Here is a 288,358-nt window from a genome sequence, read left to right as displayed (position 1 = left end):
TATCCATAATGCAGTTAATAGATTTTTCCAGTTCTTCAAGTTTTTCTATGTCGCTGCATGGCTGTCTATAGAAGGTACCTATGTATAGGGGTTGTCGTCCCTGGGTATTGATCTTACACCATGCTGTTTCGCAATCACTTCCAGTCAATATTTCTGTTGTGATGTAGTTGTTATCAACAGCTATAAATACTCCTCCTTCTCCTAGTTTTCTGTCTTTTCTGTATGGATTCTGGAATTGTTCTGGAAATACTTCGCTACTGGCTATAGTGTTGTCCAGGTGATATTCTGTCCCAAGTATGATGTCTGGTTTGTGTGTTTCAATCAAGTTTTGATTTGCACATAATGTAATAGGCATTTGCACATAACTTACATGGTGTTTGCACATAATGTAAGCGGTATTTGCACATAACGTAATAGGTGTTTGCACATAAGGTAAACGATGTTTGCACATAAGGTAAACGATGTTTGCACATAAGGTAAACGATGTTTGCACATAAGGTAAACGATGTTTGCACGTATTAGTTGTTTGCACATAATGTAAAAGGCATTTGCACATGACGTAATGAATGCTCACAGAGAGTATCAACTGTTCGGCAAAACGCATAGGAATTATACCATGATGTATTGTGTTTTTCACCGGAGATACAAATGTATAAACACAACATAACGCTAAAAGACTATAATATTATGAGATTTACATAGAACAAAAGTGTATCAAAACAAAAGCTTTAGAACATTTGACATAACAATAACACTTGAGACAGGATGCAATTATTAACTGACTTACGTAAAAGAAGAATAGACACAGCATAGATAAAATATGAGAGAATGTATAGGTGGTTGATCATAAAGTTTCGAAGTATTCACAGAATATATAGTAGTTACAGCATAATGTAATGCATATTTTGCACAACCAAGTTTAATAATGACATATCATACAATTCAATGACAAAACAAATTACTAATTTTACATAACAAAGAGATGCCGTGTCAGGAAATAAAGGCATCTGCACATAACATAAAGAAGAAATGGCAGGACGTAAACGCAAATCGACATAACACATTAAATATCTACACTATAAGACAATTCCGGCGTTCCATAGTTATGACATCTTCGGTTTCTTGTACCAGAATATTGTTTTTTTAAAAGTGTTTCTCAAAAACATTTCTCATACATCTTGCATCACACAAATATTCATACAGGTAAGTTATATAATGTTTTACAGTGTATTTAAATAGTCTAATAAGATCAACATTACTGTTTAAATTTTTAAGTATATTCCTTCTTCTGAAGATACAATATCTTGCTACAGATAACATGAAATTGACAAAACATACATTTACGCCTTTGATAGATCCAAATAAACCAAACAAAAATACCTATTCATACACTAAATTATCAATTTTATCAGAATCAACATTATCAAATAAAACTGACAACTTTTGTTGCATAAACAGATGAAATTCTACTAATAGAAATAAATGAGTTATATTTTCTACTTCCTTTTCACATACATCACATACATTGTAATTGTTAAGTTTCATAGTCATAAGTTTAGAATTTGTGAAAATACAATAATGTGCTATTTTGAAATTTAGATCCATTAATATAGGTTGCACTTTGTAAATACAGCTGTTTCTCAAAACACGCCTCTTTTGGGGAGTAATTGAATATTCATAGAAAATAAATTTTGTTTACATACTGGTTCCCAGTTATGCTCTCTGTGTTCCATATCGCAGAGACAGAACTTGGGAATGTTACCAGTAAATAAACACGTGCATATTGTTTACATTGAAATCTGTGGTAACCTTTCATTCGAGGTAGGGGTAGTTAAGAAAATTAGTGTAAGTTTAAACTCTAAGAAGTTCAAAGCATATAAACGTTGAAAATATGCCGCACAGCCCTATATTTTGACCTTTGAAAAAAATTGTGGTGCATATGAACTTTCAATTCTAGGATAAGATTTTTTTCAAAACTTCATAGTAAAAGTGGTACAGTTTTAGCCGTAAAAGGAGTTCCTATGGGAAATTGCATTGTCAATATTTACAGAAATGCAACCTATATAGGGTGAAAAAGGGGAACATTCAGAATTTAACCAAATTTGCTTAATTTCACAGATTTTAAAGAAATTAACTCAAATAAAAAGTTTTATAAATATTTAATGAAGATTGATAGAATCCTGGGCCTTAAATATGATTACTCAGCATAAATTAACAGTTTACAGTATGCATAGTTTACTTAAAAGTCCTGGATACAAAATTAAATCATAATATTTGCATATTTGTAAGTTAAATTGTTAAGAAGTGCCTATATTTACTCTTCGCAGTCATTGAAACTCATAGATCCTTCCGGAATATTATTTATTGGGTATTCGAGTCCTTTCGATAACCCAAAAGTAAGCCGCAACACCTAAATCTGCTTTTTTGTCACCACGGCATAATAAATACAAGCTAGAAAAACAAAAATATCTCAAGAAAACTTACAATAGTGTGTTCTATCCTGAATATGTACTAAATATTCAAAATTGCTAGAAACAGCAGAATGATTTAGGAAATTTGAGGCCCCAGGGGCAAAAAACATAGAAAATTGCCTACCCCCTGGGTCATAAAACAAATAATTTAACTTGTAAATGCTATGATTTTATGATTTTAAAGTTCTTGATATAGAAAACAATAACTATGCTTAGAAGTTATGCAAAAATCAGATGTTAGCAGTCATCTCTACAACATTTTAAGTGAATTTATATCTCAGACTGGTATCTGCATACATACAACTATTGCAAATATGGCTTTGTTTGAACACTTCTAGTATATATAGTAGCTAAATTGTGTCATATATATGGTTACAGATGATACTGTTGTGACAAGAATTCTAAATTGACCATTTGAGGCAGAAAATGTGTTCTTTAATTGACAAATAGGCATACAGTAAGATGTGGACTGGAGATAGAGGCTGGATTGGATACTTTATATAATCTTGAATGTTGTAATGCTTGACTGCTAAACATTACATTTATGATATTCTGATATGCTTTCAATATGTTATCAAAACAGTTTTTAACAGGTTCTAGGCATTTTTTATCAGAAAATATGCAAATAGGGTAAGCTAGCAATAATTAAAGTCTTGTTTTCAAATTCTTTAAAAAATTGAAACAGGGGAGGGGGTATAAAATGTATAGTAAAGAAAAAATTAGAGCATACACAGTGATTTCTTTAAGACTTTAATTCTGATAAATGAGTATTGATGTGAGAAAAACTGATTTTAGAGAGATTTCTATTTGAATAAATGTCTGTATAGGTTGCACTTTGTAAATACAGCTGTTTCTCAAAACACGCCTCTTTTGGGGAGTAATTGAATATTCATAGAAAATAAATTTTGTTTACATACTGGTTCCCAGTTATGCTCTCTGTGTTCCATATCGCAGAGACAGAACTTGGGAATGTTACCAGTAAATAAACACGTGCATATTGTTTACATTGAAATCTGTGGTAACCTTTCATTCGAGGTAGGGGTAGTTAAGAAAATTAGTGTAAGTTTAAACTCTGAGAAGTTCAAGGCATATAAACGTTGAAAATATGCCGCACAGCCCTATATTTTGACCTTTGAAAAAAATTGTGGTGCATATGAACTTTCAATTCTAGGATAAGATTTTTTTTCAAAACTTCATAGTAAAAGTGGTACAGTTTAGCCGTAAAAGGAGTTCCTATGGGAAATTGCATTGTCAATATTTACAGAAATTCAACCTATAGATGGTTTCCAATAGAAATTAACGTTTTTCCATAGATCATTCTCTTCAATCTCAAAAACTTCCGTCCACTTTTTATAGCAAATAGGATGTTGACATAGTTTACTAGTAAGTAATAAGTACAATTTTTTTGTCGAACACATAGAAAACTCTGACAATTTATCTTTGAAAATGACATTAATATTTATAGAGCGAGAAACATTTCTCCTATGAATATTTTTATGAATAATTTCTGTCCATTCTTTAGGCAATACAACTTTTAAAGTATTATATCGTTTTACAATACAGTTAATATCACAATGATTAGTTACTTTTTGTATCATCTCAACTATAGCCATTTCTGGTTAAAAAAAACACCTCTATAACTTCATAACATATATATTTTACTTGAACAATTCCAGCATTTATAAAATCATACCATATCACAGTTTTTCCATCGAACAACACATTTGGATTACAAAATAAGGGTTGATCGTATACATTTTCAGTGCTAAGATCAAATTCAATATCATCTCTTAAGAGATCAAAACCTTTAAACATTTCTTTGTAAACATTAGGAATACACTTCAAGTTTTCAGGTAAAGACATGAATAATATTTCTTCTGATAAGTTCATATTTAAAATTTTTGAAATAAAATATTTAAATGTAGACTTGATAATTCTTGTCTAAAAACCTGGCTAAAATTTTTAATGTAAATGCATACATCTTTGATTCAATATCAGGTAACTGTAAACCTCCATTACACTTTTGATCAATGATGGTGTTATATTTTACTAAGTGTGCACCATTATTCCACACAAAACTAACACATGCAGTTTTAATATCTCGTAAAACTTGATCTGGCATCGATGTTACAAACAAAGAATACCATAATCTTGACATAGATAATAAGGAAATAACATTCACTCTACCCTGTATTGTCAATTGCCTCTGCATCTTCATATTCAATAAGGACTTAATTTTACTAACTTTGCCACTCCAATTTAAATGATCACAAACAGTTTTGTCTTTGCCAACATACACTCCTAACAATAAAATATAGTTTTCGCAAACTTGCAAATTATATTTGTTTTTTTCATCATCAGCTATTCTACCTTTGCCAATTGGCAATATCTCTGATTTTTGTCTATTTATTTTGGCGCCTGAACTGGCTTCATACATTTCAAAAAATTTCATCAATAGAACTTTTGTCAGATACAGTTAAAGTAGTGTCATCTGCGTGCTGAAAAATAAGAGCTTCATCAGTGGTATTTGGAATTTTAATACCAGATATATTCACATTTTTCCTAATATTACATTGTAAAGTTTCAGCTGCTAAAACATAGAGAAGGGCACTTATTGGACACCCTTGTCTTATCCCATTATCAACACAAAAATAGGGTGTCAAAAATCCATTGCATTTTACACAGCTATTAATTCTTGTATAGAAAATCTCTATCCACTTGATAAATACATCACCAAACCCAAATTTCTTTAAGGTTTTAAAAATAAACTCATGACTTTCTCTGTCAAAAGCTTTCTCTTGGTCAATTTTAACAATATCAAGTTCATCATTTTCAACTAAAGTAATTATATCTCTTACATTAGCAATATTATTACTAATATCTCTACAAATAATACAGCAAGTTTGGTTTTCTGATATAATAGTTGGTAATACCTTTTTAAATCTATTTGCCATTATGCTGGCCAATATAATTTTTCAAAATTCTTCTATCACCTTTTTTCTTATAAATTAAGCTTAAAACTCCTGCGCTCATAGACCTTGACAAACTATTTTCATCATAACATGACATAATATATTTCATAAACAATCATACAATTTACAGTAAAACTCTGTTGTAAGCCCATCTGTACCAGGACTTTTGTTTTTTGACATAGCCATCAAAGCTTCAGTAATTTCATCATATAATATTTCTGCATCACACATGTCTTTATCATTTTGATTTATTTTTACATCAATGGAACAAATGAATTCTTCCATTTTCACATTATCTACTTCAACACAAGAATATAAATTTTTATAAAAAGAATATTCAATATCTAGTATACCATCAGTATCACTAATGACATCACCTTTGTCATTTATAAGCTCTTTTACAGCATTATTTTCTTGATTGTATTTTTCTAAATTTAAAAATAATTTAGTATTCTTATCACTTTCAGAAGCCCATATTGCTTTGGATCGTAGAACTGCTCCTTTGCATTTTTCTAACTCATAATTATTTAACTCAAGCTTTAAGTTTTCTAATTTCGTTACATCTATAACAATACCGTCTGCTTGCATGGCACATAATCTTTGGATTTTATTTTGCAAGTTAAAAAAATCTTTCTTTTTTTCTTTTGCTAAATTAACTGAAAAAACTTGTGAGAACTTTTTGATTCTAAACTTAAGATTATCCCACCATACAAGAGGTTCAACAGTATACAATGAACTTTGAACAGCTTCATTAATTATATTCCTTACTTTTTGAACATATTCATCATTATGTAATAAGGTGTTATTTAAAACCCATAGTCCAGGTCCTTTTTCAACAGTACAAAAATTGAAATTCATTATAACATAAGTATGGTCACTAAAACTAGTTTCTTTATAAGACACATTTTGTACACTATAGATGACAACATTCGACTAATAAGAAAATAGTCAATACGACTTTGTTGTAACATACCATTTGTAATTCTTTTCCAAGAAAATATCTTTTTATTTTCATTTCTACTTCTCCATACATCATATACATTACATGTATGAATTATTTCAAATAACTCTGTATAAGCTTCATCACAATTATGTTTTGATAAACCACCTCTATCTAAACTACTTAAAGTGATAGTAAAATTACCTCCAACAATGAGGTTTCTAAACTTGATATATATTCTCTAACAAACATAAAAAATTCTTTTCTTTCTGAATAATTATTTGGAGCATATAAAGAAACTAAATTATACACTTTTCCTAGATAATCATATGTAACATGTATAAAACGACCATTGTCATCTTTAAAAACTAACATAGAACTTTCTTTATAGTTATTACTTATCATAATAGCTACACCTTGTCGACAATTTTTACCATTACTTTCATATATTACACCTTCATACATATGTCTTATTCCATTGACATAGTCATCATCCCAAAATGTTTCCTGTAACAGGGAAAAGCTAATATGCCTATCGTATAATACAGATACATAATTCTGAAAATTATTTACATTTTTCAGACCATTACAATTATGAGTACATATTAATACCATTTCTAAAAGTAAGATCAGTAATATAAATTTAAACATTGCCATTATTTTAATTATCTGAGGCCTTCTTACCAGCACCATGTTTCCCATCTAATTTTGACTTTACCCTTTCTTCCTTCTTGCTTTTTTCCGAACTCTACGTAATTGTTTGGTTGTTAATGCCTTTGTGGTTTTTTTAAACTACCTCTACCTCATTATTCTTAACAAAACCTCCTCCGTCCGAGCTTTCATCTTTATCACAGACAGAGTAGTCTACATTCTCTATCCCTGTTGTGACCTCATCACAACCCGAGGCATAATCGCCACAAGTGTCGGTAATTTAATGGGATCAATAAAATATATAAGTTTGTCACAGAAGGAAACCAAAGAAGGTAACCAAAGATTTTGCGACGATGCAAATATTAAACTTTACAATATAAATAAATATCTTTAACCAATTGATTCAAATAGCAAACGCTATGCAATTAACAAATATATACTTATTAAAAGCTTCATGTAAATTATTTAACAATGAAATACATTAAATATGAAATTTTGAGTTTTACCAAGGGAGCTAATAATTAATTAATAACACTGTCTGCCACACAGCATTTCGGGGACTCTCCATCTGGTATATTTCGTCCCTCTTTTATAGCTGACTATGCGGGGGCTTTTCTAATTATTGGGGGCATTATGATGACCTATAGTTATTAATTTCTGTGTCATTTAGTCTCTTGGCAATCATAATACCTATTCTTTTATATATATAGCGATGTCGAAATTACGACATAGCAATGTCGTTATAACGACATGTTATGTCGAAATAACGACATAGCGATGTCGTAAAAACGACATGTTATGTCGAAATTACGACATGCTATGTCGTAATTACGACATAAAATATTTTTTTTGAATGGCCCTTATCGGCTTCCGTACAAATCCGACAAGCTTTCATTTAAACCATTACAACTGAAATTTCCATTAGAAATAAAAAAAAAATAGCATGGGTGTACTGAAAGTTCGACATTTTTTTTAATGACCCATATAAGGCTAACCTGGCATTATAAATACATTCTAGCTTTGTATCCCGATCACCTTGCTTGGCAGTGGTATTTTTAGGACCAACGAGTAAAGCTGGTGGTTTTGCAAAAACTCCTTCGTCTGTGTCTAAAACATAATTAAATATCAGGATTCTAACTAAGCTTTATGCCAGCACAATTATCATTTAAGTCTTTGGTTTAAACTGTTTGAGGGGTATTCAACAATTAGATTTCTAATTTCAATTATCGTGCAATAATGTATTGATTTTAATCTCTGCTCATATAATCCTAATGCATGAAGAAACTGATTATTATTCGAACTCACAACCTCAGTGTTGACAGGCTAGTGATACAGTAGTTGGACTACTGAGACCACTATCACGGCCGACACTCGGCTAACCGAGAGATTGGTCGGTTAATCTATATTGAGTATGCGGCTATATCGGCGGTTGGTCTGTTAGTCGAGTTGGCTAAAGTCTGTTAATTAGGTGTTATCGAGAAAATCATTGAAAGTTCAGCATGTTTCATTGTATAACTTTTTAAATATATTGTTATCATAAAAATTATTCATGTCTAACAAAACAATTCAATGTACTGAATGCAGTGGTGTAATTATTATTTTTCTAGCTTCAATATACGATCTATAAAATGAAAAGGCGTCAATAAATTTATACACATTTTACACACACATAAAGTACACAAACTGACACGTTGGCATGCAATAATTTGAACATCGAAAAAAGACACTGGCATTATGTTTGTTAACCATATTGATATCATTGTGTGAAAAATCTACTCGAAAATCTGTATTTTCGTAACATAAATCAATCTTTATTTAAAACCTGGTCTGTTAATGGGTCGGATGTATAAAACCCGGTCTGTTAATTGGTCTGTTAAGAGTAATGAATGGCAATAAAGGATAAATTGCTATATTGGGTGTGGTCGAATCAAATGGGTAGGCTCAAGACGAGCGGCTAAAATATACGGAAACAACACATGGGCAATGAAACATAAAATATACGGAAACAACACATGAACAATGAACAATTTTGACAATGGAAAATGAAAATTGATAAAAATGGTTTCAAAAAGTGTAATATTGTAGTAATATTAATTTCATCGAATAATTTTTATGATAACAATATATTTAAAAAGTTATACAATGAAACATGCTGAACTTTCAAATATTACAAATGTTAATTCTTTCAAATACAAAATAACAGATCATTTATTGAAATCAACCTAGCTGTATCAATAATATTAAAAACTGATCATGTCATCATGTTTATTTTTTTTTCATCACATTTTATCAAGTTGTATTAAACATTATTATCATACTTGACTTTTTATACTAATGTATGCAATGTATATGTTTGCATTTTGTTTGATTTCTCGTGATGAGGGCCTCAGGAAAGATTAGTTATAAAGCTAACTGTGTAACCCTCTTAAAATAAAGTATTGTTGTTGTTGTTGTTGTTGTTCATCCAAGAATGGTCGCATATATCATGTGGATTCTGTTTAATTGTCATGAATGCCACCAATTTCTCATCTACATTGGTAACCAGTATATAAATCAGAGATAAACGTTGTAATGTAACTAAACATCAGTGAGTAAAATATATTGGGATGCTAAAATATAAAGAATAAAGAAAGAATAATGAGTAAGATAAATAAAATTGAAAGAAAAGTGACATAACAATTTAAATAGCACAGAAATAAACAACACCCCGATCCGGGCCCTCGTGGTATACACGAGAATCTGGATGGAGACGCAGAATATAGAAACGTCGCACGATACTGGTGTCACTTAACGTTTCACACTTGAAGACGCTAGCCAATATTAAAACGTTATAGAATGCAACTTTTTAGATAGCTTCCTAAAATAAGTTCTAATGGATTTTATGAGCGAAATACCTTAAGAACAGTTACTGTTAGATTAGATTCATTTGCTTTCTTTCTTAGATGATAGATACTACCGATGTTAGCTTTTATTAACACATTATAAACACAAATGTAAGTTGGTTTAATATACACTTTAATTACAAAAGCAATCGATTTCTTTTTAATACAAGCATTAGCCTTTCAAAAAGGACTAGTCGACTCTTAGCTGATGAAAATGGAAAGTGCTCTCGCTTTGTAGATTATTATATTTACTAGAATAGCCACGTGCATCGATCAACAACTTTTACCACACACGTGAGGTCACACGTTTATCGTTAAACGTTGTTGTTTACGAAACTCCAGAAGATTCGACTATTTATAGATAAAAGTTACCTGTGTACCAATATCATGAATATGCATGATTAATAACCAGGCAAAATCTAATTGCTAAAATAGAGAGGACAAATCCGATACTCTACGGGATTGAGGGACATTTACTAGGTTTGGATTGTCCTAAACAATCAATAAACTTTGATTATTTACGTCTCGTAATATCTTCTAATCAGGTAGCAAGAGAAATTCACGCACTGACTGTCCATCGTTCAGTTCTTAATATCGACTCCTAGGAGCCGATAACAATACACACTGCAAATGCACTTATTTATACACCTCAGAATGTCGATGCGAATGGACTACAGTATGTTTAGCATAGCAGTGTCATTGAGTTCTGCATAAATATATACAAGGGAATCAGCGGGAACAATAGCTGTTTTCTTTCCTATTAATTTGTATTGTAGCGGATCGGCCTGTCTATCAAAACAATATGGTCCAGATAACACTTCAGTTCCGCGAGGAAATCTTGCCCCTCCCATGAATCGGTACAGAGCTTGTACATAAAACATTTAAAGTTTTCTTAACAAGAAACAACAAAAAATAGCCGTATTCTGAATCGTCTGTGAAAACCGCAATAGTGACAATTAGACATAACGTTCTACATTACAACGTCAAAATCGTATGTGGGGACAATGTATCGAACATTATAGTTTTATCCGATATTTCGTATTTTTGATTAAATTTATGAGTATTTACTATCAAAATAGAGATAATGTTTTGTACTTTTATCCTTCATATCTATTTTTTGTGTAGCGGAAAGCACTGTATTAAAAAGTTATCATGAAACAAACATAATACGTAACCCTACGACAATTTGGTATGAAGGGGACAAAATGTCGGACATTGCTATTCAACTCAAATAAACAGAATTTGTTTTTAAAATCCTTGATTATTGCACGAGGCGTAAGCGTGAGCTCTGTACAAAATACTAGTAAAAGAATTATTTGCTTACGAGAAGGTGATTGCTCTGTAATTCTCTTGTTTTGGGACAATTTAGAAAAATGACGGCAATTTTTCGTGCATGGGACACATAATTTGTATCATCTTGATCCCTTTTTCTCGAAATTCTGTCTATTCAAAGAAAAATCCGACATTACATCATCGACCAATTATGACGTGCTTGTTCTAGACAGACTTTTATATCGTTTCGTGGAATTTCTTATATGCATTTTACGATATTCAGAATTCACAGAAACGTAAAGTGTAACGCGGGACAAGGAAAAAATATGCAAAAATAAAAAAGGTTTTATTGGTTCTTATAATATGCCAAAAATCTGTATATTAAATAGAGTTTAACATTAAATTGTGCGTTTTACTCTTAACAGACGTATAATCAACCCGATTAACAGACTAATCGCCCATATAGCCACATACTCAATATAGATTAACCGACCAATCTCTCGGTTAGCCGAGTGTCGGCCGTGTATGCCTAGAAACCCCTACTACAATACATATCGTACAGATATTAATGTTGGCATAAGAACATGTTCTATCACTTACCTCCAACTCTGAGGGCAAAGTCCTTTGTTCTTCTACTGACTCCATTGATACCATTAAGAGCTTCTGCTTTATATATCCTCCCATTATCAGAATGAATACTTGTGCTCAATAAAACTAGACTGTTTTTAAGTGTAATTTGGTGCCTCTTTGCTTCTGGTGCCATTTCTACACCACTAGCATACCATGATACAGCAGGGTCTGGTACAGAGTTTATATTAGGTAAGGGGATCACAACACCGTCCCCTGACAACACATTTACTGTCTGATTTGAATGATATTCAAAATTATCAATATCTGAAATGAAAAACAATGTGTACACCTGTGTTTTAATGTTGTTGTTTTTTTAATTTAAGCCTTTAAAAGATTTTTATCACATTTGAAAACTATGGAAATTATTCACTGCCCTCTTTAATACTCTTTTCTTGTTTGAGCAACTTTTATTAAGGAGGGGAAGGGTGTGTTGTTAAAACTTGTTATTAGATATTTTTCACACCTATTAGCCATAGGTAACTTGTAAAGTTCATGTAATTTAGTAACCTGTAGAAATCATACATTTTCATGCAAATTCGTATTGATTTAAACATGTTGGAATGATTTAAATATCTATATTTCTATAACTCTATACATACTTAACATAACCAAGATCATATGAACTAAGGACTAAAGTAAATCAGCAGTTATCAAGGTTGACAAAATAGCGGTCAATATCGGTGGTAGATACGGGGAAATACTGGCAAATATTGGAAACACCTGGTCAATTGAAATTTTGAGTGGACATTACTTTAACAAACACTTTCTACCTGGTCTATTATTGTAGGTATGAAGTAATGAAAGTGTTAAAGACATTTTAAATGTTCTTATTTTCAATTTTATAGTTAATTCTTAATAAACAGTGATCTACAAACTTTTTTATAGAACAAAAGATAAAAACTGTTTCGTCCCTTCCAAGGGAACTCATCAGGCGTCTTTTGACTGACTATAGGATTGCAAATATTTCATATTGCACTTCCTTTGTTGTTTTCTTCAAATAAAGTAAAGACGTTCTAAATCAGGTCTTTATGTTTCAGTTTGGTGCTTGTAAGGTCAGGGTTGTTAATTATACTATGTATATTGATTAAGCGAAGCAAAATTTATACCAGATTATTACTATACTATATATAAAAATATTAATTTTCGCGAACCATTTAGGTCACGGAAATTCCAAAATATGGCATCAGTAAGGAGAGTTGTACAAACAATGTAAATACACAGAACCCCATCCAAACTTGCTTTAACTAATAGTATTCATCTTTTTCTATTTTATATGTACTAACAACATTCCATTTTTCTATAATTTCGATTAAAAAATTCCAAAATCTGAGTTAAAACAGGTCGAATGCCCCAAATAAACGTTGTCTGATTGGTTGAAGTACTGTGGCGTCGATGATAAGCATAGAAAGCCTCGATGTAAAGCACAAGCCTCGATGTAAAGCACACGCTTCACAGGAATAAGGAGAGTTTTACAAATAATGTGAATACACAGATCCTCCATCCTATTTATATTTTGCTGAAAATGTTGCAGTGTTCATCATTTCTGTTTTGATTCTGCTAACAACATTCCATTTGTTCTATAATTCCGATTTAAAGATGTGGAAACCCGTAATAAAAATAGATGGCCTCAATGATTTAAAAGCAACAGCGCAAAAAAATTCCGTTAATATAAACATGTTGAACTTCGACCCTGAGTTAATAAACCGATTCACAATAAAGATCTCCTTGCGCTCAGATGTAATTCTTAGTGAAGTATACGGGTAAATTCGTTTACAGAAATTTATACACACTTTTATCATTAATATATTACCAGGCATTTGCATATTTACGTTTTTTTATGTTCAACTTTAGTCAAATTCAATTCTATACATTTTTTTTTACGTCAAGCAATAGGAGTAAGAATATTATTTCGCGCCAATTTAACCAGCCATCACCACCATCATCAAAATTATTTACCGTTATCTTTGTGAAATTTCAGTTATATAGTTTATTAATTAGAGAAATTTTGGTAAGTATTACTTATTAATGTTAAGGTTCTACTGATGTGCTTCTCTAGACCTTTTTGACGGTCAGTTTTATCCTATTTATCTCAATATTATCCCCGATGACAGAAATGTCAACCCGACCTATTCGTGTCAAAAGTGAAAATCGATCTATTTGATGAACTAATTTCTTCATAAACTGTGCATGCATTATTTCTGTATTATTTGATAACCAATCAAATTCACGTTGCATGTTTGCATGATATTGGGTTATGTATTAGTGGATTGTAAGGGCGATGCAACATGTGAGGTCTGCGCGATCACGTGACATTATTATTTGTAAACAAACATGCTCCCCGTGTAACACGTGTCTGAATTATCCTTTCAAAGTGTTATGAATCTTTCAATCACTATTTTATGATGTATTTTTCTGTTTTTAGTTTTGCATATCAGTAGTCAAAGTGAATTAGACATAGTTCTGAGTATTTTTTTTAAAAATTAGTGGGTAAGTCTACATAACTTCATAAGTCATTAAATAAGATGACTCAACTTTCCCTCTTACATGTATTCTCCCTCTATTTTTGAAACCTGCATACCAAATGAAAGGGCATTTGCTCCCCTTGAACAATATTTGGCCCCTTCCCTGTCATTTCCCTTTAAATTAGTTCGAGATTACTCTGACGTCCAACGGCTGTTTTGCCAGACGAGCTGGGGCCGTGGGACATCAGAGCTCGTCCCATATCAAAAAGTGGATATTTGCCAACCCAAAATAGATTCGCTGCTTCATCGCTTCTGATGCCGACTGACGGCCATGGAATTATATAAATCGGGCACCAATCTGTTCATTTTTCATTTATCTCTTCATTTATGTAAGTTTCACCTACCTGCCAACCTTTATTTTTCCATATTTTAACAGTTTTCACAGTGACCCATCGATCTCGGCATTTTGACTTTCACTTTCAAATGGACGTCAAGTTACGAGAGAGTTCGTGGTCTCGAGACTCAAAATATGCAAATATTTATATTTTTTCACCTCCTTTATAGGAGATCGAGGTTTAACATTTAGTAGCCGACCACGATTTTTCACCTCCTTTACAGGAGATAGGTATGAAGCATTTAGTTCCGACCACGTTACAATCGGAAGCTCTCGGACATTTAGATAACTTGCATCGTAAATGAACGAGGTGTTACATTATGGTCATTTGCATAAATCTACACTGTTTTCTAGTGGTCACGTGATTATCTTTGAAAATGAAAGGCAAAATGACGAAATCGAGCAGGTAGGTGAAACTTACATAAATGAAGAGATAAATGAAAAATGAACAGATTGGTGCCCGATTTATATAACTCCATGGCCGTCAGTCGGCATCAGAAGCGGCGAAGCAGCGCATCTATTTTGGGTGGGCAAATATCCACTTTTTGATACGGGACGAGCTCTGACGTCCCACGGCCCCAGCTTGTCTGGCAAAACAGCTGTTGGACGTCAGAGTAATCTCGGACTACTTTTAAATTTGCTCAAAAGTCATAGTCCATTTACAGTAACGGCTGATTTGTGATTTTACCATCTTAACTGCAATTTTCATATTGAACACATTTGACCATTCAGTATGAGTTCAGTGGCGGATCCAGGGGGGGGGGGGGGGGTTCCGGGGGTGAGCACCCCCCCTTTATTTTTGCCGATCAATGCATTTGTATCGGGACATATGTTTTGCACCCCCCCCCCTTTGCCCTGGGTGCCCTGGGTTAGCACCCCCCCTTTCGAAAATTCCTGCATCCGCCCCTGGAGTTCCAATGTATTTTTGTCTTATATGAAGAAGGTTTTAGGTCATGTTTTCCTAAACACCTTATTGCTATTTGTCTGTCTGGATTGTTAAAACCACAAAATCAAATATCGATGAATATGCAAGTTTTCAACAATCCAGGAGAATTGACATCCACGAAAAATATAGGAATCCACAGTAAGATTTTGATAAATTTTGGAAATGACATTAGGAAGTTATAAAACTTTATTCTTTGAATATGTTTCAAGCATATTACATGCATGCTCAGCACCGCTTTTTATCAGGAATTTTATAAGTTATGTTTTAAAATTCGGGTTTTTTCCATTATAAAAATAGGTGGATTTTCAAGTTAATGAGAAAAATTGCTTTGTTCACTAATTCAGCAATGCTTTAACTGGTGTGAATGTGAGCTCCCTTTGGCTATTATTAGAATCTAGATTTACATCATTCATTTTCAATGTAAGAGTTCTCCTTTCATTCAAAAGGTAAATTTCCATGTTTGCTGGTCACTTGACTAGAAACTGCATCCAGTGATATTGTTTGTCTCAATTTACGCCTGAATTTCAGATTTTTCCGAATTACCAATCACTAAAATAAATGTCATTTAGTATACGTATTAAATACATGAAGCATTGTATGTAACTACCATATTCATGTTTTTATTTGACATTATGAAAGTACTATTGAGATCCAGGATTCTGACTTGAATAAACAGTGTTTGTAACACACATGGTTTTATCCGTTTCTTTCTCTTCCCTTAAAAGTATCTTTCAGTTTGAAAATACCTGACAATCATACTGAGTTCACACCTAATTTGAATTAGTTTAATTCACATTTGAAACGGTTTACATTAACAAACACATAGTTCAAATGCGAATCGAATGCAAGTGAATTGTTTGTCTATCTATGGTCAACATGTTGGGGTATGACTATACCACTTTTACCAATTTTAAGAAACATTGTTGAATTTTATTTATGGAAGCTTATTTTTCATTTATATAAATTTAAGATTAATATTTCTGAGGTTATGGATTGTCTCTACTTATTAAAGGGGAGGATTCCAAGTTATGTAATATATTTAATTAAATTGTATTCAGGCGCATAGCTCCCTATATGCCAACACGCAACTGCGTGCATATCAATTCAACATGCAAAAAAAATGTCAAAATAAAAATTTATAGCATTCGGCATGCAAAAAAAAATGTCAAAATAAAAATTTATAGCATTCGGTATGCAAAAAAAAAAAATGTCAAAATAAAAATTTAAAGGAAACACAAATATGTTGTTTATAATAAAAAAATCATTTGAAAATTGTTTGTTTTTCGAATGTCATAAATACAGTTGTGAAAATGAATAATCAGTCCCTTGCTTTAATGAAAATGAAAAATCTTGCTTCACTAGTGCAGAAAATGAATAATTTGTCCTCTTAGATTACAAAAATAAATAACCGATCAAAAACAAATGCTCCTGCCCCCTCCCCCAGAATATCAAATGGTCGACCCCTAAGTCTATTATATAGGATTTTTTTCTGCGACAAGTGCCTCAAACCATGTATTAAGATTTTTGGATAAAGGACCACAATAGGTAAAAGTCCAATTTAATATTAAATGTTTTAAGTTCTTATAGACTACATTCATTCTGTGTCAGAAACCTATTCTGTTTTGACTATTTGATCACAATCCAAATTCAGAGCTGTATCAGGCTTTAATGTTGTGTCCATACTTGCCCCAACTGTTCAGGGTTCGGCCTCTGCTGTAGTATCAAGCTTAGCTGCGCCCTGTGGAGCATCTGGTTTATTTGAAGGGTAGATGTTCCCGACCTGTTTATTAGTGGAATTGTGAATCAGGCCATTTCTCTTCTCAATTGTATTAATGTATACTTTTCATGTTGGGACAGTTTCCCTCATTTTTGAAGGCTGTATGGTTGCCTATAATTGCTTTGTCATTTGAACATTTGTGGGTAGTTGTCTTATTGGCAATCTTATTACATATTTTAATTTTTATACGTATCCATCCTTCAGAAAAGTTGTTCCAAATGTAATGAATCCCCTCCAGGCTTGCCTTTATCTTCATTGGAACAATTTTTGGGATACGATTGCTTTCAAGCAATCTGTAGACTTATACTGGTGGCTCAGAGCATTGCCCTCACGTCAATCGTTTTATTCTAAACATTAAGGAACATCTCAGATTCTTATGATTGTCTTGCTTTAAAAGGTCATAAAAAACAAACAAAGGGATTGAACTTTAACAACTTTCCTATAATGTTCTTTTCATAATCTTCATGTTTGATAATTCCCTTGACTTATATGCGTGTTTTTAACAACACGGAAAATCAGAATTACGCAGTATTTATATTTAGTGTTTTTCTAAATTTAGAAACACGTTAGAGGGAATTCCCAGTTTGATAAAATGCGAGAGTTCTCTGAATTCCGATAAATCTATTTCTGTCATATAAGAACTGAAGTGGAGTTTTTATACGACCGCAAAATTTGAAAAAATTTTCATCGTATATTGCTATCACGTTGGCGTCGGCGTCGTCGTCCGAATACTTTTAGTTTTCGCACTCTAACTTTAGTAAAAGTGAATGGAAATCTATGAAATTTTAACACAAGGTTTATGACCACAAAAGGAAGGTTGGTATTGATTTTGGGAGTTTTGGTCCCAACATTTTAGGAATTAGGGGCCAAAAAGGGCCCAAATAAGCATTTTCTTGGTTTTCGCACTATAACTTTAGTTTAAGTGAATAGAAATCTATGAAAATTTGACACAAGGTTTATGACCACAAAAGAACGGTTGGGATTGATTTTGGGAGTTTTGGTTTCAACAGTTTAGGAATTAGGGGCCAAAAAAGGGCCCAAATAAGCATTATTCTTGGTTTTCGCACAATAACTTTAGTTTAAGTAAATAGAAATCTTTGAAATTTAAACACAAGGTTTATGACCATAAAAGGAAGGTTGGTATTGATTTTGGGAGTTTTGGTCCCAACAGAATAAGGGGCCCAAAGGGTCCAAAATTAAACTATGTTTGATTTCATCAAAATTGAATAATTGGGGTTCTTTGATATGCCGAATCTAACTGTCATGACTGTGTATGTAGATTCTTAACTTTTGGTCCCGTTTTCAAATTGGTCTACATTAAGGTCCAAAGGGTCCAAAATTAAACTTAGTTTGATTTTGACAAAAAATGAATCAGTTAGGTTCTTTGATATGCTGAATCTAAAAATGTACTTAGATTCTTGATTATTGGCCCAGTTTTCAAGTTGGTCCAAATCGGGGTCCAAAATTAAACTTTGTTTTATTTCATCAAAAATTGAATAAATGGGGTTCTTTGATATACCAAATCTAACTTTGTATGTAGATTCTTCATTTTTGGTCCTGTTTTCAAATTGGTCTACACTAAAGTCCAAAGGGTCCAAAATTAAACGTAGTCTGATTTTAACAAAAATTGAAATCTTGGGGTTCTTTGATATGCTGAATCCAAAAATGTACTTAAATTTTTTATTATGGGCCCAGTTTTCAAGTTGGTCCAAATCAGGATCTAAAATTATTATATTAAGTATTGTGCAATAGCAAGTCTTTTCAATTGCACAGTATTGCGCAATGGCAAGAAATATCTAATTGCACAATATTGTGAAATAGCAAATTTTTTTTTAATTAGAGTTATCTTTCTTTGTCCAGAATAGTAAGCAAGAAATATCTAATTGCAAAATATTGTGCAATAGCAAGATTTTTTTTTTAATTGGAGTTATCTTTCTTTGTCCAGAATCAACTTAAATCTTTGTTATATACAATATACAATGTATATTCACTTTTTACTACCAACTGATAAATTAAAATAATCTTTACCATTCAGTGATAACAAGCAGTTTTTTTACATTTTAATATTTTATGATGTATTTAAAAGAGTAGTTATTGTTGCAAACTCCATTAGAAATTTGAATTGATATCAGTTTTGGAAAAAGGGAAACGGGGATGTGAAAAAAGGGGGGGGGGTTTAAATTTTTCTCATTTCAGATTTCATAAATAAAAAGAAAATTTCTTCAAACATTTTTTTGAGAGGATTAATATTCAACAGCATAGTGAATTGCTCAAAGGCAAAAAAAAAAACTTTTAAGTTCATTAGACCACATTCATTCTGTGTCAGAAACCTATGCTGTGTCAACTATTTAATTTTAGATTTAAAAAGTTTGAAGAAGAAATCTTTAATTGATTTGTAAAATCTTGACATTTGTTTTGTGTAAAAAAAAACCATGTAATGTCAAAAATTTGATCACAATCCAAATTCAGAGCTGTATCACGCTTGAATGTTTTGTCCATACTTGCCCCAACTGTTCAGGGTTCGACCTCTGCGGTCGTATAAAGCTGCGCCCTGCGGAGCACCTGGTTCTTATTACCTTTATGAAACTGATATTTGAGATTGTACTTCCATAAAGAAATAGAGAACTATCTAGATCGTTTAATAAACATTTAATATACGTTCTTGCTCCAGGTTTTTTTTGGAAATTATGCGCTTGCGTATAGTTTTCTCGACTTCGAGGGGTTTTCGATTGAATGGTTGCTCTGGATTCCCCACTCAATTAATTAATTTTAAACTCATGGGATCTTTTCTATGTATGTCTGCTATTGAAGGTCATTATTGTTGCATAATTTTAAATCATACTAGAACACACCCGTGATATCGCGGGTCCGTGACTGAATTAAAGTATATAACTATGCGCAAGCCTTATCTTAGTATTAGTACTGTCATCTGATAAAGTCATGCCGATTATAAGATACACAATTTTTCTGCTTTCAAATCTTTGTTTGAACCCGTCGAACTGGAACTTATCAATTATTGGTAATATTAAATATTTGGAAAACAAAAGGTCCTGGAATGGAGTATTTTTTAATCAACAGCATTGTCCTATATTAATTATAAATTAAGTTGAATTCTTTGATTCGCTGTTTTACGTCATGCCCGCTAACAAATTGAAACTTATTTTTAGTCCAGATTTTTAGTATTCGTATTGTTATCTTAGAAAGTCTTACGGATTAAAATACTACAATAGGTAACAATTTGACAATTTAGTAGTGTCAACCCTGTGATTATGACCCGTTTATATAGCATATTAATCCTGAATACACCGTTTGGTGGTGCGCCTGTCAGATGCGGAACGTACAGATAAGGTAATAGGTAACAGGTGATTATACTATTGGTATCGATATCGGACTCGACCCGGAACTTCCTAATTATTGGCGATATTAATTACGTGGAAAACAAAAGGGCCTGGAGTGGTGTAATTTTTAATCTACACCTTTGTACTATATTAGTTGTATATAAAGTTGAATTCTTTGATTCATCGTTTTTACGTGATGACGGCTGACAAATTGGACCTCGTAATTTTAGTATTATAGATGCATCATTTAAATTTAAATAAATATAGTCCACATCGTAAAACACCCCTTCAGGCGAAATGGAGTCTTCCATATTATTGTTTCGAGTTGTCTCCCTTCTGGAAGTAACTTCCGTGAATTCTGAATTAAAACAATACGTCGAGTATTAGCTCGTTCTGTCAATAAAGTGTATTATATTAAAAATGATCGAAATTTAAACCGATAAATGTGTACGGAAAGGAGTCATGATCACTGACCGAAAGGAAATTAAATATTTAAAGAGTTAGGAATGGGGTTCCTCCTAGAATTAACGTAGGAAAATAGGTGATAAGATACGAAGTGAAATACCTTCTCTCACTCTGAGTCTCAGTGACTGCTGTGGAAAGTAAACTTGGAATTGATAGTACAAAAATAAAACACAATAGGCCTAATTGCATTGTTCATACACTTTTATCCGGGATTGGCTATTTTGTAACTATTTTACATGTGCAGTTGAATTAGTTTTGAAAATAATATTATCCAGCTACATGTATACATGTACATGTGTCAACGAAACAACGGCAATCGTATCCCTCACAGCAATCTGCTCTTTGATTTTTTTGGGGGGAGGGTTCCAAACCTGTTGTTTATAAGTTGCAAATCAGGCCATTACATTAATTGTTGCTTACTTAACATGTCTAGACTATTTTTCTCTCACTTATTAAGGCTGTATGGTTGCCTATAATTACTTTGTTATTTTAACCTCTGGAAAGCTGTCTCATTGGAAATTATACCACATATATACAGATTTTTATATGGATTGTAGACCTGAAAAAGATTTTCAAAGTTGAATATGCTGCAAACTTCAAACAACCTACTACTTATTTACCATGCATGTCTATCATGAAACTTTTGATCAGAACTATATATAAGTGATTTCACCATTTCTTCATATGTGTACCACTATCAATCAACAGAACAAATGCAAATTATTTTTTTAATATTTGCATATGGTTTCCTTTAATTTCTCACATCTATTTTATTTGAATTTAGGGAAATAAGTATTATGTATATAAACAAATCTCATGTCGATATATAACATGTACAACAACCAAACATCAACCCACACCAAACTGGCTGTAGTTGAAAAACATCAAAAGGGAAAATACAGTGAAATTTGGAGAATTTATATTATCACATATACATGCATTTGAAATATATTTAAAATATTTTTTTCAAATTTTTTAGTTTTAGGTTCCACCTAGCTACCATATTAGAAAACTGGGATTTAAACGCTAGTCTATTAGAGGGATATTTCCAGTGGCGAATCCAGAAATTTTCATAAGTGCGGGCCCACTGACTGCCTAAGAGAGGGCCCACTCTGATCATGCTCCAGTGGTCCTCTAAATAATCAACCATATTTTTCCAGACAAGGGGGGGAGGGGGGGGGGCCTCTTAATTCGCCTTTGATTTCATTGGTTGTAATTTTTATTTTATCATGAATTAGATTTGAACAGGACTTGGGGAATGAAGGTAAAGACCGAATGTCAGTTTTAGTCTTATATATGTACTTTAATTTTAGTCTTACATGTATTTATGTGTACATATATCACTGATTCAGTGGCGATGGTGAATAGCTATATATAGACACTGACAAGTCTTGGATAACATTTTATAGTTTTGAATGTTTCTTCATCAGTTGACTAAAATTAGGTGAAGGTATGTTTTTATTTCCAACAGAGGGGCACTCATGCTCAACCTATATCAGTTTGTGCATGAAGCGATTGATAGTTGCCAGACACTGAATGATTATACCACAAATTTGTGAAAGTTTTAACCTATGCATATATACTTTAAATACGATAAAAAAAAATCATGTCTTTTTCAGGACTAATGATCCAACCATGTAGAATGGCATGTTATTGAGATATGATTCTGGTTGATGGATGTTCATGAAGGACCTGTAGTACAAAGTATATCACTGGATTGAGCTCTCTGTCTAAGTGTATTATTAAAGTGCTTTGCTTTGAGCTCGGTTCATTGTTATGCAATTCATTCTTTGTGAAATAAAGATTTTACAGACAACTCTCATGTACAAGGATGTCTCCAAGTATTATCATTTCTATGTACAATGTAAGTAACAGGGTACTTTCTAGCTCATCAGGCCCAAGCATCATGTTAGGCATTGTCATTACTAAAAACCAATAAATTTTTTCTAATCTGAGGATCAATTCAACATTTTAAAGTGTTTTACTAATGATACTGACAAGCCACCACAAAGATATACTGAGTGCCAATGAAAACGCAACACTTTTGTTTTTCATAAAAGTCTGATAGTTTTATTTATTTTATATTACAACTTTGTAAAGTTGGTTGAAAATGACTTTAAAGACAATTGTCAACAACTTTACGGTTGGGTGATTTTTGGAACAAATGCGAAGTAAGGGTTATTTTGAACGGACATAAACCGAGTTCACCGCTTTTCAATATACGCACCATTTTCACGATTTTGTCATTTAAAGCTTGGCTAATGTCATGAATTTTCCCACCCTTATTGTAAGGAAACTGCAATAAACATCTGAGTAAATGCCAGGACTTTCTGACAACCAGCGACATGCAGTTTCCGGCATGATCCAATGAAGCCTTTCACAGCATACAATTTCGAGAAGACTGTAGCCTCTACAATAACCCAAATCATCCACAAATTCAACAAAAATGGATCAGTTAATGATAAGCCACATCCCGGGGTTCAAAAAGCAAGAAACGCTCAGCAAAACCAATACATTTGGTCTTTAACATATCCGATATCGACTCTGATGGATGTCCAAAGGTCACGAGAGTTCAATGGTGGTCACGGTAGATCCTCTGGAGCAATTTCAGTAAAGCACCATTTGCGCAGAAATTCAACAGTTAAAGAGCACCACAGCCGACATCTTAACGGCCATCTGGCGTAAACATCGAATTCTGTAGACCAAAAATCATTCATTATGTACCAAAAATCATCAGTGGTGGTTACATAGACGTTTGGCCTCCGCCTTGGCCAAAAGTCATGCGTTTCGCCAGATTTAGGTCCGATAGAGCAAATTTTGCATCAGATTTGACATGGTTTAGACGATGAAAACCACCACCAATATCAAAAAGTCAGCTTGATAGATATAGGAAGATGTGGTGTGAGTGCCAATGAGACAACTCTCCATACAAATAACAATTTAAAAAGTAAACCATTATAGGTTAAAGTACGGCCTTCAACACAGAGCCTTGGCTCACACCGAACAACAAGCTATAAAGGGCCCCAAAATTACTAGTGTAAAACCATTCAAACTTGAAAACCAACGGTCTAATCTATATAAACAAAACGAGAAACAAGAAACACGTATATATTACATAAGCAAACGACAACTACTGTACATCAGATTCCTGACTTAGGACAGGTGCAAACATTTGCAGCGTGATTAAACGTTTTGAGTTTGCTTTGCGGGACAAGTGGAATAACATTCCTCGAGATCACATTAAACGTCCGGGATGATCAATTCCACGGCGCTGTCGAGATTGCGCTGCACAACAGGGTTGTAACATTTTTTGTTAGGACTGATTTGATGATTTGACATTGAATGTTTCGTTTATCTATTGCGACCGAAAGATGACAATGAAACATTTTTGTTTGATATCGATCTATTGTTAGAATTGTTAATTTTCAAGAACAATTCATTTTGAAAGATCATGATTTCTAATATAAATTCTATTTTTGAAAAACCAAGTGTTGCGTTTTCATTGGCACTCAGTATATATAAATAGAACCATACAAATAGTTAACAAATACATATAAAAAAAGATGTGATATGATTGCCAATGAGACAATTCTCCACAACAGACCAAAATGACTAGAAATTAACAATTACAAGTCGCCACACAACCTTCAACAATGAGCAAAGCTAATGCAGCATAGTCGGCTATAAAAGGTCTCAAAATGACGATGTGAAACAATTCAAAGGAGAAAAATAACAGGCTTATTTATGTACAAAAAATAAAGAAAAAACGAATATGTTACGCATAAACAAACGACAACCACTGAGTTACAGGCTCCTTATATCGTTCTCAGATATCATCTCCCAATTTAAAAAAATCACGAAAAATTGAACCTATTATGTGTTGCTCTCCTAGCTATAAAATGTATCCAAAATCAAAGATGTGGAACATATTCTATCATAATCATTTGGTAACTAATGCAATTAGTGTCCCTTCCATGCCTGTCTTGAACATAAAAACTAAACTAAATATAAAATAAACAGTACTCCTAATGCTCCGGTTGGTTGTCATCGTGCAACACAGTTAATAACACATATAGGAAAATCATAGAACTACATTTATCATAAAACACTGTCAAACATTCAAACATACTATCCACACTCATCTGTGTCCACACTTGTATATAAAAAAAAAAAATTTTGGTTTGAACCATAAACAGAGGCCATAAGAATAAAGGTCCTTCATACCTTCCATTTCCTGCATGAAGATGATTTTGGCTCACAGTTGAAAAGAGAGGAAATACTTTTTGGTTTAAGGGAGTCTTCAAATATCAATTTTATTACTTTCAAGTTGTATCATCATTTATTAGGGGCTGTTGTTTTAAATCAAATAAAATTTTACATTACCTGTAGTTTTATTTACCTATAGAATTAAAACTATGCATAGTATGTATAAATGTCAAAAATTGATAAAAAGTTTAAATACATATCTTACTTTTTATCAAGTTTTTACTTCAATAAATAGTAAAAACCACCATGATATTTTCAATCGACCAGTATTTGCCAGTATTGTCAACTTTTGGAGTATTGTCCATGGCGGTAAATACCGGTGGTTACCGGTGAATACCACCGGTATATAGCAAGTGCGTTTTTTAATGCCTTACCTTGGCACAAGTAATGTTAGAGGTAAATAAATCAAACATTATGATACATACATGGTACACCCAATATCTTTCATTTTCTTTTCAACTGATGCTAAAAGAATTGAAATTTAAATAATTTCCAATATCTACCATCATGACCAGGGTTTGACTAGAATCAATACATTTAAGTTACGACAACCCAGGTTGATATACTACGGAAGCCGATAAGGGCCATTCAAAAAAAAAATTATGTCGTAATTACGACATAGCATGTCGTAATTTCGACATAACATGTCGTTATAACGACATCGCTATGTCGTAATTTCGACATAATATGTCGTTATAATGACATCGCTATGTCGTAATTTCGCATAACATGTCGTTAAAACGACATCGCTATGTCGTAATTTTGACATAATATGTCGTTATAACGACATCGCTTTGTCGTAATTTCGACATAACTTGTCGTAATAACGACATAGCTATGTCGTAATAACGACATCACTATATATATTAAAGAATATGTATTATGATTGCCAAGACACTAAATGACACAGAAATAAACAACTATAGGTCATACCATAATGCCCCCAATAACTAGAAAAGCCCCCGCATAATCAGCTATAAAAGAGGGACGAAAGATACCAGAGGGAGAGCCCCCGAAATGCTGTGTGGCAGACAGTGTTATTAATTAATTATTAGCTCCCTTGGTAAAACTCCAAATTTCATATTTAATGATTTCATTGTTAAATAATTTACATGAAGCTGAATAAGTATATATCTGTTAATTGCATAGCTTTTGCTATTTGAATTCATTGATTAAAGATATTTATTTATATTGTAAAGTTTAATATTTGTATCGTCGCAAAATCTTTGGTCACCTTCTTTGGTTACCTTCTGTGAGAAACTTATATATTTTATAGATCCTGATTGATAGTAATAAGAAACTGACTGGGGGCTAAGCCGACTGACCTAAAATCCTATCAAGGCAAGCAAAGCTTAACACCTTTCTTTAAAGAAGCGCACAACTCCGTGGTTTGTGGTAATGAGGGTGAATGGACGTATCGATTGCTACATGTATTTACTGTCAAACACGACGTTACACATAAAAAGCGGCGTCGAAGAGGGTGTTTGATTAATTTTTGCAAGTTTTATTCGTTTTTTTATATGTTGGTTGATTTATTTATTATATTACAAAATTTTTAAAATTTCTGATTCTGGTACTGTTCGTTTTGTGATGTCATTTTATCATAAATTACCTCAAGTTGTGGAAATCTATTTAATAATGTTTACCCTTTAAGTTATTTCAACTAAAAATGCATTACTGTCGCAAGTAATGTGGGAAAGAAAGATGGGACAGAAGTAGATATAGGCAGATGTGGTACAGTTTTCCGTAAAAAAGATAATTTTTTTTAGATGTACGAAACTTTTATCATATGATGTTTAACTTTCAAGGTACATATCATCTGTCATTGTAAAATTTCTAAATCTTAACTCAACCCCAATACAAATATATCTGACACTCTGCAAGTAAATCGAACATTTTTACCCTTGGTTAAATTTGAATAGAATTGTATTTTCCCTGGTACATAAGTTGTCGAAATACACCCCTTCAATTACTTGAACCTTGGCTTGAGAATTATTTCCGCAAGTCATCTATAGTGTTTAATTTCTGATATACATTTTAAAATATGTTAATCTACTCCTGGATCGTCCGCGAAAACGGCTTAAATAATCCCGGGTTTTTAAAATTCGATGAAACGGTTTTCGTCGCTGTTTGGGATTTGTCTTTCAATTACTAGTACCTCCATTTCATGCACAAGTTTATATTGACGAAAAGTTCCGGCTTCGCTAGTACAGGAATTAATTTCATCACGACAGTTATAACATGAATAGCAGAACAAATCGCGAAGTAAAACACTCCGTGAACTGGTATAAGTCTTATAATATTGGTGATTGCACCTTACTGAAATGACGACTTTAAATGATCTATGGAGTACTTCCACAATATAAATTTCAAGTCGAATTTTACATTTAGAGGATTGTCTTGGTGTCTAAAATTTGTCTTTGCAAAAGTTGGACGAAGTTCATATGTTTTTCCCCATTTCCCCATTCTTTTAAATAAATCGTTAAAAGCTATAAACGATTAATAAAAATTGCAAAATTTAACCTTTGTCGAACCTATGTCCCCGGGTGGAGTCTATAGCAACATGCGCTATTCTTTTTTTTTTCGGCAACAATCATCAACCTGTTTTTCCAAATTTCACAACACGATTTGTTTTAATTATCATGAACATTTAATTGAAACTTTAGCACATGTAACGACGGAAATTAGCGTCTTTCGAACTTTCGACGTTTGGACAAATTGGCTACTGTTTTGTAATGTGTGGAAGCATTTTATTCCTTTAAGACCCAAACATGTAGTTAATACGAAAAGAATCTTGTCATTTTTTACTCTTCGTGTATCTAACTTTTGTTTTGATTAATTATAAAAAAATTACGCGTTAACTGCTTTGAAAAATGAAATATCAACTTGGACAAAATGGCTACCGTTTGAAAAACGACTGTGTAGAGAAGATTTTATTGAATCAGCAATATTTGAACTCACGAACAATGAGGCAAATATTTGTACTTTTGTTAGATATTATTATTGTCCTACTATTTTTATTCATTTTCTGCTACTTACAAAATTCACTTTCAGTCGTTGAGATAACGAAAAACGTCGTTGGACATTTTTCTTATTCCCGCTTAATATAAAGCCACGGAGTCAAATAAAATTTGGCAAAAATAACGCCTTTAACGCCACAAAGAACCGACACCTGTTGTTGTTCCTGCCAAGTATCAAGAAGATCAGAGAATAAGAAATAGGATCACTATACATAAGATTTAAAACAGTTTTTCATAAATGTAACGTTGGACATCCGTTTTTTTTTTACTAGATATTACTTAGTATATGATCAAGAGCTGTAAAAACATAATTTGAAACATATATTGAATTTGCTTTAATATTGGTTCGTGTTTTTTACATTTGTATTTTGTTTTGCGGATGAAATTTTGAAAATTCTGTTTTAAATCCTAGAGGTTGTAGAAACATCGTGTCCAACGTTTGTAAGTAGAAAGAGAGCAATCAATATTTCAATTCACCCTTATTAGTACTGCAACCAGAGTTCGATTTTTTAAACTTTAATGGTCCGGAAGAACACACACCTAAATTATATATCGATGGAAAGAGGGAAACGTGTACAATAAGAAAAGTTGGGTCGTAAAAATCCAGAGTGGTCACAATTTTTTGAAATTGAGGTCAAAGGTCAGACCTAAAAATATCAATATTTCAACCACAAGAACAAAAAGGAGAAATATTCTGATATTTTTCAATAGAATGCTACAAAAACGATTCAATCATAAGCATATGCTATAAACGATGTTAAAACGACAAATTTGACTACTTATATGAAGAGCTGCCATTACAAAATGGCGTTGATTTGCAACCTTCTGATTTTTTTCCATTTAAGACATAGCAAAAGAAGAAGTGGCCTTGACCTTTTCACATCCATAAACTTTCATATTGTGTATAGTATTTCACTATAGTATATTACAGAATTATTTTCTAAAGTATAAAACACCAGTTTATCAAATTATTTCAATATTTTTTCTATCTTTGAAAAAAACAAAATTCAAGCGCTGAAACAGTGTTTTTAATTTTGCATCTTAAAGGTTGTGTATTTTGTGAAAATTAGTATCTAGTTATAGATAAATACAAATTGTGTATTTGCAAAGTCTGGACAGAGCAGTTATTACACAAAATATACTATAGTCACCCGAGGCGAATGCGAGGTTTAAAAAAAAATTGAGTGTAAAACAAAGTCAGTTTGGTGCATGAACATTTTTTTAGTGGGATAATCCTGGTAAAAAAGTTCACTCATTAATTTTTTAAGGGAAGGATGAAAAATTATACAATGCAATGCCAATTTTCTAATGTTGTAATTCAAAATTAGTCATGATCCTTATATAAATTTTAAAAAGCGACACACAATAGCTCAAGTATTTATAAAATAGGGACATGAATCAATCTCTTAGTCATCATATGCGAATTCAGTACGCGTATTAGCATTACAAGACACTTCCCTTTTTTTTTTTTATAAGAACAAGTTTAGCGCAGGACAGAGTTTGTTCAAAGCAAACACAGTTTTTTAATACAAATGCTATCTGAACGTAAATACCGTCATGATTTGGTCAAACTTTTCAGATATAGTCTTACCTTTGCATAGGAAACACATAAGAAATGTGAGAACAAAGTTTCAATCAATGTTCGTGACCCATATCCCCATATGCATATGCATGATGTATCTGCACTGCCAATCCCAAATGTAATGGGGCGTATGTTGCTACAGAAACGATTGATTTTGTAATAGCCATACATTTACGAATTTTTGTTATCTTTAGGGACAATATACGGTTCAGAAGCGCCTTTGTGTTATTTTTCATCGATTAACTATCAAATGAACTTTTGAGCCTAGGCTCCGTGTTGAAGACCGGACCGTGACCTATAATGGTTTACTTTTATAAATTGTGACATGGATGGAGTGTTGTATCATTGGCACTCATACCATATCTTTCTATATCTATTAACAAGCTATGCGGGCATCATTTCCATAGAAATACCAAAACGAGGACATAACTCATAAGAGCACTGGTGGCAGGATGAAGTAATTGTTCTTCTTTTAATGTATCCTTGATATTTTCAGACACACCTTGGTGTAATTCTGAAAATCTTAATATAGTCTTCAATTTTCCTGCAGCAGATATGGCATCCCCTAAATTGAGTTCAGAGCTAAACTCTATAATTCATATCCCTTGGCCCCACTGTGTCTGAATTGTAAGGTGTCACAATATCTAGTTAGTTCTGGAGTTTGGCAGTTTGGTAAGCATCAGAGACAATTTTGGGTAAAATTAATGGGTATATATAGAGGATGTGCTACATGAGAAAGGCTTTTTCTTATGGAAGAACAAATTACATCACTAACAATCGTTATTAATGAAGTTAGAATTCTAATTTTTCAGTGACTGTTTTACTTAATTGCACAGGTGTTGACTTCAATAAGTACTTGATTATGCATTGATAAATGATTACTCACATTAATAGGCACAACTTAAAAGACTGTCAACACGTTTAGAGGACTCAGTTTTGCGTAGTTTTCTGTTTTTTTAAAGGTTTTTCTTTTACACAAAAACCCTGTTTTCATATCCAAAGTACAAGGAAGAAACTGAGTGCGAGATAGTATAAAAGTGTCAGGTTGTGATGATGCATGTCTATCAGTTTGATCACATATATAGATTTCTGTTGTTTCTAATTTAAAGTTCCCCAAGGGTGACTGGGGAAACGAAATATGCCGGTCACTTGGTCTTCCCCCGACCGGCAGTAAAACGAAGTTGGGCGTCCGTTTGGTTGTGCGGGATGTATCAAGTTCGCAGTCACGTCCGGTCAGAATGGGGACGTTAGATCCGATGCCTCGTGTAAAGGGAGTGTCACGTTCTTTGCATGTTAAACACCTTTGCATCAACTCTTTGAGGGGTCCGAAGGTGGCATGTTGCAATGGAAAATTTCTGTCCCAATCCAATATCCAATCATTTTCCAGTGGCAGTCTAAATTTTCCCGATCATCATCCCGAATGGCCTCTATTATGACAAAACCTACCTATTGTTTTATTGTTAGCTTGTTCTCGTCCTGAACATGCATGACATATTTGCCACTGGACTTTAAGCAACCAACAATCAATCAATCAATCTAATTTAAAGACGCACCAATTTTGCCTTCTGGTGCAAGTCTCATAACATCACTGATGATTCGCCCAAGGAAAGCAGAATATCAAGAGAAGTTGGTTTTAGCATCACCTTGTCACACACCAAATCTCTGCGAAACTTCAATAGTGCTTTTTCCCCGACCACTTGCATGCATATTAATTGCTCTGAGGTTAAACATTGACATACAATGTATTTTCACACAATGTCAACTATAGTCATTATCCGGAAAAACCTCTTATCCGAAGGATTTGGTTAACTTTTATATAAAGTCAAAATTTTATTCACAAAAATATAACTTATTTACAGAAAATACACGAAACAACTACTATATATATTCAAATCACTCAAAAATAAATTAACTTCTCCTACAAAATCTACATAATCACATCGAAACTATCAAATTGATTGTGAATGAAAAAATAAATGTTGGAGCTGATTGACGGATAGGAAATTTCCGTAATTAAAAAAGGTACAAATGATGTTTTTATTTTTGAGTTTTTGACAAAATTGTTTGGAATTTGCCCAACAAAATTTGCATGCAGTATCGCAATAATATGTTTTGTCCTCTCAAATGTCAAATACTGTTTTTGAATCATATGTTTTCTCGTTTTCAAAGAAAAACGCGTTAAATTTCTATCTAAAAAACAGCCAACTTTAAGTTTAAAAGTTTTACTTGGAGATAGCATTATATTTATGTCTTCATCATTCCGATGATCCTTGATGATATGTGCATAGAAAATATTTACGAAAATAGCGGGAAATTTAACCAAAAAATATATATTTTTGGATTTTAAGGTAACTACCCAAAACAGTAAATTGAGGGGTATCCCCATTAAAGGGATAAAATACAAAAATGTGACCATAGAAACTTTTTACGACCCGACGGAAATTAAAATATAGATATTATTCTATCATTTAAAACAATTTGCAGCCGTGTGTTATTCCGGACCATTAAACTCGTTAACTAAGCGTCTTTTTCGATGTCAGTTGCAGTACTAGTACTGCAACCAGAGTTCGATTTTTTAAACTTTAATGGTCCGGAAGAACACACACCTAAATTATATATCGATGGAAAGAGGGAAACGTGTACAATAAGAAAAGTTGGGTCGTAAAAATCCAGAGTGGTCACAATTTTTTGAAATTGAGGTCAAAGGTCAGACCTAAAAATATCAATATTTCAACCACAAGAACAAAAAGGAGAAATATTCTGATATTTTTCAATAGAATGCTACAAAAACGATTCAATCATAAGCATATGCTATAAACGATGTTAAAACGACAAATTTGACTACTTATATGAAGAGCTGCCATTACAAAATGGCGTTGATTTGCAACCTTCTGATTTTTTTCCATTTAAGACATAGCAAAAGAAGAAGTGGCCTTGACCTTTTCACATCCATAAACTTTCATATTGTGTATAGTATTTCACTATAGTATATTACAGAATTATTTTCTAAAGTATAAAACACCAGTTTATCAAATTATTTCAATATTTTTTCTATCTTTGAAAAAAACAAAATTCAAGCGCTGAAACAGTGTTTTTAATTTTGCATCTTAAAGGTTGTGTATTTTGTGAAAATTAGTATCTAGTTATAGATAAATACAAATTGTGTATTTGCAAAGTCTGGACAGAGCAGTTATTACACAAAATATACTATAGTCACCCGAGGCGAATGCGAGGTTTAAAAAAAAATTGAGTGTAAAACAAAGTCAGTTTGGTGCATGAACATTTTTTTAGTGGGATAATCCTGGTAAAAAAGTTCACTCATTAATTTTTTAAGGGAAGGATGAAAAATTATACAATGCAATGCCAATTTTCTAATGTTGTAATTCAAAATTAGTCATGATCCTTATATAAATTTTAAAAAGCGACACACAATAGCTCAAGTATTTATAAAATAGGGACATGAATCAATCTCTTAGTCATCATATGCGAATTCAGTACGCGTATTAGCATTACAAGACACTTCCCTTTTTTTTTTTTATAAGAACAAGTTTAGCGCAGGACAGAGTTTGTTCAAAGCAAACACAGTTTTTTAATACAAATGCTATCTGAACGTAAATACCGTCATGATTTGGTCAAACTTTTCAGATATAGTCTTACCTTTGCATAGGAAACACATAAGAAATGTGAGAACAAAGTTTCAATCAATGTTCGTGACCCATATCCCCATATGCATATGCATGATGTATCTGCACTGCCAATCCCAAATGTAATGGGGCGTATGTTGCTACAGAAACGATTGATTTTGTAATAGCCATACATTTACGAATTTTTGTTATCTTTAGGGACAATATACGGTTCAGAAGCGCCTTTGTGTTATTTTTCATCGATTAACTATCAAATGAACTTTTGAGCCTAGGCTCCGTGTTGAAGACCGGACCGTGACCTATAATGGTTTACTTTTATAAATTGTGACATGGATGGAGTGTTGTATCATTGGCACTCATACCATATCTTTCTATATCTATTAACAAGCTATGCGGGCATCATTTCCATAGAAATACCAAAACGAGGACATAACTCATAAGAGCACTGGTGGCAGGATGAAGTAATTGTTCTTCTTTTAATGTATCCTTGATATTTTCAGACACACCTTGGTGTAATTCTGAAAATCTTAATATAGTCTTCAATTTTCCTGCAGCAGATATGGCATCCCCTAAATTGAGTTCAGAGCTAAACTCTATAATTCATATCCCTTGGCCCCACTGTGTCTGAATTGTAAGGTGTCACAATATCTAGTTAGTTCTGGAGTTTGGCAGTTTGGTAAGCATCAGAGACAATTTTGGGTAAAATTAATGGGTATATATAGAGGATGTGCTACATGAGAAAGGCTTTTTCTTATGGAAGAACAAATTACATCACTAACAATCGTTATTAATGAAGTTAGAATTCTAATTTTTCAGTGACTGTTTTACTTAATTGCACAGGTGTTGACTTCAATAAGTACTTGATTATGCATTGATAAATGATTACTCACATTAATAGGCACAACTTAAAAGACTGTCAACACGTTTAGAGGACTCAGTTTTGCGTAGTTTTCTGTTTTTTTAAAGGTTTTTCTTTTACACAAAAACCCTGTTTTCATATCCAAAGTACAAGGAAGAAACTGAGTGCGAGATAGTATAAAAGTGTCAGGTTGTGATGATGCATGTCTATCAGTTTGATCACATATATAGATTTCTGTTGTTTCTAATTTAAAGTTCCCCAAGGGTGACTGGGGAAACGAAATATGCCGGTCACTTGGTCTTCCCCCGACCGGCAGTAAAACGAAGTTGGGCGTCCGTTTGGTTGTGCGGGATGTATCAAGTTCGCAGTCACGTCCGGTCAGAATGGGGACGTTAGATCCGATGCCTCGTGTAAAGGGAGTGTCACGTTCTTTGCATGTTAAACACCTTTGCATCAACTCTTTGAGGGGTCCGAAGGTGGCATGTTGCAATGGAAAATTTCTGTCCCAATCCAATATCCAATCATTTTCCAGTGGCAGTCTAAATTTTCCCGATCATCATCCCGAATGGCCTCTATTATGACAAAACCTACCTATTGTTTTATTGTTAGCTTGTTCTCGTCCTGAACATGCATGACATATTTGCCACTGGACTTTAAGCAACCAACAATCAATCAATCAATCTAATTTAAAGACGCACCAATTTTGCCTTCTGGTGCAAGTCTCATAACATCACTGATGATTCGCCCAAGGAAAGCAGAATATCAAGAGAAGTTGGTTTTAGCATCACCTTGTCACACACCAAATCTCTGCGAAACTTCAATAGTGCTTTTTCCCCGACCACTTGCATGCATATTAATTGCTCTGAGGTTAAACATTGACATACAATGTATTTTCACACAATGTCAACTATAGTCATTATCCGGAAAAACCTCTTATCCGAAGGATTTGGTTAACTTTTATATAAAGTCAAAATTTTATTCACAAAAATATAACTTATTTACAGAAAATACACGAAACAACTACTATATATATTCAAATCACTCAAAAATAAATTAACTTCTCCTACAAAATCTACATAATCACATCGAAACTATCAAATTGATTGTGAATGAAAAAATAAATGTTGGAGCTGATTGACGGATAGGAAATTTCCGTAATTAAAAAAGGTACAAATGATGTTTTTATTTTTGAGTTTTTGACAAAATTGTTTGGAATTTGCCCAACAAAATTTGCATGCAGTATCGCAATAATATGTTTTGTCCTCTCAAATGTCAAATACTGTTTTTGAATCATATGTTTTCTCGTTTTCAAAGAAAAACGCGTTAAATTTCTATCTAAAAAACAGCCAACTTTAAGTTTAAAAGTTTTACTTGGAGATAGCATTATATTTATGTCTTCATCATTCCGATGATCCTTGATGATATGTGCATAGAAAATATTTACGAAAATAGCGGGAAATTTAACCAAAAAATATATATTTTTGGATTTTAAGGTAACTACCCAAAACAGTAAATTGAGGGGTATCCCCATTAAAGGGATAAAATACAAAAATGTGACCATAGAAACTTTTTACGACCCGACGGAAATTAAAATATAGATATTATTCTATCATTTAAAACAATTTGCAGCCGTGTGTTATTCCGGACCATTAAACTCGTTAACTAAGCGTCTTTTTCGATGTCAGTTGCAGTACTATATTACACGAAGGCATGTAGTTGGTGCTGGTTTATAAGTAGGATGTATGTTAGTTCTGATATAATTCCACACATATTAGTTGAAACAAGTAGAAAATTTATACTAACTCTGCATCCCTTTCTCGGTCGGTATCTCCTTAAATAGGATCTATAAATTGTATAAGTTTCTCACAGAAGGTAACCAAAGAAGGTGACCAAAGCTTTTGCAACAATACAAATATTAAACTTTACAATATGAATAAATATCTTTAACAATGAATTCAAATAGCAAAAGCTATGTAATTAACAAATATATACTTATTTTAAGCATCATATAAATTAATCAACAATGAAATACTTTAAATATGAAATTTGGAGTTTTACCAAGGGAGCTAATAATTAATTAATGTTAACACTGTCTGCCACACAGTATTTCGGGGCCTCTCCCTCTGGTATCTTTCGTCCCTCTTTTATAGCTGACTATGCGGGGGCTTTTCTAATTATTGGGGGCATTATGCTAACATATGGTTGTTAATTTCTGTCATTTAGTCTCTTGGCAATGATAAGGGAGCTACCATTTGATTTTTATGGGGGGGGCTAGGATGAAATATTTTGTCCTGCATTTTTTTTTAGTTGTAATCTCTGTCCGGCCTTTTTATTTTCCACTCTATTCGGTCCTGCCTTTTTTTTTATTAGTTTATCCTGACTTTTTTTACCTAAATTGTCATCCTGCCTTTTTTTTTTGCAAAGTGTCTCATCCTGCCTTTTTTTTTTTTTGCAAAGTGTCTCATCCTGTCTTTTTTTTTACTCAAAACTTCTGTCCTGCCTATTTTTTTCAAATTTCATCCTAGCCCCCCCCCCCCCCCCCCCCCCCCCCCCCCCATAAAAATCAAATGGTAGCTCCCTAATACTATTACATATTCTTTAATATATATAGTGATGTCGTTATTACGACATACGACATAGTGATGTCGTTATTACGACATGTTATGTCGAAATTACGGCCCTTATCGGCTTCCGTAATATACATTCCATTCGATTTCTTGATAGTAATACTTACAAGCAATGACTATTTTTGATCCTTTACTTCGTATAGCGCCTAAATAGTTTTTTGCAACACATCTATAAATTCCAGCATCAGTTCTATTAACAGCCATCATTCTATATGAATAGTCAAATGCATTGTACTCTGTAATATATGTTCCGTCCTTGTGCCATCTGTATTGTGCCATAGGTGAACTACTGGCTCGACATAATATTATTTTTAATGAGAGTTCAGGTATTGGATTCACTGTATTCGGCTCTGTGGAAAACTCTCGTGGGGGATAATCTGTAAAATAGGACATTGTCTATGACTGTAACAATATACGAATATAGGTTGATATGAGTGTTGCAAGTACATGTACAATGTATATCTTTAATCCTTATTTTAAATACAATCATGACGGAATTGTGTCTTTAATAAATATTTCACTTAAAAATCCTTTATGGTAATAAAAAGAATTCAAATGACTTACATATTATGACAAACATGAATTCACACAGAATATAAGAACAGTTGTACAGCTTTTGTAGTCCTTTTGTTGAATTTTCGTCTGCCGATGTCTTTTAATTAAGCATATTTTGTGTTAAAGTAGAGTAATTGTCCAAATACTGGAATAGAATATAATACAATTCAATAGACTAGACTAGAATAGAAGAGAAGAGAAGAGAAGAGAAGACAAGACAAGAGAAAAGATAAGTAAATAGAATAAAATAGAATAGAATAGAATGGAATAGAATAAAATAGAATAAAATAGAATAGAATAGAATACATCTTATTTTAAGTCGGGTTACATGAAATATTACAAACATAAGCTTTTTGCCGACATTAATAAGAATAACAACACATACAATATTTAGACATATAAAACAAATACAACATACACATTAGACATACAAAGTAAGATAGCTATATTACATACGCAAAAATGTGCAAAATAAAAGCAAGCACAAACAAGAAAAGCACTAAATAAAGGCAGCAGTAGTATTCCGCTGTTCGAAATGCATAAATCGATTGAGAAATATACAAATCCGGGTTACAAACTTAAACAGAGGGAATAACATCAAATATATATAAGCGGAAAACTACCGTAACGACACAACAAAAAACACAACATTTAAATGTAACACACACAGAAACAAACTATAATAAAACAATGGCAATTTTCCTGACTTGGTACAGAACATTTTGATAAAAAAAAATGGTGGGTTGAACAGGGTTTTAAACTAGATTATAACACTTGCAAAGCAGACGAAATAAAAAAAAGACTAGATTGGATAAAAGTGATGAGTCAGGTCAGGTAAGCAAAGGTATAATAAGTGTCATATCGCGTAAATCTTCTCACTCACTAATGTTTTTTTTTTATTATTGTGTGAAATATTTGATCTTATTCAACTTGTAATACACCCCTCACAAAAATGTAACAAATTCAGTTTTGATTTGTTAAAAATATGGAGGTAACTGTGACATATATTATACGTGTCGGTTAGTCTATTCAAAGGTATATACTATGAAAGTTTGAGCGAGGGGCCGAGTATGTACCTTTTCATAGAATATCCAATTTAGCACATATTTACAATTCGAGTAATCCTGTAATTAGTCTATTATTGATATTATTGATATTTTGTTTGCTGACTACCTGTATCACAGGTGTTTGTAAAACTGAGCTCATTAAAGTAGTTTTGTAAATCTACTAGTATCACATTGTAAAATATGTGATATCAAAAGACCCTCGACTCCAGAAGGAAGAGATGCTAGCTGCTAGTGTAAGTAAGTTTATTGATATTAATCAGTGTTTTACTATAAATGCACTTTTTTCAGGGTAAGATGACAAAATAAATTGAACAAATTCAGGCAATGATTAAATTGCAGTGAAATCTTTACATTCTTTAAAACATTAAACAGTAAAACTAAAGTATAATAAATTTGCAACATATAGATAGTAATCAGTGGTGGATCCAAAAAGGGGGGTCCGGTGTTGGAAAAGAGGGACGAAAGATACCAGAGGGACAGTCAAACTCATAAATCGAAAATAAACTGACAACGCCATGGCCAGGTTTTGAACCCCCACTCTTTATCCTTGGTTCGATCTCCTTTGAAAAAAGCTAGATCCGACCCTGGTATGTACTCGTGTCCAAAGATTTCCTAGCGGATAGTTATTTAAAAGCAACTATCAATTGATCCAAAGTAATAGTGTTAATGCTTTTTTTTTAAATTATTTCATGGTAGAAACTGAAAGATTTATCAAAAGATGTATACATATGTGTCGCACTCATCAGACATTATCACCGATTTTCAATTCACATTGTCCTGAACATGCATGAAATATTTGCCACTGGAAATTAAGCAACCAATGAATGCATGACGAAACTCGCAATTATCAAACACATTTTTTAGATCCAAAGATTTTAATAGCAGGATATTTAAAAATCAAATGTGAAAATTAATTAAAAACTATTTAATTTAATTATTAAGTGTTGTTAATTTACCTATTTTAATGTGAAGCAAGATAACAAGTTCGGTGACCCAATTTTTTCTTTAAATTTCTTATCTGAAAGCATGTTATAATTGTAATAAATTTCCTGTTGACGCAACTTTAAATTTTTCGAAAATCTTTGGATTTTCTTATCCCCGGAATAGACTACCTTAGCCGTATTTGGCACAACTTTTTGAATTTTTAATCCTCAATTCTCTTCAACTATGTACTTGTTTTGCTTTATAACTTTTTTTTTATCTGAGCGTCACTGATGAGTTTTGTGTAGATGAAACGCGCATCTGGCATATTAAATAATAATCCTGGTACCTTTGATAGCTATTATATGACCTATCTTCTTAAAGTTCAAAGGTGCTCTTTCTTTCTATCGCACAAAATTGGAATTTCCATGCATAATCTATACAAAATCTTACAATTATGCACAACCTTTAGCGCGAAAAAAGTCCGGTGACCCATAATTTTCCGATAATATTTTGAAAAAAACAAGATAAAAACTTCATTTTGACAAATTATGAATAAATAAATTTTATAGATTTTGATTAAGAGGTACAAACCACCTTAAGGGGTAATGGACCGACCATATGTCGAAAACGGTCGAACCTACACAAAAAAAAATACAACAGCAAGCACGTCGCGATCGAGTTTTTAACCCTTAAATCCCATAATTAAAGGTATATTATATATATCCTAAGAAATCTTATAAAATGAGGAACAAAAGCTATATAGTGAATATAGTGCACATATCCGGTTTAAGGGGTAATGGAGCGCCCAAATATCCAAAACGGTCGATTCTAATGCATGTAACAAATACTGTAACAAGCACGTTACTGTCGTTTCAAATAACAGAAAATTTGATTACACTCGTTTGATGAATAATTTGTTGACCTACAAATGACTCATCAGTGACACTCGAATAAAAAAAATATATAAAAGGCCAAATAGAGTACGATCTTGAAGAGCATTGCAGACCAAAAAATCCTAAAAGTTTGGCAAAATACAAAAGCTTCAGTGATTGTAAATAAATTCATCATGGTTACCGGGATTGAAATGTTGTATGTGAGCCAGACGCGCGTTTCGTCTACAAAAGACTCACCGGTATCTGTGACCGGTCCCGTCTGGACACGTGTAGTTTCCCCTTAACACATGTGCCATGTCAAATATACATTCGATACACTTCGGCAAGTGCATACGGTAAAGTTTCGAACCAGACCTAGCTTATTTTCAAAGTGTTGACCGATGATATTCGCCCCTTAAATATTAACTGGGATCCGGGCCTATTTGGACAATATTTGATTCAAAGTTGCCACTCAACGTATTTTTCATGTCGACTACGCATTTGGTACTCCCCGTCAAGTTACCAACAATAAGTTCTTTACCAGTTCCGCGCCTTTCAAAGATGTTGACCGAGGCTATTCCCCATTTAAAATCAATTAAAATATTATGTGATCCGGGCCCGTATTGACATTCAGGGGTCCAACTTTGATCCTTAACTCATATGAACTACACATTCTGAACTCCTCTGCAAGTTCCGATCCACAACCTAGCTAAAGGTGTTGAACAAGGCTATTCGCCGTAGAACATAAGAAGCTAGATATAAATGATAACATACCTTGACAAGTCACACGAAATAACGAAAACTCCAATACGTTTACTGTTAAGATCGTTAGAATTATTAATTGCATTTTTTTACTTTGGTTTTTATTTCAACAGCCAGAGAGACGTCACCACGTTGAGTATCATTTAGTATTTAATGATAAACGGAAACGGAAATTTGTCTATGATGTCGAGTTTTTTTCCAGAATATTGCATTTCGTAAAAGGAAATATTTCGGTTTTAATATTTTAATGTTTTTAAATTAGGTAAAAATATTCTATATTTCAAGTAGAAATAATTGTAACATCACTTTTCAAACAATATAACTGCTGATCCCCAAATAAAATATTTGTGTCTAGGAATGCAATATAAAATGGATACCTTTCGGTCAAAAGAACATTTTAAATCGTAAGTAGCAAGCCAAGGTTTTTGTATAGTTTTCATGTTCATCATTTTTTTTACTATATATCAAATTTTGCTGACTTTTTTGGGCCTATAATTTATACTTCTGAAAACATTCAGACTTTTTAGAAAAAAATCAATCGACCTTCGAGTATAACACGATATAAAAGGTGACAAACAAAAAAGATGAAAGTTAACAGGAAAATAATAAAAGCAATAATAAAAACTATTGCCATTGCAAACAATAGTAGTTATCACCCTCCTTCAATTTCCACTAGAAAAGCCTTTAGAAAATTTTAAACAAAAAATGCACATACATGTACATGTCAGGCTATATTTGTTTTAGAGCATATGGAGCATATTGAAAAAATAATCATGTTTGGTTTTTGCATGGCATTTTAAATTCTAAATAAAAGTCTCTTATACACCTACTAGTTACTTTAATGTTATAAGTTTAATTAAGTTTTTACCATTTGGAAATTGCTAACAATTTGCTGTTTCCATGTAAACGGGGGCCTTTTTTTTTTAAATTCCAAATAGAACGTCTCAATTATTCTTGCTAGTTTACATTTATTTTGAATTACTTTGAGTGTGGACCATTTTAAAATTTTAAATATTTTTGCTGTTTCCATGGTTACAGAGACCATATCCAAAATTTTGATAACAGATGCCACATTGATTTACTACTATATGATTATCAGCACACCCAGCAGAAAGAATGGTTAAAGGTAAATGAAGGTCCTCAACGGTACCAGCTAGAAGAACCATATCATCTGCGTATAACAGAATTCAGATTGTTTCTCCATCTATATTGATACCAATATCAAGTGTTTTGACTAAGTTAACGCAATAGTTACTATAGAAATTGAACATTAAGGGAGAAAATAATCATCATTGCTTTAAACCAGAATTTATTGAAAATATGTCTGTTGAAAATCAATTTACACGCATATAGTTTCGTACATCAATGTATAAAGATCGAAGAGCGTTTAAATGGTCCAATTTATACCAAGATAGTTTAATTTAGTGAATAAGAGTTGCCTGTTTAAAGAGTCATAATCCATCTTAAATTCAGTAAAATCAGCGTACGTAGACATTCGTTTTAATTTTCATCACTCGATGATTGAAGTCATTGTTATAATATTATCAATCGTGCTTCAGTTCTTACGAAAACCGTTCTGTTCATAATTTAAAAATGCATGTTCTTTTTCCTAAAATTGTAATCGGTTATTTAGAATATAAGACCTTAGAATATAGCAGTAAATGTTATATGTAACTGGCACCAAGGCTATACCATGGTAATTCGTTCGATTGCGGCTGTCAGCAGTAGAGGAATTTGGAGATCGCATAAGTCGAACAAGGTCCTGTAGGCTAATGTGTTCATCTAAATATGACCCATCTTTGTCGTTTATTTCGTTCTGTGTTTCACGAATACTATTATTACCCGTCGGGTTCAATAATGTCTGAAAGCTGTTTTGCCACACTTGAAGTATATCCGTCATATTATTACTTAATGTACTATATATCCTGTCTGACCACTTCCATCGGAATGTGTTTACATCTTACTTGACCAACACCAATTTTGTAAATTTCTATATAAATGCTTACATTTTTGCACTTATTTATCAAAACAAAGGCGTATTTTTTCCCCGATGTCAAGATGATTTTAACATTTGTTTGGCACAACATAAATTGTTCAACTAATCAGTCATTGTTTCGGACCACCAATGTTTTTGATCGCCTTTCTTTGATAGAAACCTCCGAATTGGCGCATTTTTTCTTTCACCTTTTACTTATCCAATATTTCAGACTTAATTACAAAAATCAACGAAAACACCGTAACAATTGTTAAAATCAGTTTGAGGTACATTAAACTACTGTCTGTTCCTACTGTTACTATTAGTGTTCTCTTCCTAGTCAATACGGTTGAAATTGTTTCGTTTCACTCTACATTCCAGCAGCACATGCATACAGTGTATATATCTCCCAATTGATACGATATTCCCGTGCTTGCATTTCCTATCATGATTTTCTTAATAAAGGGTTTTGCTCACAAGGAAGCTATTTAATCAAGAGTTCCAAATGGTGAAGTTAAAATCATCTCTTCGTAAATTTTACAGACACCATCACCAGTTGGTTGACCATTATGGAATAACCATTTCACAAATGATATCGGATATGTTCCTTAGGTCGTAACTACAATCCCCTTCCCTTTCATGAATGTGACCTACCGAATTAGACTATTTACCGGTTTTGTTATCTCATAATCAACACGACGGACGCCACATGTGGAGCAGGATCTGCTTACCCTTCCGTAGTCCCTGAGATCACCCCTAGTTTTTAGTGGGGTTCGTGTTGTTTATTCTTTAGTTTTCTATGTTGTGTCATGTTTACTATTGTTTGTCTGTTTGTCCTTTGTCCCTCTGGTATCTTTCGTCCCTCTTTTCTTGTCAATATATCTCATTCCAATAGCCTGTATTTCATAAGGCTTGATTTTAAGTTATAATAGATCATAGCATTCAATTCTCCAATGTTATCCTGAAACATATGATTTAGTATATTTTATATCGAATTTTAAATAACGATGTTCACTAATATCAATACTTACTACTGTATTAACTATATTAACATTTATGTCCCAAAATAGTAAAGAATGATCCAGTTTAACGGTTATTGAATCAATTTGTGAAAAAAGGTCTTTTCTCTATTAATTCGGTGACGGTTCAAAACAATTTTTTTTTTTTTTTTTTATTGATTCATATGGCACTAGACAAAAATCCATCACCGATGAACCATGATTCGATACAAAGTATAGTTATTCTTTTTCGAATTTTGCCCATTTAAGGTTCAGCAGTTTGCATTGATAGAGAAATCACTCAAATTTTCACCATATACATAAGTGTCGAAATCAAGAACTTTCCGTTCAGGAAGTATATATCGATACTGGGAATAAAAGCTTCTATTTCAGAACATCTACTATTAAAATCACATCATATATATAAAAAAAAGAGTCTTTGTCGTATATGCAAATCTGGCTATTCAGCATATCATAAAACTCATTTGCATCGCATTCTTGCGCTGAATTAGTTAGTGGTAGATAACAAACACATGATTTAAGCACATCAGCTTTTTCAAATTTATCTTGTAGTCTCATCCTCATATGATTTATCGCATATAACAATATAAAAATCTTCCATTATTTCAATTTCCACAAGGAATCCGATTCCACCATAGCCTGTTTTAGCTCAAACGTGAAGTCGCTTTCTGTTTTTTACCAAACCTTTATATCCTGATACCGATAAAAAAAAAAAATTACTCCAGCAGTATGAGTCTCAGATACCTCTAATACATCTATGTGTTTAAGGTCCAAGCAAGAAAAGCATAAATAAAAAATTGTCAGAGTCACTATCTGTGTTCCAGCCTTTCACACTCTAGAACTCTGATTTCCACTAATATTGTTTTGTACGCCTGCGACTTTCGAGATACATATCTCGTCTTGTTTCCATACTGCTTCTTTGTTGGAGATCACTAGGTACTCAAACTGTTGTCTGTTTCTACTGTTACCATAAGTGTACTCTTCCTAGTCAATACGGCTGAAATTGGTTCGTTTACCCTATTGTCAATGTACCTCATTTCACTAGTCTGTCGTTCATAAGACTTCACTTAAATCCTAAAACCTCGTATTTCTAGTTTATCTTGATCAATCGTGCGGACTTAGTTCCGCAAATAAGAATTCATTAAGTTTTGTGCTTTATGAATGTCGAAGTCAGTAAATACATTTTTTTTTTTTTGGTTTCTAGAGTCCTTTAACCTCCTTTTATCATCTATAACTTTCCTTCTGTTTTCAGGGTCTGCTGTCATTGTTAATCTTTGTTCTGGCACCCGATTCAACACTAATCATTTTTAAGTTCAGACCTTCTTTCAATAGCCTATCCACTTTATTGAGCAGGTTTTCATTCTTACTTTCCGGAAGATTTCTAATGATAACATTATTTTGATGATCCTCCCTCGACATAAACCTTGGCGTTTGTCCCGCTGTTTCTGCGTAAGTCTTCTTGAAGTCGGACAATTCCTTATTTACAATTGTACACCCTGTTTTAAGTCTTTTCTGCATTTTGCAGTATCAGTTTCCATTTTCTTTTCCATCTTATTCATGTTCATTTGCATGTTGCCTCTTTTTTTGCGCATTGCTGTCTCAATCTTTATGTCTATGATCTTTTCAATCTTTTGTGTGATATAATTTCTTATCCATCTATTCTAATTGAAAACTGATTGTAAAACAGGTTCGCTGATTCTTTTAAACTAGACATGAAAACCTTCAGGTCATTTATGCCAATGGTATCGTTTGAGCTTTTGTTCACCCCAATACATTGTATTTCACTAGATACAGCACTCATTTTGTTATAAAAAAAGGTTCAATGTTCAGATTGACGGTGTTGTGCTGAAAGATTACATAGAAAATAAAATACCGCGAAGAAAATTGTTGGAGTGAAAAACTAATGCCATCAATGCTACATATGATGAAAACACCCAGGAAACACTGTTTCGATTCTTTTGCACTTCCCTTTCAAATGAACGAAATTACAAACATGCATTGTACTCTTTAATATAATACATTAGCAGTTAGTGTGTATTTTAGTCAAGACAACATCTAATAAATTAGCAATCTCTTTGGTTGAAAGCTCTTCATCTTTTATATAAGCGTTGGATTTTTAAGTATATTGGACTCGAGCACTACTGGATATTAAAATTTCGAAATGTCTGGTGCAGAAAAAAATTATACCGTGTGTGTTATAACTAATTAACCATCTATTTAATGACTGCAGACGGTCACATAGCACGATATCAACACAACCATCAATATGAATAGTAAGCGATCACATAAAATTTGATTTTTTTTTTGTTTAATTTGAGTTTTTCTAAAAAAAAAATTGGTAGGTTAATCGTCGTTTTTATCTGTTTAAGAATGATTGTTATTGGATCGAACCAGTCAACTGAATTGTTCATCTTTGTTTGTTTTTGACCTTACCATCCATTTCCTTTTAATGCCTGAACATGACTTACGCATGCGTAATCAATTTTTAGCTTAGGGATTTTGAAGGTCATATGAATACAAATTCAATGATGTCGAATTAATTAATTGCAATTGATCAATTAAACAACGATCGTGTCTCATAGCTTATTTTGACAAAATTGAACTAAACTGGGTACTAAAAGAACATATTATTTACGTTTTTCAATACATTAAAGAATTATACCTAGGTATAAAACGACAAAGACATCAGTTAAATAATTTCTATGTTTTGTTTTTAAAATATTAGATTTAAACGAAATGTGCTAAAAAAAAAAAAAGGACATATTTGCTTTTTTGATTCGAGCGTCAATGATGTGTCTTTGAATGTTGTACGCTTATTTTTGTCATTTTTACCTACTGTGTCTATATGTTTGGTTCACACATCGTTGGCAATATAATGGAATTTGCGACTGTCATACAAGTGAGCTAGCTATAAAACCAGGTTAAATCCGGGCGATATCTTTTTGCGCCAAAAAGTAACTCATTTGCGCCACAACTTAATTGCGCCAATACTTCTTTTGCGCCACATAATTTTCAAAACTATAGGTATCATTTGCGCCAATAAAATAATCATCTAATTGCGCCAATTTTATTTATTTTTATTTATATATAACAACTAAATGATTGACTTCCATCCTCCTATTTTTGGGCTTGGGTCCGGCAGTGTACCGACTGGCGGAGTTAAAGTCATTTTAATAACGAAATGTATGCTGAATTAAAACGTTCACCCGTATATATATACAGTTAAAACCATATAAAATGTCTCTGTTCATCATTGAATTAAAGGCTGGTTTTTGTAGTTGAGAAAAGACACATATTCCTTTCTGCTTACTTCTCTACTCATTAGTTCTTTACAAATGCCTGACGGAATTTGTGTTCTTCAACAATGATGACCGGTTTTCCTCTATCAGACTCTAGTTTTTGAATGGTATATCAGACATCTTGACTCGTGAAAAAATATTCTTTTACTAAACAATTTATTTTTTGGTGAGTTTTCTTAAATTTGATAAGTGTTCAGTGGAAAGATTAATTATAATACATGTATGATATTGGTAAAACATGTACATGTATGATATAGGTAAAAAATATTTACAGGTAAATCTGGCGCAATTTCATTTCATTTATTGGCGCAATTAATACCATCAAAATAAAAGACAGTGGCGCAATTAATACCTTTTCAAAACTGCAATTGGCGCAAATTGATTCTGCCCTTAAATCCTCTGTTTTCTACATAAGAAAATGCCTGTACCAAGTCAGGAATATGACAGTTGTTATCCATTCGTTTCAATGTGTTTGAGCTTTTGATTTTGTCATTTGATTATGAACTTTCCTTTTTGGATTTTCCTCGGAGTTCAGTATTTGTTGTGATTTTACCTTTTTTTTGTATACGAAAAGCCTGTCTCTCGTATATTAGAAAGAGCCTGGTATCTTAAATGAGTTTATTTTATTATCTTTTGTAGCATTTGGAAACATCCACTGGTTATCCACATATGGCTTTGTCATAACACGTTTGATCTGAAAAGAAAAAAAATGTAAAATTACGAGTGAAAAGGGTTGCAATAAATATGCACTACGTAAAAAAAAGCATCAATATCAGAATTAACGATAAAATGAATTGTTCAACAATTTACTATTTGCACGATTTTACATGTGTACATTAAATGCCATAAATAGTAGCGTTTATGCTTGAGTACTCCACTCACGTTAGAGAAACGGATTACTTAATGATAAAACTTACATGATATAAACTGCTTCGTGTTGAAGGCCGTACCTTGACCTATAATGGTTTACTTTTATCAATTGTTACTTGGATTGAGAGTTCTCTCATTGACACTCATACCACATCATCCTATATCTATTAACCAAAGATTTTGTCATGGTAAGGTCACAAGCTTGATGTATCAGTTGTCAGTATTCACAATTGAATTAAAGATGCAAAAAAGTAGCAACAAATATTTTAACATTTTATTGTAGTCTCACATTCTGTCGTCCTTTCCTCGTTAACGTATTCATCAATAGTAGGCGCTCTAAACACGCTAATGCTTAACAATAGAGAGCTTTGAGGTCAGCATCACATAACTAAAACGGAATATAGCATTTCATCAGTTTATTATTGTTTTTAAATATAAAAGAAATCAATTTACTTACGTTTCAATTGACACTGCCATCCATTGAAAAGGGAAAATAGATGACCATTTGATTTTTCAACAAAAATATCATGTCGCAATACATATCAATTCAATTGTTTGAAGCTGCAACTGACTTTACGATGTACTTCCAAAGTGTTTGCCTATATTTTATATACAAAGACTATTCTAAATCTTGTTTAATGTATGTCAAGGAACTACACATTCATTTACATTGAAAATGTACAAACATGTTCTTTCTGTGTAACGTAGGATTTTGCTATTAAATAAAGGCAACAGTAGTATACCGCTGTTCAAAACTCATAAATCCATGGACAAAAAACAAAATCGGGGTAACAAACCAAAACCGAGCGAAACGCATTAAATATAAGAGGAGAACAACGACACAACATCGAAACGCAACACACACAGAAACAGACCAATCATCAGACAAAACACCACGAGAATAACAAATGTAACATGAAAACCAAATACATGAATTTGGGATAGACAAGTACCGTGCCACGTCTTATCTCAATATCTCAAAAATAAGAGAAAACACAAACGACTCAACGTTAAAATGCAACACAAAGAGAAACGAACAATATATAACAATGACCATCTTCCTGACTTGGTACAGGACACTTTTAAAGGGGAATAAAAGTGGTGGGTTGAACCTGGTTTTAAGGCATGCCAAACCTCGCACTTTAATGGCAAAGTTAAATATAACATTGAAATGACAACATAATATTACAGGACTACAATACAAATAAATAGGAGAACATATTAGACACAGAAAAACATGATTAATAGATAACAAAAAGCATCAGGTTTAAAATTCAATACGCCAAAAACGCGCCTTGTCCACACAAGACTCACCAGTGACGCCCAGATATAAAAGATCGAAAGTGAAAAAAGTACAAAGTTGTACAGCACTGAAGATCAAAAGTTGAAAAGGTTTCGCAAAATACGGCATTGTTTTTATGCCCGGGATAAGAACATTCTTATTATATAGAACAATTCATGCTATTGCAAACAGTAAATTTTATCAAATGAATATGAAAGAGATATACACAAAGAAACTAAAGTATTAACTAATTACAGAAAACTAAACCTGAATACATAACGCCTATATATAAAAAATCGAACGTGAAAAAGGTACAAAGTTGTACAGCACTGAAGATTAAAAGTTGAAAAGGTTTTGACAAATACGGCATTGTTTTTATGCACGGGATAAGAACATCCTTATTATATAGAATACTTAATGCTATTGCAAACAGTAAATGTTAACAAATGAATATGAAAGAGATATACATAATGAAACTGAAATATTAACTAATTACAGAAAACTAAACCCAAGTTTATCACAAAATAGACACACATCCGAATCAGTCCAAGCGTCAACGTAATTAAAAAAATTGTGACGTCACATACGATGGCGAAAAGGCAGAAACGTTATGCCACATTTGAATTTATGAAATTTAGAAACAGCATGACGTCACATATGAAAAACTATCATTCAAAAATGAGATAGAATTAGGATTGATTTAGAACTAAATACTGATAATTCATTTAAACAAAATGCATATTGCAATACTTATTAATAGCAATTAACTGTAATATATATATGTCCAGTTTGTTATGAATCCAACTTCAAACGTAAATAATCGTACAAAATTTAATATAATTAATAAAGAGGAGGTGGTTAATTTTTCTATACGTCATACCTAAATATATAATAAGAAGACGTCAACACATTTGACAAAATCTGATGAGAATTACAAATATAACATTAAACATGTAAACTAAATACATGAATTTGGGATAAACAAGTACAGAAACACGTCTTATAGTAATGCGAATTCACATTCAGCAAAACGGTCACAATCGGGAATAAGTCACGTTTGGTAATTAAAAGATTAGACGACATAATGACAAACCACAATCTACCATGTGGTAAAAATGTCCTTAGCTAGTTTGGTTAAAGAGACATTATATGGATCAACCAATTCGTGATGGTGTCCATAAAATTTACGGAGTGTCAATTTTAATCTGTCCTCCTCATAACTTTGTTGGAGCAGTTTCTGCGTAAGGAGCACACTCCTGTATATGAAGTCCGTATAGTGTGAACAAGCACGTGAATAACGTATCAATTGTGATATGTAAACACCATACGAAGGGGCAGAGGGTATGTTACTGCTGAGAAATGGGAAATTGATAATTGGGAAGTTGAAATCGTCCCGTTTATCATAGATTTTTGTGTGAAGTCGTCCATCTACGTCAATATTGAGGAAAAGATCAAGGTATGAAGCAGTCCTTCTAGTATCAGTAGTATCCTTAATTTCAAGTTCACTGGGATATATGAGATGTAAGTATTGGCTGAAGTATGGGTTGTTCAACGATAAAACATCATCAATATATCGAAAAGTAAAATTAAAGAATTTCGCAAGGTGCTTTTTCTTTTTGTCTTTTAGAAGGTTCTGAATAAATTCTGCTTCATACGAATACAAAAACAAATCAGCCAGCAGGGGTGCACAATTAGTACCCATTGGAATACCGACTGTCTGTTGAAATATAAATCCTCCAAACTCAACAAATATATTGTCGATCAAAAAGTCCAGCATTTTAATAATATCATCTTCAGTATATTTTCTGGAAGATTCAGTGTGATTCTTCACAAAATATGAAGTATTGTATCCCAAAACAAGAAATTTGTATCTACGATTCCCATTTTTATAGAAAAAGCTCTGTTTTATGAGTTGGTGAAGTCGATCTTTCAACTGAGCATGGGGAATAGTAGTATATAGCGTAGAAAAATCAAAAGTTTTTATGTTGCTGCAAAATTGCAAAGATTGTGATCGAAGGTTAAGCAGTAGATCTTTCGAATTTTTGAGAATCCACATCTGGTTAACACCACTGGTAGAATATATCTCCTCACAATATTTTTGAAGCCCATCTTTAACTGTAGAAAGAATAGTAGTCAATACTTTAGAAAGATGTTTAGTCGAACATTTTGAAGACCCAGCTATGTATCGTTCTTTATATGGAGTTTTGTGTAATTTAGGTATCCAGTATAATGAGGGCAAGTTTTCTTCGTTTTCTTTGATGTTGATACCAAAAGAAAGAAGGACAGATTTATGATTTTGTAAAATTTCATCCTTGGTAAATGATGTTAAAGAATATGTAGGATTACCAGTAGTTTGATCAATTCCAAGCTCTGTAGTGAGACATTGCAAATAATGTTTTTTACATATGAAGACAATATTATTGGAGGCTTTATCTGCCGGAACAACGACATATTTGTCATGCAAAGAGGATAAAGCATCCACAACCTCCGGATTCTTGAAAGGGTTAGAAACTCTTGTACTCATATTACATCTTAGTTTTTGTATGCGCCTCTGAATGCATGATCGAATAGCTTTGATCCATTCAGACAAAGTGTCCAGTTCGGGTTCGTCTGGTTCGCGCTTTATCCATTTTCTTGCATAGTCCTCAACTGCATCCATCAGTAACTTGAAATTCTTTTTCCAGTTGATGGGCTGGGGGATTCTATACTTTGGTCCCTTGGCTAGCAACTCTCTTAGTTGTTTATTGGTAACAATACCAAGGTCACCAGTAATAATATGACCAGCTGGACTATAATTGTATTGAGAAGATGCACATGAGCAATCCGGAGGCTTGGATTTTGTATCTTTGAGGTTAAAATCCTCTAAAACTCTCTTGTGGTTGAAAATCTTTGATGCAATAGACTTAGTGTAAATATAAGAAATAACAGGTGTAGCTTTATTTTTGAAGTAATCAGGTATAGTTTTTTGTACAGATTTTTGATGAAAAATATTGCCAATATTTACAGCATCTAAACCTTTATTGGCGAATTCTACCTTAAAAAAGTAACGCTTTTCCTCACTAATATTAATAAATTCATCATAGATACAAGGACTAAATTTTGTATGTACGCCAGACGCGCGTTTCGTCTACAAAAGACTCATCAGTGACGCTCGAATCCAAAAAATTAAAATGGCCAAATAAACAGTTATTGTGACTCGTTGAATTTTTCATGTTCCGGTCCAGTATATTTTTACTGCAAGAGTCATATTATAATTTACTACATCCATACAACTATGGGCTTTCAGAAGTCGGTAATGCTTTTCAATCAGTCATAGATAAAACTTTCTTGAATTTTACAGAAATAATCAATTCATTCTCTGCATATATAAAATGCGCACTTATTTGTATACACATATAATAAGAAGTGAGTGGAGGAGTAAGATAACGGGGTGAGTTTCTCCTCTTGTGCAAGCATCATCTCGTCGAAAAGTAAGTGTCATCCAAGTTAAAACGATTAAACCCGCTGCGTTTTATGTCCGAAGTGAGGAGTCTTTTATTCAGTTGTGGTCTTGTGTGGGTGTGTGGTTCATTTGTGTCTCGTTTCTCATATGTTTTTTAAATAGATAATAGACCGTTGGTTTTCATGTTTAAATTGATTTTTATTGTAATTGCGTGTCAGGTATTGCAAGCATAAATGTGGAGAAAACCCTGTCAACTTAAAAGTAAAGCGATTCGGTCAGTTTTTATCTTTGTTTGTTTATTATAGTATATCTAAATGTTTACACTTTTTATTTATAGTAACATGATTTAGTGATATGTATATATATGAAACCTGCATTGCAGATCTTTTGAATACATGCATTTACACATAAAAGTCCTTGCAAACTTACAGATTTCTGTCTACATCGAAGTTGAAAATATACTTGGTTTCGATAGAAAAATTCTTTCAGTTGGCACACCTGTAATATACAATTAAATTATTTTGTTACAAAACATGACTTTCACTTATAGACAATTATAAATGTTTGGGGTTCTGACCATATGCTTCCCATGTGTGCAAACGCCATTCTTAAATATTTCCCATAAATACAGCCGAGCTATTGGTAAGCTTCAGAACTGAAGCCATTAAACAAAGTGCAGAAAAAAACAACAGAAAAAGATGACATAATCATGAATTATACGACATATTTTGTTAATGCAATAAGACCGAATTTTAATTAACAATAAAACGATCTTTTGCACTTGAATTGTTCCGAACTTGATTTACATATACAACGAAAAAACATCAGATCAACTGTCAAATAAACAGTCAACATGTTTAACCCCGCCACATTATTTATGTATGTGCCTGTCCCAAGTCAGGAGCCTGTAATTCAGTGGTTGTCGTTTGTTTATGTGTTACATATTTGTTTTTCGTTCATTTTTTTTTACATAAATGCCGTTAGTTTTCTCGTTTGAATTGTTTTACATTGTCTTATCGGGGCCTTTTATAGCTGACTATGCGGTATGGGCTTTGCTCATTGTTGAAGGCCGTACGGTGACCTATAGTTGTTAATGTCTGTGTCATTTTGGTCTTTTGTGGATAGTTGTCTCATTGGCAATCATACCACATCTTCTTTTTTAAATAGTCACAAGAAATTAAAAGTAACTGTCCTTCTCAATGTCAGTTACAGTATCTTATACCCTTTATCTAAACTCAAACTTTGGAGTTCTCTTGCGTTTTTAGTCATTTCATTTAAAAACTTAATGATGAAAGTGTTTAAATTTCTTGATACGTACTGAGAAGGCACATGATGATGTATAATAAATCCAGAAACAATGATGATTCTTTAAAAATGTTGGTTAAAATTATTAATCTCGGTTGAACACGATCTTTGTAAGAACTGATACAAGTTAAATTAAAATATAATTATATTAAGTCATTACACAATTGATATTGATTGTCCGTATTCAATCTTCATTTTTTTTTTATTAAAGTAAAACATAAGTTTACTGATGTTCAATATGCGAATCGAATATTATTTTTAATTACAATTAATGAAAAAAAGTAGTGCGGTTTTTATTTTCATCTAAACTGATGTTTTTACATTTACCTCATCAGTTCGACATGCTGCAAAAGTCTGGCAAAGTGTAGGATATTCAACTCTGTCACACTGTCCACACTCATTATGAACACTTGGTACACTGGGATCTGTTTGATAGATCATGATTTATATTGAAATAAGATCAAATAACACCCTAAGGGTACTGTTGTGTGTCAACTTTAGTTCGAGATTACTCTGACGTCCAACGGCTGTTTTGCCAGACAAGCTGGGGCCGTTGGACGTCAGAGCTCGTCCCATATCAAAAAGTGGATATTTGTCCGTCCAAAATAGATGCGCTGCTTCGTCGCTTCTAGTGCCGACTGACGGCAATGGAATTACATAAATCGGCTCAAGGAGTATCGGTTTGACTTCACTTGGAGCAGTGGTCTTTATATACAAACGTTCACCTTATCTGTCCCAGTCAATAGGAGAACTTAGGTCGTCAATCAATGGCTGTGACTACACTGTTATGAATATGATTTTATTTGTCAGAGGTAGGTTTATTTGCAATTATATTTTCATCATAACCATGATCAAAGAAACGATTCTTAGTCAAGTGAAGGGGAAAAATTACAAAGTCGTATTTTGAAAATGATCATGTCCCATTTCAGAAAGGTCACGTACTCTTTTGTAATATATATATAATTTGAAGTGAATTTGTAAAATCAGGAATTATGTAGAATCACTAAATCATTAGTAATTATATATAATCCCTGAAAATGACCAGTGATTTTACATAATCACTGAACATTTTAATGATTATTCTACAAATTCCCTGATATGATATCAGGGATTATCAATAATTTAAGGATCCTTTGTTTGTTAAAAATAATAATAATATAGACAAATTAAGATTTTTCTTGCCAGATGAAACACTCTTGCTTTTAAACACAGAGAATGATGTTACAGATATAAACACAGGGTTTCGAGATAAAGTTAAAGACTTCAAAATTAATAATATCGACATTCCCTTTAGAACAAAAACTTTACTTTGCGTCAAATGGATATTCATGACACGGGTTATGTTCTTGTCATATATGTTATGATGGTATGATACTAAACCCCTAACGGGAAGGATTGTACCTGATGTTCATATGATGAAATCATAATCTTTCAGTCAGTTTAATTGAAGTCTGGAGCTGGCATGTCAGTTAACTGCTAGTAGTCTGTTATTATTTATGTATTATTGTCATTTTGTTTATTTTCTTTGGTTACATCTTCTGACATCAGACTCGGACTTCTCTTGAACTGAATTTTAATGTGCGTATTGTTATGCGTTTACTTTTCTACATTGGCTAGAGGTATAGGGGGAGGGTTGAGATCTCACAAACATGTTTAACCCCGCCGCATTTTTGCGCCTGTCCCAAGTCAGGAGCCTCTGGCCTTTGTTAGTCTTGTATTATTTTAATTTTAGTTTCTTGTGTACAATTTAGATATTAGTATGGTGTTCATTATCACTGAACTAGTATATATATTAGTTTAGGGGCCAGCTCAAGGACGCCTCCGGGTGCGGGAATTTCTCGCTACATTGAAGACCTGTTGGTGACCTTCTGCTGTTGTTTTTTTTCTATGGTCGGGTTGTTGTCTCTTTGACACATTCCCCATTTCCATTCTCAATTTTATTCATGTTCATGTTCTATTTGTAAATCCACAAGGCATGTTATTTGTGGTACATGTATACAAATAGTGAAGAAGACTATGCAACATCTGTTTTGTGGGTTGTTTTTTTTTTTCTTGTTTGTTTTTGTTCAAATAAACAAGAAATTCATACTGAGAGAATATACGCATATTTAGACATGTATCTGTAGAAAAACAAACAGAACTAATGATTGACAAATAGAACAAAACTAGCATTTGGTGTAAAAGAAGGACGAAAGATACCAAAGGGACAGTCAAACTCATAAATCGAAAATAAACTGACAACGCCATGGCTAAAAATTAAAAAAGACAAACAGACAAACAATAGTACACATGAAACAACATAAAAACTAAAGAATAATCAACACGAACCCCACCAAAAACTAGGGGTGATCTCAGGTGCTCCGGAAGGGTAAGCAGATCCTGCTCCACATGTGGCACCCGTCGTGTTGGTTATGTGATAACAAATCCGATAAATAGTCTAATTCGGTAGATCACATTCATGAAACACCTGAAGGTATCCCCCAAAATAATGTGTAATATTCTCAAAGCAATTCCACAGGGTAAAAAAGGATAGGGAAACCCAAAAACCATAATGGCAATTGTTCACAAAAAGTCAGAAAAAGAATATTGCCTGGCCACAAAACATGGTATTTTGCTCGAACCAGTTCGAGGTTGCTAATTCCCTTATTTTGGGGCATACCTTCAGGCGTTTTTTTTTTTACTAAACACTTAATTTTATTTCTCTTAGGCGTGTCGTAAAATCTGATTCGTTATGTGAAGGAAAATGTTTTTTTTTTAATGTGGATATTGTGATAAAACCAGCATATCATTAGGTCTTTCCACTTTTCTGTGGAAAGCCTATTGTATTTGTTCTGATTATTTTTTTTTTTAGGTCTTTCCACTTTTCTGTGGAAAGCCTATTGTATTTGTTCTGATTATTTTTTTTTTTCTTCCGCCTAATTTTGTTCTTGCGATAAACATTTGTTTCGCAATATGTCGCTTAGATATTTGGTATATGATATCGAACAGTTTATGCGCTTTTGAAATTTACCCTGCGTAAACGAATACTTTTCTTTGTAGGAGTTATCTCCCCAAACACTGTTTTCCTTGTTAGCGCAACTCCTTCGCAACCGTAAAATATTATGACAAATTTATTTTACAAAATTACTCGTTATATCCTTCGCATGATTTGTCCTATTTTGACCGAAGCGATATGAACGCTCCATATGAGAGTTATTTCCCCTTATGCATTTGTTATAAGTGATATGCATTTCTATCTTGTAAACCATAAGTGCTAGAGACCTAGGATCTTTTGATTTGAGGTCCTTGGTCCAAAAAAATGAAAATTAGGTCAAGGTCAAAGGTCAAGGTCATATTTGAGATTTTCATATGTCTTTGATTTCCCTATAATTCCTAAATGGTTATAGATACAGAAAATTTAAGCAGTGAAAAATGTTAAGGACTTCAAGGGGCAACTTTGTTACATTATGACTATATTGGTTTTACCATTGTGTAAGGGACATAATCCCCATTGATGGTTTATATAAAGCCATTATTAGACAAAACTCTTAAACAAAATGACCTTGACCCATAGGGTCTTCTGCAATGACATTGTGAAGAAATGACCTTGACAAAGGTCACAAGGTCAAAGGTCAAGGTCATGTACATATGTGATTTGGGGCACTACTTGAAGAGTTTTATGTGTGTTTGCCTGCCAACCAACCAACCAACCAACCAATCAATCAATCAATCAATCATGATCATGATCAATCAACCAATAATTATCATGATCAATCAATCAATCACGTTTCCGTCTCGTGTGTTTATCATAGGGTTCAAGATCTTCTTTGTTTCTTTTTCGCTGTTTCAACTGACCCTATCCAACGTGTTTGACCAAACAACCAACCAACTAATCAATCAATCAATCAATCAATCAATCAATCATGATCATGATCAATCAATCAATCAATCAATCAATCAATCATGTATCTGTCTCATGTGTTTATTATACGGTCCAAGATCTTCTTTGTTTCTTTTTCGCTGTTTCAACTGACCCTATCCAACGTGTTTAACCAACCAACCAACCAACTAATCAATCAATCAATCAATCAATCAATCAATCAATCAATCAATCAATCAATCAATCAATCATGATCATGATCAATCAATCATGTATCCGTCTCATATGTGTTTAATATACGGTCCAAGATCTTCTTTGTTTCCTTTTCGCTGTTTCAATTGACCCTATCCAACGTGTTTAATCAACCAACCAACCAACCAACTAATCAATCAATCAATCAATCAATCAATCAATCAATCAAGTAATCAATCAATCATGATCATGATCAATCAATCATGTTTCATGAAAAATTGAAATTTAATATTGTTCTTGCGTCACTTCTGAAAAAAAATCAACATGTACTCTGAAACTACAAGTACAATCGACCTCAAAATTTGCAGTCAGCAGGGCATACATGTACTTAAAGTTTATAAAAAAACTTGGTGCAGATATCTCTCAAAGCTTTTCCTAGAGAAAAGAAATGGCAATGCCGTAAAAATCGCTTGCAAGGTCCGTAAATCTCAGTAAAAACCTACAATAAAATGTCCGCTCCGAGATTGAAATACTAATCTGTGTTACAAACAGGTGCTGAAAAATGTACAATATCAGAAAATAATCAATAAATGTGTTTTAAAGTTACACCGGATCAATTAAATCCAAAACATGCACTGCCCGTGAACTGTGATCCAAATGTCAATTTCCTACAATGACAAAAGAAATTACATTGTGTTTATTCCGTCTCTATACATGTTGTCTGTTCAAAGTCCCCACCTAAAAAGAAATAAAAAGACTAACTTTTCGTTATTATAAACCCGTGTCAAGTACCTAAAATAAAAGAAAAACTTTCCAAACTAAACATGAAACTTCTCCGGTAACAATAATATAGACCCCATACAGAAACAAACAAACAAACAAACAAACAAACCCCCCCCAAATTCAATTAATTTTAAAGGGGGAAAGACCGCCTACAATTGCTTTTTTAAAGCAATTGATTTATATTTTTGATATATTGTTGTAAAACATTTTACAAGTTATGTTTATAATGATGTTTTAATATAATTTTATAGAATACATTATTTGACTTTTATTCATTTTCATTATAAATAAAACTATTTCTTCATTTCAGTTATTATGTATAATCCCTGACGATTTTTCTAGTGATTATACATAATCCCTGAAAATTTCAGCGATTATATATAATCCCTAAACTAGCCAGTGATTCTACACAATCCCTGAAAGTTTCAGGAATTCTACAGAATCACTGATTATACAAATTCACTGTAACATATAATATATAAATAAACTCATCATAGATACCAGAACTAAATTTAGTATACGCCAGACGCGCGTTTCGTCTACAAAAGACTCATCAGTGACGCTCGAATCCAAAAAAGTTAAAAAGGCCAAATAAAGTACGAAGTTAAAGAGCATTGAGGACCAAAATTCCTAAAAGTTTTGCCAAATACAGCTAAGGTAATCTATGCCTGGGGTAGAAAAGCCTTAGTATTTCAAAAAATTCAAAAATTTGTATGTAAACGAGTCTAAATTGAAAACTACGTTCCAACCTATGATTGCGTTGGATAATAACCGCAATTTTTATACGTGTGCATGTAAAACAAATTTCGTTGTAGAAGGGTCTAAAAACAGCACAAACAACATTTTCCAAAAGACCAAAAAAGTGAAAAAGTATATTTAAACAAAACGCATTTGACTAACAGGTCGAACAACTGATGTTCTTTAACCCTGCTGACTGCCATTGGCGATTGCCAAATAAAATTGATCACAAGATGTAACAAAATGGATCTTAATTATATATATATATTTATTCATATTTAATAGGTGGACAGAATCAAAATGCACTATAGATTACTAGAGCACATCAACTTCATTTAACCATTCGCCCTATATCTCGTCTTTAGACGTTTTTACAACAGTAATTCCTATATTACCAATATGGATCCCCATACTAATTAAGATCTGTTCCAGCTGAACGACTTGTTGGTAAGAGAAGAATCACGAGTCGGGGTAGGGTTACTTATCTTTCTACAGACTTGTATTGTAAAGAAAAACTCAATGTGTCGGTCTTGTACTTAGCAAAGTGGATTAACATTTTAACCTAAAATGCATGTTATATTTGCCACTGGACTTAAGCAACAAAATAGATCTATCTATTATGATTCACATAAAAAGGATCAATCGAGTTTGTTATTTGTCGATATGTGACTCAAACTAAATGAGATGCATTAAAGTTTGTACAAATTGTAACAGTTGCATTTTACTCGCACAGGCATATGTTTTTCTTCTCATTCATTTGAAAATGTGTTTTCTTCTGCACTGTTCTAGATCCCGACCATACAAATGATTAGAAACAACTTAGTTTGAATAAGACTAACAGTCGCAGATCTTGAATTATTAACAAAACATGTTTTCATAAAAGTGCTGTCATCTGTAAAATATGGCAAAGTGCCAAATTTACCAACAACTTTCTTAATTTGAGGTACCATAATCTGTCACAGTGCGGAGACTGAACATCCAATCGATGTGTAAGACAATGATGGACTTAATAAGCAACAGAGGCTAAGCAGTATGATTAAAACTAATTCAAAGAATAAACAGATACATCAATTAGACAATATTTTTTTAACAAAATTTAGTCGATGAATGGTTTAGTGTCCGATACCCAAATATAGGTCATGACTTTGAAACCACTGCATTCTGTAGTTTCAAATTCATTTTGTTTGTTTTCACTAAACCCGCGTTTATGTAGACACGTTTCTAGTAATCTGCAAGTAAAACGAAATGGAATGTTGATCTATGATACTATAAAGATATAGCCTTGAGAGATATGTAAGACTAGATAATGAAACGACAGGACCACTTTAAATAAATTTTCAAATTTTAAAGTGAAATAAAACAGACTATTATTGTTTCGAATTCTATTCAATTATTCCAGCTAATTATGTTCAAATTTAAACATATTAAAGTGAAGAGAATAAAGATCTGAGACTCCTTTTAATGTTGCATTAGTTAATGCTTATTGTTTATACTGTTCCTTTGTTTGTTAATTTTTAACCCCACTTTCGGTACTCTTGAGTATGGGCAATTTATATTAGAGTTAAACTGTAGTTCTTTGAGAGTACAATCTATAGAAATACTTGCAATCATTGTAAATTCAGATCGAATACACCTCTCTCCGGGGGTTTGAACCCGCTTTTTGTCTTGCGCGATCAATGCATTTATGGTTGGAACACAACCCCCCCCCCCTTTATCCTGGGTTGGGAACCCGCCCCCTTTTTTAAAAGGCTGGATCCGCCCCTGCCTCGCCACGAGTTGAGAATGAATTCACAAGCTAGATGTAAACAGAATATTTAATAGCTATAACTAAACTACCTAGACTTCATCTAATGCGGTCTACTTTTTAAATCATAATATATTAAAATATGAAAAAGTAAATCATCTCACTTTGGTTACACAAGTATGCATTACATGGTGGTACATTTTGGTTAGGTCTTGGAGAATCACAACATTGCGCACAGGTTACCAGTGAATCTCTTTTTCTGCCTCCAGCTGCGATTATATGGCATATCTACAAAAGTCAAACATAGAGGATAAGTGTACGCAGAGGCGGATTTAAGCGGGGGGCGGGGGGGGGGGAATTGGTTGCTTATATAGGGAATCACTGACGCGTGACTGGAGCGGGTCCCTCATAGATCCGCCAGTGGTACGTGCTTTTCTAATGTTTCCTAATAAACTATAAAAAATGGAGAACTCATTAGTATCATTTTAAAATCACTTCAATGTCTAGCTTAAAGGAGGACGAAATAATAGTTATCAGTTACAAAATGTTTAAATCTAAAAAATGAACATTTATGAGTTGAAATTTTACGATACAGCAATTTGCATTTTAAGGCAAGTATTTCAAAAAATTTGATTTATAAATGTCAACAAACCTCTTTGTTTAATTTACCTGTTTAGATCTACAACCAGCTGTAAAGACGGCTGTTAAATCTTCTTTCACGTGTCTATCAAGGAAGCACATCTGGTATAAAACAAGAACATATTACCAAACTCATCAGTACTATATCTACTAGTGTTTTCTGCTTTAATGTTACATGCCATTTATTATAAAAATTTCAATATAGAATAATTAACGAGTAAATAGTAAAAAATAGCGTAACCTATTAATAAAATTGAGAATAGAAATGGGGAATATGTCAAAGACGATAACCCGACCAAAGAGCAAACAATAGCCCAAAGGGCACAAATAAGTATTCAACACAGCGAAAAAATCCCGCAACAGGAGGCTGGCTTTAGCTGAGCCCTTTTAAACAAAAATGTGTACTAGTTCAGCAAAAATATATATAGTTCCGAATATTCAAAAGTCAGAATTATTTATCTTGTGATATGTTTTCATGTAAATTGTAAGTGTAAGATGACAGATAAATAGTCGTGTCGATTTTATAAAAAGTGGACCCAAACAGACTGCATCTCACACTTAGAAATCTGCCATTTTGATATTTAGTCTTTCCTCTTATGCAATCAGTTATGTTTGCTTACTGGTATTTGTAGATCTTATTTTGTTGCGTTTTCTAGCAGATCTTGTACAGATGATCGTTTTTACCTTCTAAAGTTAATTAAAACGTTTGTTTCTGTCAGTCAAAGTTTTCTATAAAAAGTAATATCATTTAATGGGAATACACCTGATAATTTTTAATTATTAATTCTATGCTCCAACATTTTATAGTTTTTGACAAAAAATCCAAACAAAACGGAGAATAACTCTTGGTTAACTGTCAATATCGGTATAATGACTTACTTATGTTATTTGTACATTAAACTATGCAATTGCTGAACACTTATGCTTTTAACAATAGTTTTTGCAATGATAAAACTAAAACATGAGTAAAACTAGTCTTTCATGGGCAATAACTCCTGTAAGGGTTCAATTGACGGTTCGTTTATGTTGACTTATTCGTAGATATTTTAACGTTGAACATTTTTACTCTCAAAAGATTCTCTCTATAAAATCAAAAAAACTGTAAAAATCGTCATGTAAATATTATAACTCCTACATGTATAAGGGGTCGTTTCACGATTTCTACAAAGTTGACATACTGTACCTGTAGATCTTATTGTTATAGTTATTGTAACTGTTAAAAATTCTGACTGTCTATTATTTTGTTCATGAGAATTAACCTTGTCAAAATTCCTCATACTGCTTCCGTTTTTGAAAAATGAGCCAAAAAGTTTGAAAAAAATAATAATTAAATCACAATTCAAAGAGGCAAATTCGTTTTAGAATTCCTTTTACTCTTCGTTGCATTGAAGATGTAATTTCGTTTTATTGATGTTGTTAAAATTGTATATTTTCAAATAGAGTTTCCCCATTTTTTATAATGTAGCAAAGAAAAGCTATAGATACAACCAAATCTGACTCCTCCGAATTAACCAATGAGCAATTAAAGACAAACAACAATGAACATATACTAGTATATAGAATTGGTACGGGTATATAATGTGATTGTAAAGAGTTATAGTATTAAAAATTATTCATTTCTAAGTGATTATTTGTTTTAATAATACATACCTCTGAAGAGTCATCACATACTGCTGTGGAGCCTAAACAGTTTGTTATGTTTACCTCATTCTTACAAAACAAACAAGAAAGACCTATAAAATTTAGACAAATACGTCGTAGTACAATAAGCATTAATCCGGTATCTATGTACAGTATACGTATGTCTTTTTGAGTAAACTTATATTTGAATCATTAAGAAGGCTCCAAAACATATCTTAAGATAGGACTTTCCATTCCATCCCGTGTTTGTTTCACTTATTAAATCAAAATGGTTAGTCGTTGAAAAATATTGGAATTTGTATATTGCACTACATGTACCATTTACACTGAACTAGTGCACATTTTAAGTAGGGGCCAGCTGGGGCACTGCTTCCGGTATAGGATTTTCTCGCTACCTTGCAGACCCATTGGTGGCCTTCGCCTGTGATCAGGTTGTTGTCTCTTTGACATATCCCCCTTTTCATTCTATATTTTACAGACTCTTAATATTATTCTTTTGAACAACTTCAAATATATATATGTTAAAAGCATTTTCTAAATTTAGGCATTTTGTAAAAGGACTGAATTTTCAAGCAATTTAGAAAATGCATAATCTTGACAGGCATTATGTAAAATGACTGAAATTTTGAGAAAAAAATCCACAAATTGCCTGTTGAGTTTCAGGCAATTTGTAGGAGGATATCATTGAGATACATATGACAAAAGTGGAAAAAAACACAATATCTTGCAAAGAAAATAACTATTGGTTTGTTTGAATTAATTTATTCTCCAAAAATCAGATGAGAAGGTTTTTATGTCTTTTTAGTGAAACTACGTTATGAACATACTCAATCTGTATTTCAGATACCAATAGTGAATTTCGATTATTTTGTCAAAATGGAAGAAGGATAAATTGTTCCGGCTGTCAATAGAACAAAATTTACAATCGAATTTAAAAAAAAAAATAGATTTAAAACAATCAAGTGTAACATGAAGTAGAGAAAAGTTTTTTTTTTTTTTTTTTGCTATCAGTTTCAAATATTTCATGCATTTGTAAGACCAGAACACTTTGGTTATACTTTATATGGGTTTTTTCTACCGTGGTTTGAACTGGATAAAGGAGATTTAGACTGCAGCTTCCAATTGAAATAAAGGTGTTTTGGATGTCGTAACTGCTATAAAGGGCAATGTCTCCTTATGGGGTTAATTGACAGTTTTGGTAATGTTGACTTAAGACTCTTACTTTGCTGAACATTATTGCTGATTACAGTTTATCACTCTATAATAATACACAAGATAATAACCGGAAACTGCAAACTTTCCTTAAAATTACCAATTAAGGTAGCACAATACAAAGATTTTTCATCCCCAATCAGACATCTTTAAACTGATGTAGCTCCTCTCATCTTTCTTTAAATTTTATAAATGAGGTACCAAAAGAAAGAAGAAGGATTAATCTTTCAAATTGTGATAATTTCATTATGTCATAATTATTACATAATTAATTGTTATGTAATTAGTTGCCATATTGTGATGTCCATACTTGAATGAATTTAGCTTCTTTGTTATTCATAGCATCCCAAAATATTTTATAGATTCTTGCACAACACAGTTTGACCTCCAAAACTGTGTCTCATATTTTTCCTATTGTATTTCATTCTCTCATAAATCTTAAATGAAGTTTGCAACATCAATTCATAAGAGACCACTAAATTTAATTGGGTATAAAATTTGTTCTATTGATGTTTTTGGAAATCTGAGACACAGTTTTGGAGGTCAAGCTGTGTTGTACAAGAATCTATAAAATATTTTGGGATGCTATAAAGAACAAAGATGCTAAATTCATTCAAGTATGGACATCACAATGTAGCAACTAATTACATAATAGTTAATTATGTAATAATTATGTCATAATGAAATTATCACAATATGAAAGATTAATCTTTCTTCTTTCTTTTGGTACCTCATTTATAAAATTTAAAGAAGGATGAAATGAATTACATCAGTTTAAAGTTGTCTGATTGGGAGTGAAAAAATCTTTGTATTGTGCTACCTTAAGTGGAAGCAACCAACAACGGGTTTTCCGATCATCTGCAAATGTCTGCAAATGTCAGGGCTGATAGATCTTAACCTTATGAATTTAATAACCCCATGTCAGATTTGCTCTAAATGCACTAGATTTAGAGATTTATTAAGCCAAAATCTGTATTTTACCCCTATATACCATCTATAGCCACAAAAAAGAAGATATGCATGTGTGACGTGTGTGTTCTGTCATCCAAACATTTTGAGAAATTAAAAAAAAAATGTTGAGTTCTGAGCTTGTGTGAATTGGAATAATTCAGTTAAATATATTCTTGATAATTTAAGCTGTTCTTTTTCAATTCAGACAGTAATTATCATAAATAAAACTGCTCTGTTGTTCAACGCGTTCAATTTTTTTTCTTGGCACATTTCATTCTATAAATTATATTTCAGGCATTTTGTAAAATGCCTAGAAAATTTTGTCATTATGCATAATGACTCAATCTTGCAGTCATTTTAGAAAATGCTTAACGTTTTCAGGCATTTTACAAAAAAAAAAAAAAAATGCTTGTAACATATATAGATATAGACAATATACTTAGAATGAGATAAGTGTGGTTCTTCTTATTCATTCTAGGATAATATTAAAAATTACTAATATCTAGCAACTGTGTAGTTTTTAGCTCTGAAATTCTTTAAGCCTTTATAATTGATAGTTTGGTCTTTTGTTTTTAAATATGCAAATTCCGCGGAAATTTAATTGGCACTTAGTATCTGTGATTTAGTGGTTTTGAAGATCGAAAGATTTTTTTTGTACATACATGTACACATTACGTGAAATAAATACGACAAAAATCGGCTATATCCTTTAGTAATCCGTTACATTAGATGGATAGTTAATTAAACCGTGGTTAAGTATTAGTAGTGTGAACATGCACGAGCATGGTGTTTCAACAGAACATGTTCTATCAGCACACGATCGGAATAGAGAGTATGTTACTGCTTAGAAATGAAAAGTTCACAATTAAAAAGTTGAAATCATCACATTATATATGAAAACTTACCAAATGTAGTATCAAAAAGGACCACGAACATCCATACACCTATCAGAATATAAATATATAAATTGACTTTTTACATATGAAACAAGTAAGACATAAGAAAGTATTGATATAGGTATGTGTATTATGAATCAGTTTGCTTTTATAAAAGGTCTTTACTATAGTAAATAAATACATTTGTAGTAGCTCACAAAATAACAAACATAATTTGTTTATAGTTAATTTTTTGTTAGGTTGCCGTCTCTTTAAATTTTACTCTGCAACTCTTTTTCTTAAACATATTTGTAAGCAATGAACTTTTACCGTTCTTTGTTTTCTAACAATTTTAAAAGTAGCCAAATTTCAACATAACCCATAAATTTATATGAACTTCAACATATTTACACAAGTATATTTTTCATAATTGTTTTAAAGGCACATATTGTGTAACCACTTCAGGAGGGATGGTCTTGCAGTAGATGTAAATGCTTTTGTGTGTATAGGGGTGAAATAGTTGAACATATACAGGTCTTGTCTGTAACGTACAATTATGGTTTATAATTTCAAATTGGCAGAGGCGGATTTAGGGGGCCAGGGGGCCGCCCCCCTTTTTTTCAGAAAAAAATTTGTTTGGTTATATAGGAAATCACTGAAGCGTGACGGAATCGGGCCTCCCCCTTAGGCAGTCAGTGGGCCCCCTCTTATGAAAATTTCTAGATCCGACACTGATTGGTGTGTAATATGGAGTGTATTATTTTAAAGCAAATATATAATCGTGAAGTCTAACATTCACTTTGTTGTTGTTAGTTTTGCATTAGTTACTTTTTGTCTACGACACATTTATCCTATTATTGTTTACTACAGAATTATTTATGGACATCTGATTCTAAATAAAATATTCGAACAATAAATTATTTTATGGCATTAAAATCGTGTTTTACATGTTACGTACAGTCTACCTTCGTGAACATTCAGTAATTTCTGATTTATGTCTTCATAATCTCATATGCTGTTTCGTACTAGGTTCAACATTAACCATTTTCATAAATTTTAATGTGTCTGTGTATTATCTTTTATATTTTCTGAATTAAGTCTAAGACATTATTGCTTTGTATTTACTTTCAAATAATTTTCCTCTTTTTTAGGGTGTTTTTGATACTTTATTTTGGTATGAGAATGTTTTGTCTGATTTTGTGTAGTTCATTTATCTGTGTCTTTCTTTATATTTGTTTTTTGTTTGTTCTTACGCTTTGTATTTTTATTTTATAACATGACTTACATAATAAAAACATCTTAAACTTCCTTCTTCTAGTAGTCAACTGCAAATATGAAGACATTATCAAGATGCTATTGTATGTGGAACATATATCCGTGGTAACACATTTACATTTCGTTACGTTCAAACAACTCCTGGTTTGTAGTTTGAACATATTTTATTGTTCAAAATGACAAAAAGATCAGACACTCCTGGTTGCATCCGTGAAACCTTTGAAAGGATGTTGTCACTTATACCACATCTTAGAACCCTTGTTGAATAGCAAAATTTGGAAGAAGCAACATCTATGGATTGAGTAACACTATATTCAGGTGATATTATACGCGATATAAGATATGTAGATTGATATGATTTTTCTTTGGTGTTGTTCGTTTGAATGAAAATGAACAGGTTATAAAATGTTTCACCTTCAAGTTATTTGCACTTTTTAAATGATAACTACCGTCAGTACATTTTTGTTGCATTTCCCCAAAAAAGGCGTTTGACACTTGATCTTTATTGACTACCTGACACTTGATCTCTATTGACTACCAGATTCTGTCAATTTTATGACAAATAGTGTTCAATGGCTATGTTTGTCAAATATAAATGTACTCAAATTAACAACTTTCCAAATTACTTACTAGATTTTTAACCAGCAATGAAAAGAATCTGTATTTATTGTTTCCCGTTTATTTACATGGATGTCTAGTTATTTGTTCGAAGAACTGAGGTCTACTGATGTCAGTAGTTGATGTTGACTGTTTTCCCCATTAACTAAACAATTGTGTATCATTTGTGCTCTTATTATACTTCTTTGATGTCCCTTGCAGTGTTTTCATAGATCGGTTATATAGTGTACTGTGCAGTGTTACAGCCGATTTCATTTAGTGTGTATGCAAAGGAAATATATTTGGTTAGCTTTCCTGCTAGCTGAACCGTGAAGTCTTTATTAGGTTAGGTAAACTCACCTCCTTTAAAACTTGACTAGTTCGACAGATAACCAATATATCTGTTTGTTGGACTAGGCTACTACGAAAGAAGGATAGTATACCTTACCTAATAATGATTTAACGGTTCAGCTAACAAGCACGCTAACAAAAGATGTAACCTTTGCCTAAACACTAAATGCAATCGGCTGTAATATTAACTTTATGTTCCTGTTGTCCGTTTTAAGTATTATTCGAAAAAAATTTCCATGATTTAGAATAAAATAGAAAACATGATATTAATGTAAAGTTCACTTAAGAACAGTTGACTTTATCATGTATTACAAAATCTTACCTTTGCTTTAGAGTTCTAAAACTAATCCGAACGGATCTTATCTCTATTATAACTGTACATTAAATTTATCTTTAAAATTAAATACATGAAGAGAAGTTTCTGAATATACACATGACTCCATGAACTGATAGCAAAGATATTGTTGTAGTAAAATCTACATCGATGACATATAATGCCGTTCGAAAGACTACAATATAAAGCAACGATATAGAAATGAGGAGATTTCGTTTGATTGCCAATGATACAAATATCCATCAGATAGAAAATGAAGTAGAAGTAAGCAGTTTAAGGTTACCATATGGCCTTCGAGTTTACAAGTCACAATATTGTACCAGAAAAAGGTATCTAGCATGAAGAATTTGAAAGAACGCGAACTGGTCATCATAGTAAATCTTGTTTTATATGGTTTAAAAATTTGATAAGTCATATGTTGACCTGGATTAAGTTTAGAGATTCGAATTTTAGGACCTGCAAACCTATCTTTTGAATACCGCGGCTTGATGGTTATCCGTCACCGATGGTATCATCAGATCAGTAGTCAGTACTTCGGCATAACTTAAACATTTTTAATAAATTATTCTTAAATGAAGAAATTAAGAAATTATTGAGAGAATCTTATGTATCTATTTCTGTTTGCAAAGTTGAATTGAGCTGCTCAGGAAGAAAGAAAAAAGTTAGCATTATCCTTTAATTCTGCTATATAGCTGATATTCTCTCACCAAATAAAGTTTGGTGACTATATTGAACACATATAACCAATCGTAATTGAAATAAACTATATCTCATATACAGTTTAGGGTGCACCATATGTTGACAGGTTCATCTAGCTATCAAACCAGGTTTCATCAACCATTGTCTGCATAAGGAAATGACTGTTCCAAGTAAGGAATTGTATTACAATTGCTCTCCATTGTGTTAGAGGTTTTGATTTTGCCTTTTAATAAGGGACTCTCCGTTTTGATTGTTTCTTGGCGTTGGGTGTTTTATTTATTTTACTTATTATACCAGACTTACATCTCGGAATTGACAATGAGTTTCAGTTGAAAACAAAACTCTGCTACAAAAGAGAAAATTTCAGCTCCTTGATTATGAACTTTCCGTGTCTATAAAGCATCATTCCAGCAGCGTTTGAATACAGAGTATATACCGGTATATCAAAGTCCATACGTTATTCCCTTTCATGATTTGTTCGATAGAGGGTTGCTGCTCACAAGAACACCATTATACCAAGATTCAAAGTTTTGAAGTTGAATAATCTCTTTCCTTATCATTTCTCGAGTTCGCACTAATATGTCCCAATTGTCGTAACCATAATCCCGTCCTATTTTCTCTAGTATATATCTTCAATCTCACAAAGCTAATGCATTACGTTGGTACAGAGATAATAAATACAACAATAAATATTTACAATATGCACAAAACAATCGAGAGAGTTACATTAGCTACAAGCCAGGAGAACTTATAAAAAAATATCTTTTTCAGAAGTGATTTTCATGTACTTGACATAAGTTCAGATTGATTGTTGATTGATTGTTGGTATTTTAACGCCACTTTTAAGCGCCATTTTTGGGCTATTTCATGGCGACTAGTTGGATAAAGCCGGAGCACCCGGAAAAAACCTCAGTTTTGACTGGCTAGCAAGTACAGTAGTAGAACTACTTACATTGTAGACCGCTTGGCTACCGAGGCATCGACATATAATTTGGCTTGCTATATTAGACTTGTCATCAGTTTTTTTTACTTTTGAGTGGCACACAACACGTGCCACTCGTGGAACATGATCTGCTTATACCGTTTCGATGATTAACGAATCTTTATAAAATTGTCTGTTTATGGTGCGGCTGTACACCTATTTTTGACATTTATACCTTTTATGTTTGTCTGCTTTGTTCACACATTGTTGTTAACATAATGGAATTTCATGTGACTGTCATACATATGAGAGGTTTAGCCAGCTTTAACACCAGGTTATATCCACCATTTCTACATCAGAAAATGCTTGTACCAAGTCAGAAATATGACAGTTGTGAGCCATTCGTTTAATATGTTTGCGATTTCGATTTTGTCATTAAATGGAAATTTTGGTTTTTAATTTTCTCGGAGCTAGGTATTGTTGTTATTTTACTTTTTATAGGAGTAGATTTTTATTTAGATATTTTAAGGTGAGGTGTCAATTCTCTCGATTTTAGTTTATTCAAAGTAAGTCTATTGTTCAGTATAGTAGTAGCTTGCATGACATTGCATGTGTTTTGGTAACAAAATATATCTCACGTAGTTTTGTGCAAAATCAATCACCCAAATTATTCAAATATAACCATTAATGCTGATACCTTTGATAGATACAAGTATCTTGTCTTAGGGAGGGATAAATCCTATTTTGTAAAGGACCACTCTGATTCGAACAAAAAAATCTCTGAAACTGATATTATCAAGATGCTTGATTTCTTGATTGACAATATATTTGTTACGTTCGGAGGACGTGTTTTTCAACAGACTGTCGGCATTCCAATGGGAACAAACTGTGCCCCTCTACTTGCCGACTTGTTTCTTTATTATTATGAGGCTGACTTCATGCAGGAACTTCTTAGGAAGAAAGATAAGAAGTTAGCAATATCCTTTAACTATACTTTCCGCTATATAGATGATGTTCTTTCACTAAATAATTCTAAATTTGGTGACTATGTGGAACGCATCTATCCCATCGAGCTAGAGATAAAGGATACTACAGATACAGTTAAGTCGGCCTCATATCTTGACTTACATCTAGAAGTTGATGATGAGGGTCGGTTGAAAACAAAACTTTACGACAAAAGAGATGATTTCAGCTTTCCAATTGTGAGCTTTCCATTTCTAAGTAGCAATATCCCAGCAGCACCTGCATACGGGGTATATATCTCCCAATTGATACGATATTCCCGTGCTTGTATTTTCTATCATGATTTTCTTGATAGAGGGTTGCTGCTCACGAGGAAGCTATTAAACCAAGAGTTCCAAATGGTGAAGTTGAAATCATCTCTTCGTAAATTTTACGGATGCCATCGCGAGTTGGTTGACCGTTATGGAATAACCGTTTCACAAATGATATCGGATATGTTCCTTACGTCGTAACTACAATCCCCTTTCCTTTCATGAATGTGACCTACCGAATTAGACTATTTACCGGATTTGTTATCACATAAACAACACGACGGGTGCCACATGTGGAGCAGGATCTGCCTACCCTTCCGGAGCACCTGAGATCACCCCTAGTTTTTTGGTGGGGTTCGTGTTGTTTGTTCTTTAGTTTTCTGTGTTGTGTCATGTGTGCTGTTGTTTGTTTGTCTTTTTCATTTTTGGTCATGGCGTTGTCAGTTTGTTTTAGATTTATGAGTTTGACTGTCACTTTGGTATCTCTCGTCCCTCTGTGATAACTATTTACACCACTTGGTCGAGGCCACTGTTGGTGGACGTTTCGTCCCCGAGGGTATCACCAGCCCAGTAGTCAGCACTTCGGTGTTGACATGAATATCAATTATATGGTCATTTTTATAAATTTTCTGTTTACAAAAACTTTGAATTTTTCGAAAAACTAAGGATTTTCTTACCCCAAGAGTAGATTACCTTGGTGTATTTGGAATAACTTTTTGGAATTTTGGGTTCTCAATGCTCTTCAACTTTGTATTTGTTTGGCTTTTTAACTGTTTTGATCTGACTGTCACTGATGAGTGTTATGTAGACGAAACGTGCGTCTGGCGTATTAAATTATAATCCTGGTACCTTTGATAACTATTAATTTTTTTATTACAATTTACACCAATTTACTTTGTTTCTAGTTATAACAGTTTTTATAGCTTACAAACTATCTTTAAAGTAAAATCTTTTGCGGACAAACACCGCACAACAACTTCTATTATAGTTCAAGTTGATTGATATGAGTAGAAAGTTGACCAGGTTGGGAAGGGTCTTCGGTATTCACAAATTCAGCACTTTCGTACAATCGACCGACAAACGAAATGTCATAGACGTTATAGTTATTACTTTGCAGTTCAAATGATTTCTTCTTATACTGACCCTTTTAATCTGTTAAACGTGAAGAAAATAAGAAAAGAAATTAGCAAATCAAAATCGCTAAAATTTTATAATTACAAATTGTCCAATAGGAAAGGTAAACCATATCAAAACAACACTAGATGCACATTTCGACAAGCTATGTCTTTTCAGGAAAATTATTATTCTGCAATTCATGAAGCTTCTACAACGCTCTTGTTATTCAAATTTTCAAAATGACAAAAAAAATGAAGATTTGAAATAGTCAGACCTTTTTCACAACTTTATCTGGACGAAACGGTAGCCCTCTTAATCGAAGAAACTTTCTCCTATTTCACTATGTTTAAATATTCGAAACATTACGGGTTTCAATCGCATAGCACAGAACAACCCTCATGTTCCAGTGGAAGTCCGAATTGCATGCACCCTTCATCTCGGGCGTTGTCTATTACCCGACCTACCTATTGTATATATTTTTAATTTGTTATCGTCCTGAGAATGCATATAAAATATAAAATATACTACTGAACACTAAGCAACAAAGAATCAATCATCGTATTTGATTTCGACTACAAATTGTATTTATTCGAGCGCCACCAATAATTCTTATGAAGACAGAACACGCGTTTGGCTAATCTATTTTTTTTAAAGAATGGTATGGTTTGTAAAATATTAGTTTAATTATTATAATCATTTCAAAGCAACGGCTAAAATATCGAAAAATACATTATAAATGCAACATTTATATCGGAAAAATTTGCACAGAGATTATTAAACTGTGTGATGAGCTTATAGGAGTAATTATTTGACACAAATGGAATGAATATGTATGTGATATTAAAGTGTTAATGATACCAGTTAATAAGGTAAATATGTTATTTTGAAATGTGTTGATATATATTAGTTTCATTTTCGCATCTTCAAGCTATGTTTTATTAACGTTTAGTATTTTTAGGTTTAACCACAGTCTTTTATCTTCTCTCCAGAGAAATGATCGTAGGTATCATCTCGAGAGGTTTGCTTTCTTGTATGTGCTGCCGAATCATAAACATCATCAACAGTGCGGTTGTAAACATTTTCTTCAGGGTTCTGTTGATGGATGTCCTGACGTCGGTGAGTATTGCCAGTTTGATAAGTACCTCCACTATTTGTTCGATCTCTGTAACTAGGCAAACTTGATTTTGAGGACCTATTATCATCTATAGGTTTTGCAAACTCGTAATCAGTCCCATCTTCTTTAAATGGCCGAACTAAGCCGTTTTTATTTACATGTTCCTTCGTCATTTTCCCGGGTTCATTTGAACGATTAAATCCTGTAATACTGGGATCGAGTACTGTATAAGTTTCATGTGATTCATTTTTTGAAACGTTTTCAGTCCTGTCGAAGCCTGTTATATTTGGGTCAAGAACTGCATAGGCTTCATCCTGAGTATGAGAGCATGTTGATTTTTTTGTGTGCTTATTGTTCGATTCACACAACGGTTTACCTAATCGATTAGAGCTGTCGGCTCCTGAACAAAGGGTAGTGGATTCATCAGGATCGAGAACTGCATATGCGTCTCCGTCTCTTTCAGTATTTGACATAACCATTACTGTATTTAATGTTTTCTCATTTGGGTCTAGAACTGAATAATCTTGAACCAATTCAATACCTGGATCCTTCATAGAGTTTATCTTATCAATTTTACAAATATCTGTTTCTTGTTTGTGTATATGATGGTCAATATAATCATAGGTTGTCTCGTTTGGTTTTGTTCCCACGGATGTTAATTCTCCATATTGATGACTATCACGACGCATGGCCAATTCATTGTATTCTGTCAAATCTTCTTGCATAGGTAATGCAATATTCTGACGTCTAGTGTAATCATTTCCATCTTCAGAGTTCTGTACGGTTTGGTTCTTTTTTGCTGATTTCCGTTCTATTGATCTGAAATTATACGCTTTAAAAAGACATTATTTAGGTTTTAAAAGTCTTTTAAATGAATTTCGTGAATACTGTGGATTCATTTATTGTCGTGGGTATTAAATTTTGTGGAATGCTGAAAACTTGCATATTCTTGGGTATTTGATTTGGTAGTTTTGCCAATCTCTGTATCCACGGCCTATTGAAAATATGATATTCGTTTAACATTTGAATGTGTGGTTCGCCTGTTCACCTGTTCCCACGTAACCCCAAAAATTGGTATCCATCGAATATTAATGAATCCACAGTAATCTGGTTTATCTTTTTAGAATAATCTATCTTTACAATACTCATCTTGACTTATACATGTAGAAAATATTATTGCTTCTCAGTGAAAATTTCATTTTCTAGGATGCATTAATTTGGTGAAGTTTTAGCATTACATTTGATAGACTAATTTTAGAAGTGGTTTAGGAAATAACAATATGAATCAAAGAATATCAACCAAAACAGTTTTCTGTTTGCATGTAGATAATCATATACCACCTTTTATGCATGAGTGTCCTTTTGGTATGGATTAAAAGATTTTTTCAGCATGAGCAAGTGAAACATATAATAGTGTAAGCAATTTTTTCAATATGGTATTTGTTCTTCTATTTCATGGCTGATAGAACTATTTAAAAGTTACTCCTATAAGTTCTCTTTTATGTAAGCATACACAATGAAATTTTAACAAAAGATAAAAACGATTATGTATGCCTTGTTTCCTTCTTTACTTGGAGACGTTTTATTTAAAACATAAAAAGTAACTTGAATGGAGAGGTTTCTCATTGGCACTCATACTACATCTTCTTGTATATATAAACACATCTCAAACCTATATGAAAGTGTATAGTAGGGAATAGAAAAGAGGGACGAAAGATACCAGAGGGACAGTCAAACTCATAAATCGAAAATAAACTGACAACGCCATGAACCTTCATGACCTCCAATAATACGACTGCGTAATGAGTAATATTAAAATTAATGTAATACAAAACACAAATGAATAAGAAAATATCTACCTTCGTCTAATAACTATTAGAAGACAAATCAGTAAGATGACAATTATTATAGCAGATAAAGATGCACCAATGGTCAAACCTGGAAAGAAATCTAGTATTAACGTATGTAACAGTGTTTTAGATTTTAACGAGAGAAAGAATTATATATTACTGAAAAATTATTACACCAGGGTTTTCGTTATCACAAACTAGTCAAAACATTTACTAAAGTTTATCATCGGTATAAGGACATCATTCGTAAATATAGCTCAACATGCAGACTTCTTATACGTTCAGGTATTTCACATCCAACTTTTTATGGAAATATTCTTTATAAAGCCCGAAAATGTAAGTATTCACCTCAGAAACTAACAACACATTTAAATAGACTTATTAAGAAGGAATATAGTTACGATACTGTTATCAGGTCATTAAAGATGTGCATATTTTGGCGTTAATATTCATTCACTTATAAGATCTTTGCATTGGAACTAAACACATTTATTAAAAAAACAGTTGTTGGCATGACATGGGTTATCTTCTTCTCATATATGTTATGATGGTATGATATTAAACCCCTAACGGGAAGGATTGTGCCTGATATTCATATGATGAAATCATAATCTTTCAATCAGTTTTATTGAAGTCTGGAGCTGACATGTCAGTTAACTTCTAACAGTCTGTTGTTATTCATGTTTTATTGCCATTTGGTTTATTTTTTTTGGTTACATCTTCTGACATCAGACTCGGACTTCTCTTAACTGAATTTTAATGTGCGTATTGTTATGCGTTTTCTTTTCTACATTGGCTAGAGGTATAGGGGGAGGATTGAGATCTCATAAACATGTTTAACCCCGCCGCATTTTTGCGCCTGTCCCAAGTCAGGAGCCTCTGGCCTTTGTTAGTCTTGTATTATTTTAATTTTAGTTTCTTGTGTACAATTTGGAAATTAGTATGGCGTTCATTATCACTGAACTAGTATATATTTGTTTAGGGGCCAGCCTGACGACGCCTCAGGTGCGGGAATTTCTCGCTACATTGAAGACCTGTTGGTGACCTTCTGCTGTTGTTTTTTCTATGGTCGGGTTGTTGTCTCTTTGACACATTCCCCATTTCCATTCTCAATTTTACACTTATTTGTAGGAGCATTCCTTGAATTTCTTACTTTATTTAAGAAATAATTGATGCAAGCTATACTTTATTGTAGTTTTAACGAATATGATGCGTACCCATGTTAAAACTACAACGAAGAATAGCTTGCATCATTTATTTCTAATATGATGAGGACATTTGTGGTAATTTTTTTGTCCAATGTGTAGAGCGTTTTTGTAGGCTCTGCCATGAACCTCTTTTTTTGAAAACAAGCCGACAACAGACAATGTGTTTTACAGAGTCTCCCTCTGTTTTGAACAGCAAAAATAAATTCCGTTTCTAGGTCAAATATGTCATTGCGAATTGTAACACTTTGCAGTCATTGTATATATTTTAGTTACAACATGTGCGTAATTTAAGAGATTAAAAAAGTTTCAAGTTAATGAAATATATCAAATGCATGCCAATTTGATAAAATTCATTTTTCTGCAGTAGTTTATATACGCATGTGCAAACATTTTGTTTTTATTTCAATCATGGATTTGTTTACAAAGCGAAATAAGCACCTCATATTAGAATCCTTTTTATGACACTCGTTTTATTCTAGCAACACGTCGGGGACTACATTTGAACTAGGATCTGTTCAACATTCTGGAGCACCTCCGGTCAATTGCGGGATTCGTGTTCAAGTTATATAATAAAAATAAGTCAAGTGCAGACAATTAATTCAGTGACTGAAAATAACAGTTGACAAGTTTAGTGCGATCGAAGCGCTTTTCTTGATTTACCATCATTACGACCGAGATGCCAAAACTAACATGTGCAGGAACGATTAAAAAAATCACGTCTAAATTGCAGTATTAAAATGAGTTACTACAATCATTTACAATAAATAAACTCATCATAGATACCAGGACTAAATTTAGTATATACGACAGACGCGCGTTTCGTCTACAAAAGACTCATCAGTGACGCTCGAATCCAAAAAAATTAAAAAGGCCAAATAAAGTACGAAGTTGAAGAGCATTGAGAACCAAAATTCCTAAAAGTTTTGCCAAATACAGCTAAGGTAATCTATGCATTACAAACAGAAGATGAGTGTATACAAATACCTTTACTGTTTACGAATTTCTATTGCAAATAAAGGCAACAGCTGTATACCGCTGTTTGAAATAAATTCATAAATCGGTTGGGAAATAACCTATTCCGGGTCACAAACTAAAACGGAGGAAACACATCAAATATAAGAGAAGATCTACGACAAAACAGAAACACAACACTAAAATGTAACACACACAGAAACGAATTACAATATAACAACGACTTGGTACAGGATATTTTAAGAAAAATGGTGGGTTGAACCATGTTTTGTGGCTAGGCATTGCCTGCTTTACATTTTTTGAGAACAACTTTTCGCATTCGATTTTAACTTACAATAAAACGAGCGTTTGATATACTTAATTACACGACGGCTGGTATCTTTAGAGAGTTTGTGTTGAGCATCGCTATGCGATATAATATCGCCCCTTTTCATTCCGGCATGCAACTAATAAAGTACTATTTTATGAATGTCACCAGTTGTTATATATATTTTCTCATTTGTGACTTACCAATAACTTTGTGGTTGTCTGACGTGGAATGAGAATCTTTGTCAATTATAGTGCTGGCTTAAAGTTAAAAAAAATCATAAAATATAAAGTCACTGCTATTCTGCAACGCTGAAAGCTGTAGTGTGTTACTGAAATTATTGCAAGAACAAGTATAATTATATTATTAATACATGTGGAAAGAGATTAATATAAGTTGTAGTAACTTGTTTCACAAACCCACTATAAATGAATATGTTTAATTTAATAATACATGTACATATAAAAACAAACAAACCTATACAAGATCTTTCATGAGACACAATGGTAGCTTTCCGTAGGTCAAAAAGTCTTAAAGACTTGCTGATGAAAGCCTGTTTATTCTAAAAAGTAGGCTCTAGCTAGGGTTGTGGGTACAAACAATGTATAACTACTATACTTTTAAAAGTCACCACACTGGAACGAAATACATCATATCTTGCAATGCTACTTATAAACTACAGCAGTGTAAGTATGGTAAATAGTATGTTGGTGAGATAATAAATTTAATGGTCACAAATCTCCCTGTTACTATCTCCGCTACGCATCGCCAGTAAAACTGCATTTGCGACCGTCAAATCTACAATTGACGGTGGCAACTCTTCAACTACAGTACTGTTATTCCTTAAATCTGATGCGACTGTCTTTTCTACCGTTTTCTACATAAGAAAATGCCTTTACCTAGTCGGGAATATGACAGTTGTTCGTTTGATGTGTTTTAGCTTTTGATATTGCCATTTGATTATAATTAGGAACTTTCCTTTTTCTATTTTCCATGGAGTTAAGTATTTTTGTGATAAAGTACTTTTTTCTCAGTTATTAATTATATAATTTTTGAATCTGCATGACCAGAAATCTTATTATTTGACATTTATGAGCATTACCATTATATTTATGCGCAAAAATCATTACATTTTCGCGCAGCTTTTGTTAAAATTTGCGCACATTGATTTACAGATAAACTTAGGTAAATGCAGACAGATTTTACTTATTGATGCAAAAAACACCTAAGTGTTGTAAATATATACAGAGAAAATTGTACAACCATAGTAAATCTTATGATTAAAGTACCGATTTTGCATATCGTAACTTCCTACAGGTATGAAGCCCAATGCTATCAGGAAAAACATAACACAAAAAATCAGGGATTTGCTGAATAAAATTGCTTAGTTTAGTGAACATGGAACTATTCCGGTCCGTTTGCTGAACGCAATGATTCTGATGACCACAGAGATGCCCAAATAATTGGATGAAATGGGGAATCTGGTCAAGAACTTTTGCAATTATTTACGGTGCATAGAAATGAATTAGTCATGTCATTTAAAAGTGTAGTAATGGTTAGTATTGTTACGGGATTTCTGATGCTGACTTTATTTTATCTTTCAAATTCAATACGAAAATATACAATTCAGATTTATAAATATTTCAAATTCATAATGCTCATAGTCAAATTGATTATAAATTAGCTTTATTTTTACATGTGTTATCTGTAAAATGTTTCCGCGTAAATATGACCAAATTTAACGCGCTAACGCAAAAAAAAAAGAGTCAATCCCAACACGCATGCAAATGTAATGCAGCCGAAGAGATATTAGCATAAGATTAAATTATTTAGACAAACAAGAATCAGAATGTATTTTTCAAATAGTAAAATATGCATATGAAGCGATGTTATATTAAATTCTAACTGAAATATTTGATAGAAAAACAGACTAAACAAACCACAAACATTCAACTCCTTCGAAAAACTGAATTTTAAAATAGAAACTTATGGCCAAATTTGCATAATGTTATTAGGGGGAAGCGAAATAATTATTCACACAAATCAGTATTTATGAAGGATAGATAATGCAAATGGGGAATGTGGCAAAGAGAAAACAGCCCGACAAAAGAGCAGAAAATAGAACAATTACACCAATGGGTCTTGAACGCACCCAGAAAATTATAAACTCAAATACCGCTGGCCTCTTAACAATAGTGTATACTAATTCAGCGTAATAGACGCTAAACTAAACTCTGAAACATTCAAATAAACCAAAATAATTTTTTTTTAACATAACACAAGACTAATAAAGGCTGGAGGTTCGTGAGCTAGGACGGGGAGAAAACGCGACAATAACACATATTTTGTGAGATCTCAACCCCCCCTCCCCAACCCATATAACTCTAGTCCATGAGAACCAAACAAACACAAATCAAAAGTGCAAAGTAAAATTCATTTTAAAAGAAGTCAGAGTCCGATGTTAGAATAATTTAAAAAATAAACTTAGCAAGATGTCAATGATTAACATACAAATACAAAGAACTACAGGCAGTTACTGACATCACAGCTTCATACCTCAATTAAACTGAATGAAAGATAATCTCTGAAATATACGAAAATCAACCACCGCCCGTTTAGTATCTTGCCAACATAAATTATAAGCAGAAGAATATATTTAGTATCTAAGTAGACAACTATTGTACTGGTTTTAGAATAAATGTGTTATATTCCATGCAAAGACCCTATAGGTGAATCAATGTTAATTCCAAAGCAATACCACCAACGTGGTTCCTCGGTTGCTTTCTGATTATTCATATGATGTTAAATTCAGGAGAGTAGAGAGATACTAGCAATATCCTTTAACCTCATATTCAACATGTATGGTCAGTTTGTCGTACCCACTGTCGTGTATCCTTCGATTTGTAGATCAAAAAGATTCGGCTCATTAATGAAATGTTTGCTTTATGTTTTTTTCTGCCTATCGTTTTGAGTGTTGTTTATTTCTTTGCTTGCATGCATATGGTGTTATCTGTCTGTTTTCCCTTCTTGTTATGGTTTTGATTGTTATCCGGCCTTGTATAAATCAAAACTTATCGTTACTTTGAAAATCATTGATTTGTTCACTAACGCGCTCCCTTTGTTCCATTTTTAAATGTAGAAAAAAGTGTTTAGGAACCTCGCTTTGTAATGTCATGGGACGCACGTGAAAAAGTGTTTTCGTTTTTTTTCTACCACTGGGGTTGATACCACTGATGGTACGCTGAAAGTACGTGAGGGTATCAGCAGCTTAGTACTCAGTTGCTCAGTTCTAACATAATATGTTATGTTTTCTCAAATTCCTCGTTGTTTATTACAAAAACTTTTTAAAAAAAATGTATCATTTCGGATTTATGAATATTTACTATAATTTTTGTTTAAATCAACTTTTAAATTTATAAAGTGCAAACGAATTCTTTATTTATTTGATTAATAAGAATGAGTTTTCGTTACTTACAGCCCATAACAGAGTAGTGATCGAATTCGCGTTTCTTTACCGTCAGAATAAGTTACGTTATCGACATTATTTCAGAAGTGACACAATTTAATTTTCTTCATCGACAAAATATTTCATGTCCAACGTGTAAGTTTTCATTGTTTAAGTCGAAGTGTTTTTAACACAGTAAAACATTTTTTATAATCAACCTCTGTCATTGGCATTTTCATTTTAACGGTAAAGGATCAAATATGGGATCTCCGAAATTTCTATCATTTGTTACGAGGAAATCATTATTCAATCGAACATATGTCTTTGTTCATGACACATATTATGAAATACAAAGGAGTTGAAATGATCAAATACTTTCGAACTGACGGAAACAAAAATATATAATCTAGAATGTGTGTTCTGTCATAAACAATGGCTTCGTCGTGCGAATCGACGAGATCATGTTACATCTAACTGATCTTAGCTGTAGAAACAGTTGGTGCGACCTCGATAAAATCTTTATCAATTTAAAATAAGCGATAAATATTCATGACTACAATGATAATGAATTTATTGGAGTCACATCCACTGTTTCTACTGTAAACATGAACTCGTCGGTTAGTGCAATGAAGACACTTTTAAAGATTGAGATTGTTGGTGTATTCTTTACACCTTCGAGGTATTAAAATTATTTCAGTGTTTATTTAAAGTTAAATTTATTTTCAAATCTCTTCCGTTTACAATTGTCGAAACTTCCGTTTAAGATTTCTGTGATAAACTATCTATTCTATAGTTAGGACCATTTTATAATAAATACCCTTTTGTACAAAAATACTTTCTTTATAGAAGTATAGATCTGCTGGTTAAAGATATTTTTTATAACTGTCATTATTGTGACGACGCGCTATGAAATTCAGATTAATTTATAAATGAAGTTGTATATAAATTTTTGGTCATAAACACAAATCTTTTAAACAGTTCGACGAGTGCGTCAATGTAACAGTAGTCTGTTTACTGAAAGTTACCCGATTCATCTGTCATTTATATCTGACAGAGAAGAAATATTCCGATAATTCTCAGAAATTTTTCATAAATATTGTTAGATACCACTAATCGTTCCAACAATCAAGACAACAGAGACAAACAGGGAAAAAAATATGAAAATGAAAAGATATGACTTAAGGTGGCACGGTAGTATTTGCATTCCAGAATTTAGGTTGCTCTTTTGTGTACCCTACTTAGATAAATGTATCTAAACAGTGTGATTGGACAAAAAATACAGTATCAACTGAACATACTTTCCCAAACTGAGGGATGAATCAGGTGTAGAAAAATATGAAATAATTTTACATACAGATGAAAATGAATTTTTGAGAATTTTTTTAAATTTTGTATTCACTGCACCATAAAAGACCTAAAAGTACTAGTGGCCTTAGGTTTTTAAAAATAGCAAAAAAAGTAAACGGCCATGATACATATTCAAATTAATTTCTGAATAGTAAAATGAAAGTACTTCAGTTAACTGTGAATGTAGATTTTTTTGCGGTGTTAGAAAGTGGGGAAAATTCTAAAAAGGCTATCATTATCCCTTATGGGCCAGGAAATACTACCGTGCCACCTTAAGTGTTAGCATGTTCAGGGAGACGGCACTCAATTTACAAAAACATAATTGATGTTTTAAGGAACTGTAGAGGTCTCCACAGGTTTTCAACAAGGTTAGAATTCAAAACCTTGAATATGAAAGCCTCAAAAACTATAATATTTTTTCTGTGCGGTAGTTATATCTACAAAATCCAATCATGTACACGACACATAATACATGTATATTTATATATTGGGAATTTATTTTTGTTTCCAAACAGAATTATAAGGTTATGTATGAGTGCCTCCGTTCACTGCACAATTGTAAATTGTCTTCCTAACGACCATCAAAAATAAATGGCACAAGCTCACGTAGTCATTAAAAAAGTCGTATAATTTACGTTATCGAACTAAAAATCAGAAATACGGAATATTATATGTGAATGGTTAGGAGATCCGTTTCCCCTTCATGTTTTAAAGTCAAAGAAAAATGTTTTCCCTGATACAAACGTTTTAAGAACCAGCTTTGTGTAACCTATAGAAAAATTCGACTGGATATAAGGAAGTTAATATGTTTACTCTGATTTGAAATTATCTTTTAGAACTTTTTTTTAGTAATTGAGAACCTAAGTTGTTTATGGGTAATAGGTGAAATGTTGCATCATAGATGTATTGCATGATCCCTCAAAATGACAGCAAGCGCAGTTTTCCGGACGATTTTCATTTGTACACTGCTAAAAACTGTCAGGTCCTGGCAATGGTATATTTTGGAGAAATTTTTTTTTACAGATTTTTACTAAAAAAATATTCTCTGTGTATGCCATTGCGAGAAATAGTTTTGCTCGTTATTTTGGCATATTAATAAAAATTCTCGACAAAATTTTCCCGTTTAAACTGTACTAGAAAAAGTTTTGGCATGTGAAACGGACGAAGACATATTCTAACAGAAGTACAAATACCAGTCCTCCCTTTTGTGTATACATTTGAGAACACATTTCAAAGTTATTGATTGAATTCAAATCCATCACACATACGGTACATATTGTAGTCCAAAAAAATATATATCTAATATTCCTATCAAACACCTTTTTAATTGTTTACCAGTATATTTCTTTTAGTTTTGGGTAAAATTGTAAAGGAAATAATACTATCATAAATCTTTTTTTTCTGTTCTGACTTTGAAGAAATGACTACTTTTCGCCCAATCGAAATGGTGCTTGGACATATATTGTTTCATATTAGTAATTTAGTGTTTTTTTTTACATCTTATATACTTGAATAATTATACTCCATTGGTAGTATGAAGCTACGAGATATTTTAATTTTTGAAATTAATAGCACATTTATATATTCTAAACCGATTTCTGTTGGTGCAAACAAGTATAAATTCAAGTAAAAAAAACGTACACGAAAAGATAAAATATTGATTTTAATTTGCATATCTGACCCCTCCCTCTCCCTATCCGGCAAAAGTTTTTTTTTTTGGGGGGGGGGGGGTAAAAATGGGCAATAATTTTATCGCATTTCACTTCCAAGGCGTTTTTTTAGTTCTTTAAGTCCTGAAAACATATATTAAATGGGGGAAAAAATGTTTGATATATCTGGCTTTATATTCGATTTTTTACAAATATATATTTGACGCCCGACAAGCAAAAACGACCCTTATGGCAAAAATTATGAATTATCAGATTTTTTATTAATTAAACAGAAAATACTTATGCCAATTCAATGTAAAAAATTTGAAAACGATCGGTGAAAAAATAGTTGAGAAATTTCAATTTTGGTAACACATGAAATGTGTTCTAACGTAAAATTCAACGTAACGTTGGAATCATACACTTTAACGTCGATTTAGGTTGCAGCAATTTACTACTTTACTCTTTTCCTGATACTTGACAAAATGTAGCCTGATATTCCTTCCTAGCATATGGACGATTTTTTTAATATAGATGTTCCTACCTAACACGTGCAATTCTGGCTGCAGGAATAACTACAGGACGAGCCAACTTATCGAACTATTATAAAGGACGATGAAGAGTATCTATTTCTTTTTATTTTGTTCATTTTTTTTTATAAATTAATTTCTGATTTATCATGAGCAACGATGGTTTAATGGTACTTTCTGATATCATAGAATAGGTTTAATCAAAACAGATAAAATTGGTTTCTAATTTCTCCATTTTCTAAGTAGTTTCATCGTTCTCTTGCTTACAATGTTAACCGACTTATCTTATTGATGATGATTTTTGGAAGAATTCTGCCACATGCGATACAGTATCACAGTTTGATCGTCAATAATTTTTTTTAGCTTGACAAAATCTACCAAACGTTTAGTATGACCAAAGGCTTATTTTTCTAATATCGTCCAGTTACATGTAGCACACACAAAGCAAGATAGTCAGTCATATACCGATTTTTTTCTCCTACAATAACAGAACAATAAAGACTTTCATTTGTTGGATTTCAAATATAAAAGAATTCTTTTTATTTTGGTAGCGATTTCAGTGTTATCTTAAATGTAATAAAAAAAAACACACACACTGAAGTGTGAACTCCTGATTCTTCCAGGGCACTATCTGTTTTTCATCGGGTTCGTGTTGCTCAATTTTTAAATTTCTGTGTTATTTTTTGTTTCACTCGTTTGATTTTAAGACATGGTCATCTGAGTTTTCTGTTTATGATTTATGATTTCACGCGTGGTGACTGTTTGTATTTATTTGATATTAAGGACCAACTTGACTAATTTTTACTCTTATTCGATCTTTCTAAGGTTCAGATTGAATCAATTCATATTGCCAGTTAAAACAGTTTGGCCATTCAAAATCAAATTGACAATGAAATTAGAAATGAAATATAGATTAAAGGAGATCAATGTGGGAATTTTTCGTGGAAGGTCAGTATTTTGAACATTTGATCTAAAGGAGTGGAATACATTTTGCCAATAGGGCGTTTAATACTGGTATTAATTTACAGCCGATTATATTGAGTGTGAAGGCAAAGGTAATATCTTTGGTTAGCTTGATTCGCGGCTAGCTTAACCGTGAAGTCATTTTTAGTTCAGGTAAACTACACTCCTTTAAAAGTAGACTAATTCGATAGATAACAAATCTATCTGTCTGTAAGACCAGGCTACTCCGAAAGGATGGTCGTATACCTTAGCTAACCAAAGATATTACCTTTGCCTACACACTCAATGGAATCGGCTGTAATTAATTTAATTGTTTCATATTTTTCATATCGGGGTCTTTTATAGCCGACGATACGGTATGTTTTATCTCAATGTTGAAGGCCTATAACTACGACCTGGGACTATTATACTAGTATAAGAGTCCCATCTACGACACACATCAGAATATATAGATGCAAATATTATGTGCGGACAACAAGGCGACCAGACATTTGTCCATTCTGTTCAGTGGACATTCTAGTCTATAGATGCTCCGTGTTGAAGACCGTACCTTGACCTATAAGGGTTTACTTTTTTAAATTATGACATGGATGGTGAGTTTTTTCATTGGCACTCATACTCATTTTCTTATATCTACATCCAGTTCCATTTGTCTGAAATGCTAATACATATACATGTATGTCAAAACCCGACTATTTTGATTCACAAGAAGATAACACAATCTGAGGTTCAGAGTCATGTCTGTTATGAGGTACTGTTTGTGGTAGACCATGCAGACTAGCATAATTTTTCAAATATTGTACCAATGAAAATGTATTTTTTGGACGTCTATTAAAATTTTGATATTTTCTTGGTATTTCTTTTACTGTTGATGTGTTTAATCAAAGATTTTAAACGGAACTCTAGAATACTATAGGTAACAGAAACACATCTCGACAAACTTACCTGTCGTCAAAAGTTTATGTAAAATGTGTTCGCTTTCGCTCTCCGTATCTAGAACGGGATTTATCTACGCCTTTTTATTTTAATTTACCCAATAAATACATATCTTTGCCTTCTTTGAGTAGTTCATTTCTACATGTACTATCTTCAATGTTATCGTTAAATGAGAACTGCAGCTGCGTGTGCAATTTCATCCGTTTCAGATATATTTCTTGCAATAAATATATACGCATGTCAATGTTTACAAAACAAACTAAAATGCACGTTAAACTATAAGTGATTTAAACGAAAAATAACATTTGAAAACTTTACTAAATAACATTAAAAATATATCTCAAGTGCGAAATTTCAATCTGTCCGTGTTCGTAATAAATATCAACTATTTTTATGTATTACTATAATTATAATAAGTTTCGCCTGGATATCCCTTATCAGAGAAATTTGATTCGAAGTGAACTTGAAAATTTCAATATTATGCAAAAGTAAAATAGATTGTTTTATAACATCTAAAGTATGACATTTCAAGATTGAAAAAAATATGAAAAACAACAAGTTTATTTGATGTGATCTAATTAATATATGGGTTTTTTTTCAGCTTGTACTGCCTCCATTAGTCCTTGCCTCATGTTTACAGATCATTGTAATATATCCAGCATCATCTTTTTGAAAATTAATGCAACATTGCAAAATTGCATTTGTTTCTGTTTCTGCTGTTTGCTTATTATCCAGTGACAAATATTTCATTCATATTAAAAGTGGCATTTTTTTTAATAATAAAAAATAAATTGCACCAAACACTATAGCTTTTTTTTTTATCCTCACCCACTTTAATTAATAGAAATGAGTCACAGTAAAACTGATTTTACATGGCGTTAAAAAATACCATTGAAAGTTTATTATGGGATTGTTAACCTCATCTATTTAATGAATGTAGAGATTTACACAACGGGTGATACAGTCAGTGACTCCTGATCATTAAGTCAAAATCATCAATTTAAAAAATGTCTTCTCGTCGTTGTATAACCTTTTGTACTAGAGTTGCATATTTATTTCAATCAAGTTAACAACTCAATTTTAGTCAAACATTAAAAAATTTGTTTTCGAATGGATGCAGAACACCTATATTTTGTTTACTTTTAGAAAATGTAAAACGAGAATAAAGACAAAACTTGTCCTGAATAAAATTGAGAAAGGAAAAATTAATGCAGAATCTGCATAAAAGACAACATCCTGGCCAAAGAACCGAATTTTAGGTTTATTATAGTTTTTGTGCCGTATGATCCGAGTGGGTTCCATTCCCTTTCCACTTAGAAGATGAGTGGCCAGGATCTCTAAAGCCGATTTTGGCGATTTTTGTAGGAGATTTAAGTAAACTTCTAAAGCAGTTATAAAACAAGTGAAACATTGAGTTACTGCTTACTGATGATACCCCCGCCGAAATATTTCGGTAAACAGGAAGTTATTGAGTGATGAATCTGAAAACGCATCGCACGATATAACTGAATTATATAAACCCTGAAACCAAATTTCAGATAGTAGAGGGCATTATGTTTTCTGGTCTGTGGGTCCGTTCGTTCGTTCGACGTACCGTTCGTTCGTCTGTTCGTTCGTCCCAGTTCAGGTTAAAGTTTTTGGTGAAGGTAGTTTTTGATGAAGTTGAAGTCCAATCAACTTGAAACTTAGTACACATGTTCCTAAAAGCGTGGCAAAATAAAAGACGAAAAATTTCAGACAGGCATTCTTCTCTTTCGTACTTAATTTCTTATAAGCAAACTCTCTCGTGTCATTAACCATGCAAGATTTTCCGCATTTGGCATGTATAATGTTGCGACAAATATTAAATTATTTTCTTATGCTCTTCATACAATAACTTGTCGTATTAAAAGTATAAAAGAAATCCAGCTGCGGAAAAAAACTTTTAGAAAATATTTAAGTGGTTTTTTTTTGGGGTATTGTTTATATATTGTAGAAGGTTAATACGTGTATCATCACACATCGTGGTACTATGTATATTAATGAGACATGGTGATGTGTGGGATTTTATTATATTGTTTATAAATCATTCCTCTCAAGACAATAAGAATATACAGCGTATGTCAAAACAAGCATTTGAAAAGTTTGAATAGAAATTTATCACAAAATGAAATTTCAAATAGTAAATACAGCATTATTTTACAGAAGTATTTAAATGTAATATAAGAATATACTATTCAGTTCGCATGGATAACGCTATGTTTAGAAAAAATATCTCAATTTCAACGTGCAATTTATCGGTTTGTTCTACGTTACATTCTAGAGTTGACTACCGATAACGACGTCAAATGCGATAAGGGTGGTTTTTGCTTGACGGATGTCAACTATATATATACAAAGGCTACATGTTAATGTAATAATACAAAGAATTCACTGTATCAAAAAATGAAATAAATGCGTGAAGTGAAATACCTAAGTAACGAGTCATTACTACAGCGAAGGTGTGTAAATTGACATTGCGATAAGACTTGTCACGGTACTTGTCTATCCCAAATTCATGTATTTGGTTTTGATGTTATATTTGTTATTCTAGTGGGATTTTGTCTGATTCTTGGTCCGTTTCTGTGTGTGTTAGTTACATTGTAGTGTTGTGTCGTTGTTCTCTTCTTATATTTATACGTTTCCGTCAGTTTTAGTTTGTTACCCCGATTTTGTTTTTTGACCATGGATTTATGAGTTTGAACAGCGGTATACTACTGTTGCCTTTATTTGGTACACAAAAAGCCTCGTGATATTACCAATATTAAAAGTGTATTTCTGAGTCTGGTATTTTTTCAGTTCTGTTCACTCATTTTTCACTCATTTTCCAATTTAAATTATGGCATATTTTTATTTTTATTCAAGAAATGTATTTAAATATAAATATCATTCACTCCCCTCTTAATTCTTTATCAAAAATCTTTGACAACAGACTTTCTTTTGGAATTATAAAATGCAAAACTTTAAAAATGCTATTTCTGCAAGTGTAATTTAGGTTATCTCATCTTCATTCTCCGACAAATTCTAGTTTGGCCTTCCATAGAATAGTCCTACATTTTTTAAGTGTTCTATCGAACTTTCGAAAATAACTGACAACTTTTTAGACAAAAATTTTATGTTGAAAAAATCAACATCAATTTTTAGAATTTCAAAACTACCCCAAGCCACTGTTCCCTCCCTCTTCCTACCCCATCACCCCTCCCCAATAGAAAAGGTAAAAAAAACGCAAAACTATAGTCATCCTTTTAATCGGCACTAATTTGCTTACAAAGAAATCTGATTTAAGCTGCTGAAGACACATGATTCAAACGCACAGAAACAAGGCTGAGATTCATTTGGTTGAATAAAAAGAAAAGTATCTACAGTATCGTACAAATTTGTCAGAGAATCATTATTCAGGATGCTTAGATTACACTGAATTTATTATTTAAACTCATCTAAGAGGTGTTCAGGCTCACCTGAATCCGATTGTTTGCCTTGATCAACTTTGATTGTGTCTGATTCGTATACGAAACATGTTAAATCCTCAAGCATTTTAGCGCCCGGCCCAAGTCAGGAGACTCTTGGCTTTGTAAGTCTTGTACATATTTTTATTTAAATTTCAGTTCATTGAAATATTGATAACCGATAACAGCTTTTTTTAATCATTTTAAATGAGAAAACAGAAAACAATAAATTAAAAAATTATGGGTTATTTTTTTCATAATAACAGGAAACATAGTCACAATAATGTCTATTTTAAGAAAACAGATAACAGCTAGATATAGTCAATTACAGTTAAGCATCAATGATCTGGAATATTTGCCACTTTTGACTTAAATATAAAGGCACAGAACCAGGACATAGGAGCACAGAACCAGGACCGTTTTTTAAATCACCAGCACAGCGTCAGGACAATTTCGTTTAGCGAACTTGCACGACTTTTGCAATAAAATATTGTTGTAATAAGCTTTTTATGGTACTTATGACGTATCAGAGAAAAATTAAGCAACAAAACGGTTGTTATGTTGCCATTCTGATACAATGTAAACAAACCCACCAGCACAGAATCAGGACCCACCAGCACCCGTCAGGACAGAATCACCAGCACAGAACGTTCTCTCGCAGGACAACCATACCCACCGTGTCATTTATTTCACTTGACTGAGCGGGTTTTAACCGGTTCGCTTATTTTAGTCCAGTTCATTTGTAGACAGGTGTGTCGGGATAAACTCATCGATGAAGTGTTCAGTTATTCGTCCCATAGCATACACGCAGTTCATTTGTATAATCGTTTGGTGACAATGATAGGTGATTAGAAATCAGTTATGATTATAACGGCCATCATCCTTATCAGACACATCTTCAAATAGACCTTCATTATGCAAATTAAAACGTAAACTCCGCCCGATCAGTTGAATTAACATTGGTAATACGTGTTACACTTATATATTTACCATGCTCAATTGAACGACATAAAACAACTCATCAAAGATACCAGGCTAACAGTATTAGTCTCCAGACGTGCGTTTCGTCTTCAATAGACTCATCAGTGACTTGAAGTTTTACTGTATGACTTACAAAGCGGAAAAAAAATCATAGTCGGTGACACATACATAAATTAATTGTTTACCAAGTTTTGAATGTTTCAATACTAGGAGCTTAAAGTCATCATCAAATTTCAAGGTTCAGATTTTGTCTCTTTATCTTTTATCATCCGAGCTTCATAGGTGAGGTCTTTTGTAGACGAAACGAGCTTCCCTTATGAAATTGTAATACTGATATATTTTGACACGTTTATTTACCCTGTAGACGCGACCTTGTAATGTTCCATTTAGAGTTCATCAGAATCCCTTATGTGTTGTTTGTTTAATTGATTCGACCGATTATTATATTAATGAGATTTTAACTGAGGTTTACCACTGTTGCTTTAATTTATACTAGCTCATTCTGCTTAAGGTAACACGATACCGAATGGCATATCTCCCGATTTCCAACATTTTTGGCATACGTGTACTTTGAATCGAGTTACATCAGAATATGTAATAAAAAATGAGGGTCACCATTTTTGTTTTTTTGTAATTTTCATAGGAAAACGTCAATTTTGGCGACAAATTTACTTAAGTATATAGGGGAAATGCCTTTTTTTCGGCTTACCTTTTTAGATTTTCGAATGGGTGGCTATTTTCTTATATACGGAGAAAAACAAAAAACTAACATAATATCCAGGATTGCATAGTGAATCCATACACGTATAGAAACTCATATGTCACCATCCTTGTTTTTGAAATAAATGGCTTCAAAGTTGATCGATAGGCCTAGAATTTGACCAAAAAGTTGTGACGTTATGGTGTACGGAATATAACGTTATTCCTTCTCAGAGAAATGGAGAAAAAAAATGTGTCGGGATCTGAATGAGTATATTTTATTTTCATTTCCCCTGTCAACTGTTGTAAAGTTCCTAGTAATGCAATATAAAATTCTACGGATCAGATATAATTTTATTTCGTCCTGCACATGGAATTTCACTCATATAATATCATCTGATTTTCACATCGCAAAGTTATAAATAAAAAGAATTCAAAATGACTGTGCTGTAACAATTTCGAGAGGAATTATAAACCAGAGTGACAGAGGATCATCACTAGCTTATATAGGTGGTTCATCGATATATAAGGACTCCTTCAGCAAAGAATAAGATCATTTTTACCTCCACGAAATGAAATTTAACTAATAAAAGGAAAGCTTATTTTCTACACGTCCTTTTTTAACGGGATTAAAAGTTAATCAACTATGGTATCATTCAAATGTTTGATTTGGTGTACATATACAGCCAAACAAAAATCATAGAAACAAAAAACACTGCTTATCATTTTCCGTTTTCAATTTATATGCCGTTTAGAAAAAACGTCGTGCGCACTAACTGACTTACTTATCCAAAAATATATATAAAAACTTGATGTAAAAAAAAAATAAAAAAATTATACAAACTTAACATCCTGTTTTATTTTAAATTATATCTATTATCTTAAGACATTGAACCTTAGTATAGTTGTGTCTAGATTTATAATAGTTATGGTAATTTTTAAATAAGTACTTGTATTTGGAACAAATAAGGGCCTAATTGTCCTTACTCCTTTTTACATATATTCTGTTTTTAAACTAGTTTATTTGTCTTAAATTACCACAAAAACAAATGGGTGTCGTGTATGATTCTTACATAATTAAACTTACATTTGATTTCACAATTGTCCCCTTTATATCCATTGGTACAGCTGCATGATGTTAATCGGCATGTCCTACCGCTTATGCACTGTAACATACACGACGTATCTATCGAAATGAAAAAAAAAAAAAAAAAAATTTCTCAAAATATATTCTGCAGGACTTGTATTGGAAATGTAATACGATATGAGTAAATTCTCTTACTGAAACAAATGTTTTAGCACAGAAGCAAAAGTTTTATTTAACTACTTTTCGATCTTATTTGAACTACATGATCTGACGATCCTTTTGCTATCACCAATGGTCGGTTTTGGAAAGTACGATTCATTTTTCCTGTCGAGTTTAATGATTTATCATGCAATTTTACTAGGTTTATGTACATTAAGACACTAAATGCGCGAATGAATCACAACATAAAACCGAACTTTTCGATTAAGCATATTACCTGTTAGATGTTTTAACCTTAAATACACATAATTTGACACAACAACCCGACCAAAGAGCAGACAACAACGGAAAGCCACCAATCGGTCTCCCGCATTGGAGAAGGTCATCAGCTGGACCCTAAATAAAATTGTGTACTAGTTCAGTAAAAATTGACTTCACACGTTACTCCAAATGTTATAAATAAACTAAAATAAAACACATACAAGACTAACAAAGACTAGAGGCTCCTGACTTGGGACAGTTGTAAAAATGTGGCGGAGTTAAACATTTTTTGTGAGATCTCAACACTCCCCCTATATCTCTAGCCAATACATAATAAAGAAATACAGAGCAATACACACAGTAAACTTAGTTTAGAAGTCCTAGTCCGATGTCAGAATAGATAATAAAAGAAACTAAGCAAAATGACAATGATGCATAAATGAATAGTAAATGTAACTGTTAACAAAGGACTACTAGATGTAATACCAAAATATACAATCCTTAATGACCTGACAACAGTATAGGTGCTAAATCCCTTCCGAAAAGTCTGTTTAAATGTTTTATTAGCTTTTTAGGTGAATACCGACGTTTTTGTGCTTTGTAAAGAATATAACCATAAAATAGTGGATGTAAAATACCTGAACGTATAAAATGTCTGCATGTTGATTTATATTTACGAATGCTGTCCCTGTAAGATGATAAAATCTAGTAAATGTTTTGACAAGTCTGTGATATCGAAAACCCGGGCGTAAAAATGTTTTAGGTAATACAGAGATTGTTCGTTGCAATCAAATACGTTGTTGCATACACGAAAAAGTTGAGGTACATGAACACCATAAGATGGTGAAAAAGTAACATTACCATCTAAAATAAAGATAATTAACAATAGGAAATGAAAAATCATCTCTGTTATCATAAATTTAGGTATTTAGCTTCACGTTAAAGATATATATATCAAGATCCAGGATAGGAAAGTGGTCATTGTTAGTATTCACTTTATTTAAAGTGAGCTCGGCAGGATACATCTCTTTATTATACATGCTGAAGTCGTCACTATTGAGAGCCAATATATCATCTAAATATCTAAAAGTGTTATTGAATTTTTAAATCAGACTTTATTTCGATAGGTCTTTGCTGATTTTAGTTATAACATGATTTTAGTCATGACAATACAGAAACAGGTCCGCAATAATCTATTTCATTACCATTCCGTCATTATTAACCTACCATTTACGTTTCAAAGATATAAACAATGTGTGATACAAAGGAGTTTAGTATGTCGATTCTCAACAAAGGTGTAGAGGCAATAAAACAAAATTGGTGAAAATTGAAAAGTTACCTTATATATCACACATGTATCGATAACTGTCCGAACTACAATAGCATTCAAGGTATTCAGAAAATAAAAACAAATTTCACAATTAACGAGTTACCATGGCCAAACACTATAACAAAATTCAAGATTTGTCTTGATTTACTTTGACCTTAAGGTATATATTAAATTGTGCGCACCCAATTGACAATTTTGTATTTGATCAGATAATTCCAATAGTTATAATTTTTAAATGTATCTTTAAAATAATTTTGTTGTTTTTATGCCTACGCATGATGTTTTCACAAAAAAAGAAGAAAACTGCATAAAACTTAAAGATAAAGATGTTTTCTTTGCTTTCATAGAATTGGTGCATCTTGTCATAGATTGTATATGTATTAAAGGTGGGTTTTTTTCATAGTCTGTGTATATATATTTAAGGTTAAGATATCAACTAGGTTATTTGTCATAGTGTAGTAACTGCAATCCCATCCCCTTTCCTCGAATGTGATCTACCGAATTAGGCTATTTACATTGTACCAGCTTTGTAATAGCATGAGCAACACGAGGGGTGCCATAAGCGGAGCATGATCTAGTAACCATTTCGGAGCACCTGGGGTTATCCACAGGTTTTTAGGGAGTTCGTGTTGCTCATTCTTTAGTTTTGAATGTTGTATCTTCTGTACTTTTCTTTTTCTGTTTGTCTTATTTTTTTCTTTTTTCTCCATTTTCTTTTTATGCATGTGTTTGGATGTCCCTCTGATTTCTTTCACCCCTCTTTTATGACGCAATTGTAAGGTCATAGCATCAAACACTTATTTAATGCATTTATATTTCTTAATTTGATGCATGTCAAAATAGAATCATTACTTTTAGAGTGTGGATAACAGTAATACTCTTTTTGACTATAAAACTGAATCATTTAGCCTTAACTTTTTTGTCATCGGCTATCAATAACAATAATTTACGCACTCTCAGTCTGTCAGAGACCGTCCCGTGGTGATTTGAAACTCACTTGTTACATATTTAAATACTTAAAATAAAACTCTTTTCTCAAAACTTAAAATGATTTTTTTTAAATATTCTTTATATCAGTTCACACAACAGTTTTTATTTGAGAGAATAAAAAAATGTGCATAGCTAATTTCATTAAATAATCGAAAAATCCATTTTCATCTTTGACTTTTCATTGAAAATTCATTGGGGTTGATTCGTGAAATATTTTAATAGGAAAAAATGTTCTCATCATTTAAGCGTAACCTTTAATATAATCAATACGTAGGATTTGTTTGTGGAAAGAGTTCCGGACGATGAAGTTTTTTTTTTAAATTGGCTATGTTTCACATGAATCATCGTTTTAATCATTCAGTCATGCAGAGAACTCATATTATTAGTTTTCCTTGGATATTCCATTTCAACACAACTCAACTGCTTCTATGTATGTATATATCTGTTTGTATATCTAATGAATTAAAAATAAATTATGTTTGTAAAATGTGTTTTTGTAAAGAGGAAACTGTTAAGTGAGTGTGTGATCCTTTTCTTGTCTCTCTGGTCGTGTCATAACATAGATTGTAGTATTTGTCGATATATCATTCTTGCATCTCACGAATTAAGGACTTTTACTTACAAAACGTATTATCCTTTAACGAATTTTATGGTTGAACAATGAATTTTGTCCATTTTATTTTCGTTTTCTTTGTGTCCCATTGACATCTAACCGGATACCCTTTTCTTTATATTTAGAAATAAATATCACATGACATTAATAAAAATCCATGACACAAAATAACTGAGTTAAACTAAAGGCAGAAGAAAGAAATTTTCCTTAATGATAAATATATTATATGCACATTGTCATTGCGATCTTTAAAAAAAAGTGGATACTTTCCATTTCTAAGTAGCAACTTTCCAGCAGCATCTGCATACAGGGTATATATCTCCAAATTGATACGATATTCCCGTGCTTGAATTTCCTATCATGATTGTCTTGATAGAGGGTTGCTGCTCACAAGGAAGCTATTAAACCAAGAGTTCCAAATGGTGAAGTCGAAATCATCCCTTCGTAAATTTTACGGACGCCATCACGAGTTGGTTGACTGTTATGCAATAACCGTTTCTCCAATGATATCGAATATGTTCCTTACGACGTAACTACAATCTCCTTCCCTTTCATTATTGTGATCTACCGAATAAGACTATTTACCGGATTTGTCATAATATGAGCAACACGACGGGTGCCACATGTTGGGCAAGATCTGCTTACCCTTCTGGAGCACCTGAGATCACCCCTAGTTTTTGGTGGGGTTCGTGTTACTTATTCTTTAATTTTCTAGGTTGTGTTATATGAACTATTGTTTGTCTGTTCGTCTTTTTCATTTTTAGCCATGGCGTTGTCAGTTTATTTGCAATTTATTAGTTTGATTACCCTCTGGTATCTTTCGTCACTCTCTTTTTTAAAATGCCTATGATAAGTACGACGTCATAAATTGGGTTTACACACCAACGTTCAACTAAAAAGTAAAATTATTAAAATACTTAACTCCGAAGAAAATTCACCTAGAGGCTCTTAAGAGCCTGTGTCGCCCACTTTGGTATATATGCATATCAAACAAAGAGAGGTCAACTGACCATTTTTGTCATGTTCACATATTTGTAGATCTTACTTTGCTGAACATTATTGCAGTTTACAGTGTATCTTTATCTTTAAAAGAATTCAAGATAATAACCAAAAACGGCAAAATTTCCTTAAAAATTACCAATTGGGGGGCAGCAACACAACAACCAGTTGTCAAATTCATCTGAAAATTTCAGGGCAGATAGATATTCACTTGATAAACAATTTAACACCTTGTCAGATTTGCTCTAAATGCTTTGGTTTCAAAGTTATAAGCCAAAATCTACAGTTTATTTATAGCCATGGTAGCCATCTTGGTTGGTTGGCCGGGTCACCGGACACATTTTTTAAACTAGATACCCTAATAATGATTGTGGCTAAGTTTGGCCCAGTAGTTTCAGAGGAGAAGATTTTTGTAAAAGATAACAAAAATTTACGAAAAATTGGTAAAAAATGACTATAAAAGGCAATAACTACTTCAAGGGTCAACTGACCATTTTGGTCATGTTGACTTATTTGTAGACCTTATTTTGCTGAACATTATTGCTGTTTACAGTTTATCTCTATCTATAATAATATTCAAGGTAATAACCAAAAACAGCAAAATTTCCTTAAAATTCCCAATTCAGGGGCAGCAACCCACAACCGGTTGTCCGATTCATTTGAAAAATTCAGGGCAGATAGATTTGCACTTGATAAACAACTTTACTTCATTTGCTCTAAATGCTTTGGTTTCAGAGTTATAAGCCAAAATCTACATTTTACCCCTTTGTTCTATTTTTAGCCATGGCGGCCATCTTGGTTGGTTGGCAGGGTCATGCCACATATGTTTTTAAACTAGATACCCCAATGATGATTGTGACCAAGTTTGCTTTAATTTGGCCCAGTAGTTTCAGAGGAAAAGATTTTTGTAAAAGTTAACGACGACGGACGACGACGACGCATGACGACGACGCCGGACGCCGGACGCAAAGTGATGGGAAAGGCTCACTCAACCCTTCGGGCCAGGTGAGCTAAAAAGGAAAGCCATTGACAAAATGCAAAATCAAAAGCTCAAACACATCAAACAAATGGATAACAGCTGTCATATTCCTGACAGGCATTTTCTTATGTAGAAAATTGTGTATTAAACCGGGTTTTATAGCTAACGAAATCTCTCACTTGACAGTCGAATAAAATTCCATGATATATGTCAAGACAAATATACATAATAGGTGAAAATCTCAACAAATAGGGGTACATCAGTCTACTTTGTGTAATTATCTTAATCACTTAATCCTATTCCAATTTCATCTATTCAATGGAAAACTTGAGCCCGTGGACCCGACGAATAACAACCAGATAACTAACTAAACCTTGTGTGTTGATTTAAATATTGAACACTTAAACTTTCTTGTATTCTTCTCTTGCACCTGCATGCACTTTACTCTTTTATTCTATTTAAATCACAACTAGAAGGCCCCCGACAGACTGAGACAGCGTAAACTCACTGTTATCCATAGCCGATGACAAACAAGTTAAAGGTAAATGATTCAGTATTATTACAAAACATAAGTATTGTCGTTTTCTTCGCTTTTATGAAACTGATTCTATATGCAACATTGAAAAAGTTCTCCAAAATTTTATATTCTTAAAACCAAGCCGTATACATTTTTCCATTTACTTTCATACTTATTAATAGATTAATTAGGTTTTTTTAATTTTTTTTTTTATATGATCATTGGAAAAAATTAGTCCTATATTATTCGTAAATAATTAAAACTACTTTTTGAGTTCACTTTGGGGACTTTCCTTTTTGAATTTTCCTTGCAGTTCAGTTTTTTTGTGATTTTACTTTTTAATATGTCTCTGTATAATCATCAAGACAGTTGCATGAACTAAAGAAGTATGTCCCATTATTCAATCACTGAACACTATACGCCGGGTCAATTGAAAAAATAAGACTAAACAATTAAAAAAATAATTCTGTGGAACTCATATTGGAAAGGTAAAAAAGACATGAGCATATTTATATACCGACAAACGTTAACAGACACATACAAAGATATTTTTTAACTTGATAATAGATCATAGTATTGCTTATTATAGTTATGTTAAGTTCTAACATAAGTAAACTCACTTTTGTTTCCACAAATGTTTCCTGTACTTCCAACAGCAGTACAATCGCAAGACTTAATAAGGCAACTTCCACCATTCAAGCATTCACCACTACCTGACAAATCTATCAAAAATGACTGAACATTTGAAATGAATCTTTTAAAATGTATTCGCATTTTATGAAAAATTTAAACATAGTAATACTATTTTAAACCAACTTCATTAGACCCATACACAAACATTTTAATTAACTTGATAATATTTCACCATATTGTCGGTTGGGGAAAAAATATTCTGTTTTCCTCTGCAGCGTTAAGATTTAGTTGCAATTTTACTATGTTTATGTATTTTAAGACAATAATCCGGGAATGAATCACAAAAGAAAAACGTTTTTTTTTTTATTGAACATATTACCTTTTCCATTTTTGTAACTCAACATACGCGTATACAATTAATTTAAGCTTATGTATTTACACGCCATTATAAGCAAGTAACCAGAACAAATATTTTAACACAAAGATGTTTGAATGTTGAAAAATATGGTCTGAAGAAATGAAGGTACAATTTCCTGTTTGAAACTTAAAGTGAATAATATTTTCGTGGTTTCACTTTGAGCATTACATTGATAATCACCTAGCTGTAAAACCAGGTTTAACCTATCATTTGTTTCGAAAAAATCCTGTACCAAGTCAGGAATATGGCAGTTGTTTCTTGATAACAGCGCTTCATTTTTCAGTTTGTAACGGACTAATCGTGTTGAATTTGCCTTGGAGTTCGGTATTTACTTATCCTTTTATGGTACTTGATTGTTGGAAAATTCCAATAGTTTGTGGTTTCTGTATGATAGATTTAACAGAACCAGATTTTTTGCAAATCAAGTCTTTGAAATGTTTTGAACCACTATACAGAAATATTTTTTAACAGCTTGCGCTATAAAACACTACACGATAGATCTATCGAAATAGAAACAGAACAACTCCAAATGTATTGCATAACTTCTATTTGAAAGGTAAAACGATATGATAATATTTATATACTAACAAATCATATCAATACAGACACATACACAGAAATGTTACTATTCAAATTATTTAACAAGAAGTCACCATGTTAATATTTATTTTTGATTTTGGACGACATAATGATCTCTTTGCCATCCCCAACTTCATCTAAACATTCAAACTCAATAAGTCATAAGAAACTGACAACGCCATGGCTACAAATGAAAAAAGAACAACAGACAAAACAAATTACAACCAAACATAATGTAGAAAACTAAAGACATAGCAACACGAACTCACCAAAAACTGGGGATGATCTCTGGTGCTATAGAATGGTAATCAAATACATGCGGCACATGTAGTGTTGTTCATGTTATTGTAAACCCGGTAACAAGTCTTTTTCGATATGTCCCATTCGTGAAAAAAGAGACGGGGTTGTAATTACCACGCTTTGATCATATATACTATCAACTGTGTAACGGTCATTCAACAACGGTCAATCAACTCGTGACGTAGAATCTTAGTTCATTTCTTTATATTTGAACGGAAATTTATATACCTTTGGACACGCAAAGTTATAGCCAAAGAGCAGCGGCATCAACTTGGTGTTAGAAGATGTTATAGACGCCTTAGTTTTGCGCGTCCGAAGAACTTTTCTACATTTTCTTTCACCCTGGAACGCTTAAACCTGAACATTTGAAAATCTTTTGCTTTCAAATGTTTGACTCTCAGCATTTTTGATAAAAATAAATCAAGAAAAGCGCCTCGAAATTTATAAAAAGTTTTTATGTATACAGCATTGATCCGACATGTCATATATATCTGCTTGTCGGTATCATCAGCTCAGAAGTCACTGCTTTGTTAATAACATAGTTTTTAACAACTGTTCATGAACATTTTCTTTTTATGATTATAACAAACTAACTAAAGGTTTAAGCTTCCTCCGCAAAAGTTGAATTGAGATGAATTCTGCTTTTTATTAGATATAAGAAGATGAGGTGTGCGTGCCAATAAAACAACTCTCCATCCAAGTCATATAGGTCAAAGTACGGTCTCCTTCACAGAGTCTTAACTTACAACGAATAGCAAGCTATAAAGTGCCCCTGAAAAAGATACTAATTGGGCTGTGGAATCATTCATGAAATGGAGGGAACGTGTCTTCAGCAGTTTGTTTTAGGAGTTCGAAAACAAGATAGACCTAAATAAACTCATCATAGATACCAGGACTAAATTTTGTATATACGCCAGCCTCTTCCAGTTTATCGGTTCTTGTACGTCATTGACTTTCAAAGATTAAACTTTGAGTGTTCCAGGTAACGGTAGATCCATAAGAGCGCTTCGGATGGATGTGTTGTTTTCAGCACTGGATCGATAACTCAGCTGAAAGACTATCAGTCTCCGAGAGTTTCTTCTTCTTCTTCTACTTGTCCGCAGTCGTTCTCCAAAGCCGCTAGTCAGATTAACGTAGGATTTCATAATATGTTAGACTAATATGTCTCGGGAACCATCAATCTTTCGTTTGTGCATTGGAGTCTATAAGGGGTATTTTGAGGGACATAAAGAGGGGGTTACTATAGAGCATATTGTATTTTATTGTATTTTATTTTTTAAATTTCAAATGATAATAACTTGAAACTGTAAGTGATAGACACGCGCAGTCTTAAGAAATGATCACAGGACAATAAGACAAATCAAATGAAATATAGGATGAGTCCTCATGGGTCACTCAAGACCTTCCAATTTAAGAATGTAGTATTATCTTGTAAACGGTGGAGATCCCCATCCCCAAACCATATATTTTCTTGTATTGGGCAATACAACAAATCAAATGAAATAAAAGGGATGTCCCTGGGGGTTACCCAATCCCTCTTCTTTAAAACCTAGTAAATAGTCAAGATCCCCACGCCTTAACCATATATCTTCTTGTGTGAGATAATAAATCACATCAAATGAAATATAGGGAGAGTCCATGGGGTAATTTCCATCACCTACTGTTTGAATACTTGCAAAGTAGTGCGATCCCAATCCCTGAATCATTTATATTCTTGTATGGGACAATAAAACAAATTAAATGAAATAGAGGTGTAGTCCCGAGGATCACTCCATCTCTTCTTTGAAAACTTGTAAACGGTTGAGATCCCCACCCCTAATGCATATATATTCTTGCATGGGACAACAAAACAAATCAAATGTACGATAGACGAAGTCCCGGTGATCACTCCACGCCCTCATGTTTGAAAACTTGTTAACGGTTGAGATCCCCAACCCTAAGGTATTTATATTCTTGCATGGGACAACAAAACAAATCAAATGTAATATAGGCGAAGTCTCGGGGGTCACTCCACACCCTCTTATTTGAAAACTTGTTAACGGTTGAGATCCCCAACCCTAAGGTATTTATATTCTTGCATGGGACAACAAAACAAATCAAATGTAATATAGGCGAAGTCTCGGGGGTCACTCCACGCCCTCATGTTTGAAAACTTGTTAACGGTTGAGATCCCCAAATGCAACCCTAAGGTATTTATATTCTTGCATGGGACAACAAAACAAATCAAATGTAATATAGGCGAAGTCTCGGGGGTCACTCCACACCCTCTTATTTGAAAACTTGTTAACGGTTGAGATGCCCAATCTAAGGCATATATATTCTTACGTTGGATAACAAAACAAATCAAATGAAATATAGGTGAAGTCCCGGTGGTCAACCACCCACTCCTTTTTGAAAACTTGTAAACGCTCGAGATCCCTAAATAAAACAAACGTTTTAACTGTTCTTTACAGATCAAAAACTTATCATATATTATATATACTCATTCATTACTACCCTTTCAGTTTAGATTCCGACTTATTCGACTAATATTGCTGTCGAATATTAGTGAAGTTCTTCTTGAAATTACTATGAACAAAGAAACAAGTTGTCAAGCAGAGGTCATACGTGTTGTTGGTTTCCTAATCTGTTTCGTCTATCCATTGAAAAACGCGTCTAACAAATTTATAATTATAATAAATGTACATGTATATGGTAATGATGGTAGTTTCAGAGATCGTTAGAAAATAGACTGTTATGGCATAAATAAGCTTAGTCGTATTTGGCACAACAAAATTTTGGGTCATCAATGCTCTTCAACTTCATACTTGTTTGACTTTCTAACTATTTTTTTCCGAGCGTCACTGTCTGGTGTAGACGAAACGCGCGTGCAGCGTATCAAATTACAAGCCTTTGATAACTATTAACAGATTGATTTGTCTTTGCTCAAACAATATATTAATTTTTGTCTTGAATTTCTATTCTCTTTTTAAACAGAATCATTTTTAAGCTGTGTCAACGATATATAAATATAAAAAAGAAGATGTGGTATGATTGCCAATGAAACAACTATCCACAAAAGACCAAAATGACAAACACATTAACAACCATAGGTAACCGTACGGCCTTCAACAATGAGCAAAGCCCATACCGCATAATCAGCTATAACAGGCCCCGATAAGACAATGTAAAACAATTCAAACGAGTAAACTAACGGCCTTATTTATGTGAAAAATGAACGAAAAACAAGAATATATCACATAAACAAACGACAACCACTGAATTACAGGCTCCTGAATGATTGATTTTACCTGTACGTATTCTAAGAGATCTTTTTTAAATATATTATCGTACTTCAGTTTAAATCGTTTTACAGTAGAGTTTCACTATAACTCCATGGTCCAATATAGATGACTGGTACACTAAGCAACATATTGCTTTTTTAAATATTGAAATTAGAATTGGGAATGTGTAAAAAATACAAGCCGACCAAAGAGCAGACAAAAGCCGAAGCCACCAATAAGTCTTAAACACAGCGACACTTATGTCATATATAGGTATTCAATAGACAATACAAAGATACAGTATGTAAAGTATACAACAATGAAATAAATATTGGGAAAATACACGTTATTTTAAATAATTGCACTCTTATTGTTCCACATCACCAAATAGTGCTTACTGTAACATCTACAAAGATGATCTAAATAGCACCAATATTTATCTTCTATTAACGTCGGGTTTAATCTGTCTTTGATCGTCATTAAAAATAGCGTATCTGTACTACAAAAAAGTATGTTGGAGCAATATATATATCTACCACATAGAAAACAACTAAATTTTTAAACCCATTCTATCATTTGCTCTCCGGCACGACTCAGAGATTGTAAGTACCAACATAATGGGAAATTAGTAAAATCTTTTCCTTTTGGTAAAAATTTTCACTTTATAGTACTAACCCGCTTCGTTTTGTACAGCACAACATGCAGCCTCCCAAATCAACAGAAGAGAACAATGAATAAATATCGTGTATATCGCCATATTTATGGAAAGTTTTAAACATGTTCCAATGGGCGGAAGTTTAAATACTTATTTCAATGCAATATATACGACTGTATTCACAAAAGATCAAATTATAATTCATTTTAGTTGGTCACGCAATAAGTATTTCTAAAGGAAGTTTAAAAAATATATCTCTAAAAGTTAAAGGATGTAAATATTCCTTTTTTCACGGTAGATATAGTGTCAGGCTATGATCGTGGTTTTTCTAATGGAGTGATTTGATTGGGCTTTTTCGAGTGTGACCACTTTTGTCGAGTGAATATATGATCAAAAATGTAAACAAACACTTCTTTTTTTGACAAGAAGTCATTATATAGAAGCTTCAGTTTAATAAACAAGGTTATACAAGGTATGCTAGTATTTGGGATAAAAAGATATACTCCTTCTGACATTATGGCATATCCTTACTATGCTTTTCTTACAAAATACAGAATAAAGTTATTTTCATACACATACCAATGTAAATGCCGAAGGAAATCTATACATCGGATCTATATTATATCTTAAGATATACAGACACTTTACAAAAATTATTGTTATTGCATTAAAAACGACATTTTGAAGAGAATAAATTAATTTTTATCATGTGCGGGCTTTTTCGAGTGCGTCCTTGTTTTATCGAGTGATAAAACACATTTTTTATAGATCAAAATGGTATGCGTTGGTGTATTTACGTTTAAGAACTCTAAAATAAAGGTTCAAATTGAGTACTTTCAAGACACATGATGTATTAACACTTGCATTTTATAAGCAGGTTTCATTGGTACCAGGTGCTGGAGTTTATCGATGCATTGAAGACCCATTGGTGGCTTTCGTCTGTTGTCTGCTCTATGGTCGGCTTGTTGTCGCTTTCACACATTCCCCATTTCCATTCTCAATTTTATTTATTCGTTCATTTGTATATATTCTTTTTATTCACATCTTATAAATTGCACGTACAGTATATATTCGTGATGTCAACAATCTAATGTAAGCATAGAGAAATTCGGATTGAGACGTGCATGCATATATTGTGTAAGTTGAGATATATTTTTTAAAAGAGTATACATCGAAATATTTTATTAACTATTTGTTTTGTATCTTGTATTATTTATGTTATTGTTTTAAATGCTACTACTGTGAGGAGGAGTCTGATTATGAATGTGTAATAAATGGTCATATAGCAAATTAAAACCATGAGAACTTCCTTTCATTGAAAGAAAAGTGCCTAAAAATGCAAAATATGGATATCTATCAAGACATTACAATGTTGTTCCTGATGTCGTTCGACGCCTTGGACAATCTTGCTGGTGATAGCGTATACTATACACATTTTGTATTTTTCAATCATTTCTAAAGGAGCATATTTAGGCTAATGAACTATTCATTTCATTGTTGATTATATATGAAATTTTATTCAAATTTTGTTTTCGATGGCAATAAAAATGAGGTGGATTAAGTGTGTGTACTTTTTTTTCAATTTTATTGATGGATATTTTTATGGGGGCGGAGTAAGGCCTCTTTTAGTAGAATATCTTTTATTACATAGCATTTTTTTCAGATTTTTCACTGCGTCTATAAGGTTTCTTACTCTTTTTTTTTATCTCCGAGGTTCACCACAAGTAATATTCTTAATGGTAAAATCAAAAGTAGCATGCAATTAAGTTCAAATGAAAAGAGGTCCCTGCAGTATGTTCTGAACACTGTTTTGTAAAGGATCAAGTTATTTCTAAATGAACACTGGAAAGAAGTTGTGGAACACTTTCCGAACCAAAAAAAATTGCATGTTTTTGATGATTTTTCTGGAATATATGATATTGGCCTTCAATTAATTACAGTTATAAACTTGAAAAAGTTATTTTTTAAAGTCTAGAATACCTTTTTCTTATTCAAATTTTCTGTAAAAATAACGGATCATTTGTTTGAAAACCCCGACGATTTCACAGTTGCTCTTGACAAAAAACAGACAATAACAAACACTGATTTGTTTGGTTATATACAAGGAAATTGTGCGTCTTTCTTGACCAAACATGTATAATAATTTCTGGCTACATTGAAGACCTGTTGGTGACCTTTTGCTGTTGTTTTTTCTATGGTCGGGTTGTTGTCTATTAGTTGTAAAATAATTGAGTATAAAGGAGCACTCAGGTAATCCCTCATACAAAGACATATCATTTGACAAGGATGAGATTTTAGCAAATCATAAATCCTTCATGGCTTTAATAAACATTACATTGAACACCAAATTGGAGGACCTACCTTGTTTGTTTTGGATACCAAAGCTTCATAAAATTCCGTACAAACAACGGTATATTGCTGGCTCATCTTCATGTTTCACTAAAGAATTGTCCTTTAGATTGACTTAAATTCTGTCCGCAGTGAAAGAGGGTCTTCAGAAATACTGTGAAACTGTTTACTGGCGTAGTGGTATTAACCATATGTGGATTCTTAAAAATTATAAAGAACTTCTAGACAATTTTAACTCTCGGTCTTTTTCTGAAATTAGTTCCATCAAAACTTTTGATTTTTCAACCTTGTATACCACTATTCCCCATGTGAAATTGAAAAATCGCCTAGAAAAAATAATCCACAATGCCTTTCAACATAAAAATGGTAGCATACGCAATAAATTTATTACTTTGTGATTTCATAAGGCATATTTCGTTAATAGTGATAAACAAAAAAGTAAAACATGCTACACAAAAGAACAAGTGGTCAGTATGCTGGAGTTTCTTATCGACAACACATTTGTTGAGTTAGGAGGTAGACTTTTCCAACAAATTGTCGGCATTCCTAGGGGAACAAACTGTTCGCCTCTTCTTGCCGACCTCTTATAATTTTCATATAAATCGGAGTTCCTCCAGACACTTGTCAAAAACAAGAGGATCAAAGAAGCCAGATTATTTAATTTCACTTTCAGATATATTGATGATGTTCTTTCAATAAACAATCCGAACTTTTCTGATTGGGTTCCATTAATATATTCCCCATAACTAGAGATTAAAGAAACAGCAGACACGGCTTCCTCCGCCTCATTTTTAGACTTATATCTCGACTTTGACTTACACATTCATCTCAGTACCAGATTCGATGACACACGAACGATCTTAATTTTGAAATTATAAATTTCCCCCACATTAGTAGCAATATACCAACTTCACCTGCATATGGGATATATATTTCCCAACTTATTCGATTTTGAAGAGCTTGCAGCTCCTACTCCGACTTTGTAAAACGTCATCAGTGTCTGAGTAGAAAGTTGATGAACCAGGGTTATGTCAAAGAACGTCTCGTTCTTTCTCTAAAAAAAGTTCATCGGAAGGTAACAAGACCTTGTTGATAAATATTCTGTTTCAACTTCACAAATAATACACGATGGTCTTGATGTATAAATTCTGCGTACTTATGTTGTTTATCATCTTAACAACGTGTTTTCTAGTTCTTTCATTTGCCTTTGTTCTATTATTAATATTACTTTTACTGTTGAATGGTTTTATGTGATATCCGTTTGACGTGGCTCGGTACTTATACATCTCGTCAATGTGTTTGTATTGGCTTTCATTTTTTGGTGTTTTGTTTTGTATATGCGACTTATTGTAATTCTTTTGTTCTTATAACCTGACTCTGTACTTTAAAACATCCCGTCAGTATGATATTGTTCTATTATATGTCATTATGATATATTTTTAATATGAATTACTATATACGTTGAACCACAAACGTCAAAATCAATCAATTGCGTAGTGGAATTAACTATTTGTGGATTCTTATAAATTCTATATATAACTTTTGGACTAGTTTAAATCTCGGTCTATTTCCGAAATTTATTCTTACACACTTTTGATTTTTTAACCCTGTATGCTAACATTGCATATGTAAATTTTAAAATCGTTTATATGCACATTGTACGACAAATTTATGTGACGTATACAATTTTCTGACGTCAGACACTCAAATGAATTTGTTCGTAGATACATGTAGTAGATGTTTTTGTGTTCTGTTAAATTGTCCCTTTTAAAATTGTTATACGATGATGACTGATGTACCCATATTTTGACTATTTTATTTATTGTGTCTGTTTATTTAACGCATCAATGTAAATATAACTGAATTTGATGAGACTGTCATTAAAGTGGGAGGGTTAGCGCTATAGAACCAGGTTTAATCCACCATTTCTACATTTGAAAATACCTGTACCAAGTCAGGAATATGACAGTTCTTGTCCATTCGTTTTTGATACATTTTGTTATTTGCTTTTTGATTTTGACATATGATTATGGATTTCCGAATTGATTTTCCTATAAGTTCAGTATTTTTGTGATTTTAATTCTTACAAATCAATCATTCAATCAATCAATCAATCAGTTATAAGCATTCTTTACCATTGACATGTGCTATTACGATAAAATTTTATTTTCATTATCGTTGAATACATAAAAACCGTTTTCTGTTACTTCTGTTAACCTGTATATACACATTTCAAATAAAATCTAGCTTTCTTGTAACACAACTTTATATTGAACCAGATGATTAGGAGAGGAAAACATGCGGGGGGGGGGGGGGGGGGAGGATTCAACCTAATAAAATTGTTGATGCACTACGAATGTTCTCTGAAACTTGTACGCGGGACATCATACCTGTTATTGTTGTGATATTTAAATGAATTAATGACTTTGTCTCAGATGATGATGTGGTAGTAATGACCCCTTTTTGGCCCCAAAATATAGCAGTTTTCGAAAATTGTGAAAATGTAATCTTTTAGCTATACTTTGGAAAGTAAAATATTTCTGTTACATAAATATGAGCTGTTTTTGACATTACAATGCACACATATCGAGTTCTAGCATCAATAAGTCATACTAAATTACTGAAATCTTCACAATTTTAGCATTTTTCGTAATTTTTAGACGGTTTCCGTCTAAAATGAAAGTGGCCGCATTCGTGTTCATTCATAATATTGATATGTAAGTTGTATTTGAGAATAATACTAAACATATATAAAGGTTGAGGATGAACACGGATGCGGTCACTTTCATTTTTGACAAAAACCATCTGAGAAATGACGTTTTTTGGCATATTTGATAGATCTTTCATATTTAAGCTTGAATCAGAGCGCTTTTAATGACTAACTCAGTTAAATTCTTTCACTTAAACTAATCGAATCAATTGAAATAGACACTTTTAAAGTGTTTAAAAAGTTTCCAAAAACTTTCGTTAGATGAACCTGAATATTGAGGCCAAAATCGGTCCTTACCGGACCTACTTCTTTAATGTTTCTTTTTTTTTTAATCAAAATACATGCAAAATAAATAAATCTAAAATTTCTTTGAAAATATATTTTATAGAGATACAAAGTGTAAGTTTTTGAATGACGAGAAATTATTTCAAAGCATAAATTTTATTCGAAATGGTCATCCAACAAGTAGGAATCTAACTACAGCCTTGTCGATCAACTCTACAAAGCTGATTTGTGTATCCAGTTCGAAAAAATGTATTCCTTTTTATAGAGGAAAAGAAAATCCATTAAACAAATTATTTTTTCGTATGACGGGCATGTTAAGTTTGTAAATTGTTAACAACCAAGAATAAAAGGTGGGTTCCAATCATATGTCTCCATTCAATGCATTGATCGTCCAAGAAAAAGGAGTGTTCCAACCCGGACCCCTTCAACTTGGATCTGGATCCGCCACTGGTAAATAAATTCAGAAGTCAGTGTTTCGGTACTTTTCATCAATTCTCCGTTGACAAAATTTTACAAAAAAGAGGACCTAACTTGAGCTCCCTTAGGCTGTTTTTAGGTCCCTTTTGATCATTCGGCTCTTGTTTCTGTGTATATTTTATATATATTTGTTTTTCAAATGTTTCGGTTTGAGCTAACCGGATTAAGGTTAAGAAGAGTAATAGAGAAAGTGTGGTTTTCATTTTCTATGTTCTTGTACACAATGTTCTATATAGTAATATTTTTCTCCAAATTCTTCTTTGTATCATACCTGTAACGTTATTTGTCGTTCCGAAAACTGATTGATTAGTTCTCGGTGATGATGTGGTAGATTTTCTTGATACAACCGTCATTTTCCATCGAGAGGTCAACATGCTTGATTCCAAATTGATGTCATTCGTTTCTGTTGTGAGATCTACTATGAAGTTTTTCATTAACTTGCATATATACATCTACATATACACAATACGATTAGTACATAAAAAAATGATTTGATTCAGTTTAACCCCAACATACTTTGTGCATTAAATATTGCAACATATGCGTTAATTTTTTTATACTTCTGATCACATCAGTAAATTTCCTAAAAATATACCCATTCACATCCACTAAATAATATTCTATTTGTTCCGTTGTTTCTCTTATAGTTGGTGTGTTTCTCCGGTTTTCGTTTGTAACTCGGATTTTATTTTCTCTCAATCTATTAATGACTTTTGAATAGCGGTACACTACTGTTGCCTTTATCTAAACAATTATCGTTTAAAATTTATTAATTGCATAGAAATGAGAAGATGTGTTTCAGTAATCAGTATACAATTACTTATTGTTAACCTACTATGTTCCTTACCTTTTGAAATAGCAAGGATTGGCATTGGATATTAGAGCTAATTGAGTTGAATTGCGTTGATTCATTTATATATATATATAAATGTATAATACGATTTAATTTTTGATATTTGAAAATCAATATCTGAAGTCTTCAAACATAATCAAAGGACATTAGTTACGATTAAACATTATAAAGACAAATGAAATCGTTTAAAGGCAAAACAGATACAAGTGAGATGCTACATAAGCAAGTATCAACTTTTAAAATTCTTTTCTGAACCTAGCATTAAATAAATGTCCGAGAGAAATACATGGTACACGTATACATTACCTAAATCTATGCATATGTGAAAAAAGTATCAAACTTACACTTCCCTTTTAGTTTCGATATATAGCATTTTTGATAAAATGAAAAGTTAACACGCGAGAGTTTTTACTGCTTTTAACGAACTAGTCTATAGCTATTATCAATAAGGCAAGAAATCTTCAGAGCATGCCTCAATTCTTACATCCCAGCTTCTTTGATTTACCTGGGGTGATCTGAGCCTGAAAACCCCTGCCAGATCTCCCCAGCTTGAGTTTCTTTGTTTTACATGCTTTCCTTTGTTCAGTTACATTTTGGCGAGTATGTCAAATACACTAAAATAATTTGGTTTATTTATACGATAAAGACTATCTATCAAAATTTTTGTAAAAAAAATCCAGTCTCTATGCTTGGATTCGAACTTAAGATTTTTAGCATATCTGCACACAACACATGCCCCTACACCAGTATGACTGGATACCAACTATCAGTAACTTAAAGATATAGAAAGATGTGGTGTGAGTGCCAATGAGACGACTCTCCATCCAAATCACAATTTCCAAAAGTAAACCATTATAGGCCAATGTACGACCTTCAACATGGAGCCTTGGCTCACACCGAACAAAAAGCTATCAAGGGCCTAAAATATACTAGTGTAAAACCATTCCAACGGGAAAACCAACGGTCTAATCTATATAAAAAAACGAGAAACGAGAACCACGTATAAATTACATACACGACAACAATTTAATATACTTAAAGGAAGCAAAATATTTTCATAAGTGGGCCGAGGTGGCAAACCTTTATTTAGTGGGGTTTTAGGTTGCACTTTGTTAACCACGTGTGATTTGCAAGTCACGCCTCTTTTGGGAAGAAACTGAATGTGCATTAATAGTGCTACTGTTTACATATTTGTTGCTATGGATGCATAGTAAAAAAAAATGATTAAGACTTATTTGTAGAATTAAATGGATATAAATATAAATGTCTATTTATTTAACTTATTTTTCAAGAGGACTGGAAGACATTTGGGTGTTGAGTCAAATGTAATGGAAAAAATAAGTGCGAACCTGCAATGTTTATAAATGGAGGGCAGTAAAACTTGAAAATATGCCGCACAGCTATATGTTTTTATAAGTGCCAAAAAAAGTAGTGCATGTCTCCTTTCCAGGAATATAACATTCTCCTCAAAACTTCCTGAATGAAGAGTGACTGCATATGCAATTTAGGCAGTTCCTATGGAAACTCGCATTGCTGGTTTCACATGAGTGCAACCTATAACCCTTTTTGTTAATTAGTTAGTTGTCAAACTGATGATTCAATGGCATTTTACCATTTTTAAAGTGGAGGGAGTTGGAAACAAGAGTGGGAAGATTTTTTTTAGAAAGTGGCGATTAAGTGTGGGCCGATTGTTCAGTGGGGTGAATTAGCATGGTTTCATATTTAATCATTGTGTTCGGGGGTCATAAAGGGTATACATTATATAGTAAAATATAAGTTATATTATAATGGTTTTGTGGCGTTCTAAACTAGATTTTATGAATTGTGAATTGTTTCCGTCTAATCTTAAACAGCTGGGATGTAAAACAGTTATTTTTTCGGACTTGGTGCGCAGAGTTAGATCACCATCTGGCCTCCGACAATAAAGGTGATCTAACAATGACACACTGCATCCTCGTGTGATAACTATAACAAGTTATTTAAAACACAGATGACAATATAAGAATCAGAAAATGATAACATATATTTATCACACATTTTGTATTAATAGGTAGGTTTTTGCGTGGTCGTAAAACAGATCTATAAAATACTTCATGAAAATCGTGGTCATCTATGGAACAAATATGGTATAAATATTAGATGATGGTATACCAAAAAGGATCATTTACCCCACCTATTGCTATTCTGGATACACTTTTAGTCAGAAAATTACCTTGATGTTTATAAACAGTAAAATACTTTGCGTCACCACATGGATCTTTCTCAGAACCAGGACAAGTGTAATTGCAATTGTGAATATATGAATATTGTGAACACACTTGTTTCGCTAAAACATTTAATGAGTATGAAAATGATTAAACAGGCAATGTATAAATGAATATATTTACAAGCTTGCTGACGTAATTATAAATAAATGATAGTTTGTTTACATTGTAGAGAGTTTATTAAACATTGCATATCTAGTTATAGTCTCTGAATTGTATCAGTGTTTAACGGACTTTATATTCCTGAGCAATAAATTGCTTTATATGCAACCTCTGTCTTCAAAAAACTTGAAAAGATAGTGTCTTAAACTAGAAAACTAAGTACAAGGAATAACTTTTCGAGAACAATAAGTCCACAATTTGTAAAATGTGTCTACAAAATAGTTAAGATACTTATAGATTATCGTTGATCATCTCAACGAGATTGATTTTCTCACTTGAGCCGGGACGGCGAAAGCGAGAAAGGCAATCGAGTTGAGATGACCAATGATAATCTGTTCATCGCTATTTTACCTATGACGACGTTGTCAATTTCATGTCAATTTCGTTAGCAACGCCACGTGCCTGCTTTGTTTCTAGCGATAATTTTCCATTTCAAGCGAGTAGCATGATATGAAAAATTATTACAAAATAAGATCAAAGGAAAATGCACAAAATAGCGACAATTCATATTCTTGCAAAGCATAGAAGAAAACACTCGGAGAACTGTTTAACCACGGATATTAAATGACTGATAATACTGTTAACTTATCAAAAACAGTTTTTGTAGTTATTATTTTATTTCAAATTAAGTAATTGATTGTTCTTTCATTATAAGTCTGTGGTAAATAGTTCATATATGTATTTATATGTACAATTCGAATCTAAGTTCGGCCTTAAATGTATGTCCCTTCATGTTATGACACTCAACGCTGTGTCCATTTTTAGCCTCATGCCTTTCCTTATCTAAGATCTGAATGCCGTTAGGTCTCGACTGACGAATATTTGGCTTTTGCATTTTCAAATCCGTGTCAATTTTTCAGTAGTGTGACGTGACTTGAGGGAGGTTACAAAGAATGAGACCATAAAGCGCAAAACCCAAACCTATTATTGGAACGGAACATTGTGTAATACAAGATAAATACAAATTCTAAAAAAATCAGTTGGGAAAGATTTTGACCCATCAGTTGTGCACAAAACACACACTTCAACAAAAAATACAAAAACTCAAAGACACAAAAAAATTATTTTACCGTTTTGCCTTCTTTCCTTACCTGAATTTTCAAAAAATGTCCATCCATCACTGCCGAAAATCAAGTCTTACTGATATTCAAACTGTTTCAGATGACCGTGATTATTTTAGAAAGTACGAAGAGCTTTGTGTAAAATTGAAAATGGAAATGGGGAATGTGTCAAAAAGACAACAACCCGACCATAGAAAAAACAACAGCAGAAGGTCACCAAACTTAATACACATAGTTTTTTCATTGGTAAACAAATTTGTGATGGTGTTCGTAAAATTTATGAAGCGATGATATCAACCTCACCTTTTTGGAACTTTTGGGCACAATGTAGTGTTTATATTGAGAGAAAAAAAGAAAATGAGGCTAACTAGTAACTAGGAGATTAAAATTATAAGTGATTTTAACACTTTAAAAATACGATTAACTGTGCTCATGTGCTGCCATGGAGAAGTAGTGTAGAGGGCCCCTGAGCTGCTTTCCCTTACTTCAAAACAGAAATAATTCAAAGATTTTCCATCATATTCCTATATTTACTACCCCCTGTTATCCTTTTTCCGCCCCCTCCTTTCTGCCGGATTTGAGAAGAGAGTGAATTTACAGTTCTAACGTATATGAGGCATTAAAGCTGTGCAACACAGATCTAAGAAAAGAAAGTAATCTAGTAAATTTTGCAGTATAATTTTCCTTGGGAAATAAAGTTGTAATTTTTTATAAATGATATCGGACCAAAATAACTTGTAAGTTAGGTAACTATTGTCCTTTTATACAACCAATATATTTCAGCCTAGGCACATTGTACATTTTGTAGAACTTTAACAGATATATAGTACTAAACTCATCATATGTATCGTAGATTGAAAACTTTACGACAAAAGAGATGATTTCAGCTTTCCAATTGTGAACTTTCCATTTCTAAGTAGCAACATTCCAGCAGCACCTGCATACGGGGTATATATCTCCCAATTGATACGATATTCCCGTGCTTGCATTTCCTATCATGATTTTCTTGAAAGAGGGCTGCTGCTTACAAGGAAGCTATTAAACCAAGAGTTCCAAATGGTGAAGTTGAAATCATCCCTTCGTAAATTTTACGGACGCCATCACGAGTTGGTTGACCGTTATGAAATAACCATTTCACAAATGATATCGGATATGTTCCTTACGTCGTAACTACAATCCCCTTCCCTTTCATGAATGTGACCTACCGAAGTAGACTATTTACCGGATTTGTAATCACATAAGCAACACGACGGGTGCCACATGTGGAGCAGGATCTGCTTACCCTTCCGGAGCACCTGAGATCACCCCTAGTTTTTGGAGGGGTTCGTGTTGTTTATTCTTTAGTTTTGTATGTTGTGTCATGTGTACTATTGTTTTTCTGTTTGTCTTTTTCATTTTTAGCCATGGCGTTGTCAGTTTGTTTTAGATTTATGAGTTTGACTATCCCTTTGGTATCTTCCGTCCCTCTTTTGAAAATATATTTTTGATAAAGTTGAATTACTCCATACAATACTTTTTTCCATGATTTATTTGCAGCATTAGTTTCGTCAGTTATAGAATGATTAGACGCATTATATAAATACAAAGCTTCATAATGTTAAAATACATTAAACCGAAGAAACATTTAAATAACGAGTGTTCTGTAATCGAAACTTTTAAGCTGTCATACATCTACATGCATACACATAATACCATCACAAAACAATATATAGATTAATCTTATAGAAATCACTAATATTATCACAGAAGATAAAACACAAGATAACAAGAATGATAATATTTAAAAGAACATAATTTAGATATTGTTCTTAATGATTCAATTCATCATAAATTACCCTCAATGCAAAATAATCGTTATTCCTACATTTGCAGGAACAGGCTAATGTTATGTTCCATTTAAAAATATTAATAGCAGAGGCGTCCCATTGTCCTTTAACAGAATAACAACCTGAATTATAAAATAAGAAATAAATATGCAAGTATAATTTAATTTTGGATGTAACGCGTCTTCTGATTGGCTGACGTCGTTTTGTTTATTAGTTTATAAACATAATTTTGTCATGTACACAAACAGAAAATATATTACAGTCATTCCTTTAATAACAAGTAAGAGTAAGTATTTACATAGATATCTTGAAATTTACATAATAAAAAGTAAAGATTGAGAAATTATTCTTTTTGTGCAAATAAAACTGTCACAATTTCTGTGTACCATATTTTATCATTGCGCATTAATATAATGCCAGATGTATGTGAATAGACGACATATAGGAAACTTCTTACACTTGGTTCGGTTGTATCAGCAGTCCCCTATTTCACTAGTGACGCATTGTACACCTGCTGAAATCATAATGTTGATGAGTCATACCTTATGATTACAATCCAATTTTCTGGAAATCATAAACAGTCGAAACAGCTATTTTTTTCAAACCGACATTTTCCTGATGTTCCGATTGTTTGTTTTATAGTGGTTAAGATAATAACACAATGGTGACTGCTGTACACCTATGGGTGGCATTTTTACCTATTATGTCTGTTTGTTTTGTTCCCACATCGTTTTCCATATAATAGAATGTGATGCGACTGGCATACAAGTGAGAGGTGTAGCTAGCTATAAAACCAGGTTTTGTCCACTATTTTCTACATTAGAAAATACCTGTACCAATGAGGAATATGACAGTTGTTATCCATTGGTTTGATGTGTTTGAGCTTTTTATTTTGCCATTATTAAGGACTTTCTGTTTGAATTTTCTGTGAGTTCAGTATTTTTGTGGTTTTACCTTTTCTTGTAAAGTAAAAAAACAAATGTTGCATTGGTTGAGCGTTCACACAACATTCTTTATTTCTAGTTTAAAATGCTTCATCAGCAAGCTTTTACAGTTAAGCAGATTAACATTTTGTGTAAAATATGTTAACCAGATTAAAGAAAGGAATTCTGAATACACCTGAAAAGGAGTGTTTCTGTCATTAGAGCATAGTTATTGTTTGCAACAGACAACCAATATGCTCCATGCAAACGATTGCACTTTCCAAACATAATGAATTGTTTTATTTAGAATTGATAATTTTCTAAACTGAAAACAAAACAACAAAAGTGTAAAAAGTATAAAATAGGAAAGGAGGACGGAATATGAACTGCAATTAATAGATATGCATCTGTGACTAAGATGAAAATTAAGTTGAATTAGGATAAAGGCCAGCCTATTTCGAATAGATATTAAAAAAAAAATAAGTTAAAATTTTACAAAAGTTATCCTAAAACGTATGATTGGATAATCAAGGATATATAGTCATCGTATCATGTGCATTTCTAAATTGTAAAAGCAAGGTAACATAAAGATAAATACTAAGAAAGAAAAACGTAACACAAATTGACTCCAAATGTACATATTCAGTGATTTAACGTTCTCTGTATATTGGCAAACATAGTAAAAGGAATATTATATATTCTTCAAAAGCTGCTATTTGTAATAGGTATCATTGGAAAAACTGACGCAGATGCTGCGAATACAAGCATATATATTCCAAACATTGATAGCACAGTTATTTTTGTGATAAAGGATGTCATCTTATTTTGATTGTTGATTAACGATTTATAAATGATAGATGAAAAAATAAACAATATAAACTCTCTGCTTTAAAAGTTTTACTACTGATACTAGAAGGACTGCTTCAAACCTTGATCTTTTCCTCAATATTGACACAGATGGAAGACTTCACACGAACATCTATGATACACGAGACGATTTCAACTTCCCAATTATCAATTTCCCATTTCCCAGCAGTAACATACACTCTGTCCCTTCGTATGGTGATGACATATCGCAATTAATACGTTATTCTCGTGCATGTTTACACTATACGGACTTAATATACAAGAGTGTGTCCTAACGCAGAAACTGCTCCAACAAAGTTATGAGGAGGACAGATTAAAAATGCCACTCTGAAAATTTTACGGACACCATCACGAATTGGTTGATCCATACGATGTATCTTCGTCCAAACTAACTATGGACATTTTTACAACGTGTTAGATTGTGGTCTGTCATTACGTCGTCTGACCTTTTTATTACCGAACGTGACTAATTCCCAAATGTGACTGTTTTGCTGAGTGTGAATTTGTATTGCTATAGGTTGCATTTCTGTAAATATTGACAATACAATTCCCCATAGGAACTCCTTTTACGGCTAAAACTCTAAAACCAATTTTACTATGAAGTTTTGAAAAAAATCGTATATCAGAATACTATAAATGGAATGTTAAGCAGTCAATCATTACAGCATCCAAGATTATATAAAGTATTCAATCCTGCCTCTGTCTCCACTCCACATCTTACTGTATGCCTATTTGTCAATTACAGTTCACATTTTCTACCTCAAATGGTCAATTTAGAATTCTTGTCACAACAGTATCATCTGTAACCATATATCTGACACAATTTACCTAATAAATATACTAGAAGTGTTCAAACAAAGCCAAATTTGCAATAGGTGTATGTATGCAGATACCAGTCCGAGATATACATTCACTTAAAATGTTATATGTGTTACATTTTAGTGTTATGTCGTTGTTCTCCTCTTATATTTAATGCGTTTCCCTCGGTTTTAGTTTGTTATCCCGATTTTGTTTTTTGTCCATGGATTTATGAGTTTTGAACAGCGGTATACTACTGTTGCCTTTATTTATAGATGACTGCTAATATCTGATTTTTGCATTTCTTGGAAGCACAGTTATTGTTTTTCTATATCAAGAACTTAAAATCATTAAAATCATTGCATTTACAAGCTAAATTATTTGTTTTATGACCCAGGGGGTAGGCAATTTTCAAATGATTTTTGCCCCTGGGGCCTCAAATTTCCTAAATTATTCTGCTGCTTCTAGCAATTTGGAATATTTAGTACATATTCAGGATAGAACACACTATTGTAATTTTGTTGAGATATTTTTGTATCTCTTGCTTGTATTTTTATGCCGTGGTGACAAAAACCCAGATTATGGTGTTATTGCTTACTTTTGGGTTATCGACAGGACACAAACACCTCATAAATAATATTCAGGAAGGATCAATGAGTTTCAAGGACTGCGAAAAGTAAATATAAACACTTCTTAACAATTTAACTTACATATATGCAAATATTATATTAATTTTATATTCAGGACTTTAAGTAAACTATGCATACTGTAAACAGTTAATGTATGCTGATTCATCATATCTAAGACCCCGGATTCTATCAATCTTTATGAAATATTTATAAAACTTCATATTTGAGTCATAAAAATCTAATCTTGAATTTCATCAAAATTTTTTCTGAATTTTCGGAACACGTTTTAGAAATTTAAATGTGACATCACTTTGGGCGTTGCATTGACTATGGCTAACATGACTATGACTATATGAACTGTTGTATGTTACAAGAATTAAAGACATCAAACGAATATTTTCATTTTATAGGCTAGACGCTCTTTTCGTCCATGAAAAGGCTCATTAATGACACTTAAATTTAAAAAGTTAAAAAGCTAAAAAAAAGTATGAATTTGTAGAGCTTTGCGGACCTAAAGTTGCTAACGTTTTTGACAAATACAACTAAGACAATTTATGCCTTGGTTGACAATCCTAAATTGAAGAGGTCATCCACACATTAATTACTGGCTATTGTACAGATTCCTATTTAGCTGAAAGTATGTTTAAGTGCTTTATTAAAGATATATATACCTTCATATACCTAAGAAAAAAACTAAATCTACTTTATTTGAACTAAGGTGAATAGCTTTCTCATCGGCAATCACCACGCCTCTATATTTTATTTTATATCATAATACCATTCTATTTTTAAACACATAATTTTCAAATTGTTTTAATTTCTAGACTGATTTCCTGACAAAAGTCCTGAGTTTATACTTCATATTGTACAATATCCGGAAAATTTTATATTATTGTTAGCTATTTTTTTTTAATCAAAGTTCATTATGTTGAAAAAATTATTTCCTCAAAAGTGAAACCTCAGTGCAGTCATATTTGAAAATTGCATATGGCCGAATTTTTCATTATGCCCGCGTCACACTGTCCCGATTTTTACGCCGATAGCAACACGATTATTGAAATTTCAACATAAATTTTGACATAACGATGTCTACACGAATGAATCACGAAGCTACCCGAAGGTCTTACGATGGCAACACGACTTCGTGAAGACCTCGTAATCCCGTCGTGTTGCCATCGAATAAAAGTACGAAGGCGACAAGATGGAACTACGACGGCAATAAATCCAGCAAAATGTAAGTTAATTTTCGCGCTAAAATACATTTAAAGTGCCATGCGTGATATGCACAGGTCAGTCTAATACGACAGTTAAGAAAGACGTTCACAAAACATGGAGCTTATATCATATGATTATATGAGAACAAGAAAGGCCACATCGTTGTTTCTTTTAATTCAAATGGAACAAGAAGAGCAGCTATTACAGGCTCAGGATTTACTTTTACAAGTAAAATATTATTTTTTGTCAATTTTTCATATCAAGTTACATAATGAAAATTATAAACGCGCCTCGTACAACAACACTGCAGGTACACGTATATAGAGAAACCTTTTTCTTCATTATTCTATTTTTTATGTATCGTCTGAGTTGTTGTCACACGAATGTTTACTCCATAACCATTTTGTTTTCTATATGTCATATTTTGCCGCATTTGTTGCTTTCCCCACATCCTTCCTTATATTATGATGATATTCTCCTGGAAAGAGCTCTTTTTGAATAAAAGGGATCAACGCACCCGTTACCTTACCTTTAAGATAGATCATTAACAATGGGCATAATTATGGGTGATTATTCAGACTAGTGCACATATTTTACAGTTCAAACAAGGCAATGCCGAGCGTGGCATCCCCTCGTATGTAACATATTGGGGACAAATATGGACACTATATTTGTATATGACACATGCAGACAATGGTAAATTGAATATGCATATTTGATACATAAACTATTTTTTTAGAAATCAACAAAAACGTTCAGTAACTGAAAATACCGTTAATATTGTCTTTAGAACCAGCAGGTAAAAAAAATGAGCAACCAATTTCCTGTGTATTATACTATTTCAAGGAGAAAAAACAAGTCCATCTGCATGGCCTTCACCTTTGGTCTGGAACGTAAAAATGTCAGATCATTACAAGGAGGAACAATATACCAAATGTGGTTAAAAATCTTTTGAAGCATATAATTTAAATGCATCGTAAGCTGTATACGATTCTTTTAGACATCGTATGGCCATCGCGCCATCGTCGTAATCCATCGTGTAGCCTTCGTAATCCATCGTGTAGCCTTCGTGATCCATCGTGTAGGCTTCGGCTGAGATATGAAGCTTAAATACCCGTCTTCGGTTAACCTTCGTATGTCCATCTTTTGCTATCGCATATAATTTCGGCACAATCGTATAGACTTCGTTATTCATTGTACTTGCTTCGGTCACTTTTTGGTATTTTAACGAGATCGGGACCAACTTCGTACGAACTTACAATTTTTGCATTCGGGTGTCCATCGTATATAAAAATCGGGACAGTGTGACGCGGGCATTAGTGGCAAGGGACAGGGGGTCAGTCTATCGCTAGACTTAATGTTCTGATAGGCATAGCTAAAACGCAAGCTAACATAAACTGGTGTTTAACTGATTGGTGTCAACAATGCTTTTTTTGGTATGTCAGTTTGCCGTCTCATTGACAAATATATGACAACTTTACTATATTAGTAATATAAAAAGAAAAACCAAAAATATTTTCTTTATTTAAATTTTTGTTTTTGATGGAATTAAAAGATGTTTTCTCTGGGCGTATGTTATTTTAAAACTAAAGTACAAGATATATTTTTTATAGAAAAAAACGAGCTCAAGCAGAACTAAAAAGAGACACTTGTCCCTCAATATGAGAAGAATAAAAATACGGATCAAACTGCAAGGAAAATTCTCATCAATAGTCCTTTACCAGCAATTCAACAGCTGAATTTGTATTATTGGTAAGTAATACAAAATGAAAATGGATTTTTGTTTAATTCAAATCATATTTTATTGACAATTTTGACATTTGTATGTTGAATACATCAAATACCGGTACCTTATTCCGGCTCCTGTATCCATTTGTAGTATTACATCAATTTAGTTAGGACTTAATAGACTATTTAAAACATAAATTTTGCTTCATACAGCAGTTCTGTATAAAATACATCAGAGAAAGAAAATTAAGAAAGAGTGGAATATTTAAAGGCGGAACAATCATAATCAAAATTTAAAACATATATTTTATTCGAATTAAATCTCAAATAAAAGTATAAAAAATACAAACAAAACTATGCGATGAATACCACACCAAGAAAGACAACTCTTGTACAAATTCAAGACAGCACACAGAGTATGATTCTTTTATATTCTTATTAAAGCTAGAATGGTTGGTTTCTGGCAACGTATCATGTGTGGTAAAAGAGAAAAATTTTCATATACACTGTATTCTATATTGTATCAGCTTAGTAAAAGGGGTATCTACCACTCTAAATGGTTGTTAAAGATTAAAAATACTTTATATGAATGTGGATTTAATTTGATGTGGGATAATCAAATAATTGCTAAATCTGATAATATTAGTAAGAATGTCAAGAAATGTTTAAGTGATAAATTTATGTTACACTGGAGTAATAATGTTATGAATTCTGCAAAATGTCTTAATTACAGAATATACAAGTTTGATTTTTGTTTTGAGAAATATTTATCAGTGTTACCATCTGATCTAAGAATGTATTTATGTAAATTACGTTGCCTTAGTAATAAATTGCTCATTGAAACGGTGAGATTTTTTAATATTGATAGATCTGAAAGACATTGTAATATTTGTAATGCCAATGAACTTGGTGATGAGTTTCATTACTTATTCAAATGTACCTTTTTCAACAATGTTAGAGCTAAATTTTTACCTTTAGATATATGTAAAAACCCAAATGTTTTAAAATTTAAAGAATTGATGAATACATCAGATTTATTTACACTTACTGGAATAGCAAAATTTTGCAAAAGTGTTATTAAAACCTTTTAATACATGTGCTTAATCATGTTACTATAATTTGTACTTCCTGTCAAATATCTGTATTAATTATATATACTATTATTGCACCTTGTTAACCATGTTGTTCTAATGTGAATATGTAAATATGTTCATACTTTAATAGTTTGTTAAAAAATGTTGTACTAACAGACCCCATGTGGGGGCTTTAGTGAAATAAAATGTCTTATGTCTTTATGTCTTTTTATGTGTGTATCACTTTTTAACCGAGAATCAATTATCAAGGGATTTATTAGAATGTTTTGGTATGTCATATAAGAAGTCTTCATAAACTATTGCAGTATCGCAGTATGCAACATTGTTGTGTTTTTCATCTTTCGTTGTTACTGAAGGTCGTACTTTAATTTGTATTTTCATATCATCCTTATTAACTGCAGAAGGGCGAGAAAGGGTATCATATGGCAGGGAGTAATTATTATATACTTCTTTTAAATCTTTCGCCGTCATTGACAGCTGAAGTAGATGTTCGGTTATACAATTGAACACCGTAGTCATTATGCACTTCTTTTAAATCGTTTCGCATAGTGAAATCAATTCTTTGGTATTGATTGTCCATATCAACAGAGTCCTGATAATTGCTGACCGAAATATTGCGAGGATGCTGTTTTTGCTGAAGAATATATGGTACTGCGTTTGTTCTGTTATTATACCGGTTGTTACTACTTAACATTTGCATTGTGTGTTCTCCTTCAACAGATCTACTTAATGTACTGAAAGCAGAATTACGTGAATAATATATCATTCGTTTCCTGAAATAAGAAAACAAACACATTTTCTTCACTCACTTATTCTGAGCACATAAATAAAAACACAGCTGTGAACGTATAATAGTGTTTGATTATCATAAGTATACACATTGACATCTAGCAAGTACTATTTACATGTCTATGAATGATTTTTAAATATAAACTCTCCTTTCCCACAACGTTTTTCCGTTTGAATAATACACAGCTTATTAGGCAAAAGTGGGGACGTTTGATATGATGCATTGTTAAGCCTTAGTGCAATGTTATCTTACTATAAATAACTATCGCATCAAATCTTTGATGAGTTCCCAGGTAGCCTATTGCAAATCACAATTTCTGTCCCTTTTCTGGCGTATCTTCGCTTCTAATGGTAACCAATTGCCGAAAATGATATAGTTCAGACTAGACTTTTGAACCTATTCATCAGATTTAAATTAAATTTGTACATGTCTCGAAGATGCACGGAATGTTAACCACTGAATGATAGGAAACATCAATCAACTCATCAATCAATATATCAGATATAAACATGCTTTACATTTCTCACACGCACATGTCTACGATAAAAGGTTATTAACATCATAGTTGAAAATATAAATACCACTGAATATTATAATTACCTTTTTCTTTTATAGAGAATCATAATTACAACTACCGCTATACCAACAACCATCAAGAAGCCAACAATGGTAATAACTGAGATAAAAAAAAAAAAACATGTATTTACAACAAAATTATATCAATAATATATAAATTTAAATTGTTACATCTTTTTTCAAATGATTGTATTCAATATATTGCGTGTGTTATTAAACTTCTATATTCAAATTACCGTGGACTTAGATAATAAGAAAATGTGCTATGTTTACATAGAATTTAACAACTATAGGTCACCTTACAACCTATAGTAATGATAAATCCCCATACCTTTTTGTCAACTTTAACAGGACCGGGAATGATAAATGTAAAACAATTCAAACGAGAAAACTACTGACCTGATGTATGATCAATTTCTGAACGCAAATTAATATATGATATACAGGAACAAACGACCACAACTGAATTGCAAGTATAGGCTCCTTATTTGGGACAGGCACACAGTCACATAATGTGATAAATATAGAAATATCTTTGCAAAAAAGAAAGACGGCTGAATAATCAACAACAATTCCTTACTATGTGATGTATTGAGTTAGATTTCAGTGTTTATTTAATGTTGACGCAAAAACTCAGATCGTTGGAGTTTATTCTAAAATGTATTTTCATTTTTTCTTTTAATTAGACAAGCCATACACATTTTGGTATTCGTTTACGCCGGATATATACATCTAATGGTTTTATATAAAGATTTGTGGGGATGTCGTCAATTGGTAAATATTCTACATCTAGTTAGATCCATGTCATGAAACACACATAAAACTGAGTGAAGAATACAGAATACGTACTTCCATAAATGTCAAGTTAAGGGCATACGATACAGTTAGAGGGGAGGTAATGACGTTGCTAACGTAAATTCTTACTTTCGCGATGTCAAACTATGACTTATCGGGAAAAGATTCAGTCTTCGACTGATTTTTATCATTCAAACTTATTTAACTTGAAAACGAGTTCATAAACCTCTCTTTTTTATGAGGGGGGACAGGGGTAAGGGAGACAGGGAGAAAGGGGGTAGGAGAAAGGAGAGGAAGGCTGGGAGAAAGGAGAAAAAGTTGGAGAAAGGAGAAAAAATAAAATATCTCTCCTTTTAAGAAATGATCTAATATTTCAAGAAAAAAAATCAAAACATTATCATTTAATCGAATTTCAATTTAAAAGTGATACCGACAGCTTAAATGATCAATCTAGTATGAATTAGACGTTCCATTAGATTAAATCCGGATTTTAACTCAACGTTTGATTACGTTTTGACTTCGTTTTTTACAATTTTACGTTGAACGTAATCATTTCCGGTTTTCTATAATGGAAACAATTAGTGCTGGGGTCCATATATTTGGACGGATGCAAGGAAAGGCCTTGGATAATCATTTCATTTATCTGGAAATATCGGCGGAAAATGATTTCGCGTCATTCCTGAAAACCTTAAGGTTGAATAATGGATTTAGCGAAAGGTGTGCGAAGTTTGTAATAACTAACTTTGAGACAGAGCTGTCCATTTTAGAAAAAAAAGACCGTAAACTTGTTGTTATAAACAACAATTCATCATTCAAGCATGCTGTGAAACTGCTTCTTAAGGAAGAGGCTGATCTTCATGGTAATTAAACTTAATTAATTTATGAAATCACACATTTGTGACATCTGTATTTCTTTTTTCGTACTATGTCTATGATCTACTATGAAATTGAGAAGACCATTGTCAGTTAATTGCCTAGTTTGTAAAACTGGGGCTGTTTTAACAGAGAGTGATTCCTTTACAGTTTTGGCAAATAGCCTTTAGGTATCACAGTCGGTAATTTTATAGTTAGTTATGTTTCATGTTTTTTCATTGGTTCAAATGATAATTTTTATTTACGACGGCAAAACAGCAAAATTACAGCTTATGTAGTCTCCATTTCTTTCTGTATCCTTTAAACATCAAACACATGACTGCCCTTTGATTCTAACCTGTTTTTATATTATACCGTTTTTGTCCTTATGTATGGCGAACATCCCCTCTATATTCAATGTAGATCGAATATTCTGACACACGTGCTTTCCAAAACCTCCTTTTCTAGTATGCACCAGGAATAATATATTTGATACTGTTCTAGACTGTTTTGTTAAAAAAAAAATATTTTAACACAGGGCGTGAAAAAGAGAGCATGTTTTGCGGTACACTCACACTTATGACACAGTCGCTTGAGTTTTAGTGACAAAAATATAAAAAATAAATAAAAAAAATAAAATCGTGTGATATCTAAGTCATCTATGCAATAATATAGGGGCATATCACACGACTTTTTTTTATTTCTTTTTAACATTTTTGTCACTAAATGTGATATAATGCCATTTGGTTTGATTACGCAAAAATATTATGTGTGCCAATTTTCACGAAAACGTAAATAGTGCATTTTTTTAATTTGATAAATATACAGAAAAGAGATATTTTCTCTACGTTCATGAACATTAGATAAATATGGGTTATTTCTGAATAAAAAAATGGATAAATATTTTGGATACTTATAAAATACAGAAATAACAAATTATTTAAAAAAAGGCAATTTGTGTTTATCTTTTTTAAACAAAAAAGTTATGTCTTTCTTTCTAAAGGGAAAATACGGCCACAAATGCGAATTTTGAGCAAATATAAAAATTTCGACCTCATTTTACTCAAAAAGTAGCACATAATGGTATATTTTTTATTACATGTTTGATTTAATCAGGTAAAAAATAGTTTATATGATTTTTTTTTTATTAAAATGTGAATACGTGATCAAAACTGTATCGTATGCCCTTAAACCAGATCGGCCGTATAGAAAACAATCTATATATCATTAGCGTCAAAAGTATCAGGTCATGACTTGTATATTCTGGTAATGTGTTGTATTTTTTTACATTAAGTTAACTGAAAAAACTGACTAGTTTATGATAACGATTAATCGAATTGATAGTCTTGTAATGAGAAACATTCAATAGTACAACTTGGAATGTTGTACCAAAGGAAATATAGCTATGTGTCCTTGGAAATGTTTCCTTCAGAATATTTGTGATGTATATAATACCTGTGACTTTATTGGCTAGAACTAATGGGTTTGTGCCAGGTGGTGCTGTAGTAAATTCATAGGAGATAACTGTCATGTTCTGTTGAGTTTTCATGTCATTGATATCTGTTAAATAAATGTGGAAATGTGTAAGTTATCATCATTTAAGTATCGACAATGACATAAAATAAAGAGTAATTATTCATACGACCTTGTATTTTTAACATATATAATTATAAAATAAAATTGAAGAAATAATTGATGCTCGCTATACTTTATTGTAGTTTTAACATAGGTAGGCATTATTTTCGTTATTATTTTTGCCCGAGCGATAGTGAGGACTAAAATAACACGAATATAATGGCTACCCATTTTAAAAGTACAATAAAGTATAGCTTGCATTAATTATTTCGATTCTGATTAGGATAATTAACGTTATTTCTATGTCCGATGTGTGTGCTCTTTCTTGAACCGCCATTTTTGTTTGTAAAAAAAACAAACAGCTGGCACTGAAATTTTTCATGGGGAGTAGTTTTTGAACAGCCAGAATGAACGGTTGTCGTATCTAGGTCAAATGTGTCAATTTCGGAATGCAGCACATGACAGTCATAATAAATGAATTAGTGACAACGTGTGCATCATTTAAGAGTTTGGAAGTGTTTTGAATTAATAAAATATATTAAATGCATGCCAACTTGATAAAATGCTTTATTCTGCAGTAGTCATTAAACGCATTTGCAAAAAATACCAATAATGGAATTAGGGCATGGGTTTATTCATAAAGCGATTAAGCACATAATATTAGAATTAGCTGTTAGGTACATTACATGTTAGGTCAAAACCAGATGGTTGAGACGGGAAACAGCTTGGTTAACCAGTTCGTTACATGTAAAACTGTTTTTGAGGAAAAGGAAAGATCGAGGAAAGAAGAAAGAAGTCAAATTGTTATAACAACAAATGTTGTATTTACTCTGTGACAATGATATTCCATTCAAACTCTAACATTAACTATTGTAATAACTTTATAGTATGTGAAATCATGTAGTTGATTCAAGTTAATAAAAGTATTGATGCACAAAGAATGTTCTCTGAAACTGATGCACGTTACATCATACCTGATATTGTTGTGATCTTGACAGGAATTAATGATTTTGTCCAAGGTGATGTTGTGGTAGTAACGGCCTCTGAGATAACTGTCATTTCATTGGAAGACGGACATGTTTTCACATGATTAATATCTGTGTTTTTTCTTCTCTGGTCTGCAAAATGTGAAATATTGGAATATGTTTTATATGGTTTTATAGATAGACAAACCCTAACTTCTATGACAGTTGTTAATAGTTCCATTGAATTGATAAATTTGGGTGAGCAACCCAAACAAAAAAAATTGTGAATGTGACAATAATTGGAAATCAGTAAAAAAAAATATAGAAGGTAAAATTGTACCGCATATGACCTATTGTATTATAGACCATAGATTCGGCGAACGTTAACACAACCTTTTATAAGGGGTTTTGGAAAGTAGCAAATACAAAATTGAAACTCTCAAATAAAGCCCATCATTTGCTGAGAAAAATTATGCAAATAATGTTGATAAAAAGAAGTACACAAGAGGATTGTTAAGTTTAGATTCTGCGATAGTTTCAATAATTCTAATGCGGGATTTAGGTGCAGTTGCAGATATAAAATATGTACAGTACACCCTGTTAACACAATGACAAAGCCCATGGTTTATTAAGGGAACTCCAAAAAATCATGAATAAGCTCATTCATAAAACTTAAGATGCGCGATGGCATTATATTCGTAAGGTAATCACAAAATTTCAATAAATTTCAATAAGAGGTAAAGAAAGATTAGTTGACACAAAACGTGTTTCACAATCTTATTATGGTTGTGTTATTCAAAGTGTATCTATCATTTATAGTTTTTAGATAACAGGCAAAACCGCAAACAAATGGTAAAAATCGTCAATAAAGAGCAATTAATCCAATCCGGAATTGTCAGACTATTCAAACAATGCACTTCTTTATAGATTTTGTGTTGCTAATACTATTTGCTTATCTAAGTTTATATATATTCATTATAGTTTTCAGATATAAAGCAAAAACGCAAAAACATGATAAAATTGTCATTAAAGGGCAATAACTTTAATAAGGAGTCGTCTGGCTATTACAGCTATGTTGACCTATATAGTATGTCTATTTTGTGCATGCATCGTTGTAAATATAACGGTATTTGATGAGATTGTCGTACAAGTGAGAGGTTTAGCGCTATAAAACCAGGTTCAATTCACCATTTTCTACATTTGAAACTGCCTATACTAAGTCAGGAATATGACAATTGTTGTCGATTCGATTTGATTTTGCCATGTGGTTATGGACTTTACGATTGAAATTTCTTCAGAGTTCAGTATTTTTGTGATTTTACTTTTAATAATATGTTGCTACACATTGACGTTGTACGTCAAATATCACTATGATACCGTCAATTGTAGAAAAGACTGATAGATTATCTAGTGTGAAATATATTCAGAATAGTTTTGTCTTTCCTCCTTCACTTCCGGCCTCGCATAGAGCTGAATAGTTAAGATTACAAAACATTGGAACATACTGCAAACTTTCATTTAGTAATAAACATTTGACATTATAAAAGTCAGCAGTTTCATCTGAATTATAAATGCATCTTATTTGAGTCTCAATTTGAGAAAAAACATAATGGATAACGATGAGGACAACGACAAATAGTTATATTACTACGACATCGCGACGACAATGATTTTCTATTGTTGATTACAACCTTAAAAAATAAACATGCGGAAATACGCTGCCAATCTACATTAAATAACAAGTGTTTGGTTTTATCGTCAAAGTCGATAAAGATGGATACAAATTGCCTTAGGCTGTGTTCACACCAAACGCCGTGTACAGTAAACATGTTTACAATTAGTTTAATGTAATGGACACTGGTTTCACATTAAATGTGTGCACATATATACATCTTGTTTAATTAGGGACGACATCAAAAGTTCAATGTAGGATAAAAAACTTAATTCACATAGTTTTTTCACTGACCCCCACACACCCCCTCTTAACTTAATTTGGGAATAATTGATTGACCAATAGGGATATATGTAAAATCGATTTCGGATTATCAAAACTTGCAGCAATCTTGACCCCCCCCCCCCACCCCAAACTATTTGATTTAAGTTTTTAATCCTGCATCGATCTTTTGATGTCGTCCCTTACCGGTACATAAGATTTGTTTACACTTGTAAACTATATGTCATTTAAATGTTCATTACGTACAACCGAATGCAAAGTTTTCGAACAACTTTTCTAGCAGTAAGGGAACGACCATTTGACTTCAAAAGGAGGGATGGATATATTCCGATCCCCAATTGGATAAAAATAATCTGATCATAGAGATGATAAAAATAAATATTATGAATCAAGAGTTTCCCCGTTCATTATAGTGTCAAATATTGAGATTTTTTTAAACGTTCGCGCGAAAAAAAATCTGATTCAAATATCTTTTCTGTTTGTTTCATATGATATTTCTTCTCCAAGGAGTATTTGGCAAAGGGAGAGAGTAAAACCAGTGGCGATTATTTCTATGTACGTCAAGTCGATTCTGGAAGACCTTTTCAAATGAATTAGGCAGCAACTATTTAATTTTCGTAAGGGTGGGGGATAGATTTTGTCATGACAAATTTTGGTGACAAGTCGAAAACATTTTTTTTCTTTTAATTTAAGCATTTAATATATTGGCAGCTGAGAGCGAAAAAAATTTTAAAAAATCCGTGTAATAAAACATTTTTTTTCTCCAAAAAATCCATAGCCCCATGAAATTATCAATTTTATTCAAAAAAAGTTTCCTCCTTAAATATTAACATGGTTAAACTAATGTCCTAAATGCCTAGTTTTGTGTACACTTAACCTACACAAGGCCTACATTGAGTATCGACTGCGTGTAGACAAAACATGATTTAAACTACATGTAAACATTGAGTTTTATCAATGGGACCGCAATTCTGTTTAGTTTACGTGTGAGTTACACTAACACAACACCGAATTTACGTCAATGTGAACACGGCCTTAGACAGAAATGTTAAGAATGTAAAGATCTGCCTACTATATCCTTGATTAACTAATACTGTCCTTTACCTTTACTTGGGATTTTTACTTTTTTTTTTGCAATTTTGGCTATTATCTTGAAAGAATTATTCGATAATAAGATTGGAAATGTGAATATAAAAAAATATCAGCAAGGAGCGTTTGCCCTTTTATGACAATTATTATCTTCTTTTGTGTTTTTTGCTGAACCGTAAGTCGATAGAGAGAAACCGTTCAAAGGCTTATTCATCAGCGACATAGTTTCTATATAATCCTGGTTGTTTTGTTTCAAAAGGGAACAAGAAAGTAACACATTCATTTAATTGAAACGATCATAATGGAACTCATCTCCCCTAGATTATCTTTCTTATTTGTAATGCTTAATGCCCGTGTCACACTGTCCCGATTTTTATATACGATGGACACCCGAATGCGAAAGTTGTAAGTTCGTACGAAGTTGGTCCCGATCTCGTTTAAATACCAAAAAGTGACCGAAGCAAGTACGATGAATAACGAAGTCTTTACGATGGTGCCGAAATTATATACGATAGCAAAAGATGGACATACGAAGGTTAACCGAAGACGGGTATTTAAGCTTCATATCTCAGCCGAAGCCTACACGATGGATCACGAATGCTACACGATGGATTACGAAGGCTACACGATGGATTACGATGATGGCGCGATGGCCATACGATGTCTAAAAGACGTCGTGTATGCATGGCGGGAAATCGATCTTTTTGTCTAATTCTTATAAAACTTAGTTTATTATCCCCTCGCCTACTACATGTAAATTGCGTGTAGATAAAATTGTTATGGACACTCTAGAACCAAAATGCTCAAAACTTGGTATGGTGTTACTTGTTAAGAATATCTTAAGCGCTGGTGACTTTAAAGTTCAAAGGTCAAGGTCACAGTGGCAGTTGTAATACAAGGCAATGTCACCCTTGTGGACACTCTAAAACCAATATGCTTCAAAAGATTTTAACCACATTTGGTATATTGTTCCTCCTTGTAATGATCTGACATTTTTTACGTTCAATGCCAAAGGTCAAGGTCATGCAGACGGACTTGTTTTTTCTCCTTGAAATAGCATAATACTCAGGAAATTGGTTGCTAATTTTTTTACCTGCTGGTTCTAAAGACAATATTAAAGGTATTTCCAGTTACTGAATGTTTTGGTTGATTTCTAAAAAAATAGTTTATGTATTTGTCCCCAATACGTTACATACGAGGGGATGCCACGCTTGGCATTGCCTTGTTTGAACTGTAAAATGTGTGCACTAGTCTGAATAATTACCCATAATTATGCCCATGTTTACTGATCTATCTTAAAGGTAAGTAATAGGTTCGTTGATCCCTTTTATTCAAAAAGAGCTCTTTCCAGGAGAATATCATAATAATATAGACAAAAGGAATGATGTGGGGAAAGCAACAAATGCGGCAAAATATGACATATAGAAAACAGAATGGTTATAGAGTAAACATTCGTGTGACAATAACTCAGACGATACATAACAAATCAGAATAATGAAGAAAAAGTTGGTTTCCCTATATACGTGTACCTGCAGTGTTGGTGTACGAGGCGCGTTTATGATTTTCATTATGTTACTTGATATGAAAAATTGACAAAAAATAATATTTTACTTGTAAAAGTAAATCCTGAGCCTGTAATAGCTGCTCTTCTTGTTCCATTTGAATTAATAGAAACAACGCTGTCGCTTTTCTTGTTCTCATAGAATCATATGCTATGAGCTCCATGTTTTGTGAACGTCTTTCTTAACTGTCGTATTAGACTGACCAGTGCATATCGCGCATGGCACTTTAAATGTATTTCAGCGCGAAAATTAACTTACATTTAGCTGTATTTATTGCCGTCGTAGTTCCATCTTGTTGCCTTCGTACTTTTATTCGATGGCAACACGACGGGATTACGAGGTCTTCACGAAGTTGTGTTGCCATCGTAAGACCTTCGGGTAGCTTTTTGATTCATTCGTGTAGACATCGTAATGTCAAAACTGCCCGATGGAAACGATGGAAACACGAATGCAATACGATGTTCAAAGATGCATTCCCGGTGACATTACGATGGTGAGGATGGTGATACGAACTCAATACGAACCCTCAACATCGGACGCACCTTCGGGGATTTTTTAACATGTTAAAAAATTTAGAACCCTTCCCGAAGTTGTCCCCGAAGGCTAGAAAAAGTGGACGATGGTTCTACGATGGTTAAAGATGGCACTACGAATAGCCCGATCTTGATACGATCAGTCCCGATTTTGAAAATTTCCATAATCGTGTTGCCTACGGCGTAAAAATCGGGACAGTGTGACGCGGGCATAAAGGGTTCATTGTTTACTCTTCGGCAGAATAACTGAAAATTGTTATACTCTGCTATATTAATGTTACACTTGTAGAAAACTTTCTCGAGCCTATCCTGTTTTTTACAATCAAAAGAGCAGTATGTATACTTGCATTTAATTTTAGACAAAACCAGACAAAAATGATACCAAAAGGTTTATGTACTTACTACGTATCTCAGCAAAAGTCTCATTCGTTATCCATTTGAATTTAGATTGTCTGTTGTGTGATATTCCATTCTCAACTGTATGAAAGTTTTTAAAAATCAGTGACATAGGTTATTTATGTAGAACATACTCTATTATTAAAATTATGAATTAAAAAATATCACCTTTTGTGATTTTTTGAAGTAAAAGAAATGATTTGAAAAGAAACAAATCAGTTTTTAAGTTTTATTTGATAATGAAAAACTTTAACATATATTAATTACAAATAATTCTGTCTGTTTTTGTAGAAGATAAAAGATAATAGTCTCTCTAAATCGTACTTAGAAATATTGATCATTCGTTCATTTCCAACTTTCCATTACCACCATCATTGAGATTTGAATGTGATTTGTTGTTGTGCATAAACAGACTACAGAAAGACATTTGTTCGGCAACATAAATTGACATGTGCTATTACCCTCTTGTTCATAAACTGTAAAGTACCGTGAGGCACCACATGGATCTTTTCCGAAACCATTACAAGTGTAGGTACAGTAGTCAGTTTCGGTCTTCACCATGTCCGTCAAAGATTTCAAACAAGCACACCTGTTTGCCTTATATGAGGATTAAACAAACGCATGTAAAAATATACCAGTGAATACGCAACATAAGTAAATTAACTGTCAATGATTAAAAAATAAACAATAATTATAAATTGTACAGCTCTTTTTTTTTGTTTCCATATTTGTACGATCATAAACCTATATAAAAGATAGTACCGTCGAAATGTTCCATTTGTTGTATTCATTAATCACTTTTGGTTTATAACATATAACGAAATACGAGCTATCACCGACCCTTTATTTGGCATTAACAAAACAATGGGCCACACTGGTCGAGCAGAAACTTATTATCATTCCGGGACACCAGAGTCAATATCTTGTTTTGCGTTTTGGTGATGTTATGTTACCTGATTTAGTATTCAGTAGAATAGTTTTTGAATTAATGATTGTCTTTTTTCTTTTTTGTTACAGTAATATAGACCCCTAAAATTCCAAGTACAAAAAATGTAAATATATTTTTTGATAAATATGGTTATAATTATTATAAAAGTATATATCAATTGCCGATGCCTAGAAAGGCCTGGTAATTTCCTATTTCAAAACAAAATAGATATGGGAAGATGTGGTGTGAGTGCCAATGAGACAACTCTCCATCCAAATAACAACTTTAAAAAAAGGTAAACCATTATAGGTCAATGTACGGTCTTCAACACGGAGCCTTGGCTCACACCGAACAACAAGCTATAAAGGGCACAAAAATTACTAGTGTAAAACCATTCAAACGGGAAAACCAACGGTCTTATAATGCTTGATTAATGCTTATTATTAGATTATAGAAAGATATAGGAAATATGGTCTTAAAATAAACGTATTGCAATAATGAATGAGTTTGTAACACCAGAAGGTGTACAGAGTTAAAAAAAAACTATCCACAACTGTATTATTCATTGCTCTGACGAGAGACAACTTTAAGGTTTTCTTTTGAAAGGTAATATTCCATTCAACCAATATCAACTAAGTACTTTAACAGTTTTAATTGTTATTTTTGCGTCCTGAAGTGTCGCTAGAAGTCACAGATGCCCAAAACAAAACGAAAATACTTTTTATTTTGTGTTAAATAAATGCTTCTTTATGAGCTTTCTCCCTGCTGACCTTAAATAACCTGTTTGTTAAATATAAATTTTGTGTGTCCAAACCGTTTTTTCTGGAATAAACTTCATTTGAAACACTGAAAACAAAACATTTGAAAGCTAAGGATGTAAAAACTTAAACATTTAAAGAGCTATATTAAGATTTTTTATTTTCTGAATTTTCAAAACAAAGGAAACTAAATGAAACTTATTATATAGTTTTCTGCTTCGAATTCTTAATATACTATTAAACCACACCTCAAAATGAAACGGATTATTTTAAGAGGAAGAGATTCAAATTCCAGACTATAGTTGCACAACTTTGGAGAATAGCCTTGAATTATAGATTCTAGGTACTGACGTTGTTTGTCATCTTAATTACGTGTCATAGTATTCATTTTAATTGTTTGTATACCTTTACTGTTTAGTTCATTTTGTTGTAATATCCTTTTGGCGTAACTCGGTATTTAAACATACCGCCAGTGTGTTATTATATTATGGCCATTTTTTGTATCCTTGTCATTCACCTTTTGCTTATTTGCTTTGTATATAGAGTGTCGGTATACTATTTTGTTTTTCTTTGTTGGCATAGTTGTTTGTTTTTATAGTGTTAAAGATAATAACACAATGTCCCCCTGCTGTACCCCAATCATTGACAATTGTACCTGGTATGTCTGTTCGTTTTGCTTAAATATTGTTGTAAATATAAAAGAATCATAGAACAACTGACATATAAGCGAGAGGTTTTGGTAGTTTTAAAACCAGTTTGATACACAGTTTTCGTCATCAGAAAATGCTTTTACTAAGTCAGGAATATGACAGTCGTTTTCAATTCGTTTAATGTGTTTGAGCTTTCGATTTTGCCTTTTGATAAGGAACTTCCCGTTTTGAATTTTTCTTGGAGTTCGGTATTATTTTGTTAATTTACTTTTTTTCTTACAATATGATTAACAAATATCCAACTATTCTTAATATTTTCAGATTAAGATGTGCGTATGTGTGGCTTATTTCAAACCATCTCTATAATGTAATCACATTAAGGTAGATTCGGAATTTCGTATCTTAAACGGTATAGAGTTAATTCAAAGATTAAATACAAATACGTTGGTATGAGTATCCGTTATTAACAGCATATATCTTATATTTTAGTGTCCTTATATTCTACATCAGAAAATGCCTGTCCAATTCAGGAATATGTCAGTTGTTATTTTTCGTTTGGTGTGTGTTGGAGCTTTTGATTTTGCCATTTGATTAGGAACTGTCTTCCTTGGAGTTAAGTATTTTTGTGATTTTACTTTTTTTCTCATAAATATGATAATATTTAAATTTAGTCGATTGCCAGTTTTGGTAGCCTCAAACTTTTACCTGGATGGCTGCACACAACCCTGATAAAGCTAATTTGTTTAGCGAAATATTGCGTGAATAATATGTAAAATTTATCAAACAATTCTATAACACTCATTAGTGTGTTTAATTTACATTCTTAGACACTTATATATACATAAATAATAGTCAACGGTAAATCTTACGGGGCGATAGATCATATAATCATAATAATGTAACAGTACACTACAAAATATAATATATAAGAAGTCTAAAAAGGTACACCATCACCCAATATTTTCTATTTATTTTCATTTCTCTTACAAAATAACCTAAACTAAATAATCATAAAGAAGGATGACAAATGCGACTATTATTGTGACAGGAAGAAGAGCGACACACAAAATGAGGTCTGTTAATTTAATAGTATAGATGGATACGAATTCCTTGTTCGATTTTGGTTCTTTTTTTACTGTATCAGGATTTGGGTTTTGGAATAGTTTGGCCTCGTGCATCACTGACAAGAAATAACTTGTACCGTTAATGTTATTTAGTTTAAAATACAATGACTATCAATAAGTTTGCTTATAACTGTTTTGTAATTGAAAGAGTAAAATCACGACCAATTTAGTCAAAACTGATATTCCAAGCATATACATTTTAAGAAGAAACCTGTGAAGTCGTGTCACTCTAAGTGTTCTTTTGTAAAAAGAAAATAGTAATGCCTTTAACCGTAAATCATACTGTAAAATGACAATCCGTCATGACAAAAGCTTCCTCACGAAAAAAAATAAATGTTTGATTTCGTTATCAAAAGCTGTATTGAACGGTCAATACACTTGGACTTTCATGTTTCATATATAAAACCATAAAAGATTATCATTACCAATTTTATTGAAATTGCCATGGAAAGCAAATCCCAACATTTTATATGTGCCTGTCTCAAGTCAAGAGCCTGTAATTAAGTGGTTGTCGTTGTTGCTCTATACCATATTTGTTTTTTTTGTTTATAAATGTGCTGAGCTGTTGCACCGCTGTCCCAGATTAGAGTAGGGTTGGGTAACCGGTATCATGTTTAACCCCGACACATCAGGTAACTTAAGTTTATCACATTTCGTTTTCGTTTCTTTTTTTGTTTGTTTTGCCATTGATTTTTCCGTTTGTTTACCAATTGTCATGCTTGAGCCTTTTATAGCTTGCTTGGCAGTAAGGGTTTAGCTTATTGCTGAACGCCATAATTGTTGAACGTCATGCGGTAACCTATAGTTGAAAACTTTTATATCATTTGGTCTCTGGTTGATAGTTGACTTATTTGCAATCATATCACATCTTCTAATTTTTGTATTGAGGCACGAAGCTTTTAAGATGTGCATATTTTTAAATGGCTGATCTATTTTAAAAATGCACCGCGAATCCTCTATTATTTGTTTCACCTCTAGACGACTGCGAGCATAAAGTGGAATATGTGTACACTCCCTATCAAAATTAAAGGAGATGTATCGCTAACATTGCATTACCCTACAATACCCAGCTCAACACCAAGACAGTGTTGGGACACCGTGAAGCCTGTTATTGTTGTAGAGAAAACAATACTCGGAGAGAACAACAAGGATTCCCGACAAGAACGGTACACCAAAGAGGTATTTTCAGATTGATCTTCAGATCAAAGTAGATCAACTTGGTCCCCAAATGACCAATTATAGTGTTAAACACGGTGTGGGTACCAGATGTGTGTGTTGGAGATTGCATCGAATATCTGTAAAATGTTACATGAACCTTATGTATGAAGTTCACAGTCTTATGAAAAAAAACTCTATCTCTCTCTGCGAATTCATAAAAAAATATATATATTCATTGCACATGAATCTCCGACTTCGTATTCGATGTATTAACATTCACAGGTGTGTACAGTTATTGATCCTTTTGGAGATTCAATTGTATATGATGAAAACAAATGGATTTGGTTACCTTTTTAATTAGTATATATTAATCAATAAAAAATTCAGCGGTATTTATTGTCATAAGAAAAGAAATTTTCCGTACAAATATCTTAGAAGAGACTATATTATTGAATTCAAGGTGATACTTACGTGCTTCTTTTAATCTAAACGCATAGATTAAAATAAGAAAAGACATCAAATACGTTTACCAAGGGGACAAGCATAGACCATAAGTCAAAGATAAAAAAATGCACAAAACACATCCCAAAAATTGTTGGAATGGAAATGGTTAATCCGAAGCCAAAGCATAGTGTAAGGAGAGTGCCACAATTCCGGACTTTAAAAACTATTGGAACAACTAGCATCTTTGAGGGGTCCTTAGGTGAATCTTTAAAGGTCAAAATTTCAGCCCATACACTTTAACTCAAGTTCACTCCCTAATACGACTTTCCAAAACACACTTGTTATATTTATTGCTGAAATAGAATGGTTAGACTAACGTCTTTGGCTATTATACCATACATCTCTCATAATTATTTTGATATATATAATTATAATCATCTAACAATTAAAATAGGTAACACTAGAATTACAAACATTGCCATATCTGTTCGCAATCGTAAGTATGAACGGTTGGAGGAAGCAATACCCAAGATTGCTATGTATATGACTGTTACCCAAACGTCTCAAATTGTAAGTTCAGTCTTGATTAATTATGTCAAACTATAGCCAGTAACAGAGATAGCGAGTAAATACGGAGTGCGCTTAGTGGTTGGTTTTATCTGAGATAATAGCTGAATAATCTAAATGACAATGGAATGAACACCCAACGTATTCTGTTTCAATAGTAAATTGTCATTTATAGAATCATCAAAAATAGAAGATTACAATGTTGGTATCTTACAATGTCATAAAAATTTTGGATCGACGCAACAAACTCCTCACTCTTATTCCGGGACTATTAACATTCCTCAGTAATCGATATTTACAACTACAAATATGTTATCTAAAATTGTATTTCAATGTATAGTAACTTTTCTTAAAAACTAAATATCCTACCAACTTATAATAGTTTTTTGTTTTCTATTATTGTGGATTGTTGTCTGCAAGGAAATAACTGAACGCGCATTTTGTGGTGGACAAGCTGAAATCATCTTTTTGAAAACTAACGTACGCCGTAAGACTTAGTAGACTGCTCGAATTTATTCGTTTAGTGTATGAAAACGTTTAAACCCGCTGCATGCGTTTGTACCTGTACTAAGTCAGGAACTTGATGTTTAGTAGTTGTCGTTTGTTGATGTGGTTTATAAGTGTTTCTCATTTTTTATAATGATTTGAGGCTTTACACTTGTCATTTTTGAGGCCCTTTATAGATTACTGTTCGGTGTGCGCCAAGGCTCGGTATTGAAGAGCGTATTTTAACCTATAATGGTTACTTTTTTAAATCATGACTTGAATAAAGAGTTGTCTCATTGGCACTCTTACAACATCTTCTTATATTATATCGTAATGGACGACATCAAAAGATCAATGTAGAATAAAAAACGTAAATCAAATAGTTTAAGGTTGGGGGTTTAAAATTGCTGCAAGTTTTTTTTTAATCCAAAACCGATTTTACATATATCCATATTGGTCAATCAATTTTTCCCAAATTAAGTTAAAAAGGGGGAGGGTCAGTGACAAAACTATGTGAATTAAGCTTTTAACCTACATTGAACTTTTGATGTCATCCTTACAAGATATCAAATTATAAGCCTGGTATCTTTGATGAGTTTTCGCATGTTATAAAATAATCTACCCGAAAATGAGCATTTGACCACTAGCCTGTCTGTCTGTCTCTGTTATTGGATTCTGACGGAAAACAACTCGTCGCTTGATTTTTAGTGCTAAGCATTTCGGAACACTAGAATATGCAAACCTTTTTTCTTGGATTTGTGTTTCCAAATCGTTTTCTGTTAAGGGTTTTATGTCTTACTTTATATTCCCTAGGTATATTCCTATTTTTCCTTTCGGTCTAAATAATTTATTTGAAATTTTTATTTTTCAAATGTTGCGTTCTGAAAATTTCAGGAGTCAGTTTATGTCCGTAACATACCTCTGTGAAACAGCCATGGTGTCTGTAAGAGCAAACCACCTAACCAGACATTACTAGCGTTTAATTCTTGGACATTTCCCAGGGTGCTCAATTTGCAGTAATTAAAGCTATCAAACCAATTCATCTGTCTTTTGCTGATCGTCAGGCTACATCCTAAAGACATATTCATATATATTTATATAACAAAGCCTCACTTAAACAAATGTCTAAGTAAAATACAATACTGTGTAAATCAATGACAATGACACTGATATCTATGATTTTAGTTCTTTTATGTATCTGTTTACTTTAAAAATAATTTATTTCAAAGATCATGTACATCACATACAGTTAATAATACAGTAACACATTAATACAAAGGGATTCGAAAACAAGATTTCCCTTATTTTAATCCGACTCTCTGTCAAACACAAAAGGGAGAAAAACTGCTAATAATTTTTTTTTCATCAGATCTTTCCTTCAAGTGTGTACCGGCAGCGTTGTTGTTTCTATGACTTTGTCAATAATGTCTCACCATAATCGTGATCCTAACTATAAAAGACTCTGTATGCCAAATGCTTTGAATCTACTTTAATATGTTGAACTTATTTAAACACATGGAGATTTTCCCCTTGAATGAGAATAATGCTGCCAAACAGCAGTTACAGACACCAACCTGTATGTGTTTATGCGTAATCGTGAATTTGTATAATCAATGGTTATGTAGAATCCCTGATTTTTCAGGGATTTTGCATAATCACTAAAATTATTAGTGAGTATATCTAATCCCTGAAAATTATCAGCGATTTTACATAAATCACTGAAAATTTTAAGAACTATTTTTACAAATTCGTGAAATGATTTAAGGGAATATCAAAGGTTTTATGTTTGATAAGAATGAATCAACTATAGACAAATAAATCATATACATTTCCCATTTATGGTTTAATTGGACAGTGTAAATACCCTGCCCATTTACCGAATCTTATAAAAGTGACCAGTTTGACTGATGATATTTAATTAAACTGCAGACAATCCATATAAACTCATTAAAAAAAAATTTAGATTTAAATTCAATAATACTAACATAAATGTACAAATCATGTAGTTCTGGTTTCGGCAGATGTTTTATAGAATACAATATTTAGTAACTTTAATAGTTTATTATGTTCAATCCCTGGCATTTTTCTAGTAAGTATCCGTAATTCCGGAACATTTTAGTAATCACGTATAATCACTAAAGTTACCAGTGATTATACATATCAATACATGAAGTATTTCAGAGTTTTTACATATCTCTTATAATACACATCTACAATAAAAGAGGAACGAAAGATACCAGAGGGACAGTCAAACTCATAAATCGAAAATAAACTGACAACGCCATGGCTAAAAATGAAAAGGACAAACAGACAAACAATAGTACACATGACACAACATCGAAAACTAAAGAATAAACAACACGAACGCCACCAAAATGCAGGGGTGATCTCAGGTCCTCCGGAAGGGTAAGCATATCCTGCTCCAAATATGGCACCTGTCGTGTTGCTTATGAGATAACAAATCCGGTAAATAGTCTAATTCGGTAGGTCACATATGTTCTAGTCATTATCAATAGTTTGATTGCCGTCAATTATAACTCCAAACTGCAGGATACATTTGAATATTAAGTAAGTTAGATAAAATTGAGTGCAAACTTACACATCTCTAAAGAATTCCTACACAGAAAATAAAAATAAAATTAAATTTTATGGATAGTTCTCTCCTTAGCAATCATTACCAATTATACAATATCTCCTAATTTTCATCAAAACTATTTAACTTTCATTGATGATCGAGCAAACAAAATCATACTTTAGATTTTTTTATATATACATTGTATCTCCTAGCTAGTGCCTCTCTGATATACACATTACCTATTTGGCAAAACCTTTTTGGAATTTTGGGTCCTCAATGCTCTTCAACTTTTTATTCTGTTGACTTTATAACTATTTTGATCTGAGCGTCACTGATGAGTCTTATGTAGACGAAACGCGCGTCTGGCGTATCAAATTATAATCCTGGTACCTTTGATAACTATTTTACATAGTGCGGTTGGGTTGGTAAGAAATTAAATTAGAATAAAATGACTTTGATAAGCGTAAACTCGCAATGACACAATAGTAACTTTAACGGGGTTACAGGTGCAACGAACTATTGAATACGTAAAAAGTACAATCATCATCATCTTGTTAGATAAAGCTATTAAATCGTTTCTCGTAGAAAATTGTGATAATATGAATAAACAAATCGCAACGGGTTCCCCGTCTTGATTTATAATTGAAACAAAAAAGGAGCATTAAAATGGTAAAAAAGTGTGTCAATAAAAATATGCATTTTGTAAAATGAGCGGTTTTTTTTTTAATAACATAATGTTTTTTATTTGTAGTATAAGTAGGGGATTCTTCTGGAGTTTGGACATTTTTTTCAAAAATGACAATTTTTTGTTCAATTTTTTGGCAATATTTGTTTTTCGCAAAATGTATTAGGTTATCAAAGTTACCAGGATTATAATTAAATACGCCAGACGTGCGTTTCGTCTACATAAGACTCATCAGTGACGCTCAGATCAAAATAGTTATAAAGCCAAACAAGTACAATGTTGAAGTGCATTGAGGACTCAAAATTTCAAAAAGTTGTGCCAAATACGGCTAAGGTAATCACACGGGTGTCAATAGTTTTGCTGGGGTTTGATAAATAAACAATCAAATTACAAAATTCTTGCTTCATAAGAAATCATATAATATTTCCGTTTGATTATATGAATATCAAACTAACTACTGATTTAAGAAATAAGTGAATAAATACCTGTTTGTATCACAAAAAGTAACGGCAACTCCCAAAAGTGTATTATTAACATCATTAAATTAATTTATTGCAGTCTGTTGTGTTTTAATATCCAGCGAAATGTCATCACGCTGAGATCAGTACTACACATTGAATGTGAACCGGAAATGTGTTTACCATTGTTATAATTGTCGAATGATGAGTTATTTTTTTTTCTTTCCGGAAAATTGAATTTCAATTAAAGGGAAACATAAATTTTTGCCATAAAAGTGCAGGTATATGAAAAGGTTTACATATGGTTAAAATTAGCCAATAGATTTTAGTGTTCTTTAATCAGGTCAAAATAATATGCATTTTGAATATAAAAAATTGTGATAAGAAACACTATAAGTACAACATAACTTCTTTTAATCACATCACATGATTTATAATAAAGTATATAAATTATCCTAAATGTATGCATTATTTGTGTAGTAACATAAAACAGTTTATAGCATGATTTACTTATATCGTAACTTATAATGTCCTGAAATGCGATATGATAGGGTGTACCAAAGAACATTTTGGATAGGTTCAGGTAAAATTGTAGCTATTTTTTTTTTCGGTTAAAAACGTTTCATAGGATTTTGACATTTGTCCAAATTGCGCTGACTTTGGATATAAATAAGAAGATGTGATAGGATTGCTAATTTGGAACCTATATGTACTCTTAAAAATACATTTAATTAACCGTGAATTTTAGCTTTTGAAATAAATCAATTTAGGAACCAAATCATAACCGTTTTGATGTTTGATGAAAAATCCCATATTTTGTACAATATCCATGTAATTTGGACTGTAATATTGCATAAAAGGCGACAAAAAAGCGGATGGAATTTGTTTTCAATTTTATAAGGAAATTAAAAATTTGATTTTAAAACTTAAATTTAAAACTAGGGGGATTCAAGATGTGTCATATGCTGCGATTTTAAAGAAACATGCCAGATTTGAAATCGCAAAGTATAGGAAATCAATTTCCATATTGAAGACAGTTATTGGTATATAGAGTTATTGTAATTTATAACCGTCCAAGATTGCAAGAAAAAGATGATTTGCCCATCACGAATATTGCATATTTACCTCTGAGAGTTTGTAGGGCAACGCAGGTCCTATTAAACTGAAAGGACATATATTCAGGTCATGTCAAAGTACCTCAACAGCACCCGATGATCTATTATTCATTTAACGCCTTCCCATTATTGAACGATGAAGAAACTTTTATAATTAGTAAAGCATTTCAGTCAAAACATGTAAGAGATTACGAGTTACCAAAGAGGCATGGTTACATCAAAACGTATTTACCTCTTTTGAATACCTGTTAATCCTGATTTAATATGTGTTAACATACTGCACATATATCTATATATATTCGATTAAAATTTATCGGAAGTTGTACTTTAGAGAATATTATTATCATATTATATTCTTTATAGACAAAGCTTAATTTCTATTGCTTATAGATTGATAACAAACATCATTGCCATTTTGGATTTATTGACATATATATATATGTATCTCAGGATGCCAAGGATTTATTTTTGTTGACACGTCTTTTCACCCCCAATTGACGTAGTCACCACAAAAAATGAGGAAGCATCGGTTCATTTAAGGATGTACTTTTACTACGAAAAGTAAACGCCTTAATAAGAAATAGAAAATTGACAAGGTTACAGATGATCACCTCAATTCTTAATACAATCTAAAATATTATATTCCCATACATTTGGGGATAATATTAGCGTGTATATGTTTGAACCTTTAGAGGATGTGTTTGCTATTGTTTCTAATTCAAATTCACCAAGGATGTACTTTTACTACGAAAAGTAAACGCCTTAATAAGAAATAGAAAATTGACAAGGTTACAGATGATCACCTCAATTCTTAATACAATCTAAAATATTATATTCCCATACATTTGGGGATAATATTAGCGTGTATATGTTTGAACCTTTAGAGGATGTGTTTGCTATTGTTTCTAATTCAAATTCACCATGAACGTATACTATCTGATTGTCTATAAATGACGTTGATTCATATTTTAGCATATGACGACAATAGGAAAAGTCAAAAAGTACTATTCATATGACTATAACAAACAAAACGGTTAAGTATTTCATTTTAAACATTTTAATTGTATGCACTCTTATAAAGTTCTTGCACATTATTTTTAACAACATAAGTAATCCTTTCTCAGTATTTTGAAAGTACAAAGTTGAAGATGTCATAAGATATACCACTAATATCTAATTTAAGAAATTACTCAAATTTATATGTTATGTGTATCGTGATATAGTAATGACGTTATATTTTATGTTGACCATATTACTTTTTTTCTGTAGTTCTTTTTTGTAGACAGTATGACAATTCGTTTGATGTGTTTCCTCATTTGATTTTGCCATGTCATTAGGTACTTTCCAATTGAATTTTCCTCGGAGTTCAGTATTTTTGTGATTTTACATTAGTTTTTGTTTCGCCTAGGGTAATAATCGTCATAACACATTTCATCGAACTCGCATATTGCTTTTGTTTTTATGAAATTCTATCTAGTATTAGCCATGCAATGTATTAGTTTATGCATGTTATAGTTGCATAAATAAAAACGTTTTAATATGAGCTGACACTGGTTCAAACTGTCACATAGCATGAATGTACCAAATCACCTGATGGACTTTATGTTGTTCGTGTTTATCTTCTCACACCACAATGGCAGTGTTGTCATCGCTGTTCATAATCAATTACCTATTATGTTTTCTCTGAATAGAACTTATTATCCATATAACATAGTTGTGAAAGATTCTGTCATACAAAATTTATAAGTGTTATTTTGAGTATTTCTTATGTGTTAGTTCTATTTTTAAATAGTTTTGTCTCATTCTATCACTGTCATTCAGACTTGACTTAAAATATAAGATGAAGAAGATTGACAAGCTATAAAACGATACATTCATAAATCTGTATACATTTTGACTATACACTACGATTTCAACATTGCCATTTCGCTGTGAAAATACAAAATAATGTACGGTTAACCTACATGACAGTCTACAGCAAATTATTCAAACAACCAATATACCCGTGTGATGCACTGTTTTGTAGATAATGTAATGTAACTAACTAACAGTAAAACAGGATTCATGTGAATAGACAACTATGGAATAGAAATATACATTTTGCTATATTGCGTTATAAAGGTTTTTTTTCATAGGCAAGTGCCTATGGCGGAGTCGGGCGTTGTAGGCTAATATTACCGATATTAAATACTTTGATAGTTAAAATACACTGTACATATTTCAATGAGAAAGCGCAGGTGGGATTTTTTTTAGTTTTCATTAATTCTAAAAGAAATGCACTATGAAATAATTGTGGTGTCGGACCTAAGCATATACAAAAATTCACACAATATGTCATTGCATATAAAAAAATAACCATCACTGGAGGTTATCCAATCAATTGTTTACCTCTTTTGTATCCGTGTTATGACCCAGATTTTGTTTTTACTACTATGATATGAAGAATTAATTTCCGACAACAACAAAAAAAACAAAGGTGAACCAGGATTAAAAATAAATAAACAATACTCGCCTCTTCAAAATACTTACCAGTAAAAAAAAAAAAGATAAACAGATCAAATAAATGAAGATTTCTATAGGCTCTTCTTTTTTATTATAACAGAAAAGTAAAGTTTTGGATGATCTGTCTAACGTATGGGGTGTCATTAGGAGTTTATAACTGCTGGCAGAGTGTCCATGATGTCATACTTAAGCCTCAGGGATTATCTGAGGGATTTCAACTATATCAAATATTTAAAATAAGGTATGGATCTAGTGCAGGCAAAATTGCAACAATGTAACAAAAAAATAACACAATTTCCTGTTCATGTTATAATAGTTATATCTTATGAAATTATAATAAAAATGTGTATGTATGGTATATGTACTTCCATATGATGTTTTAAAGTTATCTTGTAAAATATTAAGCTGTCAATGCAAAAACTATTAAACAATAGGTTGAAAATATCAATGTTTACATAATCGGTTAACGGTTTTAACTAACACATTTACACAGATTAAAAAATATATATATATATATATATCAGATATATCTGATTTAGCACATAAAACAAAATTTCTTACACACAAGGCTATTTGGTATCAGGGTAACTGTAAGTGCTTTCAAAACTCGTTGCTGAGTTATTTCAACATTTTCCTCATTGCTCTTTAATAGGATGAAGCAGGATGGCTAGGATTTTATTCATTAGTAGCAGGATGCATTTTTACACTGGCTGAAGCTAAGTAAGTTTATTAACTTCAATGACCTAGTCTTTCTATTCTATTTTATAAAAGTTGATTGTATTATGTATGATATTAGCAATGACTTGACCTTTATAAAAAAAAACGTGTTCAAATATATATATAAAAAAAATCCCACAACTGTCAAATTCAATGGAATATGTTTTATCCTTTTTTGTATTTGGTGGCATTAAATCTTAAAAGACCTGAGAACGAAATGGAGTAATGACTTCAATGTCAATTTTTGTCCAATGTCTCCATAATTCATTACGGTTTTCAGCATGTTTTACCTTTGCCCCAACTTAAGAAAAGGTTTGTGCCCGTGGATGTAATATAATGGTGAATACTTTTTGGTTAGAGAACATTTTAGATAGGTTTCAGTCTAGCTTTTTAAAAAGTTTTTAAAAAAGCTAGAATGTCCAAAAAATGCCTCAATCATTGGAATTTAACTATATGTCAAAAATGTGCTGACTTTGAATATATAAGTAAGAAGATGTGGTGTGATTGCTAGTTTGGAACATATAATGTATCTCTTATAAGGCAATTTGATTTACCGTGTGATTCAAAATTTAAAATTAATCAATTAAAGAACCAAATTATGATCGTTTTGATGTCTAATAAAAAAGATGAATTTCACGCCCGTATTTGATCAAATATCCTTGTACTTTCGGATTTAACATTGGATAAAAGGCGACAAAAAATCGCGTGATATTTGTTTTTAAATTGAACATGGTAATAAAAAAAGTACTATTTTTTTTTAATTATTTGATGGATTCATTTGCGAGTTGAAAGAAAAATACCGAATTGAAATTGTAAATTGGCCAGCTTATCTTTGAAAATTTAGGAATTCAATTTCTATATTTAAAGGAGGTGTCAATAACATGTTAATGATTCTTTGGGAGAGTTCAAATAATTCATAACCGTCCAGTTGGCACATGAACTTATAACGTAAGAAGAAGATGATTGTCAATCATGAATAATGCACATTTACCTCTTAGGTTTTGTAGGGCAACACTTGTCCTATTAAACTGAAATGACAAAGATGCACGTCAATTCTAAGCCAGTACCTTACCGACATTTGACGATTATTTATCTATTTGACATCGTCCTATTATTGTACGATGTAAAAAGTTGTATACGATAAAAATTAGTTAAGCATTTTCAGTCAAAATATGTAAGACTATGATTATGGGTAACCAAAGGAACATAGGTATGATAAAACATTTTTAAATCTTCTGAAATCCTGTTAACCTGGTTAAAATATATCAATTCCAATAAAACTATTCGGCACATATAAATATTTTTTTTTTAAAGAATATTATTACCATGATATATTCTTTATAGACTAAAATAAAAAATAAAAACTTAATTTGTATTGTTTGTTGATAGATAACGAACATCATTACCATTTTGTTATATTTACATGTATCTCAGGATGCCAAAGATTCACTTTCGTTGACACCTCATTTTACCTCCACTTGACATTTAAAAGTCACCACAAAAAAAAACAGCATCCGTTCATATAAGGATGTACTAGTACTTTTGCTACGAAAAGCAAACGCCCCACTAAGAAATGGAAAATTGACAAGGCTACAGATGATCGCCTTAATTGTTAATACAATCTAAAATATTATATTCCCATACATTTGGGGATAATATTAGCGTGTATATGTTTGAAACTTTAGAGGATGTGTTTGCTATTGTTTCTTATTCAAATTCACCATGAACTTATATTATCTCATTGTCTATAAATGACGTTGAATCATAATTCAACATTCTACGACAATAGGAAAAGTCAAAAATAATACTATTTATATAATATAATAAACAAAAATTACTCGAATGTAATGCGTATCTTGATATAGAGAGGACATTATATTTCATGCTGATTATTTGCAATTTTTTTTGTAGTTTGCTAATTGCATTTATCGTTATGATTTTCCTCAAAATCGCAGATTGTGTTGGTTTTTAAGATCATTTAACTTGAATTAGCCTTGCAGTTTAAGGTGGTATAGATTAAGACGAATTAACATTCGCACGGCAGGCAATGCACAAACCATCTTGCATAACTGTTCTAAGTTAACCTGGTGGATAATGTGTTTTTAATTTTTATTTCCTCCCACCCAAATAACAATGTTGGCATCGTGCATTGTGAATTATTAATCATAAAATGTATTTCTAAAAACCATAATATTAGTTTTTCCCTAAAAAAATAACTACATTAATTTTCCATTTGTAAATTTTTAAAAAGATACAAAGTGTATGCCAAAATCTAAATATCGTTATTTGAGAAATCTAATGTGTGAAACATTTTTCATAAAAAAGAATATCAAACGTAGATACAAGAACCCTCCCTAAAGGAGAGATGAATCCTACTTTGAAAACAATCACTATGATTCAATCAAAAATCCTCTGAAACTGACAATATCGGCATTCCCAAGAGAACCAATAGTGTGCCCCTGTTCTTGCCGACGTGTTCCTTTATTATTATGAGACTGAATTCATGCAGAAACTTCTTAGGAAAAAACAAGAGAAATTATCAATTTCCCTTAACTTTTCTTCCCGTTATATAGATAGAAATTATTTGACAGTTTTCCTTCGCCGGCTCTGTCAACAAATGATATGAACCTTCGAATTTCTTATAATATAGGACTAGAAAACATGTGAACAAAATTAACCGTGTGTTAAAGAAGACCTTGCACTTATATGATGTACAAGTATATGCATCTTCCATATTCAAATCTGTTAAAAAAAATGAAAAAATGAAATACCTACACACTACGCAATACTTTTGTTTTTGTTTAAAAATCATGAGTATTTTTATTTGGTATTTCTTATATATTCTCATTTCTCTAACTTTGATTTATGTTTATCGTCAGTTCATGTAATACTAGACAAGTATGTTTAAGTGTGTGCAAAATAAAAATATCCATCCGAGTCAAATTAAAAATGCATTCATTTTTCTTGGTGTAAAATTGAACAACTTTTGGAGGTGTTGAAGGCGAAACTTTTAACCTGCATATATTAGTGTAAATAATTGCAGTTCAAGAAGAAGGAAACGACCATGTAACTTTAAACTAGAGGCTCTAAAGAGCCTGTGTCGCTCACCTTGGTATATGTGAATTAAACAAAGGAAGCAGACAGTTCATGACAAAATTATGTTTAGGTGATTGTGATGTGTTTGTACATCTTACTTTACTGAACATGCTTGCTGCTTACAATTATCTCTATCTATATAATGAACTTGTCCGTGTAGTTTTAGTGGAAAATGTTAGTAAAAATTTACAAATTTTACGAAAATTGTTAAAAATTGATTATAAAGGACAATAACTTCTTAGGGGGTCAATTGACCATTTTGGTCATTTTGACTTTTTTTTTAGTCTTAAATTGCTGTACATTATTGCTGTTTATAGTTTATCTCTATCTATAATAATATTCAAGATAATAACCCAAAACAGCAAAATTTCTTTAAAATGACCAATTTAGGGGCAGCAACCTAACAACGAGTTGTCCGATTCATCTAAAAATTTCAGGGCAGATATATCTTCACCAGATAAACAATTTTACCCCATGTTAGATTTGCTCTAAATGCTTTGGTTTTTGAGTTATAAGCCAAAAACTGCATTTTACCCCTATGTTCTATTTTTAGCCGTAGCGGCCATCTTGGTTGGTTTGCCCGGTCACAAAACACAATTTTTAAACTAGATAGCCTAATAATGATTCTGGCTATGTTTGGTAAAATTTGGCCAAGTAGTTTCAGAGGAGAAGATTTTTGTAAAAGATCATGGAGATTAACGAAAAATGGTTAAAAATTGACTATAAAGGGCAATTACTCCTAAAGGGGTCAACTGACCATTTTGGTCCTTTTGGCTTATTTGTAAATCTTACTTTGTTGAACATTTTTGCTGTTACAGGATCTCTATCCATAATAATATTCAAGATAATATCCAAAAACTGCTAAATTTCCTTAAAATTACCAATTCAGGGGCAGCAACCCAACAACGGGTTGTCCCATTCATCTTAAAATTTCAGGGCAGATAGATCTTGACCAGATAAACAATTTTACCCTGTCAGAATTGCTCTAAATGCTTTGGTTTTCGAGTAATAACCAAAAACTGTATTTAACCTCCATATTCTATTTTTAGCCGTGGCGGCCATCTTGGTTGGTTGGCCGGGTCAAAAAACACAATTTCTAAACTAGATACATCAATGATGATTGTGGCCAAGTTTGGATTATTTGGCCCGTTAGTTTCAGAGTAGAAGAATTTTGTAAAAGATCATGGCGATTTACGAAAAATTGTTATAAATTGACTATAAAGGGCAATAACTCCTAAAGGGGTCAACTGACCATTTTGGTCATGTTTACTTATTTGTAAATCTTACTTTGCTGAACATTATTGCTGTTTACAGTTTATCTCCATCTATAATAATATTCAAGATAATAACCAAAAACAGTAAAATTTCCTTAGAATTACCAATTTAGGGGCAGCAACCCAACAATGGGTTGTCTGATTCATCTGAAAATTTCAAGGCAGATAAATCTTGACCTGATAAACAATTTTACCCCATGTCAGATTTGCTCTAAATGCTTTGGTTTTTGAGTTATAAGCTAAAAACTGCATTTTACCCCTATGTTCTATTTTTAGCCATGGCGGCCATCTTGGTTGGTTGGCCGGGTCAAAAAACACAAATTTTAAACTACATACATCAATGATGATTGTGACCAAGTTTGGTTTAATTTGGCCCAGTAGTTTCAGAGAAGAAGATTTTTGTAAAAGTTAACGACGCCGGACGACGGACGACGACAGACGACAGACGACAGACGACGGACGACGGACGCCGGACGCCAAGTGATGAGAAAAGCTCACTTGGCCTTTTAGGCCAGGTGAGCTAAAAAAGGGGGAACGGGCTTTTTTTTTGAAAACCAAACTTAACCTCAAAAGTGATGATTTCAGCTTTCCAATTGTGAACATTTTCATGTAGCAAAATTCCAGCAACGCCTGTATACGAAGTATATATCTCCCGATTGAAACAATGTACACGGGTTTGTAATTTCCATCATGATTTCCTTGATAGATGGTTACTACGATTGAGAAGTTGAAATCATCCCTTCGTAAATTTTACTGACTCCATCACAATTTGTTTGACCATTATGAAATATCCGTTTAACAGATGATATCGGATATGCTCATTATGTCGTAACTATAATCCTGTGCCGTTTTCACGAAAATGACGTCCCGAAGTAGACTATTTACCGGGTTTGTAATAAAATGAGGAACACGACGGGTGCCACATGTGGTACAGGATCTGCTTACCCTGCCGGAGCACCTGAGTTCCCCCCAATTTTCTATGTTGTTTCGTTTGTGCTATTATTTTTCTGTTTTTCTGGGCTGTTTTTTTTTGTCATATCAGCTATCTTCGATCAATGAGTTTGAATGTCCCTCTGGTATTTTTTGTCCCTATTTTATAATTGTTTGCAAGAAAATTGACTGATTAGAAACCGAGATACAGGTATATATCATTTAAATATTTGATCATCACCATTTTGCTGTATAACGACAAAATAATTCACGGTCTACAAAATTGAAAGCCTACTATGATTGACTTCGACAACCAAAATAGCTACAGACGTGTTATACACCATTTGCAGACTTACATGAACTTACAATATGATAAGTTTTTGTAGGTTAGACAAGTACGGAATATGAATATAACGGGAGTTCGCATCCTTGAGAATGAAATTATTAAACATTCAAAAACATTTAAGGACGTACGCTTTTCACAGAACCAGATATAGTAAATAACCATGTCACTTCGACATGTCAGCTTAAAACCTGAGAGGATTAAAGCTGTAATTATATCCATGTCGATATTTATGTACGTTTTGGCAGGACAGTTTATCGACAGGTTGCTTGTCTTTCTAAATAAGGGCACCAATTGTGGCTAATCAATAGCAGACTTGTTTCTGTATTGTATTAAATCACAGATTATGGTCAAAGTCAGTTAAGACCCGTCTTATTTTTATTTAATTGATGCCATTAAATTTTCTGCTAAAACTAACTCAACATGAACAAATAATTACAATAAATGTCTGGAAATAGATAAACTCTACACAAAATTTTATAACACAAGAGTTTCCTTAAACACCGTCGTCTGGTGTTTTTTTTTTACATATTACATATCGTTTGCTAATCATGTATCTATACCGACGTTTTTGAATTCCATTGAGAGAAATCTTCGTATTACTGGTTAACTATTAAGTCAAGGATTTCGTTACCATGCATCAGTTTACACCTTTACGTAATTTTCAATAGACGCAGATTTGGTTGTTCCTTTAGATAACTTATTAACACTATTTGAGGGGTATTTATTTGGCATGTTGCTTGGCAATATTTCTGTTTCTATTCATTTTTTAACTCATTTTCAGAACCATTCCCATTCTAAACTTCCTATCCTACTACTGGACAGACCTATATAACAGGATCAACCTTCTGAGTGTATTTTTGTTTTCTTGTCCTGATCATTCATGAAACATCTGAACTTGACGTTAGGTTATCATCAAGAAGTTAGTCAATTATTATGTTGAATTGTTTTGTTTGAACTATTAACTACGATCTCTTTATGAGGGCCTCAATGGCCAAGTTGTCTAAGTTGTTCTGCTACAATAATCATTGGCCAAGCAGTAAACATTGAGGTTGTGAGTTCGAACCTCACACGTGCAGGTGGACTTTATTCCAATCTTGAGCGACTAGAATTGTGAGTTTTTCTATCGAAGGTCCGTGTTTTTTCCGGGCAAACCGGCTTCCTCCACCCATAAAAACGTAACGCCCCGAAAAAGTCTAATAGTGGCGCTCAAAAGTGGTGTTAAAATACCAACAAACAAGCAAACAACGAACACTTGTTAATGGCGTCTTGATAGATTTATGTACATGATGTTTTGTTTCGCTACTCAATTTCCGGGAGTCTGTTATTCGTTACGTTGGTTGATATAGTCGAGATTTTAATTTTGTCTGTTTTTTTTATTAAATACAGAATATTGTTATATGTACAACGTAGATACTGACGACTTTTAAAATTCTAGATTCATGCTTGAAAAAAATAAAATAGCAAACAAACCAAACTTTCAAATTAAGGAAAATTAAATACAGAAAATCCATTATCAAATGACAGAATCAAATGCTCTAACACATCAATCGAGTGAAAGCATCTGTCATATTCCGGACTTGGATTATGCAGAAAATGGTGGTTCATGCTTTCTTATTTAATTAATGTCAGTTTGTGCGAAAACTGTTGGAAAGAGGGAGAACCAATTTTACCTGTATTTTTTTTTATAATGCACAAGTTGTCCAATCCTACTGATGATTTTATAAATGTTAAAAATTCTATATAATAAATATTTTTAAACGATTTCATAACATATTTCCACAAATTGAAAATTTTATTCGGCTTTATGTGTAGCTGTTTTAGTCATTCATATAAAAATGAAAATTTAAATATTTTTGTCATATTTTGAATCAAACGTTGCCAAATGTTTCAGAAATACAATATCTCCAGCAGAATTATAGTTTTTGGTAATAAAGTTCTTTTTTTTTAATAAATATTTGATATTTGCTGAAATGTGCAAAATTGTGAGATTCTTTAATTTCAGTTATCCGTTTATACATACATGTAAGCTATTATATTGTTAGAACTTTAAAGTTATCATATTATGCTGTGATGTTATATATTTTACAATGCATACAGTGATGTGTTCACATTTTTTTTAACATATTATATTGCCATAAGGTCCTACCGTGTTGTAAACTGAATTGTATAAAAACTACGATTAACTTATACAGTTGTTAATAGATGTAGGAAGATGTTGTATGAGTGCCAAATATACAACTCTCCATGTATGTATTTGTGTGGGATAGAATTATGATGTATTTAAAAGGAAATATTTTTCATATTCATCATTACATTAAACATTATCAACTTAATAGAAAATCAGCCGTGACTGTTATTAAATATACATTATATACCCTGTCTGAGACTTTAATGACAAATGATATCATATCCTTTGACCCTTTGGGCATCGTTCAGAAGTTTGACAAAATCTTTGTTAACTGTACTAAGAGAGTACTTATGGGTATCATACGGCATTCAATAGTCACAATCTTCTTCTATATAACTTCGTTGAACTCCACTAATGCAAAGTTATTACAATATCAACAGAATCATTATAATCAGCGAAGTTCTTATTACTTAATCGTTAGATTTTCTGAAGATCCCATGCTTCCTCGAATGATTCAGAAGGCCCGTTCAAATCATCGAATGCAGTATTACGAAAACAATATTTAATACGATTCCTGAAATTACCAAAATTTATATATAAACATTAAATCATACATCCAAAAGTCGGTGTTAAGTTGTTGTTAAGTGTTCATCCATAATCTAATTTATTAACTACATTCAGATATTGTTTGACACTTACCCTTATCTTAATCAAACAAAATATGAAAATTGAAATTTAACCAACATTTAGATATATCGTGATGTCATCATTGTTGAACATTTACATGTTAAAGAAAAAGTTACCGTTTTTTGATAATCATGATAATCAGGATCACAATTATCACTACTCCAATAATTGACAATGTGACGCCAAAATAAATATCTGCAAAGATAATACACATCAATACCATTAATAATAAATGGAATTAACAACAAAAACTTTTATTTCGACTTCATTCATAAGCTTGTCTGCATTTGCGAATTATTTTGAATCTAATTTCAGGTACATGTAAATACTACATTCAATTTATTATGTTGGCTGATAGCTTTAAATTCGCAGCCTTTAATACATAAGTGTTAGTGTCATTGAACTCATCGACGTTTAATCGAAATGAACTCGTACCATGAAACACACCATGAAACAAAAATATCGACCAGAACTCCACTACACGACGGGTCAAATCCTGGTACTTCTGATTGGGAACAGTCTGGTCATTGTATCACAAACTGTTATTTCCTCAAGGCACGAAAAGTCCGATAAGTTATATTATTTATAAGTCCTAATACGAAGAAGGGAAAAATGTTTTGCAATTAGGATGAATTGAATATAAATATGTTGATGTCTGTCACCCTGAATACATAGTTCTAAAGAAAAAGTGATTCCAGTGTTGTCATGAGGCTCTTTAGTCTATAGACTTATGATTTCTGCGAAAAAGAACTAGTATACACTGTTTTTTGTGCTGAGATCTCCAGCAATTTGACCCTTTACCTTTTCCTATTACTTTCATCATTTAGACAATAATGGGTGGTTTGGATACAGGTAATTGTATTTTTCACGAACAATCTAAGCAAACTATGGTAATTTTGAACAATTCGTACTTTGAAAAATAGCGCGGTGACCCAAACTTTTTATTATTTTTTTGAAAAAGCACAGTCAAATCTATATGTTGGCAAAGTATAAGAAAATTCTGTATTTTTTCTACATAACTTTACAACCTTAAGTGAAAGAAACAGATGCTTTAATGTATCTGGTTTTTTGGTGCGTAGAGTTTATTTTTGTCTTACCAAAAATTCTTGAATAAATCAACAATGTAATACAAAACAATGTTTTTTCTTTAAACGAAGATACAGCATTTAAAAAAATGGTAACAGGAATGTCCAGTACGAGCATGTTTAGAATACATTCAAATAATAATTGAATAGTTCAACTCAAATTCAATCTTATTTGTAATTACTATCTACATGATCTATAAATTTTGAATTTTTGATATGAGAGTTTTCATATTGCTTAAACGTGGAATTGTTTACTACTGCAAGATTGCAGTTCTTGTTTCATGATGTTCTCGAAGACTGTTTTCCTTTTTGTAAAACTTTATAATACTAAATGTTTATAAATTATTTGTTCAAGTTGTAAGAATTCAGTTTGGTTAAATGTTATACATGAACATAGTTGCCTCATTCTAATTTATAATTATCTGTCTATATTAATATGGAGTCACGTGCCTGTACTTAACCAAATATATTTGAATAAATCATAAATCAATTTCAGTGTCCAATTCGGTTGAAAAGAGTTTGTCCGTTTAATGCTTCTTTTGCTGAAATATCAATCGTGCAAATTTTTTCAACTAATTGAATCATTTGTTCGATTAAATTATCTGAACCAAAGAACACACATGATACATGAAAGACAAATCTAATTTTAAACATACGGCACTCAACATCTGATCCTGGCGATCCTAAAAAAAGATGAACATTTTTCTTTTTTAAATACAAAAATGCGTGAACAAAATAATAACACAATAAAAATTGCATTGTTTGTTAATTTTGCTGAAAAATAAATATCAAATATGTTGAACTCCACCGCATTCTACTTGTGCCTGGTCCTAGATAAGTGTATGAAATTGTCGTTTGTTGTGAATACTTTTTTTTATCAATTTGTTGTACATAATTCAGGCCGTTCGTTTTCTAAATTGAATAGAAGTGTAAATAGTTATCAAAGATACCAGCTTATAATTTGATTTGTTTGGTAGGGTTTGTGTTGTTCTTTCTAAATTTTTCTATATTGTGTCATGTGTATTATTGTTTGTCTGTTTGTCGTTTTCATTTTTAGCCACGACGTTGTCAGTTTATTTTCGATTTATGTGTTTGACTGTCCCTCTGGTATCTTTCCTCCCTCTTTGATACACAAGACGCATGTTTCGTCTACTTTAGACTCATCAATGACGATCATATCAAAAAAGTTAGAAAGTCAAACAAATATGAAGTTGAAGAGCATGTAACACTGTCTTTGCAATAAAATTAACGGTATCAATTTTCTTGCACCAGATGCGCATTTCGACAATACATGTCTCTTCAGTGATGCTCGTGGCCAAAATATTTGAAATCCAAAGCTTATATAAAAGATGAAGAGCTATAATCCAAAAGGTCCAAAAAGTATAGCCAAATCCGTGAAAGGAATCAGAGCTTTGCATGAGGGAGATACATTCCTTAATTTATAATAATTTATATCATTTTGTAACAGCAAATTTTAATAACTCAAAAAAAAAATCCGTTTTTTTCATGCCAGTACCGAAGTACTGGCTACTGGGCTGGTGATACCCTCGGGGACTAATAGTCCACCAGCAGAGGCATCGACCCAGTGATAGTAATAAAATTAACGGTATCAATTTTCCTGCACCAGATGCGCATTTCGACAATACATGTCTCTTTAGTGATGCTCGTGGCCAAAATATTTGAAATCCAAAGCTTATATAAAAGATGAAGAGCTATAATCCAAAAGGTCGAAAAAGTATAGCCAAATCCGTGAAAGGAATCAGAGCTTTGCATGAGGGAGATACATTCCTTAATTTATAATAATTTCTATCATTTTGTAACAGCAAATTTTAATAACTCAAAAAAAAAAATCGGTTTTTCATGCCAGTACCGAAGTACTGGCTACTGGGCTGGTGATACCCTCGGAGACTAATAGTCCACTAGCAGAGGCATCGACCCAGTGATAGTAATAAAATCAACGGTATCAATTTTCTTGCACCAGATGCGCATTTCGACAATACATGTCTCTTCAGTGATGCTCGTGGTCAAAATATTTGAAATCCAAAGCTTATATAAAAGATGAAGAGCTATAATCCAAAAGGTCCAAAAAGTATAGCCAAATCCGTGAAAGGAATCAGAGCTTTGCATGAGGGAGATACATTCCTTAATTTATAATAATTTCTATCATTTTGTAACAGCAAATTTTAATAACTCAAAAAAAAAAAAATCGGTTTTTCATGCCAGTACCGAAGTACTGGCTACTGGGCTGGTGATACCCTCGGGGACTAATAGTCCACCAGCAGAGGCATCGACCCAGTGATAGTAATAAAATTAACGGTATCAATTTTCCTGCACCAGATGCGCATTTCGACAATACATGTCTCTTCAGTGATGCTCGTAGCCAAAATATTTGAAATCCAAAGCTTATATAAAAGATGAAGAGCTATAATCCAAAAGGTCCAAAAAGTATAGCCAAATCCGTGAAAGGAATCAGAGCTTTGCATGAGGGAGATACATTCCTTAATTTATAATAATTTCTATCATTTTGTAACAGCAAATTTTGATAACTCAAAAAAAAAAAAATCGGTTTTTCATGCCAGTACCGAAGTACTGGCTACTGGGCTGGTGTTACCCTCGGGTACTAATAGTCCACCAGCAGAGGCATCGACCCAGTGATAGTAATAAAATCAACGGTATCAATTTTCTTGCACCAGATGCGCATTTCGACAATACATGTCTCTTCAGTGATGCTCGTGGCCAAAATATTTGAAATCCAAAGCTTATATAAAAGATGAAGAGCTATAATCCAAAAGGTCCAAAAAGTATAGCCAAATCCGTGAAAGGAATCAGAGCTTTGCATGAGGGAGATACATTCCTTAATTTATAATAATTTCTATCATTTTGTAACAGCAAATTTTAATAACTCAAAAAAAAAATCCGTATTTTCATGCCAGTACCGAAGTACTGGCTGCATGTCTTTTTTAAAAATGTCTTTACGTGACGGGGTTGTTTCAATGTTGAAGATTATACAAAACATTAAAGCTGTTTATATCTCTGTCATTTTGCCCCTTCTATATAGATGTCTCTTTGTCATTCATACCACTTCTTATAATTCATATTCTTTTGTTAATTGGGAAAATATGAAAAATCCTTTAGCAATATCGCAAAAGCAACTTCAACATGCATTAAATAAAAAGTAACATAACATAAATACCGAACTCAAAGGAAAATTCATAAAAGAAAGTCCCTTATCACATTGCAAAATCCAAACACATCAAACGAATTCAAAAGAACTAGCATATTCCTGACTTTTTAGATAGTAAAATGTATAAAACGTTTGAGATATGATTACAGCATATACATGTAGGTACGATTTTTCACTACACTTAAAACTTAGGTTTTCACTTCGTACAATACGGCCATAAACGCCTATAAATATTACTTCGTAAATTGGGTTAAGGATAGATATTTTAATTCAGGTGAAACAGATGGTGGTGACGCTTTGTTGTCTAACATTCAGCAGCAAATTAAATGAGATTGATACGCTGAACCGGAATTTTAACGCGTTAGGTCGCAATGTAACCATCTGAAGAAAGACATGTAATTCAACTGAACACAATATTCCGATTCCGAGTCAACCAATCATTGATCTTACATATATAGCGACATGATTAGTGGAGCAGCAGCAAATACCAAGTATCTCTAATGCACAGCTCCTTGCCTAGCTGTGACTTCACATTTTGTCAATTTTGAAATACAGCTATTGATCTTTTGAAGAAGTGTTGGATTTTCAAATATGTTTACCTGGAGCATCATTAAAGAGATATGTATTGTAGAAATGGGCATTTAGTTAAGAAAAAATGGTAATTTAACATCAAAACTACCACTGGAACGATGTCTCTGCTGGTAAACTGACGCCCAGTAGCTAGAACGTTTGTACATAAAAACGCTTTTTTGTAATTTTAAAGTGCCGTAACAAAATATGAGAAATGATTTTAAATTGAGGAATATATCTCGCTAAAAAAAATGAAAAAAGGGATATATCTCGCTCATATCAAGCTCTGATTTCTTGTCCGACTTTGGCTATACTGTTTCTTCTATTAGGAGTTTAGCTCACCGTCTCTTGAAAAAGGCTTATGATTTTAACATAGTTTTGCCTTAATCTTCACTGGAGAGACATTTTTTGTCGAAATGCGAAATGCGCATCTGTTGCAGTAAAATTGGTACATAACTGTTATTAAAGTACTCTGTTTTTTAACAGGTCAGGGTTTAAACCTACGACCGTAAGCACTTGAAATAAGAATGATGATACGTGATTTCTAATAGCGCTAAACGGAATATAGCAAGTTTGCATAACATCTTCAATGTATCACATCCAATCAGTCATAAGTGAGAGTATTTTGTAAATTATTCAAAGTGAATTCTTTTTTTTTTAATTGATTAATCAGAAAGGAGAACTGCCTCCATCAAGTATGTTTAGCGCTACATGTATTAGAAATTTGAATTGACATTTGGGGTAGTGGGAGGGGGTCAAAACAAACTTTGTGGGCTATTCTTAACATCTCTACGGTTCGTGAAAGGTTTAGCACCTGATTTGTCTGCTAATATTTTGAAAATTAGGCCACAATTGTTTTACAGTAAAAATTGTTTGAGGTCCATTTCATGTGTTATTTGTTTTGAAACATATAATTAGATAAATGATAACATGAGAATAAATTGGTCCAAACATTTAAAAAAAAGCTAATAAGAATAACGAATAACGCGAAACCAAAAAACTAAGAATCCCACATATGTATTCACATCTTATAGAATCAATTTAATATACCTTGCATAGAATAAATTGAATCTCCACAGTCCGGAAAATCATTCAGTGATTCTGAAAAAGACAAATAATAAATTACAATAAACGGAATTTAGCTTTATAATTTACAGAACTATACATTGTGATCCGTTTGATGAGTATAACAAACTGGTTCTTGCTATTAGCTGTGTTTTAAACATCTGACAAACATCATATTCAATATCTGGCATGCATTATTCATTTTCCGGCACAAATTAGCAACGACTACTAGCAGTTACTGTAATGCAAGCTCCTGTCATCCATTAAAATGATTGAAAGATTATATATCATAATTTGAACATTTACCATGATCACATGGTTAAAGTACTGTGAATTAAGAAACTAAAGTATTTCTAAATGTCGTTTTTAATAAGATGTGTACTGTGTTACGTTTATTTTCAAAGTAAAAGACAACAAAGACAAGGTGACAAAAGGTATACTTCAGGAAATCATTGAATTCAATTTTCTGCATCAAACAAAATTTTTCTAAAAGTTGGATAGCATGCCGCTAATTAACGAAATACATAAGAGAACATACTGAAGTTGTTAGTAGTGAAGTTAATAACTGAAGTCATACAATTCGGTCTTCATGAATGCATTCAGTCTAAAAAGTAAACTTATGTAGTCTAGATTTTTAATAGATGTTTCCAATAAAATGACATTATTCGACATAACCAACCTATCTGACCGTATTTCGGCTTATTGCAGTGAAGGTCGACGGGGGGATTATAGACTGCATGAAGTTTTGGCTCGTTGAATGAATATACTTAGATGAGTTAAATATTATTTAAAAATTAGCACAAACTACTAATTTAATTCTTTACATATTTTGTTATCAAATTTGGAGTGACTTCATTGAAAACAACTTTAAAGGGAATAATTATAACACCGATTGTTACTTCTTGATTTAAATTGACCCATATAGCTATCTCTTAAACGGTGAATTTTTAAAGCTCATAAACCAAAGTTAGGTTTGAACAAATAAAAAATAATGGGATATGAAGCATGGTCATTTCTAATTCTTGAGTTATAAGATTTGGAATAGTTATCAAAGATAGCAGAATTTTAATTTAGTACGCCAGACGCGCGTTTTGTCTACATAAGACTCATCAGTGACGCTCATATAAAAGAGTTTCAAACACGCCGGAATGTAACAGGTGCGCACGACTTTCCTCTTCTCCTTTTTAGCGTACTTCTATAATTTATTTCAAGATACTTTTGTCGCAGGTAAAAAAAAACGATCAATGATGCATCTGTGTCACCTTTTTGTAAAATTTTATCAAATGGAATATATGAGTACGCATCTGTAGGACAACTATGATAACAGTTTACTGAATCAGTCAATTTATTTATATCTTGTCTTTAATTATAATGGTTCATGGACTCTAGGAAGAGCCCGTACAAACGTAGGTGTTATATAATGTCAATGTTTTTAAATTGTTTTTCTAAAATATTTTGCGTTTAATAACTGTGTCTTTGGTCGCCACGTCTCGACTGGAACCTCCCAAAGATGATCAAGGAAATACAAATATGGTAACTATTGGTCTTGTTCCGATCGGCAGTTAAACTATTGCCACAGATGGGAGTCCGTTTAGATGTGCGGGATGTACAAGTACGCAGTCTTGGCCAGTCTGAGTACGGAAGTTGAATTTCGATGCCTCTTTTAGGTATAATGTCACGCTCTCTACACGTTAATTGTGCATGCAATATTTGCCACTGGACGTTAAGCAACCAACTGTCAATCAATCGACAGTAGCGTAACTTGAATTTTATTACTGGTGAGGCAAAGGATTTGAATCCTGGCAGTTAAAGACTCAACTTTGTCTAAAGACGTCGATCTATGTATGCTATTAGGGAGTGGACGGTTACTTGAAAATATGAATCGCAAAATAATTGTAGGTGATCATATTCTTGATAGATCACACACTGGCAAAAGAAAACTGTCTATGAAAAATTCAGATTTGTGAAATTCTATTATTAAAATATATTTCTAGTGCGCGTTTAATCAATTTATTTCAATGGAACCTAATTCTCAGTTTTCGGTTAGGTATTAGAATTCAAAATAGGTTCATGATCGACAAAATTTATCTAAGACCTTCTCTAAAATGCTTAACTTTTGTCAACATGTTTGTATGATACATGTAATAACTGAGAGAACTATTAAGTCTTACTTAAATTAACCAAGATAGAAGAGTACTCCTTGAAATGTAGGAATGCCACGTGTCTGTTCAAATCTTTAAAGTAACATGTTCGTTGTAAAACAATAACCCACAGTTATGACCTCTTGTTTGGATCAGTTTTTTTGCGAGTAATATCTTTTATGTTAGGACTCCGATGGCATATCCGTAAAAAGGTTAATATAGAAAAATCCCTAATCGAACACACCTTAAATCTAAAAATAAACTAACATATATCAGGATTTCTTTATCAATACATTGAATAATAATGACAAATACTTGTTTATAAAGGTAATGGAAGCAATAGGTATATCTGAATTTTCAACCTTATAAAGTTAGATTCTGAGAAATTCTGCTTTCGAATCCAGAAATTTTCAGAAACATCGTCATAGTTAAAACAATTCATATGAACGATCATTCCAGTGTATGATTTTAAATGTCTTTGGATACTTTGGTATAACTTAAGAGATGTATTCAATCTAATTTGATGATTGGCAATAACCCGTCCCATTACGTCCGTACGTCGAGTTAGTACGTATGTCATTTTATTGGAAATCTCTGAGACGACAATTTAGAACTAATGCAATACATTTCCTGATGGCATCTTAATTGAAGTCTTGCGATTTGTATTCGAATGAGTTGTAATCTACTGTGCTTAAAGGAAAATGGTACCAAAATTGAAAAGTCGTCAGCTTTATTTTCAAAACGCTTTCTTTAGACTATATTAAATTTGAATTATTTGAATAGCTCATTTCTTGAAATCCTATAATTTTCCCTCTACCCTTTGGGTTTGTTTTGTTTTAAACTAAAGCAGAAATTTTTCTTCTATTTTTATCACATAAAGTGAAAAATTGTTCTATAATTTGGTCGAACCAAAGTTCGCCTATACTATAGGCATGCACTATAGTTTATCGTACAATATTCTACCCTTTCTATACAGACGGGCACCCATGGAAGTACGGAAAAAGATGGATAGTATCATAAATAAATTAGGATATGTTTCTGTGCATCAGTAACTGTGTATTATCAACTCCAAATTGAGTAATTTTTCATCTTCATTGGAAGCATTTTCATATAGGTTGTTTTGAACTATGTTTTTCAGTTATAATAAAAAAAAATTGTCTCAATTATTTGGAAATGTAAATATTCCGTCTTTCTGGGATGTTTGGTCGTAACACGCTAATCAAAATTATCAGAACAGAAACAAAAATATGTTTTGTGCAACAAACTGTGTCAAAGATAACAACACAACAAAACATTTCTTCATTTGGTCTTTGAATCTATCAAAAATGTAAAATCTCGAAGATGAAAACATACACTTGAGATAAACTAGATGTTTAGAAAAAAAAAATGAATTCAATGCTTAAGTTCGCCCTTGTTACACTTTCATTACTTGAATAATACTATGTGGTGTCGCAATTTAATTTTGACAATCCCTATAATGTATATGACAAAAGAAAGTCAAAACATACTAAAGAGACATTCCAACTCATTAAAGTAAAACTTAAACTGACAACGCCATGGCTTAAAAAAGTAAAATAAAAGCAAAAAAAAAACAAGAGAACACAAGAGAGAACTAAAGAATGAGAAACACGAATCCCACGAAAAACTGGGTTGTTATCAGGTTCGCCGAAACGGTAAACAGATTCTGCTCTACGTCTGTCTCCCGTCGTGTTGCTCGTGATGGCACCAAACCGGTAAACAATTTTCTTCGGAAGTTCACATTCGAGAAAAGATTGACGGAATTGTATTAACAAGTCCGCTGTCATCTTTGAAAGGGATATTCCATTATGGTCAACAACAAAACGATGTCGTTAGTGCTATTAACAAAAGGATGTTTTTAACTTCACCAATAGAAAGTCTTTGTTATTTGGCTTCCGTAATAGCAACACCCTATATCAAGTAACGTAGAATAATTAAAATCATTTTGTTCAGTATTATCCGTTTGAATTTTTCTAATGCATACATTGATACTGGAACTATTGCTTGATGACCGTTATGTCTTAGTTTATGAGTTACCTGTCCAATTGCAGATTGATGTTTTGTTATTTTTTAGTTGAAGAAAACATTCTGGGTTATTAGAATTTCTGCAGTCTTCCAATCCTATTATCTCCTTACATTGAGTACATAGTCTTACCTAAACAGATGAAAAGTATAGATAAGTAACATATTTAAGACATAATCTGTACGTTAAACCACTTGAAGCTTAAAAACTGTATGCATACAATGTTAAAGAAAATGAGTTGCACTTATCTATGTTTTTGTAGTACCTAAGAACCTTTGAAGAAATGATGTATTTCAGGGCAATGCAATGTATTATATTGCATTGAGTTTTTTTTCCATAATATAATGACATAAACGGTCCAGTTTTACTGCAACAGATGCACATTTCCACGACTGTCTGTTTAAATCGGTAATCACTGTCTCTTTAAGTCTAATATTGGCAAAAAATGACATATGAGACAAGAACAATTGAAATATACATTTGACAGTACAATATCTAGTAACGTGTCACTCAGTAATAAACCCAACTCCAGAGATATATCTATGAAATTCTCTGATGTAAAAAAAATAAAATAAATAAAAAATAAATAAAAAATAACAACATTAGTACAATTTTATACTTTAAACATTTAATTTATGCTAGAAAATTAATTTAACATTTATCTCATTGAAGGCTTTACCTGTAAGTGTACATGTAAATGTGGACCTTTTCATGATAACAAAGAAGTCACATGACTTTAATCTGCTATGGATGGTAAAATGGAACATGTCTCGAAAGAAATGACTCATCACTGCACTATTTATTTCCATCTGTTTAACAAACTAGTACTTAATAATTAGACATTCACAACATTTCTTCACACGCCTTCACATAATGATGCAAGCTTTGACTTTTTTTAATCCTATGTTTGTTTAGACTTTAAAGAATTTTTATGATCTTTTAATTTAATAGATTACTAATCATGGCTATGAATCGATATTTAGTCACATAAAATGCAATGCCAATATAACATTGTGTTTACTTACAGTTATCTTTGTACAGTAGGTACCACTTGTTCCTATATTGGAGAACAATACATACATTATCAATGATCAACACATAGCGATATAAAGGAAAATACAGCGGGAAATTGTTTTCACAGTCAAAAGTTATTGCTTGTTTCAATAATCTGGAATTTCATGTGAAATTGTTGAATTCATTTTATTGATAAGACATTAATAAATGAAAGTGTAACTCACCTACTTTACACTGACACGGCTTATATAGAGCCCCATAATATAAAGGAAAACATTCCTTGCATTTGCCGGAGTTCTGACAAGGACAATGAATTGGATCTGTACACCATTTACCTGTCAACACATATATTCATAACAGTTTAAGTTTGACAATGAGTAAACATTTCAATTATTTAGGAACAGTAAGCCAACCGAAAGACATATGCTATTAGACTTAGATGGGTATTATAAAAAGCTGATTTAACGAGAAGTTGTAAATATGTGCTAATTTCAGAATTGGAGAGAAAATTAAAATCAGCCCATCTATTCGGGTTAAGAGAACTGTATCAATAATTTCTCTGACAGGCTTTTAAACGACCAAAACTGTGTTTTTGAAGTAATTTTTTATCAAATGAGAATTTAGCATCGAACTTAAACTATAGATTATAGACAGAACTTTAAAATATTCATATAAACATTTAATATTATTAACATATTAAAATTTACAACTTTTTCTAAATCCTCACCATCTGATCAATCTCATTTGGTGCTCTCATGTATATAAATAAATCAATAAGGATTTGATTTTAAAGGTACTTGTGTTAACTTTCGATTCTTATAAATTCTAAGGGAATGGAAAAGCATTATTTATTGTACCTCATGAAGATATTGGAAAATACCATCGCATAAACAAAAGACGATAAAACGTATTTGAGCTGATAATTCATATTATAAAAACCTTTAGATATTGTATTCGTCTTTACCAATTTAACGAAGAGTTACAAATATTGAAATCATTCCTTTGTAAATTTTACGGACGACATCAAGATTTGGTTGATCGTTATAGATCAGTTTCACAGATGAAAGCAGATATGCTCTTTATTTCTTACTAAGATTCCGTTCTTTTCATACAAATGTGACCTACGGAAGTAGTCTGATTACCTGGTTTGTACTAACATGAGCAAGATAACGGGTGCCACATGTAGAGCAAGGTCTACTTACTATTTTAGAGCACATGAGAGCATCCTCAGTTTTTTGGGGGGTACCTGTTGCTTAGTTTTATTTTTCGATGTTGTTTAACTTTTAGCCATTGCAGTGTCAATTTGTTTTCAATTTATGAGTTTGAATTTCCCTATGGTATCTCTCGTCCTTCTTTTCTGTTCATGGAAATATCAATGTATATGCAAAGGTAAAGGTAAGAAGAGGACGTATGTATTTTTTTGCATTCCTCGCTTTTTCTTGTAAGACAACACCAAGAGATTTGGCGGAATACCATCAGAGCCTGAAACAAGCACTAGTACCGAAATTGCATGTGTTAGAAAAGAAAAAAAAATGGGGAAAAATCGCTGATCATCAAGTCAATTGAAGACGTAATGATTAATTAATAATAAATAGTTAAAGAAGTTATGAGGTAGGACAGGATCATCTTTTCCATAACATACTTGGCAATTTCAATTGCCTAGTGTAGTGGTGCGCAGTTTGTATAAACACACAGTTTAAAATTTGAGACTATACTAATACAAAATGGTATACAGTAATGGTTATAAAGATAAGAAGGTGTGCAATGATTGCAAAATGAGACTACTTTCCACAAGCGACCAAATAACACAGTCATTAACAACTATGGATCACCGTACATATTTAAACAGTCAGCAAAGTCAACATTGCATAATCAGCTATACAATCTATGAAATTGGCATGTTAAACAATTCAAAGGAGAAAACAAACTGCCTAACTCACGTAAAAATTAATGATCGAAAAACAAATATGTCACACAGCAACAAAGAGTCGATGTTATCCGGTGAGCAATCTTCTACACTCATACTACCACAGTTTTTAAAGTTTCATATGATAGAGCCGTGGTATAGTGGTTAGTGCATAGAGAGCCATATTTCTTGCACGTTAAAGACACCCTTGTAGATTTCGAAAAAGAGTAGGCTAATGCCCATACAAGGCAGCACTCGCACCCGCAAAGTGGAAAGGGATTAATATAAGTTTCAAAACTTGTTTCCTAATCCACTCTAAATAAATATGTTTAAACTAAAACTATGAGAGATAAGTGCTATTATGTTTCTCTATTTTAACTAAAGTAAACAAAATATAACTGTGACTGATCAATATCAAAAACTTTTAATTAAGATGCGACGATTGTATCAGCAGTTAGACGGTTTACTTATGGCAAATATTCGAGCAGGTTGTGTCGGTTTGTATTTAGTGACAAATCATCATAAAAGATTTCGCGAAAGAAAACTTTGCTCAGTCTTCAGATTCCTCTTTGTATTAAAAAAAATCAGAAAAGGAATAGGTCCGGTAAGGACCGATTTTGGCCTCAAATTTCAGGTTCATCTGACAAAAAAGATTTTTACCATTTTTTAAACACTAAAGTGTCTATTTCATTTAAAGCAATAAGTTTATGTGAAAGATTTTAACTGATTAAGACACGATTACATTAAAACCGATCCGATTCAAGCTCAAATATGCCACTTTTCAGATGTTTTTGCCAAAATGATATTGGCCGCATCCGTGTTCATCCTCAACCTTTATATATGTTATGTATTATCATAAAATACAACTTACATTTCAATATCAAGGATGAACACGAATGCGGCCACTTTCGTTTTACACGAAAACCGTCTTAAATTTAGCTAAAATGCTAGAATTGTGTAGAATTCAGTATTTTAGCATGACTGTGTGGTGCTAATACCTGATATTGTAGGTCAAAAACAGCCCATATTTATGTATCAGAAGCATTCTACTGTCCAATAAATAACTAAAAGTTTACATTTTAACAACTTTGTAAAACTGCTATATTTTGGGGCCAAAAAGGGGTCTTACTGAACCTACTCCTTTGGTTGATATTCGGACCTGTACTGTACAAACTTTAGATGTATTAGATTCAAAGACAGTATACGTTTTGTTAGGGGATTTAGCTACAAAAATCAGATTTAACTTATTATTTTATTGAACATGTTTGTAAAAAGCAAGATATATATTTCCTCTAGATCCGTTGATGTATAACGTTTGATTTTGTCAGTTTTGATGCACGTTTAGAATTGACTTTGGAGTTTTTGTTTCTTGTTTCATTTTCAACCAATAGTGTTGCATTTCTAAATGCAATCGTTGAATCCTTAAAATACAAAGCATACACGTACCCCATCAGTTGCATTGTAATGGTTATAGCCATCGTTAACAAAAGGCTATGCAATGACACCGAAGTTACTCCCAAAGATGGAAAACACATTATTTTAAATAATGAATGTTAACATAATGAATAAGGGTTTTGATGAATTGAAAAAACAAGCAAGTTAAAGTTTTCACACACAAAAATTGTACCGAGATAATACCTGATTACTAATTAGACACAACTACTCCTACAAATTCATATACTTTCACCAGATATAACTAGAAGATGATTTTACAGACCTTTAACCTCCAAACCTCCCGATTGTTCTTGTTCATCGTACTCATACACATATAGTCCCCCAGGTCATGTTACTACTGGATACCTTGATGTTTTCCCACAATAAATAACTTCGCTGTACTGATGAACCATTGGTGGCCTTCGGCTGTTATCTACTCTTTGGTCAGGTTGTTGTGTCTTTGACACATTCCCAATTTTCATTCTTAATTTTAAGAGTATTTTTGTCAAAGGTCTGAAAAATTTACTTTCACGGTTCATCAATCAGAAGAAGAACCCCTGATCACTGATGGATGCAGATTATAATATGCTAGAATAACGGATAAAGCGCGAAACAGATTACTAAATCAAAGCTATCCAGACATGCATTCAAAAGTGTTTTTAATATCTATGACGCAAGAAGAATGAGCCCATGAGTGTCTAACCCTTTCAAGAAACCATAGCTTTTTAGTTCGTTATACTCTTTTCATCCATGACAAATAAAGTGTTGGTTTAGAGATAGAGCCTTCAAAACTTTATTGTATATCATTGTAAATCTTTCACTAAAGAGGAGATATTCGAAATCTCAAAATCTCCATTCTCTCCTTTGGTATTTTACTTACATGCATATTTCCGATAAATATCTCTCCGTCTATATGGGCAACTAGAAGTATTGTCGCACATACATTGAGCAGGGATGAACAGATTGGTGGATGGACATTGAAACCAATTAGGTTTAGTCTCTGATTCTGAAATACAAAAACTTTTGAAGTGATGCTGGAAATAATTATTAACTTGAATTTTGATAAACAGACACTTCATCAGCTCCAAATATATCTTCCTCCGTTAAGAAAATTACGAAAATCTAATACACATTTTCACATATTTCCCAAGCTTAAGGATGTGCTGATCTGAGAAGCCAAAATTTTCTATAATTAAGTTTTTTTTTCTCAGCTTAATTTTTGGGTTTATATGACTGTAAAAGAATAATTGGTGCAGAAAAAATCATATGGTGGTGCACTTTAAAATACACAGTTTTGATGATTTTCCCATTTTTCATCAATTTTTAGCTATTGTTGGGCTATTATCGTGAAATAAATCACAGTTCCACATAATTTGTTGATGCTTTTTTGTGTCAAATGTACCATGCTGTCAATTTTGTCAATTTTGTTAATTTGTGAGTTTTCTCAGTTTTAAGAACAATATGCATATTATTTCGATGTTTATGGTAATAAATGATTTAAAAAATACATATCTAAAAAATTTCAAAAGAAAAAAGGATGTGGGATGTACATGAGTCTTGTTAAATAATTTTTTGTATCTCACATCCATTTTCTCAAAAGCTTGACTAAAAAGACTGACTTGATTGGTCGTAAAATCTGAAAACTGGATTACTCAAAAACTATTCATTGTAAATACACAATTTTTTCACAGAGTTGTGGTTGATTATAATATTTTTCTAAAATGCATTGATATTTTCGACTTGCATCACATGTTTTGGAAATAATTCCAGAACGAGATTTCAACGAGACTAAAACGTCAGAAGAATACATCCTCAAGGTACAGCCAAACTGAGTGTGCTGTTTTAATCAATGTCAGGTTCAGTGTTTTGATGATTACATGAACTTTTTATTTATATAGAATAATGTCTATGGAGCTCTCAACACTAGAATCTACAAAAGCGGTGTTTTGGTGTTTTCAGTGTGTAGAATGTGTATACAAGAATAGTTCACGAACAGAGCGTGCAAGAGCAGTTAAGTTTCATTTGCAGAAAAATGTAGCTTTTAGCACGATTATTAATGTTGTATAAATCAAGACATTTTTTTTTAGTCAGCTTGTTGATATTGAATAAAAATTCCACTATTCTATTTTCGTTATGCGAATCATATTTACAGTGAGGTAATGATACTAGACTTCCATTTTCACTGTTGGAGCGATTCATTTCTATTGTACATGCGATGCATTGAAGTAGAAGCAAATTTTTTTTTCATCATATAAAATCTCAATTCAGTCGACTCTGTAACAAATTGAAGGAAATCAGAAGAATTGATTATATATGCATATTTTGTGAATGAAAGTCTAAGGTAATAGATCAATGACTTCCGTAAAATGGTATGTACTTTATATATAGTAAATTCTATTTTCTCTAACAATATGTCCAGATCTATATATAGGATAATATCATACCAGACTCAAGCTGGCAGCCACTTTTATCGACCAATCAAGATAACAGCCACTTTTTTCAAGCAGCCATTTTGACGATATGTCTAAAAACCGAAAAATTGCATAAGACTCAAACGTTCCAAAAATCGCTAAATCTTAGTTAAATATAATTCAACAGCGGAATTCAACAATTTCGCGGCTTGTACGGAATTTAAAAGCATTTCATTACAGTTTAAATATGTATGTGAAGTTGTACTGAATTTAAAAGCATTTCAGTCCGTTTTAAATATGTATGTGAAGTGAGCTGCCGTTTTGTTATTAGATATTTGATAATCAATATCCGACGGTTGCTAGCAGTCGGTTGAATATTAAAATTTAGTTGAAAATCATTAAAAAGTATGATTTTCATAGTTAATAGGAATGAAAATTACGCCGCAAATAGTTTTATGATCCCTTCAAGCTGTCGTAAATTCTCGTTGTCCTCGAATATAAACCCTTATATAAATTGCATATTTGTCTTTATGTAATCTAAATTTTTATCAATAAAACGACGTCAAAGATTCATCAAAGATTTAATTTAATATATAATATATAAAACTAAAACTAAAGCCGGCCACTCTAAAAAAATTCAGAAACATAAATAGAAATATCTATGGAAAGCCAAAAAAAGAATGAATATCTAGTGAAAACCTACTGGAGACTGCCCAGATGACAGTGAGACCCCTGGTGTTTGAATATCCCAAAATGCAACGATATTATAAACTCTGTAGTATATAAAATTGGGTGTACATATATAAACGTGACTAAAGGATCTTGGGTTATGGTTATTGAAAAATTCGTAAATGGGCAACTTTGAACCTCTGTGGTGGCCAGACGGGCCCGGATCCCAGAAATATATTTAAGTGGGGAATAGCTTGGGTCAATACCTTTAAAATGAGCTAGGTCCGGTTCGGACCTTTGCCGTAGGGATATACCGAAGGGTACCGAATGTGTGATTGATATGAAAAATACGCAAATGGGCAACTTTGAACCTCTGTGGTGGCCAGACGGGCCCGGATCCCAGAAATATATTTAAGTGGGGAATAGCTTGGGACAATACCTTTAAAATGAGCTAAGTCCGGTTCGGAACTTAGCCGTAGGTATATACCGAAGAGTACCGAATGTGTGATTGATATGAAAATACGTAAATGATCAACTTTGAACCTCTGTGGTGGCCAGACGGGCCCGGATCCCAGAAATATATTTAAGTGGGGAATAGCTTGGGTCAATACCTTTAAAATGAGCTAGGTCCGGTTCGGAAATTTGCCGTAGGGATATACCGAAGAGTACCGAATGTGTGATTGATATGAAAAATACGCAATTGGGCAACTTTGAACCTCTGTGGTGGCCAGACGGGCCCGGATCCCAGAAAAACATTTAAGTGGGGAATAGCTTGGGACAATACCTTTAAAATGAGCTAGGTCCAGTTCGGAACTTTGCCGTAGGGATATACCGAAGAGTACCGAATGTGTGATTGATATGAAAAATACGCAAATGGGCAACTTTGAACCTCTGTGGTGGCCAGACGGTCCCGGATCCCAGAAAAATATTTAAGTGGGGAATAGCTTGGTACAATACCTTTAAAATGAACTAGGTCCAGTTCGGAACTTTGCCGTAGGTATATACCGAAGAGTACCGAATGTGTGATTGATATGAAAATACGTAAATGAGCAACTTTGAACCTCTGTGGTGGCCAGACGGGCCCGGATCCCAGAAATATATTTAAGTGGGGAATAGCTTGGGTCAAAACCTTTAAAATGAGCTAGGTCCGGTTCGGAACTTTGCCGTAGGTATATACCGAAGAGTACCGAATGTGTAATTGATATGAAAAATACGCAAATGGGCAACTTTGAACCTCTGTGGTGGCCAGACGGGCCCGGATTCCAGAAAAATAGTTAAGTGGGGAATAGCTTGGGACAATACCTTTAAAATGAGCTAGGTCCAGTTCGGAACTTTGCCGTAGGGATATACCGAAGAGTACCGAATGTGTGATTGATATGAAAATACGCAAATGGGCAACTTTGAACCTCTGTGGTGGCCAGACGGGCCCGGATCCCAGAAAAATATTTAAGTGGGGAACAGCTTGGGACAATACCTTTAAAATGAGCTAGATCCGGTTCGAAACTTTGCCGTAGGTATATACCGAAGAGTACCGAATGTGTGATTGATATGAAAATACGTAAATGAGCAAATTTGAACCTCTGTGGTGGCCAGACGGGCCCGGATCCCAGAAATATATTTAAGTGGGAAATAGCTTGGGTCAATACCTTTAAAATGAGCTAGGTCCGGTTCGGAACTTTGCCGTAGGGATATACCGAAGAGTACCGAATGTGTGATTGATATGAAAAATACGCAAATGGGCAACTTTGAACCTCTGTGGTGGCCAGACGGGCCCGGATCCCAAAAAATTATTTAATTGGGGAATAGCTTGGGACAAAACCTTTAAAATGAGCTAGGTCCGGTTCGGAACTTTGCCGAAGCGATATACCGAAGAGTACCGAATGTGTGATTGATATGAAAAATACGCAAATGGGCAACTTTGAACCTCTGTGGTGGCCAGACGGGCCCGGATCCCAGAAAAATATTTAAGTGGGGAATAGCTTGGGACAATACCTTTAAAATGAGCTAGGTCCAGTTCGGAACTTTGCCGTAGGTATATACCGAAGAGTACCGAATGTGTGATTGATATGAAAATGCGTAAATGAGCAACTTTGAACCTCTGTGGTGGCCAGACGGGCCGAATCCCAGAAATATATTTAAGTGGGGAATAGCTTGGGTCAATACCTTTAAAAGGAGCTACGTCCGGTTCGGAACTTTGCCGTTGGTATATACCGAAGAGTACCGAATGTGTGATTGATATGAAAATGCGTAAATGATCAACTTTGAACCTCTGTGATGGCCAGACGGGCCCGGATCCCAGAAATATATTTAAGTGGGGAATAGCTTGGGTCAATACCTTTAAAATGAGCTAGGTCCGGTTCGGAAATTTGCCGTAGGGATATACCGAAGAGTACCGAATGTGTGATTGATATGAAAAATACGCAATTGGGCAACTTTGAACCTCTGTGGTGGCCAGACGGGCCCGGATCCCAGAAAAACATTTAAGTGGGGAATAGCTTGGGACAATACCTTTAAAATGAGCTAGGTCCAGTTCGGAACTTTGCCGTAGGGATATACCGAAGAGTACCGAATGTGTGATTGATATGAAAAATACGCAAATGGGCAACTTTGAACCTCTGTGGTGGCCAGACGGTCCCGGATCCCAGAAAAATATTTAAGTGGGGAATAGCTTGGTACAATACCTTTAAAATGAACTAGGTCCAGTTCGGAACTTTGCCGTAGGTATATACCGAAGAGTACCGAATGTGTGATTGATATGAAAATACGTAAATGAGCAACTTTGAACCTCTGTGGTGGCCAGACGGGCCCGGATCCCAGAAATATATTTAAGTGGGGAATAGCTTGGGTCAAAACCTTTAAAATGAGCTAGGTCCGGTTCGGAACTTTGCCGTAGGTATATACCGAAGAGTACCGAATGTGTAATTGATATGAAAAATACGCAAATGGGCAACTTTGAACCTCTGTGGTGGCCAGACGGGCCCGGATTCCAGAAAAATAGTTAAGTGGGGAATAGCTTGGGACAATACCTTTAAAATGAGCTAGGTCCGGTTCGGAACTTTGCCGTAGGGATATACCGAAGAGTACCGAATGTGTGATTGATATGAAAATACGCAAATGGGCAACTTTGAACCTCTGTGGTGGCCAGACGGGCCCGGATCCCAGAAAAATATTTAAGTGGGGAACAGCTTGGGACAATACCTTTAAAATGAGCTAGATCCGGTTCGAAACTTTGCCGTAGGTATATACCGAAGAGTACCGAATGTGTGATTGATATGAAAATACGTAAATGAGCAAATTTGAACCTCTGTGGTGGCCAGACGGGCCCGGATCCCAGAAATATATTTAAGTGGGAAATAGCTTGGGTCAATACCTTTAAAATGAGCTAGGTCCGGTTCGGAACTTTGCCGTAGGGATATACCGAAGAGTACCGAATGTGTGATTGATATGAAAAATACGCAAATGGGCAACTTTGAACCTCTGTGGTGGCCAGACGGGCCCGGATCCCAAAAAATTATTTAATTGGGGAATAGCTTGGGACAAAACCTTTAAAATGAGCTAGGTCCGGTTCGGAACTTTGCCGAAGCGATATACCGAAGAGTACCGAATGTGTGATTGATATGAAAAATACGCAAATGGGCAACTTTGAACCTCTGTGGTGGCCAGACGGGCCCGGATCCCAGAAAAATATTTAAGTGCCAGTCTTTGTAAGAATCAGGCAATTAAGGTAAAAATTAAAACATGATAAGAAAAAACCCACCGAGCTAATCATGCTATTTAATACTAACCATCATCCCGAGTTAAAAAGTATTAGTCTTTCGTTTGTGTGTGTCTGGTAATATCAAATAACTTGGTTAGAAAATTGTTAGAATGATAGCAAATTACAGAATTATCTCCCCTTATTCGTTAATTTCTAGTGCATTTCAACCAAATTGTATCTTGTATTACCAGAGCAGAAAACAGAAATGAATGTTATTTTTGTGCATAACTACAGATTATGAACTAAAATCAATGTCAAATTGAGTGGGGTTTTTTGGTCATGTTTTCACCACTGCCTGATTCTTAGGCAGACTGGCACTTAAGTGGGGAATAGCTTGGGACAATACCTTTAAAATGAGCTAGGTCCAGTTCGGAACTTTGCCGTAGGTATATACCGAAGAGTACCGAATGTGTGATTGATATGAAAATGCGTAAATGAGCAACTTTGAACCTCTGTGGTGGCCAGACGGGCCGAATCCCAGAAATATATTTAAGTGGGGAATAGCTTGGGTCAATACCTTTAAAAGGAGCTAGGTCCGGTTCGGAACTTTGCCGTTGGGATATACCGAAGAGTACCGAATGTGTGATTGATATGAAAAATACGCAAATGGGCAACTTTGAACCACTGTGGTGGCCAGACGGGCCCGGATCCCAGAAAAATATTTAAGTGGGGAATAGTTTGGGACAATACCTTTAAAATGAGCTAGGTCCGGTTCGGAACTTTGCCGTAGGGATATACCGAAGAGTACCGAATGTGTTATTGATATGAAAATACGTAAATGAGCAACTTTGAACCTCTGTGGTGGCCAGACAGGCCCGGATCCCAGAAAAATATTTAAGTGGGGAATAGCTGGGGACAATACCTTTAAAATGAGCAAGGTCCGGTTCGGAACTTTGCCGTAGGTATATACCGAAGAGTACCGAATGTGTCATTGATATGAAAATACGTAAATGAGCAACTTTGAACCTCTGTGGTGGCCAGACGGGCCCGGATCCCAGAAATATATTTAAGTGGGGAATAGCTTGGATCAATACCTTTAAAATGAGCTAGGTCCTGTTCGGAACTTTGCCGTAGGGATATACCGAAGAGTACCGAATGTGTGATTGATATGAAAAATACGCAAATGAGCAACTTTATACCTCTGTGGTGGCCAGACGGGCCCGGATCCCAGAAAAATATTTAAGTGGGGAATAGCTTGGGACAATACCTTTAAAATGAGCTAGGTCCGGTTCGGAACTTTGCCGTAGGGATATACCGAAGAGTACCGAATGTGTGATTGATATGAAAAATACGCAAATGGGCAACTTTGAACCTCTGTGGTGGCCAGACGGGCCCGGATCCCAGAAAAATATTTGAGTGGGGAATAGCTTGGGTCAATACCTTTAAAAATGAGCTAGGTTCGGTTCGGAACTTTGCCGTAGGGATATACCGAAGAGTACCGAATGTGTGATTGATATGAAAAATACGCAAATGGGCAACTTTGAACCTCTGTGGTGGCCAGACGGGCCCGGATCCCAGAAAAATATTTAAGTTGGGAATAGCTTGGGACAATACCCTTAAAATGAGCTAGGTCCGGTTCGGAACTTTGCTGAAGGGATATACCGAAGAGTACCGAATGTGTGATTGATATGAAAAATACGCAAATGGGCAACTTTGAACCTCTGTGGTGGCCAGACGGGCCCGGATCCCAGAAAAATATTTGAGTGGGGAATAGCTTGGGACGATACCTTTAAAATGAGCTAGGTCCGGTTCGGAACTTTGCCGTAGGTATATACCGAAGAGTACCGAATGTGTGATTGATATGAAAATACGTAAATGAGCAACTTTGAACCTCTGTGGTGGCCAGACGGGCCCGGATCCCAGAAATATATTTAAGTGGGAAATAGCTTGGGTCAATACCTTTAAAATGAGCTAGGTCCGGTTCGGAACTTTGCCGCAGGGATATACCGAAGAGTACCGAATGTGTGATTGATATGAAAAATACGCAAATGGGCAACTTTGAACCTCTGTGGTGGCCAGACGGGCCCGGATCCCAGAAATATATTTAAGTGGGAAATAGCTTGGGTCAATACCTTTAAAATGAGCTAGGTCCGGTTCTGAACTTTGCCGTAGGGATATACCGAAGAGTACCGAATGTGTGATTGATATGAAAAATACGCAAACGGGCAACTTTGAACCTCTGTGGTGGCCAGACGGGCCCGGATCCCAAAAAAATATTTAAATGAGGAATAGCTTGGGACAATACTTTTAAAATGAGCTAGGTCCGGTTCGGAACTTTGCCTAAGGGATATACCGAAGAGTACCGAATGTGTGATTGATATGAAAAATACGCAAATGGGCAACTTTGAACCTCTGTGGTGGCCAGACGGGCCCGGATCCCAGAAAAATATTTAAGTGGGGAATAGCTTGGGACAATACCTTTAAAATGAGTTAGGTCCGGTCCAGAACTTTGCCGTAGGTATATACCAAAGAGTACCGAATGTGTGATTGATATGAAAATACGTAAATGAGCAACTTTGAACCTCTGTGGTGGCCAGACGGGCCGGATCCCAGAAATATATTTAAGTGGGGAATAGCTTGGGTCAATACCTTTAAAAATGAGCTAGCTATAGGTTCGGTTCGGAACTTTGCCGTAGGGATATACCGAAGAGTACCGAATGTGTGATTGATATGAAAAATACGCAAATGGGCAACTTTGAACCTCTGTGGTGGCCAGACGGGCCCGGATCCCAGAAAAATATTTAAGTGGAGAATAGCTTGGGACAATACCCTTAAAATGAGCTAGGTCCGGTTCGGAACTTTGCTGAAGGGATATACCGAAGAGTACCGAATGTGTGATTGATATGAAAAATACGCAAATGGGCAACTTTGAACCTCTGTGGTGGCCAGACGGGCCCGGATCCCAGAAAAATATTTGAGTGGGGAATAGCTTGGGACGATACCTTTAAAATGAGCTAGGTCCGGTTCGGAACTTTGCCGTAGGTATATACCGAAGAGTACCGAATGTGTGATTGATATGAAAATACGTAAATGAGCAACTTTGAACCTCTGTGGTGGCCAGACGGGCCCGGATCCCAGAAATATATTTAAGTGGGAAATAGCTTGGGTCAATACCTTTAAAATGAGCTAGGTCCGGTTCTGAACTTTGCCGTAGGGATATACCGAAGAGTACCGAATGTGTGATTGATATGAAAAATACGCAAATGGGCAACTGTGAACCTCTGTGGTGGCCAGACGGGCCCGGATCCCAAAAAAATATTTAAGTGGGGAATAGCTTGGGACAAAACCTTTAAAATGAGCTAGGTCCGGTTCGGAACTTTGCCGAAGGGATATACCGAAGAGTACCGAATGTGTGATTGATATGAAAAATACGCAAATGAGCAACTTTGAACCTCTGTGGTGGCCAGACGAGCCCGGATCCCAGAAAAATATTTAAGTAGGGAATAGCTTGGTTCAATACCTTTAAAATGAGATAGGTCTTGTTCGGAACTTTGCCGTCAAGATATTCTTAGGAGTTCCGAAATTATGATTGTTGACGAATCTCAATAAATGCGTTGTGTTTTGTATTTACGTTTGACTGTCGTGATAGGTAATGCATAAAAAATTAAGTTACTCACTATAGCGTTACAGTTACAACGTTACCATAGCATAATGTTTGTACTTTTCGTTTTTTTTTACATTCAGGGGGTGGGGCCAGAAATTTGAAATATGTAACGAACAATTATAAGAAAATGTGAGTTCACAATGTAGATAGAAGAAATTTTAAATTAATGTCCATTTAAACAATTAAACAATCTAGTTCCTTGACCTTAAATGATCACAACTAAAGTTTATCTCATAGTCCATTCATAGATAATTCTTCTGCCACATACGGTAGCTTCACTAAGCGGTAATTTTCTTTGTGCGTTGCAAGTTCCTTTTCTGTATCTATTTGGCTTCTTGACTCTACCAGTTGAGGGTTCGTTCTAGGTAGCAAGTTAATTCCTTGGAAATTTTCCTTAAATTGGTTCATGTCCGATCTACTTTTTTCGAGCCATTGCGATGTGTCTTCTGGTCTTCTTTTGGCAACGGTCGTACCTGAAGGTATATCATCTGGAGGGTCATGTTTTCATAGCAACTTTGCCGTGGACTTTCCTTTTTTATCAATAGCTTTGTCTGGTTTTCAATGACGTTTACCAGAGCTGTAGGTGTTGACGGATGGTTGGTGTTTCTATTGATTGGTCCAGATAACAAATATCCAATCTTTGACTGTACAGTGGGGGATCCTTTTCCTCTTATAACTCTGTCCTCAATAATTTACCAGTAGTAGTCGGGTCATATGAGTAAGTCAATTTCAAACGTTCTGTGATTAAAGTTAAGTCCTCTCAAATGTGGCAAGTTCCTTGTAGTCTGTGAAATTTTGTTTTGATCGGAACGTCAATCTCTGGAACAATGAGTGTATCGATTTGGACTTTTTCTCCTAGGTCGGTCTGTAACTTGTAACTGTAAAATCTCCTTACACAGACGGACGAATGCTTACTTTTCAGTTATTTTCTGAGTTATAAAAGAATACTGTGCTCCCTCGTCAAATATGAGGTTACATTCTACTTCTTGGTCGTTATTTACAACTGATGTAGTTGGTGTGTAGAATGTGATTGCTTACCCATAAAAAATGCAGTGACTGAATCCATGACTCCAGCTGCAAGTATTTCAATCTCTTTAGTTATCTGGTGCAAGAAAATTGGTACCGTTAACTTTATTACTACCACTGGGTCGATGCCTCTGCTGGTGGTCTATTAGTCCCCGAGGGTATCACCAGCCCAGTAGCCAGTATTTCGGTACTGGCATGAAAATACGGATTTATTGTGTTATTAAAATTTACTGTTACAAAATATAAGAAATTATTATAAATTAAGGAATGTATCTCCCTCATGCAAAGCTCTGATTCCTTTCACGGATTTGGCTAAACTTTTTGGACCTTTTGGATTATAGCTCTTCATCTTTTATATAAGCTTTGGATTTCAAATATTTTGGCCACGAGCATCACTGAAGAGACATGTATTGTCGAAATGCGCATCTGGTGCAAGAAAATTGGTACCGTTAACTTTATTATAGATTTTCGTAGTTTTTTTCAATATCAAATTATACCTCCCGTGTTCTCTTACAATAGATTTTCTTATGTCAATTGGTAACTAGTGCAAAACTACAGGTACCAAAAGCGAACCACACATCCCAGGTGTTTGAAAAAGTAGCTCTAATCCACGCACATATATTTCAAGTTTGTCTCCGTAAGACCTCAAGCTAAATGCATCATTTGTCGGTGCGGGTAAGCTCCTGGGTGATTTCATGAAAGCATAAAAAGTTTTGTGTGGGTTTCAAAATCTTTCTTTAAGCGGCTGTCTCATAATTGGCGTGCGTAAGAGCAGATCCTGCTATGGTTAGGCGGGGGCGGACCAGTAAAGTTGCGTGATTGATTTCCGGTAGGATTTTCCTCTGATGGAATTCGTTCTCTAGTGTTTAGTGTGTAAACGCCTGATGAGTTTGTATTAATAGCGTTTGATGTAGGTATATAGCATTCAGCGTTAGCTTTAATAGTTGACTTTTCTTTTAAATTAGAAGTATTGTTTGGGGATTTGATTGTTTGCTTAAGTTTTCGTATTTGCCTTAGTTTACTGTCTAAATTAAACATATACTCATCCGATTCTGTAAATTCTTGTTCAATGTGATCCTTGTAGGACTTCTTTCGTCATCCCGTTTAAATCAGGAATAATCTTCTTTTTCTGGTTTACGGCATACTCTATGGCCTTGAATTCCTCCATTTTGACGTTTTCAGGATTCTCCTTTAGCTCCTCGAGTTTGATCCAAAGCTTTGTCGCTGATGCTCTGTTGCCAACACGTATTGCCTTTAACTTCCATTGTTGAACAAAGGAGTAGGGGCATTAAGGCCTAGTTTTGGCCCAAGAAAATAAAATGTTTGATAACCATTTCAAATTGGCAGATAATGTTTAGAAATGCATAGGGTCAAAAAATATAAATTAAAACAGAAAGATTTTTATCTGCTGACGTCACAATTACGTCATAATATGTATTGTTTTCACAAAAACGATGAAAAATATAGAATTTATGCAGTTTTCTAACATTATTTCCTTTGAGGAAACATCCTGCGCAGCCGAGAAACAACAAAATAATTTAACAGAAGCTTTATTATAACTATTGGCATAATATCACCAAATATAAAGTTGTTTCTTGGGTGCGCACATACTTTTTCAATCTAAAATATACTTAAAATTTGATGAAAAAACAAGGAAAATCACGAAATTTAACAAAATATGCAAATTAGGTCATGATTCGTTACCATTGTAATTTGTTTGATGTCAAATTTGTTTTGTTTTTCTTAGTACCTTATACCTTAGTCAAGTTTTCAGTAATTTAAAAATATGTATGATAACTTTTAAATTTGCAGTAATTTTTGGGCCAAATAAGGGCCCCGTCAGTCACGCCACCATAAATGTAAAAGAATCTCAATAAATGCGTTGTGTTTTCTATATACGCTCAATCGTCGTGATAGCTAATGAATAGTGGCACTCACTATAGCGTTATGGTTACAACGTTACCATAGCGTTATGTTTGTATTTCGCGTATTTTCGTACTTAATTATAATGAAAAGTCTGTTAAGGCACAATAGCAGTCAGAATTGCCATGATCCAAGAAAAATAATAAAGCTTTTTTTGTTATAATAAAACACCCATGCAACCACGCATCCCATATTGCTGATAGGACCCGACACAAATTTCAATTTCGATCTTTGCCTTAAGGATATGATAAGAAGTACCGAATATGTGGTTTGTAAGTAAAATACGTTATATGAATTTCGGAACCACTGTAATGACCAGATGGCTCAGGATTATATAAAAAAAAAGTAGTGCACAGCTTGGGTCAATACCAGTGGTGTAGAATAGAGAGTGCTGCCACACTTTCAAATTTGGTAACTAACATTGAACGTGAAAGAAGGAAGGTGCCAGTGAAAAAGAAAGTGATGTCATATTAGTAAGTAAAAGTAATGACGTAACATTATACAGGTAAAGTAGTGTCATGGTGTAAAAGTTAAAGTAGTTTGATTTAAAACCGTTGAATAGGGGTAAGGTATTTAACGTTTTATGGTAAGCTGTTTTACGTTTTAGGGTAAGGAGTGTAAGGGTGAGGAGTTTTAGAGTTAGAATTTGAATAGGAGTACGGGGTGATGTTTTTTAAATCGAAAAAAAAAACCACCAAAATATCGAAATATTTTTTATTGAGATTACGATGGCATCTTATAATCAATATCAATTCATTGATCTGAATACCTTTGATACAAAAGAAAACAAAATGGAGGGACCTGCCAACAAGTGAGGTGAACCAAATTATATAGACTACAAGTGTGGATGGAATATTTAGTGATAGCTACCTACTAATCTTGAAGTCGAGGAAGTCGGTAACAAGAAAGGTGTTGGCTTGTAGTGGGTTGTATTACGAAACGAGAACGTTGGAAGGACTGTTCATCAGAAGTACAATTGCCTACACACTAATTAGACAGAAAACCGCGTGGTAGTACGTGTCCTTGTTTTCCTTGTCATATCTAGTACTCATTAGATTAAAAAAAAATACAAGTGGTGGTTAGGGGTGTAAAATTTAAAAAAAATAATCATAAAAGACATGTTTGTGTAAAGTTTTAAATAAACAATGGCATTTACAAACAAAAACATACCGGGTCCGTCTAGATTGTCGCTTAATATACGTACTATACTTAATACAGTGGTGGTGCTAGGTTTATAAGGCAATACCAACGGGACCTTTACATATGACGGTAAACAAATTACATCGAATGGCAAAGGATTTTGGGTTAAAAGGATATAGTATAAATCCAAAAGACGTGTTGGTAAAGCTTATTGAAGACAAAACGCATCAAGTGTTACCCCGTACAGAAGTGTTCACTAAAAAGGAATTAATACTAAGAGCAAAGAAACGGTGTATACCTCTTAGATATATGTAAAAGAAAAACGACTCTAAGAAACCTGTTATTAAGTTAAAAGATGGAGTGCGTAACCTACATTTGATTAGTAAAATTTCAGACGCACAACAATTAAAGTAGGCATCGAAGGTACAATAACTGCTTTTAGTACAGTTGGTAAAAACAAACCCTGAAACAGGTGATAGTGATTTCACTTTTTAGGTCAACTCAAGTTACAGAGAGTATTACTCATGAATCAACCAACTAAGACACTTAACTAACAGTAATGATATAAATGGCAAAAGAAAGCATATCAACTTGCATGCGCGATGGAAGTGAGTGAACGTTAGTTATATGGTAGAAGTCCACCTTCGTATGGATGAATTGTATCCCTGAATATATAGTAAGTCTAACCTACGCCTTTCAGAAAAAAACTAGCACAGAAGAAGACTATTATTTACGTGAGCTGTGTTCTCAAAATCACATAACGAAGAGGTGAATCAGAAAAGTAAACACCGTGTGAGTCAATACAAAAAATAGTAAAACGATTTGAACAAAAAGGAATGTGAGGGGCTGGTTAATTATTATCGTTGAAACATATTGACCAAATTTGAAAGGCTAAATACTACCTTGTATACTTTATGTGTTTGGGTATGGTGTTGAAATAAACAACAACTCTTTAGAAAATTTGAAGTGAAACCCGTTAAGAATTCAAAGAACATCAGATGGATAGAACTCACAAAAACATGTTGTATTTAACCAATGCTACTACATATCATTACTATTGAATACAATGATTATCACATTTGTTAAGTCCCCAAGTGTCATCCCACAATGGTAAAGTGTTATTGTCGAAGATGTATGCACCACTGTTGAAGTGAGGACTTTTGAGACGAACAAGAGGAATGAAGTAAAAATAAAGATTCCAGAAAAAGATACCTTTACAATATTTTACAACTTAGTACAAAAGTAAAATGCGATTTCCTTATGTTATTTATGCTGACATTCAATGTATCTTAGAACAGATAGACACTTGCCAACCTGGCAAATTAAAACCTTACACGGATGTTAACCAAAAAAACATACACCTTCTGGTTTAACTACCGTGTCAAGTATACTCATGGAGAATACAAAGACACAAAAGTGTACTCAAGGGAAGACATTGTTAAGAGATTTGTGGCTTGTATGGAAGAGATTATGTAGGATATTACAGATTTGACAGACATATACATTGATAAAAAGACCTGGTGATGACTGAAGTAGATCCCCAATGTTTTACAGCGAGTTAACATTGTCACACGTGCGATGATGAATTAGAGGAAACAAAGTGCGTGAACAGGGCCATTTGACGGATGGGTATTATGGTGCAGCTCATAAAACAAAATAAAAAAAACTGTCAACTATCTACATTTGTTCGCATTGTGTTTCAAGCCTTCACAGGGTATGACTCCCACTTGTTCGTAAAGGCGTTGGGGTTTACCGATGGTGAAGTGAATTGCATTCCCAACACTGATGAAAAGAGCATATTTTTTTCTAAGAACGTGGATGGGTAAGAAATGCTGTTCATCGATTTGTGTAGGTTTATGTAAAAATCGTTCGACACCTTATATATTTAGCTAAGAATTTAAAATTGAACCAATTTAAGGTATGAAAGTCGTGATTTGGGTAGCATTATGAATTAATGATAACAAAATGTTTATCCTATGATTTCATGAAGGGTCATTACAACATGACGAAAACACAACTACTATCTGCTGACCGACTTAACACATTAGTGTGGTTGACCATGCTGATGTACAACATGTGTTTACTACATTAAACTGTCAAACATTACAAATTGTCAAGACTACCACAACTTGTACTTGAAAGGACACGTTGTGCAATTGGAAGATATCTTTAAAAACTTTAGTGCCTATTGTTTAAATTACTACGGGCTTGACGCATTTCATTATTACACATTAACAGGGCTAGCTTACGATGTGGCGTTAAAAATAAGCAAAGTTAGATTAGAATTGTTACACGACCCAGTCATGTTAATTCTGTTTGAATAAGCAACACGATAAGGCGGTGCTCAAATAAGCCATCGCCATGGAGTGGCCAACAATAAATACACGAGTGAATACATCCTTCACAACCAACGACTTTTTTGGAATACTTAGGTACTAACAATTTGTTTGTGTTGGTAACCAACAGGGGTTTTGAATGCGTGGACCACCTTGAAGACATTGAGATGTGGAACTATGAGGATGAAGTTGGGAACAAAATTGAATGTGATTTGGATTACCCAGCAGACAATACAATTGCCATAACGACTTATCATTTTTACATGAAAACATAGAAATGAACAAGGTTCATAAGTTGGTACCGCATTTAGATTAAATCAAATGTGTAAAGTATGTTCTTCATCATAGAAATTTGAAACAGTGTTATTCCCACGGGTTGGTATTAACTAAAGTGCTTCGTGTGTCAAAATTTTAACAATCAATCTGGCTTAAAATTTTCATTGACCTGAACACTAACCTTAGAATCCCATTCAGCGACGTGTTTGAAAAGTATGAAAAGTACTGATGAACAACTCAATGTTTGAAAAGACCATGGAAACACGTTAACGGGTGAATATAATATTAATGACTACTGATAGGCAACCGTTGAAACTAATAGCGAAAACGTGCATAACGAGTCCATGGTAGTAGTAAACATAAAGAAAATCAAACTCAAGCTTGACAAGCCTGTGTACTTAGGAGCATGCATCGTAGAAATTTCAAGATTTTAAATGATCGACATTCATTTGGACTATGTGCGTAAAACCAAAGGGAACAAAATTCGACTACTGTTTACCGACAATGATAGTTAAGCCTATTAAACCAAAACCGACGACTTTTACAAAGAAATGTCTCACATTCAAAACAAGTTTGACACATCAACCTATTGTATGGACAACCCGTTTTGGAATTCCGACAAACGTCAACAAAAACATTATTGGTATGCACGTCGTCGTCAAATGATGACTAAGTTTGTAGGGCTTCTTACAAGATGTAATAAAATCGAATGGGTGATGGTCAACACACCAGGAAAGCTAAAGGGACGAAGAAACAAGTCAATTGACAGAACATTACATTTAACGATTACAAGACGTGTTTGATGACCCAGTAAAGATATCATAGAAAAATAAATGTCAGTAGCAATAACCTTCAGAACGAGGTGTCTGAAGAAATAACCACAATATGACAAATGATACATTTTAATAGATGGAATCATTGCCTTGGCACTTAGACATTACAAAATTGAACATACAACACTATAAGGACGTGTGGTAATAGAAGTGCCAATGCCTGGATTCATTAAACCTCTTGAAAATCACTATATGAAGAACGACAATATGTGTCATATGTAAACAGAATATGGATATTATTAAAAGACGATTTCAACTTCGCGCCCGTTTTGAGGCCTGAAAACTTGAAATACGTGATACGTGTACACAACATTCTACTTCCCAACAAGCTCCTATCAAACGGAGAGTAAAATAAATGATACGTGTACACAACATTCTACTTTCCAACAAGCCCCTATCAAACGGAAAGTTAAAAAAACAGTTAAAACTCTCCAGTTTTTCTATTTACGAGGTATGGTTACCCTTTTTTCAAAACCTTTTAATCCTTCCATTATGGGATCTGGAACCCATTGGACGTGTTAGTTAAATACCACAACCAGCAAAGTGTATTTTGATTCTTACGGATTTCTACCCCCTTACGTAAGGGGAATTACTTGAATTGTAAGATCTACTAAAGTAACTGGTAAACCTTGACGAAGTTGCGTTTCCATGGCAGAAAATTTGGATTTTATGGAAATGGAGAAATAAATATGAGTCAATTGCTTGAAGAATTAAACATGAACGACAATCGTATCACTAACATTAAATCACCGAATAATAATACGGATGCTGCAACAAAACGATGATTCATGCGTCAATTGAAATATTATACGAAACAATTAGAATTATAACAGCAATCCGCGTGTAACCAGATGAAGACGGATATAAAACGACTAGAGAAAGGATATGATACAACCATTAAAAACTCAAGAAAAATGTAGATGAGTTTAAGTCCACTCTACACAATGAACTCGGGGTAAATCAGATTAAACATTCGCCACATAAAACATCGATAAACTCTTGAACTTTCCTTGTCAATTGAAATTTAAGAGCACAACAAGGAAGATCTAGAGGGTCTGAGAATGTGTAATCTATTGAAACATGCTGGTGGGAGATTAAAAGCCGTTAGTGGTTTGGTATATGGTAAAGACGTAGCCCAGATGTGTAAGCCTTCACCACAATACTCGTATAACGAAAGTATCCTTTATAATCGTCGGCAAATACTGTCAAAGATTATACTTTCTAAAAGTAAAAGGTTGGTGCTGCATATCTGATTGTTTGAATCAAGATTTTAAGGACTTAGGCTACCCTTTCAATCGAACAAAGACCTCTTTCACCCCACACCTTCATTTTCGCAAAACCTGTCCGACGCAGTTCAAATCCTGAACCGTCTTTTTAAGTTAAGGTTCATCAAAGTAAACAGAAGACTTAACGTATTTATTGAGATTCTTCAACAATTATTAATACGGAACTATTAAGAATATCTTTACGGCAAAGTTCCGAACTGGACCTAGCTCAGTTCAAAGGTGTTGATCCAATCTAAGGTAGCACTCCACAGTTAGATGTGTAGTTTCGCATTTTGGCCCCTGTGAATTTTTCAAATATGAGAGCTAGTGTGCAATAAAATTCATTTTTGGATAGCTGAGTATTAAAATAGCCTTTGTATTGGGTTTATATGAACATCAAGGTTATGTAATGTATGTAATATAGGCTGTTTTCTGTGTGACAGTCCGTATTTGCATGTCCCTACCATACATTGGTCCGGCAATTATTTTAATGTTTTTTTCCAACTTTTTATCGCACGAACTTTGTGATTGGATTTTACGAAAAAAATGAGGCGAAAGACACCCATTTTTTATTTGATCATTAGAAAGATTTAGGGAAACAGTTTCTGAAAAGGTATCACTCAAAGGCATTGAAATTCTAGTTTGATCCAAATTTTGGGGGGAAATGTGACATGTTCACCCCCCTTTTTGCAATATTTTACGGGAAATAAATACAGAATGTTGCCATGGATACACATAAAAGGAATTAATTTTCACCCTTTTAACCTTTGAAAATCAAATCTATGGAAGATACTGATTACATACATATGCACATGTACAACACAAACAGTTAGGTAAATGTATTAGAAATCTAGGAATAGGAGATGATAAAACATTGTGTGGCTCATTTTTAATTTTATTTTCTAACTGTGGAGTGCTACCTAATCATCACTTTAATATTTTTCTGGGATCCGGCCCCGTCTGGCCACCACAGAGGTTCAAAGTTGCTCATTTACGTATTTTCATATCAATCACACATTGGGTACTCTTCGGTATATACCTACGGCAAAGTTCCGAACCGGACCTTGCTCATTTTAAAGGTATTGTCCCCAGCTATTCCCCACTTAAATATTTTTCTGGGATCCGGGCCCGTCTGGCCACCACAGAGGTTCAAAGTTGCCCATTTGCGTATTTTTCATATCAATCACACATTCGGTACTCTTCGGTATATCCCTACGGCAAAGTTCCGAACAGGACCTAGCTCATTTTAAAGGTATTGACCCAAGCTATTTCCCACTTAAATATTTTTCTGGGATCCGGGCCCGTCTGGCCACCACAGAGGTTCAAAGTTGCTCATTTACGTATTTTCATATCAATGACACATTCGGTACTCTTCGGTATATACCTACGGCAAAGTTCCGAACCGGACCTTGCTCATTTTAAAGGTATTGTCCCCAGCTATTCCCCACTTAAATATTTTTCTGGGATCCGGGCCCGTCTGGCCACCACAGAGGTTCAAAGTTGCCCATTTGCGTATTTTTCATATCAATCACACATTCGGTACTCTTCGGTATATCCCTACGGCAAAGTTCCGAACAGGACCTAGCTCATTTTAAAGGTATTGACCCAAGCTATTCCCCACTTAAATATTTTTCTGGGATCCGGGCCCGTCTGGCCACCACAGAGGTTCAAAGTTGCTCATTTACGTATTTTCATATCAATGACACATTCGGTACTCTTCGGTATATACCTACGGCAAAGTTCCGAACCGGACCTTGCTCATTTTAAAGGTATTGTCCCCAGCTATTCCCCACTTAAATATTTTTCTGGGATCCGGGCCCGTCTGGCCACCACAGAGGTTCAAAGTTGCCCATTTGCGTATTTTTCATATCAATCACACATTCGGTACTCTTCGGTATATCCCTACGGCAAAGTTCCGAACAGGACCTAGCTCATTTTAAAGGTATTGACCCAAGCTATTCCCCACTTAAATATTTTTCTGGGATCCGGGCCCGTCTGGCCACCACAGAGGTTCAAAGTTGCTCATTTACGTATTTTCATATCAATGACACATTCGGTACTCTTCGGTATATACCTACGGCAAAGTTCCGAACCGGACCTTGCTCATTTTAAAGGTATTGTCCCCAGCTATTCCCCACTTAAATATTTTTCTGGGATCCGGGCCCGTCTGGCCACCACAGAGGTTCAAAGTTGCCCATTTGCGTATTTTTCATATCAATCACACATTCGGTACTCTTCGGTATATCCCTACGGCAAAGTTCCGAACAGGACCTAGCTCATTTTAAAGGTATTGACCCAAGCTATTCCCCACTTAAATATTTTTCTGGGATCCGGGCCCGTCTGGCCACCACAGAGGTTCAAAGTTGCTCATTTACGTATTTTCATATCAATGACACATTCGGTACTCTTCGGTATATACCTACGGCAAAGTTCCGAACCGGACCTTGCTCATTTTAAAGGTATTGTCCCCAGCTATTCCCCACTTAAATATTTTTCTGGGATCCGGGCCCGTCTGGCCACCACAGAGGTTCAAAGTTGCCCATTTGCGTATTTTTCATATCAATCACACATTCGGTACTCTTCGGTATATCCCTACGGCAAAGTTCCGAACAGGACCTAGCTCATTTTAAAGGTATTGACCCAAGCTATTCCCCACTTAAATATTTTTCTGGGATCCGGGCCCGTCTGGCCACCACAGAGGTTCAAAGTTGCTCATTTACGTATTTTCATATCAATGACACATTCGGTACTCTTCGGTATATAGGTAACTACGGCAAAGTTCCGAACCGGACCTTGCTCATTTTAAAGGTATTGTCCCCAGCTATTCCCCACTTAAATATTTTTCTGGGATCCGGGCCCGTCTGGCCACCACAGAGGTTCAAAGTTGCCCATTTGCGTATTTTTCATATCAATCACACATTCGGTACTCTTCGGTATATCCCTACGGCAAAGTTCCGAACAGGACCTAGCTCATTTTAAAGGTATTGACCCAAGCTATTCCCCACTTAAATATTTTTCTGGGATCCGGGCCCGTCTGGCCACCACAGAGGTTCAAAGTTGCTCATTTACGTATTTTCATATCAATGACACATTCGGTACTCTTCGGTATATACCTACGGCAAAGTTCCGAACCGGACCTTGCTCATATTAAAGGTATTGTCCCCAGCTATTCCCCACTTAAATATTTTTCTGGGATCCGGGCCCGTCTGGCCACCACAGAGGTTCAAAGTTGCCCATTTGCGTATTTTTCATATCAATCACACATTCGGTACTCTTCGGTATATCCCTACGGCAAAGTTCCGAACAGGACCTAGCTCATTTTAAAGGTATTGACCCAAGCTATTCCCCACTTAAATATTTTTCTGGGATCCGGGCCCGTCTGGCCACCACAGAGGTTCAAAGTTGCTCATTTACGTATTTTCATATCAATGACACATTCGGTACTCTTCGGTATATACCTACGGCAAAGTTCCGAACCGGACCTTGCTCATTTTAAAGGTATTGTCCCCAGCTATTCCCCACTTAAATATTTTTCTGGGATCCGGGCCCGTTTGGCCACCACAGAGGTTCAAAGTTGCCCATTTGCGTATTTTTCATATCAATCACACATTCGGTACTCTTCGGTATATCCCTACGGCAAAGTTCCGAACAGGACCTAGCTCATTTTAAAGGTATTGACCCAAGCTATTCCCCACTTAAATATTTTTCTGGGATCCGGGCCCGTCTGGCCACCACAGAGGTTCAAAGTTGCTCATTTACGTATTTTCATATCAATGACACATTCGGTACTCTTCGGTATATACCTACGGCAAAGTTCCGAACCGGACCTTGCTCATTTTAAAGGTATTGTCCCCAGCTATTCCCCACTTAAATATTTTTCTGGGATCCGGGCCCGTCTGGCCACCACAGAGGTTCAAAGTTGCCCATTTGCGTATTTTTCATATCAATCACACATTCGGTACTCTTCGGTATATCCCTACGGCAAAGTTCCGAACAGGACCTAGCTCATTTTAAAGGTATTGACCCAAGCTATTCCCCACTTAAATATTTTTCTGGGATCCGGGCCCGTCTGGCCACCACAGAGGTTCAAAGTTGCTCATTTACGTATTTTCATATCAATGACACATTCGGTACTCTTCGGTATATACCTACGGCAAAGTTCCGAACCGGACCTTGCTCATTTTAAAGGTATTGTCCCCAGCTATTCCCCACTTAAATATTTTTCTGGGATCCGGGCCCGTCTGGCCACCACAGAGGTTCAAAGTTGCCCATTTGCGTATTTTTCATATCAATCACACATTCGGTACTCTTCGGTATATCCCTACGGCAAAGTTCCGAACAGGACCTAGCTCATTTTAAAGGTATTGACCCAAGCTATTCCCCACTTAAATATTTTTCTGGGATCCGGGCCCGTCTGGCCACCACAGAGGTTCAAAGTTGCTCATTTACGTATTTTCATATCAATGACACATTCGGTACTCTTCGGTATATACCTACGGCAAAGTTCCGAACCGGACCTTGCTCATTTTAAAGGTATTGTCCCCAGCTATTCCCCACTTAAATATTTTTCTGGGATCCGGGCCCGTCTGGCCACCACAGAGGTTCAAAGTTGCCCATTTGCGTATTTTTCATATCAATCACACATTCGGTACTCTTCGGTATATCCCTACGGCAAAGTTCCGAACAGGACCTAGCTCATTTTAAAGGTATTGACCCAAGCTATTCCCCACTTAAATATTTTTCTGGGATCCGGGCCCGTCTGGCCACCACAGAGGTTCAAAGTTGCTCATTTACGTATTTTCATATCAATGACACATTCGGTACTCTTCGGTATATACCTACGGCAAAGTTCCGAACCGGACCTTGCTCATTTTAAAGGTATTGTCCCCAGCTATTCCCCACTTAAATATTTTTCTGGGATCCGGGCCCGTCTGGCCACCACAGAGGTTCAAAGTTGCCCATTTGCGTATTTTTCATATCAATCACACATTCGGTACTCTTCGGTATATCCCTACGGCAAAGTTCCGAACAGGACCTAGCTCATTTTAAAGGTATTGACCCAAGCTATTCCCCACTTAAATATTTTTCTGGGATCCGGGCCCGTCTGGCCACCACAGAGGTTCAAAGTTGCTCATTTACGTATTTTCATATCAATGACACATTCGGTACTCTTCGGTATATAGGTAACTACGGCAAAGTTCCGAACCGGACCTTGCTCATTTTAAAGGTATTGTCCCCAGCTATTCCCCACTTAAATATTTTTCTGGGATCCGGGCCCGTCTGGCCACCACAGAGGTTCAAAGTTGCCCATTTGCGTATTTTTCATATCAATCACACATTCGGTACTCTTCGGTATATCCCTACGGCAAAGTTCCGAACAGGACCTAGCTCATTTTAAAGGTATTGACCCAAGCTATTCCCCACTTAAATATTTTTCTGGGATCCGGGCCCGTCTGGCCACCACAGAGGTTCAAAGTTGCTCATTTACGTATTTTCATATCAATGACACATTCGGTACTCTTCGGTATATACCTACGGCAAAGTTCCGAACCGGACCTTGCTCATATTAAAGGTATTGTCCCCAGCTATTCCCCACTTAAATATTTTTCTGGGATCCGGGCCCGTCTGGCCACCACAGAGGTTCAAAGTTGCCCATTTGCGTATTTTTCATATCAATCACACATTCGGTACTCTTCGGTATATCCCTACGGCAAAGTTCCGAACAGGACCTAGCTCATTTTAAAGGTATTGACCCAAGCTATTCCCCACTTAAATATTTTTCTGGGATCCGGGCCCGTCTGGCCACCACAGAGGTTCAAAGTTGCTCATTTACGTATTTTCATATCAATGACACATTCGGTACTCTTCGGTATATACCTACGGCAAAGTTCCGAACCGGACCTTGCTCATTTTAAAGGTATTGTCCCCAGCTATTCCCCACTTAAATATTTTTCTGGGATCCGGGCCCGTCTGGCCACCACAGAGGTTCAAAGTTGCCCATTTGCGTATTTTTCATATCAATCACACATTCGGTACTCTTCGGTATATCCCTACGGCAAAGTTCCGAACAGGACCTAGCTCATTTTAAAGGTATTGACCCAAGCTATTCCCCACTTAAATATTTTTCTGGGATCCGGGCCCGTCTGGCCACCACAGAGGTTCAAAGTTGCTCATTTACGTATTTTCATATCAATGACACATTCGGTACTCTTCGGTATATACCTACGGCAAAGTTCCGAACCGGACCTTGCTCATTTTAAAGGTATTGTCCCCAGCTATTCCCCACTTAAATATTTTTCTGGGATCCGGGCCCGTCTGGCCACCACAGAGGTTCAAAGTTGCCCATTTGCGTATTTTTCATATCAATCACACATTCGGTACTCTTCGGTATATCCCTACGGCAAAGTTCCGAACAGGACCTAGCTCATTTTAAAGGTATTGACCCAAGCTATTCCCCACTTAAATATTTTTCTGGGATCCGGGCCCGTCTGGCCACCACAGAGGTTCAAAGTTGCTCATTTACGTATTTTCATATCAATGACACATTCGGTACTCTTCGGTATATACCTACGGCAAAGTTCCGAACCGGACCTTGCTCATTTTAAAGGTATTGTCCCCAGCTATTCCCCACTTAAATATTTTTCTGGGATCCGGGCCCGTCTGGCCACCACAGAGGTTCAAAGTTGCCCATTTGCGTATTTTTCATATCAATCACACATTCGGTACTCTTCGGTATATCCCTACGGCAAAGTTCCGAACAGGACCTAGCTCATTTTAAAGGTATTGACCCAAGCTATTCCCCACTTAAATATTTTTCTGGGATCCGGGCCCGTCTGGCCACCACAGAGGTTCAAAGTTGCTCATTTACGTATTTTCATATCAATGACACATTCGGTACTCTTCGGTATATACCTACGGCAAAGTTCCGAACCGGACCTTGCTCATTTTAAAGGTATTGTCCCCAGCTATTCCCCACTTAAATATTTTTCTGGGATCCGGGCCCGTCTGGCCACCACAGAGGTTCAAAGTTGCCCATTTGCGTATTTTTCATATCAATCACACATTCGGTACTCTTCGGTATATCCCTACGGCAAAGTTCCGAACAGGACCTAGCTCATTTTAAAGGTATTGACCCAAGCTATTCCCCACTTAAATATTTTTCTGGGATCCGGGCCCGTCTGGCCACCACAGAGGTTCAAAGTTGCTCATTTACGTATTTTCATATCAATGACACATTCGGTACTCTTCGGTATATAGGTAACTACGGCAAAGTTCCGAACCGGACCTTGCTCATTTTAAAGGTATTGTCCCCAGCTATTCCCCACTTAAATATTTTTCTGGGATCCGGGCCCGTCTGGCCACCACAGAGGTTCAAAGTTGCCCATTTGCGTATTTTTCATATCAATCACACATTCGGTACTCTTCGGTATATCCCTACGGCAAAGTTCCGAACAGGACCTAGCTCATTTTAAAGGTATTGACCCAAGCTATTCCCCACTTAAATATTTTTCTGGGATCCGGGCCCGTCTGGCCACCACAGAGGTTCAAAGTTGCTCATTTACGTATTTTCATATCAATCACACATTCGGTACTCTTCGGTATATACCTACGGCAAAGTTCCGAACCGGACCTTGCTCATATTAAAGGTATTGTCCCCAGCTATTCCCCACTTAAATATTTTTCTGGGATCCGGGCCCGTCTGGCCACCACAGAGGTTCAAAGTTGCCCATTTGCGTATTTTTCATATCAATCACACATTCGGTACTCTTCGGTATATCCCTACGGCAAAGTTCCGAACAGGACCTAGCTCATTTTAAAGGTATTGACCCAAGCTATTCCCCACTTAAATATTTTTCTGGGATCCGGGCCCGTCTGGCCACCACAGAGGTTCAAAGTTGCTCATTTACGTATTTTCATATCAATGACACATTCGGTACTCTTCGGTATATACCTACGGCAAAGTTCCGAACCGGACCTTGCTCATTTTAAAGGTATTGTCCCCAGCTATTCCCCACTTAAATATTTTTCTGGGATCCGGGCCCGTCTGGCCACCACAGAGGTTCAAAGTTGCCCATTTGCGTATTTTTCATATCAATCACACATTCGGTACTCTTCGGTATATCCCTACGGCAAAGTTCCGAACAGGACCTAGCTCATTTTAAAGGTATTGACCCAAGCTATTCCCCACTTAAATATTTTTCTGGGATCCGGGCCCGTCTGGCCACCACAGAGGTTCAAAGTTGCTCATTTACGTATTTTCATATCAATGACACATTCGGTACTCTTCGGTATATACCTACGGCAAAGTTCCGAACCGGACCTTGCTCATTTTAAAGGTATTGTCCCCAGCTATTCCCCACTTAAATATTTTTCTGGGATCCGGGCCCGTCTGGCCACCACAGAGGTTCAAAGTTGCCCATTTGCGTATTTTTCATATCAATCACACATTCGGTACTCTTCGGTATATCCCTACGGCAAAGTTCCGAACAGGACCTAGCTCATTTTAAAGGTATTGACCCAAGCTATTCCCCACTTAAATATTTTTCTGGGATCCGGGCCCGTCTGGCCACCACAGAGGTTCAAAGTTGCTCATTTACGTATTTTCATATCAATGACACATTCGGTACTCTTCGGTATATACCTACGGCAAAGTTCCGAACCGGACCTTGCTCATTTTAAAGGTATTGTCCCCAGCTATTCCCCACTTAAATATTTTTCTGGGATCCGGGCCCGTCTGGCCACCACAGAGGTTCAAAGTTGCCCATTTGCGTATTTTTCATATCAATCACACATTCGGTACTCTTCGGTATATCCCTACGGCAAAGTTCCGAACAGGACCTAGCTCATTTTAAAGGTATTGACCCAAGCTATTCCCCACTTAAATATTTTTCTGGGATCCGGGCCCGTCTGGCCACCACAGAGGTTCAAAGTTGCTCATTTACGTATTTTCATATCAATCACACATTCGGTACTCTTCGGTATATACCTACGGCAAAGTTCCGAACCGGACCTTGCTCATTTTAAAGGTATTGTCCCCAGCTATTCCCCACTTAAATATTTTTCTGGGATCCGGGCCCGTCTGGCCACCACAGAGGTTCAAAGTTGCCCATTTGCGTATTTTTCATATCAATCACACATTCGGTACTCTTCGGTATATCCCTACGGCAAAGTTCCGAACAGGACCTAGCTCATTTTAAAGGTATTGACCCAAGCTATTCCCCACTTAAATATTTTTCTGGGATCCGGGCCCGTCTGGCCACCACAGAGGTTCAAAGTTGCTCATTTACGTATTTTCATATCAATGACACATTCGGTACTCTTCGGTATATACCTACGGCAAAGTTCCGAACCGGACCTTGCTCATTTTAAAGGTATTGTCCCCAGCTATTCCCCACTTAAATATTTTTCTGGGATCCGGGCCCGTCTGGCCACCACAGAGGTTCAAAGTTGCCCATTTGCGTATTTTTCATATCAATCACACATTCGGTACTCTTCGGTATATCCCTACGGCAAAGTTCCGAACAGGACCTAGCTCATTTTAAAGGTATTGACCCAAGCTATTCCCCACTTAAATATTTTTCTGGGATCCGGGCCCGTCTGGCCACCACAGAGGTTCAAAGTTGCTCATTTACGTATTTTCATATCAATGACACATTCGGTACTCTTCGGTATATACCTACGGCAAAGTTCCGAACCGGACCTTGCTCATTTTAAAGGTATTGTCCCCAGCTATTCCCCACTTAAATATTTTTCTGGGATCCGGGCCCGTCTGGCCACCACAGAGGTTCATTTACGTATTTTTCAATAACCATAACCCAAGATCCTTTAAGTCACATTTATATATGTACACCCAATTTTATATACTACAGAGTTTATAATATCGTTGCATTTTGGGATATTTAAACATTGTATACTATTTATTAGAAATATGCGTAACTTTTAATTATTATTTTAAACGTAATTTAACTTACGAGAGAACTTATGATACATGAATGAAATGGTTTTCATTGTTTGTTTAGTTTAATGTGAATACTTAAACATGTATCTTATTATAATTTGTGTACTTTTACTTATGTGAAATTATTCTTTATTTGTAGAGAATCGATTGTTAGCGACCATATGATTTTATGAATAAAAGATAGATACATGGTGCAAACTAACTAGCATACTCATCTCTTCGCCCTTAAGTTAACCATGCCATACTTTTAGAAAAGTTAAAATTTTATCATATCGGAAAACATATAATAGATTGGATAAAATCATATTTGTCTGACAGACAACAAGAAGTCCAATACGCTAACATTAAATCTGATAAATCGTTTGTAAAGTATGGAGTGCCTCAAGGTTCTATTTTAGGTCCGCTGTTATTTTTAATATATATAAATGATTTACCACTTCATGTTAAACAATCCAATATGGATTTATATGCTGATGATTCAACATTGCATTTTCATGATAAAAACATTGAAAAAATAAACAGCATATTGCAAAATGATTTAAATGCTATACAATCTTGGTGTAACAATAACAGTATGAAAATCTATGCACAAAAAACTAAGTGTATGAAATTGGGTTCAAAACCAAAACTTAAACAACTATCAGAATTATGCATTACCGTCAACGAAACATGTATTGAGAATGTCCATTCTTTCAAATTACTTGGAATTGACATTGATGAAAATTTAAGCTGGGAAGATCATGTTGATCGTGTATGTAAAATAATCTCTTCTAAAGTATCACTTTTATATAAAATTAAAGTATATTTGCCAATACACACAAGGCAACTATTTTATAATGCATATATTCTACCATATATAGACTATTGTAGTTCAGTTTGGGGAAATTTATTACAAAAAGATTCAGATAGAATCATAAAACTTCAAAAAAGAGTAGCAAGAATTATACTGGAATGCGATATTTCTATTCCATCTAATTTCATGTTTTTTTCTTTAAAATGGCTATCTTTTACCAAAAGAATAAAATACCAGCAATCAATTTTAATGTATAAAATTGTAAATGGGCTAACACCTGATTACTTAGCAATTCTAAATATTGATGATGTGCAACGCCACAACCTACGATCTGTCTCTAATAATGATCTTTTTGTTCCAAGGCCAAATACAAATTTTTATAAAAAATCTTTTCGTTACTCTGCAACCAAAGTATGGAATAATTTACCACTCGAAATAAAAAAATGTCCTAATGTGGAATTATTCAAGAAACATAGTTATAATCATTTTCTTGAAAATTATATGCAAGTCAAATAATTTGTTTTTCTCTAACAAAACTATATCAAATATTGTCATTTATTACCCTTTGTATATTTTAGTGATTGAATTGTTGTATATACTAGTAATATATATTGTAATTTAATGTATCAATGTTAACTGTATGCATGTATTTTGTTTGAGGGCCTCAATGAAAATTAGAATTTTTCTAATTGAGTTACCCTCTTTAAATAAAGAATTTATTATTATTATTATTATTATTATTATAAACACCAGGGGTCTCACTGTCATCTGGGCAGTCTCCCGTAGGTTTTCACTAGATATTCATTCTTTTTTAGCTTTCCATAGATATTTCTATTTATATTTCTGAATGTTTTTAGAGTGGCCGGCTTTAGTTTTAGTTTTATATATTATATATTAAATTAAATTTTTGATGAATCTTTGACGTCGTTTTATTGATAAAAAATTAGATTACATAAAGACAAATATGCAATTTATATAAGGGTTTATATTCGAGGACAACGAGAATTTACGACAGCTTGAAGGGATCATTAAACTATTTTGCGGCGTAATTTTTCATTCCTGTTAACTATGAAAATCATACTTTTTAATGATTTTCAACTAAATTTTAATATTCAACCGACTGCTAGCAACCGTCGGATATTGATTATCAAATATCTAATAACAAACCGGCAGGTCACTTCATATACATATTTAAAACGGAATGAAATGCTTTTAAATTCAGTACAACTTCACATACATATTTAAAACGTAATGAATGCTACAAGCCGCGAAATTGTTGAATTCCGCTGTTGAATTATATTTAACTAAGATTTAGCGATTTTTGGAACGTTTGAGTCTTATGCAATTTTTGGGTTTTTAGACATATCGTCAAAATTGGCTGCTGGAAAAAAGTGGCTGCTATCTTGATTGGCCGATAAAAGTGGCTGCCAGCTTGAGTCTGGTTAATATCATTCTTATTTTTTGACACGCCATCATTGAATACATATATCTTGGACAGTTAAGCCAATCCACGTCCCTGAAAACCCAATCAGTTCGGTTTCGGCCATAATTGCATCACATAATTATAAAACGTATTAAGAATTATTTTCCTAATGCTTGTAGGTTTTAGGTGTGGTTGACTTGTTTGCTGTATTTGTAAAAATCTTTGCTTGAGTATTTCTATCAAGATTGATATCATCGTTTACAGCAAAAAAGTTCGAACAACAATCGAGTCATCTGAAATTATTGTTGGAATTTCTTATAAATCGTTGTTATTGTTAAGAAAATACGTAATAGGAAGAATACATTGACATACTGAAAACAGTTTATTATTACATATTAAATGGTTCTATACCATGGAGTATTAAATTTTCAAGAAAACAAAGCTTACTGCACTTGACAATATTGTATATTTTACATATCATAAAAACCCTGTGACTTTTTTAGATAGACATGTTTTGAACTTCTCGTAAACATTGCAAGAAAAACACACAGTGCTATTCAAACTTAATTTATCTACTTTATATCACAAATAGTGTGCTCTTATACTAAATGCAATCGTGTCTTTTGTGATTTGTTCTTGTTTTAAAAAATACATACTGCGACTGAAAACTCCATTGTTATGATTTTATTTGCAGATATTTACTTGAATAACTGAACTCAGAATAATTGCACTGTACAATTCATCCTCTTTTTTGTTTGTTTTCTGTCTTTAGTACCGTTAATTGTACACTCTTGTGCTGATAGTTGTTCAAAGGCCTCTCAATACGGTAAAAATATGTATGACACGGCTATAAAAACATTTAAAGCTAAGGTGACTGACATAAAGCAAAACGGACCGATAGCAAAAGTGTCGGATTAAAAGCAAAATTATTGGACAAGAAGCAAAACGGACCGAATTAAACTGGAAAAAAAATGTCAGACGAACAGCAGAATAATCAGACAAAAAGCAAAGGACAAAAAGCAAATCCCGGACCAAAACCATTTTAAGTTCAAATTAGAAATATTCAAACGCTTCTGTTTTTGTGAATATTTGAACTGACATTAAATACCAGAACATTTACTTCATTTTACGTATTTTTTAAATTTGTTCAAAGTTGTTAATTAAGTTTAACATTTGAAAGTTAAACTGAAGTCTTAAAAGTAGAATCACAAAAATACTGAACTCTTAGGAAAACTCAAATCGGAAAGTCCCTAATCAAATGGCAAAATAAAAAGTAAAAGATTCATTACTAATAATATGTCTCATACAACGACAAATATGTCAAATCGTCCGAACCGCCATAGTGCTTTCTTTCTTGAAAATAGTAAAATAAAAAAAATACTGAACTCCGAGGAAAGTTCAAAAAGCAAAGTCTCGAATCAAATGGCAAAATCAAAAGCGCAAACACATCAAACCAATGGATAACAACTTTCATAATCCTGAAGAGGTATTTTCCTATATAGAAAATTGTGGATTATAACTGATCTTAAAGCTAGCTTGGTTGTAACATCATCGAGTTCAAACTTACAATGAATTACAAAAAAGTACAACGTGTGTAACATGATCTGCTTCCCGTCTGGATTATCTTAGGTCACCATCGGTTTTGATGAGAATAATGTCACTCAGTTTTTCACGACTAATTAATTTTGATTGCCCTCTTATTTGAAATTTTCATTAAAAAATGATGTATGCTATTATATAGTCCGAAATAGTTTTTGTTATCGTTCTTTAAACTGATTTTTTCAATATATTTAATACATGTTTAGAGTAAATTTTTCCATGATTTCGAAAGTTTTCGGTTATGCAGTAAATATGCTCAAGAATGTAATATTTACTTTGTCTAATGTAAAACGTCGATCATATATTGTATCTTGTTTTACAAAAAATTTAATAAACCGAAATTTTGTTTCTGAATTTCCTATCATATTTGATTGAAATGTCAGATGACGGGAGGTACTTTTGGTTAAAATAATAATCGTTTTATTTTTTCCTCCTTTTTTGGGGGCTTATATACTTTTTTGCTCGTTTTTCTGTTGTGCTGTTAATTTTGCTAGTTCACGTATTGTCCTCATGATTTCTATTTTTTATACCTGTTTTGTCATTTTCTATCCGTACTGTAAAAAACTAAGAAATGATTTGTGTCTTCCTAAATTACTGCAGTATATCAGGAAAAATTCCGAAATCTTCAGATTGTATGTGGTTCTAATAAACGTAGATTTGAGCATATGATTTTTTTTTTATGTTTTCGTGTATATTGAATAATGATTGATTTTTTTTTATGGCAGCGTATCATAGACGTTTAAAAATAAAATGGAGCGATCAAGGTCTTTTATATTGTTTCCTATAAGTTAAAAAAAAATACAACCATAATGTTTACAAATTCTTGTATTCTCAAAGTAATATTTGCACTCACCTTAAAAGTAATATTCTATATTGTTAAACATCTAAGTGCGAAGCACAGAGTGAATTTTTATTAGTTTCCTCTTTTAAGAACAAACAAATAAGGTCGTAAGGTTTCTCTTCAAATCGTTTTACATTTTCTCATGTCAAGGCCTTTCAAAGCTTGCTATGCAATCCCTTGTGGATACATGTAAATGTAGTTGTCTCAATGGCAATCATACCACGTATCACTATCTAATATTAAAGACCCCAAAATATTTATTTTGTAAGCCATATTTTAAAAGTTTTTCTCCGAATACGCAAATAAATCGCAATATTGTTTTTGAATGCTTTATACTTAAAAAGTAAAGTATCAAAAATACCGATCTCCTAGTAAAATTCGAAACGGAAAGGCACTTATCATATGGTAGAATCAAAAGCTGAAATACATCAAAACGAATATAAAACAAATGTCATCTTTCTGACGTTGTATAGGCATTTTTTGTGTATAAAATGGTGGATCGAACCTGGTGTTATAGCTAGATAGTCGCGTAAAATACATTCATGTTGACAACAATGTGTGATCAAACAAACATAATAATAGATAAATATGTCAAAATAGGGTTACGGCATTAATTTTCTCTAGTGTTAAACTGATTCTCGTAATTGCAGTTACATGTACGGTGGTCCCAACATGGCGGAGCCCAAAACAAAGTAAAACCGTCTTATTGTAACTTATCCGTGTATACGCGTTGCTTAAAGAATTACTCAGCAGCTAGCTATAGGTTGAAATGTACGGTATTGTTGTATGTGTGTGTTCTTAATATCAAATGCGACCTTGTTACCGAAATAATAGCCATTGAAAATTTACAAACTATCATCGTTACTCCAAAAGAAGATAGTCGTAACTTTTAGACAAATAACTTGGAAGATAATCGTAAAGGTTATGTAAGTTTCATAACTGTAACTATATAAAATATGTCTATGATCATAGGTAACAACAAGATAACAACAAACGCGTGAACAACATTCCTAATCGAAATATCATGATCATTTATAAAAAATATAGGTACATGTATGCTATTCGGGACAACCACATGTCAACGATATAAAGAATATAATGCCTCTTTATGTTGAAATTTTTTTTTATAGATTAATAAATGGCATTTTCAAAATGATCCATGGTATCAGCCCTTATTTGTCAGTTTAACACCAATTAACTTTATGTTATAATATCCATCACTATAAAACAGAAATGTTTTAACAAAGAAAAACAAAATACTTATAGACATTAAGACAAAGTACATCAGAAAAATGAATAAGATAACATACCAAATTGTTTTGGTTTACAATAATCACCCAAATTATCTGGAACTACAAAAGTAAAAAAATATAAGTGCATACTTAAGTACGAGCATATAGTTTTACATGACTCATATTGCAGTAATTGGTAGATCCTGTTCAGTGGCATTTTATTTCATGTTTTCATTGTTTGCTATGTTATGAACAAGCTAAGTCTGGTTAAAAGCTAGCTACCATACAACGTTACAATCAGCAAGAACAAAAAAATCAATTCGTACAGGCATTTTAAATTGAGGCCCGACTTCTTTGCTTTTATTATAAATGCATTGAGTTCAACAAAGAGGCAACACGTTTTTTTTGTCCCTAGATGCCATCTATTCCCAAGGCAAAGCCCAATAAATGTGTTCGTTAGATATTTGATAAGAAATGTGTCTATTTTATTGGAACATTTTCTCAATAAGACTAAATGAATCCAGGGGTAGTAATCAAATAGATATACATTATCCCTGAGTTTACGCATTAAGGTACAGTATTCGACAATCGATTGATTCGACAAGAGTTGATTTTTCCTTCAGGTTTTAATACAATTCAATCAAAAAGAATGAATTGAATAGACACATTAAGGATCGATTTCTTCAACAAATCTTTAATGATAGATACTATCGATAACGCTATCACAAGATTTCAGAATAAAATGATGAAAGTGACAAGAAGTTGGTTTTATTCGAGACTATTTTCATAATTGCAAGAACTTAAGTTTGGAAAGATGATGTATAAATCAATGCTGTATTTACATTATGGTTTTGAACGCTCTCCTGCTGTCTTCTGTCGTTTTTATTCTTAAATATTTATCATTTAAAAATGTGTTGTTATATTATTATTACTTTAACTAAACTATATTATTTCATTTGAGTTTCCAAATCATTGCCTATATCCTTCTTTTCTTCCAATCTTAAAATTGGAAAGAAATGTAAGATAATGACAGTCATGTTCATCTTACTCAAAAATCATATGCTACAAATAATGCAAGCTGTGATGATCGTGATATACGTTATATGAGGTATGTATATTTTATCTTTTTCATAAGTGACATTTGAGAGTGAATCGATGGAATAAATGCTTAATAAAAAGTCATAATTATATCACTTTTAACAAGAAATAAGTGTAACAGTATGCTATGACAAAGTCTCGAAAACAAAGCTCACAAAATGACTAGGGTCACCAGGGTCCTGACTTGGTACAGGCATTTTCTTATGTAGAAAAAGGTGGATTTAACTTGGTTTAATAGCTAGCTCAACCTGTCACTTGTATAACAGTCGCATCAAATTTCATTATACTGACAACCATTTATGAATAAAACGAACAGACATAATAGGTAAAAAAAGCAAAAATAGGGGTACAACAGTCAACATTTTGCTATAATATTAATCACTTTAAAAACAAACAGATATGTAGCAAAGAAACACAATGACAAAACTGAAAGACAAGAATACCAATATTTACAACAGCACAATAACACAATGACGGGATGTTTAAATTCAGAGTCACGTATAATGTAAAACAAAACCACACACACACACACAAAACACACAAGCCAGAAACCTGTGTTTCAGTGATTGTCGTGTAACATATTTGTTGTTCGTTATTTTTTTTTTTTGTTCTTGAATTGGACCGTTAGTTTTTGTGTTTGTATTGTTTCACATTTGTCATTTCGGGGCCTTTAATAGCTGACTATGCGGCATAGTTGTAAATTTCTGTGTCATTTGGTCTCTTGTAGAGAGTTGTCTCATTTGCAATTATACCACATCCTTTTTGTTTTAAATCTATAGATAAAGCACATCAGCCAAAATGAAAGATAAGAATACGAAAATATTATAGAACAAAGTCAAATTGTGTTGTTAAAGTTGTATCATTAATATATCCAAAAGCTTCATGTCATTTTTAGCCATCTTAGATGAATTGTAAACAGGAATATCGCATACAATTTATAAAGTATATTACCCCACAAATATTGGAGGAAACGAGACAACCGTATGCTTTATTAACTAAAGCTGATGATCTCATACGTACGTGCTTTCAAGTATTCCACATCGGTATGATAAATATGTGTCCATTCTATGGAAGAGAAAATAGACATTTTTCACTGAAAATTGTTGTATTCTAATATGAGGATGTAGGTATTCTCGTTAATCTATCTTTTCACGTCGATTAAATGGTCGTTTAAATATTGTAAAAAACAGTCTATCTGTTTTTGTTACAGCCTTGTTCAAAATTATAATTGTAATTAGTTTTGAGAAGTGAAAAACATTAGACCAATTGACAGAACTAATGTTTATGTGTAAAGACTTTATTAACTCATGAATAATGAATAAGACAGAGAACAGACCCATGCAGGCAGCCACTTTTAGCAACAACGCAAGACATCAGCCACTATTTTTTAATCAGTCAATTTGTGTGATATGTATGAGACGGAATCAGATTCATAAATATTGAATTAATCTTAAATTAGTTCCGAACCAGACCTAGATCATTTCAAAGGAGTTGCCCGAGGAAGTTCGCCACTTAGATATCATTTTCCGGAATACTGGACCTCATGGATTCCACAGGGGTTTAAAGGTGTGAAATATCGTAATTTTCTTATCAAATACACGTTTGGTAAATTTCCAAGAATCTAAACGGAAATGTTCGAAACCTAACCTACCGCAATTTTTAGGTGTTGACCGAGGGCATTCACCACTTATACATGTTGTTGTAAGTTCGGGTACATTCAGACACCACAGGGTTTAAAGTTGTCACTTAGCGTATTTTTCATGTCATCTACGTATTCGGTACTCATCGGCAAGTTCCAATTGTCAATTTTAAACTGGACCTAGACAATTTGAAAGAATTTAAAGGTGTTGACCGAGGCGACATGGTCTATTCAGCGACGTACTAGTACATAACAAGCTTGAAATATATGAATAAATACCTGTATCTATAACACAAATAAATGCAAACTCCAATAAGATTACTGTCAACATCATTATGGCAATTTGTTTTTGTTTTAATATCCAGAGAGATGTCACCAAGTTTAAATCAATAAACCTATTGAATGATAACCGGAAACGGAAATATGTCTTTGGTGTTGAGTTTATTTTCAGAAACATTCAATATCAATAAAAGGGAAAATATTTTTTTAACATAATAGTGCAGTCATATAAGTAGATTTACAAAGGGTTAACATTGGACTTAAGATTTTAATGTTTTAAATCAGCTAAAAATCCTAATCATTTCAAGTAGAAATAATTGTGATGTCACGCTTTGTATTAACCAACTGCTGATTGGAAACATATTTGTGTCCAGGGATACAATATGATAATGGATACATTTCGGTTAAAAAAAAACATTTAGAATGATATGTGGCGGGAAAGCGTGTTTGTTTAACAAAGATGCCCTTTGATGTTGGTGTTTTTTACTTTACGAACACACTGTAGACATATTAGTAATGCCCGCGTCACACTGTCCCGATTTTAATATACGATGGACACCCGAATGCAAAAATTGTAAGTTCGTACGAAGTTGGTCCCGATCTCGTTAAAATACCAAAAAGTGACCGAAGCAAGTACAATGAATAACGAAGTCTATACGATGGTGCCGTAATTATATGCGATAGCAAAAGATGGACATACGAAGGTTAACCGAAGACGGGTATTTAAGCTTCATATCTCAGCCGAAGCCTACACGATGGATCACGAAGGCTACACGATGGATTACGAAGGCTACACGATGGATTACGACGATGGCGCGATGGCCATACGATGTCTAAAAGAATCGTATACAGCTTACGATGCATTTAAATTATATGCTTCAAAAGATTTTAACCACATTTGGTATATTGTTCCTCCTTGTAATGATCTGACATTTTTACGTTCCAGACCAAAGGTGAAGGCCATGCAGATGGACTTGTTTTTTCTCCTTGAAATAGTATAATACACAGGAAATTGGTTGCTAATTTTGTTTACCTGCTGGTTCTAAAGACAATATTAACGGTACTTTCAGTTACTGAACGTTTTTGTTGATTTCTAAAAAAATAGTTTATGTACCAAATATGCATATTCAATTTACCATTTTCTGCATGTGTCATATACAAATATAGTGTCCATATTTGTCCCCAATATGTTACATACGAGGGGATACCACGCTCGGCATTGCCTTGTTTGAACTGTAAAATGTGTGCACTAGTCTGAATAATCACCCACAATTATGCCCATTGTTAATGATCTATCTTAAAGGTAAGCTAACGGGTGCGTTGATCCCTTTTATTCAAAAAGAGCTATTTCCAGGAGAATATCATAATTATATAAGGAAGGATGTGGGGAAAGCAACAAATGCGGCAAAATATGACATATAGAAAACAAAATGGTTATGGAGTAAACATTCGTGTGACAACAACTCAGACGATACATAAAAAAACAGAATACTGAAGAAAAAGTTGGTTTCCCTATATACGTGTACCTGCAGTGTTGTTGTACGAGGCGCGTTTATAATTTTCATTATGTAACTTGATATGAAAAATTGACAAAAAATAATATTTTACTTGTAAAAGTAAATCCTGAGCCTGTAATAGCTGCTCTTCTTGTTCCATTTGATTTAAAAGAAACAACGCTGGGGCCTTTCTTTTTCTCATATAATCATATGATATGAGCTCCATGTTTTGTGAACGTCTTTCTTAACTGTCGTATTAGACTGACCTGTGCATATCACGCATGGCACTTTAAATGTATTTTAGCGCGAAAATTAACTTACATTTTGCTGGATTTATTGCCGTCGTAGTTCCATCTTGTCGCCTTCGTAATTTTATTCGATGGTAACACGACGGGATAACGAGGTCTTCACGAAGTCGTTTTGCCATCGTTAGACCTTCGGGTAGCTTCGTGATTCATTCGTGTAGACATCGGAATGTCAAAACTGCCCGATAGAAACGATGGAAACACGAATGCAATACGATGTTCAACGATACATTCCCGGTGACATTACGTTGTGAGGATGGTGATACGAACTCAATACGAACCCTCAACATCGGACGCACCTTCGAGGATTTTTTAACATGTTAAAAAATTTAGAACCCTTCCCGAAGTTGTCCCCGAAGGCTAGAAAAAGTGGCCGATAGTTTACGATGGTTAAAGATGGCACTACGAATAGCCCGATCTGGATACGATCAGTCCCGATTTTGAAATTTCCATAATCGTGTTGCTATCGGCGTAAAAATCGGGACAGTGTGACGCGAAAGAAAGCACATGTGGGATATTTTAATCCATTTATTGTGTAATGGAAATGCACTACGATTCGTACGAAATGGCTCTGGTCTTGGACCCGAAGATGGTCGGAATACCAATTTTTAATGGCTATTTTCAAATGAGAGTTTATAGAGTAACACAAGTCCTATTCAACTGAAAAAAGCAATGAGTCAAGTCAAAGTAACTTCCCGCCATCGGGCTATCAATTGTCTTCCTGAACTTTTACACGATAACAAATAGTAAAATAAAAGATAATTTCTATTGCTTGTTAATTGATAACAAACATGATTACCATTTTGGTAATATTTGAAGTTGAGAATAGAAATAGGGAATGTGTCAAGGAGGCAACCCGACCAAACAAAAGCCAAAGGCCACCAATGGATCATCAACGCAGCAGGAAATTCCCGTACCCGAAGGTGGACCTCAGCTGATCCCTAAATAAATATGTGTTCTAGTTCAGTGAAAGAGGACGTCATACTGAACTCCAAAAGATAAAAATGAACTAATATTTACATGTTTCTCATGGTGCCAAAGTCGTAAACACCTCTTTTTTAACTTGATCTTAAATATAATCCGTTCAGTTAGAAGGTATATCTACTACAAAAAGCACGCCATTATTTAAAACGAAAAAAAAAGACAAGTCTACGGAAGAATACATATAATATATAATAATTTTCCCATGCATTTAGGAATAATATGAGCGTACTTATGTTTGCTATAGTTTATACTTCAAATTGACATTGAACTTTAGATTTACTATACGAAATTGTCTATTTATTACGGTGAATACTAATTCAGCACTAGACGACAATAGGACAATTAAACTAGAGGCTCTAAAGAGCCTTTGTCGCCCACCTTGGTCTAAGTGAATATTAAACTAGAGGCTCTAAAGAGCCTGTGTCGCTCACCTTGGTCTATGTGAATATTAAACAGAGGAAGCAGATGGTTTCGTGACAAAATTGTGTTTTGGTGATGGTGATGTGTTTGTACATCTTACTTTACTGAACATTAATTCTTGCTGCTTGCAATTATCTCTATCTTGGCCCAGTAGTGTCAGTGGAAAATGTTAGAAAAAATTTACAAATTTTATGAAAATTGTTACAAATTGACTATAAGGGGCAATAAATCCTTAGGGGGTCAATTGACCATTTCAGTCACGTTGACTTTTTTGTAAATCTTACTTTGCTGAACATTATTGCTGTTTACAGTTTATTTCTATATATAATAATATTCAAGATAATAACCAAAAACAGCAAAATTTCCTTAAAACTAACAATTCAGGATCAGCAACCCAACAACGGGTTGTCCGATTCATCCGCAAATTTCAGAGCAGATAAATCTTGACCTGATAAACAACTTTACTCCAGATTTGCTCTTAATGCTTTGGTTTTATGTTTTAAGCCAAAAACTGCATTTTACCCCTATGTTCCCTTTTTTTGTCATGGCGGTCATTTTGGTTGGATGGCCGGGTCACCGGACACATTTTTTTAAACAACATACCCCAAAGATGGTTGTGGCCAAGTTTAGATTAATTTGGCCAAGTAGTTTCAGAGGAGAAGATTTGTGTAAAAGATTACTAAGATTTACGAAAAATGGTTAAAAATTGACTATAAAGGGCAATAACTCCTAAAGGGGTTAAATTGCTGTTTACAGTTTATCTCTATCTATAATAATATTCAAGATAATAGCCAAAAACAGCAAAATTTCCTTAAAATTACTAATTCTGGGGCAGCAACCCAACAACGGGTTATCCGATTTATTTGAAAATTTCAGGGCAGATAGGTCTTGACCTGTTAGACAATTTTATTTCATCAGATTTGCTCTAAATGCTTTGGTTTTTGAGTTATAAGCCAAAAACTGCATTTTTACTCCTATGTTCTATTTTAAACCATGGCGGCCATCTTGGATCGTTGTCCGGATCACCGGACACATTTTTAAACTAGATACCCCAATGATGAGTGTGGCCAAGTTTGGTGTAATTTGGCCTAGTAGTTTCACAGGAGGAGATTTTTGTAAAAGTTAACGACGCCGGACGACGACAGACGACGGAGAACAGGCGACGGACGACGGACACCAAGTGATTGGAAAAGCTCACTTGGCCCTTTGAGCCAGGTGAGCTAAAAATGACTAATTGTATAATTATAACAAACAAATAGTTTAAGTATTCCACTTGAAACACTTAATATTTATGAATTCTTTTTTAAGTACTTGCTCATTATTTATAACAACATAAATATTCCTTTCCAAGTATCTGAAAATGTAAAAAAAAATCATGATGTCATTCGATATACCACTAATTTTTTATTCAAGACAATATTCAAATGTATATGTAATAAGTATCTGATAAAGTATATCTTATGCTGATTATATGCACAATTTTTCTAGTGTTCGCTTATTGTATGTATTGTTGTGACAATTTTATTCGATCTCACATTTTGCTTTCGTTTTTATGACATTCTAACTTGTTTAAGCCTTGTAATTTTAACTGTTTTAATATGGTTGCATTTAATCGTTCTAATATGATTGGACAATCATGGTCTAACCGATAGAATAGCGTGATAATTCAAAGTCAACATAATGGGCAATGTGTCTTATTTGAGGTATTTCATATGTTTTTGTTTTTTTCAACTATTTTTTTTTCTCATTCTATCAATGTCATTCAGAGTGGACTTCACGTATGAAATTAGGAAAATTGACCAACTGGAACGATATATATATAATTTGAATATAAACTGCGATTTTTACATTGCAAATTCAAAAAGACAAAATACTTAACCTACTTAGAAGGCTTACTACGATTGAATCCAACAACCGAAATAGGTGTGTAATTTACAACATTTTGTAGATAATTTCTTGTAAACTTAACAAGATTAAAGAAATATATCTGAATTTCGACACCAAGTATCATTTCACAAAAGGAGTACCTTGGCCTATACTGCAGTATGCATTTTTTGTGTAGAGGCAGGTGCCTCTGGTGGAGTCGGCTGCTGAAGGATGATGTGATCTGTTGATCTATCCAATATTTCTGGTATTCCCTGGTGTCTTATGATTAGAAAGCCCCGACTGTTCTGTGTTTTAAATGACTTAATCTCTAAGTGATTAAGCTCATCTGATCAATGGTAATAAGATCAGATGATCTATTTTTAATACCTGGAGTCCGTATCCCTTTTCAAAAATATTCTGCTGCGAAACTACTCGGATAACCGAAACCCAACATAAGTGAATGGATTACACGTGGCCTTTGGTGCCACTGTTTATAATGTTTATAAGTGACATGCGAGTTGAAATGGCCGTACACATAGCAACTCCGTACATTATAACGAGTCCCTGTACTGTAATTCATCAAATTTGGGTTTTTGGAAATTCAGATATACGTTTTAGTGTGTTACATGTATCAAATCGGTAATCATGAGTTTGACAGCTAATGTACCTTTAAATGGGCATAATTGACCATCCAGGTGACCTCCAAAAACTGTCAATGTCAATTAATAGACAAAAGACGATGTGATATGAGTGTCAATGAGGCAACTCTCCATCTAAGTCACGATTTGTACAAAATAGGTCAAAGTACGGTCTTCAACTCAAAGCCTAGGCTCACATCAAACAGTAAGCTATAAAGGGCCCCCTAAATGACTAGTGTAAAACCATTCAAAAGGGAAAACCAACGGTCTTATCTGTATAACAAAAAGAAACGAAAGCACTAAGTCTTATGACCCACATCAACAAATGATAGCATATTGATAATTACCTTACAACAGACAGCATTATCCTTCAGTGTTTTGACAATGGAACATGGGGTATAATTTATACAACGTGGATTTTATACTTGCCTGTTTTTAAGTATAACTTATTTCTCCTTTGTAGATGGTGATTAAGGATACAATTCTTAGATAGCGACCATGTGCAATTGGAATTTTCTTTTGTCTGTTTGGTTTCGTTCTATAGTGTAAAGTTTAAAAAAGATTTAACCATCGTTTTTTATCTGTATGATAATGATTGTTAAATATAGCAGAAAATGGTACACTTTTGTTTCACATTCAATTTTACCATTATTTTTCCAATGTTATGAATAAACACGCCTCAAACATGAGTTCACAATCTCTAGATAAGGGGTTTTAAAGGTTACATGAATACAGATTCTATGAGGTCGAATTGAAACAAATGTTTCTTAGCTTATTTTGAAAAAAAAATGAACTGGGTGCTAAAAGTCATTTTGTTCCATATTGCACTTTGATTAATGTTTGAACCAAAAACAAATCACATTTTTGATATCTTGTAGGTAATTTATTTTTAGGGTCAAGACTAACAAAAAAAAATCAATATTTTATAGATTTTGAATCGTGTACATTTTAATCGAAACCCACTAATAATATGTATAAAATAACGTATTTTACCTAGGTGTAGAACGACAAAAATGCTAGATAACTGATTTCAATGGATCTTGTATTTAATATTTAAATGAAATGTCCCAATTGAAAAAAAAATCGTACACAAATATGTTGCGTATTGTTTACGAAACGGACGTCTCGCATACAAAATTAAAAGCCTCATATCTTTGAGGTTTTTTATTATTCAAATGGCAACTCTCTTTGAATACAAACAAAACTAAATCCATGATTTTTAGTCAGTCAAAACATAAAAGTAAAACATCACATATTTACTATGAGAATAAAGCCATAGAGAGTGTAACAGAATATTCATTTTTGGGAATGTTGATAAAATGTAATGGAAATTTATCACAAAGTACTTTAGAGCTGACAAAAAAAGCAAAAAAAGTATTTTTTGCAATAAAATCACATACTAAATCATTGAATAATCTACCTATAAAAGTAGCAAATAATCTTTTTGATTCTTTAGTAAAACCAATTATGACCTATAATTCAGAAGTAACATATTTGGATACATATATTTCTTTTCATCGAGCCAAAAGCAGAGCCTTAACTTCAGGAAAAGAAATTAATCAACTTGATTTTATAGACAAAACCCCCATAGAAAATATGCATCTTAAATTTTGTAAATCTACTCTAGGGATAAGAAAAAATGCATCCAATTTAGGAGCAAGAGTTGAATTAGGAAGATTGCCTATAGAATGTTTTATTAAAACACAAACCCTTTTATATTTAGCTAGACTATATAATAATAATATTAATCCATTGTTAAAGGAAGCTTTTTCTCTTGCATAGTCTCTAGATTTGACAGGAACTCACTCATGGTATACATATGCTAAAAATATTGTTAAAGAGACTAACGTTGACCTTAATATTCTTTCTACTTGTAAGGACATAAAAGATGTAAATAAAATGAAAAACGATATAAAGTTAAAAAAGAAAAATAGATATGAAGATATAATTCAAAATAAATTTCAAAACATCGATGATAAAAGTAAATTTTTTCTCTATAAAAAACTTAAAAAAGATTACAAACTAGAATATTATCTAAATACATCTAATTTTCAGATAAGGAGATTAATCACTAAATTTAGAATAAGTGATCACTCCCTCTTAATTGAAAAGGGGAGATATTTTAAAATCCCAAGAGAGGAACGTCTTTGCCATAAATGTAAAATACTAGAGGATGAGAAACATTTCTTACTATATTGTGAGTATAATAAAACTCTAAGAAATGACTTTTTTCATCACATATGTACAGAAAATAATAACTTTAATAATTTAAATTTGTTTGTTGTTATAAATTTTAATGCTGTTGATATTTTGTATGTTTAATATGTATGTATTTATGTTTATTGTATTAATATATGTTGGTCACAAACTGTAAAGTTTATATGACAATAAAATATTTGATTTGATTTGAATTATTATCTTTTGTTTATCACTTAGAGTTATCCAATGGTTATCCACAGATGGCCTTGTCATAACATGTTTGATCTAAAAAGAATAAAATGTAATATTATGAGTGAAAAAGGCTTGCAATAAATATTCAATATTTAGAAATAATATTTATCTATATAATAAATTGTTAAATAATTTACTAATAGCACGATTTTACATGTGCACATTAGAGAAATGGATAAATTATGAGAAAACTTACATAATATAAACTGCTTCGTGTTGAAGGCCATACCTTGACCTATTATGGTTTACTCATTGGCACTCATACCACATCATTCTTTATCTATTAACCAAAGATTGTGCCATGATTAAGTCACAAGTTTAGTGTAAAGGTTGTCAGTATTCACTGTTGAATTACAGATGCAAAAAAGTAACAACAAATGTAAAACATTTCATAGTAGTCTCAAATTCTGCCCTCTTTTCTATGTTATTGTCATTCTCAATGGTTGGCGCTCTAATGGCTTAGCAATCGCTAACTCTCTGAAAGTTATCTGTATGGTGTGCTACAATGTTTTTCGTTTAGTCGTTTGATTTAGACATAGTGATTTGTTCTTTTTTCAACGTTATTTTTAGCTTAGCTTGTTTGTACCCTCTTTTCTTTCCAAATTTAAAGGCTTTCCGCACCTTATCTACTTAATTATTATAAAAATATGGACAAAACTTACTTTTAACTAGCACCTGACAGCCTCCTTGGTTGCATCGATTTCCTTCACAGCATGCTGAACACACTTGTACGGCTGCTCTTTTACCAATTGCAGGATTGTGGCTGGCTTTGTACGCTTTGAGGTCAGCATCACATAACTAAAACGGGATGTAGCATATCATGATTGTTTTTAAATATAAAGGAAATTCATATTACTTACATTGAAATGGACACTACCATCCATTCAATGAGACTATATAACTACATGTATTTGATTTATTTAAAAACACATCATAGCAATAAATATCAATTCAATTGTTTGAACTTTGTACTTGTTCAGCTTTATAACTATTTTGATCTGCGTGTCACTGATGCGTCTGGCGTATTAAATTATAATCGTGGTACCTTTGATAACTTTTTGAAGCTGCAACTGACTGGTACTTTCAAAACGTTGCACTATATTTTATATAAAGATGTTATTTTAATCTTGTGTAATTGATGCCGAAGAACTTTACATTCATTTCCTTTCTGTGGGATGAAGGTTTTTGCTATGAAAGCAATTATTGTGATTCTTCTAATTTTCATGTTACGAACCAATCAATATGTACTGCAAGATTGTACTATTTATATGTTTACGTCTACGTCCATACAAATATGGGCTTTCAGAAGTCTGTAATGCTTTTCTATCAGTAAAAGAAAAAAATGTTCTGGAATTTACAAATATTGTCAATTTATTCTCTGCATTTATAAATGCACACTTATTTGTATACAAATAATAATAAGAAGTGAGAGGAGGAGTAAAATAACGAGGTGAGCTTCTCTTGTTGCGTAAGCCTCATCTCGTCGAATAATTATTGTCAAATCCTCTGTCTAGAAAAAAAAATGGAAGAGGAAGGCTCGATGGTCGGTGTATGATTCTTACAAAACTAGTAACTAGAACCATCGTTAATACGTCATGTATAACATTTCAAGTCCACGTCTGTCGTTTTTACAAAACGCGTGTTGCTTACACTTGTTATGTAAGATGTGGAGATTTAGTAATACAAAAAAAAGCGAAAACTCTTTTTTTGTTAATCTTACAAGATGATTAGATACTATGATAATGATCAGAAATTACCTATTGCGTCAAATGACATTTTGATAAAGTCTGTATTTGCCTGCCATGTGATCCATGTATATAAATGAAGAAAAGTCAATCCCTGTCCGTTTAGAAGTGACGCGAATCCCTCAATTTTTAATTTTGGTTTGGATATTGTATACTCAAATTTTAACACTTCTTTTTTATAGTAAAATGGCATGTATATTTATGAAACTTGAATTGCAGATCTATTGAGTACAAGCATTTACAAATAAACAAGTCCTTACAAACTTACAGATTTCTGTCTACATCGAAGTTGAAAATATACTTGGTTTCGATAGAAAAATTCTTTTAGTTGACACACCTGTAATATACAACCAATTAAAAAAAAAAAAAAAAAAAAAAAACATCCTATCAACTGTCAAATAAACAGTCACAAGAAATGAAAAGTAACTGCCCTTCTTACTGTTTGTTACAGTATCTTATAGCCTTTATCTAGCCTCAAACTTTGTCGTTACGTTTTGGTCATTACATTTGAAATTTAATTATAAAAGTGTTTAGTTTTCTAGATACGTACTGAGAAGGTACATGATGATTTATAATAAATCCAGAAACAATGATGATTCTTATCTCAGTTGAACACGATCTTTGTTAGAGATTATACAAGAGAAACTAATAATTATATTAAGCCATTATACATTGTACTGTAATGCCGGCATTCCCCCCTTTTTATAGTAAACATAAGCCTGTACAGTTTCTTGAAATTATTGAGGATTAACGATAGATGTTTGTGCGATGTATTATGTTGTAAGTAATGTAAGACTTGTAATTCGTTATTTTGGCTGTTATTTCCATGATACGACAGATTTAGTTCCAGAAAAGGCCATGAACAGGACATTACAATACAACTGATATTGATTTTCCGTATTCAATCTTTATTTATTTTTTTATTTATAGTTAAACATCTTAAGTTTACTAATGTTCGCTATGGTTGTTTTTTTTACACTTACCTCATCAGCCCGACATGCTGAAAAAGTCTTGCAAAGTGTAGGGTATTCCACTCTGTCACACTGTCCACACTCGTTCTTAATACTTGGTACACTGGGACCTGTTTGATATAGCATGATTTATATTGAAATAACTAAAGATCAAATAATACCCTAAAGTTACTGTTGTGCATCAACTAGAGTATAACTGGTATGAGTAAAATAGTAGATTTGTGCATACCCTTATTTGACCCCAAAAAAAAAAACATTTTAATTTACTTTGGTCGACTATCTATATAAAAGAGATTTTAAATTAATGCAAAACTTTTATAATAACCATGGATGGTATTTATATCGAAATAACTATTTTCAGGGGTACCGGTTGGACCCCATTTAGAGCAGTGTGCGTTACAGTCAAACGTTAACATAATCTATCCCAGTCAATAGGAGACTTTAGGTCGTAAACCAATAGCCGTGGCTACACTGTTATGCATAATTATGATTCTATTTATCAGAGGTAGGTTCATTTGCGTTTATATTTTCGACATAACCATGATCAAAGAATGGGAGGTAACGATAATTCTTAGTCTAGTGAAAAGGGTAAATTACAAAGTCGTATTTTTAAAAATGATCATGTCCCATTTCAGAAATGTCACCTACTCTTTTGTAATATATATATATTTATTCATATTTGATAGGTGGACAGGATCAAAATGCACTATAGATTACTAGAGCACATCAACTTCATTAAACTTACGCCCTACATCTCGTCTATTGACGTTTTTACAACTGTTACAGTAATTCCTATTCCTCATACTAATTTTAAAGATCTGTTCCAACTAAACAACCAAAGACTGATTGGTAAAATAAGAATCACGGGTCGGGTTAGAGTGACATATCTTCTTACTGATATGACTAGTATTTAAAGAAAAACTCAATGTGTGGTCTTGTACTTAGCAAAGTGGTTTGACATTTTTACCTAAAACGAATGTTATATTTGCCACTGGACTTAAGCAACAATAGATCTATCTATTATGATTCACATGAAAAGAATCAATCGAGTTTGTTATTTGTCGATATGTGGTTCAAAAACTAAATGAATGTTATATTTGCCACTGGACTTAAGCAACAATAGATCTATCTATTATGATTCACATAAAAAGGGCCAAATTGGCAATCGAGTTTTTTATTTTTCGACATGTGGCTCAAACTGATGAATGAGATGCAATTGAGTTTGTGCAGATTTTTGCATGTTACTCGTACAAGCATACATTTTTCTTATTGTTCACTTGAAATTGCGTTTTCTTTTTCTCTATTAAAGATCCCGACCATACCAATGATTAGAAACAACCTAGTTTGCATAAGGCTTACAGTCGCAGATCTTGAAAGATTAACAAAAAAATGTTCTCATAAAAGTCCTGTAACCTGTAAAATATGGCAAAGTGCTGATACTAAAAATTCAGATTTGTAAGACAACAATGGACTTTATTAGCAACATGGGCTATTCAGTATGATTAAAACTTACTCAAAGAATAAACAGATACATCAATTAAACAATATTTGTTTAACAAAAGTCTAGTCGATGAATTGTTTAGTGTCTTTTACTCAAACATACGTCTTGACCTTGCAACCACTGCATTCTGTTATTTCAAATTCATTTTGTTTGTTTTTACTAAACCCGGTTTTGTGTAGACACGTTTCTAGTAAACTATAAATAAAACGAAATGGAATGTAGATCTATGATCATACTAGATATGGCCCAGAGAGATATGTATGACTAGACAATGAAACGACAGGACCACTTTGAATAATTTTTCAAATTTCAAAGTGAAATAAAACCGACCATTATTGTTTCTAATCAATTAATTCCAACATTAATTAAGTTTAAATTTTAACTTTTAAAAGTGAAAAGATTAAAGATCCGGGACTTTTTTAATGTTGACCTATCTAATGCTTATTGTTTTTACTGTTCCTTTGTTTGTTGATTTAAATCCCGCGCGTCTGGCGTATAAAATTATAATCCTGGTACTTTTGATAACTATTGGCACTCTTGGTTACGGGCAATTTATATTGGAGTCAAGCTGTAGTTCTCTGAGATTACAATCTATAGAAAAATCTTGCAATCATTGAAAATTTAGATCGAATGCACCTCGTAGTGGCGGATCCAGAAGGGGGAGGGGTTGAATGCATTTGAGTGGGGACATATGGTTAGACCCCCCCCCCCCTTTTATCCTGGGTTGGGACTCAGCCCCCTATTTTAAATGGGTGGATCCGCCTCTGCCTCGCCACGAGTTGAGAATGAATTCACAAGCTACATGTAGATGTAAACAGGATATTTAATAGCTATGATTGAACTACTTAAACTTCTCATCTAATGCGGTTCACTTTTTAAGTCATAATATATGAAAAATATGAAGAAGTAAAACATCTTACTTTGGTTACACAAGTATGCATTACATGGTGGTGAATTTTGGTTACGTCTTGGAGAATGACAACATTGCGCACAGGTTACCAGTGAATCTCTTTTTCTGCCAACATATGCGATTAAAACGCATATCTACAAAATACAAACATTGAGGATTAGTGTACGCAGAGCCGAATTTAGGGGGGCAGGGGGCCCGGACCCCCCTTTTTGGGAAGAAAATTTGGTTGCTTATATAGAGAATCACTGAAGCGTGACTGGTCCCCTCTTAGGCAGTCAGTGGGACCCCACTTATAAAATTTCTAGATTCGCCAGTGGAACGTGCTTTTCTAGTGTTTCCTAATAAACTATAAAAAATGGAGAACTCTCATTAGTATCATTTTAAAATCATTTCAATATCTAGTTTAAAAGAAGTATGAAATAATAGTTATCAGTTACAGAATGTTTAAATGTAACTAGAGGCTCTAAAGAGCCTGTGTCGCTCACCTTGGTCTATGTGAATATTAAAGTAAACAAAGGAAGCAGATGGATTCCTGACAAACTTGTGTTTTGGTGATGTGCTTGTAAATCTTACTTTACAAAGTTTATGAAAATTGTTAAAATTGACTATAAAGGACAATAACTCCTTAGGGCCATTTCAGTCGTGATGACTTATTTGTAAATCTTACTCTGCTGAACATTATTGCTGTTTACAGTTTATCTCTATCTATAATAAAATTCAGGATAATAACCAAAAACAGTAAAATTTCCTTAAAATTCAGGGGCAGCAACCCAACAACGGGTTGTCCAATTCATCTGACAATGTTAGGGCAGATAGATCTTGACCTGATAAACAATTTAACCCCCATGTCAGATTTGCTCTAAATGCTTTGGTTTTTTTGTTATAAGTCAAGAACTGCATTTTACCCATATGTTCTATTTTTAGCATTTTGGTTAAATTTGGCCCAGTAGTTTTAGAGGAGAAGATTTTTGTAAACGTTAACGACGGACGACGATGACGACGACGGACGCCGGACGCCTGACGTCAAGTGATGAGAAAAGCTCAGTTGGCCCTTTGTTTAAACATATTTATTTATGGTGGATTTGGAAACAAGTTTTGCAACTTATATTAATCCCTTTCCACTTTGCGGCATTAGCCTACTCGTTTTCGAAATCTACAAGGGTGTCTTTAACATGCAAGACATATGGCTCTCTCCTTCCGACGGACTATCATCGTTTCCTCAAGACCATACTCCCAAATGGTGTCAAGGGAGAGCCGAAAATTAATTTCCTGAAATTTTCATCCCAAACGGGAATCGAACCAGGAACCTTTGTGTTAGTAGTCCGATGCACTAACCACTACACCACGGAGCTATGGCCCTTTGGCCAGGTGAGCTAAAAATGAACATTTATGAGATGAAATTTTACGATACAGCAATTTGGATTTTAAGGCAAATATTTAAAAAAAAAAATAGATTTATAAGTGTTAACAAACCTCTCTCTTTAGTTACCTGTTGAGATCTGCAGCCTGCTGTAAAAACGGCTGTTAAATCTTCTTTCACGTGTCTATCAAGGAAGCAATCCTGGTATGAAACAAGAACAGATTACCAAACTCGTCAGTACTATATCTTATAGTGTTTTCTGCTTTCATGTTGCACGACACTTATTATATAAATTCCAATAAAGAATTATTAATGAGTTAAAAATAAATATTAGCCTACCCTATTGATATAAAATTGAGAATAGAAATGGGGAATGTGTCATAGAGACAACAACCCGACCAAAGAGCAAACACTAGCCCAAATGGCACACATTAGTATTCAACACATCGAGAAAATACAGCAACAGGAGGCTGGCTTCAACAGAGCCTTTTTAAACAAAAATGTGTACTAGTTCAGCAAAAATATAAATAGTTATAGATTATCGTTGGTTATCTCAACGAGATTGATTTTCTCGCTTGAGCGAAAGTGAGAAAAGCAACCGAGTTGAGATGACCAATGATAATCTGTTTATCGCTATTTTACCTATGACGACGTTGTCAATTTTATGTCAATTTCGTTAGCAACGCCACGTGGCCTCCTTAGTTTCTAGCGATAATTTTTCCATCTCAAGGGAGAAGCATGATATGAAAATTATCACAAGAAAAGATCAAAAGAAAATGCACAAAATAGCGATAATTCCTAATATTCAAAAGTCAGATTTAATTATCTTGTGGTATATTTTCATGGAAATTGTAAGTGTAAGATGACAGATAAATAATCGTGTCGATTTTATAACAAGTGTCTCTAAACAGACGGAATCTCGCACTTAGACATGTGGCATTTTGATATTTGTTCTCCTCTTATGCAATCAGTTATTTTTGCCTATTTGTAGATTTTATTTTGTGGCGTTTTCTGGAAGATCTTGACTGTACAGATGATCGTTTTTACCTTCTAAAGCTTAGAAAAACGTTTGTTTCTGTCAGTCAAATTTTTCGAGAAAAAATATCTTTTATTGGGAATACACCTTTATGTATTCTATCCTTCAGCATTTTATAGTTTTTGACAAAAAATGCAAACAAAACGGAGAATAACTCAAAAAGACAGACATAGTATACTAAACTGTCAATTTTGGTATAATAACTTACTAATGTTATTTGAAAATTAAACTATGCAATTGCTGAACACTTATGCTTTAAACAATAGTTTTTGCAATCATGATAAAACTAAAACACGAGTAAAACTAGTCTTTCAAGGGCAATACATCCTATAAGAGTTTCAATTGACGGTTCGTTCGTGTTGACTTATTCGTAGATATATTAACGTTGAACTTTTTTACTCTCAAAAGATTCTCTCAAAAAAAATTAAAAAAACATAAAAATCGTCATGTAAAAATTATAACTCCTATAAGGGGTCGTTTCACGACTTCTACAAAGTTGACATACTGTACCTGTAGATCTGTTATGGTTATTGTAACTGTTCAAAATTTTGTCTGTCTGTTATATTGTTCGTGGGAATTACCTATGTCAGAACTTCTAATACTGATTTCGTTTTAGAAAAAATGAGCCAAAAAGTTTGAAATAGAATAAAAATAAATCACAATTCAAAGAAACAAATTCCTTTCAGAATTTCTTTTACTCTTCGTTGCATTAAAAAATGTAATTTCGTTTTATTGATGTTGTTAAAATTGTATATTTTCAAATAGAGTTTCCCCATTTTTTATTATGTAGCAAAGAAAAGCTATAGATACAACCAAATTTGACCCCTTCGAATTAACCAATGAGCAATTAAATACAAACAACAATGAACATATACAAGTATATAGAATTGGTATGGGTATATGATGTGATTGCAAAGTATATACAAGTATTATACTTATAGATTATCGGTGATCATTTCAACGAGATTGATTTTCTCGCTTGAGCCGGGACGGCGAAACCAAGAAAGGCAATCGAGTTGAGATAAACAATAATCTTTTTATCGCTATTTTACATATGACGACGTTGTCAATTTCATGTCAATTTCATGTCAATTTTGTTAGCAACGCCACGTGCATGCTTTGTTTCTAGCGATAATTTCCAATCTCAAGCGAGTAGCATGATATGAAAATTATCACAACAAAAGATCAAAGGAAAAATGCACAAAATAGCGATAAATCATTTAAAGTGAATATCTGTTTTAATAATACATACCTCAGAATAATCATCACATACTGCTGTGGATCCAAAACAGTTTGTTATGTTTACCTCGTTCTTACAAAACAAACAAGAAAGACCTATAAAATTTAGACAAATACGTCGTAGTACAATAAGCATTGACCCGGTAATCTGTGTATCTTATACGTATGTCTTCTGCAGTAGACTTTTATTAGAATCCGTAAGAAGAGTCCAAAACATATCTTATGTTAGGACAGTCCATTCCATACCGTTTTTCACTTATTTAATCAAAATCGGTTGTCGTTGAAAAATATGGAAATTTGTATAGTACACGACCATTTTCATTACTGAACTAGCACAAGTTTTGATTAAGTGGACCACCTCCGGGTGTTGTAATTTTTTCGCTGCATTGAGGATATTTGGACGACTCATTTTCTCTTTGATATATTCCCCGTTTCAAAACTCAATTTTACAAACTCTAAATAATATTGTGTTGACCAAGTTTATATGTATATCCATAGATTAGTTTCTTAGAATTATATCATTTTGGTTCTTCTTATTCATTCTAGGATCATTCTGAATATTTTTATAATCTATTGTCTGTGCAGTTTTTAGCTCTGAAATTTTAAAATATTTACAATTGATAGAAAGGTCGTCTGTTGGGTTTTTTTTAAATATGCAGATTTTGAGGAATTTAATTTACATTTATCAGCTGTGATATTGTTGTTTTAAAAATCGAAAGAATTTTTGAACATGCAAATTATGTGACAGAAATCGGCTCTATCCTTTAAGTTATATTCATTACGGTGGATGAATAGTAAAATACTGGGAACATGCACGCACGAGCGAGACGTATTAAAAGTACTCGTGTTACCGCTTTAAGATGGAATAGAGAGTATGTTACTGCTGAGAATTGAAAGTTAACAATTACAAAGTTGAAATAATCCCATTATATATGAAAACTTACCGAATGTAGTATCAAAAAGGGCCACGAACATCCATATACCTATTAGAATATAAATAGATAAATTGACTTTTTTTACATATATAAAACAATTAAGACATAAGAAAGTGTATTGATAAAGTTTTGTGTATTTTCAATCAGTTTGCTTTTATAAAAGGTCTTTATTTTAGTAAATAAATGCATTTGTAGGAGCACACAAAATAACAAACATAATTTTGTCCAAGGACACAGTTATCGTCCTTTGGTTTTCGTTGTCTTACAAATATAGTCCCTAGTGTAAACAGTGTATAACTTGCATGTTTTATTTGATACACTTTCCTAATTTTTTTTTTTTATATATCAAATGCACGAAATATTAAGAAGGGGGATGTTATTACATGTTAAAACAATTTGAGTGCTGAATCTTTATGTTAAGTAGTGATTTGGTCCAGTGTAAAAAGGTCAAATTTTATCACGTCTGAAGCCGTCAAATTGAATTTTACACCCCTTAATACAGAATTGGCAATATTTTGAGTTAGAACTGGAAGAAGTTTCTATAACTTTGATATTATTTGTCTCACTGGTAGTACACTACACTGTAAAAATCTTTTTAAGAAAGAGCAGGTGCGATTTTTTTAATTTGAATTTATTGTCTAAAAGAAATGCACTACGAAATAACTGTATTATCGGGCCATTATGTGTTAATAGCTAATTATTTGCAAGGTTGACTGCCTTTTCTATGCATTTTACCCTGCAACTTTTTTTCTTAAACATATTTGTAAGCAATGAACTTATACCGGTCTTTGTTTTTTAACAATTAAGTTGCCAAATTTTAATATAACCCATAAATTTATATGAACTTCAAACATATTTACACATTAAGTATATTTTTCATAATTGTTTTAAAGGCAAATATTGTTTAACCACTTCAGGAGGGATGGTATTGTAGTAAATGTATATTCTATTGTGTAGGGCTGAAATAGTTGAACATATACAGGTCTTATCTGTAACGTACAATTATGGTTAAAAATTTCAAATTGGTGTAACATTCACTTTGTTGTTGTTAGTTTTTCATTAGTTGCTTTTTGTCTACGACATTCATCCTATTATTGTTAACTACAGAATTATTTATGGACAACTAATTAAATAAAATATTTGAACAATAAATTACTTAATGGTATAAAAATCGTGTTTTACACGCTACGTACAGTCTACCTTCGTGAACATTCAGTAGTTTCTAAATTATATCTAAATAAATTTCATGTGTTGTTTCAAAGTTCAACATTAACCATTTTTATAAGTTTTAATGTGTCTTTGTATTATCTTTTATGTTTTCTAAAATAAGTCCCAGACATTATTGTTTTGCATTTACTTTTAAGGAATTGTCCTATTTTTCAAACGTAGGAGCGTTTCATTTCATGTTCATTTTCACGTCAAATAATTAGAAAAAAAACGAAATCCAAACTTTATTACACTAAGATGAAGATTGGATGCTCTTAAGACACCTTATTGGGTGTCCTAAAGTTAGGATGAAAAATTAGATATATTATAAGTTAAGAAAGCTTCGAGAACACGACTTTGGACAAATACTTGTCATAAGATAGACTTAGGACACGTCCTAATCCTAAGATAGCTTCGAGAACACCACCCCAGTTATCTATGATGAGTTTATTTTGATAGTTGTTTTTGGTTCGATAATGTTTATTTGATATTGTTTTGTTTATCAATGTTTTTTTCTTTATGTTTGTTTTTTTCTGTCTGTTTTTACGCTCTGTATTTTTATTTTATAACATGACTTACATAATAAAAACATCTCAGACTTCCTTCGTCTAGTAGTCCACTGCAAATATGAAGACATTATTAAGATACTATTGTATGTGGAATATGTATATCAGTGGTAACACATTTACATTTCGTTACGTTCAAAACGACTCCTAGTTGCATCCGTGAAACCAAGGATGTTATCGTCTACTAGACTACGTCTTAGAACGCTTGTTGATAGCAACATTTGCAAGCAGCAACCTTCTATGGATTGAGCTGATATAATACGCGATATAAGATATGTAGATTGTTATTATCTTTTTTTATGTTGTTTGTTTGAATGAAAATAAACAGATGATAAAATGTTTCACCTTCAAATAATTTGCACTTTTTCAATGATAACGAACGTCAGCACATTTTTGTTGCATTGCCCCCCAAAAAAGGCGTATGACACTTGATCTTTATAGACTACCAGATTCTGTCAATTTTATGACAACAAGTGATCATTTGTTATGTTTGTCAAATACAAATGTTCTCAAATTAACAACTTTCCAAATTGCTTACTAGATTTTTTAACCTTCAATGAAAAGAATCTGTATTGTTTGTTTACCGTTAATTTACATGGACGTCTAGTCATTTGTTCGAAGGAGTCTGATGTCAGTACTTGATGTTGACTGGTTTTTTTTTTCATTAGATAAACAATTGTGTATCATTTGTGCTCTTATTATTCTTCTTTCGTGTCCCTTGCAGTGTTTTCAGAGATTGTCCATTCGTTTTTGATGCGTTTTGTTTTTTGATTTTGCCATGTGATTATGGACTTTCCAAATTGATTTTCCTCTGAGTTCAGTATTTTTGTGATTTTACTTTTTATATAGTGTACTGTGCAGTGTTACAGCCGATTTCATTGAGTGTGTATGCAAAGGAAATATCTTTGTTAGCTTGCTTGCTAGCTGAACCGCGAAGTCTTTATTAGGTTAGGTAAACTCACCTCCTTTAAAAGTAGACTTGTTCGACAGATAACCAATATATCTGTTTGTTGGACTATGCTACTTCGAAAGCAAGGTAGTATACCTGACCTAACAATGACTTAACGGTTCAGCTAATAAGCAAGCTTACTAAAGATATAACCTTTGCCTTAACACTAAATGCAATCGGCTGTAATTTCATATTTACTTTATGTTCCCGTTGTCCGATTTAGGTATTATTCGAAAAAAAATTCCATGATTCAAAATGTAATAGAAAACATGATATAAATGTAAGGTTCACGTAAGAATAGTTGACTTTATCATGTATTACCAAATCTTACCTTGACTTTAAAGTTCTAAAACTAACCAGAACGAACCTTCATCTCTATTATAACTGTACATACACATGACTCTATGAACTGATAGCAAAGATATTATTATAGTAAAATCTACATCGATATAATGCCGTTCGAAAGACTACAATATAATGCAACAATATAGAAGGAGATTTTCTTTGATTGCCAATGATACAATTATCCACCAGATAGAAAATGAAAATTTATCATCCGCTTGATATACATTAAAATGGCATATTTAAAAGTGTTATAACAAATTATTCTTCAGTATCCTGTACTGATATTTTCTCACGGTCCGAAAGAATGCTTATATCTGTAAATTTTATTTGTTAAGCATATACATTGTATAAAGAAACTTTTAACCACAAAATGCTTATTTATTTTTATTCAATTTGAGATTCTTTACTTTTACATGATGAAAAATCTAATAAATGGTTACTAATAAGGTATAGAAATATAGGTTGTAGATTGATAAAAGATATGAAAACATATGCAGAGTTGTTTTTTTATACTCTAAAGAAGGCTAAAATATCAAGAATCAATACATTGTTTTGAATAGAAGCAGTAAAGTTTTACTTTTGAATCATTTTTTTATTGATTTGTCTGCCCTTTTTTACAGATTTATTTCCCTTCTCAATGCAAATCTACATAGGAATTTTAAAATCACGATTTTTTAGTTTTCCTGAATTTAGATTTTATGGGACTTTTTTCTGTGTATATTTGGGATATAATGGTGAAGATAGAAACTTCAAAATCTTCTTTTGAAATTACTCTAAGGTTAGGGTCAAATTAATACTAGATTGACTGGACTTATAAAAAAGAAGATGTGGTATAATTGCCAATGAGACAACTATCCACAAAAGACCAAAACGACACAAACATTAACAACTAAAGGTCCCCGTACGGCCTTCAACAATGAGCATTGTTTGTTTTTTCACATTCTTACCGAGTTTCTTTGAGCGTTGTTTAAAACTAAAATCAGATAGATAATATCTATATTATTAAACGAGAAGACCTCATTTTGGGTGTCGCTTCTCTTCTTTCCACAATAAATTAATCAACACGCCTCTGTTTCCTATAGGTTCAGTGCATAGTGCCATTTGTCATCCATTCATATGATTATTCAGATTGAGTTATTTTGGGAGAAAAACGAGAAAAAAGGCATCCGGATATTGTCCCGTCATTGGACGAAATTTTAAGTCAGATTAGACTTCCGGTTTGCGTTTTTCTGTATACTTTGAACATACATATACAAAGAATAAAGTGTATTTTCATAATTCTATCTGCTATCATTTTCAATTTTACTATCCACGGCAGTCACTATGGATCGATTAGTAAACCTAGAATTGAAAGTAAACACAATATATTGATATAGTAATGAATGTTCATAATAAACAGATAAGCGCGATAAAAAAAAGCATTTTCCTGTCCTCAATAACCTATGACTTATGATACCTTTGCTGAAATTCTCCAGTCATTCAATTATTTACAAAATTCTTCCAACAACACTTTACATACTTTAAACTACGCTCTGAATGCCCGCGATTTCGCGGGTGTGTTCTAGTATTTATATATATACATAAGTACGTCTGAGTCAGTGACAACCCTACAACAGATGTATCCATCGGATCGCCATCAATGATGGCGAACCCATGCTACTGTGATATCGTGACACCAAATCGCCTGCACTGCAGCCGTCCCGCTAGACCACACGACCACCTGGGCTCTCAAAAAAAGAGCTTTTGGTGGGCATGTGTTACCTTTCCACGTCAGTTTTTATCTAGCGGCGTACTACAGTACATGATATATAAGGCATGAAGATGTTATTGTTACAGATCAGCTAAATTATCTATAGTAAAGGATCCTACAAATTAATGTAAGATACAGTCACAGAAAATAATTATATTCATAAGTACGTCTGAGTCAGTGACAACCCTACAACAGATTTATATATATATATATATATCCTCATCTTTCTACGACTCTGTGTAGACAAAATAGGACTACTGGATTAGACATTTGGGACTGTGTCAAATTGATGGTACTTATTGGTATTCTATCTAATTCTTCGTGTAACTCGGTGAATGGGATGAATACTTTCAACTCGACTCCTCAGCAGTCATAGTCATCGTCATTATATATCGTCTTCTCTGCATGATGTCTCTATCAATGACTTGCTGCCATTTATACAAAAGCCGTTAGGTATTCATCACTTTCGCACGAAATTTTATCCATTACCCCTTTCAAAACTTCATTCTCTGTTCAAATCAATACAAACTCGAAGCTATAGTTTCGGATATTACAAGTCACAAACTTTTCAAGCCAGTCCGCATTGGAAAAGATGAAAAAGAGAAAAGATCTTTACTTAATCTTTCCTTTGCCAACAAAGGTTTCGATGGCGTTAACTTATGCAATATCCTGCATTATCAATTAGTTCAATCAAAAATACCTCTTATATATATATACCAGTCTGTAACCATCATTTCTTATACCTATACCAAACCTATTGCAACTGAAATTTTCAATTACAAACACGTCTTGCAGGATCTCGATATTGACGACTTCAAGTCTAAACCTCCTGATTGCACAATTCACATATAATCCTGCTGGCCACGTTATTACCGGTGACCTCAACATTGTTAATATCACTTCTCTACGAAATGTGTTATCGAAAGGTCCGAAATATCGTGAGCCTTATTCAATTGGAAATACGAATTTAAAATTTTGATTAATTCAGTCAAGGATTATGCAAGGCCATGGGCTAAGCACGAGAAGGAAGGAATATTTATGTATGTGCCTGTTCCAAGTCGAGGCCTGTAATTGAGTGGTTTTCGTTTGTTTATGTATTTGTTTTTCATTCATTTTTTTACATAAATAAGGCCGTTAGTTTTCTCGTTTGAATTGTTTTATATGATCTCATCGGAGCCTTTTATAGCTTACTATATGCGGTATGGGCTTTGCTCATTGTTGAAGGCCGTACAGTGTCTTTTGTGGGTAGTTGTCTCATTGCCAGTCATTGGCAATCATACCACATCTTCTTTTTTATATAAACCCTCACGATACTTACCAAAAAAAGAAATGCTCGATTACCATAAGTCTGTTCTATGTTCCTTTGGAGTTGCAACAAAGGATGTAGAACTGGATTTTCCATCACTGTATTGGATACCTAAACTACATAAGTGTAAACAACGGTATATTGCTGGGTCTTCCAAGTGCTCCACGAAACCTCTTTCTACATTATAAACATCTATTTTATCAGCAATCAAAGACGGGTTTCAAAGTTATTGTGAAACTGTCTATTCTAGAGGTGGAGTGAATCAGATGTGGATACTTAAAAAAATCAAAAGATCTTTTAGAGTACATACAATTCAACTCTCTTTCATCTTGTAGCACTATTAAAATATTTGACTTTTCTACTCTTTACACAAGTATTCCACATTCCAAACTAAAAGACAAATTGAAAGTATTGGTATTGCTTTGCTTCATAAAAAAGAATGGCCAAGTTAGATACAAAGTATCTTGTCTTAGGGAGGGGTAAATCCTACTTTGTAAAGGATCACTCTGATTCAAACAAAAAAATCTCTGAAATTGATATTACCAAGATGCTAAATTTCTTGATTGATAACACATTTGTAACGTACGGAGGTGGTGTTTTTTCAACAGACTGTCGGCATTCCAATGGGAACAAACCGTGCCCCTAAACTTGCCGACTTGTTTCTTTATCATCATGAGGCTTACTTCATGCAGGATCTTCTTAGGAAGAAAGACAAGAAGTTAGCAATATCTTTTAACTCTACTTTCCGCTATATAGATGATGTTCTTCCACTAAATAATTCAAAATTTGATGAGTATGTGGAACGCATCTATCCTATCGAACTAGAGATAAAGGATGCAAAAGTTGCATTAAATTCGGCCTCATTGGCTTACATCTAGAAATTGACAACGAGGATCGGTTGAAAACAAAACTTTACGAAAAAAGAGATGATTTCAGCTTTCCAATTGTGAACTTTCCATTTCTGAGTAGCAACATTCCTGAAGCACCTGCATACGAGGTATATATCTCCAAATTGATACGATATTCCCATGCTTGCATTTCCTTTCATAATTTTCTTGATAGAGGGTTGCTGCTCACTAGGAAGCTATTAAACCAAGAGTTCCAAATGGTGAAGTTGAAATCATCCCTTCGTAAATTTTACGGACGCCATCACGAGTTGGTTGACCGTTATGGAATAACCGTTTCACAAATGATATCGGATATGTTCCTTACGTCGTAACTATAATCCCCTTCTCTTTCATGAATGTGACCTACCAAATTAGACTATTTACCGGATTTGTTATCACATAAGCAACACGACGGGTGCCACATGTGGAGCAGGATTTGCTTACACTTCCGGAGCACCTGAGATCACCCCTAGTTTTTATGGGGTACGTGTTGTTAATTCTTTAGTTTTCTTTGTTGTGTCAAGAGTACTTTTATTTGTCTGTTTGTCTTTTTCTTTTTTAGCAATGGCGTTGTCAGTCTATTTTAGATTTATGAGTTTGACTGTCCATTTGGTATCTTTCGTCCCTCTTTTAATGTTATGTTTCTGTTGTGTCATAGCTCTTCTCTTCTATTTGATGCGTTTTCCTCAGGTTGAGTATGTAACCCGGATTTGTTTTTGCTCAATCGATTTATGAATTTCGAACAGCGGTATACTACGTTTGCCTTTATTTGTGTGTGTTGGTGATTATTTGTCTCCTTTTGCCATTTTGGCGAATTTCAATGGGAAAGTCTATTACTTTTATTTTAGTTCTGTGTGCAATGTTTTGTTTATTAAGATGAAAGAAGATGTGGTTTGAGTGCACAACTCTTCATCCAAGTCACACTGTATAAAAGTAAACCATTAAAGGTTAAAGACACGGTCTTCAACTACGTGATTGACGGGGCGTGTGCTAGCTTGTGCGTGTGATACTCAGATTCTACAGATGTTTGTTTATAAAATAACTTAAAACGAAACTTTGAAAATTAAGCATTTATTGATGATTGATTACAATGAACTATTAGTTTTATAAAATGTTAGTTTACAATCATATATACGACTTAAATATGCCTAAATAATTATTGCATGCAATATCAGAAAGATTTGTACAGAGGCGATGAAACTTTAGGATGAGATAAAAATAATGATTTGACTCATATGTGATGAAAATGTATGTAATATAAAAGTGTTTATTATACAAGTTAATAATGTAGATATTTACTTTTGAAATATTTTAATACATAAAGGTTTCAGATTTGCATATCCAAGTTATCTTTTATCAACGGTTGGCCTTTTTAGGGTTTTCCACAATCATTTATCTTCTGTCCAGAGAAATGATCGTATGTATCATCCCGAGAAGTTGGCAATCTTTGATGAGCTGCCGAATCATATACATCATCAACAGTGCGGTTGTAAACATTTTCCTCAGAATTCTGTTGATGGATGTCCTGAAGTGGACGAGTATTGCCAGTTTGATAAGTACCATAGCTTTCTCCACTATTTGTACGATCTCTGTTACTTGGTAAATATGACTTTGAGGACAAATTATCATCAATAGGTTTAGCAAACTCGTAATCAGTCCCATCCTCTTTATATGGCTGAATTAAACTTTTTTTGTTGACATGATCCATCGTCATATCTCCGGGCCCATGGGTAAGATCAGAACGATTAAATCCAGTAATACTGGGATCGAGTACTGTATAAGTTTCAGCTGACTCATTTTTTGCAACGTTTTCAGTCCTGTCAAAGCCTGTAATATTAGGGTCAAGAACTGCATAGGCTTCATCCTTAGTATGAGAACCTGTTGATTCTTTTGTGTGCGCATTGTTCGATTCACACAACGGTTTATCTAATCGATCAGAGTTGTCGGCTCCAGAACATAGGGTAGTGGATTCATCAGGATCGAGAACTGCATATGTGTCGCCATCCCTTCCATTATTTGACATAACCTTAATTGTATTTGATGTTTTCTCATTTGGGTCTAGAACTGAATAATCATGAATCAATTCATTACCTGGAACCTTTATAGAGTTTATCTGATCAATTTTACAATTATCTGTTTCTTGTTTGTGTTTATGATGGTCAATATAATCATAGGTTGTCTCGTTTAGTTTTGTTCCTACAGATGTTAAATCTCCATATTGATGACTATCACGACGCATGGCCAATTCATTGTATTCTGAAAAATCTTCTTGCATCGGTAAGGCAATATTCTGACGTCCAGTGTAATCATTTCCATCTCCGGAGTTCTGTACGGTTTGGTTCTTTTTTGCTAATTTCCGTTCTATAGATCTGAAACCATACATTTTAAAATGACAAACTTCTTAATTTTCTGATAGTTTTTTAAATGAATTTCGTGAGTTATCTGTATGTCATATCATGCAGAATAATCTGTCTTTATAAAACAAATTTTAACAAAATGTAGCATTATGGGGAATACCAATAGAGGACAAAGAGTAACACCCGAAACAGTTAATAGTATGCCTGTAGACAAGCATATACCACAATCCATGTTTGGCTACCTTTTCAGTGCGGTTTAAGGGATATGTTCATAATGATTAAGTGAAATAGTAAATTGTGTATGCTATTTTTCAATACTGTGTACTGTAAATATTGTTTAAAGATTACTACTAACACAATGCTGTTTTATAATAGAGAGAAAAAAAATATACAATTTGAAAATTCAATAATTAAGATTTATTCATTAAGCATTAAATAAATTTAGTAAATTGAGAGTATCGATTGCTAAAGTTTTCTTTTCTTTTAATTTTGACGGACTAAAGCATCTTTTGTTAACCTACATTTTTTATAAGCGGTTTTTCCGCTTTTATTTGGTATAAAATTTGGTATAAAATTGCATACTTTGCGTGATTTGAACTCGGAAGAAACACAAAAAACACCCTATCCCACCCTTGAGAATATTTTTCTGCTGTTTGTTGTATATTTTGAGATATGGTCACAATAAGCGTCATGGACTGGACAGAATGTTTCCTGAATACATATTTTAACTGAGGGTTGAATTTATCACAGTTGGTGTCTGGTAGCCCAGAAACCATTTGGAGAAAACATTTGATGGTTGCCCTTCAACGTTTTTGATCTTGGACATTAATGAGAAATTGTCGATGAATGCAAATTCGTTGGCCAGGTGATACATAGTTGAACTGTCCTAATAAATCCATGACAAAAAATTGCCAAAATTCAAACTTACTATTTGTTTGTTTTTATTATGACCATATATTAGTTAGTCTTACAATTTGTTTACATTTGTATAACGAAGGTAGTCTAGAGTTGTTCGAAATATTACGAGGGATTTCAACGAATGATGGTTATCTTTTATTTGGTGTATCGTATTCCTAAATTGACTTATGTTGGTTTCTACCGAATATTTGATAATAGTTAATACAAATGTAAAGGTACTAGGCTCATAATTTATAACTCCGAAGCGTGCTTCGTCTACATGAGACTCGTCGGTGACGTTCAGTTCAAAATAGTTAAAAAGCCAAACAATATTAAGTAAGACCATTAAGGACCTAAAACTCCAAAAAAGTTGTGCTAACTACGGCTTAGGTAATATATGCCTGGGATAAGAAAATATTAAGTATTTCGAATAACTCAAACTTTTGCAAACAGAAAATTTATAAATTGATATTAATGTCAACACCGAAGTGCTGACTACTGGGCTGGTGATACCCTCGAGAACGAAACGTCCACCAGCAGTGGCATCGACCCAGTGGTTTTAATAGTTATCAAAGACACCAAGCTTACAATTTATTTCGTAAATTGATTATATTTGGTAAAACAATTATTTGTACTCCAAACTGTACCTAGAAGGGTATTTGCCGACTAGCGAATGCCATACACATGTCACCGTAAGATAGGTATTTCTAGCCACGTTTCGGCTGCTGTCTAATAATTTTCCATTTTTATTTCATTAATTTCTAGATAAGTTTGCTACAAGAACTTTGATAAAACTTCAGCCAATATTATTTTGGGAAAATGCCCGGAAACAGGTAGGAAAATAACAGTGTGTTCATATAAAAAGAAGATGTGGTATGATTGCAAATGAGACAAATATCCACAAAAGACCAAACTGACACAGACATTCACAACTATAGGTCACCGTATGCCTTCAACAATGAGCAAAGCCCATTCCGCATAGTCAGCTATAAAAGGTCCCAAAAAGATGATGGAAAACAATTCAAACGAGAAAACTAACGGCATTATTTATGTAAACAAATTAACGAAAAACAAATGTGTAACACATAAACAAACGACAACCATTGAATTACAGGATGTTCAGTCATTTTGTTGGTTTATTAGTTGAGCATTTGGTGTTAGCAGTTTCCTTGAGAATTTTCCTTTTTTAATGTACATAGTTTTATAATGTTATTGATAAATAATTTCAAAAGTTTCATTATAAGAATATACATAATAAACTGTTTTAAAAGATAACCACCAACTGACTTTTGATTTAGATATGAGGAATCAAACAAAATCAAAAGGAAATAGAAAGTCAACTATCTTATAAAACATAAACAACCGACACCAAAACGAACTAACGTGGATACCTGAAGTTATATCAAGTTCCATGTGGATACAATACATACATCTGTTTATTTATTTGTAACGCATGTATCCTCGTCCGCTAGTGTGTACGGATGGTATAAGAAAAGGTTGAGCATAAACATGAGTTAAAAGTTTGCCTTTCAGGGAAGTAATTGTAAATGACACACATTTTTAGGAGATTATTGGATGAAAGATATAGGTCTTAAATTATTAAATCAACTATTACAATGTGTAAAACTGATAGGTAAGCAGGTAACGTCAGGGCATCTGTCATTTGGATTTAGTGATCTTGCTATTTACGGAAAATTATTGGTTTATATGATGCGAATTCAACCACATACTTTGGATTGGAATTTGTGCGGTTCGGCTATGCATGTTTAATTTTGGACAAAGAGCGATGACTAGAAAAACAACAGTAGTTCTCCATTGTTCAAAAGTCCGAAATCAATGAGAGAAAACACATTGAGGCTACAAACTAAATCAGAAATAAGTGTATTTCAATAAGTCTCTCGTCTTCATGCAGGCATGTACATCAATCTCAAATTCGACTTTTGCATGCATACATGCAGTGTCAGTTCGGCATTAAGATGTTTGATTTTAAACATTACTGATGAACTTATTTATAACTTAGCTGAAGGTATTTACTTGGGAACTTTTATGACCTCGAACATCAAAATAAAATAACGAACAATATTGAAGTCATTGTAGTACGAAACAAAACATATAACAAATATTTACCTTCTTCTTAAAACTAAAAGAAGACAAATCAGTAAAATGACAATAATTGCAGCAGAAACAGATGCTCCAACTGTCAAACCTGGAAAGATATATAGTTACAGTATAAACACTTGTAGTAAAAAGTTTCTTTTAATTCCCTTACCGTTTATTCCTTTATATCTCCATTGCAATTTCTTGCAACATGACGGATACAACGTATGGACTAAAAAATACTGACCTCTCTAATTTTATCTGATATCTAACCGGAGTTTTTAGAGAGTTTTTTTTTTTTTGCTTAGTCTTCGGTTTTCTTTGTTGTGTTTTATTGACTGTTGATTGGTTTTTCTACCTGTACATACGATAAACTTTTCGTGTTATGGAACATCGATGTCAATTTGTATCTAAAATTAGTTTTTGAGTTTGAAAGTCCTTTAGTATCTTCAACTTTCTTTTACCTTTACTATTGTATATTTCGAAGTTGATATGATAAATATAAACATCCACGTTTTTTGCATCTGGTGAAAAGTTTTAATTCTTGTGCTTTTAAACTTCATCATTTAAGTCAGTTTGGTTACAATGATCTTTATCTTCGTTTTTGCTTTGACCTTTCAATTGTTTTGTTTTGAGCGCTACTGAGAGTTTTTAAGTAGATGAAACGCTCTTCTGACGTACCAATTGCAAGTCATTTATCTTTAATGAATTTTTATGCATGGATGCATATCAGTATATTCATACCCCGCCGACGCATATGCACCTTTTTGTGGTACATACGATTTGTTTGATACACATCTTAGTTCTTTTTTTTTTATATATCTTTCAGATAAAATCGTCGGTAAACTATCATTGCTAAATCTTATACCATAAATATCATTTTATGTCTGTTGAGGTTTCCAAATGGATGGTTTCAAGCAATATAATGTAAGAATTGAAATATGGAATTTGCAATGTCTGAAAATATAAATTTCGAGCGTACGAATCCGTTAACAAAATTCCTTTCATCCGGAACGCTCGAACCTAAAAATTTGGAACTATATCTACATGTACTGAAAAATAAAGATCACGTTCATTATTATAATTCATAAAGAAGTGTATAAATGAGTTGCTACATGGTGAACAACACAAGTGTTAGAAGTGATACGACCATTACTCTTCTAGTTATCACGAATTATTACCCCTTGACAATGTTTATTTGACAATACTTTTCACATTTGATTTAACCTTGTCAACTGTTTGGCTTCGAATGCCCTAATGTCGAAACACGTATTTGGCATACCATTAGCCGACTGGTATCTTACATGCGCTTTTTATGACGAGCATCGCGTTGTTTCTTAATAATTCCCCTTTTCATTGCAGCTGACAGATAATGTTTTATATTTTTTGGCTGCTAGTTGTAGCTTTTCTGGGTTGAATATGAACGTATAAAATCAATACATGTTGCAGTTTTAGTTTACAGGAAAATTATGTAGTAAAGTATTATATATTTTGTTTATCTGTGGCTTACCTATAACTTTTTCGTTGTCTGATATTTGCTGACGCTTGTTGTCGTCTTTTAACATATCGCCAGCTAAAAGTTAAAAAAATAATACCTGAATACAAAGGCATGCATGTTCATATATAAACGTTTTATCTAGATCAAGGGGCCACACCACATTTTATGGAAAATCAAATATGCAGCACAAACGTAATAAAAATTAGTGAAAAGATAACTGGAATTACTATAAAAAAAAAGCCAAACAGACGGTATAGATGAAGTCATATATCAAAATAAATGCGTCCTTAAATGACTTCATTGATAGTGAGTTGATACAAACATTATCATGATTTAGTTACCAAACACAGAATGGCGTTATATTGCTCCTTGGGACCGCTTTCTATTTATAGAATACACTAAGCATTTAAATTTCCATTGCACTTTTGTTTACAAGAAAAATTCTAGCAGCTGCATACGGAGATCTTGCGACTCTTAACATTATTTCATTTATAGCGTGATACAAATTTCAAAGATATTACAAGAACTGTAAAATACATGTCTGCCAGTCGAATGATTTACTTATATCATTATGACTTAGATGACCGCTAAGGAATATTTGTAAAAAAAAATTAACAGATGTAGTCCATATGTCGTAGCCAATGTCTTTTATAATTTACCATTCCGAAGCACCTTAATCCACATAGGGTAAGGCTGCATGCGTTAGTCGAAAACATCAAAGTACCATTAGTGTAGTGTGGGTTGTACGGTATTGACAATTTTTATAACATGCATTTTCAAAATTCTCCTTTGATAAATTAAGAAATACAGCATAACAACTCCTTCAGTAAATTTAACCTGAGTAAAATTCGGATGTATTTTTTTAGGTCGCTTTTGTTAATATGGCATATAAGGATTATACATATTTACACATTTAATATCATGTACAGATCTTTTAGAAAGAACAAACGAAACAAACACGTCTTTACTAACAAACTTGATTTTTGGAAATAACTTATCTTGACTTGGATCAGAAATGTTTCGAAGAGAACGGTAGTCTTAATCTGTGTTTACGACATGAGAAGATGTCAAAACCCAATACAGCCAACCTTGAATCTATACCATTGCCAATACAGAAAAAGCCAGTTAATAACACTATATAATAATCCACTCTTGGAAACAAGAGTATTGGAAATTTTTGAATCGAATTGTCGAATGTCACATAAACCTCCCATAAGGATTACGTTAAAAACGTCAAAAACAAAGGAGCTTGACTTGGTATATCCAACCAATAGGTAAATAAATCATAATAAAAGAAGAAAAAACTTGATTTATCAAAAAAACAGGTAACGATTGAATAGTTATCAAAGGTACCATGATTATAATTTAGTATGCCAGACGCGCGTTTCGTCTACATAAGACTCATCAGTGGCGCTCATGTCAAAATATTAATAAAGCCAAACAAGTACAAAGTTGAAGATCATTGAGGATCCGAAATTCCAAAAAGTTGTTCCAAATATGGCTAAGGTAATCTATGCCTGGGATAAGAAAATCCTTTGTTTTTTTAAATTTTCAAAAGTTTTGTAAACAGGAAATTTATAAAAATGACCACATAATTGATATTCATGTCAACACCGAAGTGTTGACTACTAGGCTGTCGATACCCTCGTGGACGAAACGTCCACCAGCAGTGGCATCGACCCAGTGGTGTAAATAGTTATCAAAGGTACCAGGATTATAATTTAGTACGCCAGACGCGCGTTTCGTCTACATAAGACTCATCAGTGGCGCTCATATCAAAATATTTATAAAGCCAAACAAGTACAAAGTTGAAGAGCATTGAGGATATGAAATGCAAAAAGAGATGTGCCAAATATGGCTAAAGTAATCGATGCCTGGGATAAGAAAATCCTTTGTTTTTTTAAATTTTCAAAAGTTATGTAAACAGGAAATTTATAAAAATGACCACATAATTGATCTTTATGTCAACTACAAAGTGTTGACTACTGGGCTGGTGATACCCTCGTGGACGAAACGTCCACCAGCAGTGGCATCGACCCAGTGGTGTAAATAGTTATCAAAGGCACAAGGATTATAATTTAGAACGCCAGACGCGCGTTTCGTCTACATAAGACTCATCAGTAACGCTCATGTCAAAATATTTATAAAGCCAAACAAGTACAAAGTTGAAGAGCATTGAGGATCCGTGATTCCAAAAAGTTGTGCCAAATATGGCTTAAGTAATCTATGCCTGGGAGAAGAAAATCCCTTGTTTTTTTAAATTTTCAAAAGTTTTGTAAACAGGAAATTTATTAAAATGACCACATAACTGATATTCATGTCAACACCGCTGTGTTGACTACTGGGATGGTGATCCCCCCTCCCCCGGGGACGAAGCGTCCACCAGCAGTGGCATCGACCCAGTGGTGTAAATAGTTATTCAAGGTACCAGGGTTATAATTTAGTACGTCAGACGCGCGTTTCGTCTACATAAGACTCATCAGTGACGCTCATGTCATACATAAGACTCATCAGTGACGCTCATGTCAAAATATTTATAAAGCCAAACAAGTACAAAGTTGAAGAGCATTGAGGATACGAAATTCAGAAAAAAGTTGTGCCAAGTATGGCTTAGGTAATCTATGCTTGGGATAAGAAAAACCTTTGTTTTTTGAAAATTTCAAAAGTTTTGTAAACAGGAAAGTTAAAAAAAATGACCACATAATTGATATTCATGTCAACACCGAAGTGTTGACTACTGGGCTGGTGACACCCCGGGGGCAAAACGTCCACCAGCAGTGGCATCGACCCGGTGGTGTAAATAGTTATCAAAGGTACCAGGATTAAAATTTAGTACGCCAGACGCGCGTTTCGTCTACATAAGACTCATCGGTGACGCTCATGTCAAAAATTTTTTAAAGCCAAACAAGTATTAAGATGAGGAGCATTGAGGATCAGAAATTCCAAAAAATTGTGACAAATATGGCTAAGGTAATCTGTTCATGGGATAAGAAAATCCTTTGTTTTTTTTATAAATTTTCAAAAGTTTTGTAAACAGGAAATTTATAAAAATGCCCACATAATTGATATTCATGTCAACACCGAAGTGTTGACTACTGGGCTGGTGATACCCCCGGGGACGAAACGTCCACCAGCAGTGGCATCGACCCAGTGGTGTTAATAGTTATCAAAGGTGCCAGGATTATAATTTAGTACGCCGGACGCGCGTTTCGTCGGCATAAGACTCATCAGTGACGCTCATGTCAAAATATTTATACAGCCAAACAAGTACAAAGTTGAAGAGCATTGAGGATCCGAAATTCCAAAAGGTTGTGCCAAATATGGCTAAGGTAAACTTTGCCTGGGATAAGAAAATCCTTTGTTTTTTGAAATTTTCAAAAGTTTTGCAAACAGGAAATTTACAAAAATGACCATATAATTGATATTTATGTCAACACCGAAGTGTTGACTACTAGGTTAGTGATACCCTCGTGGACGAAACGTCCACCAGCAGTGGCATCGACCCAATGATGTAAATAGTTATCAAAGGTACCAGGATTAAAATTTAGTACGCCAGACGCGCGTTTCGTCTACATAAGACTCATCAGTGACGTTCATGCCAAAATATTGATAAAGCCAAATAGTACAAAGTTGAAGAGCATTGAGGATCCGAAATTCAAGAAAGTTGTGCCAAATATGGCTAAGGTTATCTATGCCTGGGATAAGAAAATCTTTTGTTTTTTGAAAATTTCAAAAGTTTTGTAAACAGGAAATTTATAAAAATGACCACATAATGGATATTCATGTCAACACCGAAGTGTTGACTACTGGGCTGGTGATCCCTCCTGGGACGAAACGTCCACCAGCAGTGTCATCGACCCAGTGGTGTAAATAGTTATCAAAGGTACCAGGATTATAATTTAGTACACCAGACGCACGTTTCGTCTACATAAGACTCATCAGTGAAGTTCATGTCAAAATATTTATGAAGCCAAACAAGTACAAAATTGAAGAGCATTGAGGATCCGAAATTCCAAAAAGTTGTGCCAAATATGGCTAAGGTAACCCATGCCTGGGATAAGAAAATCCTTAGTTTTTTTAAATTTTCAAAAGTTTTGTAAACAGGAAATTTATTAAATGCCCACATAATTCATATTCATGTCAACACCGAAGTGTTGACTACTGGGCTGTTGATACCCTCGTGGACGAAACGTCCACCGGCAGTGGCATCGATCCAGTGGTGTAAATAGTTATCAAAGGTACCAGGATTATAATTTAGTACGCCAGACGCGCGTTTCGTCGACATAAGACTCATGTCAAAATATTTATAAAGTCATACAAGTACAAAGTTGAAGAGCATTGAGGATCCGAAATTCCAAAAGGTTGTGCCAAATATTGCTAAGGTAATCTATTCCTGGGATAAGACAATCCTTTGTTTTTTTTAAATTTCAAAAGTTTTGTAAACATTTGAACTGATGGATGAGCCCACCGTTGAAAGTCGTATGTTATTGAAAGTATATAGCACACACATTCAAACCAAAAAATGATGCTCTTTCATCATTAAACGGATTTTTTTTTTATAAAATTGAAATATAACACGATGAAAATATATATATTTCAGATCTAAGCATTTCTGGAACGCATTTAGGCGTTAGACGGGAAAAAAGAGACGCTTAACACACGGTATATGGTCTTGCTCTTTCTTAAATGCATTCTTCCGTCACTTCAAACTTATGTCTCATACAATGTTACCTGTAGATGAAACCGATACATGTTCACTGTATGTTGGTGTTAAAGACCTTGTTGTTTGTAATACTTTTGTTGATGGCGATTGGTCTTCAACTGAAAATAACAGATTTAAAATGTTTATAAAACTGAAATATACCGCGATGACAATACATATATTGTTGGACCCATCAAATAACCAGAGTAATTTCATTTTCATAACACCGACCCCCAAATGATAATGTAACAGCATAAATCTATATGACGAGACAAACAGAGAGGGAATTGGAACTCACAACAATTGTTTTTAACATGCAATTTAAAATCTTGCATTCTTGCATTTTATAAATGTTTAACATGCAATTTAAAATCTTGCATTCTTGCATTTTATAAATGTTTAACATGCAATTTAAAATCTTGCATTCTTGCATTTTATAAATGTGAAAAATTGACCTTCAGATTTGTAGAACAAAATTATTATGTACAAAATTTATAAAACACAAATATAAGTTATCATTTTACATGAATAGAATTGTCTAATACCTATTGCAAAATTCAACGGGACACGGAATGGAGTGTGCATTTCTTAAATTATTCGGTATTCAAGAGCATGCAGCAATTACTCAGACTTAGTAAAACGTCACCAGCGTCTGAGCAGAAAGTTGTTGAACTAGAAGTATGTCAAAGAACGGATCGTCCTTTTTCTAAAAAAAAAAGTTAATCTGAAGGTACTAAGACCTTGTTGAGAAATATTTGGTATCAACTTCACAAATAATTCACGTTATAATTTGTGAAGTTTATATGAAGAATAGATACTATGGGTACTTACGTTGTTTATCATCTTGATAACTAGTTTATATTTATTCTTTTATTTGTCTATATGCACATTACTTTAACTGTTTAGTCTGTTTTTGGTTGTATCTACTGTTAACCAACTTATTTTCGCGAGCGATTTATTTTCGCGACTTTCGCGAGTAGAAAAATAACGCGAATATAAATCGTCGCGAATATGTCAATCTTTGATCTTTCCTTAATAGACTTTATCAAGTAAATCAGATAATCGCGAAATTAAATAGCCGCGAAGTGGTCAAGAAAGGGTAAAACGCGAAATAAAGTATCCGCGAAAATAAGTTGGTTTACAGTATTTGACATAGCTCTTTTCTTTCCGTAATTGAGTTATTATTCTATGAAAAGTTTGTATCCTTCTCTTTCATGTTTGCTTAATTTTTTTTCTATATGCCTTTTGTGATTATCTGTTACGTATGACGGGGATCTGTACTTATACATCCCGTCATTGTGTTATTTTACCATGGTTAGTGTTTGTTTAAAATATGTTTGTTTGTTTCTAGAGTGATTAAGATAATAACACAAAGTTGACTGCTCTACCCTTAGCTACAAAACTAGGTTTGAATCACCATTATCTACATAAGCAAATGCCTGTACCTAGTCAGGAATATGACTGTTGTTATCCATTGGTTTGATGTGTTTGATTTTGATTTTGCTATTTCATTACAGACTTCCCTTTTAAAATTTTCCTTGTAGTTCAGGTTTTTTTATGATTTTACTTTTCATCGATTCAAACAATGATTTTTTTTTTAAACTTGAATAATTGCGATGCAATTCGCATGTATAGTTTGTTTTTTCTTTAGCTTATATTTTTTTTATCGCAACAAAGATACTGCAATTTCCTCACGTTTTTACTTATTTAAACTTATAGTATATATACTAATATTACCTGTTGTATACGATGCACTATCACTAAGTGTTGTCAAAAACCCTGCAGTTGGTGAGGGTCTTTGTGATGAATACTGATCTGGAGGAAATACATCTTAAAACGCAAGACAGAACAACAGACTGATATTTTTGATAAAGTATAAAGCAATAAGACAAACTATACACTTAAAACATGTTTTATCCTATTAAAATTAATGTTAACAAGATAAATTTGATGCAACAGCAAAAAAAAAACTCTAAAGGAAATTCAAAAGTCGGGTCCATAAAATCTGACAAACCCAAGCGCTCGTTTATACTAAAAAAACTTAATTTTTGGAAAATAAATCTCATATTCATGACTTGGATCAGTATTTTTTTTATGAGAATGGTAGGCTAAATCTGGTTTAACGACGATGAAGAGAAGCTAAATCAGTCGACACACCCACCACACGGTCTCGATCTTTATCAAATTTAATCTTCTCAATTTGTGTTTGTTACCTTGATATGCCTTTTCCTTTAAAATTAATGAGATTTGAACGAATGGCGACTTCTGTAGCCAGCATTAGAAATTCTTTAATTTGTAGCGTAAAACAAATTGGAAGCGGACACAAACAAAAGAGTGCATAGATCATAACCGACTTTTCAACTTCGGCTTATATAATTTTGAGACTGGTAGGTTACCTTCGCTATCATAGGTCATCGTGGTACTCGCTTAGATAAGAAAAAACAAAAAGAAGTACAACATACACATAGATAGCATGTGCTATTTCATTGGCAGATCACAATCCAGAGATTTTAGATTTTAATTTTCATGGTTATTTTAAAAAGAAGATTTGGTATGACTGCTATGATATCTACCACTATTATTTAAAAGGTCACTGAAAGATAATTTTACAACTTATTAAAGTTTCAAACTTTACCTCTAATCTCATTCCATATTATCAGATACCTTGATGCATCAAAGCAATTATCTGCAGCAAGTACCAAATTATAAGTTACTGTTCTAATGTTCTCAGTAATTTGACATATTTTGGGAATGTCACTTTTAAATCTCTTTATTTTACAACTTTTACAATCTCTTTCGGTTGTTGTGTGACAAGCTGCAATCCAAAGCACATCATGAAAATCGGTGCATTTTTCTGAAAAAGTGAATGAATTCAAAAGATATTAATTTTCTTTTTTTAATGATAAAATATAAAAAAAAAGAGTGTAACAGTAAAGTTAATAATGTATATGTTGCACATTTTTAGTGTAATAACAAAATAACTATACATTGTGTGTTTCAGCATCAAACAGATTTGAAAGTCTCTGCGACCTTTTCAATTCTTCTTGTTCCTCAACATTGTACAAACATTTTTTATATTCTTAGACAATATAATGGTTTTTTTTTCTTTATCATACACATACCATACAATTTGACGAATACAAAACTCAACAGTGACTAAAATTGTCAATAAAACACATTTGTCAGTTGCCCTTTCTTGGAGGGTTGTTGCTCACAAGGACGCTATCAAATCATGAGTTCCAAATGGTAAAGTTGAAATCATCTCTTCGAAAATTTTACGGACGCCATCACGAGTGGGTTGACTGTTATGGAATAACCGTTCCAAAAATTATATCGGATATGTTCCTTACGTCTTAACTACAATACCCTTCCCTTTCATAAATGTGACCTACCGGATTTGTTATCTCATAGGCTTACCCTTCCGGAGCACCTGAGATTACCCCTGGTTTTTGGTGGGGTTTGTGTTGTTTATTCTTTAGTTTTCTGTGTTGTTTCGGGTGTGCTTTTGTTTGTCTGTTTGTCTTTTTATTTTTTGCCATGGCGTTGTCAGTTTATTTTCGATTTATGAGTTTGACTGTCCCTCTTGTATCTTTCGTCCCTCTTTTAGAAACACAAGGCATCAAAGAGGAAATGTATTTCTTTCCTTCGAAGGACGCAATTAACATCTGACCAAGACCAGAACGAAACTGGAAACACCAGTCCACAATACAATACAGAAAACACGAAACCAACAACAAACGATGTTAAACTCAAGTCCTTCGGACAGTAGTATTTCCCAGTCATCTACTGACAGCAGCTTTTTATTTTATTATGCATAAGTGTGTTAAATTCTGAGATACGTCAATCACAAAATGTCTGATGTTTGACCTTCAGACATAAAACAATTAATAAAACTTCGAAACTTTTAAATTGCATGAAATGTTAACTAGACAGTTGAAACGTGCTGAGGTGAAATACGACAATAAGAAACTAATGATAGTTTAAAAATCGAGGTACGAAATAAGTAAATAACAAAATTACCAAAAAAAGTCCATGACAATATAGAAACGGAAAGTCTCTAATCAAATAGCAAAATCAAAAACACAAATCCAGAAATGACGTGGATAAATTATGATTGTACAGCTAACTAAACCTCTCACTTCTTTGACAGTCGCATAATATTCCATTATATTGACAAGTGTGTGAGGAAATAAACCAGAAATAATAGGTAAAAATGTAAAACAAATTTGGTTGCAGCATTCAAAATTGTGTTATAATCTTTATTCATATGAAACAAAGAAATATGACAACGGAGAAAAACAAAAAGACAAATTGACACGGCACACCATCAAAATCGAAAGACAAGAAAACTAAAACCCACCATAACAAAACAACACAATGACGTGAACGATTGAAAATCATTTATTTTTATCTATGACACACATTTGAAATTTATTAAAGCTTTCATTCATATTTCATGGAGATAACTTCAACTTTACCATTATCAGAACCCAACTTGTCAACAGGATCTCTATTTCAAGAAAATCTGTTTACCCTTGTAGTTAATGTAGACATAAGGTTGGTTTTTTTTATTATTCTAGAATTAATTTCACCGTTCCATATTTGATTATTGTAGCCATAGTGTGTGACGTACCTTCTACGTCTTCCGAAAAAAAAAATTGTAATCTTAGATTTTTTTCTATTGTGTCAATTTAAGAATTACTGCTCGCAATTCAAAGACTGGATATGATATAAAAGCGAAACTCAAGCTTTTCTATGTAAATTGAATCATGATAGTCATGGTGCATTGTCTCAATATACATCTCAATGACTTTTGGTAGATACTTTTTCCCGACGTGTATGGTAATATCCTCATTCCCTATAGCTATATTCTTTCTTTTAGTTCTTTCAGTAATAAGCTGGCGCGACTCTTTAGCAGCTATCTGTGCCACTGTATTGGTAGTTTCTATTTCGTTGATAAGTTTTAAACGTTTCTTGATCAAATATTCATACTCATAGTTTACGGGTAAATCTTTTAGGCGTTTGCAAAAATGAAATTCAAAGTAGCAAATTTTTGTCCACTCCACATTAGAAAAATCAGTTTTATATTGGATGTAAAGACTAGGAATATCATTTTCATTTATGTTTATATTCTGGAAAATATGATTTTCAATTACAGAACTTCTGAATTCCAAATTGGTAATACGTTTATAGATTTCTTCTACAGTGCAGGGTGCTTGAGTTTTTTCACTTGAAATTTTTTGTTGAATTTCATGAACACATTCACGGCAAATGGCTTGTTGATCATAGCGGTGGAAAATATATCTAAGTACAGATGTGATAGTGATGTAAAGGATACCATCTTTTTCCTTTAACCTAACTTGATGTGTTTTAAACTCTGAAATAATGTTGCTTCTTTTAACTTTTTTAATTTTATCAAATGGACTGTGATATTGTCGAAGAAAATATATAAATTGATCTAGTTCAATCCATTGTCCATCCCCAATGTCTGTTCTGAATGGTAAACGTAACAACTTTGGTAAAGCCATCTATCTCTGAAAAGAAACAAAATTTACCTCTAGATACTAGCTTTTGATCGTAAAAAATCTTCTGTCTTAAAGTTTGGTACAAATTCAGGATAGTTTAAGAAAGCTATCAAAATTTATTTATAAAATCTTTACTACAGAGTAAATGTAATATTTCCTAGCAGAAAAACTAAGTCTATTTACAAGTTAAATACGGGAAGACAGGATTTTTTTTACAAAACTTACTTCTGGATACTATTTTTTATCCATAAACAAGCTACAGTCCAAGTTTGATACAAATCCATGATAGTTTAAGAAAGTTATTAAAATTTTTAAAACTTTAACCATAGAGGGAATATTTGTAACCGACGCTGACGACGACACGACAATGCTGAAACAATGAAGGAACTCTGTCTCTTTTTTCGACAAAAATCGAAGGTTACTTTCAATCAATGAAAAATTAGGAATACTTTCAAGTTTTATATCTATATTACAAGTATTTTCTGCCTTCAAAATGAAAAATAGTGGAATATAGAAATAGATGAGCAGCATGCATAAACTACTACTATTGATGTATCACAAAGTCAAGAACAAATACCCTTTACAAAGTGAAAATATGTTTGGGGAATACTATTATCGAAAAGGGGGGGGGGTCAATGTCTTTAGTATAATAATTCATCTTTAATGTTTTATTTATATTAATTGATTTACATATAACGTCAATAATTATTAATAACTTACAAAAGTTCTGTGTTTCTTTCTTTTTTTCTTCATAACTGGAACTTCACATCAGACTTCATATAAAAATTCCAATTCTTTTCTTTGTTTTACACATTTATGTACACAGAAATCAACATGTGAAAAATATAAACAAACTTAGCAACACAGATGTACCATTGACTGTATAGAATTACATACAGCCTCACCTAATTATAATATGGTTATCAGCAGGAGATTAATAGATGCTGTCAACTGGGCAGTTAAAACAAACAATTTATGTAATTGGAAAGTGATAAGAGGAGAGCTATATTTAAGCCCTATATTGTACCATGGGTGTAAGACTTACTTAAGAGTCCGATGTCAGAAGATGAAACAAAAGAAAATAAATAAAATGACAATACTACATAAATAACAACAGACTACTAGCAGTTAACTAACATGCCAGCTCCAGACATAAATTAAACAGATTGAAAGATTATGTCTTCATCAAAAGATGAAGTATCATACTATCATAAAATATATGAGAAGAACATAACCCGTGTCATGCCAACAACTGTATTTTTTTAAATAAATGTGTTTAGTTCCGATGCAAAGACCCTATAAGTGAATCAATATTAAAGCCAGAATATGCAATCTTTAATGACCTGACAACAGTATCGTAACTATATCCCTTTTTAATTAATTGTACATTTATTGCTTGAAACTTAAAATAAGAGATATTTTTGGCAAGTCTTAAATAGTAATTAATCATCTGAACATACATGTAATTAAGAAATTTCCCAAACCCTAAATCTCTTAAATATCGAAAACTGAAATACATAACCATAAACATAAATCATATAGCTATTCTTTTGGGTCGCATCTTTGCTGATCGTTTTGATTTTCACAACTTTCCTACATTTTTGATACACAAAACTAAAAAATCTATATAAACCATTTTGATATAAAGCAATTACTAAAAAGATAAACTATTAGGTGTTTAAAAAAAAAGTGTAATGAAAAAAAACCTCATGGAACAAATCAAAACGGCAAGCATCTTATGAATTGCAAAATGAAAACCCTAAACACATCAAACAAATGGAAAACAACACTCATATTACTGACTACGTAACGGCATTCAAAAGAATTTTGGATTTAAACTGTTTAAACATGAAAACTGTGTTTGGTATTATCTCATTGTCAATTTAGGGTTATCCGTTCACACTTGTTATTTCTGTTGACACAATTTTTTAATGTAGCCTTGGTGTAGTGTACCTTCTACTTCTGTAATTTTTTTTATGCTTTTTCTATAGTTCGAATTTTGTTTACCCTTCCGCAGCTACTGAGATCACCCCAAGTTTTTGGTGGGGTTTGTGTTGTTTATTCTTTAGTTTTCTATGTTGTGTCATGTGTACTATTGTTTGTCTGTTTGTCTTTTTCAATTTTAGCCATAGCATTGTCAGTTTATTTTCGATTTATGAGTTTGACTGTTCCTCTTGTATATTTCGTCCCTCTTTTGAAACATGATAGTCGTGGTATATTGTCTCAACAGACATTCACTGATCATTTCCACTTATTCATAGAACATACCTCTTTCATCACTGCATGTGTATTCAATATTAATGCCCCGTGTATCGCATGCTGTTTTAATCCGATTTTTTCTACACCATTGTGAACTCCTATTTAGAAAACTAACATGCAACGGTATTTTTATATATTCTGGAAGTATTGGACAAAGAAGAGCAGAATCGTTGAATACATTAATGTGTGTTTCCGTGGAACTTACAGTATCTGCAAATAGATAAAAAATTGTTATTAATTCTTTAAACAAGAATGTAACGTGATTTATTTTAAATATGGATAAAGGCAACAGTATTATACCGCTGTTCAAATATTATGTATAAAGTTAAAGTCATAAGAAACTTCAAATTAAAAAAAGATATGCATATTCTTTTTTATTACTCAATGGATAGTTTTCATTATACAACTTATGTACATCATATGCTTTTTTTCTGAGGAAAATTCTTATATTTGTCCACATTTACAAAAAGTTTACTTATTTTTAATTGTTTCCTTCGCCGACATATTTTCCGTATGCATAGTGACCTGAGCGTAACCCTCTCGTAAAAATCCGGTGATCGCAATATGCATGGATCTGCCATTGAAATAAACAATTATCTGATTGTACATGTTAAATGAGCAGCCATAACTGTTAAATCATTACAGAAAAAAGAGAGAAAAAAAATGACGATTATACGATATTTTTTAATAAAAAAATAAGAAAATCGTGCACAGAGGACTAAGTTTATGATATTTACATGCATTGGATCAGGAATTAGATAAGCATTATTTTTTCACCACTCACTCGTTTCATATGACTTTAATAGATAAATTGAATAAAACTATACACAGCATGAAAATACTGATGAGAAAACCTAAACAATTTTGATGAGAAATATTTAAAATTGTTTTGCCTACGTTTATTGTTTTTGTGATATTGAGAAAATCCTACTTCATACATTTTAAATTATCTAAAATGCGATTAGGACCTTGTGGCTTTCATTGCAATAATGTATTGGCCGATACGGTTTAACAGTGTCTCTTCGCTTTAGATGTCCATATTGTCACATGATCTGTAACTTTACCAATTAGCAATTCTGTCAGTTATGTTTGTTAACTTGATTTGTCTTTTTTAATCAATTTGCAAGATTTTAACTCGAATGTTATAATAAATCACAAAGAACTAAACTTAAGATTTTATCATTTTATATACCTATCTCGAGTTTTTTTCCTTTCAGAACAATATGTCATTCTTTCAAAAAATCAACCCAAACGATACCATGTTTCAACGGAATATGCTTAAAGACATAAACTAATGACCTGTGTGAGGCCACTATTTTCCTTTATACTTACGTACATGTATTTACAAATATATTTCTATGTGTTTAAATAATACCGCATGCTCATTTCGTCATTTAATTGTTTATGTATTATACTTTGACCTCATGAAACTCATTAACGTGTCTGATCATTTACAATTAACCTTGAATCTTAGAAGATAAAAATGCTAACTATATATAGAAATAGAAGACATGGTATGATATAGTAAACTTTAAATATAAAAGGATATAACTTAATAACATTGAATATGAAGAAAACCAAATTCACCAATCGGCACTGTTATAGGTTTTGTGTCTATTTTGGCCAAGGTATTGTCTGTTTTTATTGGACTGTGATTTGTATTGCAATATTGGTATATGTGGTCCTCTTTATAATCATTTAATGAAAATAAAAGTCAGATTCTACATATCGTATATAGTTATAACGACAATAGACAAATCATCGAAAATGCGTCTACATTGTCATTTAAGGGCAATTGCCACGATGAGAAGTCGTTTAATTAATGACAGTCTGCATTTTCGAAGCTCTTACTACATGTATTAACTGTTTTTCTCTTATCGTTATATTTTTAAAGATAATTTTATTAGTCAAAAGAATCATCATTTACAAGCAATTATTTCTATAGGGAGTCATTTTATTGTTTCAGTCTCATTTCGATTAATAATAGTTATCAAAGGTACCAGGATTATAATTTAATACGCCAGACGCGCGTTTCGTCTACATAATACTCATCAGTGACGATCAGATCAAAATAGTTATAAAGCCAATAAGGCAGATCTATTTCTAATTAAATAATCAGGTTTTCTGTTTGCAAAGTCTGCCAACCTACTCTATTTTTTAATAATAAAGCGATAACAGAAAAAAAACAAAAATGACAGATACCAGTCAATGCCAACCACTAGATTGCATTTTCGTCTCTGATTGGCCCATTAAAATGTTGTAAGTTTAGACACACATGCAAGTGGTTAGTCCTCAACATTACGTTGGAGAGTACTGTTAAAGTATAACACAATATAGCAAGAATCAATATACATTAGTTAAAAAAACCTCATCAAAGGAACAAGGCTTATAAATGTATATGCCAGACGTGTATTTCATCAATGGAGTAGTCATATAGTCAATACCAACAAAACAAAAAGGTACCGATCTAAGAGTAGACCATGTTCAACTAAAACATGAACCATAGTCTATCCAAATAAAGTATAAATAGCTTCAGGTGTAATACCACCATTGATTTTCCGTTATTAGTCTTTGTAAAAATTGCAGAATTTATCTTTGTTTCAAATGAAGAAATACTTGGAATACGTTACGTTTTACCCTGTCCAGTACTTTAGAAAAATAATACATAAAATTTCATTGCATATAGGAAAATAACCATCATTCGAAGTTAACCAATCAAATTTCTCTCCTTATTGTATCTGTGTACAAGGTTTAGTCACCATGTAACCTCAAAATTACAAAATATTCTATTAAAATCCCAAATAAAAAATATTGGTGTTTTGAAATACCCAAGACATATGTTTATAACACAGAAATGTTTTACTGCAACAAAATGTAGGATTAATTACCTACAACTGTCAAAGATCACGGGAATAATTTTTTTCGACTTATATTCGTATACAACCGGATGTGACGTACTATGATTTGGTGATATCACAACTTCAACTCTAATGAGTATTCAAAGTCTTAGGCCGTGTTCACACCAAACGCCGTGTACAGTGAACATGTTTACAGTTGGTTTAATGTAATGTTCACTCGTTTCACATTAAATTTGTTCACATCTATACATCTTGTTTTTGGGACCTGTACATAAGATTTGTTCACAATTGTAAACTATATGTCATTTAAATGTTCATTACGTAGAACAGAATTCAAATTTTAGAACAACTTTTCTTGCAATTACGGAACGACCATTTTACTTTAAAAAAAGGGGGTATGGATTCCACAATTTGATTTTTTTTAAATCGGATCATACAGATGATTAGAATGAACAAATATTCTGAATCCAAAGTGTCCCCATACAATATAGTGTTATATATTGAATTGGTACCATCGAAAATAAAATATATAATTATTCGCCCGAGAAAAAATTCTGACTCAGAACACCCCCCCCCCCCCCCCCCCCCTTCCGCTCTTGGTTTTGAATTAAAGTGGTTGCTCCTTTAAGAAAGTCTTTTTGGATGATTTGCAGTCGTTGAAAGATGTCTCGATTACGCATTAAAAACGTAGGCTGCACCAGCGTGCTTACAGACGAAGAAAAAAAATGAGATGTTAAGGATCACTGCATTTCTATCTTTTCTGTTTGTTTCAATGTTTTTTCTTCTTGGAGTATTTGGCAAAGGGAGGGGTAATGTTTGGTTTTTTTTATTTCTAATTGTATTTTAACGGATCTGAGATACTACACAAACAAACAATTAACCTCACCCTTTTTCAGTAAAGTATCAATTTTAAATAAAAATCGTTTCTTTTTTAATAATACATGGGGAAATTAGAGTTCTGAATGCCTAGTTTTGTGTACACAAGGCCTACATCGACTATCGACTGCATGTAGACAACACATGATTTAAACAACATGTAAACATTGAGTTTTATCAATGGGAACGTAATTATGTTGAGTTTATGTGTGAGTTACACTAACACAACACCGGGGTTAGGTCAATGTAAATACGGCCTTACACAACAAAACAAAAATTAATTTCTCAATGCATTAGATACAATTTATCAAAATAGAATTATACATATACTACCTGTTTCATAAAATGTCCATTCTGTTTTTCGTGCAGATGAAAAGGTTGCCTGGTTAGTGATTTTGCCCTTTGTATATCTTATTATCGTTTTCCTTAGAAATGTGTTATTCACCATCTGAACAGTCCCCAATGTAAAACCATCTGTTTCCCTGCGGATGGAAATGTTGAATTTGCGAAATTGATCGCAACTTACATGGATTATTGGATCGTTTCTTATAATCCTGTCGTCGACCTCGTTTTCCTTGTCCTCCATCATAATTTTAACTGTTTGGTGGCCTACCTCTTGTAAAAGAATTATATTGTATTCGCATCCCGGTTCGACTTTGAAATACGGAGATGTCTTTGTGTTGATACTTTTATTGAAAAACGGTATACTTAGATCGCTGTCCACCTCATTTGCCGTTTCTAAGTGTATTGTTCTGGAGATTTCAATAATAAAGCCTAAAATTTTCCAAAACGCATACTTTATTTTAAAGTATATCCATATGGATTAAAGGTATCAAATCCTGACAATATAAATCATACTAGGGTAATATTTAAATTTCATTTTTGTGCCTTTTTCTTATATTTGCTATGTACAATGATGTAAGTATTATCATTTATTATAAGCTTTATTTGAAGATGACTAGAAATACGTTTTTGTTAAAACATAAACATAAGTCATAAAAAAAAAATCAAATGCAGTTGTAATTGTTTACAAACGCTTTTAATCTGCGTATGTGAGCGGCATCTCTGGGATGTCTAGGCCGAAATATTCAGCTACATTATAAAAGTAAGAATCAGTACAATTTATAGTTTCTTTTCTTTTTTTTCAAATATCAGGACACAATTCAGTAGTTGTAATTTATTATTTGTCAATGAAAATTTGACTAATGACTTTAACTCAATTTGAAGCAACGTGATTGATTTAATAAGGATTAAATACATATTAAAAAAAGGGATGAAAAATACCAAAACGGACAGTCAAACTCATAGATTGAAAATAAACTGACAACGCATGGCTATCAAAAAAGACAAACAGACAAATGCTAGTACAGAAGACCTAACACTTGTGACTTAGCATCAAGAACCCCACCAAAAACCGGGACTGAACTCAGGTGCTCCGGAAGCGTAAGCAGATTCTGCTCTACACGAGGCACTCGTCGTGCTGCTTATGTTTTTACAAATCCGTTAATATTATAATTCGGTAGGTCACATTCGTTAAAAAGAGAAGGGGATTGAAGTTACGACATAAGGAACATATCCGATATCATCTGTGAAACGGTTAACGATCAACCAACTTGTGATGGCGTCCGTAAATATAACGAAGGGATGATTTCAACTTCACCATTTGGAATTCATGGTTAAATAGCTTCCTTGTGAGAAGCAATCCTCTTTCAAGGAAATCATGATAGAAAATACAAGCCCGGGAATATCGTATCAATTGGGAGATATATACTCCGTATGCAGAAGTAACTGCTGGAATGTTGCTACATCGAAATGGAATCACAATTTGGAAGCTGAAACCTTTGTTGAAAATTACAAATTAAGATATACCAAAAAACATCAGCTTTTATCAAATGTTTCTACTCAATCCTCACTGACCAGTCGAAAGAAACAACAACATGTATTATAAACAACAGCTTTACACAGAAATGTACTTTAATACAAAATGTATTTTACAAAGTTGTTTATTGTGGTAACATATCCTCTTGGATAAAGCTTTTGCTCATTAAATATCAATTACAAGATCTCAAATGAGGCCCATATATTTGAGCATAACTTATAAGTGAAACGGCCATTCTAGGTCAAAAACCAAAATTTTCAACGATTTATCGCATCATAGTGTTGACTTAGTATCCTGCTCTAAAATGTTTCGATTATTTTCGCCTTTTCTTTTTAATTGTTTATAAATTAAACACCTTAACGATTATTGTAACCTAACATACTTATATTACAAGTATAGCTTATTGACTAACACGCCATTATAAAATTATGAAGTATATAACCAGTGTAATGTAGAATATTTCAACACTAATATTTTCATTTCTCTTTGAAGCAAAAGTCACTACATAAAAAAAAGAAATCCGTTTGAAACTCCATTCTGTAATATATTGGCAAATGAATCAGCAAACAAATTTGAAGTTATCTTTTTATTGTATTTTGTTTATTTTTGCATTTAATAATTTTTATATTTCATGGAAATTACCGGATACATGTATAATTATGATATAAGTAAACTAACAACTTACTTTCATATTCACAATATGTTCCTGAATATCTATCCGGACATCTGCACACAGTATTGCAGCATGTTCCACCGTTTTCACACGATCTACCACATCTACCTACTGTGTATTGAAAAAAATTAAATCACAAAAATACTGAACTTAGAGGAAAATCAATTTGGAATGTCGATTATCACATGGAAAAATCAAATAACAAAACACACAAAAACGAATGGACAAGATATGTCATTTTCCTGACTTGGTACAGGCATTTTTAAATGTAGAAAATGGTGGATTAAACCTGGTTCTATAGCGCTAACCCTCTCACTTTAATGACAGTGAAATAAGAAGTTCACAATAAAAAAAATATTATATTACTACTGTATTCTGCAGAAATTGTCCAATCTATATGTATATGCTTGTCTGAAAGATTTATAAATAAACAATCGAACATATACTAAAAAAAATACTAACTTTATAACCGGGCAATGTTTTACTTGTCTGTTCTCATTTGGCGTGCTATTAAAGATATCACTGGGGTTAAGCTGATGACCGTAACTGCATTCACAGTCATCCCAAGATGTCGGATGAAAAATTAGTTCAGTATCTGTATTGTCTGTTAAAGTGTTTCTATATCATCTTCTTTACAAATCATACATTGATACTATGTAAATTTATAAAAGATTCACACGATAATCACTAATTACTACTGTGAAATGTGCATAAAACAGGAATATCGATTTGAAAAAATTGATCAGATGACCATAAATCACAATCGAGATGACCGTAACAGAATCAGCGATTCATAACAAGGGTGGCCGTAACTGGTTTTAAGATGACCGTAATTTGTAAATGATGATCGTAATTTTTAACATCGTGTTGCCATCTTAAGACCTTCGGGTAGCTTCGTGATTCATTCATGTAGACATCGTAATGTCAAAACTGCCCGATGGAAACGATGGAAACACGAATGCAATAGGATGTTCAAAGATGCATTCCCGGTGTCATTGCGATGGTGAGGATTGTGATACGAACTCAATACGAACCCTCAACATCGGAAGCACCTTCGCGAATTTTTTTACATGTTAAAAAATTTAGAACCCTTCCCGAAGTTATCCCCGAAGACTAGAAAAAGTGGCTGATGGTTCTACGATGGTTAACGATGGCACTAAGAATAGCCCGATCTGGATACGATCAGTCCTGATTTTGAAAATTTTCATAATCGTGTTGGCATCGGCGTAAAATTCGGGACAGTGTGACGCGGGCATTATGAAAATTATTCAAAATAATCATCTTTTATTCCCCAAAACAACTAGATAAAGATCGGTTAATTGATTGTAATGATTGCGTGTTTAATGCGTGTAAGGTCCAGTGACAAATGTTTGAAACAAAAACACTTAAAAAGACCTTTATGATATGTAGGAAATTTCTTAACATCAAGTTCTATATATTTAAAGGTGGTACTTTACAAGTTACGGTCATCTTTTTACCAATCACGGTCATCCTTGTTATATGTTACGGTCATCTTGCAAATATTTTGATGATACTTTCCCGTTTAATGCACATTTCTCGGTAGTAATTTGTGATTTCCGTGTGAATCTTTTACAAATATACCTCGTATAAATGTATGCGTACATACAAAATTTAGTCCTGGTATTTATGATGAGTTTATTTGTAAAGCAAATGATATAGAAACACTTTAACAGACATTGCAGAAAAAGACCTATTTTATCAACGGTTATCAGCTTTACCCCAGGGGATATTATAATAATAGAAATACAAATTCTAGTCTTGTGTGTACATGACATTACTATCTGCTCTGTACTAAAGTGGTTTTTGAAGTAATTGTTAAGGATGAGGTGTGGATAAAAACCCTGCAAAGTCTGGTCTGGGTTTTTTGTTCGATGTTTTTTTAATTTAACAATCAGACTAGGTAATACCTATTCAACTGATTTTTATCATTTGTTCTTATATTATGATGTTAAAATACAGGCCTAGATAACAGGAGGGTTGAGCGCTCAAAAAAAACATGTTTCAACCCGACTGCTCTTAATATGCCTGTCTTAAGTCAGATCATGTAGTTCAAGTATTGTCGTTGGTATATATCTATCATATTTGTATTTCGTAAAATGTTTTGTTACAAATCAGGCTGTAGCTTTCTCAATTTTATTGCTTCATTATGTCTCTACAAACAGATTCTGGCCGTCTGAATTCGGTGACAAAGCAGCTTTGCAAACATTCATTATTTTGTACGTTCCCCATAGAAACATCTAGGTTCACCTTTGACTTCAAATATAAAAAAAGGAAGAAAAAGACAAGTATATTGCCGCGAGACAATGATATAGTATTTTTGTATTTATATGTTACAATGAACCTTTTCCATAACGTAAAGCTTAATAAATTATAAATGGAAAGAACATAAGAACAATGAAATTAGTGTTATCAAAGTATATAGTAAATCATACCTGTTTCGACACATATTTTGTCATTTGTACACTCAGGATAAGTTGCACATTTAGAAATATCATCACTGGAATCTACACAAAATATAGTTAATGAGAACATGAATTAGAAAGGAAACAACAAACAATTTCCTTATTCCCATTTAGAACATTTTAAGGTTAGGCTGCGTTTCAGTTGTCCCAATGATCTTTCTGTGGTTTTCATATAAATATGGACTGATTATATTAACCGTTGTCTTGATTATATACTGAGTGCCGATGAAAACGCAACACTTTTGTTTTTCAAAAAAAATCTTTTAATTTTAATTTTATTTATATTAAAACTTTGTATTGTTTGTTTAAAATTAATTTTAAGACAATTGTCAATTTTACGGTTGAGTGATTTTTGAAACAAATGCGAAGTAAGGGTTTTTCTGAACGGACATAAACTCAGTTCACCGCTTTTCAACATAAGTACCATTTTATAGATTTTGTCATATAAAGTTTGGCTTATGTCATGAATTTTCCCGGCCTGTAAAGAAACTGTAATAAATATCTGAGTAAATGCCAGGACTCTCTGTCAAACAGCTACTTGCAGTTTTGGGCATGACCAAATGAAGCCTTTCACAGCATACAATTACGAGAAGACTGAAGTTGTAGCCTCTACATTAACTCAAATCATCCACCAATTCAAATAAAATTGATCATTTAATGATAAGCCACATCCCGGGGAACAAAAAGCAAGAAACGCTCAGCAAGACCGATACATTTTGTCTTTAACGTATCCGATATCGACTCTGATGCCTAACAAAAGGTCATGAGAGTTCAATTGTGTTCACGGTAGAACCTTTGGAGCAATTTCAGGAAAGAACCATTTGCACAAAAATTGATAAAGAGCACCGCAGTCTTTCCGTAGTGATATCTTAACGGCCGTCTGGCGTAAACATTAAAATCGGTGGACAAAAATCATTTATTATGTACCATAAACCATCAGTGGTGGCTATATAGACTGTTGGCACCTGCCTTGGCCAAAAGTCATGCTTTTCGCCAGATTTTTGTCCAAACGAGCACATTTTGCATCAGATTTGACATGGTTTAGACTATGAAAACCACCAACAATATCATAAAGTCAGCTTGGGTTTGCTTTGCGGGACAAGTGGAATAACATTCCTCGGGTTCACATAAAACGTCCGGGATGATTTATTACACGGCGCTGTCGAGAACGCGCTGCACCACGGGGTTGTTAAATTTCTTGTTAGGACAGTGAGTTGATGATTCTACATTGGTTGTTTCATTTACGCCCGAAAGATTACATTAAAACATTTATTTTTGATATCGATCTATTGTTAAAATTGTTAAATTTCAAGAGTAAAAGTTTCATTTTTTTTAAAAACAAGTTTTGCGTTTTCATTGGCACTCAGTGTATATTGAAATAGAAAAATGTGGTATGAGTGCCACTGAAACAACTCTCCATCCAAGTAACAATTAATATAAGTAAACCATTATAGGTCATGGAATTTTTGAGACTCTATGCTCTTCAAATTTGTACTTGTTTTGCTATATAACTATTTCGATATGAGCGTCACTGATGGGTCTGATGTAGACGAAACGCGCGTCTGTCGTATTGAGTTATAATCCTGGTACCTTTTATAACTACTTTAACACGGAGCATTGGCTCTCATCGAACAACAAGCCATAAAAGGCCCCCAAAACAACTAGTCTAAACCCATTCAAACGAGAAAAACAACGGTCTAATCTATATAATACGAGTAACGCGTATATGTATGAACTACATAACAGACGGCAACTACTATACGTCAAATTCCAGGCATAGGACAGGTGCAAACATTTGCAGCGGATGAAACTTTTCAATGGTACCAAACCTTCTCGCTTTTCTGAAACAATAGTATAACATATTGTCCTTCTTGCTTTTTATATCTTAATGTGCGCTAATTGTTTTTTTAATAACCGAATATCACACAGGAAACGTAATATTTACTATACATTTCACAAGACAAGAACAACTTGCATATTTTTTTTTAACTTTGTTCTAAAAATGTAACCGTAGAACGATTTATTAATAACACTAAGCGGCAATATCAAATGTGTATTCTTTTCCTCACTATTTTTTTTAGCCAATGTGATAGTTTTCAGAGTATAATATCATGCTATGTCTTGTTCCAATCACTGTATTGCTAGACATGTATCAGTATTGTAAATCCTTTGACTACGTTTTTTTTACAACTTTCATACTGGTCATTTCGTCTTACAGTTTATGAATGTGTTGATGTCTTACAGTATAGGGAAAACGGTACTATTTATTCTGCCATAGGCGACAATACTAACATTTTCTAAATTTACCAGTTTTTATAATAAAAACCTGGATAAAACAGTTATGTGTGGTGTTAGAACTTTATTACTGTATTCTGAAAATTGCAGCCAAATAGTATCATGATCAATTTCCAACGGAGCTGGTTTATGTTATCCATGCCCACCGTCATTTTGCACCAAATTTATGAAATTTTGGAAGCCTTTTTGAATAATTCTCTAGAAAATATTTCAATAGGTTTTAAAATTTAAATTATAAATTTACACACTGCAGTTATTCATAGATAAATAAAAAAATACTTGGTACCCTTACATCCAATCACAGCGCTCCTAGTTTGACTTCCTTCACCTGTCTTGGGTACACAAAAGGCCAACCTAATGCTGGGAAAATTAAATACTACCGCTTTCCCCGTAAGACGTTACATAGAAATAAATCCGATACGTATCATGCATAACAGCGATGACCAAGATTTTGACGAATCGTAGGAAACGATAGCTGCTGTTTATACACTGTCCATTAAAACATAAATCTAACATAAAAACTTATTCTTATATCAGACACAAATGAGTATATTTTTTAGGAATGTTGATTAAAAATATTGTAAATCTTTCGCACAGTACTATAGATCTAACAAAAAAAAACAAAAAAAAGTTCCATTTGCGATGAAGTCATAAACTAGTCCATTTAAGAAATGACTGTACTATTTTTTTCTGTCTATGAAGAAATAACGTAAAAAAATTGGTGCACACTGAATAACGCGCGTAGCGGGTTATTTAACAGTGTGTACCACAGGTTTTTATGTAATTTCAAAGTTCTTATAGTTTTTTTTCTAAATTCATTTTTAAACCGTAGAAAACCATGAAAAAACGTTGATGATGTCACACCGTCACATGACTTAATTATGTCTATGGGCTGATTACAAAATAACGTCGGCCAATCAGAAGACGTGTTACATCCAAAATTAAATTATTGAATTATAGACTAGTAAAGTTGCAAATGATATCTTTAAATTCATTAGTTAAACCTATAGTTTTATATATTTCAGAAGTTACATTTTAAGGCTCCTATATAACATGTTTTAGAGCCAAAACAAGAGCAAATAGCTCTGGAAAACAATTGGACACTTTTTATTTCATTGATAAACCACCTTTAGAAAAGTTACACCTATAGTTTGTAAATATACACTTGGTATAAGAAAAACTTCATCAAATTTAGGTCCAAGAGCTGACCTGGGGAGACTTCCTCTGGAACGTAATATTAGATTTCAATCTATATTGCATCTTTTTAGATTATATTCTGATGAAATTTATCCTCTCTTCAAAGAATCGGGGTTTTTTTTGTCTCAAAACTTAGACTCGGCAGGTATTTATTCTTGATTATCATATGTAAGGCATATAGTAGAAGAACCTGGTATGAATTTGGAAACTTTGAAAAAATATTCCTCACAAACAATAACTAAAAATATAAGAGACCAAATAAAATTAAAATTGAAGCATTTTTATGAAAAACCAGTAAATGATAAACTATCAGATTTTAAGGATACCAGAAAACTCACTATTTATACGCATGTAAAATAAAATAATACTGAATACAAATATGAAACTTGCTCAAAACATGAATTCAGAAAACTGGTAACAAAACTTAGATTAAGTGATCATAATTTATTAATAGAAAAGGGAAGATACCTTAAAATACCAAGAGAAGTAAGATTATTCAAAAACTGTAAATAATTTGAAGATGAATTCATTGTTTTTATTGTAACAGAAACCATAATAATTGAAAAGTTTATTTTGATTTTTTGATAAATGAGAATATCCACTTTATACATTTAAATGACATATATAAAATAACATATATACTCAACCCAGTTTCATACATTCAGGTAGATAAGCTAGGATCCTTTTTTAAACAGTCTATTGAACTGAAGACAGGGGACTGGTCTTGTTGTATTTTTTATTTTCATTTTGTACTGTTGTGTCACATACTATAAATATGTAGTTTTATGTCAATAAAGATTTGAATTGAATTGAATTGAATTGAATTGATAATCATAGATGTGATGTACGTTTCATCATGATTATTTATAAATAGATAACTCAGTAACGGATCGAAAGACTAAACATTCAGTGTTTTTTTTTTTAATGCGTTTACCAACTATAGACCCGAAATCATAAAACATAAGTGTCTTTTAGAATGAATTAACTGATAAAAATCATTGTTTTGATACATATATGAAAATATGTTAGACTTACATACTGTTAGCGTTTATACATGAATATCGAATTGTTAACTCAACATAGGAAGAAAATGAAATAATTATGCACAGAAAATATGTAAGGAGGTAACACAAGGTTGAATGCTGACAACGTATTATTTCGACAGCGAAATTTGTTGTGATTTTAATTGGACTGGAAGACTCCTCATGGTTTCATGTTTTCAGGCACAAAAGATTTTCAAATCGGAAATTACCGCTATACGGTATTTATTCTAAATTAAATTGTCTGTTCAAAAATTAAGTTAAATCGTCCTTATAATAACTTCCACTAAATAATAAACATATAATAGTTCTTAAGTAAATGTGTCTTTTAAAAGTACTTACCTGTACCTTGTCCGGAGCAATTTTTAGTTTCCCAAATAAACAGGAGAAAACAATTAATTAATATTGTGTATATCTCCATATTAAAGAAAATTTTAAATATGGTCTTATGTACGGAAGTTTAAATAAAAAAAATCAATGAAATAGATCTCTAGAAATGTATTCACAAAAGAAAAAATTTTACCTATTTTTTAGTCACGCTAGACGTATTTCTTTTGAATAAAAGGAAGTCATTTAAAAATTCAAAATGTTTAAGGATGTTAATATACCTTTGATATTTTATAATTTGAAAGAGTATCAGATATAATATATAGTAAACTGATTATATTTAATGACATTTATTTTGTATGTAAAGATGGTACCCAACATCTTCACTAAATTCAACAAAGTATTTACTGTAACCCTTTGACAAAAAAATAAAAATTTCAAAAAATTTGAACCAACCAATTTATCAGAAATAGTAAACTAGTTATATAGCAGTTTTACAAATACTAATTTTGATCATTAAGAAGCCTAATATTCCCCATACAACACACCGTTATTAAAACGTTTAGCTGATTTTACTGAGTTATCTCACTGTAGATTTAGGTACCACCTTAAAGGGAAAACAAATCAGTAAATGAATCGTTTATTAAAAGTAAAATAAAACTCGGGAATTCAAGATCGTCACAAAGAGTGGGAAATAAAACAGGGAAATAAATTATACATGCTAAAAGATTACCTATGTATCACTCTGTAGAGGTATGAGAATAGGATACTCCAGACCACTCTCCGAACACATGAACACATTTCTAACATACGGATATATTGCATTAATATAATAAGGCTGTTATTACTTTGTACTGAAAACAACAACACAATAATGTTAACCGTCAATCGAATTGTCGAATACCTCAAACTGCATACTTTAGATACTAATCAAAACATGTTTTTTCGAAGTATAGTTGTTAACGATATAATTTGAAGTTGTTTGCTTGTTGATATTGCTTCAAAATTTCTGAAAGGTTCCATTTCTGTAAATATAGACAATGCAATTTCCCATAAGAACTCGCCTTACAACAAAAACTATGCCACATTTATTGATATATTGATATTTAAGACAGACAGCTTGATACCATAAACATACTATGTATACACATGACAGATTCTCAGCTAGATTTGCTTTCTGATATAAAAACTAAACTGACGAAAATATGCATTTATTCAAAATCATAAAATGCAAAATTTGACATAAAAGTTCATATTTAATATGAAATAATAATACACAATTAATTCGAAATTATGTCATCTACTATCATATCAATTAAATAAATGACAAAGAATAGCAAAGTTGGGGAGACAAATCTGTCCCATAAAAAAAACGATATACTTCAAAAGATAACATTAAGGGAGGTATGCGGGTAGCAATTTTTAACAAATTGTTTGATAAGAATCACAAGTTGATTCATCAAATGCAGATGATAAAAAGAAGTGATCACAATGCAAGGTCACGTGAACTCGTGCTGACCCGCAAGACCAGTGACCAATAAGAAAGATGAAATTCAATTTTGCATTGGTCATAAGGGAAATTTCTCTGCATGTAAAAACATGTTATTTAAAATCGAACATTTTTTGTTTAATTAAGCAGGGCACTCTGACCCTCTGACCAGACTAGAGACATCATAGATTTACAGTATAAATAGCTCACTCCTTATTGGGTCTCTAAAAACACCGCAAAGGACCTCCTTTGTGCACAAAGGAGCACAAAGGAGCACTAAGGACCCCAAAGAAGTTTGTTAAGAGCACAAAAGACCTGGCATTTTCTTTAAAGCATAAAAAGATTATAAATCCTGAAGAAAAATTTAAAAATAATCATTAATTTCAATCAAAATTGCGATTTTTATAATGTACGATTTGGTGTTGTCACCGGTATCGGTTTGGAACCGACTTTATATCCGGGCTATGTGACAGCTCATGTATGTGAATTTTTAAATAGTTATGATATGATATAACTGATAAAAACCTCAATTCTTTTGTTGTTATATTTTTTTTAAGACAAGAGACTTTACCAAAACTACGAAAATCATATAAGAATACCGATGCTTTGTTGGTTTTTTTTTTCTCAGCTGGTTTCATATTTCATCATCAGTTTTTTTTATGTATGGTAATATATATTGCTATGACTAAAACTTGTCTAAAGGCACAAATAAAACGGTATGACCATTATTCTAAAGGTAGGTAATTAAGTTGGATTTGTTAATTCGTATTTCATGAAATTAATTTCAATACACACTTTTTTTTATAAAATTGTATTCTACACAAAAACAAAGTATGTACCGAAATGTTCTTACTTGGTAAGTCTCAAATTACTTTAAAGAAAACATTTCTAAGCCACAAAGGGAACAGTATGTGATTTATTCTAAAGGTAGGAAATTGGGTGGATTTTTTCAATTCGTATTTTTCCAGAAATTTCAATATACACTCTGTTTTATCAAATTTTATTCTGCGCAAAACAGTAACGGACAGAAAGTCACAGGACAAAAAAACTCAGTTTTGAGGTTAGTTTTCTTTGAACACGAAAAAACTTCTTTTGATTTTTTTTTTTTTTTTTTTATTGAAGTTTTATTTATGAAGCAACTTTGTAATAAAAATTTATTCATTAAATATCAATAATTATTAAATATTTGTTACGAAAAATAAATGTCAACGAGGCTAAAATGGCTTCATTTTGCCAATAAATATATCCTCTGCATGATTAAAAGTTAATACATTTTCATTTATCAAGGTAAATGAGTTCCTAAACTTAAAAATGAATATCTGTTAAAAAATATAAAAATATTTCAAAATATATTTAACAATTCAATGGCGGATCTAGAAATTTTCATAAGTGGGGGCCCACTGACTGCGCTAAGAGATGGTCGGCTCCAGTCACGGTTCAATGATTCCCTATATAAGCAAACAATTTTTCCCCAAAAAGGGGGGGCGCCCGGGCCCCCTGGCCCCCTCTAAATCCGCCACTGCAATTATCAAAAAAATGTTTGTGACTTTTTATCCTATCAATTTTTTAGACTTTCTGTCCGTTTACCTACTCGGACATATACCAAACCTCATCTTGAAACTGTCTTATGAAGGTCTTAGTAAAGAGATCATAAACTTGTCGCAAGTTCTTTAAATTTTCAAATAGATATAAATCTTGACAAACAGTGTTTGCTTTATTTATTTATTTTCGGTTTCATGTTCAGTCTGTATTTATATCATATGTTTGTGTGTTCTCAATATTTGTCAATACATCCGTACCGATTACAGAACACGGTTCGAAAATCTTCAAATTTAATACCAATATAACTCGAGACGTTTTTTTTATTGAAAAAATCAATATTTTTTCGTTGGAAATCACTTTCCCCCATTTCATAAATAATTACAGTTCCTTTGTGCACTTATCAAACTACTTTGTGGTCCTTTGTGCTCGCTAATACTTACATAATTTTCGTAGTTTTGGTAAAGTCTCTTTATTACAAAAAATATATTAAGCGTACTAATTGACGTTTTTATTATTAAAATCAGAGACATATAGTCTCTGTTTATATAATATTATAGGATAACTAGTAAAAAATTTCACATACATGAGCTATCGCATAGCCCGAATATGATGTCGGTTTTAAACCGATACCGATGACAACACCAAATCGTACATTATAAAAATCGCAATTTTTATTGAAATTAATGATTTTTTTTATCATTTTTCTTCAGGAATTATAATAAGTGTATGCTCTACAGGGAATTTCAGGTCCTTTGTGCTTTTGTCAAACTTCTTTGGGGTCCTTAGTGCTCCTTTGTGCACAAAGGAGGTCCTTTGCGGTGTTTTTAGAGACCGCTCCTTATTTAAGTCGAAAAAGTAAATAACCAATTAAAACAGATGTATCTTCTCTGCTGTCTTAAATTATTTTATTAAGCTTAATTTTCAATTGGCAAATAAAATTGGTTTTAAGACAGACAGCTAGATACCATAAACATACTATGTTTACACGTGCCAGATTCTGAGCTAGATTTGCTATATGATATAAACACTAAACTGACGAAAAAAGGTCATGTATTCAAAATCATAAAATGCAAAAAATACATTTTGCCAATAAAATATTTGACATAAAAGTTCATATTATATGAAATAATAATACATAATTAATACGAAATTGCATCAAATAATATCATATCATTTGAATAAATGACTCAGAATAGCAAAGGTGGAGAGACAAATCTGCCACGAATCATCTCTTAGGCTGACATACCGCAGTCCACAATCGCACTACGGTCTGTGAAAAAAATGCAAATTTTGATTATCGTAGGAGATCGCAGTAAGGTCGTATCACGGTCGTGGTGAGGTCTTCATGATCGTGATGAGCATGGCCAATTTTGAACATGTTCAAAACAATCGTAGTGCGGTCGTCGCAAATCCGGTCGTAGTAGACGCGTATTGAGAGCGCAATAAGGTCGTAGTAAGATCGCAAAGGTCGCTGTACCATCGTAGAGGGAGCGTAGCGAAATCGTAATTCTATTCGGAGAGATTGTGCTACGATCTCACAGCGACGTTAAATTACGACCTCACTACGACCATCACGTGCTCACCGCGACCCAACTACGCTTCCACTACGACTATACAACATTAACACCACGCTGTTCAAGACCATAGTACGATTCTAGCACGCACTTGCCGTCTTCTGTATGGGATCATGAACAAATAATTCTCATACTGCACTTGAAAATTTTTAATTGAAATTAAATAAATATCATAGATGAATTCCGTAAGGAAAAAGTTTTATTTAAATGAAATCAGTAAATAAGTATCTAATGTAGATCTTTTTAGCTCTCAGTTATTCCTGTTCTGATCCAAATTGATATATAAAATATTTCTGTATACCACATGATCCAGTAAAAGTTAAGTTTTAGCCATAATTTTTAATATTAAGCCTTTTAGTAATTTAATGACTGGTGAATATCAGAAAACAATATTAATAGAAATAAATGATATCGATAATACTAACCTAAAACTTAAATAAAATAAATTAATTTCTAACTGGCATGCTACAGAACAGTCTGAACAATGTGTAAAGACAGCATTGGCAGGAGGACAGGTAATGAAGATACCAATGGAATGAAATAAAAATCATAAACGTTTTGCAGGCAATACTGACCAAAAACAAGATACGGTTCGAACTATGTGAAATAAAGATAATAAACATTCAGGCAAGCAATGCTGACCAAAAATAAGACAGTTGTAATTAAACGAAATAAAGATCATAAAAGGTTTTGGCCAGCAATGCTGACCCAAAACAAGACAGTTGTAATTTTCTTAACTAAAGAACATAAAACTTTTTGGCAGGCAATGCTGACCCAAAACAAGACAGTTGTAGTTTAAAAATGAAATAAAATTCATAAAATGTTTTGGCAGGCAATGCTGACCCAAAACAAAACAGTTGTGATTATATGAAATAAATCATAAAACAGTTTGGCAGGCACTGTTGACCTGAAACAACTGAAGTATAAAGTTCTGTTACTAATCTAATTGGTTTATGCTGTTAAATTACATAAACGTATTTGACTTTTGTTTAGTTTATTTTCATTCTTCTAAATCTCAGTGTTATGTAACGAGAGTCCAAGACAATTAACAACATAGTCAGCTTTAAAGAGATGGTGCAATAACAGTTGATGCTTTAAGCTTTCGTTGTTACTAGGGTCCAGTTGTGTATCAAAATGCTGATCGAAGTAGTATTTTTTAAATTTGCATTTATAAAACAGTCATATTGGGCTTTGGTTGGTCAATGTTAATACGACTAGCACGTCTGGATCAAAACGCTAATCTTGAAATTAGGCAAGTGTCAATACTGTCAATCAAACAGCAACCTATCAATATTCGTATGATTGTATAATCGGAACTATGGCATACCACTGATAAATGGAAGTATATGTAAGTTGTTATCACGAATTCGCGATTTTCGAAGCGAGAACTTTTTGGAGCAAATTTTAAATTTGATGGATATACTGAATTAAACGGTAAGTTGATAATCTGTACATTGCTTATTGATTCATTCAGCTGACAACGATATTCTCAAATGGTTTAGAATTAAATTCAGCACATTCATTATTCGTATCTTTGCCTTAATCAAGAGATTTCAAAGTGCATCACTAAGGAAAATCAGTCGGTGAACCAAAACACAATCTTTTTACCCTCTTAGTGTTCAAATTAACGTAAAAAACATACTTAATTAACTAAATGAAGTATATTTCAAGTCGTGGTAAAAGTTTTACCCAGATCTTTGTTGCCAGAAATACGAAAATTACACTTGTTTAAATTTCTCACTGTAAGATTAGTCTCGCTTGTATATTTTGAATCTGTATGATCAGTCTTTACTTCATTGTATTCTAGTGGTGATTTCAAAGTTATTAACGAGACATTAAAAGGTGGCATTTTTGTAAATAACACAAATATATTTTAATAAATTCACATCCTGAAAACTTATGAAACATGTTTTAGCTTGATAGGGTGTACTAGACTTACTACAAAAAGTATAAGGATGTTTAAATGTTGCTAAAATATGAGGAAGGTTTGTTGTATATATAAATTTCAGAAATGTTATCCGTTATACTTAAAATTGTACAAACACACATATTTAATTGGTAAATAAAAATTCATGTATTTACACACATTTGAGGCTTTACTGTAGCCTATAATTGATCACAAGTTCCTTCACTTTGTTTTAGATGTAGACCTGTCTCTAGATCTTTGACACTCAATTGTACACCACTTTGTAAAGCGGGGGTTTATAATGATAATGAAGTCCGTCTTTCCGTTCGTCCGTTGGACCGGTACAATAAGCTTCGCCGGTTTTGTAAGCGCATCTCCTCATAAACCACTAAATATACATTGGGAGTTCCTGCCATTTTAAAATGGAGAGGGGGTCCAATCCAGGAGAAAATAGGATTCCAAATACATGTTCCCAACAAACGCATTGATAGTTTAAAAATGTTTCAAACTGCCGGATCCTCCTTATTTTGGATCTTTCACTGATATATCATTAATTCATCTTTCCCTGTTTCCTTTTATATCATAAATGATAATGACTGTATTATACACCGGCTATTTCAGATTTTAGTGAAGATCTTTTATGGGGTTGCTTTCTATAAGATACGGACTTTAAAATTGCATTGTATGGAGACACTCATTAGGTATTTCCAACACCTCCTAAACCAAATATTAAAGTTTTCTGAAATTGCTCCATTTCTAATCAATTAATGCATTATGGACCTTCTATTTCGAATTTTTGATAAAAATATTTTTGATGTTTCTATATCTAATATACAGACTTTGCCATAGCCTTATATTGAGTGTACCTATTTTATATCCACATCTTCCTTCAGACACTTGTCATAACTTAATGAATCTTTTTCCGATTCTTTAATCATTTAATTCAATTGTGCATCTCTTATTTTGATTTATCGAAAATTTACTGTTTTCTCATTCCGTAATAAGGACTTTTCCACTACCCTATTGGGTGGTACCCATTTACTATACGCAACTTTCCTAAACTTACCGTATAATAATAAATCTTTCTCAGATTCTTTATTAAATAATGCCACTGCATGTTGTATTAAGTTGTAAATACTTCGGTTTACATGAATAACCTCAAAAAAAGATGTAATATGATTGCCAAAAATACAACAAATATGATTGCCAATGATACAACTTTCCCTCCACGACCATATGTCGTAAATATAAGCAATTATAGGTCACTGTACGGCCTTCAACGTTGAGTTTTGACTCACACCGCAAAGGTTGCCTCAAATGGTGTCAATAGACTTTAAAAATGTAGTAGCTAAACAGATAACTGCAACGATACACTATTACAAAGTCCAAAAGCGAATCATGTATTGCTTTTTAGGCTTTTTATTTTAAATAAGATTGACGGAACAAAAATACAATTATTTTGCCGTCTACAAAAAACATCAGAAATATATTTGTATAGTCTGATGAACGAAATTACACGTTATAGTTCACTGGACAGTTCATAATATCACATAGACACGTATATACCTTCAAATTGAGGTTGGGTTTTTTTTAAATCACGGCTGGTCATACAGTCAAAAAGTCTGAAATCGCTTCTAGAATACAGTCAGTTCTAAACTGATCGTACAGTAATTTATTTTGGGATCCTAAAAGAAAACATATGTTGTTATGGAAAATACGAACATTCGACTAAAATACGAAAAGAATATTGAAACATTATATATTTAACTGTAAACTGATGCAAATATTTGCAATAAAAGATTATTTGCTTTGTACTACGAGAGCAAAATTGCACATCGATTTCACTTTTTTCTATCAAGTTGGTGTGATGCACATGTATATTTTCTATTCTAATGCATGTTTTTGTTACAGTTACTTATATTTATGATGCTATTCATACCTTGAAGATGTTCAAAACACTTTATGGATTTAGGAGTAAACAAATGATGAGAAAAGTCACTGTAGACAAAACCGTTCTGTTAGCCATTTAGAAATCATCGCTTCAAAAATCGCGACTTCCGGATAGCGTACAGAATAGTATCCACACTGTGAACAATTAAACAGAAAACATTTTTATATATCATGTATTAAATAAAGAGTATGTTCTTTAAAATATCATCAGTATATATATGTGTATTGTCCAATGTTATTTTTAATAATAATTGTAGTTCATAGTTAGGGCAAACGACCTTAATAAGCGTAAATATCGGAATGAAAATCATCAATTACGTTCATCACATCCCAAAGTATATCATGTACATGAATTATACTGTAAACATAATTTAAATGTCTCAAAATACTGGCAATTTTGTATGTAGCAAAATAATTGATTACAAAAATATGTATTCCAAAACAATAACCATGACGAAATAATAGTTAAAAGTAGTTTAGTATGAGTGTAATGACGAAGCATAAAACAGTACAGAGATCATAGACCAAGCTACTAGGACCTCTGCAAAAATATCATGCATTTCGTGACGAAGCATAAAACAAAACCCACTACATACAAAATTTCCAAAAGCAAATACACAGAGGTCATAGACCACTACAACGACCTCTGCAAAAGTAGATTGAATTTCATGACGAAGAATAAAACAATACAGAGATCATAGACCAAGCTACTACGACCTCTGTAAAACCACAGTAGCATGAGTTTCATGACGTAGCATAAAACAATACCCACTACATACTATCATATTTGTAAAAGTAAATACACAGAGGTCATAGACCAAGCTAACATGACCTCTGAAAAAAACAGCACACAGAGGACACAAGTACAAGCAACCACGCCCTCTGCAAAAATTAAAATATCGTCCACATAACCCAAACAGGCAAAGACAGATGCATTGCTTCGTAATAAATAAGCATTGGGTGCGATATAGATAAGAGACATATCCTTTTTATTCCGTTGACAAAAGGCAAAAAGGTACACTTGCATAAATTAAAATAATAACAATTATAGCGATAATGCTAACTTGCATGATTATAAGCTATAAGAGTATTTAAATTTATGGAATCGTTAATAACATCGTTTATAAGTGTGTAACTTTGCATTCTACATGTATCATGTATAGTACTATTACCTTTATGCATCAATGTAATTTTGTATTTGTAGTTAGGTTGGAACGAACAATGCCTCCTACAAATACAGAAAGCGGGTAAACGTTCGGCAAACATTATGATGCTATAAAAAAAAAATCAGTAATTTGTAAAATTACAACATCGTTTTAACATCATATAAATGATAAGTAATTTCATTTTGATCGCAAGCGCACAGTGTCAGCTCTAACATCAAATTTAATTTGAGCCAATCTATCCAAATGGAAGAATGTAAAAAGAATAATTGTACGTTTTTTCAAAGTGGTAGCTTAACATAGCTTAAAAAAATAAAAGTATATTTCGATTTTACCTCATACTGCTAAGATGAAATCACTCCAGTTCAAAAACTATCCATAACATGAAAGAAAAAAATCACATATTATTTTTTAACAAATTGTTTGATAAGAATCACAAGTTAACACATCAAATAATGATGATAAAGAGAAGTGATCACAATGCACTGACTCGTGAACTCGTGCTGACCCGCAAGACCAATAACCAATAAGAAAGATGAAATTCAATCTTGCATTGGTCATACGGGAAATTTCTCTGCACGTGAAAACATGTTATCTAATTTCAAACAATTGTTGTTTAATTAAGTAGGACAGTTTGACACTCTGACCAGACTAGAGACATCATAGATTTACAGTATAAATAGCTCACTCCTTATTTAAGTCTAAAAAGTAAATAACCAATTAAAACAGAAGTATCTTCTCTGCTGTCTTAAATTATTTTATTCAGCTTAATTTTCAATTAGCAAATAAAATTGGTTATTGATAATGTTTCTGTTGTGTCGTTGTTCTCCTCTTATAATTGAATGCGTTTCCCTCAGCTTAAGTCTGTAACCCTGATTTGTTTTTTCTCAATCGATTTAAGAGTTTCGAACAGCGGTATACTACTGTTGCTTTTATTTACTATGAAGTTTTGTAAAAATTATTTACTAAAATGAAAAACACGTCTCTGTATAAAACTTTATTTTTTATTCAAAGGTCAAATCATAGCGCTGTACAACATATTTTCATCAAAAGAGGCGTGGTTTATGAAACAGCTGTATTTACAAGATGCAACCTATACTAACATTTACTCAAATTAAAAACACCTGGAAAACACTTTTTCTCCAAACTATATTTATTGATAAGAATCAAAGCCCTAATGAAATCACTGTATCTACCCTTACAGTACATTTTATACCCCTACTCCTGTTTCCTTTTTAAGGAATTTGAAAAAACAAGACTTTAATTATTGTCAGCTTACCCCATGTGCATGTTTTCTGACATGAAATGTATGGAACCTGTTTGCCATGGAAAATATAGAACCTGCTTGAAACTATTCTCAGACTGATAACAAATTGAGAGCATTTCATAATACTATAAAAGTTTAGTAGTTAATCATTTCTAACATTCAAGATTACTTGAAATATCCAATCATGTCTCTGTCTCCAGTCCACATCTTACAATATGTCTATTTATCAATACAGGTTCAATTTTTGCATCAAATGGTCAGTTTAGAAAAATGTTCACAACAATATCATCTCTAACCATATATCTAGAGTGATTTAGTAAACGTATGAACTAGAAGAGTTTAAATAAAGCCATATTTGCAAAAGTTATAGTATGAAGTAACCATTCTAATGTATGCATTCCCTGAAAGTTTTATAAAATGACTGCTTACATCTGTTGGTTTGTTTTTTGGCAGATTTTAAGCACGGTTTCTTTTTTTTTACAAAGACCTTTATAATAATGAAAACATAGAATTTACAAGTTAAGTTATCTGTAATATGACAAGCAAGGGGGGACATGTGTCCCTATTGTTTGCCCTGGGGCTCAAATTGGCTAAATAATTTCGTGTTGAAGGTTTTGTAGGTTTTTCAAATTGTTTGTTTTGACCGAAATGAAAGCAGACGAGACAATTGCCATTAATACACCTTTTATAAACCGTTAAAAGTAAGGTGGAAATGCATGTTTTTGTGTTCTTTAATAAATGAACATGTATGTCTCAAATTAATTTGGATGAGTTTTCCCTTTCTCAACATGACAGCATTAATCTTCTGCGCACATTTTATAAATAGCTAATAGAAAACCTAAATATTTGTTCGTAACAAATATTTTAAAATTCAATACAAAAAATATAAACCTTATAACATTGCAAAAATAGAAATGTTGTGATGTTATTCAGAGAGCTAATAATTGTTATATTCCTTTGAATTGGAAGCTTACTACCTTGTCAAATCATAAAGTAGACATCAAAAATAATTTACATATTACAGTTACAGTGCATTTTCTTTTTTTCTTTAATGATACCCACAAATATTCTGCTCTTTTATATATTTAATACAGAGTTTAAATCGATAAAACCTGATCTCTAAATTTGAAGGAGAATTCTTTACCGACAATTCACATAAAAAGAATGTATTAAGTTCTCGTAAAAGTGTTGCCTATATATTACAGAAATAATATTAAATATTATTTAAACTTAATACAATTCGGCTTGAATTTAGAAATAAAATGCATTTCATAACATTAACCTTGACCAAAAGGGGAGATAAACCGTATTATACCAGGTACTACATTAAAGACGGTAGTATGGAGTGACTAATTTTAAAACATTATTTAGCAACTATGTATTATATTGACAAACATGCTACCTTGACTTAATTTACATCCAAATTTGAAATCTAAATGCCTTTATGTTCTTGTTCAATACTTCAAACGAACATAAATCATTTATAAAGTAAAGACATAACACAGTTTTTTGTTATCAGCTCGCCCCGACAGCACAGAAAGCTTATTTTTGTTATATACAATAAACAAATGTCCAATTTGCTGTCATCGACCGCTGCCATCACATATAAACACAATATACAATAGAAAAATGTTCTATAAGTTGAAGAAAAAATCTTTACGATATACACGTATCTTATCATCTATTTTCTACATAACATATTTTAAGACAGACAGCTAGATACCATAAACATACTACGTATACACAAACCAGAGTCTGAGCTTGATTTGCTATATGATATAAAAACTAAACTGACGAAAAAATACATTTTGCAAATAAAACATATGACATAAAATTTCATATTTAATATGAAATAAAAATACATAATTACTACGAAATTACATCAACTAATATCATGTCAATTGAATAAATGACAAAGAATAGCAAAGGTGGGGAGAAAACCCTGCCCCATAAATAAACATATATACAATATCTACTCAAAATATAATATAAAGGGCGGTATGTGGGTGGGAATTTTGAACAAATTGTTTGATAAAAATCACAAGTTAACACATCAAATGCTGATGATAAAAGGAAGTGACCACAATGCACTTACACGAGGACTCGTGCTGACCCGCAATGTCATTGACCAATAAGAAAGATGATATCCGGTCATGCATTGTTCATAAAAGAAATTTCTCTGCACATGAAAACAAGTTATCTAATTTCAACAATTTATCGTTTAATTAAGTAGGACACTCTGACCCTTTGACCAGACTAGAGACATTATACATTTACAGTAATAATAGCTCACTCTTTTATTCAAGTCGGTTAGTAATAACCAATTTAACAGAATTATCTTCTCTGCTGTCTCAAATTATTTTATTCCGCTTAATTTTCAATTAGCAAATAAAACTGGTTTTAAGACAGACAGCTAGATACCATAAACATACTACGTATACACAAGCCAGACTCTGAGCTTGATTTGCTATATGATATAAAAACTAAACTGACGTAAAAATACATTTTGCAAATAAAACATTTGACATAAAAGTTCATATTTAATATGAAATAATAATACATAATTACTACGAAATTACATCAACTAATATCATGTCAATTGAATAAATGACAAAGAATAGCAAAGGTGGGGAGAAAAACCTGCCACAAATCCACTCTTTGGCTGAAAGAGTGGATGTGAAATCCACTCTAAGGCTAAAAGAGTGGATTCCCCACCCGAGGACTCTGGCGACGTGAATACAATTATATATGACTCGAAAAAAAAATTACATTCACATACATGTACACCAAACACATATCACTTTATTATGTAAAACGTTTCCACATTTAGCAGAAATATTAAAAGTTCCTATTTTCATATATCAAGATATTACTTTAAAATTATCTTTTACTGGTAAAAATGATTAAAGGTGTAAATCTTATTCCGACCAGGATCACAGCAATTAAATTACAATAGAATCGCAGTTACAATGTAAGTATGATTCAGAATTCGTATTTCTTCTTACATCCAGACATTTAAATATAGAATCCTTTATATATTTTAGTACAGACAATTAGCACTTTGATTAACCGAAACTATATTTTTAATTTTAAAAATTCAAACAAAACCAAAGTATATTTTTACAAAGCCCTTGATCCTTCCTAAATACGAAGATTTATATCTGACTATTTCTGTAAGGGACCATGAGCAAAGGATTCCCAAACTACACTTGACATTTTTCAATCGAAAATGTATAAATATAAAAAAGAAGGTGTGGTATGATGCCAATGAGGCAGTTCACCACAAGAGACCAAAATGACACGGAAATTAACGACTATAGGTCATCGCACGGCCTTTAACAATGAGCAAAGCCTATATTACATAGTCAGCTATTAAAGACCCCAAAATGACCATGTAAAACAATTCAAACAAGAAAACTAACGGCCGTATTTACATAAAAAAAAATGAACAAAATAAATGAACAAAAAACTTAAATGTAACACATAAGCCAACGACAACCACTGAACTACAGGCTCCTAACTTGGGAAAGGCACATAAATACATAATATGGCGGGGTGAATTCCAGAGGGTAAACATTTTCAAATTAAAATTAGTAAATAAGTATTTACTGTAAACCTTTTTTAACTCTCAGTTATTTTTGTTGTGATCCGAATTGATATGAGACTATAGAAACAATTTTCGTAACTCATGATACGGTAAAAAGAAAAGTTTTAGTCACAATTTTTAATATACAGCTTTTTAGAAATTTAGTGACTGGTGAACATCACCATTCAATATTAATAGTAATAATTTATATCGATAACACCACTATAAAAAAGGAGGAATACACCAAACTTACTTCAATCTAACATAAAATAAATTCATTCCTTCCTGGCATGCGACAGAACTTAATGTTAACAAATTGTTATTCCAATACAATACATTTAAAAGGTTTATATTGTATAGTAGTAAATAAAGTTGTAAAATGAATATTATAATATTCCAGCTTTAAGTGATGTTTCATATAATTTTTTGTACCTTAATTGCGATAAAAGTTAAAAGATGTAAGTTTTAACCGAATAAATATTTATAGCTTTTGACACATACTATATAGATATAGGAAGATGTGGTGTGAGTGCCAATGAGACAACTCTCCATCCAAATAACAATTTAAAAGTAAACCATTATAGGTTAAAGTACGGCCTTAAACATTTAACCAAAAGAAAAAAAAGAAAAAACAACTTAGTTAATAACCAGTTTAGTTAAATATAAAAAAACTTTGGTTTGTGATGGATTTATCTCTAAAGACCATAGCATTTAGACAACATTGGAATAAACCATTAAGTCGTTTTATATATATACTTTGAATAATTAGTATGAATAAGCACAGCAACATTTAAAACCAAAACATGAATTACGAATTATTCATGTATACATACAGGAAGTTAAACCGAGCCTACCGAATGATCCCATTGACATTCGAACAATGTGTAAAGAAAGCATGAGGAGGGCGGCAATAAAGACATTATTGTATGAAATAAAGATCACAAACGTTTAAGCAGGCTATACTGACCCAAAACAGGATACATTGAAATTATGTGAAATAAAGATAAAAACAGTTTTGAGCAGGCAATGCTGACCCAAAACAAGACAGTTGTAATTATATGAAATAAAAATCATAAAACGTTTTGGCAGGCAATGCTGGCCCAAAACAAGACAGATGTAATTATAAGAAATAAAGATCATAAAACGTTTTGGCAGGCAATGCTGGCCCAAAACAAAACAGTTGTAATTATAAGAAATAAAAATCATAAAATGATTTGGCAAGCAATGCTGACCCAAAACAAGACAGTTGTAATTATATGAAATAAAAATAATAAACGTTTTGGCAGGCAATGCTGGCCCAAAATAAGGCAAATGTAATTATAAGAAATAAAGATCATAAAACGTTTTGGCAGGCAATGCTGGCCCAAAACAAGACAGTTGTAATTATATGAAATAAAAATCATAAAATGTTTTGGCAAGCAAGGCTGACCCAAAACAAGACAGTTGTAATTATATGAAATAAAGATAATAAACGTTTTGGCAGGCAATGCTGGCCCAAAACAAGACAGTTGTAATTATATGAAATAAAAATCATAAAATGTTTTGGCAAGCAATGCTGACCCAAAACAAGACCATTGTAATTATATGAAAGAAAGATAATGAACGTTTTGGCAGGCAATGCTGACCCAAAACAAGACAGTTGCGATGGTTTGAAATAAAGATCACAATGTTTTGGCAGGTAATACTGACCCGCAACAGCTGAAGTATAAAGTTCTGATACTAAATTTATTCTTTTTAGCCGTTAAATTCTATAAACGTATTTGACTTCAATTCTTGAATCACGGATACTATTAGGACCATTCCATCCATGAACTGCGGCAGAAGTCTGTGTTTGTTTTATTTTCCTTCCTCTAAAACTAAGTGCTGTATTTAAGTAACGAGAGTCCTGGACAATTAACGACATAGTCAACTTTGAAGAGATGATGGAATAACATTAGGTGCTTTGAGCTTTCATCGTAACTAGGGTCCAGTTGTGTATCAAAATGCTGATCGAAGTCGTATTTTGTAAATTTGTATTTATAAAACAGTCAATTAGAGTTTGGTTAGTCAATGTTGATACGACTCGCACTCTGGATTAAAATTCTAAAAGAAGTGACCACAATGCACTTACACGAGGACTCGTGCTGACCCGCAATGCCATTGACCAATAAGAAAGATGATATCCGGTCATGCATTGTTTATAAAAGAAATTTCTCTGCACATAAAACAAGTTATCTAATTTCAACAATTTATCGTTTAATTAAGTAGGACACTCTGACCCTTTGACCAGACTAGAGACATTATACATTTACAGTAATAATAGCTCACTCTTTTATTTAAGTCGGTTAGTAATAACCAATTAAACAGAATTATCTTCTCTGCTGTCTTAAATTATTTTATTCCGCTTAATTTTCAATAAGCAAATAAAACTGGTTATTCACATTCCTATGAAGTCTTAATAAAAGGGGTGGGTTGGTGGGAAACGAACCTTTCTGTCGGATAGGCGAACCTTTATAATTTTAGCGGTAAAATTCTAGCATGAAGTTATCATGATTGATATATCTTAAACCGGTAATAACTTACTGATAGTCCAATCAAATTAAACATAAACATGTTTTGATTTAAACACACGTGTTAAAAGTAAACAAATACACGTGTTCCCGAGTAACCTTTATAAATACATTTATGTTCTTATTCAATACTTCAAACGAACATAAAGCCTTTATAAAGTAAAAACTCAACACAGTTTTTGGTTATCAGCTCGCCCCGACAGCACAGGAAGCTTCGATTGATAAAGACAGGGACATAAAGAAAAAAAGGGGACAAACAATATATATTACAAGCCTAAATTCTTAGATACTGACAATCTGTTGAGTATACTCTCTTTAACGTAACCATCTTTGGCTTTATCACTTTTCCATCTCCCGTGTTTCTTAAACAACCGGTCATCTATTCCAGCTTCTGCCGCGGCAGTAGCTCCTCCTGACCTCAAACTATGTAAGCCACACTGTTTGTTATCAAGACCTAAACTGTCAAGTGCAGATAACAATAACTCTCTGGCTCTGGTGTAAGAAATTTGACTACTCTTTCTAAGTTTGTATGTATTCAAAGATTTACAATAACAAATAGATCTAAAGATAAACTCATTCGTTTCTTCCGGAATGTTAGCTAACTTTAGATGACGCTGATTAGAAGTACATCTACCGGGCATGTGATATTCCCTGTTTTTGAAATGACAACATCTTTCCCTTCCCTATATACATCAGTTTTACTCTTGACTAAATGAAGTGTAAGGTAAGAAGGGGAAAACTGTATATCAGACCTTTTCAAGTTAGCTAACTCGGAGAATCTTAAAAAGCCAGCATAGGCTAATAATCACATACATGCTATTCTTACATCCTTTAAATTACAAGTATTATTAGCATATTTACATACAATATTTTTCAAAATATGCGGTGTGATAGGTTCTTTTTTGACAACTGAATGACCTATTTTTCTATGAGCCCCTTCAAGAACAGATGCAATTAGATTTTTTTCAAAAATATCTGAAAAACGTAAAATTGCAACTACATTTTATATACATATACAGAGGACGAATTATTCCCATATTTCAGATTTCTATACACAGAGTAAAATATAATATATATTCAAATATTTCAACGCCAGCTGCAATATCTTTATAGATACTAGGGCCATGTACTGTAAAACAAATTACCATACCTGCTACAATATCATTATAGATACTAGGGCCATGTCAAATAAAAAAAAAACAAGCCTGCTACAATATCATTACCGATACTAGGGCCATGTCAACATAAAAAACATGCCTGCTACAATATACATATACTAGGGCCATGTCACAAACAGACCATGCCTGCTACAATATACATATACTAGGGTCATGTCCCAAACAGACCATACCTGCTAAAATATATCTACATATATTAGGGCCATGTCTAAGATGCATCTAGCAAAACAGCAAAAACTGGCGAACCAAACGGTTCAATTCCGAATATCGTATTCTTATTCGAACCTTGCTTATAAATACCATCAGTTTTTTTTTAAACACAATAACATCTTTTACGTAATCTTGATAAATCAAATGTTTATCGAATATCAAAGGCCAGAATGCAGCAGAAATCCACTTAGGCACAACTAACGTGACTCGAGCTTTAGAAGCTATAATGTGTTTAATCGATCGTATCACAAGATTAATTGGTGGAACTAGCCAATTATTTTCATTGGTCCAAACCTGAGAAAATGCATCTGATTAACTGCTTCAGAATCAGGTTGCCAAAATAAGGAGTTAAATCTCATAACTTTTCTATTTTCGACACTTGCAAACCTGTCAATCGAATAAGGACCCCACATATCATTTAAAAAATTGTCAATTGATATTCCTTTTTGAATGCAAAATGAAAAAATAGATTTTGCTATAATATGAAGATTTTCTTTCATACTTCCCGAATTAACAATTTTGACACAATTTTGATTGTCAGTAAACCACTTTATAGTTTTTCCTGTGAAACTATTCTTAAAAAAAAGGGCTAACTCT

At 33.0% G+C, this 288,358-nt stretch overlaps 2 protein-coding genes and 3 long non-coding RNA genes across 5 annotated transcripts; all 5 read right to left on the bottom strand.

Annotated features, from left to right (window-relative positions):
• Window positions 1-48,524: 48,524 nt before the first annotated feature.
• On the bottom strand, window positions 48,525-64,253 carry LOC139490308 (uncharacterized). Its single transcript, XM_071277141.1, has 6 exons — window positions 64,176-64,253; window positions 62,556-62,627; window positions 62,051-62,174; window positions 54,898-54,995; window positions 53,695-53,763; window positions 48,525-48,929 (listed from the first exon to the last, which is right to left on the bottom strand). The coding sequence occupies exons 2-6, from the start codon at window positions 62,625-62,627 to the stop codon at window positions 48,894-48,896; spliced, it is 399 nt and encodes a 132-aa protein (XP_071133242.1). The 5' UTR covers window positions 64,176-64,253; the 3' UTR covers window positions 48,525-48,893.
• A 9,258-nt stretch (window positions 64,254-73,511) lies between these two features.
• On the bottom strand, window positions 73,512-269,491 carry LOC139489689 (uncharacterized). Its single transcript, XM_071276358.1, has 11 exons — window positions 269,363-269,491; window positions 264,459-264,530; window positions 262,018-262,113; window positions 259,787-260,227; window positions 255,729-255,929; window positions 250,571-250,789; window positions 249,673-249,765; window positions 247,965-248,054; window positions 243,246-243,308; window positions 241,766-241,844; window positions 73,512-75,705 (listed from the first exon to the last, which is right to left on the bottom strand). The coding sequence occupies exons 1-11, from the start codon at window positions 269,439-269,441 to the stop codon at window positions 74,733-74,735; spliced, it is 2,406 nt and encodes an 801-aa protein (XP_071132459.1). The 5' UTR covers window positions 269,442-269,491; the 3' UTR covers window positions 73,512-74,732.
• On the bottom strand, window positions 160,341-169,188 carry LOC139489692 (uncharacterized). Its single transcript, XR_011656220.1, has 3 exons — window positions 169,077-169,188; window positions 164,866-164,916; window positions 160,341-160,744 (listed from the first exon to the last, which is right to left on the bottom strand). It is a non-coding gene; the product is annotated as an uncharacterized lncRNA (long non-coding RNA).
• LOC139489690 (uncharacterized) lies at window positions 219,633-222,498 on the bottom strand. Its single transcript, XR_011656218.1, has 4 exons — window positions 222,407-222,498; window positions 221,692-221,760; window positions 220,341-220,476; window positions 219,633-219,711 (listed from the first exon to the last, which is right to left on the bottom strand). It is a non-coding gene; the product is annotated as an uncharacterized lncRNA (long non-coding RNA).
• LOC139489691 (uncharacterized) lies at window positions 228,449-231,246 on the bottom strand. Its single transcript, XR_011656219.1, has 3 exons — window positions 231,161-231,246; window positions 229,385-229,423; window positions 228,449-228,536 (listed from the first exon to the last, which is right to left on the bottom strand). It is a non-coding gene; the product is annotated as an uncharacterized lncRNA (long non-coding RNA).
• Window positions 269,492-288,358: the final 18,867 nt, after the last annotated feature.

The sequence above is a fragment of the Mytilus edulis genome, chromosome 9 (genome assembly GCF_963676685.1).
Source record: "Mytilus edulis chromosome 9, xbMytEdul2.2, whole genome shotgun sequence".
NCBI classification, from domain to species: domain Eukaryota; kingdom Metazoa; phylum Mollusca; class Bivalvia; order Mytilida; family Mytilidae; genus Mytilus; species Mytilus edulis.
This window is presented reverse-complemented; position numbering and strand designations above follow the sequence as displayed.

What these genes read in the sequence shown, in the direction of transcription:
- LOC139490308 (XM_071277141.1), bottom strand. Translation starts at nt 62,627, where the DNA reads ATGTGCTTCCTTGATAGACACGTGAAAGAAGATTTAACAGCCGTCTTT. An exon ending in TGCATACTTGTGTAACCAAA is followed by an intron (nt 54,996 to 62,050) that starts GTGAGATGATTT and finishes TCTATCAAACAG; the next exon opens with ATCCCAGTGTACCAAGTGTT. An exon ending in CAGCATGTCGAACTGATGAG is followed by an intron (nt 53,764 to 54,897) that starts GTAAATGTAAAA and finishes TGTATATTACAG; the next exon opens with GTGTGCCAACTGAAAGAATT.
- LOC139489689 (XM_071276358.1), bottom strand. Translation starts at nt 269,441, where the DNA reads ATGGAGATATACACAATATTAATTAATTGTTTTCTCCTGTTTATTTGG. An exon ending in CACATGCAGTGATGAAAGAG is followed by an intron (nt 250,790 to 255,728) that starts GTATGTTCTATG and finishes TCACTTTTTCAG; the next exon opens with AAAAATGCACCGATTTTCAT. An exon ending in TAGTGCATCGTATACAACAG is followed by an intron (nt 248,055 to 249,672) that starts GTAATATTAGTA and finishes TGTTATTTTCAG; the next exon opens with TTGAAGACCAATCGCCATCA.